The sequence below is a fragment of the Sphaerodactylus townsendi genome, linkage group LG17 (assembly GCF_021028975.2).
Source record: "Sphaerodactylus townsendi isolate TG3544 linkage group LG17, MPM_Stown_v2.3, whole genome shotgun sequence".
In the NCBI taxonomy this organism is placed as follows: domain Eukaryota; kingdom Metazoa; phylum Chordata; class Lepidosauria; order Squamata; family Sphaerodactylidae; genus Sphaerodactylus; species Sphaerodactylus townsendi.
The window spans coordinates 19,424,309-19,710,809 of NC_059441.1; the positions used below are offsets into that span (position 1 = coordinate 19,424,309).

General features: G+C 45.8%; 7 protein-coding genes and 1 non-coding gene across 19 annotated transcripts in view; 5 read left to right on the forward strand and 3 right to left on the reverse strand.

The window, feature by feature from the left end:
* Positions 1–6,150: 6,150 nt before the first annotated feature.
* On the forward strand, positions 6,151–32,267 carry TMC3 (transmembrane channel like 3). Its single transcript, XM_048481700.1, has 22 exons — positions 6,151–6,297; positions 8,147–8,290; positions 9,099–9,174; positions 11,750–11,831; positions 12,532–12,638; positions 14,407–14,505; positions 14,633–14,775; positions 16,329–16,476; positions 16,950–16,993; positions 17,761–17,908; positions 18,208–18,317; positions 19,044–19,122; positions 20,465–20,719; positions 21,376–21,504; positions 22,464–22,531; positions 23,142–23,270; positions 24,128–24,238; positions 25,336–25,461; positions 26,947–27,025; positions 27,683–27,725; positions 28,592–28,922; positions 30,569–32,267. Exons 1-22 carry the CDS (start codon positions 6,188–6,190, stop codon positions 31,416–31,418), a joined length of 3,411 nt encoding a protein of 1,136 aa, XP_048337657.1. The 5' UTR covers positions 6,151–6,187; the 3' UTR covers positions 31,419–32,267.
* A 7,020-nt stretch (positions 32,268–39,287) lies between these two features.
* On the forward strand, positions 39,288–53,209 carry CFAP161 (cilia and flagella associated protein 161). 3 transcript variants are annotated; one of them, XM_048481696.1, is made up of 7 exons: positions 39,288–39,777; positions 44,459–44,548; positions 46,461–46,696; positions 48,763–48,847; positions 49,675–49,833; positions 50,203–50,279; positions 51,619–53,209. In XM_048481696.1, exons 1-7 carry the CDS (start codon positions 39,682–39,684, stop codon positions 51,809–51,811), a joined length of 936 nt encoding a protein of 311 aa, XP_048337653.1. In that variant the 5' UTR covers positions 39,288–39,681; the 3' UTR covers positions 51,812–53,209. The 3 variants fall into 3 exon arrangements, with proteins under 3 accessions (XP_048337653.1, XP_048337656.1, XP_048337655.1); XM_048481699.1 differs by lacking the exon at positions 49,675–49,833; XM_048481698.1 differs by lacking the exon at positions 44,459–44,548.
* A 3,741-nt stretch (positions 53,210–56,950) lies between these two features.
* Positions 56,951–117,802, forward strand: IL16 (interleukin 16). Of its 5 annotated transcripts, none has more exons than XM_048481693.1 (21): positions 56,951–57,069; positions 79,508–79,885; positions 84,192–84,328; positions 85,198–85,330; positions 85,929–86,037; positions 88,020–88,159; positions 89,611–89,721; positions 90,605–90,719; positions 91,890–91,963; positions 92,072–92,285; positions 92,916–93,033; positions 95,114–95,246; positions 96,846–96,933; positions 98,479–98,939; positions 103,835–103,979; positions 106,901–107,996; positions 110,034–110,217; positions 112,591–112,692; positions 113,430–113,670; positions 114,260–114,385; positions 117,421–117,802. In XM_048481693.1, the coding sequence occupies exons 2-21, from the start codon at positions 79,595–79,597 to the stop codon at positions 117,615–117,617; spliced, it is 4,215 nt and encodes a 1,404-aa protein (XP_048337650.1). In that variant the 5' UTR covers positions 56,951–57,069; positions 79,508–79,594; the 3' UTR covers positions 117,618–117,802. The 5 variants fall into 5 exon arrangements, with proteins under 5 accessions (XP_048337650.1, XP_048337651.1, XP_048337652.1 ...); XM_048481694.1 differs by lacking the exon at positions 56,951–57,069 and adding an exon at positions 58,150–58,168; XM_048481691.1 differs by lacking the exon at positions 56,951–57,069 and adding an exon at positions 67,635–67,765.
* Positions 82,920–83,110, forward strand: LOC125424782. The gene has a single exon (XR_007243284.1). It is a non-coding gene; the product is annotated as a U2 spliceosomal RNA (small nuclear RNA).
* A 701-nt stretch (positions 117,803–118,503) lies between the features above and the next one.
* Positions 118,504–128,352, reverse strand: STARD5 (StAR related lipid transfer domain containing 5). The gene is made up of 6 exons (XM_048482192.1): positions 127,982–128,352; positions 126,543–126,592; positions 123,066–123,198; positions 122,439–122,556; positions 121,545–121,638; positions 118,504–120,287 (listed from the first exon to the last, which is right to left on the reverse strand). The coding sequence occupies exons 1-6, from the start codon at positions 128,072–128,074 to the stop codon at positions 120,140–120,142; spliced, it is 636 nt and encodes a 211-aa protein (XP_048338149.1). The 5' UTR covers positions 128,075–128,352; the 3' UTR covers positions 118,504–120,139.
* Positions 128,353–153,078: 24,726 nt separating this feature from the next.
* On the reverse strand, positions 153,079–170,849 carry TLNRD1 (talin rod domain containing 1). Of its 2 annotated transcripts, XR_007243262.1 has the most exons (2): positions 168,781–170,849; positions 153,079–153,123 (listed from the first exon to the last, which is right to left on the reverse strand). XR_007243262.1 is itself a non-coding variant. In XM_048482018.1 (1 exon), exon 1 carries the CDS (start codon positions 170,153–170,155, stop codon positions 169,097–169,099), a length of 1,059 nt encoding a protein of 352 aa, XP_048337975.1. In that variant the 5' UTR covers positions 170,156–170,849; the 3' UTR covers positions 167,866–169,096. The 2 variants fall into 2 exon arrangements, 1 of the variants encoding a protein (XP_048337975.1); XM_048482018.1 differs by lacking the exon at positions 153,079–153,123 and having other exon boundaries at positions 167,866–170,849.
* Positions 170,850–176,416: 5,567 nt separating this feature from the next.
* On the forward strand, positions 176,417–180,617 carry MESD (mesoderm development LRP chaperone). Its single transcript, XM_048482205.1, has 3 exons — positions 176,417–176,625; positions 177,873–178,105; positions 179,639–180,617. The coding sequence occupies exons 1-3, from the start codon at positions 176,458–176,460 to the stop codon at positions 179,901–179,903; spliced, it is 666 nt and encodes a 221-aa protein (XP_048338162.1). The 5' UTR covers positions 176,417–176,457; the 3' UTR covers positions 179,904–180,617.
* A 1,973-nt stretch (positions 180,618–182,590) lies between these two features.
* Positions 182,591–286,501, reverse strand: part of LOC125424615 (cell migration inducing hyaluronidase 1) — a 139,419-nt gene continuing 35,508 nt past the window's right edge. Inside the window, exons 1-28 of one of the 5 annotated variants that reach the window (XM_048482002.1) lie at positions 249,102–249,126; positions 241,335–241,432; positions 237,630–237,779; positions 235,957–236,095; positions 235,553–235,789; positions 234,782–234,961; positions 230,866–230,936; positions 228,401–228,496; positions 227,218–227,336; positions 224,971–225,112; positions 222,836–223,027; positions 210,562–210,737; positions 209,015–209,224; positions 207,920–208,125; positions 206,790–206,859; positions 205,146–205,274; positions 204,798–204,883; positions 203,386–203,517; positions 201,532–201,723; positions 200,774–200,954; positions 200,452–200,667; positions 198,691–198,902; positions 198,024–198,209; positions 188,673–188,877; positions 187,860–187,937; positions 187,590–187,747; positions 186,511–186,611; positions 182,591–184,260 (exon numbers count right to left, since the gene is read on the reverse strand). In XM_048482002.1, the coding sequence (XP_048337959.1) occupies positions 184,133–184,260; positions 186,511–186,611; positions 187,590–187,747; positions 187,860–187,937; positions 188,673–188,877; positions 198,024–198,209; positions 198,691–198,902; positions 200,452–200,667; positions 200,774–200,954; positions 201,532–201,723; positions 203,386–203,517; positions 204,798–204,883; positions 205,146–205,274; positions 206,790–206,859; positions 207,920–208,125; positions 209,015–209,224; positions 210,562–210,737; positions 222,836–223,027; positions 224,971–225,112; positions 227,218–227,336; positions 228,401–228,496; positions 230,866–230,936; positions 234,782–234,961; positions 235,553–235,789; positions 235,957–236,095; positions 237,630–237,779; positions 241,335–241,392 (4,050 nt within the window). In that variant the 5' untranslated portion in view covers positions 241,393–241,432; positions 249,102–249,126 and the 3' untranslated portion in view covers positions 182,591–184,132. Of the gene's footprint in view, positions 184,261–186,510; positions 186,612–187,589; positions 187,748–187,859; positions 187,938–188,672; positions 188,878–190,089; positions 190,144–198,023; positions 198,210–198,690; positions 198,903–200,451; positions 200,668–200,773; positions 200,955–201,531; positions 201,724–203,385; positions 203,518–204,797; positions 204,884–205,145; positions 205,275–206,789; positions 206,860–207,919; positions 208,126–209,014; positions 209,225–210,561; positions 210,738–222,835; positions 223,028–224,970; positions 225,113–227,217; positions 227,337–228,400; positions 228,497–230,865; positions 230,937–234,781; positions 234,962–235,552; positions 235,790–235,956; positions 236,096–237,629; positions 237,780–241,334; positions 241,433–249,101; positions 249,127–286,501 lie in introns of those variants that run through there. The other 4 variants (XM_048482004.1, XM_048482003.1, XM_048482001.1 and 1 more) reach the window with 4 other exon arrangements.

A 286,501-nucleotide genomic window follows, 5' to 3' on the forward strand; every position in this document is an offset into this window, starting at 1 on the left:
TGGCAGGGGCTGATGGGAATTGTAGTCCATAACATCTGGAGTGCCAAAGGTTCACCACCACGGACTTAGATGGATCCATCCCAACTCGTTCCCTCACCTCCCCCCTCTCCACACCCGCTTCGGAGGCTGAGAGGAGATGATGGAATAATTTAATCCAGCTGGCTAGCTGGAAAAGGCCTGGTGGAACAACCAGGTTTTACAAGTCCTGTGGAACGGAGATAGTTCCTGCAGGGCTGGTAATTTGTTCCACCAGGCCGAAGCCAGGGCCGAAAAAGCCCTGGTTTGTGTCGAAGCCAGACGGGTATCTCTCAAGCCAGGGATCGACAAAAGGCCAATGAAGGCCAATGTGGGGAGATGTGGTCTCGAAGATATTGCCTCCTCTGGCTGGCAGAATCTTTCTAACAGAGGTTTTTGATATCACCAATACCCTGGTTCTTCTAATTGGCGAGGCTGGGGGGAGGGTTGAATCTTGGATCATCTGCAAGCCACTGAGCTATTATTGCCAGGCAAACCCATGGTGAGGAGGTCCTCTGCTCCTGCCCGTCCCGTCAACCTTGTAGGGTGGCCTAGTGATGCAGTGCCACGATGGAAAGCCATCCTCTGCATTAGCCTGGTGTCACCCATGAGGACAGTGAAACCTGCCTGGTCTTGCCCTCGCCAACATCAGCCTTGCAAAATAACTTGCCTCACCACTTCCTAAAGAGATTAAGACGAGACAATAGCATTCTGCCTACAGTCAGCTCCTAACTCCAGCCCTGGCTCAGAAGCCTCTGTGAAACAAAGTTATATGTTAACAAGGATTTCACCAAGAGTACCTGCCAGAAACGCTAATCTTATTTTTCTGATTCCTAACTTCTCCCAAGACCACCTTCATTTACACTCAGCATTGTCTAGAAGCTGTGATTGAGTCAGCTTCCTAATACCTCGAGACACTTTCTGGCTTAGACTATTAAGCCAAGTGCCCGACCATTAATTTTAACTAATTTTTACTTCATTCTCCTGCAGATTTCTTTCAGAGACCCATCCCTGTAAACGTGGGTAACAAAGATCCAGAGATAACCTGACCTCTCGTTAAAGCACAGTCTGCCCTCGCTAATTGCCCCACTCTAAAAGGGGTAGACCTCAGCATTTTGGGTAAATATGGCTCCTCTGCTTAGAATATGACAGATAGGCTGGCATATCATATGCAGTTGCCTTCTATTGAGTTAGGACACTGGTCTATCAAGGCTGATATTGTCTACTCTGACTGGCAGCAGCTCTCCAGGGCTTAGATCTTTCACGTTACTGCACGAACTTTTCAATTGGAGATGGCAGAGAAGGAGATTGGGTCCTTCTGTCTGCCAAGCAGACATGCCTCCCCATCTTTGCTGCATATATACAGTTTAAAACTATTATTGTTGGCCTCTTCTGGAATGTTGCACTGACGATGAAGCAGGATAGAGATATTTTAAAGAACAGAGCAGCTACACAGGTCAGAAGGCACTGACCGCAACATTTCCTGTGTCGGCTGCCAATCACATTACAAAAACTCTAAATATACCTTCTGCATTCCGGCGGCCTGGTTTCACAGTGATTTGGGCTGACTGCAAAATAATCAAGTTAAAATGCTTTCATGCAAGTCCCTGGTGAGATTTATTATATTTGTGACATGCATACCAGGTCAGAGCGACTTGAAAGGCAGTCTGACTGGAGTCAGGGACACAAAGTTGTAGAATAAGTCTAATCAGCAAGAAGGTGGCCGTGCCTGTTATCTGAAGACTATGACTTCATGCATTCTCCAAATGCCAGCAAACTCTGGTTGCTAAAGGTTACTTCAATCTTCGACAGTTAACTGAAACATTTACAAAACAGTTGGGTTAATGCCTTTTAGAGATGAGTACAAATTGGTTTTCTTAATTTTGCTTTTTTGTTTCGATTATCTCATATTTAGTTAGGGACCAATGATTTCTTTAGATAGCAATCACATGATTAAGATAGATGAGTTTTAGAGTAAGACAATACCTATATTTTTCTATAAAAGTGCTCCACCGAGATAAGCAATCAGATTTCCCTGATAGAAGTCTCAGAAGAAGTTTCGGTGAGATTTATGGATGTATGAGAATCAGCAAGACTTTCAATATTGAGTCTCCTTAACTTCAAAGATACAACACCATCTGTGTGTATGTGTGTGTGTGTTTTTAAGAAAGAACCATTTTATCCGGAAATGCTTAATTTTTCCACACTATGCGGATAAAAAAGTCAAAAGGCTGCTTTCCAAAACATTTGCACAACATTTTAAATATTTTGTACAGAAAAAGCCGGTCTCTAAAGGTTTTCATTTTGATTTGCTGGTATTCAAACACAGAACTCCAATCTCGCTTGTTTGTTTTATCAGATTTCAAGCTTGACAGACAGCCTTGAATAGATGAATTCTAGAGAAATCTGCCACTAAATGTTTTTCATGGCAAAGTATTGTTAGAATTGGTTCTGGTGGGTTTTCTGGGCTGTGGGGCCGTGGTCTGGTGGATCTTGTTCCTAATGTTGTGCCTGCACAGATGCAGGCGAAACGTTAGGAACAAGATCCACCAGACCACAGCCACACAGCCTGGAAAACCCACCAGAACCAGTTGAATCCAGCCATGAAAGTCTTGTTAGAATTGTTTAGTCCAGACTCTCCAACTGGATGGGGGAGTAAAACATATTGCTTCGTTCTCACCTCTTTGAATTTTAGAGACAGCAACAGGGATAACTTTGATCGCGGGAGGGATAATTTTCCGAGTGGCTTTATGGCGGTTGAGCTGAAAATTTAATTTTAACCAGAAGGACAAGCAGAGATCTTTTTTGCCTTCCTGTATAGCAGCCGCCGCCACCACTGTCTGCTACATACTTCATCCTGGGAGTAGGTTCACATGGGTTGACAAATGCAGAATAGCATGGAATATGGCTGATCCTTTGGCCAACCTAATTGCCAGTGTGTGTGTGTGTGTGTGTGTGTTTGTGCGTGCATGCGTGCGTGCGTGCGTGCGTGCGTGCGTGCGTGCGTGTGTGCGTGTGTGTGTGTGTAGAGCAAGGGAATTTTATTGTCCTTAAATCATCTGATGAGAGGTTTATCTCACAGTGCATTAAAACCAGCTTGCCTTTTAGGTTGTGAAGGGAAAGGATTTCATGGTCTTCTGCCCCATTACAAACTGCTTGGTTAGTTTATTCCAGGTGGCAACTATAGATAAGATTTGCAATAGCCAGAAAGCAGAGTCGGACTTCAGAACCGCCATCAGTGACTTGCAGTTATGATAGCTGGGGGAGAGCAACTGTTTCTAACTGAATTGCTTCACATCCTGCTCATTCAAGATTCCCAGATATAGAATTGGAGTGAGAAAGGGGGAAACTGATACAGGAATGGGGGAGGGGCTTCAGGGGCGTAACGAGGCAAACTGTAGCCCTGGGCAAAACCTGAGTTGGATGCCCATGGGCGGCCACTCCACCACGACCAAATTTTTTTGCACCAGGACATTGGTGCCTGTAGGGGGTGCATTTTTAGACATATCAGCACCAAAGGTTCAGCGTATCATCAGGAGACTGTCCTTATGCTACCCCCCAGGTTTGGTACAGTTTGGTTCAGGGGGGCCAAAGTTATGGACCCTCAAAACTGTAGCCCCATCTCCTATTAGCTCCCATTGGAAACAATGGGGGATAGGGGCACCCCCTTTGGGAGTCCATAACTTTGGACTCCCTGAACCAAACCTCACCAAACGTGGGAGGTAGCATAAGGACGGTCTCCTGATGATACGCTGAAATTTTGGTGCTGTTAGCCTAAAAACTGCACCCCCTACAGGCCAAAAATGGAAAACCACTAAAAATACCCCCAAACAAACCCTGCATTTTGATGCCCCCCACAAGGTGGTGCCCTGGGCAGCTGCCCACCTTGCCCAATGTGCATTATGCCCCTGGGGGGTTGGTCCCTTGGCCCCTTTTGGTTCCTTGGACTGCAGTACCGTTGCTGATGACCCATCTAGTGACTGCCACTATTTCTATATCTACCTATTTATAACCTGCTTTTCTCTCCAAGGGAACCCAAAGCATCTTCTAATATTGTTTTCCCCTCCTCTGTTTTATCCTCATCACAATCCTGCAAGATAGGTTAGACTGAGAAAGAAAGTATCTGGCCCAAAATTACCCAGAGAACCCCCATGGGGATTTGAACCTAGGTGACCCCCAGAGTATGATCCACCACTCTAACCACTACAAGATTGCTATCTCTTGAAAAGAAGGCTGCAGTAAATGTGTTACGAACGCTGATCTGATCCATTTAGTCCGTTACCCTGAAACTCCTTCCCTTCCCTGCAACAGACACCTTGTGAAGTATGCAGGGCTGAGAGAGTTCAGAGAGAACTGTAGCTGGCCCAAGGTGCCCCAGCAGGCTTCGTGTGGTAGAGTGGGGAAACAAACCTGGTCCATCAGGTTAGAGTCCTCTGCTCATGTGGCAGAGTGGGGAATCAAACCTGGTTCTCCAGATTCGAATCTGCCGCTCTTAACCACTACACCACCCTGTCGAGGTCCATCTCCTCTTCAAATCCCACACTCCCAAGGCTCCACCCCAAATCTTCAGGGGCATGGCTCAACAAAATCATCTCCGTGCCTCTTCAGAAGAGTCATGCTTTAAAATGTTGGCATGCTTCTGTTGAGAGCCAGCGTGGTGTAGTGGTTAAGGTGTAAGACTGGGACCTGGGAAACCCAGGTTTGAATCCTCACCCTGCCATGGAAACTTGCCGGGTGACTTTGGGCTAGTGGCACACTTTCAGCCTCGACCCTGGCAAGGATTTGGATGGGGAACCTCCAGGGACTACCAGGGATGCGATACGGAGGCAGGCAATGGCAAACCACCTCTGAATGTGTCTTGCCTTAAAAACTCCACCAGGGGTCGCCATACAGCTGTGACTTGACAGCAAAACAAATAAATAAAAATGCACATTCTCAAGAAGATTATATTGGAGATGGGCTGCCGTTTGCGTCTTGTGCATATGACACATTTGTAGATGTGCAAATGCTTTTTGAAGAGCCTGATTTTTCTTCACCACTAAAAAGAGTGTTATTTAAGATTGCATTGATTAAAAAGAAAAAAAGGAAGCATTGCAGTAGCCGAAGAACATATGGATCTTAGTTAAACCACGAAGCGTGTCAACCGTTTGCATTTGAGTGGTTTAATGTGCATAGTATTAATGGTGCCATTTGGAAGGGGGCATAATTCAGCAGACAATGGCTCAGGAGATTAGCTGGGGACCTGAAGAGAAAAGCAAACTCCAATCTAGCGGAGAGAGCTTAAATGCTGTGTCTTTGCTCCAGGATACAAATAAAACTCCAGCACCATGGGCTTGATTTATGCAGCCAGAAACCTGGCTTCCTCATTGCACACGGAATAGGCGAGCCCTTGTTATGCAAATGAGCAAAGTCCCATCAAAGACTCTGTGGGGTAAATCAAAGTGGCAATCGGAGAATTTTTCTATGCCAGCTTGTACACAAACTGCCAGCGTGTAATGGTGAAGAGCAGGTGGATTCTAATTTGGAGAACCGGGTTTGATTCCCCACTCGTCCTCCTGAGAGGCAGAGGCTTATCTGATGAACTAGATGTGTTTCCCCACTCCTACATTCTTGCTGGTGACCTTGGGCTAGTCACAGTTCTTGCATAACTCTCTCAGCCCCACCTACCTCCCAAGGTGTCTGTTGTGGGGAGAGGAAGGGAAAGGAGCTTGTAAGCCACCTTGAGTCTCCTTACAGGAGAGAAAGGTGGGATATAAATCCAAATATAAATACCTAAAAAACAAAGAAGCAGTTAAAACATAATTGCACAGAGAAAACGGCAGCCAAATCTTTTTCATTGTTATCATTTGTGGTGTGTGGACTCTTTCCTATGAAAGCTCCTTCTACTGTAAATGAGCTACCTTTTAAGGGTGTTGCAGGCTTCATAGCTTCTGTTGCCAGCGACTGAGGTATCCAAACTTTTAGAACTGGTTTGTTTGGGCAGTGACTGCAGCAGCTGGTGTACTGCGCCTTTAAGAGCCTGTACCGATTCTCCAGCTTTCTGGTCTTCTCAACTGTTAGACGCCCCAGATGATTGCAAGAAGTGGCAAAGGAAACCACCTCAGCATCCCCTGGCTTCTCAGCAATCCCGCATTCCTGACAGCAGCTGCCTTCCCTTTGTGGGACTCTGAAGATGTCCACAGGCAACAGCACGTCTGAAGTGAAAAATGCAAAGTCCTGCAAGAGGTATAAAAGTGTGAAGCGTCACGCCAGCATCTATGCCTACCCAGAGCCACCCCACAGGTGAGTGGTTTTCTTTCTTTGTCTCCCAGGTGGGATAGAAATACTTGATGGGGGGGGCCTAATTCAGAGGAGTTGGGGGATTCTGTGGCTTTGGGGGCTGCAAAAAAAAGGGAGGGAATTGGAGCAGGTACAGATTTTCTAACTCTTGTAGGGTTGCTAAGTCCTCCCTGTCCACTGGCAAGGGATGGAGGGGTAGGGTTGCCAGATCCAGGTTGGGATACTCCTGGAGATTTGGGAACGGCGGGGACCTCATTGGGGGACAACACCAGATTCCCCCCTCCAAAGAACCCATTTGCTCCAGACGAAGCGATCTTGGTCATCTGGAGTTGAGCTAAATTACCAGGGGAGCCCCTGATCCCACCTGGAATCTGGCCTTTCTAATTATGTCGCAAGCTACTAAAATTGGCTCTGGTACATTGCTGAAAAGAATACTGGACCCCTGACTTTTGTGGCAGTTGTGGCAGTAGGCAGTAGGTTTACTCTCTCCCCACTCGCCACATACCCATAGCAGCACCTGCATGCTGACCCCAGCGGGCTTCCCAGGACCAGTTCAGATCAGGGAAACAGCTCAAAAACAGGAGGGAGATTCAATCCCCCTTCCCCGGCACCTCGTTCCCAAATTCAGCGCAGGACCCTGCACATTTTTTTAGAGAAAAAGAAATGATGGATGATCATCTGTTCGTGAAACTCCTAGATTTATATCTGTTCCAGCCCTCAGCTGACATCCAATTTCCTTCTGTTGTCACAAACAGGAATGGTTAGCAAGACCTTTACGTAACTCAAGCCCTTCACAAGCTCTGAAATATACTTTCTCCCCCCCCGCCCAAATTCCGATGTTTTGCCTGCAGTTCACTGCCATAGATTTCAGAGTTTTTATGTTTTCATTTCAGCTGATCAATAAGTTATTTAGAGATGCAGTGTGGAGTTTTTGTTGTGTTAATGTATACACCTACACACACAACTACAAATGCAACTGTTGTCTATCTCCTGCTGTATGTCATTGACAGCACAATCCTAAACAGATTTAAATCTTCGTAAATCTCCTGACTTGGTTGGTCTTAGAAATGAGTAACTGCTCACAATTTCACTGCTGTCTTTCTAGATGCTGTCTGCTTCAGAAGATAGCACAAATTAGCAATGATTACAACTTTTAGTCAATGCGTTAATCTCCTTTCATGATGTAATTGGCCTTTGAAGGTTGTGCAATACCCATTAAACTTGGTGGGACCTACTCCTGGGTACATCAGATTGATTAAGTATGTCATGGGAAATTGACAGGCATGGTCATTTTGAAAATGTGCTCTCCCCAGGAAGAAAAGTGGGGTTTAGACAGCATCGGAGTCACAAGAACTGAAGTAGCTAACTGTTCTCTGAGTAGGAATACTTGCATTCATGCAACGCAGAGGTGGGATCCAGCAGGTTCTCACAGGTTCCCGAGAGTAGGTTACTAATTATTTGTGTGTGCTGAGAGGGGGTTACTAATTGGTGATTTTGCCACGTGATTTTTGCCTTAGTTACGCCCCTCCTCTCAGCAGTAGCGTGCAGAACTTGAAGCAGTCTAGCAGGAGGTGCACCGGCATGTGTGGCAGCCTGCACCTGCGTGCATTCGTTTCCCGCCCAAGGACCGGCGCAGCGGCTGCGTCCTTGCCACAGCCCCGCCCAGGAATGCCCAGCCACGCCCCCATCATGCCCCGCCCAGCCCCATTGGCGCTATGCCACAGTTTGAATCCCACCACCATGGGAACCTGTTACTAAAATTTTTGGATCCCACCACTGATGCAACGTATTGTTTTCAATGGAAATAACTTGCCTCACCTCTGTTCGCCTTGGAAATGGTGGCTGTGTTTAGCAACTCTGATGAAGATAATGGGAATGAAAAAGTGGACAGCAGCGACCCCGAGCAGATCTTCCAGAACATCCAATTTCAGAAGGAGATCATGTCTAATATCCGTTGCAGACCGTGGCCCATGAGACAGAAGCTGAGGGCATTAAGGTAACGGATGCAGCTTGTACAAGTTCTCTGGAAATGTGATTTTGAATTATTTCTACTTTTACGTGTGATGGACAGTCAGTGGTTGGTAGTAGAGCAGTGGCATAGTGGTTGCAGAATTCCACAGTAAATCTTAGTATTCCAAGGCTGGGATTAATTTGAACCTTTTCGGGAATTGAATCCCCACAAGGGCCATGACCCTTTGTTGCTGGGATAGAAAATGCAAATGTCTCCCATGATGGCAAAGACTTCATAATAAAAGAGGTTCCTCAAAACTGCCTCCTGAAGCGGGCCATATCACCTTACCAAATGAGGACTCTGGTCAAAGCCCACTGGAATGTGGGTATTGCAAATACCTTAGTAAATCATTAGAAATTCCCAGGTGTTTGCATCCAATGTGATTCCTCCCTCCCTCCCTCCCTCCCAAATTCCCAGGTGTTTGCAACCTGTGTGACTCCTTCCTTCCTTCCTTCCTTCCTTCCTTCCTTCCTTCCTTCCTTCCTTCCTTCCTTCCTTCCTTCCTTCCTTCCTTCCTTCCTTCCTTCCTTCCTTCCTTCCTTCCTTCCTTCCTTCCTTCCTTCCTTCCTTCCTTCCTTCCTTCCTGAAGCACTGGTAACTTTTAATTGGCAGCAGTGCCTCTGTTGAAATACAGATGTAGGGGACAGGCCCACTGGACAGACTAAACATCGTGGCAGTAATTCAGGCTGGTTGGCGAGCTAGTTAGACTTGATTTATGAGAGGCAAATGGCCCGAGTTCAGAACGTAATGAGTTTTTGGTCACACGAAATGAAGCTCTCATCTCTCTTGGCAGACAAGCAAAAGAGATTGTGCTCAAGTACGAAGGTCGGCTGACTCGGACAAGAGGATACCAGGCGGCTGGAGCAGAGGTCAGTTTCTGTCTTTGTTCAGTGCCCCCGAGCTAACCTTGGGTGAAAACTACTGAGAATGTTCATTTCCCAAGAGAAAGATGTTCCGCACAACACTGCAGATTATATGGTGAAGTGGGCATCAGCCTGCCCGTTGCCACTTACTGCCTCCTGGCAGGATTCTGGTGCCTTTAATAGCTGTGGCAGGCAGAGATTCAATGGCTGAAGCTTCTCCCCCCGCCCCACATGTGAGTTCAATGTTGAACAGCTGAGCAAAGTATGAGACCCATCTGGAGGAGAACTGGCAGACGCAGAAATATGACTGTCAATTTTTGTACTGATAAGATCTGTAGTCCAATCGTAAGCAGTTACTCTCTTTCAAGCCCGTGAAGCTTCGAAGGGTATCACTCTGCTTAGGATCACTGTTCGTCTCTCCGTTTCTTCCTTGACTCAGACATGATGGAAGGCCAATGCTCCTTCATTATCCCGAAGTTCAAATAAACTATTTGTTAGACGCAGGTTTCTTTTCTTGTTTCTGAGAGTATCACCTACCCACAATAAACATTTACGAATACATTCCCCTGTATGGGGGACTCAGATACCTAACACAGATAAAAAGATTAGAGCCAAAATGCATGCAAAGAAAACGTTGATTTAGATTCAGATCCTCTGAAGATGCCAGCCACAGATGCAGGCGAAACGTCAGGAGAGAATGCTGCTAGAACACGGCCATACAGCCCGGAAACCACACTGCACCCTTTTGATTTAGAGTGGTTGACCAATTTTAATTTCGTAATAGACTTCGCTCTACTTTGAGTGTTTTATTTTCTTGCTTTTTGTTTTGTTTTGTACCAGCTTTTAATTCAATAAAATGTTACCCTCGGGCCCTTTCAGCACAACCAAAATAAAGCAATTTTTTCAAAGTTTCAAATCCCATCATGCCTCTCAAAGTCAGAGTAACTGCCGGTTATTATTTTGATTCCCAACAAGTCCAACAAAAAAATCAAAAGGGCGCGTGTACATTGCTAATAAATCCAATTATAATTGAAATTTATCTTTGTCTGCTTGTTGGCAACTACATGCCCTGGCCTAGCACCATTTATTCTTTCTAAAACAAAAATTGCTACTTGAGGCTATTTTGCTTTGGTGTCCATGTCTAATGTACTTCCATGTACATACATACAGCCCATAAGTAGAGACTGCAGTAAAAGCGCAGATGCCGTTCATACCATTTGTTAATTCATTGTTTAATTAAAACAGTTCCAGTTACAGCAATAAAGCCCCAATAGCACCATCAAATAAATTTGGCTCTGATCCTTTGGACTGATTTTTCAGGCAGTGAAAATTTGGCTCGGAAAAGATTGGCTGTGTGCACACGAATAGCCACTCAGAGAAAATGGCTGCTGGAAAACACCATTGAATAGGCATATAATATATGCAACTATTTCCCCTGTTGCATAGCCAGATTCTCAATAGGTAAGGTTAGAGTTGCCACTGAAATTTCACCACATGTGGCAATTGCTTCTTAAGAGACATATCTGATGGATTTCAGTATAGATCAAGGTGGAGGAAGAGCTCATTTCAATCCTAAAACAGTTTTCCTGGCAGTAAGCCCCCTTGAGAAGATTGGAATAGGGTTGTCAGTAGACCTGTTGGGGATCCCTCTAAACGTGTTTGTCCCCATGGAATGTTTTCTTTGTATAAAAATCCTCTTGTCCAAGTGCTTGTATTTTGCCTGTCTTTTTACCCACTCAGGGCCAGTGGCGTAGCGACAAGGGGACAGGGGGCGCGACACACCAGGCGTGTGCCCCTGTGGGGGCATGGCAAGGCTGTGGCGTGGCAGGGGCGTGGGACGCACATGTGCCCCTGTCTCAGTTCCCCCTCTCTCCACCCCTGCTCAGGGCTTAAAGCTGAGGGCGGGGTGTAGGGGCAAAGAGATAACCCCATCTTCCCTAGTGCTGTGTCTCTGATCAAAGCAGTGCCCCCTTCCCAAACTGATTTTTGCACATCAATTATATAGTGGGTGTACCAATAATGGAATTCCAGCGTCATAAGCCACACCATTTAAATAGATTTTCTGGAAATGTCCTGCTATAGATGTGTGTGTGTTTTTTTAAAGCTACATTTGAACAAATTGTTGAAGTCTATAATATCTTGTATCTAGAGAATACCAAACAGCATCTTAACATACAAAAATTCATGGCAGATTATTTACTTTATAGTCCACCTTTCTCATTGAGACACAAGGCAGATTACAGAATTTAAAACAAAGCAGTCAGACAGCAGGAGACAACCTGTGAACAATGCTATAAGACTGGAATTACACAATCAGTCCACAATCTGAACAATAAAATATACAGTAAAGTGTATTACAAAGTATAAGGCACTTAGAATAAGCATTGTTGTGGACTCTGGTCTTATTACAACATAAACTACTACAGCCACACAAACTAAATGGGGAAATGCATTTTTTAAAATGATGCCCATAACGCAGAAGGAAAAGGACCTCAACAGAATTGAAAACGATCCCTCAAACGAGCAAGATGGCCTTCAATTCCCCTGCTACAAAGTTGTGTCTTAATTTTTCTCTCTCTAGCTGTGGCGAAAGTTTGTTCGGCTTGCATATAACTTCATGGTCATCTTTATTCCTTGGGAAATGAGGATAAAGAAAATAGAAAGTAAGTAGAATAAATCTAGGAGGAGGCGGGGGCTCTCTTTAGGCTGTCTGACATACTGTTTTAACAGCTGCAAACTTACACGGGTGAGGAAATCATCACTTACTTTTTAGCAATCCAAACAGCAGTTGGTTCAAATTCCCTTCGCATCCATGGAACTTACACCAAGTAAACAAGTTTTGGAGTGAGATATAGACTCTTCAGTGTCCAGCCAATAGTTTAACAAAAGTAACTTCAAAATTATGATCAAAGTTGTCTTTCTTTCTCTGAGCCCTGCTGACATTATATGCCCTTATCGACTATCCAACTAAAGCTAACTGAATGTTTCATCTCTGCAAATATTGTGAGCAGAACAACCTTTGGCAACTGCTTCAATAGTATATATTTTCTCCCTTTTCTTGTGTGGCTTTGAGTGCCAGCATGGTGTACTGGTTAAGAGCAGGGACACTCTAATCTGGAGAACCAGGTTTGATTCCCTTCTCTGCCACTTGAGCTGTGGAGGCTTATCTGGTGAACCAGATTAGCTTGACACTCTAACAACTTGGGCTCGTCACAGTTCTTCGGAACTCTCTCAGTCCCATGCACCTCACAGGAAGTTTGTTGGGGGGGGGGGGGCAAGGGTAAGAAGATTGGAAGCCCCTTTGAGTCTCCTTACAGGAGAGAAGGAGGGTATAAATCCAAACTCTTCTTCTTTTTCTTTAAGGTCACTTTGGCTCTGGTGTTGCCTCTTACTTCATTTTCTTGAGATGGTTATTTGGGATCAATATCGTGCTTACCATCATGACGGGAGCATTTGTCGTTTTGCCAGAGGTAAGTATGTATTGGAGCCAGGGTGGTAGTGGTTAAGAGCAGGTGCACTCTAATCTGGAGAACCAGGTTTGATTCCCACTCCACCACATGAGCGGCAGACTATAAACTGGTGAATCAGGTTTCTTTCCTTGTTCCTACACATGAAGCCTGCTGGGGTGACCTTTGACTAGTCACAGTTCTCTCTGAACTCTATCAGTCCCACCTACCACATCAGGTTGTGGAAAGAGTAAGTGAAGGAGCTTGTAAGCTGCTTTGAGATTCCTTATGCTTGAGAAAAGTAGGGTATAAATCCAAACTCCTCTTCATCCTCCTCCTCCTCCCGCTTTCTTCCTCTTCCTCCTCCTTCCTTCTCCTCTTTCCTCTTCTTCTTCTTCTTCCTCTTCGCAGTGGTGGACTCTAATTTGGAGGACCGAGTTTGCCTCCTCAGTCCTCCCCATGAAGACTGTTGGGTGACCTTTGGCCAGTCACAGTTCTCTCAGAACTCTCTTGGGTCGCTTGGGAGCAGGCAATGGCAAACCGCCTCTGAATGTCTCCTGCCCTGAAAACCCCACCAGGGTCGCCAAGAGTCAGATGTTCCTTGACGGCCACACACAACACACACATACACACATCCCATGGTGGTGAACAGCACGTGTGCATTTGTATGTGTGTGTATATAATGTGGCATTTTAAAAATCAGTAACAGCAACCAAAGTGAAATGAACCAAAAGCCAATTCTAGTGGTGTGGAGAAAGGTCTAACTTAGCCTAACAGCAGACATGTTTGACAAGTTTGGTTCGTATATTAAAACGTTGTGGTTCATTTTCTTTAGCCTTCCCAGGGAGCAGCTGAATCAGTTCAGCAGCTGAAGGCCAACGCAACTTGGCTGTGACCACTAATCAAAATGATCCAACAGTCCATTGCAGTCAGTGGCACCTGAGGATTGCATGCTGGGAGAAATTCTGAAAGACTTCTATCTTTCTATCGGCGGCAGTTAAATGATGCCCTCACACTGAGGGGGTTGAAATAAACTCTCTCCAGATACGTGCATGTAATTATGTCAGTAGAGATTGTTTACTGTTCAGCTTGAACCTGAAATCTGAAACAAATGAACTGTAACTTTGGTGTGTATGGTAGCAAATTTAAGCTTCAGATACATCAGTTTGCTTTTGCTTGTTTGTTGAGGAATAAAGCCAACGCTACCATAGCTAACCATTTTTTGGCTGTTAATTTACAGTCAGCCGTGACCTTAGATAGTATTCATTTGATATCAGCTGGCTATATATGTTCTATTTACAAATGCTGTTTTAATCGTTGAGGAACATTTACCTCTCAATAAATGAAAGATTTTTTTTTCAAAATATTGGCTCTGGTTGCTTTGTGTCAGCTAAATCAGAATCCACGCAGTGGCAGAGAGTTCCTCTAGCTCAGGGGTAGGGAACCTGCGGCTCTCCAGATGTTCAGGAACTACAATTCCCATCAGCCCCTACCAGCATGGCCAATTGGCCATGCTGACAGAGGCTGATGGGAATTGTAGTTCCTGAACATCTGGAGAGCCGCAGGTTCCCTACCCCTGCTCTAGCTCTTCCAGTGGTGATGCATTAAATCAAAAAGTAAATCAGCCATTTCAGGGTTAGTTCATGAAAAGTATTTCCTAAAATAGTGATATTCAAGGGAAGGTTGGAGAAAAGCAAGGAGACCTGTGTTGAACATTTAATGCTGCCCTCATGAAAAAAACCCCCCCCCCCCCCCCCACCAAACAGTATTTTCATCTTTTGCTTTGTTTCAGATCCTGGCCGGCAAGCCATTTGGAACCACAGACAGGAAGACGATTCCTCCAGGGAAGGCTGCATCTGCGCAAGACCTGGATACCATCTGGTCTTTGGGGGCAAGTCGGAAAGTCCTAATTATATTTCAGAGCATAGTTTGATTGTGCCTTAGAATAACCAATTTTTAAAAAAAAACACTAGGAAATGTCAGTGGTTCTGTTTAATATTTTGTCACTGTTTCTGCAGGGTTACCTTCAGTACTCAGTTTTATTCTACGGCTACTATGGCCAGGAAAGGAAGATCGGAAGAGCGGGTTATCGACTGCCCCTGGCATATTTCCTTGTCGGAATGGCAGTGTTCGCGTACAGCTTCATCATCCTCTTAAAGAAGTAATGCTGCTGTTTTGACTGGGCCCCGTGCAAACAGGGGAGTTTTCCGCTTGCTTCTGGGATTTCTTTGTGGAGGGGGGAAGCGGAAAAGTAGGCTAGAAATATAATTGAAATGGAGATAGGGGATTCGTTTGCTGTACAGTCATCCTCCCTGTGGAGGATGAATTTAAAATGAAATCAGTAAGCAAAGATAGCCATTTTGTTGGTTTCTAAGTGTACAGCACTTAGCATATTATGTACTTTGTGTGCAAAGTCCCAACAAGTCAAAGCTGATTTATGGTGACTCTGCCAAGGGACTGTCAAGGCAAGTTAGAAGCAGAGGTGGTTTGCCATTGCTTTCCTCTGCAGAGTCTTCTCTGGCGGTCTCCCATCCAAGTAAAGTACCAATCTTGTTCGCCTCCAAGATCTACATACATACATACATACATACATACATACATACATACATACATACATACATACATACATACATACATACATACATACATACACATAGTCTTTATTGCATATATTTTAATCATAAAATTGCAACACAAGGTACAATAAAACAAACAACCAAACAAACTTATTTAAAATTATCAATTATCTCTGATAAAATTTTTTGCAACTGATTCAGAATAATCCGCATCTGAATTGCCCAGGAGAAATTTTAATTCCTGTTTATCTGCTAGACCATCACACTCCTCGAATAGTTGTGCCCACTATTTTGCCCTTATGTGCAGTGGTGGGATCCAAAAATTTTAATAACAGGTTCCGATGGTGGTGGGATTCAAACAGTGGCGCCGTCGCACACACACACCTCCAGTCCCTATTGGGCAGGGAGGTTACTTTAGTAACCCCTTCTTGGCACTCAGAAAAAATTAGTAACCACTTCTAGAGAAGTGGTGAGAACTGGTTGGATCCCACCTCTGCTTATGTGCTCCTTATTTGAATGGTAGAAGGTGTGGCTTCCACCTGATGAGTTTGGGCTTTACCACGCCACCTTACCCTCCACTCAGTACATTGCTGATGCTCAAAGTAAATGCTTCATATATGTCCTCTTGTTACCCCTACAACAACCCTAGAAGATAGGCAAATGTTATCATGCTTATGTTCATGGTGGAAGGGAGGGTGAGACTGAGGGAAATTGACTTATCTGAAGCTACCTATTGAGTTCATGACAGAGGTGAGATACAGACTGTGGAATCTGGTGGTTCCTTTAACCTTAGTTCAGAACCTGGTTCACCTTAGTTCTGGGATATGGAGAGAGATTCTAGCAAAAGAGCTAGAATTTTTATTCTTTATACTTTTTATACTTCAGGTGATTGAGCCATGATAGATTAACCATACCAATTGGGACTTTTCCAAACCACTTGATGTCCACTTTAAATATTTATTTATTATTTATTTATTTTATTAGACTTATAGGCCGCCTTATCCCCGGAGGGCTCAATACTTGGCAATGGAGACAGTTTGTTTTGCGTTTGTAAGTGAATCAAATAATGAGGAATCCACTAGGGGGCGATGAAGTGTCAGTGTGAGCAAGCATTTTCATTTTCATGGTTCTTTTCCAGAATGGCCAAAAACTCGAGAATGAGTCTCGCAAGTGCTTCTGATGAAAATTACACATTTTGTTGGAGGGTATTTTGCGCTTGGGATTATCTTATTGGTAACCCTGAAGCTGCGGAGAGCAAATCGGCTGCTATTGTTAACAGTATCAGGGTAAGCAACGCAACCAAAAGAATATTTAACCATAAAAAAATACTTGCCAGTGATACTGTGAACATATTATACAGACAGATTGTTTTGGTAATTGCGGATAAAAAAAATCCCTCAGAAATATATTACCTCGTAGTGAGGATGTTTCTTTGCCCAAAATAATATTTAACCATAAGAAATATCATTGTGTGTATTGTCTGAATATTACAGTATGTCAATATATTTTAATCATTGGCGGAGCAAAAAATTACCTCTGAAATATATCTTAAACCCCCACCATTGTAGTTTTCAAAAGTTTTCAGATTTCCTGCAGACCTGGGGGGTCTGGGTAATCATGGTCCTGATCTGCAGATTTAAATATCCACGAATGGGGGTCACACATGAGAAGTAGATATATAGGACATATAAATATTTGAGGACATTCTAGATGGGAGTAGTTTGGACTGCGTGATTAATCTGTGATTTTTTTTTTCAAGGAGGCTATACTGGAGGAGCAGGAAAAGAAGAAAAACACAAACCTGTAAGTCTATATGTGATGCTATTTTCTGATTAGTTCTACATCATTTGCAGCAGGGGCGTACCACCCAGGGGGACCTATGAGGTCAAATGTCCTCGGGCTGTGGCCATTTAGTCACGGGGGGGGGGATCGCCCACACATCCCTCCCCCCCCCCCCCAGGTCCATACACTGACTTCAAGACCTGGTGCAAAAAAAGTTGTTTGGTCATGGTGGGGGAGGACGGCCACCCATATAGGTGAGGAGAGGGGCAGAAAACTCAGATTTTGCACCAGGCTACATTTTCCCTAGATACGCCTCTGGTTTGCAGAACACTGTCTCCGTTCAGACATCACATGAAAATATTGTGCAGTTAAAGAGTGAGAATGTGATAGTTTGAATGGCCACTCCCCTGACTGTGATTAATTAGGGGCCATCAAAAAAAGATCTGAAAACATAACTTGATGTGAGTTTGTTACCAAACAGTGCCATCTATGGATTTGTGTGTTGCTTAAATCCTCACTTATTCTATGGTGATGCCTTCATGTAATCTCTCACTCACAGATGCTTCGGTAGAGTTAAATCAGTGGCACCTGTCTTTATTGAGGCAGGATTTGAGCGATTGTCTACATGCCGGATCCTGGTTTTACAAACTAACCATAGTCAAATCACGGTTTCCTGTTATGTCCAAACTGATTCCCCCTCCTGCAACCTTTAAAACAATTTTTAAAATTGGTTTAGTGAAGTAATTAGGATTTTTTTCCCTTTCCCTGGCCCTTCTCCTTATTTTCAGAGCAGTGACAATAACCTTAAGGATTATTGCAAACATTCTTGTGCTTCTTTCACTCGCTGGAAGCATTTATATCATTTACTTTGTCGTGGATCGGTCCCAGAAACTAGAACGAAATAAAGTGGTACTCACCCTCTGGGAAAAGAATGAGGTAAGAGGACTTCTGCTCAGCTCTGCTTCTAAAGGCACTTCTGGATAAACCTCTATTTTTGGGTTGTGTGTATGTGTGTGTTTTGAGTCATTGGTTTGTCGAACCATTGCTGTGTTCACATTCTTTGGAAAGTAGATGGCCCTGCTGTCTTGTGGCGGGCTTGTATCCAGTAAACAAAAATATGGAGGGAAGAGAGACAGGGACAAACCAATAACAGGAAAGAGACAAGGTGGATGCAGTGCCAATTATGATATAATAATGTGTGATTCCTAATAAGGTTTTATTGGACTTCTCCTTAGGTGAGTGTGGTTGTTTCATTGATCACAATGCTTGCTCCTTCTGCCTTTGAATTGATTGCAGCATTGGAGATGTACCATCCGCGAACCACTCTACGCTTTCAGCTTGCCAGGTAAGCAAAGGAGGTGGTGCTACAGTCTTTAGGGCAAAAGTTGAAGCTGTTGTATGTAGAACTGCAGCCTGTCCAGTTCAAAAGAGGTACCAAATAGTGCATCAGAGGTACTAAATAATTCACAAGAACAGCAATGCCAGCTGTTCACAGCTAAGGGTAAGCCAAACTGGCTGGGCAATTCTCATTTACTTTTGATTTCTCACCTTATTGGCGTAATAATTTATAAGGGGTGTCAAACCCAAGTTGCGCTGCCCACTTTTATTATATAATTTTAAAAGTATTTTCTTAGTTGTCAAGAATATTTTGAACTGTTGAACCCGCAATCTAAGTTGCAATATGTTACCTGATCTTGGTTTCTATCAGGATTTTTAGGGCTATGGTGAATTTTAATGGTTGTATAGGTAGTCTTGTGTTTGTATTTGGCTAGGTGCCGTATTAAACTATTAAGCTAAATGACATGGAAATGTTTTAGGGAGAGAGCTGTGTGAACATCCTCCCCAAAACACTGTTTTAAAACATCCTCAAGGTGTTATAATTGTGCAGTGTGGAAAGGCTACAATTGTTTCCCTCGAGAGCTGTGCGGAAAAGGCCAAATTTGTTTCTCTCCCGAGAGGAAGTTGTTGCCCTCAAGGAAGAAATCCAAGTAGGGCTATTCAAATCAAGCCACACACATTTTGAAATTTGCTCTAGTCATTAACTGTAGCTTTTGGCACTTCTTTTTGACAGAGTTCTTGTCTTATATCTTGGAAACCTCTACAGCTTGATCATTGCGCTTCTAGATAAAGTAGACAGCATGAGCATTGCGGTAAGCATGAATTAGCTTCTCCTCGTAGTAGCCCTTAGAATTTAATTGGAAGTTTTCAAGTTGTTGAGTCCTTCTCAAATACAATTTGGGTTGTTTTCCATGAATACCATTTTTGGTTTTGAATACCAGTAATATTTATTATTAATACGTTGCTGAATGACAAGGCCACGTGTAAAAATTAAGCAGAATTTTAATGGAGAAAAAGCAGAGGGGAGACAAATTGTTTCTTTCCCTCTGCCTGTACTTCACTCCCAAAGGGCCCCCCTGAAACAACCCATATTGTAAGGAGTAAAAGAAGTATTCTTGTTTCTTCTTCCCCTACTTTCCACTTCTTTCTTGAAAATCTCCCCATCTGGACAGTCATCTTGCCAGTAAAGAGTGGCTGTGATTTAGCGCGGCTGCCATTGCTGCCTGGAAAAGGGCATGGCAAGGAGGCCCCGTCATGCCTGCCCTTCGAAGGGCAAAAGGCAGATGGCGGCCATGCCCATTGTGGGCAAAGATGTCGCGATGCTGGCATGGCGCCATGACATCATCAAGAGGGACTGGGCGGGAGCCTTTATAAGACTTCGCCTGGCCCAGGGCTCCTCCTTTTCGTGCATATTTTTGAAGAGAAAGAGAGTTTGGATTTATACTCTACTCTTCTCAACAGTAAGGAGTCTCAAAGTGGCTGACCAACTCCTTCTCTTCCTCTCCCCACAACAGACACCTTGTGTGGTAGGTGGGATTGAGAGAGTTCAGAGAAAATTGTGAGTAGCCCAGCAGCTTCATGTGGAACAGAAGGGAAAACAAACCAGGGTTCATCAGGAGTGGAGAATCAAACCTACTTCTCCAAATTAGAGTCCACCTGCTCTTAACCACTACACCATACTGGCTGTGTAGTTCTGCTGAAACCAAAGGAACAACTAACCAGTGGTGGGATCCAACAATTTTAGTAACAGGTTCCCATGGTGGTGGGATTCAAACTGTGGCGTAGCGCCAATGGGGCTGGGTGGGGCACGACGGGGGGCGTGGCCGGGCATTTTGGGGGCGGGGCATTCCTGGGCGGGGCTGTGGCAAGGACGCAGCCGCTGTGCCAGTCCTTGGGCAGGAAACGAATGCAAGCAGGCGCAGGCTGCCACGCACGCCGGTGCACATCCTGCTAGACTGCTTCAAGTTCTGCTCGCTACTGCTGAGAGGAGGAGCGTAACTAAGGCAAAAATCACATGGCAAAATCACCCATTAGTAACTCCCTCTCGGCACACACAAATAATTAGTAACCTACTCTTGGGAACCTGTGAGAACCTGCTGGATCCCACCTCTGCAACTAACTCTGACCTAAGTTGTCAATGTATATCCATTTCAGGATGCCAAGTCTCACAGCAATGGAAGTAATGCAGTGGGGACCACCTCCTCATTAGCTGCTAAAACCCTCCCTGAAGGAGTTATTTTGACCACCTTCCCCAACATGCAACTTGGGAGAAATGGCACCTTCCCTCTGGCTGAGAATCAGACCCGGAATTATGTCCTGCCCGTCAACCGGGTCAACCATACAGCTTCCTATGAATATAACACCCAAAGTCACCACCAAGATCAATGCTGGGAGACATATGTTGGTCAAGTATGTAGTTGTCTGGGAACAGTTTTTTGTGTGGTTGTTCTGCTTCAAGTCAAACCAATGGGTTGGGACTTCTTGCCCAGTTCACATGGGGTGGCCTAGAACTGCAATTGCATTGTAAGTTTAAAAAAATTACAAAACAGGTAAAACAACACAGAAAGTAGAGTTTGGATTTATATCCCGTAGTTCTATAGCAATAAGAAGTCTCAATGCAGCTTACAAACTCCTCCTCTGCCCCTTGTGTGGTAGGTGGGATTGAGAGAGTAGCCCAGCAGGAATGTAGGAGTGGGGAATCAAACCCGGTTCTCCAGATTAGAGTCCACTGCTTTTAACCACTACATCATGCTGGATTGCATCGGCATGTCCATAGCATCATCTAGATTTGTCATACAAAATTAAGGAACACATCACAGCAGTTCCAGACGGAAAGGGTAATGTGAACTCAACCGTGTGGTCTGGTCCAAGGATGTTCCACGTGGTCTCACTTTTGACACAGAAGAGGCAACGGTCGATCTTTTCCTGAGTTACCCAATTAAAACAGTAGAAATGGAATGGGGGTGGTTCTTGTTACCAATGGTGGAAGATACTCAAGTTCAGCAGCTTGGGCATCCTTCAGGTTGCTTTTGGCTGATTCTCCTATGCACCTTTTCATGTTTCAGGAAATGCTGAAGCTGTCAATTATAGACATGCTATTCACTGTGGCAAGCATCCTGTTAATTGACTTCTTCCGTGGACTCTTTGTCCGATACTTAAGCGATTGCTGGTGCTGGGACTTGGAAAGCAAGTTTGTGAGTATACGCTTAATATTAGTAGAAACACAATAAATGGTGCTGTTGCAGAGGCGTAGCTCCAAGGGAATGGGGGGTGCGCCTCCCTGTGGCGAGGGTGTTCCGGGGCAGGACGAGGGCGGAGGAAGCACCGGGCACTTTCCCCCCTTGTTACACCTCTGCACTGTTATTTCACAGACCTAGAGCACTGGCTGACAGCAATGTTGCCTTCTCCCCACTCTCCCATAACATTTGGATCCCTTTATCTGTGATGTTATGTTACCTTATCTCATTGTACATTTCTCCGCCCTTGCTTCACATCATTGGCTGCCATACCTAATGGGTTAAATGATTAATTTCCTTTGGATGTGAGCATCCCCAGTATGGTGTGGGAAACTAATAGTGACTCTCAATAGATATATTATACATCCAGCATGCTCGCCTCTACAATTATTTGCACAATATTAAGACTGCTACAGGCTTTTCTGCATCCTCGCTTCTACATTCCTGTTTCTTTGGGTGGGGAGGATCAGTTTCTCACATGTTTCGCTCCCTCTAGTGGTTGATGAGATTTAATACAAGATTAAGTCTGGCATAAAAATCTGCATTTTAAATATGCAGGGAAATACACTGGATTAAACTTGTTTCATATGGCATTGACCATTAAAGGGAGCAAAACACATGTGGAACTGAAATACACACCACACTCCCCCCAAAGAGACAGAAACTTAGAAGCATGGAAAATGCGACTGTGGGAATGACCCACAGTTAGGGCACAAATGTGTGTGGTGGTAGCAGATGCCAAATTGTGTTGCAGGAACCCACACATAGGGTTATGAAAGTCTCCAGGACTCTGCAGCTTAATCCGTGCCTGCTTGCTAAAGTGTCAATAATCTTTCCGCTAAGCACATGGTCATTTTTGCTCCAAAACAACGGAAAGCAGTCAGTCACTTAACCCTCTGTCTTTATTTGCTTTGTAGCCAGAATATGGAGAATTCAAAATAGCAGAAAATGTCCTGCATTTAGTCTACAACCAAGGGATGATTTGGTAAGCAATTAAATATGTGCACGTGTGTTTTTGTGGAATGAACTTATTGCAACCAGTGCATTCTGAAAATATTGCCAGCTGATCACGACTCCTCCTGTACTGAGTTTCAAGTGTCCGGTCCAAATATTTTTGTTGCTCAATCATTCAACTGGTTTCTGTTCTTTTTATTTTGTTATAGAACATTTGATAACCTGCTTTTACACTCAATGAGGGACTGAAACAGCTTCGAAGTAAAGAAGTAGAATGTGATTTAAAACATTAAAATCCACTAAGTGGAGTGAATCCACTGTCAAACTGGGGTCCACATTTTAAAAGACCATGAAAATAAAATAATATTTTGTTGTTCTGATTTCTCTTTTATTGATTTTAGTTGTGCTGTGCTTGTTTTTATTGTGTTTGATTTTAAAAAATGATATTTCCTTTTCACTGGAAACTGCATTGGAAAGCCATTATATTTCCCCCTGTCATAATTAAAATAAATACATTTGAAGATGGCAACCATCACATAGGTCAAACACTCCATGGAAGGTTAAGTGGTTTTAACTCTGCTGTTACGCAAGGCAAAGATAAACTTCCATTAAAACGTGTATGTGTGTGTTTTCTGGCCTAGGATGGGAGCCTTCTTTTCCCCGTGTCTGCCAGCATTCAATGTCCTCAAACTAATTGGGCTCATGTACCTGCGGAGCTGGGCCGTCCTAACTTGTAATGTGCCTCACCAGCAAGTTTTCAGAGCTTCAAGGTGAGTACCAGAAAGCAAGAAAGATTCTGTTGACCTGTGTATATCACATAAACATCTCACAAGAACACATTAGGGAGAGGTAGGCTGGGCAGGTCCCCTTGGCCACCAGCAGGGAATATGGGGGAAGAGTGCCAGATCTAAGTTGGGAACCTCTTGGAGATTTGGGAATGGAGCCTGAAGAGGAAGAAGCTCAATGGGGTATAATGCCATAGAGTCCACACTCCAAAGCATCCATTTTTGCCAGAGGTCTGGAGATGAGGTGTAATTCTGGGGGGATCCCCATGTCCCTCCTGGAGGCTGGCCTCTCTGGGGAAGGGAATTTTTTTCTTTTTTTTCTTTTGCCATAATCCTGTCTTTCCTCTAAGGAGCTTTGTCACCTGTTTTCCTGTGGTACCTTTGCAAACTCATCTACAGTCTCACCTGTACAGTGGGAGAGAAGATGGAGGTTGTGGGTGAGGCAATCTCAGGGTGGCTTCAGCCACCCTCCACCTGTTAAGGACTAGCACCACTGCTTTTGTGGGCCCTCTTGCCCAAATTGTGATTTTGTAACATCACGACTGCTGTTCAAAAACTTCAAATGAAATGTTGGGTAAAAATAAGAGGTCTGTTCCCTCTGGATGAACCTTACGCCATGTGGCTGGGAGGCTAAATTGTGATACATTTTTTCACATATGTGTAACAAAATTATGGGGTACAACAGATGGGTGACTTGGGGACCGTTTGGTGGGAAGAGTTTAGGAGAAAAAAAGCGCTAAAATTCCACGGGAAGTCTAGCAACACGAGCGAGAAACACAGAGATGAAGGACAAATCCTGCCGTGCTCAGCACTCTTGGGATAATGCTCTTTTTTCCTTGCAGATCTAATAACTTCTACTTAGCCATGCTGCTGTTCATGCTGTTCTTGTGCATGTTGCCCACCATATTCGCTATTGCCAGATATAAGCCATCTCTCGGCTGCGGTCCATTCAGGTGAGTCAATGGTTATGTTACTTCCCCATTTCAACTGTTTAGCAGGTTGTCTGTATTAATGATTTCCAATGCTAGCAATTTCTTTCTTTCTTTCAAGCCAGCAAGGTGTAGTGGTTAAGAGCGGTAAACTCTAATCTGGAAAACTGGGCTTGATTCCCCACTCCTCCACCTGAGTGGCTAATTCTTATCTGGTGAACTGGATTTGTTTTCCTGCTTCCTCCCTTGAAGCCCATTGGGTGACCTTGGGCCAATTACAGTTCTCTCCAAACTCTCTCAGTCCCATTTACCTCACAAAGCGTCCGCTGTGAGGAGAGGAAGGGAAGCAGTTGTAAGCCACTTGGAGACTCCTAGAAGTTGAGAAAAGCAGGGTATAAATCCAAGCTCTTCTCTATATATGTTATGTTATTATAAAATGGCTGAAAATATAATTGCCAGATGGGCACCCTAACTTTGAGGCCAGAGGCAACCTGAAGATCAACAGAATTTTCCAGGGCATGAGTTTTCTTGCACCAAAGGAGCAGCAGTGGCGTAGGAGGTTAAGAGCTCGTGTATCTAATCTGGAGGAACCGGGTTTGATTCCCCGCTTTGCCGCCTGAGCTGTGGAGGCTTATCTGGGGAATTCAGATTAGTCTGTGCACTCCCACACATGCCAGCTGGGTGACCTTGGGCTAGTCACAGTTCCTCGGAGCTCTCTCAGCCCCACCTACCTCACAGGGTGTTTGTTGTGAGGGGGGAAGGGAAAGGAGATTGTCAGCCCCTTTGAGTCTCCTTATAGAAGAGAAAGGGGGGATATAAATCCAAACTCTTCTTCTTCTTCAAAGTGTTTTATATCTGACAAAAGGGGCTAAGATTCAGAAAAGTTTATACCCTAGAAACCTTTGTTGGTCTTTAAGGTGCTGTACTAGAAGTCTGCCTGCCAAGCGGATGCAGTGTCATTTACCCACTTTGACTTGTGATTATTCCCATCCCACTCAAAATATCCAGGGCTCTCCCACTGCTCTAAAATACGTGGCTGTTTATCAGAAAATGACTTTCATATATTATTCCAATGCTGGGAATTTCCTTAGAGAACAAGGAACTATTTTTTTCCATCTTAGTGGGCAAGAAAAAATCTATGACATTGTGTCGAGAACCATTCAAGATGACTTTCCTGTCTGGTTCAAGAATGCGATGGCGTACATGAGCAGTCCCGTCGTGGTCCTGCCGGCATTGCTGCTTCTGTTGTGAGTCAATAAATCTCTCACCAATTGAACTGCAAGAGTTGCCCTTAATCTAAAAGGGACTGTCTTTGTAGGGGGAGGAGTCATATTGTGCAGTCCTCCCTGAAACTATAAAATACAAGGGGGATAAGGCATGTTCAAATGCACATCAGAAATCCTCTGCATATGGACAGGTGTCATGTCTAATGCAAGGGTAGGTTAGATGCTTTCTCTCTGATGTTATCTTTGCTTGCAAGAAGTGGGGCGCTCAGTATTAGGATATACATACAGACACACACTGAATTGGAATGGTCCAAAGAGTCCCATGCAGTTACTACGCGATCCCCAGCCTGAGAAATCTCACCAAAAATAAAAAAGGGAGGGGAATACTTGTCGCCACAATTGGCAGCCAGAACTGAGTTTGTTTGTGTACTTCAACCACTGAAATGGTGCCCAGCTGCAATGCCAGCAGAGGAAATGTCCATGAGACTCAGAAAATGGCGGGCGGCACGGAGAATCAAACTGAAGCAGGGCAGAACATGGCGGGTGTGGGCAGCAGAGAAAATGAAAGTGAGACATTTGCATTTGGGTTTGCATTTGGGAGTTAGTTAGTTTACTATTACAGCTTTTAGGCCAGCCAATAATTTAAAGTCAGAATATATATAAGTACATATCATTCCATGTGTACAAAAATCCAAAATATAAAATCCGATATAAGATCTATTCATTAATAACATTAAAAAACATTGACTTCAGATATTATTACAATCGTCATCACACCATGCAGCTCTCTGTTTTAATAATACCCTACACTTGTTATATACCAATATACAAAATTTTGCTACCTTCTGTGATGTAGAGGGAACACAGTCTTCTAATAGCAATCTTTAAAAATTTGTGTCTGAATTATCTATAATTGAGTATGCTGGATGAGTTAGCAATGGTTGGATTAAAAGTTCCCTTTCGCCTTTATGTAACTTACAGTGCAATAAGATGTGTGACATCGAGAGCACAGGTTCATTTTGAAATCATCCCATCAGATTAGCTGATGGGAAGGCGTTAAAGTGAGCTCTTGAAAAGGCCCATCAGCTTCTTGCCGAAGTTATGTCAGATAGATAAGGTGCAGCTGAGATATCTATCCATGATTTCAATGGTCTGTATAAAGCAGGTAACAGGGGGAAATCTATTTGCATCTCAATGTTATTAAGGAGTTGACAAACCATGGCATTGCTCTGCGGTTAGCTCCATTGGTCTAGCTCCAAAAGTTGCATAGGATCAATAAAAATGTTTCCTGATCTCCGCACAGCAAGCAAGAATTTTTTTATAAAAAGCTTCAGGGGGGAAAGTCAGCATTTTCAGAATAACCTGTTTCGAGCACAAATAAAACTTTTTCCAAACATTTTTGGGGGGAGGAGGGCATCTGTGCGGAACTCCACTCCAAAATGCTTTTTGTCTGCTGCCTGAAAATGTTTTATTTGTGCTGCACAGAATGGACCTTCTCTTTTCCAGCATGCTGATTTATTACCTTCAGAGTATTGCCAGGTCTCTGAAATTCACAAACAATCAACTGAGAATGCAGATCCAGGCTGTAAGTACCAATTAAACCCTCTTGCTGCATATTTCCTTCGCAGCTTTTCATAAAGGCTTGGTTTAAAAATCTAAATCATCAGAGAAGGGAGAAACAGGAGGGGTTGAAAGACGTGCCCTAGACTCATATTTTTATTTCCAGCAGCAGTGGCGTAGGAGGTTAAGAGCTCGTGTATCTAATCTGGAGGAACCGGGTTTGATTCCCAGCTCTGCCGCCTGAGCTGTGGAGGCTTATCTGGGGAATTCAGATTAGCCTGTACACTCCCACACACGCCAGCAGTGGCGTAGGAGGTTAAGAGCTCATGTATCTAATCTGGAGGAACCAGGTTTGATTCTCTGCTCTGCCGCCTGAGCTGTGGAGGCTTATCTGGGGAATTCAGATTAGCCTGTACACTCCCACACACGCCAGCTGGGTGACCTTGGGCTAGTCACAGCTTCTCGGAGCTCTCTCAGCCCCACCTACCTCACAAGGTGTTTGTTGTGAGGAGGGAAGGGAAAGGAGATTGTCAGCCCCTTTGAGTCTCCTACAGAAGAGAAAGGGGGGGATATAAATCCAAACTCTTCTTCTTCTATTTATTTCCTTTAAAAAAGAAAAGAAAAGACAGCAGCTGTTAGTTAATTATGGGCTTTCAGTTAATTAGTTTTATGTGCATTCTAGGAAAGAACAGAAGACAAGAAAAAAGTGGTCCAAATGGCAGCAGGTAAGAGTCAAGGCCAAGATGTTTACCTGTCCCCCTTGCATGTTCTTTGGAAGCTCAGAATATCTTTTTTTTCACCATTGTGAAAATCATTCATTTCTTGCTATTGCAGTTAGCATGACTAAAGTTGAGCATTTCAAAGCAGCGCTGACTTCAGCGGCAGAATTAAGCATCTATCCACGCTCTGCACAGTGCATACCAGATCCACAGATTTGACCTGATGGCCTGTAAGACAATGTCCCCCATCACAGTCCCCCATGGGGTCCCAGGCCATTGGGCAATGTGTTTCCTTGCTTGTGGTATCTTGGGGATAAAATCACAATCAGGGAACTTGGAATGGCTCCCTGCAAACTTTTTCACATTAACTTGCCTTCCAAAAGACCCCTGTGTACTTAAAAAAAACATTCTAACAGGTAGGAAAGAGATCTAGGGTGTGGGGTTCATTTACACTTGACTCATTGGGCCTTGCATTCATCCCTGTATAGAGAGAGTTATTCTGAACAGGTCTATCATAGCTGCGTGTTCTTGGCTTGGCCATATGCATAATTTCTTATGTCTGTGGGCTTGGGGGTCTAATCTGGAGGAACTGGGTTTGTTTCCCTGCTCTGCTGCCTGAGCTGTGGAGGCTTATCTGGGAAATTCAGATTAGCCTGTGCACTCCCACACACGCCAGCTGGGTGACCTTGGGCTAGTCACAGCTTCTCGAAGCTCTCTCAGCCCCACCTACCTCACAGGGTGTTTGTTGTGAGGGGGGAAGGGCAAGGAGATTGTAAGCCCCTTTGAGTCTCCTTGAGGAGAGAAAGGGGGGATATAAATCCAAACTCTTCTTCTTCTTCTTCTAAAATGAGACAAGATGGTTTTGTTTTTAGTCAGAATCCAGAATTTCGATGGAACCGGCAAAAGGCCCGAGCAGGAGAGTGACGTGGTCAGCCAGGAGTCTTCCGCTCGGTCCTCGACTCCAAGGAAGAATGGCAGCGTGTTGACTTTCGAGTCCCCCAAGAGCAGCCAAATACAGACAGTCTCCCAGTCGGTGCCCCAGATCGACGTGAGCAAGCCAGTCAGCCCGACTCCAGCAAATGTGGCCCCTCTAGCTCCGGCTCCTGCTCCTGCTCCTCCAACACCGGCTCTTCCAGCCCCAGTCACACCAACACCTTCTCTTCCTAGTATACAGAAGCCCAGACCTGAGCCCATCGCCAACAGGTGAGCTCTCATTTCTTGAAAGGAAATAGATTTGCCCCAAAGAGTTTAACTCCTGCATTTGGGCACGTGAGAATGAGCAAACTCCACAAATTATGCTTTCCTATAATATTGTATCGCTCCTGATTCAGTGCTTTTTGACAGAGTCAATCCTGATGCTCAGGAGTTGTTAGTTTTTGAGTTATCAAGGGGTGTACAAAACATGTGCGAACCAGCCCTTTAGATCAAACGTGCATTACAATTCTATGGCTCATTCCACACATGCAGAATAATGCACTTTCAAACTGCTTTCAGTGCTCTTTGAAGCTGTGCGGAATTGCAAAATCCACTTGTAAGCAGTTGTGAAAGTGGTTTGAAAATGCATTATTTTGTATGTGCGGAAGGGGCCTATTAATCAAAGTGAGGTCCAGCAGGCCAGATATTTCCTTCTTGCTGGAAAAGTGGCCCATGATTTATTATATGACATTAAACGTTCTTCTGAATGCCTCCTTGAGGTTGTTTGTGTGGCTGCGTGAATATCATTGGTAGTTTTCGCACAGCACAATTATACAGGGTTTGAACTGGGGTCTTACATACCGTGTCTAATTTATTCCTGTTTCTTCTTCCGCATGGTTCCCTGCTTCTTCCCAGGAGCAGAGTTAGGACCAGGAGGAAATGCTCCTGTTTGTTCCACACCAGCACAGGACTTCTGTGTTTACTTCAGAAGCATCTCCGAGCATGCCCAATATCCCACGTTTTGATTGGCTGCTGTTTTTGAGGGGTGGCTTGAATAAATGTCAAGAGGGGAGATCAGGTGGCTGGGTGGGAAAAATAAACCAATCCTGCTCCCAATTGGTTTTTGCACAGTAGCAGGTGCAAGCAGAGTCACAGCGGGGTTTTTTAAGAAGCTTCAAATTGGCGATTTTTTAAAATACCGGGCTTAGGTAAATATCGTGGGGCTACACCGGGGCAGGCCCGCGTTAGCACCGGGAACCACGCGGAATTCTCAGCTGCACAGGAATATTTTTCTTGCTCACCCCGGGATATTTTGGCCATGCGGAAACGGCCATTAATATAGAAGAGAAAGCGGAATCTTTTAGACTTTATTTAACACTCTAGCCAGTGTAAATAGATGCTAACATTGAATAAAAGGAGACAAGGGTGTGGAGGGGGGAATGAGCAAACGCGGAATAAAGAGGCCCATGCTGTGCCAATTATTTGTGAAATAACTCCCACTGAACTAAGTCACACTTCATTCCAAGTAAATCTGGATAGAATCAGGTTGTGGGTCCCATGTTAGAAGGCCATTTATCTCAAACCAGGCACAAGTTGTAGTGTTTTTGAGTCTTCCCCATTTAGGAGAACTTTTTCACATTAAATCGCCTTCCAAGAGACCCTTGTGTACTTTTTAAAAATCCTAACAGGTAGGAAAGAGATCTAGGATGTAGGGTTCATTTACACAGAGTCCTGGCTGGACTCATTGTGCCTTGTATTCATCCCTGTGTAGAGAGAGATTGCATTCTAGAGCACAAACAATCTAGCTGTCTGCTTACTCAGGCAGATGGCTACCACCTGGTGAGCTGTATATTTGTCTACCATTAGCAGCCATCTCTTTGAAGATATTTTGAAATCTAGAACAAAGTGGTCTCTCTCTCTCTCTCTCTCTCTAGATACCCTAGTTCTGCCCATGGCAGTGCAAACGAACTCTGTAAAGCCAAGACTTACACTCCTGTGAAGTTCAAGAAGCGTGTAGAAGACGTTCATTCAGAACCTCTCTTTCGCAAGAGCCTTCGGCAAGTCAATCCGGATGCCCCTGCCTTCGTGGGCCGCCGCCGAGCTCACACGGCGAGGTATTTTATTGTCAATGAGCACGAACCCTGCAGAAAACTCCTCCGCTCCACCACGCGGCTGCCAAGGAGTTATCAGATGGATGAGCCAGAAGATGTCGTTGAGCTTTATCCAAGAAACGTCCGAAGGTATCTGGTTCGGACCCCACACAGAGCGTATTCCCCTCATTTCACTGAAGAGGAGGAAGAGGACGTATTAAGGAGAAGTATGGCAAACAGGTCCCACCGCCCGCGCTCCCTGTCCGATCTCCGAGTTGCACCCCGGTTCTACATTGGGGAATGTGCAGACGGTCCAATCCTCACCAGCAAGCCCTTGTCTAAAATGCACTACAAATCTTGGGAAGGGGGCTTTGGGTTGGCTTTCGACAGGCCTCCACACCTCCACAGAAAGATTCACGTGAAAAATATTGAGCTGGACCAGAGGTACCCAGAACACCACGGCAAGAGCTCTAAACCCAAACACAAGCCAGAACCGTCTCCAACCGAGTCTGATTCTGTTTCTGTCGGTTCCAGTAGCGACCAGCCGACCAGCAGCAATGATCAATATATCCAGGTCATTCACAGCAAAGAGAAATATCTGAAATCTGGAGCAAAACTAACCAGAAAGAAATCCAAGTCTGGTATTGACCACGATGCAGCTGAGGCGAATGAACTGATATGCTCCAATGTCTAGGGGGCAGGATGCTGTGTTATTCTAGAACGACAAAGGGCAAAAAAGAATCTAGAAAACTTGATCCGCCCAAAGTTTCTGTGTTGTGTTAAAATAGCATGATGCCCAATTCTTTAACCTGTATCCATGTAGATATGCTCACAGATGAACAGAGCCGTGGATCCAGACCAACACTGGCTTGGCACCCGAGGTCAGCTACAGCTGTCTTTCTTGCTTCTTCCACTGAAAGAGACTTGCCACATGAGGCCTAGCAGCCAAATAGAGACAGTCGGGCTTTATGGCAGATCTGAGAAGCTTCCGCTCCGTCCACCTGACAAACATACAATAGCAGCAAAACTCGAGTATTCCTCCAGCTTGGCAAAACTCATTCAGTAGAGCTGAACTCATTCAGAGACACACAGAGGACCCAAGAGACTCTCTGGTGGCAAGGAGGATAGATTTGATGAACAAGGGGAATCGCCTATGCCCTAGCCCTGTGCCCTGGAGGTAAACGGGCCAATAGAGAGATACCTGCGGGGTTCCCCGGGAAACAGTGTATTGACTGTATTCCCTGCACTGGGACAGGCTGTTTCTTCCCTCTGATATTTGTGTATGTGATTAGTTTATTTGTTTGATTTGTGTCCTGCTGTTCTCCCTTGGGACCCAACGCAGATTGCATCATTCTTGTCTTCTTCATACTTTCTTCAAGGCAACCATCCTGTGAGGTAGGCCCGGCTGACAGAATGTGACTGGCAAGAGGTAACTAAGAAGTATCCAGATTGCAACCCTTCCCAAGAGAAAAGAGAACTGGCTGAGACAGCTCTGGGCAAATTTTGCCAGCCCCCCCCACCCTTCCTTGTAACAATTTTTTAATTCACTGAAATCATTTACTGGGGTGCTGTGTGGTTTCCGGGCTGTATGACCGTGTTCTAGCAGCATTCTCTCCTGACGTTTCGCCTGCATCTGTGGCTGGCATCTTCAGAGGATCTGATGGTCTGATTCAGATCCTCTGAAGATGCCAGCCACAGATGCAGGCGAAACATCAGGAGAGAATGCTGCTAGAACACGGCCATACAGCCCGGAAACCACACAGCACCCCAGTGATTCCGGCCGTGAAAGCCTTCGACAATACACAAAATCATTTACGTTTTTATTATTTGCTTTAACAAATTTATATTTTAGCCTTGTCATATTTTTAAGCATAATTTATCTTTTCAGTTTCAGAGCCTTTATTGGCATATCATAATATTAAAATAAAATATTAGGATAACACTAGAATAATCAAAAGAGGGGGAAGGTCATATACATTTTTTCTGTACATACAAATACAGACCATTTAGTGAATCATTTGCTTTCAATTACTTCAAGAAGAAAATTTGCAGCCACCTCAGTAAATATAGAATCAGGATTATTCAAAAGGTTTGGCATAGCAACCAAGTCTGCAAGAGCCATCGTAAGTAATGGGATGGAATTTACATATCTGGCTCTGACTCCCTTGGTTCTTGGACAATGGAGGAGAGACTGGGCTACGGTTTCAATCTAATTTTGGTTGCAGGTGCATAATCTTGGACCTTTATCCAGGTTGTTGAACCTACCACAGAGAAAAGAAGACGGCATGACATTCAATCTAGCGAGAGCCAGAGCCTGGCGTCATGTTGGATTGACCAAAGTGATTAGATAGTTAGCTATTTGGCCTTGAGTGGGGGGGATCGCTAAACTTCGGGGTGAGCAGGTCTTTTTGGTTGCGTTGGTCAATGATTGAAATTCCCAATCAAGATGTTTTGCTTTTAGAGTGTCATTGGAGGTGGGATGTCCTGGTATCCTGGTTTTGTTTAGTGTAGAGGGGACAGAAACTGTACTCAAATATCTGACCTCGGGTGCATTTGTTGTTGGCATACAATAAGTTTTGCAAGTGGAAAGTCTGAAAACCCCATTCTTCTGCCTATTATTGCTCATCTCCTTGGCTGCTTGTTTCTCTTGCCTCTTACCTTCATCAGTTAACGACTCCATGGATACGTTCACTCGGTTGATCTTATTCAAAGAGTCTGTGGACTGAGAAAGGAACGTCTTTTTCTTCCCTTACCACTAAGTCTTGTGCACACATTTTAGTGTACTCCTGAACATAGACAAACAGACAAACAAACAGATCACAACCATCACTCCCAAGTTTAAACCATTGAACAGAAACCAATTATAATTTGGCCAAATGAACAACACTAATTTACTGTTTGTTCCTTTGTTGCATCAAGTAACGAATGGAAATCTTTCCAGAGTTGGAACACTCTACTCAACAAACTTTTAGGCAGAATTTCCAGCCTGGCCTTACACTGAGAGGCGTCCCCCTTTCTTTGACTAGTTCCTTTTCCCACTTTAGGATCCTACTTATCTGTCCAGCATTTCTCCCAAGCGACTATCCTGAGAAATGCTCCCTGGGGTGGAGGAATCTACCTCCCCCCTTTCTTTTCTTGGCCTTTCCTGGCTTTTCCTTAATTCCATTGTGAAGCCTGTAAAATAAATACATACATAGCAGTACACTGTCTCAGAGCAGAGAGACTCCATTTGACTCTTGCGCTCTTAGCTGTTGAGAGATACTATCGAAAGATGTGAAATCCCTAACAGACTTCTTTTTTCAGTCTTCTGATAGAAAAATTGGAAGCTGGATGGGCACTGGAACCCACTCCCCCAATGAAATAAGTTCTCTTTCTAAATGTGTGAAATATTGTTACTACAGGAAAATAGTCCCCCAAAGACTTCCATATCGCTGCATGGAAGCTGGCTCTCATTAAGCGGATCTGAGCCGCCACGGCGTTACCATTTTTGGGGTGCTGTGTGGTTTCCGGGCTGTATGGCTGTGTTCTAGCAGCATTCGGGCCATACAGCCCAGAAACCATACAGCACCCAAGTGATTCCGGCCGTGAAAGCCTTCGACAGTACCAGAGGTGGGATCCAGCAGGTTCTCACAGGTTCCCGAGAGTAGGTTACTAATTATTGGTGTGTGCCAAGAGAGGGTTACTAATGGGTGATTTTGCCATGTGATTTTTGCCTTAGTTACGCCCCTCCTCTCAGCACTAGTGCGCAGAACTTGAAGCAGTCTAGCAGGAGGTGCACCGGCGTGCGTGGCAGCCTGCGCCTGTATGCATTCATTTCTCGCTCAAGGACCGGCGCAGCGGCTGTGTCCTTGCCACAGCCCCGCCCTAGGAATGCCTGGCCACGCCCCCATCATGCCCTGCCCAGCCCCATTGGTGCTATGCCACAGTTTGAATCCCACCACCATGGGAACCTGTTACTAAAATTTTTGGATCCCACCATTGGGCAATACGTTACCATTTTTTATTAGTAATCGCAGCTAAGTTGTTGCTTGTGTGGGCTTCCCTTGAGAGAGAAGTGGAATGTAAATGTTTTAAATAGAAAATAAGCATATAAATAAAAAGGTTTTTATTTTAAAACACTTCCCCTTGACTTGTCTCTGCTACCTTTAAAAACGCAAGTATCAAAATAAGTACATTCAGGGTTAGGGTCTTCTAGGAGAAACTGAACCTTTTGCTCTAAAGTTGCTGGAGAAAATGCGAGTCATTTATTAAAACATGATGCAATCCATTTTAGCTTCTGTTGGGACACATAAGGGCATTGCAAAAGGATATGTACCAAGGATTCCACTGACTGAAGTGGGCAGGGACATTGCCTGTGTGAAAAAGGGATACTTAGCAAACAACCCTGCAAAACGATTGAAAAGAAGGGGGGATGGGGATTCATCACCAAGGACGTAGGTTTGTAGGTTTTTTAAACATTTTAGTGCTTTTTTGGTTTTTGGCCTGCAGGGGGCGCATTGTTTGGGCTAGCATGTGGTCTTTTTGCAGAAAACATCGGAATGGGTTGGTGGATCTTTGCAAACCAAGTACAGGATCAGATCGGCCATGTTACTTCCTTGGGGTGACTTGCAGGGTTTCCCTGACATCTTGTAACAGGAAACTTGCTGGTCTTTATTACTTCATCTCTTCATATTCAATCTCCTTCTGTAATCCTGTACCAGAGTATCTCCTTCGAGATTAACGGCAGAGTCTCGGAAGACTAGCTGCTGCTACTGTTTAAAAACTCTGCTCTTGCCCTGCAAGGACTTTTAGGGGCAGCGTGTCTGCAGTTCACTCACCACAGGGTAGTTAAGATGTTCAGGTGGAATTGGGCTATGAGGGGAGAGCAGCCTTCAAAACACAGTTTGGGAAGGACGGTCTGTGTGTTAGGAGACATTCGGCCCATCATACTCCTCACAGGCGCGGAGCAGTGATTAAAAGCGGCCAACTGTAATCTGGAGAATTGGGTTTGATTTGCGTGCCCCGTCGGCAGCCCCCACAACAGGCCTTCTGAACTATTCTGGGATGGAAACCAGATGTGCCCTCACTCCCTGCCTTCTGGATAGTGGCTGCCGGCTGCTGCACACGGTCCTGATGCAGTCAGTCTGTCCATCTTCCTTTTCTTCCAGATGTCTTTTATTTACCACTTCCCCCTGAGGGCTTTTCTCTCTCATTTTGTGTAGTCCCCTAACTCGGCTCTGTGTGGCTTTTAACTTAAGTAGCTAAACTAAGCAGCGGTAAGGAGGCTGGAGCAGTTAACATTCCAGAGAGAGAGAGCAGCGAACCTGTGCTGCGAAACAATCTGCTTCTGTGTATTAACGTACCTGTCAAAAGTACAAATGAAGTGGAATTTTTACTTTGAGATAAATTGTTCTGGAGCTCAGGAAGTCTCTTTTTTTGCAAGAGCCATCTTTTGCTACGTTCATCCCCTGCCTTGTCAGTTTCTCCTGGGGCTGCTTTTCTGTTGGATATTCAAAGAGATTCTTAAGTAGTGGAGTAAAAAACAGTACGCAGGGATGGTGAGTTGCTTTTGTTTCCAATATGCTTTACTTCGCTAAAAGATGGGAAGGGTTACGTGGGGGGAAACCAAGAAATGCTGGACTAGCAAATGCAGAGTTAATGCTACACCTTGTCTAATTCTATCTGACCATGAGGGCATCTTCTCCTGTTCTGATCTGTAACAAAGTCAGGTAATGTATTGTCAAAGGCTTTCATGGCCGGATTCAACTGGGTGCTGTGGTTTTTCCGGGCTGTGTGGCCAGCCCGGAAAAAAACACAACAAAGAGTCAGGTAACTCTGGGCCTTTCCCCACTTCTCCTGCTGCTGCCGTCGCTGCGCGCTGCTCTGAGCGGCATCCCTGGCGCGCGTCTGGGTGTCCCGATGACCCCACGCTCTGCGGTCATCCAAAGGTGCCGCTGCCAGTTTTCCCCCCCCCCACTTGGCTACCAAGCCCCGCTACCGTTAGTAGCATCGGGTCCCCTTTCGCACTTCCTTTAACATTGACGGTAATACGCGAGTCAGCTTCCCCAACGCTGCCGCTCTTGGGCCCGCTCAGTGCGCGGCATCCCTGGCGCTGGCGAAAACGGTGCCTTTGGATGACCCCGCGCAGAGCGCAGGGTCGTGGGGCCGCCCGGACGTGCGCCAGGGATGCACGCGCTCAGAGCAGCGCGCAGCGACGGTGGCAGCAGGCGAAGTGGGGAAAGGCACAGGGATGCCGCGCGCTGAGCGGGCGCAAGAGCGGCAGCGTCGGGGCGGCTGCGCTGTTGCCGCCCCTGACGTGGGGAGTGCAGTGGGACCCTGCGCTACTTGCGGAGAGTAGCGCGGGGCTTAAGGTAAGTGGGGAAAGCGCCTCTGTAACCTTACACGTGTGTGGTTCTCAGCACATATAGGCAGTACAAGTCTCTATAAGCGGCTGCGCTTCCGCCATCGGGTTCGCCTCAATGGAACGTCATCGATTTGGCCGCTAGATGGCAGCATTGCCTCGCCCTGCTTTGAAGCGTCGCAGCGGATACTATTGGAACCGGAAGTGTCCCCCTGAATCATCGCCCCCGTTTTGTAGTCTCCCCTCCACCACACGGAATCCCAGAAATGCAACGCCTAATATGGTCCCCGGGGCCACACAGACCGGATTTGTTTCCCAGAATCACCCCCACCGCTCCGTGCTGCAAACTGCCCAAGCCAAAGACCGGCAGCGCGACACAGAATCGTCCCCTCCCGCCCCCCCAGCCCCCGTTCTGCAGTTCCATCCGAAATTTAACATCAATAACATAACAGTCCAAACATTCCGCAAAGCAATAAAACGCAAGTATTAGAATGGCATTTGGGTTCATTAAACGTGGTTCTACATGATCCCCTCCCGACCCCCACAACCCCCACCCCCGCAGGAAAGGAATGAGGGAGGGGGGGGCTCTGAAAGAAGACAACAAAGCACCCCCGGGGCATGGGCAGGAGCTCCTGCGGCAGCAAAGGAGGCCCCTTTCCCGCCCCCCCGAACCACGCCCCCTGAGCCCGCCCTCGTTGGAACGTCTATTGCCATCGTTATGCCCGTTATCACGATCGTAATAACGATCGTGACAACGGCAATGGCCGGCAACACGATCGTTATAACGATCATGGTAACAGCCATTGCCGTTATAACGATCATTATAACTGCGATGGCTGTTACCATGATCGTTATAACGATCGTGTTGCCGGCCATTGCCGTTGTCACGATCGTTGTCACAATCGTGATAACAATGGCAATGTCCATTAATGGCTGGCTCCTGCGCACAGCCGCTATCCGCGCCGACCCCAGAGGAGCCCTGGCAGAGGCAGCAAGCCCGAGAGGCAGCAGTCCGCTTGCCCCCCCCCCATTCAAACTTGGGGGGCTGTAATGTGAACTGCTGGCATGAAACTAGAAATGACAAAATTGTGTCGCTGTGAAATTCTGATCCTTGCCCAGAACTGTATGGTTTAACAAGAGTTTTGAGTAAATCCTAGAGTGTCAACCCATGCGAGGACATCACTTTCGGTTTGACACCAGAAAGGATGGCATGCGCCAACATGACTCTAAATAACTTGTCCCCATTCCCTAGATTTTTTTTCACCAAGGTATCAGTTATGGTTGACTATCCTAAACTGGATGCTGGACTAGATGGACCTTTCTGACCTTCTGGACTAGATGGACCAATCTGACCTTTCAGGGGTCTTCATATATTTTTATATATTATAGCTGGTTGAAAATAGCCATCACCTTGTAACTTGTGGGAGGGGGGCATTCCTCTGATTGCCTCATGGTATCATTTATCTCTGCCTTGACATACCACAATGTGTTCTGACATTTGTACCCATTACACCAAATGGGGAGACATTTGTTAAAACCCAGCTTGCTTCTTCTTGTCAGATGTGATCTATCCGTCTTGGCGGTGCTGGATTCTGATTACCTCTTTGCTTCATTTCCTGTTTAATTTATGTGAAAATCTTGCCATGGCCTGAAAATACCAAGCGCAGGCAGGTGTGCAAGATTTAGGGCAAGTGTTAGACACAGAATGTAGGAAATGGTCATGACTCAGGAAATTTCAAGGTCATTCAACACGAAAAGTGCCCAAGCTGAAAAATAGTTTTATTTCCTGTGGCTATTAATATTGTCCTGCTCCGAACGCCCCCTTCTCGTGTGTCTCAGTATTTTACCTTGGAGCACAAGAGATCGATGTTATGTATTTTGTTGTGCTTATTACTGGGGTTAAATCAATGGCTTGCTCCATATCTGGACACGGACTTCAAACACTGACAGAGTGTGAACCAAATCAGTTCAGAGAGCTGTGACTCAGTGCTCATACTGAGCAGACGGAGGTCAGCCGATGGAGGTCAGTTTCCAACTTATTGTTGCAGCGATTTTCCGAAAAGAGTACAATATCAATAGAAAAACATCTAGTATATACCAGTGTCTTTATTTACAGAATCTAATGCTCTTCCAGAATCCACCACTCTATCCACTATGTTCTTTCTATCTGTCAACATGAGCCATGAAAGCTCAAAATGTTGTTAATCTTCAAGGTTCCACTAGATTTTTTTTAATAAGAGTTACTCAGGTCTAATTCCTTTAATTCCAATGGACAAAGACTGAAGTAACTCTGCACATGTTTGGGCCGGCATTCCCTTCTTAAGCACTTAGTAAATATACAAAATGTGAAAATAGATCCTGTTCTCTGACCTCAAATTCTGTCATGCAGCTGAAGGGAGGCCAGAGATCTGTCACCCTGAGCTTCATTCATTCTGTTCCGTTCTGATTGGCTAATGGCTCTCCTCCCGAAGGGCCAATCCTCAGCAATCACTGTCCCCATGGCAACCTGCAAACCCAACAGAAATCAGCCTGGACCAACTGTGCCGGAGGGCTGTCTTTTCACTTCCTCTGGCTTCTTCCTCGCTTCCTAGCCAAGTGGGGCATTTTCTGACCCGACATGTTCAACTTCAACCTGAGGACCAGCAGGAGCGGACGGGAGTACAGCCCAGGGGTGCTGATTGCCAACTGGAACGAGGATGTCTATCTGGAAGAGGTACGGAACTGCTGCGCCGATCTTAATGCTATTTATTTTCAACTCTGGAGTTCCTCAGTCAGGTGGGGGTGGCCTTTAATGCCAGCCCCCATGCATCAGTTTCTCAAAAGGTGCTCCCCTTCATTCTCCCCACCCCAGCTTTGCATCCAAGTAGCGTTGCCAGCCTGGCGTCACAGCTGATCTACCAGATTGGTGGAGAAAGTGACTTTCTTATCATTATACCCCACTGTACTCCCCCCTCCTCAAACCCCACCCTATCCAGGAGTTTCACACCCCCAAATCTGCAGGAGTTTTCCAAATCTGGAGCTATTGCCAAGTCAGCTCCTGGAAATCTGCCTCGGCTCCCTCTAAGTTAATTTTGGGGCTGTCTCCAAATATCTATCTTCCCCTTCTTTTCTTTCACCTTTTGCCCCAACACAAATTACTCCACTCACGTTCCATCTGTTCCCTCACATTCAAACAACACACTTCTATAACAACGGCAATAACAACCTTTATTAGGCATATGAAATAGGCTGTAGTACGTTACCAGACATTTGTAATGTACAAAGAAAGAGTAAGATCGAAACATAGACAGAGAAACTGTGTCTAGCATTAGGCGTTACTTACAGAGTTCCGTCACTTGTAGGAGAAATTTTGCAACTTTTTCCAAGATATCCTTATTATTTAATAGCTGTCAGAGTCACTTGCACAACAAAACTGTCAGAGTCGCTTACAGATTTGTATCTTAGAGATACTCCTATAATTTGCAAAACCCTCTGTTTCCAGTATACTGCACAACCCTCCTGTTACGGGTCTCTTCTTCTGCAACCTGATTCTGTTCTTCCTCCCTTTCTCAGACAGCATCCAGATGACACTGAATCTTGCTCTCTTGTTGAACTGTACCAATAGTCTGCAACTGGATTCCCCCACATGGACAAAATCCAGTTTCAAATAAATGCTAATGTAGGCACAGACCCTGTCTATAAGAACTTCTTCAATCCCTATAAGAAAGATTATTCCCCCTAATACTCCTTTTCCTTGTAATAGGGTGTTGCTGACAGCCATAAGCCACTGAATTAAAGGCATGTAGGCCTTTTTGCACTTTGCTCTTCTTTCTTTCAACTAACCAAAGATTCATAGCCTTGATGAAATACCAACTCACCCCTTGGAATTTGGGAGATGTATAATTATGTTTTCTTTTAGGCCTTGTAGTCCTTGCAGGCACCAAAAGTCTGTCCTTTTTCTGATACAAACCAGAGCACAGCCAAATGTTTAGACTCTTTGTTTAGATAAGTAGGGCAACTGAGAACAATACTGATAAGGTGATGCTAGGTTCTAGTTCACAGGACGTCAGAAGTGTGAAATACTGACACCCTCCAATGAAGGCATCAGAATGTCTAAAATGTTTTGGGTAAGGGAAAGGTCTCCTCCCTCTTGATTGATTGATTGATGATGGTTGTACTTTGGGTGTAATTCTTTCTAATGGTACTTTTGATGTAACCTGCCTTTATCCTGTAAAAACGGGAGACCGCAGCCATTTTCGTGTGGCTCCTCTGATGCTAACTTGCTGCCCTTTGTTGGTCTGAATAAAATTATTTCTTTGATTTTATTCCTTGTCAGCTTGAGCTTTTTGGCTTTAATTTCTAAAAACGTTAACCCGCTGTAACACTAAGGCTCAAGAGCCAACAATGAGTAGATGCGGCAACATCAGGGGGTTAGTTTCTTGGACTGAAATAGTAAAGCAACAGGCAGTCGGAATAAACAGCAACTGAAGTTAGAATTTCCCCCCTCCATCATGGGCAGGGACCTCTCCTTCAGCTCAACTTACTTTGTTTAGTCAGGCGCCAATCAATTAATTAGAGGGTGCAATTCAGGAACCAGGGAGCAATTGTTTCACAGCTGACAATGGAAGCAATGACCCTGGCTAAAAACCTTTAAGAAGAGGCTAGATAACCATCTGCTGGGAATGATCCAGCTTTTAGATTTTGTTCTCTGATCCCCTGGGTTACGTTCCCTACATGATCTCTTCCCATTCATAAACATTCGCTTCATTTGGGGTGAGGGGAATCACATACACACTTAGGCTGATTCCGCACGGGCCAAAAACAGCAGTGTGAAAACGGTGTGAAAACAGTATAAACCCTTTTACACTGTTTTAAACCCTTTTACACCATTTTCACATCATTTTCACACTGCTGTTTTTGGGCCATGCGGAATCAGCCTTAGTTTTCCAACTGTACTCAGGGGGATTTACATGTACTTAATTTTTAAATAAGCAGCTCATGCCCCGCTTTTGAACAGATCCATCGAATGGCTTCCAAAAGAAGTAATAAAACGTCAAGCCTACTATAAACATAAGGAATTAAACAAAGAAGAGAAAGAAACCAACAAGAAGGCACATCAACAAAATAATATAGAAGCTGTTATTAGGACAAAACCCAGCAGCGCAGCATTGACAATAAGAAGTCAAAGTCTAACTCCATGATGGGTTCTGCAAAATGAAAGTATCTTTGCCAGATTTGTTTAGATTTGTAAAAAATCACCAGTCACCACTCGCTGAACGTGAGAAGGCATGGCAAAGCTCCCACCTTGTCCGCCATTGCTGGCTGGGAGTGGGCAGGGAGAAGGGGCTCAGCACCAGAGTCCAGCCCAACATGTAGGTGATGTAGGTGGAAGGGGTGGTGCCGCAGCCAGAAATGTGGCTGCGTGGCAAAGCTGCTTTTGAGCACATTATGCCAGATTTCCAATATGTGTTCACTAGTTCTCTAGCTATTTCTGGGCCCGAAAAGGTTGGGGCTGACTTTTAAAGTCCTGAATGGGTTGGGAACAGGGTACCCCAAAGTTCACCTCATGGAACTTTGGTAAGCCTGCATCATCTGATGAGGCTGCCATGCAGGGGCGTAAGGAGGCAAACTGGAGCCCTGGGCAAAACCTGAGTTGGATGCCCGCCCCCCCCCCCCATGGGCGGCCACCCCACCACGACCCAAAAATTGTTTTGCACCAAGTCATTGGTGCCTGCAGGGGGGCATTTTTAGACATATCTGCACCAAAATGACATCTCGGCCAATCAAGCGGCAGGAGGAAGGGCGGCGGCCCAATCGGCGCGCTCTCTCGGGACTCCTCACCCTGGAGGCGACGGGAAAGGAGGGAGGGGCTCCCGTCATTGGCTTCAAACGCCACCCCCCCCCCCCGCCCCAACTTGGCCTGGCTCCCCCGGGGACCCCCCTCCCCCCCTCCTGATCGGGTGCCGCAGCTGAGGAGAATCTACCCCACAGTGCTGGGAGAGCCCCCCGTCCCGTCCCTCCCCTGGACCACGCCTCGCTGACCGCCGCCTTCGCACGAGACCGCACGTGGATGTTATGGCGGGATTCCGCTATCTTCCCAGGCCTCTTTGAGCTGGGCAGCCCATTTGGACAACGGAGCCGAGAGCCCCTAGGGGCGCCACCTTCGCACGAGGCGCCACGTCGAGGTTGCGGCATGTCCGAGCCTCTTCGGGCAGGGGAGCCGCTGGGGGCGCTGCTGCTGCCCTCCAGTGGCCAAAGGTGTGAATTACAAGCGCAAACCCACCCACCCACCACGGGGCATTTCTCAGGTTATAGTTGCTATAATGTGACGTGTTGGGGCCTCTTTGGGAAGGGGAGCCGCTGCGGAGGGCTCCCCGAGAGCGTGCTAAGGCTACCCCGAGATCGTTCTAAGGCTGCCAGAGAGCGTGGTAACGCTGCCGGCAAGATGTGCTAATCCTGCCTCTCAGAGATCGCGTTAATGCTGCGGAGAGCGTTGTAACGCTCTCAAAAAATGTGTCCGAGATCGTGCTAAAGTTGCGAGATGAGCTAAGGATGCCGGAGAGCGTTGTAACGGTCTCCAAAATGTACTAATCCTGCCCCGAGAGCGTGGTAACGCTGTCCGAGAGTGCTAACTCTTAGCACGCTCTCGGGGAGCCCTCCGCAGCGGCTCCCCTTCCCAAAGAGGCCCCAACACGCCTAATTATAGCAACTATAACCTGAGAAATGCCAGGTGAGGTGTGTGTGTGTGTGCGCGCGCGCGCGCTTGTAATTCACACCTTTGGCCACTGGAGGGCAGCAGCAGCACCCCCAGCGGCTCCCCTGCCCAAAGAGGCTCGGACACGCCACAACCTCGACGTGGGGCCTCGTGCGAAGGGGAGCCTAGGGGCTCTCGGGCCATGCTTGGCCCCATAGTCTTTTGAACAGCAACACAGTCTTTGGAAGTGTCAAGAGATGGGTGAAAATATTCCTATTTCAGCATCATTTTGGTTTTAAATTGTGCTCGCTTTGCTAAAGTAAGTCTTTGATGTGCCAAGAGATTAGTTAAAAGATTTCTATCTCAGCATCATTTGGATTTTGAGTTGTGCCCATTTTGACGATATACTGCAAAGTTTTGTCGTGGTTTTTGTTATTGTACAAACGTAAAAAGAGTTATACACTTGCAAGCACCATGAAGTCAACAGGTTTAAAACGAGCTTTGAGTAAAATTGTGCTGTAGCTCAACCAGTTTTTTTGTGTCACTTCATTGGTGTGTTAGATAACGTTTTAACTAATGCTAGTATGAAATATTTTAAGCTGATCTCATAACCAAAAGCAGGATCTTATCAGTGATATGGTTTGCATTGAGATGTTAATTTCAATTCTTCAATTTGTATTGAGATGTTAATTTCAATTCTTTTTTAAAAAAAAAAACCCAGGATCTTCTGAAAGATTTTATATATAGAAGAGAAAGGGGAGAACTTTTAATCCAGAGATCGAACAAGCTGAAAGAAAACCTTTACAAAAAGGTATCCAATTATTACAACCATTTTCAGTGAATGTAAGTGCGATTTCAAATATCCATCACACTCATCATATCTCCAAATAAAACTAAAGTTAAAGAAATAGCGAAGCCTGTGGAGGACAGATGTGAAAGACACACAATCAAAACAACTCCTTTGCAATGCACAAAGATTCCTCAGCAGGAAAAACAATGAACAAAATGTTTGCAAAATGGAGAATGTTTGAAATCCACTATTCTCTGGTCCAACCTACACAATACTTTTTGGACACGAGTCAGGTTGGGGCTGCAGGGAATTATTTCCCAGGCTCAGGGCACTTTCGCACATGCAGAATAATGCACTTTCAGACCACTTTTGATGCACTTTGCAGCTGGATTTTACTGTGCAGAATAGCAAAAGCCACTCTCACACAGTTGTGAAAGTCCATTGAAAATGGACCATTCTGCATGTGTGAAAGTGCTCATAGAGTGGCCAGCTCCAGATTAGGGAACACCTGGAGATTTTGCGGGTGGAGCCAGAGGAAGGGTTTAGGGAGGGGAGGGACTTCAGTGGGTATAATTCCATAGACGCCACCTTCCGAAGTGGCCATTTTCTCCAGGTGAATTGATCTCTGTTGCCTGGAGATGAGTTGTCATAGTGGGAGTTCTCCAGCCATCAACTGGAGAATGGCAACCCTACCTAGGCATGTCAGGTCCCGATTCACACCAGGAATTGCAGTGTAGGAGGGAGACAAGACTTCACCACACTGTGCTGCTTTTCTGACCCCCCAAAAACTCCAGATTTATGGCTCTTGCAGCCCCTCCAGTGGGACACATATAATCCACCTGGGCCTGATCCTGCTTGAGAAATGGCTTTAAGGGGAGGCTAAAGTCCCTTTCCCCGTGCCATGGCTTCTATCCAAATTGTGTTGCTTAGGAAAAGCATGGCACTGGACAGAGCCTGGGACCTTGTGGCTGCTCCAAGACCTCTGAATGAATCCACTCAATGTCCAGCCCTGGATTTCATTAATCAGAAGCTTTTATCAAATCGGACACCATGTGCCTGGCATTGCAGAAGCCAGTTCTAAACCAGCATTCAAACCCCCGCAGTAGAACCCTTCTGAATCCAGCCCCCAACCTGCCCCTTCCCACGTAATGCACGAAAGTCATCCCCGAGGCCAGACAGGAAATGGCAGCCATCTGGTGAGCCAACCAGAGATGCGTCTGTTATCTATGTTCCAAGCAGACAGGAGGGAAAGGAAAATAGCACAGGGCACAGAGGCTCCTTACAGGCAACTGGGGCCTAACATGGAGCCCCCAGAGCCAACCTGACAGTCCAGCGAGCGGGCTGCCCCCTTGACTGGCTCTGTCTCCTATGCTGCACCTGTGCTTCCTCTTGGCAGCAATCAATCAAACAAGCTGTGGCGGGCAGTTTTATCACCATGCAAAGGAGTGTTTGACTCCTTTGCGGGCTGGTGGCTGCCCTCCCCTCCGCTGGCAGCGGTGAGTTTGCTGCTATGGCTAACTGCCTGGCAGGTAGGAATGTGAGTCGGGTCAGGAAAACCTCAACCTTGTTCATGTCCAACTGTACCATGTAGTTTAGATGTAGGGGTAACGGCTGTGTCTGACAAGAGTCACTTTACAAGTTTACTTATTTATTTATTATTTTATTAAATGTATTACATTTATATCCCGCCCTATCCCCGTAGGTGTCTTTTAGATTGTAAACCAGCTTTTGTGCCTTTCTAAGGCAGGAAAGTGGCACGTACATGGATCATATTAAATGAGCTCATGCAAATTCCAGCACCTAGTTGGAGTAAACATTGTGGCCTAACAATTTAAATCGGGGTGTTTTTTTTTTAAAAAAATGGAAGAACAGGAAGGAAAACTGAATCCATGGCTTAATCTAACCCCGCCCGCCGCCCCCGCCCCCTTTCCAGGAGCAGCTTTCCATTTCGAAAGATGGATTTCTTCACTTTGGAGACACGGTTTTGCTGGTGAGCCCCGATGAAAAGTCAGCGATGGAGAGTTCCCCCTGCGAAAGAGGAAACCTATCCCTGGCAGTAACTCCAGATGAAATGTCCATACACGCTCTGGATGCTTTGCCATCTCCCTGCGGAGTGAGCGCCATCAGGCTCACTGACCCAATCGGTCGGAACGCATTTCAGATTTTAAGGTGGGAGGTTTTCCTGGAAGCTTTTAAATGTTTCCTTGCAGGGCGTCTTTCCTTCCTTCTCCGCTCATTCTAAGCCAGGGGTCTGCAACCTGCGGCTCTCCAGATGTTCAATTGGCCGTGCTGGCAGGGGCTGATGGGATTTGTAGTCCATGAACATCTGGAGAGCTGCAGGTTGCAGACCCAATCTAAGCAAATCGGCATTGCACCATTTTTAAAATCCCAATGGTCTTTTGAAGAGCTCAAAGCTGCACACATGCGCGCGCGCACAAACACACACACACAACTTTATTTTATCCTTGCAACAATTGCATGAAGTAAGTTTGACAGAAGATGGATTTGGACCTATTAACAGGGACCACCGACTACAACTTGGCCACAGGCACACAACCAGGAACACCAAAACAACTGCAACATTTAATAAAGTGTAGAAATTAATGAATTTTTTAAAAGAACTCCATCCAGGCAAGTTTAAGCCATTTTAAGCCCTGGTGAAATCAGCGAGAGTTGATTGCCCATACTTCCACTTGGACTTAAGGCAGGTGTGGATTCTGGCCACTGGCGCTAAGTTGTAGCCTTCCTGACTGTCTTTACAGGTCACCCGTGGCTTCCCTTAGATGTGAAAGAACTAACATTTATTGTTACAGAATCAGGGCTGCACAGACCGTGTTTCAAGCCTGCATCTAAAAATGTGAGCACAGGCGGCTGATGCGGGTTTGTAGAAGCAGGTATATGGATCGGAACTGAGTGCAACTCTCTGTCTGGGAGGCAGGAACTAAAACTTCACCAAGCGCCCTGAGAAATCTGCTTTGTATTATATTTTATTGTATTAGTTCTCAGCATTGGTTTTCATCTGTAGTATTTGTGTGTGTGTGTGTGTGTGTGTGTGTGTGTGTGTGTGTGTGTGTGTGTGTGTGTGTGTGTGTGTGTGTGTGTGTGTGTGTGTGTGTGTGTGTGTGTGTGTGTGTGTGTGTGTGTGAGAGAGAGAGAGAGAGAGAGAGAGAGAGAGAGAGAGAGTTTGTGTGTGCCATGTCCATCAAGTCTGACTTATGGCCAACCCCGTACGGCTTTCAAACCAAGAGCCGTTCAGAGGCAGTTTGCTGTTGTCTACTTCTGTGTGGGCTGAGAGAGTTCTGAGAGAACTGCAACTAGCCCAAAGTCACCCAGCAGGCTTCATGTGGAAGAGTAGGGAAACAAACCTGGTTCACCAGATTTGAGTCTACTACTAACCACTATTTCATGCTGGCTGGCTGTAGTACTGGGGGAAGGGCAATTTTAGGGATGAAATCTTAGTTACATAACTAAGTTTACAAGCCAACAAATAGAAATGTCTTGAACCAAACAAAGAGGGAAAGGGGTTCTCCGTTCTCTCCGCTAACAGTCATCATGCTATCCCATTTGCTGTTTTGCCTCTCTTTGGCATTTTACTCATTGTAACATGCTTGGGGCAGGGACTTTAAATAAAAACAGAAGAAGAGGAAGAGTGTGGATTTATATCCCACCTTTCTCTTCTATGAGGAGTCTCAAAGCAGCTTACAAACTCCTTCCCTTCCTCAGCAGCAGTGGCGTAGTGGTTAAGAGCAGGTGCACTCTAATCTGGAGGAACTGGGTTTGAGTCCTCACTCTGCCACTTGAGCTGTGGAGGCTTATCTAGTGAACCAGACTAGCTTATGCACTCCCACACACCAGCTTGGTGACCTTGGGCTAGTCACAGCTCTACAGGACTCTCTCAGTCTCACCCACCTCACAGAGTGTTTGTTGTGAGGGGGGAAGGGAAAGGAGATTGTAAGCCCCTTTGAGTCTCCTTGCAGGAGAGAAAGAGGGGGTATAAATCCAAACTCTTCTTCTTCTCCCCACAACAGACACCTTGTGACATAGGTGGGGCTGACGTTGAGGAGTAGGGAAGCAAATCTCCAGATTAGAGTATGCCACTGTTAACCACTGCACCACCCTGGCTCAGAGAAGTTGTTGCTTAGGTTACTCTGCAAAATACTATTCCTGTCAATGTTGCTCAAATGGATTGGAAACCACACATCTGTTAACAATGCTGTCTTATTCTGTGGTTAAAGCACCGAGGGGGCGTCCATGGGAGACCCTCTGCGATTTGGGCAAAATTTTGGCCTGGGAGCAACGGGAGGATTTCATGATCGAATGGTAAGTAAGGATATGCTTCACATCTATGTTAAATTGTGATTAAAATAGGCTTTAGGTTTTTAGCCTGCATTTTTTAAAGGATCTTTTCCTACCTGCTATTGTCATCACAACTCTGTGAGATTAGCCTTGGCTAAAAGCAAGTAACCGGCCCAAGATCACCTGGCAAGTTTTTGTAGCAGAGTGGGATTTGTATCTGGTATTCCAGAATCCAACTACAACATTTTAACCACTATACCACACCGGTTCCTTCCAGTCAGATCCGACACCCTTACCCACTTTATACTCTGCTTTTCTGAGAGATGATATTTCCAGAAAATAGTCCCATGGTCCTAAACAGCAGTGGCATAGTAGTTAAGAGCAGGTGCACTCTAATCTGGAGGAACCGGGTTTGATTCCCTGCTCTGCCACTTGACCTGTGGAGGCTTATCTGGGGAACTAGATCAGCCTGTGCACTCCAACACATGCCAGCTGGGTGACCTTGGGCTAGTCACAGCTTTTCAGAGCTCTCAGCCCCACCCACCTCACAGGGTGTTTGTTGTGGGGGTGGGGGAAGGGAAAGGAGATTGTCAGCCCCTTTGAGTCTTATAGGAGAGAAAGGGGGGTATAAATCCAAACTCTTGTTCTTCTAAACCTATCCAGTGACATTAAACATTATAACTCTAAGACAGTGTAGTATAGTGTAGTAGGTATAATACGGGACTAGGATCTGAGACCAAGGTTCGAATCCTGATTGTGCCATAGAAGCTCGAGGGATGACCTTGGGCTAGTTGCACCTTCTCCACCTAACCAATGCTACACGGTGGTTTTTGTGTGCCCCTCACTTTCAGCTGTTTCTAGCCAGCGACCACAAAACATTCGAGAACAAGGCGAAGAAATCCCTCCTTCAAGCTGTGTCCTTGACGGATGAACTTTCCTACCTGGCTTCTTGGCAAGTGACTTACCTGGATCCGCAGCTGCGCCTTGAATACGAAGGGTTCCCGGTGCCCGTAAGAAGCTTTGCCAAACTTCTTCATGTGTATTGATCACAATATCTGGCCTTCTCTCCCTCTCCCGTGTTTCTTATACCTGTTCTACGCAAGGTCATCTGTGATCAGAAGGCTCGGTGGCTGCCTTCCCCTTTTACTCTTTCGCCCAACAAACATTCCTTTTAATTTGAAGGTCACAGTTATCTCCACCTTCCAACTCTTCTTTGATTTTTGCAACTGCAGCTTTTCTTTCCCTTTCGGAAACACCCAACTTTCCTCTTCTTGCTATGCCTTTCTTGGTTACTTTGATGGTATTCCCAGGAGAATCTAGCTCACTCGCCTCATCCCCACCCCTCAAGTTTTCATATTGTTTGTTTCCTTTTCTTCCAGGCAAACAACACTAAGATTCTCATCACTCACTGCCACACTAACCAAGCATTAGCTGTCCCAAGGACCTTCTGGATGAGGTAAACAACCTCAGCAGCAAAACATGTCTCCACAATGAGTTTATACCAACATTACATTAGTAGCTTTTTTTAAAAGCAAAGGTTGATATCAGGGGCGTCCAACTCTGGCCCTCCAGATGTTCGTGGACTACAATTCCCATCAGCCAATTGGCCATGCTTCCAGGGCCTGATGGCAATCGTAGCTCATGCACATCTGGAGGGCCAGAGTTGGATACCCCGATTTATATCATGGAGTGACTTTTAAATCAAGCTATCCTGGGAATTTTCGTGTTTTTTTGGAAGCATGTTGAAAGTTTTATATCGGGTTGAGAGGTTTATATGATAGGGTGGGGTTTAAATCGAAGGATTTGGAGAATTGTAGGGTTTTTTTTGTGAGCTTGTTGCAAATTCTGACAATCCTTGCCCATACTCTGCCATTCACAGAACTACATTTCCCAGCATTCTCCAAATAAAAGGAATTATTTAATTCATGTCACCCATAACATGCATTTTGGCCCTTCGTGGGTGCAGTTTATTAGGCCACGGTGGGAAAAGTGCCCTGGCTAAAAGTCTCCCTTCTACACAGCTGTTAAACAATCGTGAGGTCAGACCTTGTCCAAGAATGAATGAAAAACTCACATCTTGGGGGTTGTTCCTTTGTGCATTTTTATGGTCTGATAACTACAGAGATTTTCAGACATTGAATCCAGAAACTGTGCATATCAGGGATGTGAATAGCCTGTGATGTCCCTGATACCGTGTTGTCCGAACAGAGGCAGCTCTGGAACATGTGAACTGTAACCCCAGGGGAATTGCGGGTGGAAACTAGTGGTCAGTTCATGCACACTGGAGGTGCACATACATGTGAAATATAAACTTAGCCCCTGTACCAACAACATGGTGACAGTATATCAGAAGGATCTATACCAGTGGTTCTCAACCTGTGGGTTGGGACCCCTTTGCGAGTCGAATGACCCTTTCACAGGGGTCGCCTAAGACTCTCTGCATCAGTGTTCTCCATCTGTAAACTGGATAAATGTTAGGGTTGGGGGTCACCACATGAGGAACTGTATTAAAGGGTTGTGGCATTAGGAAGGTTGAGAACCACTGATCTATACTCATGTTGGGAGGCTCCCGGTATGTGTAGATATAATGTCCAAAAAAGACTCAGCGATTGAGCCTCAGACAGAAACTGTTGTCCTCAAATGCAACAGAATCAGTTCACACACAAACCAGCCAGCCAGTAACCAACATACTTGCTGGAAGAAAAGTCCAGTAATCATTACACTTGCGTGAATTGGCCCACAAGATCTAGAAATTGCAAAGCAATTGCAGATTTTTCCACTATTTCCTCTTGTAGGACGTACTTTGGAAAGGAATATGAAGTTGTTTGTAACACCTACCTGGATTCGCACAAAGCCGAAGAAGATAAGAATTATTGGATCATGGTTACTGGGAACCCCAGCGACGGATCAACTACAATGTTTGATAGACCTCCGCCTCCTTCTGAGGTTACTCGAGAGAAAAGCAGTGAAGTCCAAACAGCGACTTAACTGCCCAGAGTTTAATTTAAAAAAACACTTTCGATAGCACTTTGTTTAAAAATGAAAACATGAATGGTAGTCAGGATTCTAAGGGAATGCCGTGCTGTTTTTATTCTAAACACTCCCGAGAAGGTATTTCTAAATATGCACAGAAGAATATTTCTATACAGAAATATACAGAATATTTCTATACAGAAATTTCTATACAGAAAGAAAAAGTATATACAATGTTTCCATCCTGTTTTTTTTTTTTAACAAACGAGTGGAGCAGCAATACACTGTAAAACAAATTCATATATTTTCTAAAGAAAAAAACTATTCGAGCAATCTTGGCGTTGAACACTGTTCTGGCCACTAGGCGGCACCACCTTTTTAAAGGAAATTCCAACTGATATTACAAGAGAGGCCCAATTCAGTGTAATCTAAGGTGGAATATTGCCTCCTATTGGCAAAACACATCTTCCTTAATCCGCCTCTGCTGGTTAGCGTGGATGCACGGGGCATCTTTTTCAGAGCAGGATTGATTTAGCTATCTACACTTTGCTTTTCTCTCCAATGGTAGGTATTTATAAACATGCACAGAAGAATATTTCTGTAAGAAAGAAAAAAATACCATTTTTCCATCCTGTTTTTTTTTAAAAAAAAAAAGATGAGTGGAGCTGCAATACGCTGTCCACAGAAGAATCTACAGAGCAGGGGGGATTTATTTCGCTATCTATGGCTCCTTCCGCACATGCAGAATAATGCACTTTCAAACGGCTTTCAGTGCTCTTTGAAGCTGTGCGGAATAGCAAAATCCACTTGCAAACAGTTGTGAAAATGGTTTGAAAATGCATTATTCTGCGTGTGCGGAAGGGGCCTATGTTTTTCTTTCCAATGGGGGACTGCAAAGCAGAATATCACACAACAACAGCCCTTAGGAAAGAGAAAGCGAATGGTGGATGGTCACCCGGTGAGTTTCCATGACCAAGTCAGCGGCTCCGCAGGGAGAAAAGTTTGAGAGGATGGCAGAATTTGCAGAGGAGAATCACCAGACAGACACTAGAAGAGCCATTCCCATTAGGGAGACAGGAAGGTAGAAAGATTCTTTCCGATTCCCTTCAGTACCAGGAATCTTCAAGAAAGGAGACAAACTAGTCACACTGTTGTAAAACTCACAAGTTGCACATTCTTACAATATTTGAGTCTGGTCTGCTACAGGATAGACAACCATGTTCCCTTTACCAGGAAGTGTATTCCATCCATGGTCCTCTTGCTCACTTCCCCTTTTATTGTTGGCATTTTATTATTGCAGTTGTCCCTTCCAGATCGCGACTTTCCCCATCGTGGTTGCGGTGTATTGGTGTACTCTCATTGGGAATTTTGACAACATAACCATTTAATAAAATAAAACGAACAGCTGCAAAACTTTTTCCCCTTAAAATTAAATTTGTAGTAAAAGAACTGTGGTTCAAAGCATGTTTACAACAATCTCTAATGTGACATCTTGCAGTGATCCTTGCATCCCAAGTGCTATGTGGTTTTCCAGACTGTGGGGGCACCCCACCCCGCAACATGTGAAAGAGACAACTGTATTTGTTTGTAAGTCAGCGTGGTGTAGTAGTTAAGAGCAGGTGCACTCTAATCTGGAGAACCGGCTTTGATTCCCTGCTCCGCCACTTAAGCTGTGGAGGCTTATCTGGTGAATCAGATTAGCCTGTGCACTCCAACACATGCCAGCTGGGTGACCTTGGGCTAGTCACAGTTCTTTGGAGCTCTCTCAGCCCCACCCACCTCACAGGGGGTTGGGGAGGGGGTGGGGAAGGAGATTGTAAGCCCTTTGAGTCTCCTTACAGGAGAAAAAGGGGTGATATGAATCCAAACTCCTCCTCCTCCTCCTCTTCTCCTTCTTTGTTTATGTTATTTACAGTCTAGCTTTCTCACAGGAACTCTCAAGACAGAGTATGCACAGCAAGGTAGTACAGTCACAAAAATGGTACATTGAATGGTACAGTGCTTGTGGATTTTGGAAGTCTGGAACCCTCAGAAAGAACTGAAGTGCAGTATTCACATGATGCATCAAGTGGTACAGGAATTATAGCACAAGAATTTGACTTCCAGTAAGCTAACCACAGCAGTATATGTCACAGTCCTTAATCATTTATCCAAGCAAATTTGTAAAACTATTATGCACAGTGAAACCCTGTAACCAGTGGTGGGATCCAAAAATTTTAGTAACAGGTTCCCTCGCCAGCCCCCCCTCAGCAAAGGGGGCAGAGGCGTACCTAGGCAAACCTGAGCCCTGGGCAAAACCTGAGTTGGATGGCCACCCCACCACAACCCCCCCAAAAAATTTTTTGCACCAGGTCATTTCTAAATCATCATCACATTATAGAAAATGCCCCAACTCACAAATCTGAACACAGCAATGGTGAAACACACAGATTCTTTGATAGAGACTGGTGAGATAAAAGGTACGAAAGGCTGAGAATCAATGAATTGCAGTACCTGAAAGGGATTAACCCAGTTCAGGGAGTGATTTATTATTAGTGCGCCATATTGCTATATGGAGACCTTCACGTTTCAAAGGCGGATGCCTGCCTCTCGGGGGAAGCGTGGAAGAATGGAAGCCGGACCCAATTAGTAACCCCCTCTTGGCACACACAAATAATTAGTAACCCACTCTTGGGAACTGGGAGAACTCTTCCTGGATCCCCACCTCTTTCACCCTGCTGACCCACCACAGAAAAAGCATCTCTTGAATAGTTCAGGAATAGGCGCGTAACGTAGCTTGTGGCGAGCCAAGGAAGTGGAGTGCTTCCTGACCTCCACAGAAGCCAGCCCACGCGCATGAAAGCAAATGGGTATGAACAGATTTAACTGGATTTGTACCCATCTCCTCGCTGGCACCTGCAGAAGCCCTTGCTGACTTGAGTGAAGTTGCCGTGGTGAGCATAGGAAGAGACACAACCCCATAAATAAGAGGATATTAGATCATGGAGGGCTTTGTATAAGATATCCAATAGTTTAAACTATTGTTTAAACTCCGTAACAAATGGGCAGCCGATGGAGCATCTGCAGAATTACAGTAATATGCTTGCTTCACCCAGCTCCCATTAATGGCTGAGCCACAGCATTCTGGACCAATTGGCGTTGATTTGAAGGGAAGACCAATGTACAGTGCATTACAGTAGTCTAGTCTCAGTGCATGGAGCCCATGTGATGTAGTGGTTAAGAGCAGGTGGATTCTAATCCAGAGGACTGGGTTTGATTCCCCACTCCTCCACCTGAGTGGAAGAGGCTTATCTGGGGAACCAGATGTGTTTCCGCACTCCTACATTCCTGCTGGATGACCTTGGGCTAGTCACAGTTCTCTCTGAACTCTCTCAGCCCCACCTACCTCACAAGGTGTCTCTTGTGGGGAGAGGAAGGGAAAGGAGCTTGTAAGCCACCTTGAGTCTCCTTACAGGAGAGAAAGGTGGGGTACAAATCCAAACTCCTCCTCCTCTTCCTTATGCTTCAAATGCTTTGGAAATTCTTTTTCATGAGGTTTTCCAAGTATGTCTTTACTCCTTCACAGCGGAGAGGAAGACCCCTTCCGCACACGCAAAATAATGTGTTTCCAAACCACTTTCACAACTGTTTGCAAGTGGATTTTGCCATTCCGCACAGCTTCAAAGAGCACTGAAAGCAGTTGGAAAGTGCATTATTCTGCATGTGCGGAATGAGCCGAAGATTGTCGGAAGTGACACAGCTCAGGAACAGTTTCGCCACTTCATTTGCTTATTAGGCCACAAAGTGAGAGATTTACAGTCCCATCCAACACCTCGGGTGTGGGCGTTGTGGAGGCAGTGGCCCGGTGGAAGCCAACTAGCATCAATTCTTCTCCCAGTCACACCTCTGGACCTCCCCCAATCTGCCAGCAGCGGCGCAGGAACATTGGCACAGTGCTCTGTACCACATTTGACCTCTGTGAAGAGCCACGCCTGCCACCTGCCAGCAGACCCACCCCTCCACCAAGGAAGTGCCCCAGGAAGGGCAAATCTGCCAGCACGACCCCACACCACCTCCAACAGCAGATCCCACCCCCCTTTGAATGGGGATGTTATGGTTGCAATCCATAAATGATGGTCTCCCAAGAACACAAATGTTTTCCCAGAACGGTCATCAAGGAATGCCCAAATTGCTCAAAGTTTCCCAAGCTAAAAAACCATTTTGAGGATTGCCCATGGAAGCTTCTAAAAAGGGAAATAACGCCTCGCTCCATGAGCTAGTTTGCCCTTTAAAAAGAACTCGACATCAGATTCACAGAACTTTGGGGAGCACTGTGAAACAAACCTCTCTTTTGCTTCAGCATTTTCTAGGGCCAGAAGGTGGTTGTGGAATTTCATCGCCCGGTGTCACTGACTCCAGACAGGAATAGAGGCAACCACAAAAAAAAAGATTTGGCATAAACATGTCGAAAGAGAGAGACACACACACGCAACACTCCTGCGTTTTATGAAATTCAATTACAGCGATGCAGGGACTGGACGTTTGCGTTGCAGACCTGCATGTGCACGAGTGTGCTCGGCCTTCCCCTGCAAGCAATTATTTTTTTTCTGAACAAAGCATTCATTCATCACACACCACACACGCTCCCTGCGTACCCCCCCCCCCCCAAAACCCAGCTCCAGCAGACAAAGTTGATTTATGCTGAACATTCGGCCTCTTACACAACACTGCAGTGGGCTGTTTCGTTTCAAGAGCTACACGTTATATTGAAAAAAAAAACACCCAAGTTGGGCTGAAAGCCCTTTTTGTTCCTAACTTATAAGTAACAACACATTTTTTTCCTGTAACCCAACAAAGCCCCATTATGCATATCAAGTATGGTTCTAATTCATAATGGATGAAAAAATGTATTTTCAACCCCCCCCCCCCGCTTTTTCTAAGCACACTTATCAAATGATTTGCACCTTCGTTAGAATGAACTTTTCTTTTTGTCAACTGAGAAAAACCACAGAAGCTTATTTCCCTGTCAACCTCCCCACCTTGGGTGTGAATGAGCTACTCAGTTGTCAGATACTCAGTGGGACCCCAAAGATTGGTGTGAAGGTAGGACAGGGGAGTCCTCGACTCCTTGAAAGAGGTGGAGCAGGAGGAGGCGGAGCCGGTCTTGCCCAATCAATAAATGAACCTCCTTTCCAACAAAATGTAACCCTGCCAATGAAACAAGCAACTCAGGGTTCCAGGAGGTCATCATCACTTTAAGGAGACATTTCTCCGGTGAAGACCTGAAGACCAAGGTAGGTGTCTTATTTCTTGCTTGGCTCTAAATATGATAACTCTCATTTTCTTAGCTAGGAAAATACAGTAGCCTTTCAATATTGGAACAAGTACAGTTTTTATCAGCCTGCAGTCTCCAGAGAGTGCATTAGAAGGTACTGAAGCAAGTCAATGCATTCATCTTCTAGATGCCACAAGAACCTTGCCTATTTTTTTTTTTTTTACTATATGGCTCATTCCGCACATGCAGAATAATGCACTTTCCAACTGCTTTCAGTGCTCCTTGAAGCTGTGCGGAACAGCAAAATCCACTTGCAAACAGTTGTGAAAGCGGTTTGAAAACGCATTATTTTGCGTGTGCGGAAGGGGCTGAGTGGCTTCTGACATTTGCCAGTTCGCAGCTTTCAAGCTAGCAGGTCTGCAAATGACTCTGTAAATTCTCTCAGTGACTGCCAGTTTTAAATTGCACACCAGCAAAGTCTTCACTCTGAGGTCCCAATTTCTGGCCCACCAACATATAAGAATTTGGCATTTTAATTATAAATTTCCACCAGGGAACCTGAGAGACTCATTGACCCATCTTCTTCTTCTGGTCTAATTTGGCACTGGCTCCAAAGTACACTTTCGAACACAGTGGCATCAAAAGTTGTGGTATGTTTGTTCTGTATTCTTAAACTTATGTACTGTATATAGTATAACCTTCATTAAGCAGGTAGCTTCTTACCTCAACTTATTGTGAATTTCCAAATGGCAGCGGATGGTCAAGTCCTGATTCCCCGCTCTGCTGCTTGAACTGTGGAGGCTTATCTGGGGAATTCAGATTAGCCTGTGCACTCCCACACACGCCAGCTGTGTGACAGTTCTTCTGAGCTCTCTCAGCCCCACCTACCTCACAGGGTGTTTGTTGTGAGGGGGGAAGGGAAAGGAGATTGTCAGTCCCTTTGAGTCTCCTTACAGGAGAGAAAGGGGGGATATAAATCCAACTCTCCTCCTCCTTCTTCATATAGATATTGCAACGACATTTATGGGGCAGGAAAGAGAAAGCTTTAAATGACTCCATGCTTGAACAACCGGGAGAGCTCTTGGGTGTAAACGAACAACAGTTGAAACTGAGCCTAGGTAAGTTTGAAATAATGCAAGTTTGGATGAAGATTGAATAGATACACTCATGGTTCCTAAATTAACCACTCAAGGAAAAAAATCTTAGGCGTTACTGCACAGTGGAAAATTCTGCTCAGCCCGCAGCACTGGTCAAAAACACGAAAGAAAATATTAGAACAGTATTAGAAAGCAGAGCGGGAAGAATAGGGTACAGTTTTCTGCTTTCTGTTGAAGCACTGAAAATCAAGCGTTTGGTTTTAACAAATTAAGTTTGGCTCCAGCTGTGCTGGTGGCGGGAAAGGCTGCTCAGTCACGGCTGATTTGTGGTGACCCCATAGAGTTTTCCAGGCATGAGAGGAACAGAGGTGGTTTGCCACTGCCTGCTTCTGCATAGCTACCCTGCCATTCCTTGGTGGTCTCCTGTCAGGTTCTATGACTGAAGTCAATACGGGACTCTGGATTCTTGATCAGAAGTCTTTACTGGTAACAATGGGAAGCTTTATGTCTGCGCCTATTTGTCAAAGAAATTTTCAGGCTCTGAACTGAATTGGACAGTAGGAGACAAAGAAACTGGGGCTATCTGACCACCTGGCGTCACTGGTTGGAGGGGGCGGGTTACCCCTTTGAAGTGTGGGCAGACCACGGAAACCTTGCTGCCCTCGGGACACCCCCTGGTCCTTCCCCTCGCCCTGTGGTTGGTCTTGTTTTGCTCCCAAGATCTGGCAGTGTTGGGCTAGCTTGGGTCATCCATCTCTGGGCAGTTCCAGCTATATCAGACCCTACAGCAGACACATGTAAATTTAGGAAAAAAAGGAAATTCAAAGTGAATCTGCAGCACCAACATCGTCCCTTCAATAGAGGACTGTTTTAATAGTAATAATTAGCACTTGTATTGCGTAATGGCAGCTCGGTGTAGTGGTTATAGCATGTCAGAGGATATGACTTGGACTTGGGAGACCAGCTTTGAATCCCTCTCTTCCATGGAAACTCACTGCCCCCCCCCCCCCTCTCTCTCTCTGGATTGAAATAATTGAAACACACACACAGAGCCTAAATTACCTAGAGTTGTTGTAAAGGCAAAAAGAAGGAAAAATAGGTTGTAAGCCAACTTAGATCCCCACTGGGGAGAGAAGCAAAATACGAATGTCTTAAATAAGTAAATAGTGCATTCAGTGTTCAAAATGAGACTATCCCTACAACAGAGCCCTTCGGGGGTAGGGCGGTATACAAGACCCAATAATAAATAAATAAATAAATAAACATCCCTGCAAGGGAAGCCAGTAGAATTATCCTCATATTGGAAATAAGGAATGTGAATAAGGGATGCATAAATCTGGCTTTCTTCAGGGCATCTAGGTTTTTAAGAAATATATACTGCTTAGATCTGCATTTATTGTGGGGTTTTATCTGTGATTTTTATTGTTTGCATTATTTTAACCCACCTTTTTAAGCCGTTCTGAGCCCAACTTCGGTTGGGAATTGTGTGTGTGTGTGTTATAAATATAATAAAATAAATAATAAAATAAAATGGTGACTTTGACGCCCAGATCAGATTTTACACAGTGGTCTTGCAGACCTCAGCACATTATTTTGGCCACTATACTAAACCAGCTCCCATTTATAGATTGAAACGTCCACCACACTAGTGAATATTCCCCTCGCCTCCTTCCTTACCATAGCAGATCCATTTTTCTCTATAAATAGGCACCCGGATTTGCCAACCTGACGGTGTTTAGTCTGAGCTTATGCGAGGAAAATGGGAAATCCATCTGGTCTGTTCGGCCCTGGGTGTGGTTGGAAGCAGTTGTTTTCTGCTGGCAAATCTCTGCTTTTATGACCAAGCCCTTCAAGTATCTGGAGGATGTCACAAGGCCTGCTTGCTATGCCCAACTGTGAAAGCAGGAGGGGAAAAAATGAACCCGTATTACTTTTTATATAATGGACAAAATGTGCTTTCTGTTCTTGGCACCAGGGCTCATGCCAGAGAGCTCTTAACTGTTTCCTAAATTAAATTTAAGGCCTAGGGGACCCAAGAGCAGAATGATCTGGAAAGGACTGTACCACTTGGGACTGCCCCACTTCAGAATGAGAATAGCACACAAGGGAGAAAGACTGAAGCCTTATCTTGTTCTTGTTTTAATTTTCTGCTTCCAGAGGAGCATCTTATTTAACACAAGGAAGTATGAAAAATTCCACACACACACCGTACCTTAAGTCTGGAGGACTACTAACTCTTCTTGTGTGCCGCCACCATGTCGTAACGATTCCAGCATCAGAGCAGGATCTGGAGATCCAGGTTCGAGTCTCCACTCAAGTCAGCATGGAGTAGTGGTTAAGAATATGAGCACTCTAATCTGGGGAACCGGGTTTGACTCCCTGCTCTACCACTTGAGCTGTGGAGGCTTATCTGGTGAACCAGACTAGTTTGTGCACTCCAACACATGCCAGCTGGGTGACTGTGGGCTAGCCACAGTTCTTTGGAGCCCTCTCAGCCCCACCCACCTCACAGGGTGTTTGTTGTAGCGGGGAAGGGAGTCTCCTTACAGGAGAGAAAGGGGGGATATAAATCCAAACTACTACTCCTCTTCTTCTTCCTCTTCCCCCCTCCTTTTCCTTTTCCTCTTCCTCCTCCTCCTCCTCCTCTTCCTCTGCCCTGGAAGTTCACTGGATGACGGTGGGCCAGTCACTCTCTCTAAAGCTTCATCTACACGTTACAAAGTCCTTGCATTTGTTGGGGAAGAAATCTGGCTCTCTTCTGTTTGGGAACACAAGAAGGGGCATTCACTTCATCCACTATTTGCATGTCCTCAAACCGCTCCACAAACCGTGCCAAAATGCAGTGGTGGGATTCAAATAATTTAACAACTGGTTGTTTACAAGCACCATTTTAACAACCGATTCTGCCAAAGTGGTGCGAACCTGCTGAATCCCACCACTGGCTACATGTAAGCATCATAACTGAGCCAACAGGAGTTCCCTGTGATGGTTTGAGGATGCAAAAACAGCACGGAGGATGTTTCAGCAGCTTCTAGTCGCTTTCTGCACAAACCATTTAAAACGTTTTGAGGTAGGAAATAAAAGGTTCCCTCCATGGCGTTCCAAATTGTTTTTCCCCCTTTGGTTCTGAAAACATTTTATTCCCAGCCTCAAGACGTTTTCAGCGAAACCCCTTATAAAATAATTCTTTGGTTGAAATGTTTTCAAAACAGCTTCACTTGCTGTGCGATCTCTTTACAATGTTTCCCACACCTCTGTGCTGTACCCAAACGTCCCCTTTAGCACCATTTTACCACCTCGCTGAGCTCACCCCTTGCCTGCTTATTTTCCTTACTTCTGTCGGTTTGTTTTTATTTCGAGGGACGTAGTCTTCGAAGCATACGATATACAAGGTGTAGAGAATGGCAGCACGAAGCTTTGAAGCATTGCAGCATCGATTTACCAACTAACTTAAAAAAAGGGAAAAGCGCTTGTGGCAGCCATGAATAGTTTTGAGCGAGGGAATGCGAACATTCATTGTGGTAAAGGGGTGTGTGTGTGGAAAACGTTTTACAAACATTTTAAGTGATTTGTGCAGCAAGGGAATAAGTTGCGACAGAAAAGAGCCGACGTGCATCTGGGCGGCGGAGTCAGGGGTGCAATTGTTAAGATAGCAGCACCAAAATTTCGGAGTATCTTTGTGAGCCCCTATTGATGATGCCACCCAGGTTTGGTGAAGTTTGGTTCAGGGGGTCCAAAGTTACGGGCCCTCAAAAGTGTAGCCCCCATCTCCTATTAGCTCCCATTGGAAACAATGGGAGATGGGGCACTCCCTTTGGGAGTCCATAACTTTGGACTTCCCTCATCCACTCTCAGCAAGCTCTGGAAGCAATATCATCAGGAGAGTCTCCTGAAAAATCCCTGAAATTTTGGTGCTGCTAGCCTAAAAACAGCACCCCCTGCAGGCCAAAAACAAAAAACACTGAAAATTCAAAAAAAATCCCACAAACGAACCTGCATTTTTGGCGCCCACCACAAGGTGGCGCCCTGGTCTGGGCAACTGACCACTTTGCCCAATGGGAGGAACACCTCTGCAAAAGGACCATAACAGATACTTGAAGTGACAGAATAGGAACCGCATTTCTGGATCTTCCCCTACAAACAAAAACAAATTCCTTCCAGAACACGGGGCCTTTCCACACAAATCCTACAACACGTTTCTAAAACATTTTCAGTCCCTCCCTTTACAACAATCTATGTCCACACTCAATCCCTCAAAACGATTCCTGGCCTCCATTTGGAGTACTTTGTCCAATTGAGAGCCAGTGAGGTTAAGAGCAGGTGGATTCTAATCTGGAGAACCGGGTTTGATTCCCCACTCCGCCACCTGAATGGCAGAGGCTTATCTGGTGAACCAAATGTGTTTCCACACTCCTACATTCTTGCTGGGTGACCTCGGACCTCTCTCAGCCCCACCTGCCTCACAAGGAGAGGCAGGGAAAGGAGCTTGTAAGCTACCTTGAGTCTCCTTACAAGATAGAAAGGTGGGGTATAAATCCAAACTCCTTCTCCTCCTCCTCCTCTTCTTCTGGATGCTTGTATGCCTCAGAGCTTCATGCTGTGTTTCCCTGAACCTTCTGTACCCTGTCCTTCAAAGATTAGCTCCCCAAAACTAAAGAAACTGACATAAATGGTGCAGGAAAAATAGGAGCGGGGTAAGAAGGGAGCTCAGCAAATGATGCCAAGGAGAAAGTTTGGGGAAGGCAGAGAGGCACTGGAAACGTCTTAAAGAGATCCCACAAGCAAATGAACCTGTTTTGAAAATGTTTCAACTAAAGAATCTTTTTAAAAAGGCATTCATTTAAAATGTTTAGAAGAGCAGGAGGAAGAGGAGGAAGGGGGGGAGTTTGGATTTATACCCCACCTTTTTCTACTGTAAGGAGACTCAAGGTGGCCTACAAAAGCTCCTTTCCCTTCCTCTCCCCACTACAGACACCTTGTGAGGTAGGTGGGGCTGAGAGAGTTCAGAGAGAACTCAAGGTTATCCAGCAGGAATGTAGGAGTGCGCAAACACATCTGGTTCACCAGATAAGCCTCTGCCACTCAGGTGGAGGAGTGGGGAATCAAACTCGGTTCTCCAGATTAGAATCCACCTGCTCTTAACCACTACACCACGCTGGCTCTCCGGTCCAGGTCAAAGGTCCTTCTGAGCCAGCATTCTGTGTCCAAATGGCCGGTCAGATGCTATGCAGAACTCACAAGCGAGGCCTGGAAGAAAAGACACCTCTTCAAGCTACAATTCAGAGCCAGAATGTGCCATGAAGGACAGCTAGCTGGGGTGGGAGAGGAACAGCTCATATTTAACACCCCCGTTCCCCCCCACTCTGTTCCACTGCAGTGACTGACAAGAATTGCTCTCCAGGAATCCCAGAAAGCAGGAAAGACATTTCCACACTGTCTCCCTGTCATTGATCCTTGATGCTTGGAGAGGGCCATTTAGAAGACTCCCCAGAACATTAAGGGTCTCTTTAGCCACCACATCTGAGAGCTGTGGATAGGCCCAATCCCCTGTTGAAGACGTCTAAATCCAAGGCCATAAATCACGCTCTGCTTCAAGCAGAACTTCCTTTTACCTTTCCCAAATCAACCACCCATCACTAGCACACACAGGGAATTCTTTCCTTTTATGGCACACAACATCGCTAGTCATGCGCCCCCCCTGGTTTTTTCTACACCTGAAAGCTCCAAATGATCTAGTATTTTCTTATTGGAGAAATGTGTCAAGTGTGATCATTCTGGCGGGGGCAGGGGTTGCGGGGGTTTTCTTTTCTTGCTTTGACCATTACATACTTTAAGGTAGGCCTTTCAAAACTTTGTGCTTTGTATCCTGAAAGATCCTCTCAAAAGGTACACTGGCAACGGGTCCTTTAGAAACATAGTACAGAGCTGGAGGGGATCCCAAGGGTTATCCAGTCTAACCCTTTGCAGATTGCAGGAAATTCACAACTAGTTCCCCCCACACATACCCCCAGTGACCCTGCTGTACGCCCAGAGGAATGCAAAAAAACCCTCCAGGATTCCTGGTCAAACTGGCTTGCAGGAAAATTCCTTCCTGACCCCAAAGTGGAGATCGATGTTGCTCTGGGCATGCTAGAAAGGACTTGGGGTGGGGGGGGGAGAAGAAGAACAGTTTGGATTTATATCCCCCCTTTCTCTCCTGTAGGAGACTCAAAGGGGCTTACAATCTCCTCGCCCTTCCCCCCTCACAACAAACCCCCTGTGAGGTGGGTGGGGCTGAGAGAGCTCCGAAGAACTGTGACTAGCCCAAGGTCACCCAGCTGGCATGTGTTGGAGTGCACAAGGTAATCTGGTTCACCAGATAAGCCTCCACAGCTCAAGTGGCAGAGCAGGGAATCAAACCTGGTTCCTCCAGATTAGAATGCACCAGTTCTTAACCACTACCCCACTGTGTTGGATTTATATCCCCCCTTTCTCTGCAGTAAGGAGACTCGAGGTGGCTTACAATCTCCTTTCCCTTCCCCCCCCCCCACAACAAATACCCTGTGAGGTGGGTGGGGCTCAGAGAACTCCGAAAAACTGTCCAAGGTCACCCAGCTGGCATGTTCTCGTGGCAGCCCAATAAGGGTGAAAAAATGGACTAACACCTGCCCTACTCCCTTTGCCTTCATGTTGCGGAGAGGTATAGCCTCTGGGTACCGCGTGGCATAGTCCACCAACACTTGGACGTAGTGGGTCCTCTCACAGTCCATGAAAGGGACCCTATAAAGTCCATTGCCATTCGCTCAGTGGACGCATTACAAGGCAGCCTTTGCGGGATAGGTAGTATGATGCCGTTGGCACACCTCGCACAACTGGCAGAACTTCTAGGTGTCCTTATAGAGGGAGGGCCAAAAAAATGGTCCAGGATCCACCAAATTGCGGGTGGGTTGTGTCGCTGCTACTGTTTTTATTGGTTTATGTATTTTAATGATATTATTTGATTATTTTTTTTTTGAATTTTGATATTTATTGCCTGTACACTGCTCTGAGCCCTTTGGGGGAGAGCAGTTTATTAAGTCAAATTGATGATGATGATGATGATGATGATGATGATGATGATGATGATGATGATGATGATGATGATGATGATGATGATGATGATGATGATGATGATGGAGTGCACAAGCTAATCTGGTTCTCCGGGTAAGCCTCCACAGCTCAAGTGGCAGAGTGGGGAATCAAACCCAGTTCTCCAGATTAGAGTGCACCTGCTCTTAACCACTACACCACACCATGCAGAGCCAAGCATAGACTCATTCCTTCCTGCTCTCCCTATCATGATCTATCGTTACTACAGGACACAGCTGAGATCGCAGGTACAATACAGTTAGTATGAAATACATTTTCGTTCACAGCTTCTTTTCCTTATAATTATGCCAATCGTGCTTCGAGTAGTGATTGCACCAAATTAGAAAGCCGTATCAGATTTTTGGAGAGTACTCTTTGGCTATTTCAGATCTGGAAAGCCTTAGACAGACATTGTGAGTGAGATCCAGTAGCTAGTGCGCTAGGTTCTGAAATCCAGTTTAATTCCAACTTCAACATTAACAGCCAATATATGTAATTTAGTCATTTCCAAACTGCGTGCCAGGGCACCATCGGCATATCACAGTAAATTCATTAAAGCTGCTGCAAATTCAGCCCACAGAAGAGGTTGTCTGATGCATATCTGCATGATATATTGCCACTGGCTTGACCTCCTTTTAATCAGCATCAGCTGGGGAGAGATACTTCTTTCTTTGCATTTGGTGTGAGTGGCATAACCAATCATTCCTGATATAGCAATGAGGTTAAATGGTCCACCCTCAGAGGAGGGTACCTGTTGCACCCCTGACAGGAGGCATGCCTACCAGTGGTAGGATCCAAACATTTTAATAACAGGTTCCGGTGGGGGTTGGATTCAAACAGTGGCGTAGCGCCAACGGGGCTATTGGGCAGGGAGGTTGCTTTAGTAACCCCTTCTCGGCACTCAGAAAAAAAAATAGTAACCACTTCTAGAGAAGTGGGGGGAACTGGTTGGATCCCACCCCTGCCTAGAACACTTCTGACAGAGAAAGGTTCGGCTCCTCCAATAGCAAGTCACTATTATTTCCAAATACTTCCAAAGTAATCCTGATTCTCCACTGTCAAGAAACTTGGAATACTGACAACCTTCCAAGATTCATTTTTCAAAAAAAATATTTCTTCAAGGTGAAAAGAATGAGAGAGAGAGAGAGAGAGAGAGAGAGAGAGAGAGAGAGAGAGAGAGAGAGAGGTGGTGTTGTGGAAGTCCCGGCCCTCCAGCCTCAGTTTTGTCCATCTGTAAAACTGGGATTAATCTTAAGCATCTCACAAGTCTGTTAGGAGAATAAATGCTGAAGGAAACAGTAAAGCTGAACTGTGCTAGACGACGGATTGCCAATAACTGTGTCTTGAAAGAAGCGGGGGGCAGAGTGTGCCAGGTGATGGGGGGGGGCGGGGGTAGAAAGCATTTGTCACTCACAAAAGCCCCCATCTGGAAGCATTCAGAAGGTAAGAGCTTTTGCTAAAAAAAAAAAAGAGAGAGAGAGAGGAGAAACTGGGAAACGTGTGATTTAAACCAGCTGAATCAAGTCGCAAGCCGCCGAAAGGCAAATTTGCAAAGGGAAAGTGCACACCAACAAAGTACATTCAGTTACTCCAAAATGTTTGCACCCTCCTTTTCTACCACTGCACATTATCTTGGCTGGTTTAGGAGATTTCTAAGGTTTCCCCCACCCCGATGCCCCTTTCCCCAGAATTCCCCACACAGATTTCATTCACCAAGGAACAACCCCCCCCCCCCCCCCCCAAAGCGTACAACACAGGCTTCTTATGAAAAGCGTTTTCACTCAAGTTAAAAACGAACACCGTATGTTGGGTTTCTCTCTCCCTCTTTTGGAGGAAAACATCATAATAAATGAAGCATTTCATTTCAGACCAGGGGCACAAAAGTTTTACATGTTAGATCTGAAGTGGGCCATGTCATTCCATAAATAGAGGAGCCGCCAGTTTGCCAATGAACGGCAGGGCCTGGGTGCGATACGATTATCCAAACAGTCCGACACATTTTCCATGTGTGTGTAGGTGGGGGCGATTTGGAACAGCCAGACAGCATTTTGCAAGGAAAAAATCTACAACAGAAGTCGGGAAAAGTCCAAAGGAAAGACTGAGGTTTTCAATTTTTGCCTGTGGTACAGGAAGCCGGTTGCAATAAGACTGGTGACAAATGCATTCTTTGCCCGTGGCTGCCTCCCTAAGCCAGCTTTTCCAACCATGGCTTTCAGTAGAACCTGGCTGCTGTTGAATCAACTTCATCACTGCTACAGTCTGCCTCGCTAAGCGAGTCGGGCAGCCGGCTGCAAGCTGAGCCATCCTGGAGAAAGCAAACAGCGACTTCGTGGGCTCAGGAGTTACGCTAAAGTAGCCCAAAACTTTGGAGCACCATTTTATTTCTAAATCACCACAACCGTTTTTATCTGATGCAAATTTAACGAACAGTATCCTCTCCCCCCCCCCCACCAAAAATTTAATCCACTTGTGGCTGTGAAATACAAAGATCATCTTTGTGACTCGAGAAAGGTAAGTAAGCGCTTTCGTTTATTATCTACATAAACTCGGCCATTCAGCATAGCAGAGTCTGTGATCCCTTGCAAAATTACTTGAGAGTAGGTTACATTCAAATGAGGTGAGTGTATTTAGACTTCCGGTGACTGTGTTTCAACCGTGCAAAGCCAACCAAAACCTTTTCGAAGGTGAAGGCTTAAAAACAAAAATCAAACGGATTATTGATCCATAAATGTACTGTGGTAAATGTGGGATTTTAAATCAGCATTTGTGCATAAAATGTTGGGGTTTTGAGTGCGTGCTTGAGATAGTTGAGAAACTTTGCTTTAATACTTTAGCCTTCATTTGTGGGCTAGATTGCCTTTACTGCTAAACTAAACACCACCAAGAGAATTCAAATTCAGGGAAAATGTGGGTGACCTGGTGCAATCCCATACAAAGACTGAAATGGGCTTAGACCGGAAGGAATAACTTTTTATCCCAGCTCAGAAAAGCTTGGTAAAGCACAGGCTGGGAAGGCCAATGGTGGTGGCTGGCTGAAGAGAGCAGTGGTGGGATCCAAAATTTTTAGTAACAGGTTCCCAGGGGGGTGGGATTCAAACTGTGGCGTAGTGCCAATGGGGCTGAGCGGGGCACGACGGGGGCCTGGCCGGGCATTCCGGGGAAGGGGCATTGCTGGGCGGGGCTGTGGCAAGGACGCAGCCGCTGTGCCGGTCCTTGGGCGGGAAACGAATGCACGCAGGCGCAGGCTGCCACACAGGCCGGTGCACCTCCTGCTAGACTGCTTCAAGTTCTGCGCGCTACTGCTGAGAGGAGGGGTGTAACTAAGGCAAAAATCACGTGGCAAAATCACCAATTAGTAACCCCCTCTCGGCACACACAAATAATTAGTAACCTACTCTCGGGAACCTGTGAGAACCTGCTGGATCCCACCTCTGCTTGAGAGTCAGAGGAATATGCCTCGACCACTGTGTTCCCGAAAGGACGTTGCACAATTGTTCTCAACACCTACTGGAGATCTCTGGCCTTCAAATCGGCCCATATGTCCTCATCCGGGCTCAGGGTTTTCTTGGTGAAACTCTCTTCCTTTCCTCGCAAATTTATTTATTTATTTATTTATTTATTCGACTTTTATACCGCCCACCCCCAGAGGGCTCTGGGCGGTGCACAACAACTAATATAATCTGAAATAACAAGAAGAGCACATTCAATAAATACATACAATATAATAAAATTAGGGCTCTAAATCTCACATTAAAACCAATTAAAACAGCGTATCAACCATCACTTCTGGCAATCTAAAGATCCCTCTGAGGAGGGAACGGAAAGGCCCAAGATGTAAAAGGCCACAGATGATAAAAAGGGAAGGAGGGAAGGAATCACCTCAAACGTTTGGAAAACGTGTTCAGTCCCTCTCTTCACCACAACGTGTGTCCGCACTCATCCCCTCAAAATGATTCATGGCTGCCATTGGATGTTTCCCCCCTCCTTTTTAGTTAGTTGAGTGTACTTATTCACATTAGAATGAATCACACATCTGAGATCTCAGAAGCTCAGCAAGGTTGGCTCCGGTTAGTACTGGGATGGGAGCAGTGGTGGGATCCAAAAATTTTAGTAACAGGTTCCCATGGTGGTGGGATTCAAACTGTGGCGTGTAGCGCCAATGGGGCTGGGCGGGGCACGACGGGGGCGTGGCTGGGCATTCCAGGGGGCGGGGCATTCCTGGGCGGGGTTGTGGCAAGGATGCAGCCGCTGCGTCAGTCCTTGGGCGGGAAACGAATGCATGCAGGCGCAGGCTGCCACGCCTGCCGGTGCACCTCCTACTAGACTGCTTCAAGTTCTGCGTGCTACTGCTGAGAGGAGGGGCGTAACGAAGGCAAAAATCACATGGCAAAATTACCAATAAATAATTAGTAACCTACTCTCGGGAACCTGTGAGAACCTGCTGGATCCCACCACTGGATGGGAGGCCACTCAGGGAATATTAGGGTTGCAATTCAGAGAAAGGCAATAGCAAGCTACCTCTGCTAGTCTCTTCCCTTGAAAATCCTAAGTCAGCTGCAACTTGACGGCCCTTTACACCCTCACTGTGTGCTGGATTTGCAAGAAGGTGCCATGTTTGTGTTCCTCGTTGTCTCATAATTATGCTACTCATAAGAATGGTCAGAATTGGGAGTCAAAGATGAGAGGGAACTCCGGCAGGCCAGGTTGGAATATTTGCCTAAACAGAGTTTTGAACTTGGGTCTTCTAATCCAAATCTATTGGTGCTGTGTAAAGGATTTACATTTAATAAGCACCCGGGCTGACTTGTAAAACTGGAAATCACACAGAACGGAGGAAGAGTCTTCCAAACTGTGCGGGGTCCCTGGATAAGGCACCAGCCGCCTGCTAACGAAAAGCATAACCGTGAAACCTTTGGCAGCCCAACCTCCCATAAAATCGAGAGACACAACCTCTCGTGCGAGGCTGTCAAAACGCAGGGCGTGAGGAAAGAAGTTGGGGGCAAAAGGGGCTCAAAATTAATCGGGGGCCAAGAGGAGCATTTGAGTCAAGCGAGCGCACAGTATGTGTATGATAGAGACTGACAAGAGCCATCACTGCTAAGTCCTCACAGCTGAAATAACAGCGACTCCCACAGTCTCCGCTCAGCCCCAGACGGGGTTTGTTGGGGTGGGGGGAGAGGGCTACAACATTCAATGCTAAGCAAGAGTGGGGGCTCCTTCCCGTCCCACCAATAACGCCAAATGCTGGAAAGCCTGCGACGATCTAAATTTAGACCCTGCCACCTTTCCTGGGGCCTCCCTGTGTGTTCCAAAGAAAATCAGCTTCATAGCCTCCACGTGCCTCATAATGCTATAATTTCTATGGGGATTTTAAGGCAGGATTGAACAGAACCAGATGCATTTATTTAATCAGGTGTTGATAACTTATTTTTCTCTCCCAGTGAAGATGCAAAGTGTGTGTGTGTACGGGGGGCGGGGGGGGGGGGAACTAGCACCTTTCTTTCCCATCCTTTATTTTATCCTGACACCAATACTCTACGGTAGGTTTAGGCTGTGAGTGTGTGGCTGGCCCAGTCAAGAAAGCTTCCATAGCAAAATCTGGACCCCACGCTTGGCCTTCCAGCATGGTGGAGAGAGCCAGCGTGGTTTAGTGGTTAAGAGCAGGTGCACTCTAATCTGGAGAACCGGGTTTGATTCCCCGCTCTGCCACTTGAGCTGTGGAGGCTTACCTGGGGGACCAGATTAGCTTGTGCACCCTAACACATGCCAGCTGGGTGACCTCAGACTAGTCACAGTTCTTTGGAGCTCTCTCAGCCTCACCTACCTCACAGGGTGTTTGTTGGGGGTGGGGAAGGGAAAGGAGATTGTAAGCCCCTTTGAGGCTCCTTACAGGACAGAAAGGAGGGATATAAATCCAAACTACTACTCCTCTCCTCCTCTCCTTCTTCTTCTCCTTCTCCTTCTTCGTCTCCTCCTCCTCCTCCTCTTCTTCTTCTTCTTTTCTTCTTCTTCTTCTTCTTCTTCTTCTCCTTCCTCCTCTCCTCCTTCTTCTCCTCCTCTCCTCCTTCTCCTTCTCCTTCTCCTTCTCCTTCTCCTTCTCCTCCTCCTCCTCCTCCTCCTCCTCCTCCTCCTCCTCCTCCTCCTCCTCCTCCTCCTTCTTCTTCTTCTTCTTCTTCTCCTTCTTAAGCATAAGCATAAGCATTTATTGTCATTGTGCATGCACAACGAAATTTACAGCAGCATTCCTTGATGCACACAATTTCAGGCTCATATCCCATCCTCACTTTCCCCTTCCTCCACCCATCCCTACACAGCCCCAAACACATCAACACGAAGCCGCAGAGTTTAGCATAGCCACAGCTCTAGAGTAGAAGCTGTCTCTAAGCCTCTTTGTCCTAGTTTTGATAGACCTAGTTTTGATAGATTCCTCCTCTCCTCCTTCTTCTCCACCTCCTTCTTCTCCTTCTCCTTCTCCTTCTCCTCCTCCTCCTCCTCCTCCTCCTCCTTCTGCTTCTTCCATATCCTAGTCACATACTTAAGACAAGCACCTGAGGCTGCCTTATACTGCACTGGACCAGTGGTCTGCCCAGGTCAGCACTGACTATTTAGACTGGCAGCGGCCCTCGAGGTTCTCAGGTGGGGTCTCCCATATCCCCTCCTGCCAGCTCCTTTTAAGTAGAGATCCTGAGGACCTTATGCATGCCAAGCAGAGGCTCTTCCTCCAAGCCCTGGTCCTTCCCCATGTCTGACACTCTAACTGACAGCTGGCATGGTGCAGTGGTTAGGAACAGCAGATTCTAATCTGGAGAACTGGGTTTGATTCCCCACTCCTCCACATGAAGTTTGCTGGATGACCTTGGGCCAGTCACAGTTCTGTCAGACCTCTCTCTGCCCCTCCTACTTCACAAGGTGTCTGTTGCAGGGAGAGCAAGGGAAGCGGTTTGTAAGCTCCGTTGAGAGTTCTTACAGATGAGAAAAGTGGGGTATAAATCTAGACTGCTCTTCATATATATATATGGGTACTTCTGCACATGCAGAATAATGCACTTTCAATCCACTTTCAATGTACTTTGCAGCTGGATTTTACTGTGCAAAATAGCAAAATTCACTTGCAAGCAATTTTATGCACAAATGGCAACTTTTGGAAACAGAATTCTGGGCAAGGTAGACCTTTGGCATGAACCAGAAAGGCTCTCATTAAAGGCATTCTCAAATCCTCCTCTCCCGCCCACAGATACTCCACCTCCAAAGATGTATTCACTTAACAGCTTTTGTTAGCCAGAACATTCCTATCCTGGCCCACGTAGCCCGGTGCCCTTTTCCGCTCACTGGAATACATTGTCCTCTCTCCCCCACTGCAAGTCCTACATTCAAGTGGTCACATGCATTCACGCGATTGGCACATTTCACCTCCACAGAAACGAAGGAACAGGACCTTCACAGGAGACCTTCACAGGTCCTCAACAGCAGAATCCAACTTAGGGAGGAGAGACGAAAATAAAGCCTTTTGCACCACCGTCGTGGGAGCTCTGCTGGTAGCAAATTTTCCCAGTCAACAAGAAACCATTTTTGCTACAGAAATCTCCCCCCTCACCTCCAGCTGCAGCTCAGCAAACACTAAAAAAGGCATCTAATCCTCAAGGTTGTTTCGACCTTCCATCCTTCCGAGATCGGTCAAATGAGTACCCAGTTTGCTGAGGGCAAAGTGTAGCCAACTGGGGAAGGCAGTGGCAAACTACTCCGTAAACAAAGTCTGCCTCGTAAATGTTGTGATGTGATATATCCCATGGATCAGTAATGATCCAGCACCTGTACGGTAGACTATCTTTACTTTAGTAGTAGTAGTAGTAGTAGTAGTAGTAGTAGTAGTAGTAGTAGTAGTAGTAGTAGTAGAAGGAGGAGGAGGAGGAGGAGGAGGAGGAGGAGAGGAGGAGGAGGAGCGGAATGGATTTATGTCCCCTTTCTGTAAGGAGACTCAAAGGGGCTTACAAGCTCCTTTCCCTCCCCCCCCCCCAACAAACACCCTGTGAGGTGGGCGGAACTGAGAGAGCTCCAAAGAACTGTGACTAGCCCAAGGTCACCCAGCTGGCATGTGTTGGACTGCACAAACTAATCTGGTTCCCCAGATAAGCCTCCACAGCTCACGTGGCAGAGTGGGGAATCAAACCCGGTTCTCCAGATTAGAGTGCACCTGCTCTTAGCCATGACACTACGCTGGGCCAGTTCCCATGGATGTGACTGGATTTCTCTGTCACTGGGAAGGGACCATGGGTGCTGTCCCACCTGGAGTGCTGATCTGTGTCTGCAAGTGACAAAGTCCTTGAAGTGGTTGGGGGAACCACACGATGACTCTCAAGGGCCCTGAGAGATTTGTGCTTCTGCAGCACGAGCCAGCCCTTTTCTGCTTGCAACCGGGATGCAACCCCTTTGGCTGCCCCCTACTTTATTCTGGCCCGGTTATGAAGGGGGCAATAATACAGAACATGGTGTACAGTTTCTGCCGTTTTCAACTTTTGCTATGGGGTGTTTGGGAGCCTTTTCCATTCCTCAAAGGGAAGGAAGCACATTGCATCTGGCCAAAGGGATGGCACATTGGTGCTCCGGATCAGAAAGAGTGAAACAAATATGTGGCCACGCCTAGCCGTATGAGATACCAAGAGAGAGGGGAGGACAGAACTCGTTTGCATGAGCCATAAATTCCTCATGTTCTAATTCAAAAAGTCTAGATTTCATAGTGGAGAACATCTCGTTGGGAGGGATGCTGTAGTAATAGAGGACGTCACTTACAGGAAAGGACATCTGGAGAGATGTCCCAAACACACAGCTCTGCCGGCTTCACTGATCAATTTTTTAACCGCCCGTGTGCAGCAGCGGAGAAACAATAGCTTTGTGCCGTCGTCCTGTACGGAATTTCTGAAACTGAGTCATGTGACATTTGGAGGGTGTGTTTCCAATTATTGCACTTAAAGTCGCTCAGCCAGGCCCGCGAACAAAAACAGCCTTCTGAAGGAGCCTGGTTTTGCTGCCTCTTTGTTGTAAGTCTCTTTCAAAATGTTATTTTTTAAAAGAATGGTCATTTGCAGCAGTAAAACCTGGCTGTGCCCAGATGAACGTGGAAGGGAGGTAGAAGGGCAGGGCAGTCTACCAGCTGGGTGGCTTAAGATGTATCGAATGCTTTCAGTTGTATTCATGGGCAAAACAGAAAAGAAAGAGAACTTCTGGTCCAAGTTGGACACGAACGATTATTTTGCTTGTGGTGAATGGCACAAAACTGTCTCGATCACAGCGAAGAGGGCTGGCATTCGCACAGCTTCGCCAAGAGCAACCTTTTCCCGGTTCTGTCTTGCAATCGCGCCACGCCGTTGACGTCTTGCAAACGCTCCGTTGGGTGCTCAGCCGAAATGCAAACCAGCGTTGTTTATAAAAAGAGCAAACTAGGTTAGGATGATTTCACACAAGACGGGAGGGTGCGGGGAAATCATCAGATGGGTGAAACAGTTCACATTTGGTTCGGATTACAAAAGGCAAGACAGCTTCGCAACGGGGGCTGCTGAGGATGTGGGCAAGAGAATGTGTTAGTGCATAGTGATTGCATTGGACTAACCAGGTCTTTAAAACAATTAACTTTGTCTGAAGTGCCGTGTTGATCTTTTTCCTGAAGGATTGCAACAGGGGATGTTCTCTCTTAGACTGTTTCACACATCAATTTCCTTGAGCTTCCCTAAACCTAGAGTAGGCTTTGTTAGTTCAGAGAGGGAAGGAGAGAGAGAGTGCTAAGTTCAAGTCCAGTAGCATCTTAAAGTCCAACGCAATTTCCAGGGTGTAAGCTTTCAAGACTTAAATGAATCAGATGAAGGAAGCTTAGCTCTCTAAAGCTGATACCCTGGAAATCTGGTTAGTCTTTAAGATACGATTAGACTTTCTACCACACACCTGAAACTTTCTCTATTGGATCCGCTGTCTTGTTGAGAAAAGCCCCGGGAAGTTTACAGCGATCATATAGCTATCGGAGTCTGATGCCGCCAGCGCTAGCGCACAGAAGCACACACAAAGGGGAAGAGTGATAGTCCCAAGTCAGCATCCTTCCTTTAGCATCCAAAAACCAGATGTCCTCCTCTGAGGGTCTTGGCCGCACAGCCGGAGTAAGAAAAACAGAGCGTGGTGAGCTCAAATTAAGCCCCAGCCAAAGGATAATAGAAACTAACAAATCTGTCTTCTGTGTCTTGCGGCTTCTATTTCCTCTGCAGCCCTGATTAGCCCCATATTATTCCTTTTCCCAAATGCCTTCCAGGAAAGTGAGCATTTATCAGGCCGCCTCTAATTCCTTCTCTTCATCACCTACTGAGCTTTTCTTTCAAGGGGGATAGAAAGATCACGCTTGAAGGAAGTGGCTGAATCCGTTTCAACACCAGGATAGTCTCTTGCTGTAGCACGGTTGCCTTGTTTTCTGGTTATATTATTAGCCATAATGAGCCCTTCCAGCCCTGGATGGAAAGGATCTTAATCATTCGAGATTTCCAGAAGAGCATTTCAAGGACAGCGTGAGGATGCGTAGAGCCAAAATTTCATAAGCTGGAACCTGGGCATTTCTTTTCAGCAACCAGTTGACAAATGTCATCCCAATGGGAAGGGACTTGCTTTAATTTTCTACTCCCCATAAATACCTCAAAAGCCTCATTTCTACTGGCAAGATTATGCTAGATGTTTTACTTACAAGGAAGTCCTACTCCGCAGAGCACTTGTGCAATTTTCCTTTGCGTTACCACTTAATTATTTCCCCTTTCACTGGCTGCAGCGTTTTATGAATCAAGAGGCAAAGATTAATTCTGGTTTCCTGGGGCTGAGAGAACTTGAATTGCATTTTCTCTTTCCGGCAATGGCTCCGTCTTGTTCCTTTTTTAATCCTGCAAGACTGAAGGTTTGTATGGCTGCTATTACCATAATCAAAAAGCAGGTGGTACAAAAAAAGAAAAGTGGGTCTTTGGAGCTCCAGGGAAGAAAAACAAATCCTTAACAGTGGATTCTTGAGTACTCCTGGCTGGCAGCAAGCGAGCAAGAAGAAATTAGACTGAAAGCGGAAGAGAAAGAATCCAGGGTAATGTGGAGAGGTCTCCCCTTCCTATTATATCCTCACAACAAACCTGCAAGGTAGATTAGGCCAACAGAAAAAACCAGGCGTTCACCATGGGGTACCCGTTGGGCAACATGGCATTCATTTGCAGCTTTTCTGGTGCCTGCCAAGGAAGTGGTAGAAGAAGAAGAGTTTGGATTTATATCCCACTTTTCTGTCCTGAAAGGAGACTCGAGGTGGCTTACAAGCTCCCTTCCCTTCCTCTCCACACAACAGACACCTTGTGAGGCAGGTGGGGCTGAGAGAGTTCTGAGAGAACTGTGACTGGCCCAAGGTCACCCAGCAGGAATGTAGGAGTGCGAAAAGAAGAAAAAGAAGAGTTTGGATTTATATCCCCCCTTTCTCTCCTGTAGGAGACTCAAAGGGGCTTACAATCTCCTTTCCCTTCCCCCCTCACAACAAACAGCCTGTGAGGTGGGTGGGGCTGAGAGAACTCAGAAGAACTGTGACTAGCCCAAGGTCACCCAGCTGGCGTGTGTGGGAGTGCACAGGCCACCTGAATTCCCCAGATAAACCTCCACAGCTCAAGTGGCAGAGCGGGGACTCAAACCCGGTTCCTCCAGATTAGAATTCACCTGCTCTAAACCACAACGCCACTGCTGCTCCTACACATCTTGTTCACCAGATAAGCCTCTGCCACTCAGGTGGAGAAGTGGGGAATCAAACGTGGTTCTCCAGATTAGACTCCACCTGCTCCTAACCACTACACCACGCTGGTAGGGCAAAGCAGGACTTTTGATTGGATCAGGAGGCTTGCAACAGCGACTCATGTAGAACTAAGGTGTACAGCTCCTCTAAAGGGAGGTGATCCTTAACTTTTACAACTCCTCAAAGAAACTTCCAAATTTAATTAAGAAAGAAATGTGCTCCCGCTATCCGACGTTTGGAAAACATCCACTGAGAGTGTCTTAGCAGTAACAATCGGCTGTCTCCTTTCATAAGGCCCTAATCATGGTTAAGACTCTATTTTCTGCTGAAGGGAACTTGTGGCATTGATGCATACATTTCATTCCAGACCCGCGTTTCCACTCACAGCCAAGCTCTGCTTTTTCTAAACCACTTACAAATCCAACAAGCCAGGCTCAGAACCTCAACCATTTGTTTAATCTTTTTGGAACAGCCGTTGCCTTTTTTTAAAAAAAAAAAAAAGGAAAGAAAAGCACAAAAGGAAAGAAATTCTCTCAGTTGCACTAAAAGGAAGGACACATTCTTATGTTCAAGACTGTCACCTCCAGGGCTGTTTTCGCTACCCCACGTTGGCCCCACGTATGCTCAGCAGAGAGCCACAATTGATCCTGACCACATATAATTGCACAAGAGGGTCTCTCCCCCAGCCAGCCGGCAGCCTTTTACTGTCACAGACCAACAGGTAGATCAGGCAAAGACTGTTGGACTGCCCAAACCAACTGGAACCCAAAGGAAGATGAAGAAGAGTTCGGATTTATATCCCCCCTTTCTCTCCTGCAAGTAAACTCAAAGGGGCTTACAATCTCCTTTCCCTTCCCCCCCTCACAACAAACACCCTGTGAGGTGGGTGGGGCTGAGGGAGCTCTGAAGAACTGTGACTAGCCCAAGGTCACCCAGCTGGCGTGTGTGGGAGTGCACAAGCTAATCTAGTTCCCCAGACAAGCCTCCACAGCTCAAGTGGCAGAGCAGGGAATCAAACCCGGTTCTCCAGATTAGAGTGCACCTGCTCTTAACCACTACACCATGCTGGATGAATTAGTGCAGAATTTCTATCGTTCCTGCAACCAAACTCCTCTCCCAACCTCAATGCTATTTCTCATTGGTGATGGCAAAGCTGTAGGTGTGGCATGGGGGGGGGTCTCCTCTTAAAAAATAGCACATCCCACTTTTTTGGGGTGGGGAGCAGCAAGCATTCTGGTTCAACTCACTCCGTGCCCGTTTGTCACATCAGGCAGGAGAAAGTGCATCGTAGCCTAGGGCTTCTCTAAAATACAAAAGCAGAATTAGGAGGTGACATGACATCCTACTACTACACAGCATCTTTTATCTCTTGTGGGAAAAAGTTACTTTTGCGTGGTTTGGGTGAGGTGAGATTCTGAGGCCCCAAATGGTATGAAGGAAGGGGTTAAACAGGCCCACTCTCCAATCAAAAACCATTTGAAGAAGAAGAGAAGAAGAGTTTGGATTTATATCCCACCTTTCTCTCCTGTAAGGAAACTCAAAGGGTCTTACAATCTCCTTTCCCTTCCTCTCCCCACAACTGACACCTTGGGAGGTAGGTGGGACTGAGAGAGTCTAGAGAGAACTGTGACTAGCCCAAGGTCACCCAGCAGGAATGTAGCAGTGCAGAAACACATCTGGTTCACAAGATAAGCCTCTGTCACTCAGGTGGATGAGTGGGGAATCAAACCCGGTTCTCCAGATTAGAATCCACCTGCTTATGGAATCAATGGAGTTTTTCCCATCCTTCACTATCCTAAATGGCACATTTATTTATTTAGCTATTTATATGCCATGTTGCTCCCCAAAGCAGTTCACAGAATTCTGCCCTTCTTATTTATTCTCTCTCACACAACCAGCCTCTGAGGTAGGTCAGGCTGAGAGTGTGAATCATGCATTTCCAAGTATTTCTTTGCCAAATTCTCTTTTAAAAATCCAACTTTTCTCTCCACAGTGCAATAGAGTCATGAATGTTACAGCTTCTTTCCAGGATTGGGACTCTTTGCTTTGAATTAATTGCAAACTAAAAAGCCTTTTTACGTATTACCCAGCTACTAACTCAAGTTTATTATCTCTTCTGTGTTCATGAGGACGTGAGCCACAGTCAGTACTAATCCTGTGGATATTTTTAAAATATGCACCCCGAAAAGTACCTGTTGGAGAAGGCCAGACAAAACGTTTGTCTGAAAGCGTTCCCTAATGTCTAGTGACAGAGGAGCAAAATAAAGTGACGAGGTAATTGAGAATTACTAAATAACACTTAAAGGAAAAAAAAAGAATCAGCCAGTCATGAGATATCACATTGCCTGAACCTCAACTGAAGGCTTCTGTCTAGATCACAGATTTTGCACTGTGTATCGCGCCTGACGGGCAGGGGAACAAAAAAACCACACAGATTAAAAATCCAGTTCTCTTTAAACTTCTTTTTCCATCAGGCTTTTGAACGGCAGTAAAATGGAGGAGGATACTGAAGTTGTCGAGGTACGTTAACAAGACCAGGAAGGAACTGGGGGCCATCTGCCATGGAGCAACAGAACAGCACCAAGAGCCGCAAGTCAAAAACTCTGCGTTCCATTTCGCGCTCCCTTATACTTTGCAACAGCAAGAATAGTGACGAAGGGTCGAGCCCGGAGGAGAAGTACCCTAATCCTTTTGAGACTCAGGCCACCTGGGAACATAAGGAACCCAGTCCCTGTCCTCGCCTCCACTTAGCATGCGCCTCGTTGAGTGACCGAGACCCTCCGGATCCACTTGCAATCGCTAGTATGATGCAGCTGAGTGGCAAGAACATGAAACGGAAGTTCTTTGTCAAGGTAAGTGGCTTGCTGATTGTTTGGCATCCCCAAGTTTCGGATCAGGTCACTCAGGCCGAACAGGGAATGCTTCCCACCCACAGATTCAGGAATCAAGCGTTCCCAGGAGGTATACGTCATTTGCCGAGGGTATTTCACTCTGCTGTGTGTTTTACTGTCACTGAGCAGCACAGCAAGGAATAATTGCAGCAACCCAAAGCTGTTAATCGAACACAGGCAGGAGGGCTTGGGCTGAGATCTCAAAGCCACCCAAAGAAGGCTTTAGACTATTAGCAGGGCGTACCGCCCACGGGGACATATGGGTCAAATGTCCCCGGGCTGCGGCCATTTAGTCACGTCCCCCTAACCCTAACCCGGCCCCCCAACCCCTTCTCCTTCCTCCCGGGTTCATACACTGACTTCAAGACCTGGTGCAAAAAAAGTTGTTTGGTCATGGCAGGGGAGGGCGGCTGCCCATACGGGGGTTGGGGTGGAAAACTCAGATTTTGCACCAGGCTACATGCCTCTGAGGGGCTGGACCTCAGCCTCGCAAGATCTGACTTCCTAAGGTTTCCCCTTTAGGACAAAACTTTTTTGAGAGTTCATATTTCACATAGAGGTGAACCGAGAAACTGGACGGGTTGATATGGGAGTTGCAAGTCCCAGAGGTATTTACCTTATTTTCCAAGACTATGTGCCACCTTTCTGTCACAACAGGAGCTTTCAAGGTGGTATATGAGTATCAAAAAACACATCCAACAATGGCTGAGAAGCAGCATAAGCAAGAAAATCAATTGAAACAAACATTGATAAGCGAAGAAACACAACCAGGAATCACTAGAGGCAGCTCTTATACGTTTAATCTATGTCATATATGCATCTAAAAAGGTACCTCTTACGATGCTGCCAAACTAATACACAAACAACCTTTTAGGGGTTAGTTTGATGCCCAGAAAGTGAAACGGGTACAGAAGCACAAAAGTGGGCACAGAAAAGGGCACAGAGAGCCAGCATGGTATAGCCGTTAAGAGCAGGTGGATTCTAATCTGGAGAACCAGGTTTGATTCCCCACTCCTCCACCTGAGTGGCAGAGGCTTATCTGGTGAACCGGATGTGTTTGCACACATCCTGCTGAGTGACCTTGGGTTAGTCACAGTTCTCTCCGAACTCTCTCAGTCCCACCTACCTCACAAGGTGTCTGTTGTTGGGAGAGGAAGGGAAAGGAACTTGTCAGCCACCTTGAGTCTCCTTACAGGAGAGAAAGGTGGGGTATAAATCCAAATCCATAAATCATAACAGGCATCTCATTTGAAATCACCCTTCATGTTCCACTATATAAACACTGACTTGTGTGTTCCACAAAACAGGTGGTCTGGAAGAAATTTGTCAAAGGCCACTTTTTCACAATCTGTGGTTGAGCTAGACGCTGAAACTTATAGGGCTGCCAACTTCCAGGGGGGACCTGGAGTTGTCTTAGAATAGCAATTGATCTCCAGACTATAGAGATCAGTTCTTCTAGAGAAAATGGCTGTTTTGGAGGATGTGTGCTATATGATATGCCTCAGATTCTACATGAAATCCCTCCCCAAATCCTCCCCAGCAACAGGCACCACTCCTAGCTCTCCAGAATGTTTTCAGGCCAGAGTTGGCAACCATATCTCAGGAATAATTTTTGCATATGCTGTTCATTATTGAAATTGAAATCAGAGACGGTCCTGCTAAAATGAATACAAAATCACCTTTTTAAAAAGTCCTCCCGGAAGGTTTATAGGCGAATCCTAAGAATTCTTCTACTGAGGCTTATGCTGGCCTAATGGCCGTAATAAAACTGACTTCTACTGAGGCAGGCCCATCCAGAGAAACAAATGCTTCTCAGTCCATGTCATGTTGGTGCTGACTTCAAACAACATCTGGAACAAGCTGTTTACTTCATGAAGTGAGGAGGCAGGCAGAAATCTTTAGAGGAAAAGGATTTGATTTGGCCTGATCTGACAGAATGTGGCTCGCCAACAATAGAATTCATTTATTCCATTTGTCGGTTACGTCATTTGTATATTTATTCAGTTTATGTTCTGCCTTTCTCCCAAGCAGATTACAAAACAGAAAAGCAACAACAGCTACCTCAATCTCCAGCATCTCACGAGTGAAAAGACTCCTGTGTACTTTTAAGGAGCAGCAGTGGCGTAGTGGTTAAAAGCAGGTGCACTCTAATCTGGAGAACCGGATTTGATTCCCCGCTCTGCCACTGGAGCTGTGGAGGCTTATCTGGAGAACTAGATTAGCCTGTGCTCACCAACACACACCAGCTGGGTGACCTCGAGCTAGTCACAGCTTTTCGGAGCTCTGAAAGCCCCAGACCCACCCCACTCACAGGGTGTTTGTTGTGGGAAGGGGAGGGAGGGAAAGGAGATTGTAAGCCCCTTTGTATCTCCTTACAGGAGAGAAAGGGGGGGTATATCCAAACTCCTCCTCCTCCTTCATCTCTTCTTCTTCAACATTTCTACAAAGATAATTGACTGGACAGTGTCCACTGTCTCAAATCATGTAGGAAGAAAATGAGAATCAAGAGGAGGAGAAGGTGTGTTTGATCACACAAGGATTCTCATTCATTAATGAGAGGTGTACGGGCGACAGCATTTGCTCTTCCCCTTCTGCCATTTCCCCCTAATCCTTTCTTCAGAGTCTGAAATGTCCGGTTCCTTTGAACAATTTTTCTCAGAGCCGGAATACCAGGCACAAAAAAGCAGGAAACTTCTGGGCATCAGCCCTGACTGTAATTGGTTAACTGTCATGCATTATGAAAAAGGAGGCGGAGATATACAAATCAGCAGCCAATGCCAATGCCAAAATCAATGAAAGTGACAAAGTGGAGAGAATCTCCCAATTCTGACATAAAACCGTCTTTGGGGGAATCTGAAGACCTGCAAGGCAGAAAGAGGACGGGAAGTCTTGTGAGATGGTGGCAGCGTTGGGCACCTCCGGTGGGGGCACTGCTCCCCCTGCCCGCAAAGTGTCTTGGATGGATCAGGAAGCCCTTTTGGCGGGCCACTGGCTTATCGCTTCTCGGCCTATCGGCTAAGATCAAGCGTAGCATATGTTCTTATCAGTTTAATATCTGATATGTCTTCTATTTGAGGATTATATATTAAATGGATTTTTGGGACTGGGAGACGGAAGAGGGGCTTGCTCCAGCCACTCCACGCATCAGCCCGGTATTGTAGTACCTCCAGGAATGGTGCACCTCCCCGCCCACCCTGGGGAGAATATTGCTGGTTAAAAAAACAGATTGGAGAACATTCTCTTTCTTTTCTTGCTTCCTTGGGATAACAAGGGGTGTTTCTTCTGGTTCATCTGCTCATGTCTGGTCAGTTTCTTTAGTTCCTGCTATGACCCTTTGCACGAAAATATGACAAAAACACCTAATGCTGATCTTATTTGCTAAAACAAACTTGAGAGACCAGGAAAGAACTCAAAGTTTCAATTTTTTTCACAATAGGCACAAGTTATTGGAGATGTGCACCGTTTCTCTTCCCGTTCCCGTTTCATAAACCTGAAAATTTTCAAAAAAACAAAAAAAAAGCCATCTTAAACAGAGGGGTTTTTCTGTTTTTATTTGGGTTTTTTATTTTTTGTTTGTTTGTTTTGCTCTCAAGTCTTTTGGACACCCCACAGGGGTTTCAAGGTAAGAGACATTCAGAGGTAATTTTGCCATTCATTGAATCCGCGTGGTACCCCTGCTATTCCTTGGAGGTCTCCCGCCCAAAATCTTGCCAGGGTCATGGTTGAGAATGTGTGACCAGCCAAGGTCACCCAGCAAGCTTCCATGCAGCGAGTGAAAAATCTGAACTGGGGTTTCACGGGTCCTAGTTCAACACCCCAACCTGCTGCTTGTGTTTTTAAGGGATTTTAATGTTTCGAGTTTATAATTTGTATTTAATATCTATTGTTGTATTGTTTGTCGTTGTGCACTGCCCAGAGCCCTTCGGGGATTGGGCAGTCTATGAAATACAATTGATGATGATGATGATGATGATGATGATGATGATGATGATGATGATGATGATGATGATGATGATGATGATGATGATGATGATGATAACAACCACCAATACAACACACTTTGAGTTGAACTTTCTAAACTGATCGACTCCAACAGAAGAGTGTGACTCTGTTCAGAATGGCACTATCTGTATCTCACTGGACCAGAACATCTGTTCTAATTGGCACAAATACTTTGCTGACTGTTTGTACTTGTTTGCTGTGATGCTGAACAATTTTGGAAGTATTGATCCTTTCCTCAGACGCACCTCCTTGTCTTCCATACCAGGACAGCTGCATCTGGAAACTGTGTATCGCTACTGGGAATGACGGGCTGGGAATCCAAGTCTCCAGAACCCCCAACTGCTCTGTTTTCAGAAAAGAGTTCACCGTTAGCCAAGTGATCGACGGAGGAGCTGCTCATAGGTATGCTTGCTTTTAAAGATGTCATGAATGAGAATCCTTTGGGTTATGAATGAATGAATGAATGAATGAATGAATGAATGAATGAATGAATGAATGAATGAATGAATGAATGAATGAATGAATGAATGAATGAATGAATGAATGAATGAATGAATGAATGAATGAATGAATGAATGAATGTTTATGGTTAACAACCAGTAATGCAGCAATTCATAAAAAGGCCAAATTCCAGATTTTTACAAAGAGGTGAAAAGTTAAAATAGAAACTAGAACTTAATTTTTAACATTACTCCAAAAGGACTGATGGTCTCCTATCCTCCTGCTTTCCTGTACTTAAAACCAAGCTACATTACTGGAAATTCTTTGGTTCTCACCCAACAGCAAATAGTTCAATTTCCATTTATTATCTTTTCCAGCCCATTCAGTCAAGTTAAGCCCCAGGAATTCTTCTCTAAGCTTATTGTATAGAGGGCACTTAAGCAACTTGTGTTCAAGCAAATCCATTTCTTCCAGGGAGCAACCACAGATCCTCCTTTGGGTTATGTACAATCCAGTGTTCTCAATGTACCCAAGACTTGGCACAGCCATTGACATTAACATAATAAATGCTTCAGGAAGCAGCAAGTGGTATACATTGTCCCTATTCTTCTCAATGTTTAGATGCACAACAAACGAGACAGGCAGTTTGGCAGAACCCCAAGGTTAGCAAATTGCACACCGGAGGATTCGAATTCAAAGTTTCCTTAGTCCAAACTTTATCAGAGTGGGGTGGGACGTGTCTTCTATGCCAGTTATGTGCTTTCTTGCAGCTAATTCAGACTTCAAATAGTTCACTTTTGTTTGCTTGTTTGTTTGTTTGTTTGGGGCAGGGATGGCCGTCTCAGCCTTGGTGACGAACTCCTAACCATAAACGGACAATCTCTGAAGGAGCTCTCCAGCAGAGAGGCAGAATCGCTCATCCAGTCCGCAAAAGGCTTGGTGAACTTGGTTGTAGCTAACAAGGTAACCTGACATAGATATTCCGCCCCCTGATAACATGTGCTCTAAACCTTTGGTCCCGGCAAGGACTCTGTCCCTTTAACAACTGCATGACAGGCAGGGATTCAAGAGGTGCAACTTTCCTGATCACTTTACCCCCAAGCTGGGAGAGAGATGAACACCCACACTGGATCCACGGACCCAATGTGCCACCCTGTGCTAGAAAAGCTGTTGTTTGTCAGCCAATGTTCCTGGCCACAGATCACCAAACCATACCTATCAATAGAGAGTTTAAGCAACTAGATCTCGTTGTATTTTGCAAAATGATAGTGTACATAGACTTTGTATATGTTTATCTGCCAGTTTATGTATCTAGGCCCAGTCACACACCCTCAGCAAGTATACCAGGGGCGTGAAACACAGGCAGACAATGGCAAACCACCTCCGAAGGTCTCTTGCCTTGAAAACCCTTTTGGGTCACCATCAGTCAACAAAAACAAAACCCAAAAGACTCCACATTCCACGTCAAGCCACTAGAGGGCCCTAGTCTGCATGCAAAAGCTTATAAAACTTATAAAATACTTGAATGGAAGTTGACTCAAATTTCTCCCCTGCCTGGCAGGAATCCTCAGTTTGTTCTCACACAGAACGGACGACAAGCTTGGACATGCAGAACGGTTCCATTTTACAGACAAAAGCCAAATGCCAGCGGACCCGCTGCAATTCAGCCAGTAAGTTCCTAAGTGAAGGTTGTTTCTGTGTTTAATGCTCAAGAAGAAGAAGAAGAGTTTGGATTTATATCCCCCCTTTCTCTCCTGCAGGAGACTCAAAGGGGCTTACAATCTCCTTGCCCTTCCTCCCTCACAACAAACACCCTGTGAGGTGGGTGGGGCTGAGAGAGCTCTGAGAAGCTGTGACTAGCCCAAGGTCACCCAGCTGGTGTGTGTGGGAGTGTACAGGCTAATCTGAATTCCCCAGATAAGCCTCCACAGCTCAGGCAGCAGACTGGGGAATCAAACCCGGTTCCTCCAGAATAGATACACAAGCTCTTAACCTCCTACGCCACTGCTGCTCCCACAGCATTTGAGACACACACAGTCACAAAAAATGGGGACAGGCGAGGACTCACGAGAAAGGAAATCCCAGTGAGTCTCATTCCTACACCGCCTCTGTTTCCTCCCTCCCTCCCTCCCACTTGCTTCCATTTCCCGGTATCTGCTGTCTCTCGCTCCACACCTACAGAATTCCACTTTATTTGTTCACTTCTTTTGGGCCTCGCAAATCCTGCTGATGGCTACTTTCCCTCCCTTTCTGGCTTTCACTCTCTGCCCTTGCATCTTCCCCAGTCTCTCCATTCATACTCCCACCCACCACGGGTTGCCAACCTCCAGGCAGTGTCTGAAGATCCTCTGCTATTACAACTGATATCCAGATGACAGAAATCAGTTCTCCTGGAGAAAACGGCAGCATTGGAAGGTGGACTCTATGGCATCATACCCCACTGAAGTTCTTCCCCTTGCAAACCCTGCCTTCCTCAGGTTCCACCCACAAAATCTCCAAGTATCTCCCAACCCAGAGCTGGGAACCCTACCCCCACATCTTATTGAGCCAGTGTGGTGTAGTGGTTAAGAGCAGGTGGAGAACCGGGTTGGATTCCCTGCTTCTCCACCTGAGTAGCAGAGGTTTATCTGGTGAACCGCACTCCTACATTCCTGCTGGGTGACCTTGGGCTAGCCATAGTTCTCTCAGAACTCTCTCAGCCCCACCTGTCTCACAAGGTGTCTGTTGTGCAGAGAGGAAGGGAAGGGAGCTTGTAAGCCATCTTGAGTCTCCTTGCAGGAAAGAAAGGTGGGATATAAATCCAAACTCTTCTTTTTCTTATTTCCGCACTCCTACATTCCTGCTGGGTGACCTTGGGCCAGTCACAGTTCTCTCAGAACTCTCTCAGCCCCACCTGCCTCACAAGGTGTCTGTTGTGCGGAGAGGAAGGGAAGGGAGCTTGTAAGCCATCTTGAGTCTCCTTGCAGGAAAGAAAGGTGGGATATAAATCCAAACTCTTCTTCTTCTACATCAGGGGTAGGGAACCTGCGGCTCTCCAGATGTTCAGGAACTACAATTCCCATCAGCCCCTACCAGCATGGCCAATTGGCCATGCTGACAGAGGCTGATGGGAATTGTAGTTCCTGAACATCTGGAGAGCCGCACATCAACCCAAAATGCCATCAGAATGTCTTTTTTAGAGGAATGGAGAATGGAGGAGAATTAAGCCTCCCCCCCTTTTAACTCTGTATACTTTTCAGCAAGCTTAGCGATCTTTCAAAGCACTGCTGAAAGCATATCTCCTAACTTCAGCTGACCTCCACTAAGTACAAATTAAGCTTTGGAAATCAGCCTGGGAGGGGGAAGAGAGGTACGTGGCTATTAAAATATTGTAGGCAAAATATTGTAGGCAATTTCTGTGTATTATCTCAGTACTTTTGACAACAACCTTGCAAGAAAGGCCAGAATTGTGATCTCCATAGAACAGCTGCGTCTCATCTCTGTAAAAGGCATAAAACCAGTCTGGGCAAACGAACAAAAACACCGTAACTGCAACCAAATGAAAATGTAGATTTGAAATAAGAGAATTCAGATGCTTGCAACGATAGAGTTTCTTGGTTTCTCTTTCACCTTGTAGTGGATATAACAGTTCTGTACCTTGTGTCTTTTACAGGCGTGAGTCCATACTGGATTGGGGATATGGACAATCCCATCTCGAAGAAGTCAACGTCCCGCTACAGACAGGCCCATTCTCTTTACAACAACAGAAAGTCGCTCTCTCAGCAGCTGGACTGTTCAGTGGGAAGAGCCCCTGTAAGCATCCAAGGAAATCTATCAGACAGCATATCTGAGCAGGGTTACATTTACCAGGTTCAGAAAAGGACGAGGGACACAGAAGTTGGTTTTGTGGCCAAATATTCTTATCCACCTCTGCTTAGGTTGCCTTCTACCAAACCCAACAAAGGGATCTAAATTGCTTTGCAATTGTTAATTCTTTCTCTTTTTCTTGCTAAAGAATATCTTCAGTGTTAATTTGCCCAAAAAGTACATGTCAGAGACTGAAAGCATGGGAAGCCACTGTAGGGAAGGTGCCCTTCTGAACTCAGTTACATGAAAACACCATGAAATGAACTCCAGTGGTGAATCATAGAATCATAGACTTGGAAAAGACCCCAAGGGCCATCAAGGCCTTGCAGGGGACTTGGACTTGATGGCTCTTGCAGGGGGTTGGGCTTGATGGCCCTAGGGTCTCTTTAGGTGACTACAGGTGATGCCTGTAGTCACAGAAGAACTCTAAGGGAATACCAAACCAGCATGTCTCCTAATTTAAATCAACTTCTCTGGGATTTTTAAAAAACTTTTTAAAATTGCTAGTTACCACTGGTTGTGCCCTGACCAAAACAGCTCAGGCTAGCTCAATCCAATGAATCTCATCGAATCTCGAAAACTAAGCTGAGTTAGCCATGGCTAATACTTGGACAGGAGACCACTGAGAAAATCCAGAGTCACTAAACAGAGGCAGGCAATGGCAAATCCACTCTGTTTGGTCTCATCTTGAAAACTGAGTAAAGTGTTGCCATAGTTGGCTGTGACTTGGCAATGTCAAACCTCACTTTAGGTGAGAAGTGTCTAGGTCTAGGACATAGGTGTCAAACTCGTGGCCCTCCAGATGTTATGGACAACAGTTCCCATCATCCAAGGAATGATGCTGGCAGGGGATGATGGGAACTGTAGTCCATAACATCTGGAGGGCCACGAGTTTGACACCTGTGGTCTAGGACATGTTGGTAGTGTATGTGATGTTCCCTTTAATTTTTCCTCACCACTGAGCGGAACGATTGATGGTTTGAGCAAAACTATTTAAAATTCAACACTACTGCGTCTGCGTGGCATTCCACCTTTCATGCCACTTATCCAGCACATATTTACAATTTCAAAAGCACTTTTCTACTGAGTTATCAGTGCATGGCATGCATCTGGTTTAGACATAAATAACTGAAATTTTTAAGGGACATCTTTCCATTTGGTAGTCGGGGAGGAAAGTGCCCTCAAGTCGCAGCTGGTTTTCAGGCCAAGAGATGTTCAGAGGTGGTTTGCCATTGCCTGCCTCTTCAGAGCAACCCTAGAAACCAAACACTGATTGATAATCTTCAGCAGTCACTGACGGCTAGGTTGCAGACCTTAGAAACAGTTTACCCATTCCTGTGGCATGGTGTTAGCCAGTTCCTCCCTGTCATTCAGTTGTTGTTTTGTTTCTGATGCAGCCTCTTTCCAGATCTTCACGATCACTGAGCACCACCCAGCTCATACAAGCTTCATGTGGCTTGCAGGCCTCCGTCATCTCCAACATCGTTCTAATGAAAGGCCAAGGAAAGGTGAGATGCCCATTTATTCTCTCTTATGCAACAGGCACAGAAATTTCTGTGGCAGGGGTGTCAGGGGTATTTGGGGTAGGGCTGCCAGATCCAGGTTGGGGAACTCCTGGAGATTTGTGGTAGATCCTGAAGAGGACAGGGACCTCATTGGGGTACAATGGAGTACACTGGGATACATAGAGGCCACCTTCCAAAGCATCCATTTTCTACAGGAGAACTGATCTTTGTAGTCTGGAGATCAGCTGTAATTTCAAGGGATCTCCAGTTCCCACCTGGAGGCTGGCATCCCTAATCTGTGGGAAGAGGCGATCACTCAAATCCCAGTTTGTTTTGACAGATTACTGGGATTTGACTGCCTTAATTAATGGGTTTTGCCGGCTTCTCTCTGTAGCCTTGGAAGGTGTTGCCGAGAAGAAACCAGAATCGAACCTGCCTTTAGCCATCACATAAACCAAAACTAAGATTTAATATGGGTAATAAACCAACTTCAAATCCTGTTTTGAGCAACCCTAAGTAGAGTTAGAGGAGCATGATTTGCATTTAAGACAACTGCCCCGACAATTTACCCAGCTTTGCGCAATGTTTTACCCAAGTAATCAAGTGTCCGAGTTGCTTATTCAATTTTAAATTATTTCTTGATTTGCTGTTGGGGAACAGCACCTATATTTCAGTCAAATTAATTTATCAAGCACATTACTCATAATCCTGCCCTTCCTTTCAAGGACCAAAGGGGGTAAACACAATTTTTCAATTTACCTAAAATGCAGTCTCTGATTAATTTCTTATTTTAGGCAAGCAGATAACTATTTAACTAAAAACATTTTAGTTGGTCGGCAGCCCTAAAGGGCAAACTTTCCCTGTCTTGGCTTCTGGGTCCACTTAGGGGCTGGGATTCAGCATCGTAGGAGGAAAAGACAGCATTTACGGCCCCATCGGCATCTACGTTAAGACCATCTTTCCTGGAGGGGCTGCCGCTGCGGATGGACGGTTACAAGAAGGTGAGAGGTGGCCTGTTCTTGGGGGACAAGATCGATTGAGGTTCAATGCTGTCATCAAAGCGGTCAATGGGCACGACCCACCACAAATTGTTCCTCAGGAGTTAACCTCATCGTTGACTGTAATAAATTGATAATGGTGATAAGTTGTGGTGGGTTTTCCAGGCTGTGTCGCCGTGGTCTGGTGGATCTTGTTCCTAAAGTTTCTGTGCTGGCATCTCCAGTGTGTAACAGACTTCCTTTGGTGATACACCTCTGAAGATGCCAGCCACAGATGCAGGCGAAACGTTAGGAACAAGATCCACCAGACCACAGCCACACAGCCTGGAAAACCCACCACAACCAGTTGAATCCGGCCGTGAAAGCACTTCAACAATACATTGATAATGGTGGTGGTGGTGGTGGTGGTGGTGGTGGTGGTGGTGATGATGATGATGATGATGATGATGATGATGATGATGATGATGAAGTCTCACTGAAATGAGCACGGCTTGCAGAAGATCAAGGCTGAATGGTTCAGCAAGTCTTTCAGAGCTGCAATCCCCAGACAATTACACAAACATGGTTACTAGGTTTTGGGTTTAAATTAACTAACAAGGGGGTGGGCAGGGGAAGGGGGATTTCACATGTATTTTCAAAAACTTTCACAGCCAGAATCAACTGGCTTTTGTGGGTTTACCATATATGTGGGTGAAAAGCAGTAGGAGTGAAAACTACCAGACCACAGCTACACAGCCCGGAAAACCCACAACACCCTGATTTTACATGTCTCTACACTGAATTCCGCTCAAGGGAATATAAGGCTAAAGACAGCTATTCTCCTAGCTCAACCCTTCACCTCCATTTGCCTGACAACATTTTACGGCAGAACATGACATACAATTTCTTTCACAGATGGAAGAAATGGGGCTAAAAATGTCCAAAGTGAAAGACTTTGGGATAATGTATTGTCAAAGGCTTTCACGGCCGGATTCAACTGGTTGTGCTGAGTTTTCCAGGCTGTGTGGCTGTGGTCTGGTGGATCTTGTTCCTAACGTTTCGCCTTCATCACCAGACCACAGCCACACAGCCCGGAAAAACCACCACAACCACTTTGGGATAAGTTTGTGAGTACCATCCTTTTGGAGAACTGGAGATTAGATTTTTTTCTAAGACCATTTATTTTCCTCACAGGGGATGAAATCTTGGAACTGAACGGAGAATCCATGCATGGCCTAACACATTACGAAGCCTTGCAGAAATTCAAGGTGATGTTTCTGCACAATATTTTCTTTGTCTTTTTTTCACACACAAACACACACACACACACCAGCTGCTGAGGTCAATGAATGCTTCATAATGCTTCTTTCTGACAGGCCAAGAAAGGTCTTCTCACGCTAACGGTGCGCACGAGCCTCAGCACGTCACACTCAGCCGCTGCCTATTTATCGTCCCATCTCTGCCATTCATTGAGCGCCACCATGTGCATTACCAAAGAAAACAGCTCCTTCAGCTCAGAAAGCAACACTTTCTCTTCAAACACCGCCAATCCCAATGACAGGATCATCATGGAGGTCTCCTTAAACAAAGGTGAGTGTATTTTTTAAAAAATTACAGCACCAGAGAGTGGAACCAAGATTCTTTCTGCATAGCTCAAATAAAATATATTGAGGAAGCAGCGTTTTGGATGTTTGATTTCAGCTCAGCCTGGAGGGTTTTGAAATCCTTAAACTAGCAATCTTTCTTTCTGCAGCCGGTTTAAAGTCGTCTCCTGCTTGCTGTGTGGGGCTCAGGAGATGACTTATTTCTCTTGCCTGGCAAAACTCTCTCTGGCATCTGTCATCTCCTGCACTTGAATCCTCTGTTGCACCAGCCATTTGCTTAATTTGACCTGGGATGTTTGGTCGGCATACATCGCGCCCAGGCTTCTTTTCAGTATATAAACTACATGAATCAATTCAGTGGTTCCTGCCAATTCAGGCAACATATAGTTTTCCTGTTTGTTTGTTTTTTAAATCGATGAACTGACTTTGAAAACATGAACTCACAATATGAGAATCGCATCCGATATCTGTGTTTGTCTCTTGCCTTGAGAACTTTGTGGGGTCACCATACATCAGCTGTGACTTGAGGGTACTTTCCCTTCATCACCATGGACAATTTATATACTGTCATTTGTGGCTCATATTTATTTTCTGTCTTTCTAATGTTTTTTCCCAGAGGCTGGTGTTGGCTTAGGGATTGGATTATGCAATATCCCTTACTTCCAATGCATATCAGGAATATTTATCCATACCCTTTCTCCGGGCTCGGTGGCTCACATGGACGGAACGCTCAGGTATGATAAGTGAATGGCTTCCTCGATATACAGGTGATTTGAGCCAAACCTCATGTTACATTTTTGATGTGTTTAAGCAGTGAGTTGAACACTGTGCTGCTAGGAATTTATTTTCCAAGGGCGTGGGACCCCATGTTGGGCCAGGGATACGACACGGGGGCAGAAAGGCTAAAGCCCCTCCCCACTCACTAGGGAAATGAAATGCCAGCAGCTGCATGCTGTGTAATTGAATTATTAAAGTCAGGCCGGGGAACCCAGACAAGACACATCAAAAAGTAAATGTGCCATTTGGTTCTTATAGTCAAGTCGGCTAAAAGTCAGTCTAATCCTTTTGAAGGTTGTAGGTTTTTTAAAGGCAATTCTGATACAGAGAAAGAACCACCTAGTAAGCCCATTTGTATCCATACTTGATGCACTTTTATCAACCCCTTCCCAAGGAAACTTCAGGACATTTTTATATTACCGATTTAAAACAGCTGAATCCAAGACTGATTCCTTGATTACAACATCAACTCTGACCCTCTTGCCACACTAAACATGATTTTTCAGACTCTGTACACTTTCCACAGCTAGCTCCGAAAAAACACACTAATCAGACACATGTATATCATGAACTACAGTTTCATGCCCTCCGTATTCAAAGTAGGAAGAATTTAAGCAAACCCAGATGGTGAAAGGACCGGCTGTAGCCAAACAGGACGGAAACTCTGGGTAAGCAGCAGATCTTAAAACGGTATGCGCCACAGGTCTGTTTCCTGCTGAAGGCACTTTGGTAGAAACTTGAAGAGAAATCAAGCTAGTGTGCAACAGTACCTGGTGCACGAGAATTGCAGGTGCTGTACAATGCATGTTTCCTGGATATTCTCCTGAGCAAATTTCCCCTTGCCACCTGCTACTTTGCCATTGGCATTCTCTTCACACGCTACCAAGTACGCAGGTTGGGTCTGCTGCCTCCTGTCTCAGAAGTAACACAATTACAAGACTTCAGACCGCAAACAACAAGCTGAAATTAAATCAAGAGTTTTCGGCTAAACATTAGGAAGAACTTCCCAACAACAGTGAGAGCGATTCCTCGGTGGAACAGGTTTCCTTGGGAGGTGGTGGCCTCTCCTTCCTTGGGGTTTTGAAGCTGAGGCTAGATGCACAGGTGGGATCCAGCAGGTTCTCACAGGTTCCCGAGAATAGGTTACTAATTATCTGTGTGTGCCGAGAGGGGGTTACTAATTGGTGATTTTGCCACGTGATTTTTGCCTTAGTTACGCCCCTCCTCTCAGCAGTAGTGCGCAGAACTTGAAGCAGTCTAGCAGGAGGTGCACCGGCGTGCGTGGCAGCCTGCGCCTGCGTGCATTCGTTTCCCGCCCAAGGACTGGCGCAGCGGCTGCATCCTTGCCACAGCCCCGCCCAGGAATGCCCCGCCCAGGAATGCCCGGCCATGCCCCCATCATGCCCATTGGCGCTACGCCACAGTTTGAATCCCACCACCATGGGAACCTGTTACTAAAATTTTTGGATCCCACCACTGGCTAGATGGCTATCTGATAGCAAGGCTGTTTCGGTAAAATTAGGCAGAAAAGGATGGGCCAGCATTCGACTCTCATGGTCGTTCTTGCATGCCCAGGGTCATGCTGATAATCACTTTGAGATCAGGAAGGAATATTCTTCCAGGACAGTTTGGCCAGGGATCTTGGAGATTTTTTACCTTCCTCTGGGCACAGACCAGGGGTCACTGGGGGGAGGGGGGCAGTTGTGACTTTTCTGTGTTGTGCAGTGGGATGGACGAAATGACCTTTGGGGTACCTTCCAGATCTGTATTTCTATGAGTTGTGAGTATTGTGTGTTTTGCTGCTGACAAGCCCACTGGAGGTGATCACTCCAGGGCACTGGATTGGGCTGAAAGTTCCCTTTGTCAGATACGAGTTGTTTGATGAAGGAAACTTTTAAAGTTTATACCCCCAAAAATCTTGTTTGACTCCAAGGAGCTACAGGACTCCAATCTAGGTTATCCAGAAGTAGTCAATCTCATACGGGTAAAACATTGTTTATTTGGTTAAAAAATCTTTTTTTCCCCCATGTCCGGAAGGTGCGGAGATGAAATTGTAGAAATCAATGAAGCATCTGTTCAAAGCATGACTCTCAATGAGGTTCACGCCGTCCTGAGCCACTGCAACCCTGGAGCTGTGCAACTTATAATCAGCAGGCACCCCGATCCGCAGGTAAAACGAGGTCTCAAAGAAATGACCATCGTGTTACGAGGGTTGGGGAGAATTTTGCTTTGCAAATTTTGCATTAAAAGCCAGCCCTGGTTTTCATCAAATTGTTCTGGTTTGTAGGTCCCCTGGGCTATGTTCAAATTCTCAAAATTGCTCTGCAGCAAAAAAAATTCTACCACACAATTTCTTTTGCACGAATTGTACTAAAGACACCTTATGACACTGTTAAAAACACACAACAAACCAAGCTAAAATTCTAACAAAACAGTAACACCAGAAACTAAGAATCCTAAGCAATGGATCCTAATCATCCTCTTTTTCCTTCCTTCCCCTTTTCCCTCCCTGCCCTTTCCCGTTTTCTCTTATTTCCTTTCCCTTTTGTTTTCCTCTCTTCTTTAATTCATTGCCCTTAGAGTAGTGAGGAATTGATTTTATGGCCCCTTTTATCATGTACTGTTGTAAATGGTAATCTGCTGGTTTATTGTTGCAAACTGCCCTGAATCTGTTGAAGGAAAGGCGGTCTAAAAATGATCAATCAATTATAGAATGTAGTGGGTTTTCCGGGTTGTATGGCCATATTCCTGTGGCCTTTTCTCCTGACGTTTTGCCTGCCTCTGTGGCTTATTATACAGGGAAAATGTCAGCAGAAAATGCTACCGGAACATGGGCATACAACCCGGAAAACCCACAACGCTCTAGTGATTCTGGCCGTGAAAGCCTTTGACAATACTGTACAATCAGTCTATAATACAGATGGGCAGACAGAAATTCAGACAATGAGGACATAAGAGCTGTATCAGACCAGCAGTCCATCTAATCAAGCATCACTGTGACCAACTAGTTACCCTGGAAGGCTAAATAAACAAGAGACACAGGTGCCAATTGTACACAGATACTCTACCCTGCAGCAAGAGATTTCTGCCATCCAGGTTGTGGTGCCAAAGATCCAGGAAGCCTTAAAGTTAGCGAGAGAAGGGAAACCCCAATGTTCCCCTCTCGCTTCATGGTTTCTGCTCCTTCCTTGTCAAAAGCTGAGATCAAAGGTTGACTTTTTTAAAAAAGACCTATGAACACAATATTGATATTTCTTATCGCAATATTGTGCTGGCTGGTTTCACTGCTTTTGTATTTGTAGGAAAATGCAGCCGTCAATCCCTTCAACAAGTGGAGGGGGGGGGGCGGTTTCGCATTTTCCTGAAAAATGAAAAGCAATCGAAGAAGCCTGTAGAATATCAATATAGGAAATACTGAGATCACATTTAAAAGTATTTTTAAAACCAAAATAAAGGGCAACTTTTAATCTCAGCTTTTGACAGGGGAGTGACCCAGAAGCAGACAGGGGAACACCTCCTCAAATTTAGACAAGGAAACACGAGGAGAATCCACTGCAACGGTACTGTGGGGCTAGGACCGTCGCAGGAAGCGCTCCTTGCATAATGGGCCAGGATAAGACCTACCCCTGATGCTGCCTCTTCACATTCAGAAATTTGCTGCCCCATTTAGTCACCATGACTAGTAGCTATTGAGGGGCCTCTCCTCTGCGAACTAGTCACACAACTTTGTAACCTACAGTGAGGTAAAATGATCTTTAATGTTTTCCAGGTCTCTGAACAGCAGCTTAAAGAAGCCATTTCCCAAGCTGTGGAAAGCAACAAGTTTGGAAGAGAGAGGCCTCAATGGAGCCCCGAAGGTAAGGAACAGCACAAGAGGCTGGGAAAAAATCCAGTGCAGAGCTTGGGATTCGAAGAGGAGAGAGGGGAGGGGGGCTCAAGAAACAGTGGGATGTCTTCAGAATAAATAGCACAGCAGTTGCATAATACTTTTCCTCAGGTCTGTGAAGGCAGGGAGAAGATTTTCGAGTCTTCTGGCCTTTCAGACAGTTCGGTATAAATAAAATAAAACAAAAAGAGGAAGGTGGAAAGGTATTGCAAAGCCTGGTGAAAAAGCCTGACTAGGGTGGAGTGTGTAAGGAGGCAGGATTCAGCAGGCGGTGGGCACGTGCAATTAAGGGGGGCCATTTGAGGGGCAAAAGAGATCTCAGGTTGGGCATCTGGAAATATGTCAAACCCAGGCCTGAAAGAAAGCTAGAAACAAAGGATGATTCCGCATGGGCCAAAAACAGCAGTGTGAAAACGGTGTGAAAATGGTGTAAAAGGGTTTAAAACGGCATAAAAGGGTTTATACTGTTTTCACACCGTTTTCACACCGTTGTTTTTAGCCCATGCGGAATCTGCCAAAGAGTCATTCGCTCGGCTTGGCTCAATCTTGCCACAGGATAGCTGGGAAATTCTCTGTTGTTGATTATGAAAGGGACAAGTTCCTTGCGATCTGGTGAAGAGAGCAGCTAAGAGCTGGAGTCTTCTGTGGCTGCTAACTCAGTCCCTCCCAGTTCTGTCCCAGATCCCCCTGTCAGACTCTCGAACGTGGAAATAACAGAGACCGTAGGAAAGTCCAAAAGCAGTTTATTCCAGGTGATGCAAAGAGTAACAATGTATAGCAGGATCTGAGCTAGAGAGCTCAGATCCAGGACTTATATCTTTTAATCCCACCGTTTCGCCCCACGCCAAATGTCCATTGCAGTTTCCACTACAAAGGACCCGGGAACCTTTCACACCTCTTTGAGGATGGGCTGGCGCCAGGAGATTGCTAACAGGATATTGCTAGGAAGGGAAGAGGGAAACAGGAAAACAATTGCAAATCACACACAGCAAGACATCAAGATACTGACAGGCATGGTCCTGACACCCCCAACATTACAGCTCATTCCTAGACTACGGATATCAGTTCCCTTGGAGAAAATAGATGCTTTGGAGACTGGGCAGCAGTGGCATAGTGGTTAAGAGCAGGTGCACTCTGATCTGGAGGAACTGGGTTTGATTCCCAGCTCTGCTGCCTGAGTTGTGGAGGCTTATCTGGGGAATTCAGATTAGCCTGTACACTCCCACACATGCCAGCTGGGTGACCTTGGGCTAGTCACAGTTCTTTGGAGCTCTCTGCCTCACAGGGTGTTTGTTGTGAGGGGGGAAGGGCAAGGAGATTGTAAGCCCCTTTGAGTCTCCTATAGGAGAGAAAGGGGGGATATAAATCCAAACTCTTCTTCTTCTTCTTCTTTGTACCCCACTGTGGTCCCTGCCCTCCTCAGGCTCCACGGATTTTCCAACCTGGATCTGGTGATCCTGGTGGTTGAACCGGTCTCAGAATCCTGAGTACTATTTGTGAATATGTTTTAATGCAGGTGTGAAAAGTCTGGAAACAAGCTGGCAGAAGAGACCTCCGTGTGAAAAATACACAGAGAAGAACCCACCCTATTTCAGCCCCCAGCCTCAAAAGATCATGATCCGCTCCAGCAGCGACAGCAGTTACAACCCCAGGTCATCTTGTGGAAACGGCCTCGCCTTCCAGCTGGCCGATTTGAAATCGAAAGGGAATAGCGTTGATGTGCCAGTGGCTCGACAGCAGGGCTCTGTGTCTTCTTCCTCACGGACCAGCCTAGAGAAGGCCTCTCCACCTGCTCTCAAAGAAGCCAATCACCTCTCTCCGAATCCCAAAAAGTCAGCGGAGATCCTGGTTAGAAAACCCCGATCGTCAAAACCCAAGCCTCCGCCAAGGAAGTACTTCAAACAAGACTGCCTCAATCATGAGGAGGCTCCCCAAGAAGGGAAACCGCAATGCAACGGGAGTCCTCCACACTCACAGGTAAGGCAAGTTCTTATACTGGCCTCCAGCAACAACCTAAAATGCACAGCAGACCTCCGCATTTAGAACTATGGCTTTCAAAATATTAACTAGGCCGCCCTCTGGTGGTTGGGGGCTAAGATTGCTGAACATGAGAAGCAGAAGGCCATTGCTTTCACATCCTGCATGTGAGCTAGCACCAAAGGCATCTGGCGGACCACTGCGAGTAGCAGAGTGCTGGACTAGATGGACTCTGCTCTGATCCAGCAGGCTCTTTCTTAAGTTCTTGTGTTCTTAAGGAATTAGCATGAGGAAGAACAGAAAGAATGGACAGCACCACACCTAAATTAAACAGAAAGTGACTCGTGGGGTGCCACAGGGTTCTGTCCTGGGCCCAGTGCTATTCAATATTTTTATCAATGACTTGGATGATGAAAGAGAGGGCCTGCTGATCAAATTTGCAGTTGACACCAAATTAGCAGGAGTAGCTAATACCCCAGAGGACAGAGTCAAGATTCAAAATGACCTGGACAGTGGTTCTCAACCTGGGGGTCACGACCCCTTTGGGAGTCAAACGACCCTTTCCCAGGGGTCGCCCAAGATTCTCTGCATCAGTGTTCTCCATCTGTAAAATGGATAAATGTTAGGGTTGGGGGTCACCACAACATGAGGAACTGTATTAAAGGGTCGCGGCATTAGGAAGGTTGAGAACCACTGGGTTAGAGAGATGGGGCAAAGCTAACAAAATGAACTTCAGCAGAGATAAATGTAAGATTCTACACTTAGGTGGAAAAAATGAAATGCAGAGATATAGGATAGATGACACCTAGGTTAACTACACTACATGTCGACCACAAGCTGAACATGAGTCAGCAGTGTGATGCAGCAGCCAAGAAAGCCAATGCAATTCTGGGATGCATCAATAGGAGTATAGTGTCTAGGTCGAGGGATGTAATAGTGCCTCTCTTTTCTGCATTGGTCAGACCTCACCTGGAATACTGTGTGTAGTTCTGGGCACCGCAAATCAAGAAGGATAATGACAAGCTGGAATGGGTCCAGAGGAGGGCAACCAGAATCCTTGGTGGATTCTGCACCGCAGAAATACAATATCTTGATGATGTTATAAAAAGCATTGGGGGGGGGGGAATGTTTCCCAGTTCTCTTCCCCAAAACGACGTCAACCTGTTTTATTCCTTTCAACCTGGGTTTTTCAAAAATCACTAAACTAGCAATCTTTTCCCCCCAACTCACTAAACTAGCAATCTTTTCCCCCCAACCCAGGTTGAAGACATTTCCTGCCTGTTGAGCAAACAAAAGCAGGCAGGAAACGCGTTATTTCTCCCACTCAAACCTCGTACTTTCTTTTCCATCACTCACGCCCATAATTTTGTGTGTTGCAGAAGATTCTCCGTGAAGATTCCCCGCCAAGGTTTCCACTGCTTGCAGCTCATCTGTGCCCAATTTTGCTGTAAAAAGTAGATGAATAAAGTTTGTTTTGCCTAGCGATCCCACACATGTCATCTTTTCCCTTTTTTTTGTTTTGAGGGGGATGTTTGTGAAACTGTGGCGACACAAATATGCAAGTATTGCAGCTTCTCTAGTAATGTCACTGTAGGTTCGCAAACGTCCCCCTCAAAACAAAACAAATGAATTGCTAGGCAAAACAAACTTTATTCATCTACTTTTTACAGCGAAACGTGCACGGATGAACTACAAGCAGAGGATACCTCCATGGAGAATCTTCACGGAAAATCTGCTGAAAAACACAAAATGGCGGGCACAACTGTGAAACTGACAAAAGTTCAGTGCAGCAGACAGGGGAAAAGATCTGTTTTGGCTGGCAACTCTTGGGTTCTCCTGCGCTGTGGGAACACAAAATGCCAAAACATCTTTTTTAAACATCCTAAAGTCATTTTATTTCTGCTGTGCAGAATTCACCCCTCGGGAAATAAATAATAAGGAGGGGTAGGAGTGAATAGAAACATAAATAAGGAACTGGATTTTACCCTGGGGTAACACCAGTTTAGAAATGGGAAATACCTACTAGCATGCAAAGTAAGTAAAACTAATAAATCAGCAGTACAGAGTTTGCAGGAAAGTCCCTGCCTTTCTCAAACCATTAAAATGCCTCAAGTTATTAAAATGTAGTTGTGATTTAAGGGCTATAAGCAGAGGTGGGATCCAGCAGGTTCTCACAGGTTCCCGAGAGTAGGTTACTAATTATTTGTGTGTGCCGAGAGGGGGTTACTAATTGGTGATTTTGCCACGTGATTTTTGCTTTCGTTACGCCCCTCCTCTCAGCAGTAGCGCACAGAACTTGAAGCAGTCTAGCAGGAGGTGCACCGGCGTGCGTGGCAGCCTGTGCCTGCGTGCATTCGTTTCCCGCCCAAGGACCGGCGCAGCGGCTGCGTCCTTGCCACAGTCCCGCCCAGAAATGCCCCGCCCCAGAATGCCCGGCCACGCCCCCGTTGTGCCCCGCCCAGTCCCATTGGTGCTCCGCCACAGTTTGAATCCCACCACCATGGGAACCTGTTACTAACATTTTTGGATCCCAACACTGGCTATAAGCTTATGAATATTAATCACAGAAGGTGGAGACTTAGATTAACCACAAAAGAGCGGCCGCGATTTACGGCAGTTGCCATTGCTGGGGGGGAAGGGACAGCCTCCCAAGGTGGCTGCCTCCTTCCCTGCAACCTCACGACCGGACGCGAGCTCGCGAGGCTTGTGCTGGCTTGCCACACCAGCGCGTCAAGCATCTGAGCGCAGAACAGGTGACGTCAGGGCGCCCTGGTGTTACTGGGGGAAGGTGGAGCCGGGGGCCTATGTAAGGACAGGCCCAGCTTATCATCTTCCCATTTGCCAGAGCGCCCGAGCTTCCCACCCAACCCGTCCTTGGGTTTTGGCTAGTTGTTAATGAATGTTTACTTGCTATCGGGTTGTTTACATGTTATCGGGTCGGCAGTTTGCACACGCAGGACAGATCTTTAGCTTTGGGACAGCGGGTGAAATACCCACTTTATTGGAACTTCCTTAAGAGGTTTGGGGTTTGCAAGCCAATAGGGATAACATGGCCAGACATGGGCTTCTAGGCCGGGCTTGCACCCCTGGTAGCAAGGAGTCTTCAGAAAGTGGCAACCGCCCATCTGGAATCTTACAGGTGCTCCAACTTTGGATAATTTTTCCATCAGCAGGCGGATGGAAGGAAAAATTTAGGTGTCTGGGGGGCAGCACTTGGACTGCCCAGCACACAGATCAGACCCCCATGCTACGCCTTACGCTTCTTTTACCTTGAACCAATGTGTTAATAAAATGGCTATGGCCAATTTTTTACCACACACAAAACAAGGTTGTTGTCTTACTTAATGCAGGGGTTTGGTTGGGAGGGTGATCAGCTACTTCCCTCAAACAGCAATAACTACACCTTTTGTTTCTGTTGTACTGCAAGACCACACCAATGGACATTTAGATACCTAATTACAAAATATTTGTCAGCCACAGAAATTATCCACAAAATCTAGGCAAAATACAGAATATGCAAAGAAAAATCCGCAGATATGTGCAGATATGTGCAGGGCCAGTGTGGTGTAGTGGTTAAGAGCAGGTGCACTCTAATCTGGAGAACAGGTTTTGAGTCCCCACTTTGCCACTTGAGCTGTGGAGGCTTATCTGGGGAACCAGATTAACATGTGCACTCCATCACATGCCAGCTGGGTGACCTTGGGCTGATCACTGTTCTTCGGAGCTCTCTCAGCCCCACCCACCTCACAGGATGTTTGTTGTGGGGGGTGGGGGAAGGGAAAGGAGATTGTAAGCCACTTTGCGTCACCTTGAGAAAGGGGGGATATAAATCCTTCTCCTCCTTTTCTTCTTTCTTTCTTTCTTTCTTTCTTTCTTTCTTTCTTTCTTCTTTTCTTCTTCTTCTTCTTCTTCTTCTTCTTCTTCTTCTTCTTCTTCTTCTTCTTCTTCTTCTTCTTCTTCTTCTTCGTGCGGATTGATCAGGAGCATTCCTGAATACTGAGGAGGACTGTAGCCAATTGGCTAAAACCAAAAGCCATCTGCTGCCAAGGGTGGCAAAATTGCACAAATTAGAGATGATCTCAAATGGGGCAAACCACATGACTATTTTTGAGAAACAAAACTCACCATGGGGTGTTAATGTTCCTCATCTTAGGAAAGAGAGGTCTTGCAAACAGGCCCCCACAGAATAATAGCGGTTTTCAAACTATCCCTCAGAAATGTGGAAGCTTCAGACCTTCGTCAGCAATTTCTGAAGGCGAAGCTCTGTAAAGGCGCCTCTGACAAAACGGTTTGCCACCAGTGATCTCAGCCAACACTACACATGGCGACCATGCATCTAAAAACATGCCCCAGAAGCTTTCCCACTAGAAAGGAATTCCGCAGCTAACAAATCTACGTGGAAGGGCTCACCCAAGACAGAAAATATGAAAAGAAACAAAAACAAATTTAAGTTGCTGTCCCAAAAACACACGCTCGTTTTATTGCTTTTTAAACATGCAATATGCAAGCTTGTGACATTCAGAAACAATTTTAACAAGGGAACTTTAAAAGAAATGGTCGTTTCACACGGGCAATTTAATCTTAAAGGCTTTCTCATTAGTGATGCTTGAATCTGGCCTGCCTGCAAATGGTTTGGCATCACATCAATCACAAACTGTGTGGAATTTGAACACGCTGCCCCTTCCCGCTTTGCATAATGAGATTTGAACCAGGGATCACAGCTTGTTCTCTTAGCTATCAAACTAGGCTAGATTGCATCCCCGCCCCCGCCCCCCCCCCAAAAAATTGAAATCAGATGGTTCTATCTGTTGTGCTATCATCCCAGTCTGGGTGCAGAGAACACAGCTTTGCTCAACTGAGTTTTGTCACACTTATGTTTCCTGTTTATCCCACAGGAAGTGAGAGACACGTTGTGGCAGGGAACTAAAACAGTTACGGGTAAAACCCACAGCTCCTTTGCAAGTTCTTCAGCACTGAGCGCTGCAGAGCAGTCCAGGGTACGTTTAGCAGCAGCAGAGCAAGGAAAGAAAATCAGCAAAGGTATGTTACAGGAATTAAATATCAGAAAATGCATGCCATGGAGTCAGGGGTACTTCAGTGCTTTCTGAAGGGCCTGAAAGTAGGTAATATTAATCATGTCAAAGATCATTGAGGAGGGAAGGCAGCCTGGTGTAGCTTGATCTCGTCAGATCTCAGCAGGGTCAATACTTGGAAGGGAGACCACCAAGGAAGGCTCTGCAGAGGGAGGCAATGACAAAACACCTCTGCTTATAACATGCCTTGAAAGCCCCTTGCTAAGGTCACCATAAGTCAACTGTGACTCGACAACACTTTACACACACACACAAAATCCACTGAAGTCAATAGAGATAGTTATTACCGTGTTTCCCCGAAAATAAGACAGTGTCTTATATTAATTTTTGCTACCAAAGATGCGCTATGTCTTATTTTCAGGGGATGTCTTATTTTTCCGCTGCACAGCTGCACGCTCTGGTGTTCTGTTCGACGGGCATGCTTCCAAACAAAAACTTTGCTATGTCTTATTTTCGGGGGATGCTTTATATTTAGCAGTTCAGCAAAACCTCTACTACATCTTATTTTCAGGGGATGTCTTATTTTTGGGGAAACAGGGTAGCGACTGATAGTTTTAAACACAGCACAGTTGCATGGATGGTTACTCACGAATATGGCTTCCTGTGTTTGTGGCTCTTCCTTCCTTCATAGGCTCATGAGCAACCATAGCTAGTCTGGTACTTATTTAAGGAAAGACAAATTGTAGCCAAACAGGAACATTATTGTGAAAAGAGAGATACATTGTAGCAATTATCATGCAATTATCATGCAAATTGGGCATGGCATAGCTAAATGAATCAAAACACAATGGGATCAATAGCTTATAGCAATAGCTTATTCTGAAAATCAAATGGTTAGTGGACAGAGAGTTGGGCCTGGATCTTGAAGACTTGGCTACAAAACCCATTGGATGACTTGCCATCAGTCATTCTCTCTCAAGACTTTCCCTACCTTATAGGGATGTGGTAAGGAAATGTCTCAGAGGCAGGCCATGGCAAACCACCTCCAAACACCTCTTGCCTTGAAAACCGTACGGGGTCGCCCTAAGTCGTAACCTCTATCTGTGGGTTCTGTGGGGCAGAACTTGGAATGAGTTTGCAACAACAAATTTTAAAAAACCAAAATGGTTTACTTTCTTAACATATAACATCAACATTTAACATCACACTTCAAGGCCCTGTTCAGGTTGCATTTTTCAAGTCCTTATATTTACAGTCTACTGATACTGCCAAGTCCAATTCTTCTTTGCAAGTGGGTTGGCTCCTGAAGACTCCAAGGGCTTCGTGAACAGGATTCAACATGAGGAAGGTTTCCAGGAGAACTCTCACCCATTACAAACATAAAAAACCCCTGAAACAATAAACTCCAACATTTACAACATAGCAAAAATAAACAACTACCTTCCCACTAGTTCCCAACAACATTGCAGTTACCTTAACAAGGTGTTAAGGACTTATACCAACCAAGGTCCGAGTCTGGTAGCCTTGTCTCCTCCAGACTACATGAGCTCTGCAGCCTTCTGCTGCTTTGAGTCTCCACCCCTTTCTGGGTCAATCCATTCTGAGCACAGGGGTTACAATAACACCTAAAAAAAATGTCAGTGTCGAAATATTATCCAAGAAACGACTTGATTACATGAATCTGGACTGAAGGAATTTGCTATGCAGACTTTGTAGTTTCATTTTTGTTGTTGTAGGGAGGAGGTCTCTCCCTTGTCTTTTTTGGTACAACTAGAATAGACAGCTGGGGGGGGGGAGTTGATACAATGGTGGCAGACTTTGGGGGCTGCCACCAAACAGCCGTGGGGAGAGTGGTTGTTATTTTATTTCATTCGCACCCTACCTTTCTCCCCAGTGAGAATCCAAAGTGCCTCCATTTTCTCCTCATAATAGCCTTGTGAGGTAGTTTAGACTGAGTGTGTGAGTGCATATATGCTGAGGTGGGATCCAGTGGGTTCTCACAGGTTCCCGAGAGTAGGTTACTAATTATTTGTGTGTGCCGAGAGGGGGTTACTAATTTGTGATTTTGCCACGTGATTTTTGCCTTAGTTACTGCCTCTCAGCAGTAGCGCGCAGAACTTGAAGCAGTCCAGCAGGAGGTGCACCGGCGTGCGTTTCAGGCTGCGCCTGCGTGCATTCGTTTCCCGCCCAAGGACCGGCGCAGCAGCTGCGTCCTTGCCACAGCCCCGCCCAGGAATGCCCCGCCCCCATCATGCCCCGTCCAGCCACATTGGCGCTACACCACAGTTTGAATCCCACCACCATGGGAACCTGTTACTAAAAATTTTGGATCACACCAATGCATATATGGCCCAAGGTCACCGAGGAAGCTTCCATAGCAGAATAGGAATTTGTACCTTTGAAGCCTGGTCTGGCACTATAGCACTATATATCACTATAGCCTTAACTGGGCAGGTGCAGTTTGCTCAATCCACCCCAGAGTGGTATAGTGGTTCAGAGCAGATGGACTGTAATCTGGAGGACCGGGTTTGATTCCCCACTCCTCCATGTGAGCGGCAGACTCTAATTTGGTGAAATGGATTTATTTCCCCGCTCCTTCGGATGAAGTCTGCTGGGTGACCTTGGACTAGTCACAGTTCTCTCAGAACTCTCTCAGCCCCACCGACCTCACCAGGTGTCTGTTGCGGGGAGAGGAGCGGGAAAAAGCCATTTCTAAGCTACCTTGGGTCTCTTTACGGAGAGAAAGGCAGGGTATAACTCCAAACTCTTCTTCTTCTGACCATTCATTTCATTCACATCCTTTCCCTCTGGTTGGGCTACATGACAACCGGAAATTAGCTTAGCTGACAGGAGGGCTATAGGGTAGAAGGCAGAAATAGAGGCAGGCATCTATATTTACTGGTGCTAATCACATATTCTCTGATTCAGGGAAGACTCCTTCGTCATCCCAAAGACCTGCCCTCAGAAGGCAAGCAAGAGTGGATTACAGTTGGGAGGCCAGCACCGAGGACCCTTGGGTCAGGATTTCGGACTGCATCAAAAGCCTGTTTAACCCCGGCATGCTGGAAGGCGGCCACCCCCTGAGCATGCTCCCCAACGTCAACAGCAGCGAGGACAGCCAAGCCCCCAGCTGCTCCGAGGGGGTCCTGCGGAGATCGGACACAGAAGAGGCAGATCCCAAAGCTCCCCAGTCATCCGACGAAGGAGACTTCATGAAGAAAGGCCCACCAGTCGCGCCCAAACCGGCCTGGTTTCGCCAGAGCCTAAAAGGCTTCAAGAAAGGAAGTTCGGATGTAGCGGCATCGGCGGGGCAAAACACCGCTGAGCACCGGAGCGTTTTTGACAACGAATTCGGCTCCAAGATAAGCCGTTCCTCAGCTAGAGGGTCATCAATAAAGCAAAGAATAAGCTCATTTGAACATCTGGGCACTCCACAATCGCCTGAAAAGGGAAACAGAAAACTCAGCCCAAAGCTGTCAGCCGAGAATGAAAACTCTCCCAGTAGAAGGGAGTCCAAACCGGCCACGGTGCATCTGAACCAAAGTCTGCTGGGGAATGTGGACCATCCAACTGCTGAAGGCTCTTGCCGTCAAGCGTGTCTCGATCCAAGTCTCCTCAGTTCCTCTTGTTGTCCAAGAGAGAAGCGCGGCCCCGGCTCAAAGACGGCCGCCAGCACCTTCCCCAAACTGCCTTTGCACTCAATTCCTTCACAAGGCGTTGAGCCCGACTCACAAGTCACAAAAACGCCAGGCCAGAGGGCCCAGAGCTTCCCCCTCACCTCAGCCCAGTCCGCCGAAATGCTGAAGATCACAGAGGAAAAATACAGCAACATCTATTCCATCAGCAGCCACTTTTCATCGGCTTTAATGAAATCATTGCATTCCCTTCCTCCGTCTCCGCAAAGTTCTGGGAAAAACCCGTGGAGATCACAGGACGGATCGCCAAAGCCTCACGCGGATCAAAACGGAATCGCTCTCTTTCATGCAAGTGAGCCATCTTCCTCGGATACCAGCTTTTCACTTAAGTAAGCACCTGAGTTAGTTAGTTTACTTATTTGCAGTTAACAACCAGTAAAACAATAATTCATAACAGCTGGATTCCAGATTATTTACAAAGAAATAAGGAAATAAAATATAAAATAGAAGAAGAAGAGTTTGGATTTATATCCCCCTTTCCCTCCTGTAAGGAGACTCAAGGTGGCTTACAAACTCCTTTGCCTTCCACAACAGACACCTTGTGAGATAGGTGGGGCTGAGATAGCTCCAAAGAACTGTGACTAGCCCAAGGTCAGCCAGCTGGCATGTGTGGGAGTGCACAAGCTAATCTGTTCCCCAGATAAGCCTCCACAGCTCAAGTGGCAGAGCAGGGAATCAAACCCAGTTTTCCAGATTAGAGTGCACCTGCTCTTAACCACTACACCATTGCTGCTCCCTTATTTTGACATTCCTCTGTAAGAACTAAGGGTCTCCTATCCACCTGCTGTCCTGTATTTATTTACTGAAACACAAAACGGGACCACATCACTAAGTAAGCACTTAATATATTTGCACAAGCTTCAGAGATTTCAAGATGGATACAACATTTTGAATTTGTTTTGAAAAAGCTACTTGGGGAGCATGAGTTTAAAAATCAGCAGTACTTAACTAGCATGCAAAATAAGAAAAGTTCAACTCTGCTGTCTTAATTAGTTTTCTTAATTAGTTTTCTGCTTAGCACACTTTTATAACCAGAGTTGTGGATGCACAAAAAAAAGAGTACTTTTTTTTAAGCCATCACGTAAACGATGGCGTAGAAGTCTGACCAGCTGCAGTGTGTCATAATCATCCAGGTCTACCTCAAAAAATTCCCCAGTTCTCCCACTGACTTAAGCCGCACCTAGCGCCTTGATTTTGACATCACATTTCTGTGTTGCAGTTCAAACACGTGCTGCTGCCTCAGAAAAATCCATTCAAGGCAAACGCCCCCGCTCTCACCTTCCTGTAGTTGCGCAGTATTGCGAGAGCCCTGGTGCTTTCAGCGCAGACAATAATAGCAGAAACTGGAGCAAAGGTAGTTACTGGCTAGACAGACATTTAACAAAAGGGAACTGCTCTTTGGAGCAGTTGACAGGTGGCGTTCCAAATTTCTTTCTTCTTTTACCCCCAGGCTTCTAGCTTTTTCAGGTGACCCCTTCCTCGTGTAGGATGAGTTTCCAGAGTGGAATTTCAGGCGGCGCAGCAAGTTAAAACGGATAATCCACAGAGATCTCAAAGGCATTTGAAAGCCCTTAAATTGGGCTCAGGGGAAGTCTTTTGATCATTCTTGTTGTGGCTGTCAAACAGCTCCATACTTTTTACAGCGCACCTTTTCTGTACTCTTGTGTAGAGATGTAGGCAACAAAGCAAAAGTGTGTCTTTGTGGAAAGAGAGGCACCCAAAAAAGCCAATGGGCAGCACAATCAGGACTAACAAAAGAAAACTTATTTTTTGCTCCATATGAAACTCCCAGCCACAAGAGATAGCAATGGCCACTGCAGTTTAAAAAGGAGATTAGACACATTAAGGCATGGCTGGTATCCATGATGGTTAAATGTTGTAGTACGGTAGTAGTAGAGTTTGGATTTATACTCCGCCTTTCTCTCTTGTAAGGAGACTTGAAGGGGCTTACAAACTCCTTTTCCCCTCCTCTCCCCATAACGGACACCTTGTGAGACAGGTGGGGCTGAGAGAGTTCAGAGAGAACATGACTAGTCCAAGGTCACCCAGTAGGCTTCATACGGAGGAGCGGGAAAACAAATCTGGTTCACCATATTAGAGTTCGCCACTCATGTGGAGGGGTGGGGAATCAATCCCAATTCTCCAGATTGGAGTCTAAACCACTACACCACGTTGGCTTTCTCGGTGTGACTCTGAATACCCGTTTCTGGAGAGAAACAACAGATGAAAGTTTTAGGTCTCTGCACCTTGCATTTTGTGTTTTTTGGGGGGCTATCTGACTTGGGCATTTAGGGAAACAGGGTGCCAGGACAGATGATCAGGCCGGTTGCCCTCCTTACATAATTTCCTCTTCCCACGCTGAGCAGCCTCTCAGAGCTGAGGGATTTCGGTGCCAGTCTGACCGGCAATGAAAAAGAGGAAGACGGGCAGAGCAGCAGTTCACTGCAAGCGGTGGGTGTCTCTGGGCAGGCCGTCATCTGTCTCCTCACCACTGAAGAACTGAGAAAGCTCATGGAGGAGGTGAAGTCTTTAGACGAGGCAACTTTAAAAGTAAGTCTTCCGTGTGGCAACACTGATGTTAAATGTTGATGTTATATGTTATATGTTAAGAAAGTAAATGGTTAAATGGGCTCAGGATTTGGGCCACCCAATACTATTAGAAGATTGGGAGAGAACCTGGAACACAGGTCTAACATTTCTAAACTAAAATTTTTAAACTTTCTCCCGCTCTCCTGTGGGTCATCGTTTCTGAAGGACAGACCCCCTTGGTCAAATGCCATTGGTACCTTCTCGGGGCTCTTCCCAAACCACTCAGCATCAAAATAGGAATGTGTTGGTGTTTGCAAGTGTCTGTCACAACTCCGTTATAAAAGGGTTGACTGTTCGTATGTAAACAAGTTGCTGAAGTCACTGTTTTATGACCCGGACTATTGATTAGCTACTGGTCAGTCAGATAGCCATTGCTTACATGATAGTGAGCAATGCATGTACATCAGAAGGTATAAAGTTAACTTGTTTTCTTTGTTTCAAAGGAGAAGACCACATGGACAGAGAGAAGTAGGAAGGGAGAGCAAGATGTAGTCTTAAGCGTATTGTTAGTACTGTAAATGTAACGGAGCAGTGCAGCATTTATCTGTTTTATTCCATGTAACCCTACCCTTTTAAATTAGTAAACTTTTATATCAAGCAACTCAAGGTATCTCTGGCTCTCTCCTTTCCCACTGGATGCCACTTCCACATCTCTGCTAATAAGTATCTCTTTTAATTGAATACCCTTCAGAATGACAGCCAAGTTTAAGCCTGTCACTCTCTTTGAGTGGCAGGATTCTGTTAGGGGCAGGGGAATTGCTACTTTTTGTTTTTAGGGAAGCTGTTGTTGTCTTTGAAATACAGCCAAGGTTGAGCCTCCAAAGAGCAATTTAATTATTTACCAAAATCGGAAATGGGGAGAGGTGGCTTATGGGTTTAAACACCAAATGATGGTTAACTGAAAGGCAGTGAGGAAAAAGAGAAAGTAGGTACTATGTGGGGAAGCATTTCAATCAATATTATACAGATTGTGGTTTACTTTTAAGAATATTTCACATGCATTATCTTGGTGGGTTCTATTCACACTTCGTTAAGATGTGATGTGTTTTCCTCTTTCAGTGCCACAATGCTTCTCTTTGGTATAATGTTCCCACCCCCCACCCCCACCCCCAAAAAGAAAGGTATTCCACATTGACGTGTTTGCCAAAGGTCCCTTATATAGGATTATGATATGTTTTAGGGTAATGGTCTTCAAACTCAATCCCCATAGGTCACAGCACACACTGAGCAGCAAGCATATGACAGGAAGTGTCAGGGCATCACAGTCATGTGACAGGAGAAGGCAGGGCCTGAGATATGACCTCATCAGTGGGACATTTCATGGTTAAAGTCAATTGTCTGGCAAAAGTGACAAGTGTCCAGAACAAACTAGAGCATGTGCAGGGGGCAAGGGGGGTTGAGAACAGAGAATGGACAAGAGAGATTTTGCAGGGATTTGGGGAGGGGGGTGTCCCTGAATCCGCCTGTGCTCTCCCGCCCCCCACTGAGTGACCTCACATCACCTCAAGCAGAGCTTGTCCACCATTACTGATAGCCATTTTAAGGAACCCCAGAAATGTACAAGGTTTCCCAGGGTCTTTAGACAACAGGGTCACAGACAGAGGTGGGATCCAGCAGGTTCCCACAGGTTCCGGAGAGTAGGTTACTAATTATTTGTGTGTGCCAAGAGGGGGTTACTAATTGGTGATTTTGCCACGTGATTTTTGCCTTAGTTGCGCCCCTCCTCTCAGCAGTAGCGCGCAGAACTTGAAGCAGTCTAGCAGGAGGTGCACTGGCGTGCAAGGCAGCCTGCGCCTGCGTGCATTCGTCTCCCGCCCAAGGACCGGCGCAGCGGCTGTGTCTTTGCCACAGCCCCGCCCAGCAATGCCCGGCCACGCCCCCGCCATGCCCCGCCCAGCCCCATTGGCGCTATGCCACAGTTTGAATCCCACCACCATGGGAACCTGTTACTAAAAATTTTGGATCCCACCACTGGTCACAGACCAGCAATCAGTGGACTGAGACAGTCTTTCTGTTTCCAACAAAGTCAACAAAGACACCATCTTGCTAATGTTTCTGTTGTCTGTAATGACACATTACACATCCGCTTTGTAGACAAGGTGAACTCAGAAAATGATTTTAATCAGGGGCAAGAAATGGCTCAGTGAAGTCTTCCTTATCATTGTTGGACTGGATTCCTCATCAGTTACGCTGAAGAGAGAAATCCAGCAACAGGAAACTTGCCATGGAGTAGCTGCACCTACCTGAATTCCCCTTTTATTAAAAGCTCAGGATAGCATCTTATCCATGTACCGTAGGGTAACCAAAGTCTTTTCCTTCTTCTCCTTCTTACAGCAACTCAGTGATATTCATGTCACAATTCTACACAAGGAAGAAGGCGCGGGGCTTGGTTTCAGCCTTGCTGGAGGAGTAGACCTAGAAAACAAAGCTATTACCGTGAGTAACATGCCAGGTGTGGGGAGAATGGGGGCAGGAGAAGCACTGAGTTATTCTCAGTTTATAGACTTTAATCTGGAGAACTGGGTTTGACTCCCCACTCTTCCACGCAGGGACGTATCTATAGTAAAATGTGCTTGGAGCAGTGAAACTCCCCCAGTCCCATGGCATCTGACAAGAGAAGCGAGGCTAGGAGCGCCAGGTGGGGGTACATGGGGGCAGCTCACCCCCGGCACCTCACTCACCTGTCGAGGATGATGGGGCTGGAGGGTACTGCTGGCCATGGAGAGGACTCCACACCATCAGCTCCGGCCTCTCCTCTGGTGCACTCCCGTGTCTCGAAAGCCCTTGCAGCCAGGAGCGCAACATGGCTGCCCTTTTGTGGCCAGGCCAGGCATGTCTCGCAGGCCCAATGGTCGGAGCTCCCCTGTGGTGGTACCAGTACCCTACCTGTTGCTGCTGCTCTTGAGGGCCACACTGGCAGCTGGGCCAGGTGAGCAAAGGCAGCAATGGCAGAGAGGCCAGGCTGGGTGGTCAGGCTGGACTCCACCCTGTGGCGCAGACGGCTCCAACCTCCCTCACCTGGGCCAACACGAGAGGTGGCGTTGGGCAGCAGGCCACGACACTGGTGATTGTGCCACAGTGCCACAGTGAAGGGGCAGGGGCTGGTGGGAAATATCAGTCAAAAACCATCTTACTTTACCATGACCCCTTTTCTTGGCTGGGTTTTCTATCAGGTTCACAGAGTCTTTCCCAGTGGATTATCAGCCCAAGAAGGAACCATCCAGAAAGGAGATGAAGTCCTATCAATTAATGGGAAGTGTCTCAAGGGTGCTGCTCACAACGAAGCCCTGGAGATCTTAAGAAGGGCTCGGCACCCGAAGCAGGCCGTGATCGTCACTAGGAAGCCTCAAAAGGGAGAAACCGGCTTCAACATTTCTGTCGACTCCTCTGCATCAGAAGCGTCAACAGATTCTCGTGAGTACCTGATAATAATTTGTGGGTTGCAACTGGAGAGCCAGCGTGGTGTAGTGGTTAAGAGCAGGTGCACTCTAATCTGGAGAACCGGGTTTGATTCCCTGCTCTGCCACTGGAGCTGCGGAGGCTTATCTTGTGAACCAGATTAGCTTGTGCACTCCAATCCATGCCAGCTGGGTGACCTTGGGCTAATCACAGTTCTTCGGAGCTCTCTCAGTCCCGCCCACCTCACAGGGTGTTTGTTGTGAGGGGGGAAGGGCAAGGAGATTGTAAGCCCCTTTGAGTCTCCCTGCAGGAGAGACAGGGGGGATATAAATCCAAACTCTTCACTTCTTCATGCCAGTCAGATCACAAGAGGTTTCTCCCCCATGACAAAAGAACAGAAGGGAATATTCCTGCATATCCTTCACAAGTACATGTTACAGGAAATTATTTGTAGTGTTGCCTGAAATTTCATTGTCAAACCATCCTTGCAAAATCCCTGATATGTATTGTGAGTTTTGCTAGCACACTTTGAACATTACAATCAAGGCATGGTTTCCTCGTCATTTCACACCTCACCTACTAACAATGTTCTCTTTCCATTCAGCATCTGAAGACATCATCTTCACTGTCAAGTTGGAGAAGACGTCCGCAGGCTTAGGATTCAGTTTAGAGGGTGGGAAAGGCTCCATCCACGGAGATAAGCCCATAACCATCAACAGACTTTTTAAAGGTAAAAATGGCAAAATACTGACGTGCCAGATCCTTTTCCCAACTGGGGTGGGGGGAATCCTTGAGGTTCAACAGGGGCGCTGTGATTTTGCAAAGATAACAGAGGGTCTTGTGCAAAACGCTTGATTCTAAACAAAAGTACGTTGTATAGGTTGCTGTGTAGAGGGAGGGAGGGAGGGAGGGAGGTCATATCTTTGTGCAACAGGTTAGCTGCCCTGGCTGGGATTTCATTCCAGCTCTCTATAATTTTGATTCCAGATATCAGTAAGTCTCAGCATGGTGTTATATTTATTTTACTTTCACATTTACATCCCACCCTCCCCAACAGGGCTCAGGACAGTGAATGATAAACAACCATAAAACCATTACATACAGATAAAAACCAATAAAAACAACCGCAGATAGCAACATCTCTCCCTCCTCCCCCTGCCGTACCCACGAGAGGTCAATGATGGCAATAATCAAGTCAGTCCGGCTGGCCAGATGGTTAAGAGTGGGTGGATTCTAATCTGGAGAACCAGGTTTGATTCCCCACTGCTCACCTGAGAGGCAGAGGCTTATCTGGTGAACTAGATGTGTTTCCACACTCTTACGTTCCTGCTGGGTGACCTTGGGCTAGTCACTGTTCGCTCGGATATTTTCTCTGAACTTCCTCAGCCCCACCTACCTCACAAGGTGCCTGTTGTGGGAAGAGGAGGGGAAAGGAACTTGTAAACCATCTTGAGTCACCTTACAGGACAGAAAAGTGGGATATAAATCCAAACTCTTTTTCTTCTTCTTCCAAACCAGGTGTGATACTAGAAAATTTGTGATTAGGTCATGTTTCCTTCCACTTTCAAGAATAATTCCAGCTGTGTATATGTGTTTCAACTGGGAAATCATGGTGGGGGGAAAGTTCACACACCCCTTTCCTACCATGCAAAGGTCCTGACCTGAATTCAGAGGCCCAGCTGGCCATTTCCGTTCAAAACAAAAACCCCACAGATCGTTCAGCAAGTCATCTGATTTGAGCCTTAGGATACTTGCAGATGCCACAGGTTTTTGGAAACAAGAACTTATTTTCAAGTTGGATTTTCAGAAACTGAATCTATTCACACTCTTTTTGTTGAACAAAAGTCTATTTTGACAGATAAAGGCCATTACAGTAGTACACAAGGACATGATGAATCTCTTTTCTTTTTAATGCAGCAGGGTCAAAGGCCTATGAAATGCAGGATATACAGCATGAGAAGTTATTATCTGAAATTCAGATGTGATCAAGAACTAAACCAGAGATTGGCAATCCCTCTGCTTGTGGCTCTGCTTAGATAGTTAACCTGTAATGCATGAGAAAATCTAGTCCCTGTTCAGCCTGAGAAATATGTGCCAAAAATATTTGGAGCTTTGGTTGGATGGGAAAGCCTGGGTGGGAAAGCTTAAGCAATGCAGGAATGGAGATAGGCAGCTGATAAAAAAGAGGTGCAGTGGAAGGTAACAATTGAGATCATAGAATCATAGAGTTGGAAGAGACCACAGGGGCCATTAAGTCCAACCCCCTGCCATGCAGGAACACACAATCAAAGCACTCCCGACATAGCTTATGCTCATCCAGCCTCTGTTTAAAAACCTCCAAAGAAGGAGACTCCATGAACTCTTTGAGGCAGTGAAGTCAATCAGCCCTGACAGTCAGAAAGTTCTTCCTAATGTTTAGGTAGAATCTCTTTTCCTGCACCTTGAATCCATTACTCCTGGTCCTAGTCTCTGAGGCAGCAGAAAACAAGCTTGCTCTCTCACCAACATGACATCCCTTCAAATATCTAAACATGGCTATCATGTCACCTCTTAACCTTCTCTTCACCAAACTAAACATCCCCAGCTCCCTCTCTTCATAGGGCATGGATTCCAGACCTTTTACCATTTTGGTTGCCCTCCTCTGGACACGGTCCAGCTTGTCACTATCCTTCTGAAATGGTGGTGCCCAGAACTGAACCCAGTACTCTAGGGGAGGTCTGACCAATGCGGAGTAGAGCGGTGCAATAACTTCCCTCGATCTAGACACCATACTCTTAATGATGCATCCCAGAATTGCATTGGCATTCTTGATATAAGAGATACAAGAGCGTGAAGAATTTAGAACCACTTTCTGTATGTAAACTGACTGTAACTTGCAAACTGACCCCTGCAGGAATAGAATGGGATAAAAATCAAATAAATAAACTGACTGTAACTTGCAAACGGTTAGTAACTTGCATCAACTGTGGGTTTTCTTGGCTGTTTGGGCATGTCACAGTACCTAATGTTTTTGGTACTGTGACATGCCTCTGAAGACACCAGCCATAGATACAGGCAAAACGTTTGGTCCAAAAATTACCAGACTACGACAACACAGCCTCTGGAAAACCCACAACAGTCAGTTGATTCTAGCTATGGTAGCTTTCAACAATACAATTTTCAACTGCCTAATTTTTTTTAAAGCACAATAGGGGAGGGAAGGAAATAGTAGCTGTGAGGAACAGAAAAGGGAAAATGGTTACTGTGCAGGCAGACCCAGGAAAATCCAAACTTTTTTACCCATATTGCAACCATCCATGCTTTGCTGCGATGTTTCCATAACGTTGCAGCAAAGCAAGTTTAGGAAAGACTGAAGTAAAGCTGGATAAATCTTAGAAGTCATACTAATGCACCACGACACTCTAATCTGGAGAACCAGGTTTGATTCCCTGCTCTGCCACTTGAGCTGTGGAGGCTTCTGGTGAACCAGATTAGCTTGTGCATTCCAACACTTGCCAGCTGGGTGACTTTGGGCTAGTCACAGTTCTTCGGAGGTCTCTCGGCCCCACCAACCTCACAGGGTGCTTGTTGTGGAAGGGGGGGAGGGAAAGGAGATTGTAAGCTGCTTTGAGTCTCCTTACAGGAGAGAAAGGGGGGATATAAATCCAAACTCTTCCTCTCTTTCCCAAAAGAATTGATCATGAGGCAAATAACCCATGTGGAAAAAGTCAATCGTTTTTGTAAAAGCTGATCTAACTGAAGGAAAACTCCCATTGTTTCCCTTAGGGGTGGCATCAGAACAGAGTCCCATGGTTCAGCCAGGTGATGAATTACTGCAGGTGCACACAACCCTGATACAAGGACTAACCCGTTTTGAAGCCTGGAACATCATCAAGACATTACCTGATGGACCTGTTACAGCAGTCATCAAGAGAAAAAATTCCAGGGCCAGATCAGCCGAATCTCTTCGAGGAGAAGAATAAACTCAAAACAAACCCAGGACTGCTTTTTTTTAAAGGACCTAAAAGCTTGCATTTATCACCGAAGCTACAGCCAATTTCAGGACAGACAATATCTGGACCTTAACAGCAAGGGAAGGCATGTGTGTAATCGCTCAGTGTTTGTGATTTCTACATGAATAAAGCAGCTGTTGTGAGCTGTTAACAAATGTATGGGTGTAGCGAATGAAACAACAGCTTTATGGTGGAACAGATTTGGTGATCCATCAGCAGAATGAGGGGAAATGCCCGGCGTTTCTAAAACAAAAGAAATACGCTACAGTACAGTATGTGCAGTATTTTGAATACTGTTCAATGCCAAAATAAAAATTACATACACAACTCTATATACAGTGAAATAAATAACACAACCTCATACTTACTATACACATGAAGTTAATACATCTGTAGAAAGCTTTACCAAAACCAAGGCCCCTTCTGCACATACAGAATAATGCACTTTCAATCCACTTTCACAACTGTTTGCGAGTGGATTTTGCTATTCCATACAGTAAAATCTAGCTGCAAAGTGCATTGAAAGTGGATTGAAAGTGCATTATTCTGCATGTGTGGAAGGCTGAACAATATACTTTTGATAAGACAGTAGTATTGTATTTCTTTTGCTTTAGATATTCTATATTGCAGTGATGTAATTTTGGCAGAGATGGACTCCTCTGCCTGTTTAGGAATCACAAATGAAAAGAAAGCGGCTGAATTTAAGTACACAGTGTTCAACATGCCCTCCCCATTTTGCCTGCCAAATGAATTTTCAGCACTGATGTTTACTTAAATTATCCCTGCAGCTTTTTGTTTATGGCTGCCGGTAGAGGCTTTCCAACTGCAACACAAGTACAAAAGAGATCAGCCACCATTTAAAAAACCACCACCTTTTTATTATTAATAACATTATTTATATTATTATCAGTTATACAGTAGTATCTCACAATAACCCTGCAAGGCAGGCCAATAGGACCCATACATTAATTGCATAATGACATGGTGCAGATCTAGAGCGATACTTTGTCAGACTACAGTTTCTAAAATCACATTTTAATATCTTCCCCATGTAAAAACTCCCCGCATAAAGAGGACTCTTGGAGAAGCATTCTCCCTACCAAGCTAGTTTTCAAGTAGTGAAAAGTTCTCCTGCTGTCTGAACTGGTATAGTCCAGCAAGAGCTGAGCCTGTGATATTCTGCTCACCAGGCAAATTTTCTCATAAGCCCATTTAATAGATGGAGACTTGGTAGTAACTGGTTGTTGTGGGTTTTCAAGACTGTGTGGCCGTGGTCTGGTAGATCTCGTTCCTAACGTTTTGCCTGCATCTGTGACTGGCATCTTCAGTTTTCTGTCTGTGATACACCTCTGAAGATGCCAGCCACAGATGCAGGCGAAACGTTAGGAACGAGATCTACCAGGCCACACAGCCCAGAAAACCCACAACAACCAGTTGAATCCGGCCACGAAAGCCTTCAACAATACTTGGTAATAGGTTTTTGCATCCATAGCTCTAGTTGATGGCCCTGTAGACCTGAATGGAAAACGTTTATGGGCATGGGGAATTTTTGACCACAAGGTCTTCTCGATTCATTGAAGCTATTGGTCAAATGACGGTTTGAAGTTCCACATGTGTCTCACTGCACCAGGACATGGAGCACAAAACTCCTTGTCCAAGATCTTCCCAATTTTGTTTATGTGCTTAAGCCTTACTTTGGATTTGGGACTTGACTTGGGACTTGGTGGCTGCTGCCTTTATAACAGCTTCCGTGCCAGCAAGTACGTGTGAAGGCATGTTCTTCCTAATTGTTTTCATCGCAAGCAAAGTAGGTTTGCTTGCTATGCAAAAAAGGCTGGATTCCTTGAGAAAACAACTGCATGCATGGTTTGTAGTTGCAAACTTCTTACACAGACAAGAAGTCTTTGCATATAAACCACAGGAGCGTCTGTGGAGGTGGAACAACCCTTTCAATTCAGGCGTATCACTAACACACCCCATATATTCCAAATCGCAGTACACAAGCAACATCTGGCACGTATCAGGAACAGGTCTGAACCAGTTAGTCATCGAGAGGTACAAAGAAATACACAGGGCACCAAAACCTGAAATCCAGATCAACCTGTGGCCTTAACCTGGATAAACATCACCCACACTTTCCAGCCTATCTTCCATAGCCTTGTGGACTAGAAACTTGTTTCTTTAAAAAGACAGAGAGATTACAGTGCCCTATATCCTATCACTCCATAAGCAAAGTTTGAAACCTTCCAACAACTTAAGGGGCTTTTTCTTCCAACCGATGTGACACTTAGCACAGAAAAAAGCCAAAAGAATTTCTTCCAGTCTATGGCCTAGCATTTCCAAGCCCCACCGATTCCAGTGAACAAGGTCAAATCTTTCCCACTGAAACATTAATGGGATTTTCCAGATGCTTGATGCCGTCCTGCAATCGCAATACGGCAGAAATACAGACATTTTGCTGGTTCAACTTTTGTAGGAAAAAGAAATACTGCTTAAGCCACGAGTGTCTTCACCATTTTGGCCAGATTGCTGTAAAACTCAGCTATGCTGCTCGCAAAGAAGGAGTCGACAATAGAATGGGGAAGGTTCCCACTTAGATCGCTCTGGAAGAAGCTGATCAGCTGGGTTCTGTTTGGATCCCTGTGGAGGAAAAACCCCAAATATATCAAGGCATGCAGCCTTTGGAATCAGAAATGCAGAGCAGAGGACAAGAGTACGTTCGTGCACAGATATTGCTACGCCTTCATGTGTGTGATCTTGATGCTTTCCAGTTATTGGGCTTTTACATATTTATCCCAAAGATGACAAAAATTGAGGCCGATTAAGTCAGACCAAGAATCCATGCAGCCTGGCAGCCTGTTTTCAAAACTGGCCAAGTGGCTATTTCCAGGATACCCATAAGGAGGGCATGAACTCAGCAGCCCTTCATAATTATTTTCAAATACGGTTTTCAGAGGTATACTGCCTTGGCTACTGACCATTGATAATGGCAACTGGGCCAATAGGTTGCCATTGATAGTGTTGGACTAGGATCCAGGAAATGCAAAGGGCCAATCTGATATGAAATTTACTGGGCGGCTTTGTGCAGTCACCCTATCTCAGTAATCAGTGTGGTGCAGTACTTAAGAGCAGGTGAATTCTAATCTGGAGAACTGGGTTTGATTCCCCACTCCTCTACCTGAGTGGTGGAGGCTTATCTGGTGGACCAGATGTGTTTCCGCCCTCCTACATTCCTGCTGGGTGACCTTGGGCTAGTCACAGTTCTCTCCCAACTCTCTCAGCCCCACCTACCTCACCAGGTGTCTGTTGTGGGAGAGGAAGGGAAAGGAGTTTGTAAGCCGTCTTAAGTCTCCTTACAGGAGAGAAAGGTGGAGTATAAAATCGAAACTCTTCTTCTTCTATGGCAGAGACAGCATCTGCTTAGCTCATAGAAGGTTGTTGGATCAAGGTTGTTGGATGAAGGATTAGGATGTGTGTGTGTGTGTGTGTGTGTGGCCCCTTCCGCACACGCAAAATAATGCGTTTTCAAACCACTTTCACAACTGTTTGCAAGTGGATTTTGCCATTCCGCACAGCTTCAAAGAGCACTGAAAGCAGTTTGAAAGTGCATTATTCTGCATGTGCGGAATGAGCCTGTGTGTCTGTGTAAGTAAAATGCCATCAAGTCACAGCTGACTTATGGTGATCCCGTAGGGTTTTCAAGGCAAGAGACAAACAAAGTGGTTTGTCATTCCCTTTCTCTGCATAGTGACCCTGGTGGATTCTTGGTGGTCACTACAGACAGTGAAAAAATATTGCAAACCCAATGTGCTGACAAAAATACAAATTGGTGTGATTATTTATTACTGGCCTTTGTCTCCCAGCAAAACTAGTCTGTAACTGGTAAACAAGTCTTACCCTGGGACGGGAACGCAGAAACAGCCACAAGGATAATTCCGCCCCCTCACGTAACCTGGTTCCGGAGGACACTGCGGATGCTCTACATTGGTTGCTGCGAGGAAAGGGGAATGGTGGGGAAACAAAATGTAGGTATTATGAACAAATCTTAAAAAGTAAATACAGAAATTTAACACGAGGGGGTAAAACAGAAGCATTTTTCTTGTAAAATGCTACACAGAACCCTTGTCGCAAACAAAGAGCCGTGAAAACTGGGAGAGTTGGCGTCATCCATGGTTAGAGAATGGTGGGAAACAGCCTGAAGGGGAAGGCTGCTGTACCATCCACCCCATAAACAGCTTCCACTGCACTTCGTTCATACTTCAGCAGTGGCGTAGTGGTTAAGAACAGATGTGCTCTAATCTGGAGGAACTGGGTTTGATTCACTGCTCTGCTGCCTGAGCTGTGGAGGCTTATCTGGGGAATTCAGATTAGCCTGTGCACTCCCACACATGCCAGCTGGGTGACCTTGGGCTAGGCACAGTTCTTCTGAGCTCTCTCAGCCCCACCCACCTCACAGGGTGTTTGTTGTGAGGGGGGAAGGGAAAGGAGGTTGTCAGTCCCTTTGAGTCTCCTATAGGAGAGAAAGGGGGGATATAAATCCAAACTCTTCTTCTTCTTCTTCCAGTATTTGGAACAAAATATTCTGTGATTATCACTCATTGAAAGAGTTTGCATGCTCCAGAATCGTGAGGCAGCTTCCAAAGGACAAAAATACAGTAAAATAATAAAAAACAACAATGTAAGAATGATCAATCTTACAACAAGGCAGCCATTTAAAGAATTTACCTGCCTATATTGCTGGTCAATGACTGCTGGTCAATGACTGTAAGTAAACTAAGCTAACTAACTTACCTGCTGAAAAAATTGTCCCATCCTCTTCCTGCTTAATCAGGACCACATCCAAGAAATCTCTCGGAGAAATTATCTTCATGAACGCAGAAGGTGTGATAGTTCTAACGATGCAGATATTCTGCAAAGCACAAGAAAGGTTATGTTGCAATATTTTTGCTGGGATTCTTCATTTATACAGTTACACTCAGAGCACACTGGGAGTAAGCTGGGATCATTTCAGCAAAGCTAGGACTGGATACGACCTGAGCTGACAGGGTTACAACAACATGTTGCCCCAGTCTTTGAAGGTTCCCAGAATCCTCTGCTGACCACTGTGCAATGGTAAACTAGTTGGCATTTTGGGTCCAATCCTGCAGGGATCATCTTCAGTTAAGGAGGTGGGGTCTACAGTGCCAACTAAACAGCCATGTGGATGGGGGGAGGAGCGGAAAGGGTTGGATCCACAACATTCTGTTTGCAAACCCAGCTCCATGGTAAACCTCAGAAAACTAAGTGTCATCAATATGAAAGATATTGAAATCGAAAAGCAGGCACACAATTCAGGACTGTTGCAAGGGCTCAATTCTGGAATGCTGTTTCAAGCATTGGGAGGGGTCCACACAGAAATGAGCTCTACGTTGTACTTACTTCGTCAATTATCTCAATGATCAATAGTTCCTTCACATTTTTATCCCATTTTTCTCTAAGACCTCCAGCCTCTGGTTTTAAGCATTTAAACACAACCTCTGGTTCTGCAGGCAGAATTCCTTCTGCTTTGTATCTATTCAAGAAGGGAGAGCAGAAAAAGGAAAGAAGCAGATAAATGAAACGCGAACTGGGGTTTGCATATGACATTCCAAATTTCCCTCCAAAAGGCCTCCTTTGGTATAGAAATTGGTAGAATTCTCAATGGTAGCTCTTAAGATCTCCCCAGTTTGGGCTAATTCTCCATATACTTAACTTTAAAAACTCACTGCAAGTAGAAAGTTAGCACATTTGCATATGCTAGAATTCTACTTGCAGGGAGGTTTTCTACACAGAACAATATGTGAAAATGTGACAACCTAAAGTAAAGAAAAAACCAAACCCGGGAGTGGCAAGTACAAATGAAATACAAGTGCAATTCACTCCCTGCTGCATACAAAAAGACAACCAATAAATATTTATGAAATTTATAGTAAAGCATCACAGTGCAATTAAAAACAACAATTGCCTATTATATAAAGCATTCAATTACAACAGAATTCAGAACACAGGAAGAAAAGCACGTCTCAATTCCAGGCAACTTCTCTTACTATTCTAATCTCATTCTAACCAAGACACTGGGCCTTTCCCCACTCCTTTCCATCCCCCCTATGGCGCGCGCTGCTCTCAATGCTGCTGGCATCTAATAGCGCTGTACCATGGCGCTCCCTACGACTCCCCCCCCGCTCTGTGCGGGGTCGTCAAAAGGCGCCGTTCGGAAGAGCGCCAGGAATTGCCGCGTAGCTATGGGGGCGCGACAGCCCGGCAGGCGTCCCGGGGCGGTTAAGGCGCTGTGTACGCCCCTGCCGCGAGGAGGAGGGAGGAGGAACCCCGCGCTACACTCCTCAAGTAGCGCGGGGCTTACGGTAAGTGGGGAAAGGCCCCCTGAGAGTCAGTTATAATTAGTCCAATGGTAAACAAGACTCTGGAAGCCAAGCACAAGCGGTTTTTGCAATTTAGAAGTCTGCTTTCGAGGATTTTTCTTCAAGGTGCAAAGCCTCCTTAATCACATAGCTTGAGTTGAATCACATTTCTATGCTTTCTTGAGTTTGAAACTGTAAACCATCCTGACAATCAAAATGATTTGTGCTGTAAATATAAATCTCACATTGAAAATATACATATGTGTATTTTTATAATATACCCATAAAATGTGACAACCATTAGGAAGGTTGGAATAGTATGTTTCAAAATTCTATAACCTCAGTCTGACATCTTGAAGAGACCAGAGCTTAGGCCGTTTCCGCACGGAGGCGGAAACGGCTAGGTCGGCGCATTTCGCGCCGGCACCTCGACGACGGAGACCTGGCATGTCCCCGGGCCTCCGGCGCGTCGCCGAGGCCTGGGAACATGCCCCCCTGGCCCTGCGCGCCTGCTCCAGCGGCACAGGGCAGGGGGGCGTGTCCCCAGGCCTCGGCGACACGCCGGAGGCCCAGGGACAAGGTAAGTGCCGGGTGGGGGAGGCGTCCCGAAGCCGCTGCCGTTCACTCGGCAGCGGCTTCAGGGCAGTGTTTCCCCAACAAGAGCGCTTCCGAGCGCTCTGGGGAAACACCGGCTTCGGGCCGGGCGGGCGGCGCGAATGGCGGCCTGGAGACGGCGTTTTTGCTGTCTCCAGGCCGCCATTAAATGCCCGTGCAGAAACGGCCTTAGTCTCCATGAAGGTGCTTAGGACTGGGAAAGCAGCAAACCAAGGTTGGAAAATGTATTGTCGAAGGCTTTCACGGCCGGATTCAACTGGTTGTTGTGGGTTTTCCGGGCTGTGTGGCCGTGGTCTGATAGATCTTGTTCCAGTGGAGAGTCAATTATAACTATGGTAAACAATGGTAAACAAGTCAATTATAATTATGGTAAACAATGGTAAACAAGACTCTGGAAGCCAAGCAAGGTTACATTGCTTGGACACAGTATATAGCAGACTTCCTCTGAAGATGCCCACCACAGATGCGGGCGAAACGTTAGGAACAAGATCCACCAGACCATGGCCACACAGCCTGGAAAACCCACCACAACCAAGGTTGGAAACCTCACTCAGCACAAAACTGCATGCATAACTATCAAGAGTGGTTTTGTATTTGGTCATCTTTGGCTCCTTCCTGCTTCACATTTGGAACGTTTTTCTATTTACACTGACTGACAACTTGCTTGTGCCCTTTGGTAGTTTCTCAATGCAATGACGCCTGGATGTTGGAAACCTTGTTGGTGTGTCTATCTTCCCCCATCTTGAAGGAAATCAGAATAACATAATTTAGCACATTGGGATTACATGCTCTCTGGAGGCCCATGTGTGTTCAACGGGGGCTTGTGCAGAACTGCTTTTTAAAGAGAAGAGGGCACAAAGGTCTAACACACCTGCCTGGCTAATGCGAAAATGGAGTCTTTCTTAACTTTCTAGGGATGAATGCACAAAGCAGCCTCATTCAGAATGTAGGTCTGTCAACATTCATATTATTTACTGTGACAGAGGCTCTCCAGGATCACAGGCAGAAGTCCTTCACATAATTTGTCACTTGGACCTTTTAAACTGAAGATACCGGGGGCTACACTTGGGATCTGCTGAGCGCAGAGTGCAGGCTCTGCCGCTGAATCACAGCCCTTTCCAATCACCAACCAAAGACAGCTTTCCCAACTTAGCTGTCTTGTACAGCACTGAAAGAAAACATGGGCCAAACGAAACATTTCAAGTGGAAGTAAATGGGCAGCCCAATTTATGTATTTATGTATTTATTCGATTTATATACCACTGTCCCCCAAGGGGCTCAATACACAATCACTGGCAACTGCGGTCTGCAGTTTGGCCACTGGCACCTTTTGCCCTGCCCTCTCCACCAGCAGGGGTGCCCCTTGTGCCAGCAGAGGGGACAAACAGGTCAGTGTGGCCCTGCACCACCTTCATTGGCTCCATTGGTCAGGGCCCTGCAGGATCTGAGTTCTTTCCGCAAGGCCTGCAAGACGGAGCTCTTCCACCGTGCATTTTCTAGGGGCCGGCCGGGCTGACATCTATTATTATTGGCCTCCCAGGGGATAGTAGGGGTTAAGCTGCCATCATCGATGATATTGCTGAATTTGTTCTGTTGTTGCGTTTTAAATATTTATTGCTGTTTTAACTGTATTTGGTTTTATCTGTTGTATTGCCACCCTGAGCCCTTCGGGGATGGGCGGGGTAGGAATTCAATAAATAAATAAATAAATTCACACACCCCACACACAGGATAGGGCTGTAAGAATGCAATCCTAAACAGAGTTAAACCCTTCTAAGCACAGTGGCTTCGATGGCCTTAGACAGGGATAACTCTGAACAGGATTGCACTGTACATGCCACAGGTAATCCGGTGGGTAGGCAGTCCCCAATTCAGCTTCCCTAACTGTATACATTTTACTTACATGTTTCCATGAAATTCAGTCGATGGCTTCCAAGAAACAGAAACTTCATTCTGCAAAGAGAATTAAGCAAATAATAAGCTACTTGATAGTTGCTATCTTTTACTTTTTCCTTTTGTTCAGATTTAAAACAGCGTCGACACGATAATACAATGCAACACTTCTCTTGTGCATGTTTGGATACCTGAGGAAGAATTCTTGAGAAATTGGAAATGTGCATCACTCTGGATGCTCACCTGCAAAAGGATGAGGTGGGCAGAAACCTGAAAGAATAAGCTATTGCCTTATCCACTGCATGTAAGGGATTCTTGAGACTTTGAGCTCTCTCATACCCACCCTGGAAGCAGACACCTAGACGATAGAATCATCGAATCATAGAGTTGGGAGAGACCCCAAGGGCCATCAAATCCAACCCCCTGCAATGCAGGAACACACAATCAAAGCACTCCCGACACATGTTCATCCAGCCTCTGTTTAAAAACCTCCAAAGAAAGAGACTCCACCACTCTTCGAGGCAGTGAAGTCGAACAGCCCTGACAGTCAGAAAGTTCTTCATAAAGTTTTGGTGGAATCTCTTTTCCTTCACCTTGAACCCATTACTCCTGGCCCTAGTCTCTGAGGCAGCACAAAACAAGCTTGCTCCCTCTTCAACAGGACATCCCTTCAAATATCTAAACAAAGGTATCTTAACCTTCCCTTCTCCAGACTAAACCTCCCCAGCTTCCTAGGCCTCTTTCTACACATGGATTCCTGATCTTTTACTGTTTTGGTTGCCCTCCTCTGGACACATTCCAGCTTGTCAATATCAGCAAGCAATAGGCTAAATTAGACACTCCCTTCTTTGACAGGCTGCTTTTCTTCTTCAAGGGGAGATTTTGCCCCTTAAATGGGAGACCTTTCAAAAATGCCAGCCCCCACCTACAAACCGCCTCTTCCTCTCCTCTTTCAGGAGTCGTCCCGCCGCTCTGCTCCACACATGGAACGGAGACAAACTGCTGCACCGGGAGAGAGAATTCCTTTTTGAATGAAAAACTGACACGACAGGGAAAGGGCTGGGAGGAGGAACCGGTCCTTCTGGTTCCTTCCTGCAGATAATTTCGGTGAGAACGTATTGTCGAAGGCTTTCACGGCCGGAATCACTAGAGCGTTGTGGGTTTCCCGGGTTGTATGGCCGTGTTCCGGTAGCATTTTCTCCTGACGTTTCGCCTGCATCCGTGGCAGAGGATCTGGAAGCTTTGGGAGTGTGGGGTGTGCGGAAACGCAGCCCCAAGTGGAGCCGTCAGTGTGACGATGACTCCTGAAAGAGGAGAGTAAAGGGGGCGAGGGGAGTCTGCAGGTGGGAGCCGTCTACCCCCTCCAGACTGTACCACCTCTAGTAGGGGCCTTGCGTGGGGTTGCCATCCTGCAAGGTGCCAGGCGGAGGCGCCAAGCCGCTCGCTCACCGTGCGTTTGCAGCTCCGCCAGCCGCCGAGATCCTCCCGGTAGCTCTGCAGCGTCTCCGCCGCCCGCGTGGCGGCTTCTCGGTAGCCCTCCATGGCCGGCTGCGAAGGGCGAAGGAGTGGCTCCCCGAAGCCGGGGAAGGAGAAGGGGGCCTCCGCGTGGCCAGACCGCGGAAGGGGCAGGCCCGGCCGGGGATAGGCCCAACGGGTCGAGCGCCGCCTCCTGCCTGGCACCGGAGCGCCTCTTTGCGCTGCGCCCAGGGCGCGGGCGGACGCTCGTTGCGCACGGCTGGTTCCCACGCTTGGCCGATCCGGAATCCGAGACCACAGAGAGCCTCCCGCACAACAAGTCCAAGGAACAAACCACTCCAACAAGCCTAATCCTACGTCCCCTTAATGTCAACAGGGGGCCTCACACACGTCACGGTTGGGTTTCGCAGCTCTGGGCATTGCAGCAATGGACCGCCCATTCACTTCAATGGAGAGTTTGGGTCTGAGAGTACGTTGCTTGCATCACACTTCCCAGTCAGTTGTGCGGGTAAAAACCCTGGGAAACCTTTGCTGAATGGGGATGCTCTCGTTTTTCACAAGAAGAAGAGTTTGGATTTATAGCCCACCTTTCTCTCCTGTAAGGAGGAGACTCAAGGTGGCTTACACACTCCTTTCCCTTCCTCTCCCCACAACAGACACCTTGGGAGGTAGGTGGGGCTGAGATAGGTCCAAGCGAACAGTGACTAGCCCAAGGTCACCCAGCAGGAATGTAGGAGTGTGGAAACACATCTGGTTCACCAGACAAGCCTCTGCCACTCAGGTGGAGGAGTGGGGAATTAAACCCGGTTCTCCAGATTAGAATCCACCTGCTCTTAACCACTACACCACGCTGGCTCTCCAAATCAACAACCAGGTCCCAAATACAGGTATGTATGGAAACATGGGTCTCTCAGTCACAAGCTGATTCCTCTTCTGTACCAGTCTCATCGTGCGACCTGTTTATCAACTTTATAACCTTCCACCTTCACCCCATCTACCACTTCTTGCTTGTTTGTTTAATTTTAAGTATGGGTGAGCCCTTCTCCACAGCTTTCTCCATCCGTTTGAAAAAGGCAGTTGTCAGCCTGGCAGGTCAGGAAATTGGGTGACTCTGGATCATGAAATTGGCCATGCTGGCAGGGGCTGATGGGATTTGTAGTCCATGAACAACTGGAGAGCCACAGGTTGCAGACCCCTGCTCTGGATGTTTAGAAGAGTTTGGCTCCCAGCAAACATCAGGGAAGCTGAAGAACCCCATAACTATGAGGTGCCCCAAAGTACTTGGTTCCATAAAACATGCCAGAGACCTTAGGAACATTGCATGAAACACCAACACAATCCTTTAAACATCAGGCCCAAAGAAGAGTTCTGGAGAACCTGGAAGCTTGCACACTGGTCTGTGGTGTTTTGATTGGCCTTAATAAAAATGTGACTGTCTTGATGAAAAAGTATTTCGTGGCTTTGGATTTTGCACTGGCCCAATAGAGGCTTCTTGCAGCCTCTAAGAAATCCTTTTCCATCTAATGGAAAAATATGTGAACCCATTTTCCTTATGAATTGCCTGGGCTTTAGAGAGTTTTAATCTCTGACTGTGTGTTTTCCCATCCTCTTCTTGTGGCAAATAGTAGCTCAGCTCCAAAGCGGAAGGTGATTGAGATGGGGGAAAATACCTCTTAGCAGGGGCCCCAGCAGCTGGTATTTACATTATTTTTAAAAAATCTGTGTGTCATTTCTAGTTTGACCACAAATCTATCTCAAGTGGTTTATAAGAACTGAATATTATGGAATGGGATAGTCAGAATCTTAGTTCAATGGCTCCATCTGCTGGTATATTTTAGTTAACCGACTTCCTTGCTTATTGCTAAGGAGGTATGAATTTTGAAGCCAGGTCAAAACTCCTCCTTTCTCTGGCTTACATAAGAGTCTTAAATAAGCACTCTCTTCTTCTTCTTTTTTTTTTTTTTGCTTAAGATCATTAGAACTGCAGTCTCGGAGTCTGGAGGCGATGTGAATGACATAGAGTTTGGATGACAGCATCTTCTTGTGAAACTGTCAGTTTCTCAAAGAGATTGGGAGATGGAATTGGCAGGGTTTTTTTTTACCCCCTCTGTGTGTGTATGTAAAATACAAGTTTTTAATTATGCTGAAGAGTTCACACGTTCCGTTCATATTATTTGCCGTATAACTTTTACCAAATATGTACATCAGGTTTCTAAAGGCTAATTTCTCCTGATTACATCATTTTGCAATTATATGCAAATAGATCTGCAGATGGTTCTGGTGGGTTTTCCGGGCTGTGTGGCTGTGGTCTGGTGGATCTTGTTCCTAATGTTTCGCCTGCATCTGTGGCTGGCATCTTCAGAGGTGTATCACAGAGGGAAGTCTGTTACACACAGTGTCCAGTGAGATCTGCAGATATTCATTATGTGGGTGTAAAGTACTAACAAGTCACAGTCAACTTATGGCAACCTCTTATGGGGTTTTTAAGGCAAAAGACAGTCTTCCATTGCCTCCCTCTGCATAGCAACCTTAGTATTCCTTGGTTGTCTCCCATCCAAGTACTAGCCAGAACCAACACAGCTTAGCTCCTGATGAGATCAGGCTAGCCCAAGCCATCCAGGAGGTCTCTTGCAACTCTATGATCCTATGATTCTAGGTCAGGGCACATATCCATTACAATTCCTTTATTTTAATTAGCTTCCTGTGTCAGCAAAGTGTTATGGAGCAAATAATATGCTTTCCCATTGTTTAACCAATTATAAACTACATACTAGAACCTAGTGAACATATTTGATTTATTTATCTTTGGCCTTTACAGTGTTAAACAGTAGTATGAGATATTTCATGAATGGTGCAATTTTTGTGCTGTCAAACCTGTGACAAAATTAATGTTGAAATCTATTAGTGGGTTGAACTCGTTTTGGGGAACAGAGCTGTGCGAAATTCTTCCCCAGAATACTTTTTATAACAACCTGGAGATGTTATATTTGTGCTTGTGGAATCCACCAACACTATCCTGATCTTATCGTATCTCAGAGGCTAAGCAAGATCAACCTTGGCAAGTATAGGAGGTCACCTCCAAGGAATTCCAGGTGTGTGATGCAGAGCAAGGCAACGGCAATCTGAAAACTGCCACACATCAAAAAAAAGTCATAAGAGAAAAAATGTCACCAGAGCAGTTTTTGATTAGCAAAGTGGGCGTAGAAGGGCCTAATTCCTCCTCTACCTCCTATCCCACACAGTCTTGATCTCAATTTAAGGCCATGCAGAGCCATGTCGTTTGCCTTTGAAAGACTAATGAAACGATATGATTTCTGTCTTTTTAAACACTATTAGAAGGATGCTCATAAATCAACAGCCTTTTTCCCTGCCAGGGCTACGAGCAGCTTGGGGTGGGGGGAATTTCCACTGGGGAAACTGCCTGGGAGGCTGACTCTTCTTGAGCAAAGCTAGGCCTATTTCACACCAGAGTGTCAAAGTAAATGCCAGGACCATGTAAGGGATTGTTCAAAGCCCCTTGTGTTTAGGATTATGCTATTTGTGGTGATTGATGGCTTTGAGTCATCTTGAATGGTGGGAGAGGTGGTTTGCAAATGACTCCAATAATGATCTCACATTATCACCAAGTTGTTAAATCTATTTATGTAGCATTTCTAGAGCCATGCTGATCTATTTCTGAGATCTCTAGTCTAGAAAAATCAATAATTCAGCGTTGGGGGTCCCCAACCCTTCCTGGTTTTCTTTTTCTTTCTGATTTTTAGAAAATACTGACTAGATGCTGAAGGTCCATTGGGAATAAAAACATTCTTTCTCAAATTGATTCTAGAAGTTCTCATAGATGCATAGTTGACATTTGATTGATTCTATTTTTAACTTTGGTGACTTCAGAAGCAAAGGCTCTCTGCCTTTCATTTGAAGAGTGTCAGCTAAATGTGTCTTTGCGCTCTCCTTTTGCCCATCAGTTTCCTTTAAAGCAGGAAACCTCCCTCCAGGCCCGGGACTTTTTGAGTTTTCCATCTATTCATAGCATTGGGGGAAAGACACACCCGGCCCGCCCAAACCTCCAGTCGACACTGACCGTTTTCAATGTCTGCAATGGGGAAGGTAAACTTTGCAGAAATTGTCACGGCAATCAGGAACTTCTCCGACTCCCCCCCCCCCCCAGTTTCCAGTTCTCATCTTTCATTCTTGTTTATTTTATTCACTTCCCTTCCTTCTTTTATGGGAGAGAGGAATGGGGTGGAGAACAAGGGGTCCTCTCCTTGGCAAACCTGTATGCTCCCAACCTGGCTTTGTCAAGGGCTGTTCTTGCTTAGTGGAGAGCATTTATAGGGCAAAATCATCAGGGAGTGTGTTTTGAGCTTTCCTCCGGTGTGGTGTGGTGGTTGAGAGAAGTGAGACTCTAATCTGGAGATCCAAGTTCAGTTCACCCACATGAAGCTTGCTGGGTGACCTCGGGCCAGTCACAGTTCTCTCAGAACTCTTTCATTTCATGGAGAGGCAGGCAATGAGAAACAACCTCCAAATGCCTCTTGCCTTGAAAACCCTACAGGGTCACCGTAAGTCACCTGTGACTTGAGGGCTCTTTCCACCACGGCTTGATGATTTTCTCCCGCAAATATCCTACCATTCTTGTTTTGACTACAACCCAGTCTTGGGACTCAATGGAGAGGTGATGTGTTATAGCCACTGGGATGACCGTTATTGGGTGGGAATCAGTGGGAGCAGGAAGGGTTGAAGTAAAAGGCCTCAGCTATCCTTCATATTAGAACTGCAAAGCAAACACCGATTTGGGAATGTGTCATTTTGCCCTCAGGCTTGACCGAAGCAGGGATTCTTTTTTTCATATTGCTTTATACGCTTCAGGGGAGGCCTTTTCTTTCCTTGTTTTAATGCTCTTTGTTGACACAAGGGTATGTGAATAATTCAGCAAGCTTTTGAGGTCGGGTTGAGCGCTTGCTCCTGGAGCGTATCAGTTGCTAAGATGTACCCAACAATCCTCCTAAACCACGATACACTTAGGTAACAGAAGGAGGAGGGGGGGGGGGAGTTTGGATTTATATTCCACCTTTTTCTCCTGTAAGGAGACTCAAGGTGGCTTACAAGTTCCTGCTCTTAACCACTACATCACGCTGGCTCTTGAACAACACCCTCCAGTGTTGTATCTAATCCTTCTAGACAGGGGAAGTGGTGTTGTGGGTTTCTGTAACACTGGTTAATATTTCAAACTTGGTTCTGGAAGATCTAGGTCTGGATCCTCATTCTGCCATTGTAGCTTACCTTGGGTCTCTCTCTCCACCTGACCTATTGTTTGAGGATAACATAGAGAAGAGCTTTTGTAAGTCCCTTTGAGAAGGAAAGTGGATATAAATAAATAATGCTAAACCTGTAAAGACCTCATCTGGATAGCCCAGGCCTGCTCAATCTTGTTAGATCTTAGCTGATAAGTGGGGCTGATCCTGTTTAGCATTTGGATGGGACCAGGTACACCAGGATCACTATGCAGAGGAAAGTAATGGGAAACCACCTCATTCACCTATTGACCTTGCTATTTTCATTGTTACTCCCAGGCTACAGACTTCTTTGTGACTCACATACCAGGCTACTCTATTCAGAGGGCCTCACCTTTTGACCTCACAGTATATATACTCCACTTGCTTTCCATTCCTACTATCAGATCCTCTGAAGATGCCAGCCACAGATGCAGGCGAAACGTCAGGAGAGAATGCTGCTAGAACACGGCCATACAGCCCGGAAACCTAGAGGCGTTCCTCCCATTGGGCAAAGTGGGCAGTTGCCCTGAAGCTTAGCCTTGTGGGGGGGCGTAGGTTCCTTTGTGGAATTTTTTGTATTTTCAGTGTTTTTTCCCATTTTTGGCCTGCAGGGGGCGCAGTTTTTAGGCTAGCAGCACCAAAATTTCAGGGATTCTTCAAAAGACTCTCCTGATGATATCACCCAGGTTTGGTGAGGTTTGGTTTAGGGAGTCCAAAGTTATGGACTCCCAAAGGGAGTGCCCCCATCCTCCATTGTTTCCAATGGGAGCTAATAGGAGATGAGGGCTACACCTTTGAGGGTCCATAACTTTGGACCCCCTGAACCAAACTTCACAGGAAACCTGGGTGGTATCATCAGTAGGGATCTCCACGAAGATACTCTTCTTGAAATTTTGGTGCTGCTATCTTAATAATTGCACCCCTGGACAGCAAACACCCCTAAATTCCCCAGATTCTCCCTTTAAATCCACCTTCCTGCCAATGCTTGTTTTCTTTCTTTCTTTTATTCTCTCAATGCCTACAATGTAAAGGTTATTATTATTATTAAAATCCATCCCCTTTGGCATAGATTTAAAGAAAGAATCTAAGGAGTCCCCGGGTTTAAACATTGACAGTGATGCTGTTTCAGGGGTGGAGGAGAATCCCACCCCAAAGAGCATCACTTCCTTTCAACGAAGCCAGTTTAAACTGGGGACCCAAGATTCTCTCCTTTAAAGATGTGGGATTTAAAAGGAGAATCAAAACTCCCTAGTTTAAAACACCATTGAAAATGATGCTGTTTGATTGGATTCCAAGCATCACTTGTTTAAACTAGGGAGCACAGATTCTCCTTTTAAATCCACCTTAAAGGGAGAATCTGGGGGCCGCTGGGTAAATAACAGTGCAGGGGATGCTGTTTTCCCCAATTGGGGGGATTGGATACAACACTATAAAATGTTTTCATAGCAGTAATAAAACATTTCGAAAGCATTTTGAAAACGTTTTCAAAAATATTTCTGCTGTGTTCAGATTTGTGAGTTGGGGCATGTTCTACAATGTGATGGTGACTTTGAAACAACCTGGTGGAAAAAAAATCATTGTTTGGTTACTGTGGGAGAGGTTGGCCGCCCGTGGGGGGGGGGGGGGGCATCAAACTCAGGTTTTGCCCGGGGCTCCAGTTTGCCCAGGTACGCCCCTGCGGAAACCACACAGCACCCCACCTCTGTTAGTCTCTTGCCTTGAACACTCTTCTCAGTTGGATGCAACTTGATGGCACTTTACACTCATAGAGAAACCAGTAAACAATGTCCGTTGGATACCCTGGTGGCCTGACCCCGGCTGCCTTCTGAGCTTTTCGATGTGAGGGATATAACACTTTTTACCCGCAGAAAGGAATTCACCTGCCCTTCTCAAGTTCCACTCCCACAGTCTCCCAGGTCTTTCACAACCCACAGCCAGCAACTCTACCTCAACCCTCTGAGGTAGGTAAGGTTAAGGGAATCCAATTGGCCCAAGCTTCTCGGGGGAGTTGAACTGGGGTCTCCCAGATCCAAGGCTGGCAGCACAACAGCTACATTCCCCAGGTGGAAGGGAAAGGGAGAGGATGCGAACGGAGAGAGCAGTTTAAGGGCCCAGTGAGTTCAGATCATGGTAGCAATAAGACTTCAACCGGGGATTGGTAGTTCCCTCTTCAATCTCTCTTTATCACTCTCTGCTTGCTCAATTAATAGGGGGAGACTGGCGTGCGGTTTAATCAGCCTAAATCGCAAACCCTATCAATTAACGCTTGCAGCCCTGATTTTAAGATCACCACAGCAAGTGCATCACTGCATCACATTTGGCTTTTGTATCCTCTATTCTCTCCCTTTCTATTTGGGGACAAGGCAGGAATGTTCCCCTCAGCCCCCTTGCTGTCTGTTTCTAATAATAATAATAATAATAATAATAATAATAATAAGCCTTTATTTGGCATAACAATAATCATAACACAATAAAAAACCTGAGATAAAAGGTATACAAATACAAAGGTTTAAGATAAAAAGTATACAAATACAAAGGTTTAAGATAAAATATAAATTATTGATTGTGCATCACCTCCAGTAAAAATTGTGCAACCACCCACAAGTTTCATTGTCAGAATTGTCCAGGAAGGAAGTCTACTCTGATTCTTCCATTTCACTAGGCATCCTAGAAAGAATGTTGGAATATTTTGATCTGATATTAGCAGATTTTAGGGCAGCAGCAGTTGATGCCAATGTTTCAATTTGTTGTTCACCACAAGAGCATACCCTTTCGGCCACTTCAAGTTGTTAAATCTACCACTCTAATGCTGAGGGGAAACATTGAAGCGAAAGCAAGTGAGGCTCTTTCTCTGCATTGGATTAGTCAAAAATACAAATAGGGAGCCATCCTGTTTTGATATAGGGTATTGAAAGATGGCAGAACAAGTTTTCATAGCAGCCCTAAATAAATTAATCCATTCGCTTCCAACACCTTTTGTTTTAACAACAGGATTCTGAACTAGATAGCGGAAAAGCGAATGAGATATACCAAGTGATTCAATCTTTCTTCGATCAGAGAGAACTATGTAATAGCCTGAGTATCAGACAAAAGTAGGTGAATCACGAGTGCTCATCATGCGAGAAATGCAGGCGGCCAAAATTTTAAAAGCTCTCAACCAAGCCCTATAAACCAATGAATTTTGGCCCAGTTCTAAACAACAGAGGTCGCGAGACACGGTACACACTCTGGCAGGCCCATAATTTCCACGGAAAATTTGGATTGACACATTCAAGGAGTCATTAACTGCTTGGAGCCAGATAGGTAACTCCATAAAGCAACCGCGCCTATCTTAGAGTTAAAGATTTTAGTGCTGCTGTATCAAGGAGTGGCCCTTTCCATAAAAAGAAGCGCAATGGCAGAATAACTGATGGTAGCACCTGCAATAGCAGCTTTTGTGGGCAACCAGGAGAGAAGCTATAAGAAAATGTAATTCCAAGATATTTGTATTGGTTAACCTGCTCCACTGGCACTTTATTAATCGCCCAGTTATGTTTTTTGTATTGTTTGGCAAAGATCAAAATCTTGGTCTTTTGATAATTGATGACTAGTCCGTTATCTGTACAGTACTGCCCATCTATTCAGCAGTCGCACTAAGTCCAACTTTTTGAGCGAGATAGAAGGATAATCATCAGCATATAGAAGTATTGGAATATGCCTTGAGCCTAATTTAGGGGCATGGTTATTAATTTCCAATAAGGCTGATGGAAGGTCACTCAAAAATAAATTGAAAAGGGTTGGTGCTAACACACAGCCTTGCCTCACACCTTTAAAGGTAGAAATAGAATCAGTCATGAGACCTTCACGTGTTTCTAATAATAGCACAGAGGGAGAGGTTCACTTCCTGGAGGCATCAGCCAGCTTTTATCCTGCGGACTTGCTTTTCTCCCCCCACCCCGCCCCGCCCCCATGATATCAATGAGCATGTGGAAGTAATTATTGTTAAAATGGTTGTGATTAAATGCAAAAGCACTGCCAAGATTTGTAACCATTCAGCTTTCTGTTTTAGGAGGGGGGTCTAGGAAAGGAAAAGAGGATGAAATGGTTACCATCCTTTGGTTGTCATTAACACTAAGTTCAAAATTTTGTTTTAATTTTGCTACACCACGGAAGGTGATCCGTAGATTACTGAAGCTTGACAACGTTCGTCATTGATTTCCATAGGTCAGGATTACACTCGATGTGACTTCTGAGTTCATTCATTTTGGGGGTTTTTTGTACATGGTACGAATGAGTGTTCTTTTAGACACTGCAGAGCTTGGGGTGGTCGGTTTGGGATATCATCCGAGAACAGCTTCTAAACCAAACTGACTGAACTACTCCAAAAGGAAACAGCGCTTCTCATTTTTAATGAGCTGAAGAAGAGAACAGTTTGGATTTATACCCTGCTTTTCTCAACCTAGGGAGCCTCATTGGTCAAATCTCCACCACCTTCTTACCCAGGTTTCAGAACGCAATCTAACCAGGTTTCTTGGACGACCTCCCCATTGCTTCTGCGTCAGATTCTGTTTCTGGTGCTTGTTCTCCCCGTTAACACGCATCCCGCCAGAACCTGGTTGCAAGTGGAGTAGACAGCATTGGCACGGTTCTGAGCTGATCCGAGGGGAGGGACAAGGGTTGAAACCCCTTGACTTTTTCCCCGCCGCGGAGCATGACGCAGCATTCGGGGAACCTGAAGTCGACCCACGTGGTCAGCGCAAGAACGAGACGAGACGCGGAGATAACATCTGGTGGAGATCGCCAGCAGCGGGAGCGCGGAGGTCCGTGTTCCTAGCGAGTCTCCCGCGTGCTGGTTCCTGGCACCTTTTATTGTGATTCTATCGGGGGCGTGTAGAAGGGAGGAACGGAGGGAGTTCCGAGAGCGGAGGTCGAGATCATCATGTGATGCAATGATCCTCACCTGGCTACGCATGAGAGGAGCCGCAGCCGCCTGCCTAATCCTCACCTGGGGCCAGACCATTGTCCCTGCTACCGTGACTGAGCCAGACAGTTCATGACCCGTGACTCATGGGGATGAGGAGTGGGGCGGTGACCAGAAGGTCAGAGGGAGCGAGGGTGTTCCAGCCACACCACGGTGCTGCTGGGTCAGCTGGTGCATTACTACATCTCCTCCTTTTACATTTTAGAAGGAGGCCGAAATCGAGGGCTGCATTTAGGGACGCTTTGTCTCCTCCGCCGTTTGGTCGAAGTTGACCAGCTGCTTGCAGCAACATTAGAACTTGGTTGGGCGGGCAGGGAGTCGAGGGGCTTTGCCATTACGTTACAGGCACATTAGATACACATTGAACGTAAACAAGACCAATTTATGCGGCATACAATCAAACCAATGGCAGAGCTGTACTATAGCACTTAACCATCCTCCGCAGCCAGCTCCAGAGGGCTTACCACCAATGGGGCAATACATCATGCTTTAGACTGGATACAACCTTTTGCACTCACGCACTTTCATAACCAATTGGGAGCATTGCAGATTAAAACAACACATATTATGTACATTCTCACAACCTTGGCGATGTAATAACAACAAGTAGTCAATAACGGCATGATTATCTAAGGTCGCTTGACGAAGTTCTTGCTGTTCGGAGGCCAGGGCGTTCAGAGCTGGAGGAGGGGAGCGACGGCCGCTGCGGGCTTCCGGATGGCGCTGAGGGTGGAAGATACGGCAGCAGAGAGTTTCGCAGACGGACGAATAACAATTAATCAACATCACTTCTAGAGTTAGATGATGCAGGTGGTTTGGTGGTTTCAATGTCAAACCATGAGAAAGTATGTCTGACAATCCATCAGGTGGCTGGAGGCAGCTGGAGAGTTCCAAGGTTAACGGTTTGTGGATGTTCCCGGCTGTAAATTCGTTCCAGCCGGGGCGGCGGGAGGAAGAGAGAACGGCGGTTGTAGATGAAGATCCTGCAGGGGTGACCATTGTCACCGGCGGGGTAGTTGTGTGAGTAGCTGCTGATGGCTGTGGAAATCTGCAGCCATAGCCGCAGAGGCTGCAACTTTGGGATTCTGGGTGTCCTGAGGCGGCCGGGTTGCCATGGAACCTTCGGGTTAGGCTGATCGAGCTCTGGCTTTGGCGGATCCTCTGGATCTTCAGGTCGCCCGATGTTATCAGGTCTGCTTGAAGCTATGTGGACGGGTAATTCGGGGACCTGCTCCATCTTCGCAGGCCTGGGCTGCCGGGCATCGCCTCGAGCTGGTCGGACATGCCTGGCTGGGATCCATAGAGGGCCTGTGGGAAGGACTGAAGCATACCCTCCCAGGTTATGGGGGCCGGTCCCCCGCCTTGCCCGGGTCTGGGAGCTGGCGGTAGTAGACCTTGGCGTGGGGGAGGGGTCTGACTGCCTGAAGTGTCTTTCACGGGTGATCTGTTGCCCTGATGGTAGGGCTAAATTTAAATGGTTGATGGTGAAGAGTACTTTGATACTGTCTGTTGTATGTGGCCTAAATGGGGCTACCCCTTTCTTTGGTTTGTTTGGCTAGAATTTCTTTGAAGGCGATTGCTCTCTCAATCCATTGCTTGCCCGGCGCTGTTGTAGGGAATTCGTGTTAGCACGATTCCCCAGTTGGTGCAAACTGGAGCATGGCTGCGGAGGAATATGCGGCGATTGTCCGCTTTTAGGCGGAGGGGGCGCCCATGACGGCCATGCATGCAAAGAGGTGCTGGATGATTGGTGGTTTCACCGGAGTGGGTGGCCCAGACGCTAATTCCTCGAAAGTAGGTATCTATATTACATGCAGGTGCTTCCAGGGGCTAGGGCAGGACCAGGGTTACGCCCCATTTGCCACAAGTCATTTTGCCAGGGCCCTCCTCGGCTTACCCCGGGTCTGACGAGGCCATATGATATTTCGAGCACAAGATTTCACCCATAGATTGTGCCTGCTGAGGGGATGCTACAGGATCGGCGAAAGTGCTTTTGCCCCTGGTGGAAGAAATCGTGATTGAAAGGGGTTGGAGAAGAGGGTGGAGATGAAGGCCTGTTCATGCCAGCTGGTTCCCTCTTCGCTGAGGGGCCTGAAGCGCGTGGTGGCTGCTGACATATGCTATCTACAAAGTATTGAGAGGTTCTGATGCCAGTAGGTTCCCAGAATGTCAGGAAGAGACTCATGAGGTTTAAGCTTCCATTCGGGGCGACCGGGTGGTGGTAGTGGGCTGCATCACGGCGCTTACGCCGCATTGGAATCGCACTCAAAGGTTGAAAGGTTGAGGGAAGGTTTGAAAGGCCAGAATGGCTGCGGGCGAAGTTCGGCCCGCTGGATGGAGGCTTGGGGCGGCGTAAGCGTCTGCCATTGGCCATTTTGTTGAATGCAATGGCGCCGACGCTTGCCCCGGCCGGCGAAGATGGTGGGGCCTTTGGAGTGGGACAGAGGCCTAACGGGACAGGGGCAGAGTGGAGGAGAGTGAGGCCAGGATCCGGGGAGGTGGAAGAGATCTCCCCTGACGCAAAATCCCTCCAGGCCAGCTGGAGGGGTGAAGAAGCCGCCTGAAGAGATGCTGGAATTCTGCTCTGTTTAGAGGCATGATGATTTTTTTTCGGGTCCCACCCCACCATTACCATGGTGCGCTGGACGCCTTTGGTTGATGAGATCTGGGCGCGAAGCTGGCCCGAGTGGAGAGATTTTTATGGGCACGCGAGGTAGGTAGAGCCACCACCAAGAAGGCTTTGCGCGGCCTGGTGTACCCTAGACCTCGCTGGGAGAGGGGAGTGTTCAAGAGGAAGAGGGAGAGAGTTGACTTTGAGGGGGACCCGATCCACCCATCGGGCGGCTAGGACCTCCCTTACCGCCCGAAAAGGCGCCTTTGTGCTTCTGGGTGAGTTGATCCTGTCTCCTGGCTTTGGCGCAGTGGGAGTAGCGAGAACAGGGGGCTGAGCAAAGGGGTAGTGAGGGCAAAGAAAGGACGGACCCAGTTGAGGGTTCCGAGCAGCTGCTGCAGCTGGAGTGAGGGTGGGTGTGTTCCGGATTGCATCTCTGCATGACAGGGTGAGTAGGCGGAGGAGTTTATGCCCCAGATACAAGAATGGCTCGCTCTTTGCACCTTCTCGAGCCATGTATAGGCCTGACTGTTTACCGTGCCGCCAGCAGCTTATCCACTGCGGGGATGGTCGCCATTAGGATATCATCCATATGTAATGGATGATTATATTCGGATGCTTTGGCTGTAAACGGGCTATAGGGCGTGATGGACAAAAAAACTGACACAAGGTGGGGACTGTTGAGCATCCCCTGGGGCAATACTTTCCATTGGCATTCGCCATGGGCTGCTGATGATTAAGCACCGCAATCGCGGAAAGTTTAAAATGTACCGGCCTCGAGAGAGGGGAATACAAAGAAACAATCTTTCTTGTGGTCAACAACCAGGACCTGGTAGTCCGGGAGGGGATAAGGTTGGGGCTGGGTAAACCGTGATTGAAGAGGGCCCATGGGTTGATGCAGGCATTTCATCTTGAGATCCCAGTAGCACCGCCATCGCCACTTCTTGCATCACAAAGACAGGCGCATTCCATGGTGATGTTGAGGTCTCAATGCGGCCTGCAGCCAGCTGTTCCTCCACGAAGCGGTGCATGGCAGTCAATTCTCTGGGCAGTGGCCACTGTTCTACCCATACCGTCTTGGTGGTCCATGGAGGGGAGGGCAGTGGGGCTGGCTTACTCCGCCTCGAAATTCCCATGGCAATGGGAGGGCGAAGAGCTGTCGCCTCGAAATTTGGGGCTTCCGCGGCCTTCCGCTCCCCTTCCTCTTCCCAGGTGCTAAATGTGCCCCAGCCGCCACTGATCAGGCCGCCTTCGTCACTCGCCGATGGTCGAGCCGAGCTCTCTGCAACTGGGCTTACCTGGGCCCTGAACTGTGTGTGAAGCGGGCGCATGGATGCCTTGGGGCGAGGGAGCTCAATGCAGCGGCTGCCCCGCGGAGGTTGTTCCTGAGGACACCCGCCCACATTGGGTGCGCGCTGGGTCTCGGCAAGTTTGCGGTCAGTGGCCCCGCAATAAGGGATAGTTCCTGTTTAAAGGTGAGAAGGTCTGGGACGGACCTCCCTGGGGTCTTCTCCTTGGGGAGACCCCCCGGTGTGGCTGCAGGCCCCTACTGGGTAGCCTGCAATCTCTAATGAGGTGTCCGGACTGGTGGCAACTGAAACACCCGCTTCGGCCGTTTCAGCAATGGAGAGGGCTGCGGTTAGAGGTCTGTGTAGGGTGAAAGACCCGACATCTGGCAAGCTTTAAGCACGTCGGCCAGTTCAGGTTCCTACTTCAGACCTGTGACTGCTTTGCGCATTCAGCGGAGGCGCTCTCCTGGCAAGATGCTTAAGGAGTTCGCCTCTGGGCTTCCTCGCTGTCAACCTGCCTTTTGAGAGCTTCCTGGAGCCTACCACAAACTCGGCGAGGGCTCTTGGGGTTTTGCCGATGGTGGAGAAGCCTGGGTGGGCTGGCCGGCATGAACCTTTGACAAACGCCTTGTAGGCGACTCGAGGCTGCATCGTATGGATGCAATTCCCAGGTAGGATAATCTGATTGTTGGGGTTACTGAAGGCATCGGCCGTGAAGTTGCAGCGGCGGTAGGCGCCGCCGAGGCTGCCTTGCTGAAGCACTGCTGGCGGAACTCGCCCCAGATCACAAATTGGCGCGAGGCCCAGGAGCAGCGGAGCAGGAGCCCAGTCGTCCGAACCATTATGATTCCCATGATCGTCTCTAGCATGCCCTCTTAATGTAGGGGTTAGTGACTCTACATTCCGCATCGCTTATGAGCTCAATGAGGATGTTATAGCTTAAGGGGCGTACTCGACAACTCGGTTAACAATGCCATCCTCCTCGTATCTGTGAAATGGACGGGCAATAATGCGCAGAATATCGTGGCATCGCTCTTCCGGCCAGGGTTTCGCAGATCGTGGGCTAATAATGCCTAAGCAGAGTTTTGAAACCCGCTACCATTACGTGGCTGACGGGAGGTGCGTGGCCGGAAAACGAAGGCGGAGCAGGAGTAGCGCTGGAGCCGCTGAGAATTTGAAATGGGCGAGGAGCAAGGGGGGCAGAAGGAGGACAGGCGCCCAATTTAGCGGTAGTAATAGAGAAAATTCCGGGTTGAAATTGAAGGTGAAAGATCGAAAGGAGGGCTGCCTACAGCAAGGCGCGAAGTTTCATAGGTCTGCAGGCTGATGGCTATTAACATTGTTCCATCGCCAGTAGCAGTGGACATCGGGCGCCAAGCAAGGCTCTGTGCTAAGAGTGCCCGATGTTTTCCAGTCCTAAGATTCAATGTCCCCTTCGGGTACCATGACATTGAGCTTCAATCTCTCAACCAATTTGGCGCAGCTCCCTCTCACGGAGATCTTGCCGCATTTTCGCTAACGCCAGTTCGCTAACGGCTTGTCATAAGCCCTGCTTTGCAAGCTCCCATACTCACCGTGTTCCGCCGGATCTAGAGAGTGTCCTAGACGCTGAAGTCTCTGACGCGCCGCATCCAGAGGACAGGCGACATCAAACGGTGGTCCCTGGATGCTACCATCCAGCGGACTTCGCATCAAGGCCCTTTCCCAGGCGACGGTGAGCAGGGTGGAGGTTCGAGATTCCGGTTTCGCACCAGCTTGAAGCTCCACTCCACGCGGTCAGCTTAAAGAACGACGAGACGCCGAGATAACATCTGGTGGAGATCGCCAGCAGCCGGAGCGCCGGAGGTCCGTTCCAGCGAAGTCTCCCGCTGCTGGTTCCTGGCACCTTTATTGTGATTCTATCGGGCGCAGAAGGGATGAACGGATGGAGTTCCGTCAGAGCGGGCGGTCGCGAGATCATCATGTGATGCATGATCTCACCTGGCTACGTGCGGAGAGGAGCGTAAGCGTCTGAGCCTAATCCTCACCTGGGGGCCAGACCATTGTCCCTGCGCCCGGTGACTGAGCCAGACAGTTCATGACCCGCGGACTATAGGGGATGAGGAGGGGGGGGGCAGCGACCAGAAGGTCAGAGCCGGTGAGGGTGTTCCAGCGCTCGACCACGGTGCTGCTGGGTCAGCGGTGCATTACTACAGAACCAATCATTGCTCCCTGTGCTGATGCAATGCGCACGCAGGATGTTTCCAGGTTTACCATTTGATCATGTTTTTACGCATGCGCAACCGCAAGGGACCGTCCACCCATCTACCGATCAAATGTTTAAACGATAAAACGTGAAAAATCACTGGTAACACATTGAGCAGCATAAGCATTCCTAAAGATAAACGTGTGACGTTTACACGGTTGTTTTTTGTTCATGCCAAAACTGGGAAATTTTCTGTGGGGGGGGGGGAGGTCCCGCCCCATCAAAGGATGCCAGCCAATCAGGGGAAGACCGGAGAAGCGAGATCCCCTGGTGGTGGGGATTGCTAAGAGTTCTGAAACCGGATGTGTCTGCTGTGGGCTCACTGCGGTGGGGAGGGAGAAACTCCGATGAAGAGGACACGGTTTCACAACAAACAGGTTTGGATCTGCATGCAATTTTCAAGTGGGGATTCGACCAATAAGGCAGCTGGCAAACTCCTTCCCCTCCTCTCCCTTGTGAGGTAGGTGGGACCAAGAGAGTTTGGAGGGAACTGTCATAGCCCAGCTGACTTCATGTGTAGGAGTGGGGAATCAAACTCAGTTCTCCAAATTAGAGTCCACCACGCTTAACTACAACATCATGCTGGCTGACCCAGACTTCTAGTAAGGTGATAACCCTCTCACTTCTCTCTGCCAGGGCAGAATTATCCATGTCCAAAATATTGGGATATTTGGTTAATATTGTAGAGTTTTCCCAATCTAGAAGAAAGATACAGAGTGCTACAAATAAATCTCCCAGGAAGTACATTGCAAAAAGTGAAATTTACATTCATTCAAATAGTTTCTGTTCTCAATCAGGTGGCAGTCGAAAGAGAAACTTAATTTAAAGAATACTTTTCCCCGTCACAAGTGGCTAGCTAATCCGGCATCATATGTATAGTATGTTTCTACAGGCATTGTTTCTACAGGAGAGGTATAGCTAAGGAGATGCACCAAATGGAATGACAGGATCACCCATTAGAAACAATGGGAGATGCTTGAACACCTATGGAAGATAATGGGAGTCAGGAACACTGGCTGACTTGCAAAGGCTCCACTGAAATACGTTACAGTGCAAAAAAAAAATTGCAACAAAAATGTGTAATGGATTTTCAGTGAAGGTCTCTGGACCCAGAGAGGCTGCTCCCCGGTGGAAAAATGTCCCCTGGGAATAGCAGAAGTGTTCTGGTACTTACAATTGTTTTTAAATCTTGATTTTATTGTAATTATGTTGTGTTAGAAACCACCCTGAGCCTGCAAGGTGAAGGACGGCAAATGGAATAAATGAAATAAAATAATAATTTAGAGGTAGGGAGAACTGAACTCATTGGAGCGAGGGCAGGATGAAAATTTGATAGACCGCACTGTAAGCATAACAAAAAATTGAATGCACTGAGCTCCAGATTACTCACAACTATGCACACACACACACACACACACAGTAATTTAAATATCCAAACTCCTTTCTCATGTTTTGTTCTATGTGTGGCAGAAAGGGGAGAGCTGAGCATCTCACTTTTGTGTGCATGGGTGAGCATTTTCTAAGGATCTGAGCATGCTCGGCAGGGGCAGGAAACGGAACAGACGGCAGCCCTGTGCAATGTCTGTTGAGGAAGCGAGCCCCACCTCAGCTTGAAAGAGAAAAAAATGGGTAAGACCAGCTGTGGTAAACAGGCAGCTGGGCAGAGATTTTTTAATTAAGCAATTAGTTCATGAAAAGCCGGCTGGCTAGGCCACGGTCCAGCTTCCGCTGAATAATCCTTGGGCTCCCACACAACCATCTTGCAAAGGAACTATTTTGGTTGTGACAATAAAGAGCACACAGGCCACCCTTTCTGAAGGACCCAGGCTGCAAGCACTCGGAGTGACTCGGCCAAACATCTTAGTATTTAATTACTAAGCATTAAATTAATAATTTGCAGCATTGAATGAACAGTGAGTTCTAATGAACGACAATAAATATTTTTCACTTGTGCTGAAGTGCACAAGATGGACTCTGTGCTCATTAATTACGTTGGAAAAAATATAGGCCCCTTCCGCACAGGCCAATAAATTTGGGCTGGGGATGGGGAAAAACCCACCCCGGGGAGGGGGACTTCGCATGGCTCCCACCTCTAAAGCCAGGCTTCCCTGTGCTAAGTCCCCCGAAACTTTTTTTTGAGAATCACACTATCCACAATTCTTTCGTTTCACCGCAGGTTGCAGTCGCTCGTGAGTGAACAGCTGCCCAGGAAGCGCTTTAATCAGCGCATTTCCCTTTGTTGGTAGGAGTCCTGCCTCTCAGCTGCGTCGCCACGCAGGGTTGCAGGGACAGCAGCATGGCTGGGGGGGGGGGGGCATGCATGCCTGTCTGCGTAACTACACAGCCAAGCTACACAGCCAAGCTACACAGCTACCATACAAAAAACACACCTCCCTGCAACTCGCATTGGGTTCCACAGGCTCTGTTCAGCATGCAAACAGGTAAACAGGAGAGAGGGTAATTTATCCCAACTGCAACCCACTCTGCCTGTGCTGTGCAGAAGGGGCCGTTGTTTCTCCAGCAGGAGTAGGGTTGCCTGGTCCCTTCTGGCCACCAGCAGGGGAGTAGGGTTGCCAGATCCAGGTTGGGAAACTCCTGAAGATTTTGGAGAGGAAAGGGGCCACAGCGGGGTACAAGGCCATAGAGTCCACCCTCCAAAGCAGCCATTTTCTCCAGAGAAACTGATCTGTGTGGTCTGGAGTTCAGTCATAATTCCAGGAGATCTCCAGGCCTCACCTGGAAGTTAGCAACCCTAGACAGGATTGCAACCTCTCTTCTTGAGGTGACCACAAATGTGGTATTTCAAGAGCACACGCAACAAGTTCTTTATCCATGGCACAAATTGCCTTTCTAATATCAACATAGAAGGAGGTTAGATGTTGAATTCAGCCCTCTCCTCCCCTCTTCTGTGCACAAGCATCTTTCTTCATCCTTAACATTTAAGAATGCCACCTTCCCTCCACCCCCAGAAGAGATCTTTAAAACTGTGCTAAACTTCAAGAGCATTGGAGACAGAGCTGGGTGGTTCCGGGCATGGACACTAGCCAATAGGCTGCCTCAACGCCACAATTATCTGCACTGATTCCCTGTAGCTTTCTGATTACAATTCAAAGAAGCTACACACGGTTCTGATTGTGTAGTGCTTTTTCTTCTTGGAAGAACACCATTCTCAAGGGGAAGGCCCAGTTTAGCCACAGTCACCAGGAAGGAACTTGCTGCCAGAGAGAACTAGCCACCAACTCCCCAGTTACTGTAGGGCAAGGAGGTGGATTCTCTAACCCCTGTCACCAGCCAAAAGTCCAAGAACCACTGGGGGGTTGTGCTCTGTCCCTGGGTGGGGGGAGGGAACAGTAACTGGAGCAGGTCAGTATGACCCCAACTGCATAAAAATGTGTTCTGATAATGACAGACTGGTCTCTTCTCCTCTTTCCTCCACATCCTTGGTATCTTTTTTCATTTATAAGCAACACCAAGGCAAGGTTTCTTGACCTATGCGAGGTAGCACAGTGTAGCAGCTAAAGGGTCTGGCATAGATCTTGGAGACATGGGTTTGAGTCCCCGCTCTGCCATGGAAGCTTGCTGGGTGGCCTTGGGCCAGCCCTTTTCTGTTGGCCTAAACTACCTCAAAAGGTTGTTGTGAGGACAAAACAGAGGAGAGGAGAACGATGTGGTAGGGAGAATAAGGTGCATCCCTCTGAGTTTTGGGGAGGGAGGGCAGGATTAAAAACAGATGAAATGCAGGATTAAAAACAGGGAGGGCAGGATTAAAAACAGATGAAAACAAAAACGAGACACCGCCAGAAATGTCTGCAGCCTGAAAGAAAAGAGGTGCAACATAGAGGAATAATGGAGAAAGGAAGTTCAGCCACTATATGTAATTGGCAGTCTGGAGCACCAAATAAGAGCATTACCAGAGGAAACTTATAAACTGGGAACTGTGGACTAAATATATTTCTAAGGTTAATGATGTAAATATCTCACCGGTCGAACATTAAATGAGGAACTGATTATCCCCTATTACCGTGTGTAGTAAACTTCTGTTAGTTGAAAAGATGAATATATAAGAACATAAGAAGATGTCTGCTGGATCAGACCAGAGTCCATCTAGTCCAGGGGAAGGGAACCTGCGGCTCTCCAGATGTTCAGGAACTACAATTCCCATCAGCCCCTACCAGCATGGCCAATTGGCCATGCTGACAGAGGCTGATGGGAATTGTAGTTCCTGAACATTTGGAGAGCCGCAGGTTCCCTACCCCTGATCTAGTCCAGCACTCTGCTACTCGCAATGGCCGACCAGATGCCTTTGGGAGCTCACATGCAGGATGTGAAAGCAATGGCCTTCTGCTGCTGCTCCCGAGCACCTGGTCTGCTAAAGCATTTGCAACCTCAGATCAAGGAGGTGTCATATAATATATAAGGTGTCATGTAGCTGAAGGAGAAGTCCACTAAAATGAAAAGGAAAGAATAAGTGAAAATAGAATTATACATTATAAGAATAGAAAGTATAGAAGAAGAAGAGAAGAGTTTTGGATTTATATCCCCCCTTTCTCTCCTGCAGGAGACTCAAAGGGGCTTACAATCTCCTTGCCCTTCCCCCCTCACAACAAACACCCTGTGAGGTGAATGGGGCTGAGAGAGCTCCGAGAAGCTGTGACTAGCCCAAGGTCACCCAGCTGGTGTGTGTGGGAGTGCACAGGCTAATCTGAATTCCCCAGATAAGCCTCCACAGCTCAGGTGGCAGAGCTGGGAATTAAACCCAGTTCCTCCAGATTAGATACACAAGCTCTTAACCTCCTACGCCACTGTACTTTCATGTACAAGCATTCTTTCCTTTGGGTCAAATTGAATTTGTTTTGTATTTGTCTGTTAAATGAATGTTTATGTTTTATTTCAATTACAGTTTACAAAAATGTAGAGGAATAAATGCACACAAACTTAAACTCGTGCGGAAATTCCCCTTTCTCAGGGAGGGATCTGTGTGCGTGGGGTCTCATTGGCAAAAAGAACTTCAGCTTGTTCCTACTCCGATCCTCTGGCGCTCTATTCTCCTTCTGGGTTACCTGCAGTGCTGAGAACATCTTTAGGTGTGTTATAAGTGGTGGGAAGTTCAGAACTAGGAAGGGAAGCAGCAGGAGAGCATCATACCTTGTTTGGAGCTTTCAGGCTCCCAAGGTTTATGAGTGCCCTGTGGAAAACCTTCCCTTGGCTTGCAGTGCTTCATGGCTAGACAGTGGGGGAAGCTGCCTGCTTGAATGTTCATTCCTCCATCTCCCAATGTTCAACTTCCTTCATGTGCAAAACCAAATTGCCTGGGGGGAGAGAGTTTAGTCTAGCCCAGTGGTGGCGAACCTACGGCACGGGTGCCAGAGGTGGCACTCAGAGCCCTCTCTGTGGGCATGCACAGAGTCCCCCACACACACACATCTAGGCTGACCTGGGCCACTGGGCTCGATTATTAGCATTAAACATAAGACTGTAAGGAATTCCATAGACGCAGAAATAAAAGGCTTTGGGAGTAAAAGTCCATTTATTAAGACATCTTAGAAAGCTCAAGTACACGCAGTGGCAGGAATGGCACTTCCCGCCAGAAGCACAGGTTATAACACCATTCACCCCATCCCCCCTTCCTGCTTCCCATGGGAACGGAGTCTTCATCTCCCGCGCAAAGATAAAGTCTCCGCCGATGCATCTGGCCCATCGCCCGGGCTGTGGAATGCACTCAAGGTTACTTCACCATCAACACCATTGAATCCTAGTTTTGGGGAAGCAGTGTAGGTAACCCTGTTAAGCGCTGTTAAACCCCACTGATTTTCATGCGAAGAACTAAAGCACAATCCTTTACCTGGGAGTAAGCTCGGTTGCTGGCAATGGGGCTTGTTTCTGCGTAAACCCTCCTAGGGTCATGATTCACCCGTTGGAAGAGTTGCACGGTTGCTTCAAAGCAAAGCCACCGACTACCACCAAGCTTACTCCTGAGTAACGCACGCCTTGGAGCCAACCATTTTTCTAAACGAAAACCTCAATATTCAGGTTAAATTGCCATGTTGACACTTTGCGATAAATAAGTGGGTTTTGGGTTGCAATTTGGGCACTCGGTCTCAAAAAGGTTTGCCATCACTGGTCTAGCCTTTCTCTTGACAGTAGGGGGAAGGGTCTTCCTGGTGCATTCCAGGAAAGGGTTTAACATTTGTGCAGACTGAGTAAAACTGGCTTGACAGGACTGAGAGGTGTGGCAAGGGCCCAAGATGGATGTGTATCCACTCCAAGTGGCTTTAAAAGGCCTGTGCTCCATCTTCTATGCTCAAGACGCTTTCTTGACACCCGGTGAACTCCCTACCCGGCTGCCTGTTTATTTTCAAGCTGGTAAATCTTCACTCTGACTCCATGGGAAGTGTCTACTCAGGGAAGCTAATGCAAACCAGCAGGAAGCTTTCTGTACAGTACAAATTCTCTTGCCATGATGTCATTTGTATGGCTGGCTGGGGCAGAGACTTTGCTGGGATTTTCTTGTCTGCGATGCACAGTCAGCCTGGATGGACCCCTTGAATGTTATCTATGGCTTGGGATATCTAACCAAAGAAAAAAGGATTGGCTGATTTTTTTTAACATGACCCCAAGAGCTTAATTGCTCTCTTCAAGTCCTGCTTAGGCTGTGTTCCCAAGAAAACTGATGTGTGTTGTGGGTTTTCCGGACTCTGCGACCTAGATCTCGTAGTTTTTGCTCCTAACATTTTGCCCACATCTATGGCTGGCATCTTCAGAGGCAGGTCACAGTAAGATGTGTTTCTCTCCATTAACAAAAACTACCAGAACACAGCCTGGAAAATCCACAACACCCAGCTGATTCCAGCCATTAACTCTTTCACCAATAAACTGATGATGTATTGTCAAAGGCTTTCACGGCCGGAATCACTGGGGTGTTGTGTGGTTTCCAGGCTGTATGGTCGTGTTCTAGTAGCATTTTCTCCTGTTTTGCCTGCATCCGTGGCTGGCATCTTAGGATCTGAAGATGCCAGCCACAGATGCAGGTGAGACATCAGGAGAAAATGCTACTAGAACACGGCCATACAGCCTGGAAACCACACAACACCCGAAACTGATGATGGTCCGCAGGATGAATGCAGGTCTCTGTTTACAGCAGAGACCTACATTCCACCAGGCATTTTCTTGTGCAAACTCAAAACTGAAATGAATGGGGGTTACATGCTAATGGACAGATGCATTTCACCACAGACTGTGCAAGAGAAGATTTCAATAGATCGTGCCCATGAACTTTTTATTTATTTAGAAAATGTGCCTGCCATCTCTCCAGAGACCTGCTTGTGGCAGCTTACTAAGTGAAAACAATAAAATAAAAACACAAGATAAACAATCGCAATAAAACTACCACGATTAAACTGAACCATAAAAAAGAAGCCTGGCCCATATAAATAGCACAGAACCATGCTCAGCAGCCTAAAATGAGAATCAGCACAGTACAGCATAGTTAGTTTGTCAAACTAGGGTGTGGGAGACCCAGGTTCGAATCCCCACCCTGCCATGGAAGCCTGCTGAATTATTTTTGGCCAGCTACCGGATCTCTGACTAATCTATCTCAAAGGGTTGTTATGAGGTTAAAATGTGGGAGATGACAACAGTATGTGCCTCTTTAGGAGAAAGGCAGTGTATAAATGAAGTGAATGAATAAAATGGCCAAGAAATAGTCTATGGGCCAGAAGCAATTTCCCACTTTTGCCCTTCTTAGTATAGCTCCCTGACGTGCATGAAAATAACTGCATGGGTCCTGTGGCATTGGGAATTAGCTTCCCTGGTGCTGGAAATGACTACTGGAGAAAAGGGAAGAAAGCAAAGATCCTTGCACCCGCGGGTCACTGGATGCAACCCATGAGGTTCTCAGTGCAATCTTTGGCACTCATTTCCTGGGGAATTATTTGTCTAAGACTTATTGAACGTCACAAAAATAAGTATCTTAAAGACAAAAAGAAAGTCACAATACAAAAAAGAAAAACACACACATGCTGGCTCTAAGTTTAAGAAGCGTCATAGAAAGGTTATTAATGATTTGGTATTGAGGGGGGCCCCTCCTAACCTGAGGCCTGTCGCTGGTGTATAAAACTGGCTCATCTGGTGAGTTGAAAGCTGTGTAAGCAGGATGATATTCAGATAGGCTAAGTCATATCTCATATGTAGAATCAATAGGACAGGTTTTTTAAAGGTACGTGTCTGTTCAATATTTTACTTCCCCTTTAATTGCTTTCTGTATTTGGCGAGATTTTGTCTCTTCGCTCCAAATATGGTAAGAGTTTCACTCAGTTAATTTTTTACATTATGAATGGCTACAGGGTTCTATTGGGTTAGAGAAAGTGGAGGTTTATTTAGTTACTTGATTAGAAAACGCTAGACCACCTCTACAGGGAACCAGCCTGAGGCAGTTCACAAAATGTTTACAAAATAAAACCATAAAGCAGTAAAAGTTCTTGATAAAAACCTGGCCAGAGTATGAAAACATAGAACATTGAGCAGCTAAAAATGAATTGGACAGGTTTGGGGCTATTATTATAAAATGGTGTTAAAAGATCAACTTTCGCACATGCAGAATAATGCACTTTCAATCCACTTTCAATGAACTTGGCTGCTGGATTTTACTGTGTGAAATAGCAAAGTCCACTTGCAAACAATTGTTCAAGTGTATTGAAAGTGGGTTGAAATTGCATTATTCCGCATGTGCGAAAGTGCCCTCAGTCATTAAAAGACTGAGTAGACAGAAATGCTTTGGTCAGGTGCCTAAAGGAGAGTAGTGTGGGATCAAGCAAGCCTCGAAGGGAACAGCCCTGCAAAGCCAGCATGGTGTAGTGGTTAAGAGCAGGTGCACTCTAATCTGGAGAACCAGGTTTGATTCCGGACTCTGCCACTTGAGCCAACACATGCCAGCCTGGTGATCTTGGGCTAGTCACAGTTCTTCAGAGGTCTCTCAGCCCCACCTACCTCACAGGGTGTTTGTTGGGGGGGGGAGAGAAAGGAGATTGAAAGCCCCTTTGAGTCTCCTCACAGGAGAGAAAGAAGGGATATAAATCCAACTCTTCTTGTTCTTATAAGTTGAGGTGCCACCACTGAAAATGCTCTGCCGCTGGTTATCTTCTGCCAGATTTAGCTACAAAGCTTTAGCTAGATTCAGAACCTTCTATGCATAAAATAGGGGGCAGATTCCACATTGGGATAAACGACACCTCATGTATGTTTTCCCTTTGCACATCGAGCAGAGTGCTCAGAGGCTAAACACAGTGGAGCTTACCTCGTGGTGAGCTTGGTCGAGAGAACAAGCTTAGGCACAAAAGAAAGTCAGAGTAGTTTGTAGTTTCTAATCTATTAAAAAGAGTATTTATTAGTGAACTCCATTCTCGATAGAAAGATGAAGAGATAGGTTCACTAACTATTCTATTCTAGCTGGATGGAGACGGATGCTCGAGGCATGCATCCACTCCCTAGGCATGGTGAAAGTAAGATGGAGAGTTCTGAGAAGAAGGCGGAAGCAAGGGAGGAAGTAAGTGTATCAGTCTACTTCAAAGGACAGGATCAGCATGATAAAGATGACAAATTCCTAGGTCCCTTTCTAGTCACTGGCTATCTAGTAAAAAACCCCTCTATAGGTTGAGGCAGGAAACAGCGTAAAGTCCCTTTCTTCCAACATGAAGAAGAACTACAGATGATTCTCAAGCCTCTGAATATCAGGACTGTAAACTATCTGCCTCTTTTTTGCCCAAGACAAATTTGGTTCACCCAAAACAAACACAACTTTCGTGTTCTGGCCCTTTCGAAACCACCAGTTTCAAGATGGAATGTGAATTTTGTCATAATTTGAATGTGTGCCTATTTTTGCTCTCCTCAGCATAAGAAGGATGAAATGAATAAGACCAGACACTTTAAGTACAAAACAGAAACGGGCGCTACTGACTTTAAAACTCAGTTGACCTATCTGGTTACATGGATGAGGCAATGCTGAAATTTTCAGGGTCAGCAGCAACCGCTTTCTCTCTTCCCTCTTCTTTTTTGTGTCATTTAGTAGTGAAGTTATTTATAGAAAGCTTCTCATCCAAGGGTCTGGCCAGCAAAGTTGATGTCACATGAATGTGCTGTCATTAAAATCAGGGCGAAAGGCCAAGGGAAAATATAGAAAGCGCCCACCTTTTAAACGTTTGAACTCCACAATAACAAGCCGGGTGTGGTCCCTCTGTAGCAGCAACTGGTCTAAAGTTTAAAAGAAGGGAATGGCGAGGGGCTGGGAATGCTCTCTTCTTATTAGTTCCATAATTGGCTTGGCAAACAGAACAAAACAAAAAACCAAGCAGGACTTGGATGGACAAAACATAGTAACGGAGCTGGAAAGAACGTCAAAAGTCATCTATATACTGTTGTTTATGGAGGACACTTATGAATGAAATTATCTACCATTGAGTGGCAGAAGGAGAATGGATTGTTCCTGGTTTGCAGTAAAGGCGCCTGTCGTTACCACTTGCAGTGACCAGCCGAAATAAGATTAAGATTGCACACAGAAACTTAGCACAACAAGGGGAGGGGCTAGGGTCTCTATATCTTGGCTGACTTGATTTCTGGCTCGCATGAATTTTTTAATGAGGAACATCCAAGAGCTGAAATCCTTCCCCTGTAGTCTGAAGTGGTGTGGTCCATTCTGTCACACCACTGTGCCATATCGTTTCCTCTTGCAAGGTTCTAGCAGGCTACAAGCCTGTGGTGCATCGACCTCTTCCTAACTGCGTTATCTCTGAAGCAGTCCTTGGATGACTTGGCCAGAAAACTGGCCCTTCCTACAGCACAGGTGGTTGCTTCACAATCACAAAACTGCTATGTGCAATGTTCAAAACAGACATCACACAGAAAATGTGCAGTGAGCCCATGCAGATACCTTGTGAGGTAGGTGAGGCTGAGAGAGTTTTGAAGAACTGTGGCTAGCTCAAGGTCACCCAGCAGGAATGTAGGAGTGCAGAAACACACCTGGTTCACCAGTTAAGCCTCTGCCACTCAGGAGAAGGAGTGGGGAATCAAATCTGGTTCTCCAGATCAGAATCCACCTGCTCTTAACCACTACACCATGCAGAGAAATCGAGGGAGCCAACTCGTGGTGCTTTCCATTGTCATTCTGTGTTCGTAGACTGTCCGCATCTGTTCCTTCTAAGATTTTTATTGAAATCATGTTGAAAGAGTTTTGAGCAAGGTGCTCCTTCCCAGGCTATATCCTCCTGTTGCTTCGGCCCTACCCTGATCAAAACAGAGTTTTCAAACAACGCAATGCCCTTTTCAGATGTTACATTTGGGAGTAGCTGCCATGCTTACTTGAGGTGCACATTCCCAATACATGTGATCACCATTTTGTATGAAAAAAGGTTTCAGATGAAATGTCAGCAGGGTCATGGAGGGTGAATGTGTTTGGTTGGTATGTCCATCCAGTTGGATATCCCTAAGCTTATTATTATAAAAAAGCAACTACCCTGCAAAATTTACCTAGCGGAGGGGAAAACAGGACAAATGCATACCCCGTGAGCATCAGCTGCCCTTTCAAAATGCTTTTGACTCTCTGGAAAAACTGTTTCTTAATTCATATGATCAACCACCCAAGAGAAGAACATTAAACTCGCTGCCTTTAATGGGGCTCTTAGGAGCTTAGTGCCAAATGGCATTTGATTGGAATCAGCCGTGCCAATTATTTCTAGCTCTATCATATCACGAGGTGCTTTTGAGCTTTTTCCAGCTAAGCTCTGATCTTGCTCTATTTGGAGCAAACCTATCTCAGGCCGCTTCCTTTGACGGGCGGGGCCATTATGACGCCGGAAACGTAAAGAACTGCCATAGCGAGCTGCCGCATCGCCGCGAAGCGGCGAAAAGCGCGATTCGCTGCCGTCAGCGAAACGCTTAAACCGGGCGCCAAGACGCCAGATTCAGAAAAAAACTTTAAACCACTTTTTTTCCCCTGTGACGCATCGTGACGCCGCGACTGCGCTAACAGTCAGCAAGGGAGCCGCTCTTCAAATGGCGACTGCCAGACGGTGCCAAGTTGGGTCACCTTTTCCCCACACACACACACGCTTGTCCCCTGGCGCGTTTCCTGCATGGCCAAGCACCTTTCCCAGACCCATGCACTGGGACTGACAGTAGCTGGGAGGGAGCACCGACGATTGGGACGGGCGGTGACATCAGGGCAGTCACGCTGTCCATCGCACTGCTGCGTTGGGCATGACGCCGGGCCTGCACGCCGCTAAGTGCCAGGCGCTAACGTCAGCGAAGACGCCGCTCAGCTTCAGTAACTGCCACATTTTTGGCAAGTGGGCTGCGGACCAAGAGTCTTCGTCTGTGTGAACGCTGTGACAAGTACGCAATTTGGCGACGCCATCGCTGTTAGCTTTGGCCGTATGAAACGGCCCTAGTTATGTGTTTCTTCTCTCTGGGGAACCTTTTGAAAGAGGTGACCCTCAATTGCATTCTGTGGTTTGTTAGTAGAGTAGATTCATTTCTGCAATATTGGTTGGATTTTGGTGTGGGTTTTAATATCTCGTGGATGCTGCTGTGGCTTCTTCTTGTCATTGTAAGCCCTCTTGAGCTCATTGGAGGAGCGGTGGATTGTAAATAAACAACACGGCATTGGCTGAGCCAGGGATAAATGTGTATCCTTCTCCACCTGGCTTCACTCCATCTTGATATAGCAGTCGGAACTTAATGCCATTTTCACATTACAACATCAGCCCCTCTTTCGCCCCGCTTTGTTTGTTTAATTAGCTTATGATGGGTGGGAAAAGGACATTTTTTAGGCTAACTGGGGCCTGGAAATGGCACCCGAAGTGATGCAATTGTTGTTGCCCATTCCATTTTATATGGAATATTGTATTTTGCATTATTATTTTGTGTTGGCTGCCCTGAATCTGGCTCCAGCTGAGAAAGGGTAGGATAGCAAGCACAATACAGACAGGCCTCTGGGTCTACCTTTTGTGTAGCTTCTGCAGAGCATCATAGTGCATTCCTGCAATTCTCCCACTTCATAGCATGTGAAAACTTGTTCAGTACAATTTCTCTGGAAGAACTCAAAGCAGGAGAGGCAGAAGTGCATTGATTTTTGGATCTCTTCGCACATCGGGACCATTTCTACTCCCTATAACCTTGGGGCCCCAATTTCCCTCCCACTCCTCAACAGCCAAGTACACCTTGCATCTCTCTCCCTTCCATTCCTTGCCAGCAAAACAACGTCTTCACAGACAGATATCTTTTTTTCTCCACGGCACTTGGGCCAAAGGTTTCCTACCTTGCTTGAATTGGAAATGCCAGGGGTTGACTGTGCTTGATGAGCAGAGGGTGTTTTACCACTACGCACTTATCCCTTTCCAGTAATAACCAGTGCCATGATTTCTGCCATGCAGAGAACCAGGCCAAACTTTTCAATGCAGGAAATCAGACTAAAAGGGAAGGGAGATTCCTTTTCCCCTTGCATTACATCACAACAAGGATGGAAACAGAGGGATCTGGCTGGCACACTTTCCTCCTTTTACAGGAAATGGGTGAAGCCAAGCTTCAAATTATTACTCAGACTTTTGTTGTTGTTGATTTGTTGTGAAGGAAATGTCCCCCAATAGCACAAGCTATTTCCTATTTTCCTGTTATTAACTAACAGGTTCTTCCCCTTCCCCTTTTTTGTATATCCAAAAATGGACAGGTGGGACAAATATCTGATACTGGGAAACCTGTGATTTCACTCAGATGTAACGGCAGCCTGTCTTTCGTACGAGAGGCATATTAAATTGCATGGAAACTTTTAATGGCAAAGCAGGTGGGTTGATAAATTAATAGGCTGATTTTTGTGGATTAAAAATGGAAAGGTGGAAACAGAAAACACATGGCTGTGAATTGAGACTACTAAGTGCTACCAAGCTTAGCTGATAGCAGAAAATGAGGCACAAGGTTGCTTTTTTAGAGAAAGGGGCAAATTCCTTAGCAACCAACATTGAGCACAGCCCAGTGGGAAATTCTCTTGAGCAAGATGTGCCGGAATGAATTTGGCCAGATTCGCCCCCTCACTGTGGCACAAACTGTTCTCTTGACAGAATTGTTCTCTTGACAGAAACTGTTCTCTTGACAGTGTCTCTTGACACTGTTCTCTTGACAGAATTACACTGCCATTTGTGGAATGGGGGGCAGCAATTCCTTCAAATTCCGCCCTCCTCCCAAATACTTTGGTCCCTACATGATTTCTGAGGAGAAAATGACAAGGGCAATGAGGCACAAATCCCACAGTTTCTTTGACAGAACAGCACTGTCATTCATGGAATGAGGGGTGGCAAATTTTACAAATTCTACCCACACACCCCACCCCACACTTTGACCCCAAAACTGTTTCTGAAATGAAAATGTCAGGGGCAATGTAGCCCTCAGCAAGAGAAAAACATGGCGAAGGCCTGTGCTGCAAAGTCTGTGGATGGCTGCATACCTCCCAGGGCTGTGAGCTGTGACCAGGCGCATAGGCATGATGTATGTGAAATGAGCCAACATGGTTAGAGGTTGGACTGGAACTCGATGGAATCAGAGCTCTTCAGAAGTGTCTCCCCTAACCTCATATTTTCTTGCATCCAAACCAAACACTTTTTTTCTGGTTGCTATAAGCCCAAGTTCTATCCTTCTAGGGGCTCCCACAAGGTTATCAGAAGCAGTACCGATATAGCATTACCATTGTTAACCTATTGGTATAGCCAGTGGTGGGATCCAAAAATTTTAGTAACAGGTTCCCTCGCCAGCCCTCCCTCAGCAAAGGGGGCAGAGGCGTACCTAGGCAAACCTGAGCCCTGGGCAAAACCTGAGTTGGATGCCCCCCCATGGGCAGCCACCCCACCACGACCCCCCAAAATTTTTTTGCACCAGGTCATTTCTAAATTATCATCACATTACAGAAAATGCCCCAACTCACAAATCTGAACACAGCAATGGTGAAACACACAGGTTCTTTGATAGAGACTGGTGAGATAAAAGGTACGAAAGGCTGAGAATCAATGAATTGCAGTACCTGAAAGGGATTAACCCAGTTCAGGGAGTTACATTATTAGTCGCAATTGCTATATGGAACCTTCACATTCAAAGGCAGTATGCCTCTCGGGGAGGCAAGGCCGTGGAGATGGAAAAGCGGACCCAATTAGTAACCCCCTCTCGGCACACACAAATAATTAGTAACCCACTCTCAGGAACTGGTGAGAATCTGCTGGATCCCACCTCTGGGTATAGTGTTCTAAAGCTACTAGCAGGAAAGCCCGTTGTGGTAAACAATACAATGGGCTCTAGACAGCTATTGTTGGTGGGCGCAGCAGGATCGTGTTCTCTCCCTCCCCCTCCTTGCTTCTGAACTCCTGCTAGCTCAGACAGGAGGGGGGCAATCCTGCAAGACAGCGCCTGCTCTCCCCCCACTGCTCCTGTTCCAGATATCATTCAGTAAGAATGGAATGTGATTGGCTAGGAGTGCGTCATCTCCACGCATTCCACTCTTACTGAATTACATCTTAGGATGGTGATGTCTCTGTGTGACTCTCTCTGCTGCCACACATGCGCAGGCATCAGCAAAGGCAACAGAGCATCCCCTGCAACTTTTGTTTCAAGAGTTCTGCTCCCCTGTGCCTGCATTTCCCCGCCACCACTACTGGAGGGCTTTCAAAAGAAACATTCGGTAGTTAGCCTATTGCTATAGCATTATAACGTTATAGTGATGTCATTTGCCAATTATAACCAAAAGCCCTTCTAGTGGAGTGGGGGGCAGAGGAGAATATGGAGAAAATGACGCTGATATTCATGGGGCCTGAAAAAATCAGCAAGGACCCACCAAACTTCCATGGCAGAGTAGGGATTCAAACCTGGCTCTCCCAAATCCTAATCTGACCCTTTAACCACTATGTCATGCTGCCTATTCTGAACCGTGGTGCCAATTTCTATTTTTTATTGGAAATTCAAAAGAGAACATGAAGAAAGCTTCACCTCACAGCAGTTTCCTGCCATAACACCACTGGTGTTAATGCTAGGAGGATTTTGTTAGGCAAACCATCAGACTAGAAGTTAGCAATAATAACTACTGTTGGCCAATTCAATACTCAACTTCTGAACAAAAACTGGAAAACAAAGCCCTGGAAATGCAAAACTACTCCTCAGGGAGAAGAAAACACGGTCCCTCCTCACGGACACACCCAATCCTTCCCTAAACTAAACACACACGCTTGCCGGTCTCTTAGTCAGCAACTTGGAAATGTATCACTCTTAGACAGGAAAAAAAAAGTTTTACTGCTACTTCTCTGTATATTTCCGCAAGTCAGCCACATCTGTGGCCCTGAGAACTGTTAACTTTTCCCTTCTCTTTTCTTTCTGTATTCTGCAATCTATTATTTTGCATGCTGGTTTTCCTAGTTGTGGGAGTGGAATATTTGAAACTCCTCCCAACAGTTAGGGAGATCTTTTCTGTCTTACTTTAGGGGATAGTCATGTTAAAGAGCAGTAAAAGAGCCACCAAGATTCAAGTCCAGTAGCACCTTAAAGATCAAAAAGACTTTTGAGGTATAGGTTTATGAGATTCTACAGCATTCACACACATATGATCTCCTTTGCATTGACGATACATTCCCCCTGGGTTGGATTCCCGGGTACCCAGGTTTGCCCCTCTCCTGAACTCACCGCACCTCAGATCAGAGAATCCCCATGGTTTCTGAAACCTCTGAAAGCACAACTTTTCCTCTCCCTTTGCAGGACAGCATGAGTTTGGCTCACATTGGGTTTTCTCTCACACACTCACACACTCACACACTCACACACACACACACACACACACACAGAGAGAGAGAGTGACTTGAGAGAGCTTTTTGAAAAATGTACTTTAACACTGTCAGTCTACTGCTGGAGTAATAGACTGGCGAAATCTACGAAAATGGATTGGTAAAATGATGTATCAGCTCAGCTGGGAACAATTTGCAGCAGGAGAATCCCATTTAAACAAAATAAATGGGAAAAACCATTGCAAAGCTGAGAGCTGTGGGGTAAGCACTGCATGCATAAAGGGTCTAAGCTTCCTTCATCAGATACCTGATATCTGAAAAAAGTAAGCTTTGATTCAGATGTAGCTTTTTGGTTTTTGCAATCTTTCTAGAAATTTGCTTCTTTTTTAAGTGAAAGCCAGGAGGAAACTGAATTCTGTGGTTTATGCTGTTTCTGTACTCCTGCAGAACAGCAACACAGACACTCACTATCTGTACATCTTAAACAGGGCTAATCCAATTCCAAAAGTTGGTAGTTAGTTCTATGAGGGAGAACCGTCTTGCAATGAAATTCACCAGTTGCTTTAAAGAACATTTAACCTGGAGAATGAAATATGAAAGCGTCTGTTACAGTTCCCATCTTCCAAGGACAATTTTCGCCCTCTTGCCATTCTATTTTGGAGGAAGTGGTAACTTCTGGATTCTGTGCCAAGTTGTTCTGCAACAATTTGAAGGGCATGCACTTTCACTAATTCAGAGAGGGAAAAAAGCCAACTTGGAAATGGTTCGTTGTTACACAAGGGGTGAGATGAAAATAAAACCAAACTCAGTATTTGAATTCACGAAAATAGTTGAAAAAACATTTAATTTTAGAATTGCTGCTTTGATTTACCAGATGTGTGTGTTTGCAAATTTTCTGGGTTTTTTAAATTCACAGATTGGCTTAAATGTATGCTGGATGTTTTTTTTAAATCAAAGGTAGCCAAGGGCTGGTGTGACAGCCACAGAGATTCCCAAACCCACAAATTTTGCCAATTCTTGCAAGAGAGATTTTGATAGCAGATGTTCTGGGTCTCAACAGCAAGCTGCCTCATTGACTGCTTAGTTTTCAGGCCAGAGTGCACAGAAAATGGAATTCACAAACTGTTCCAAGCTACCGCCTGGATGAAAGAAAACCCTGAACAGAGAGCTGCAAGGAACAGCATATCCCGACTCGCGCATACACATAAACTTTGAGCAGTACTTAGAAGTGGGAGGAGAGAGACTTGGGAAAGCTAACAATAGTAGCAATACATGGACTTGAATTAACAGGGAAGGATTTCCTTCTCTAATAATTTGGGACCTACATTTTGCTGCTGTGCCATGGAAAGAAAACTTGGCTCCTGAGCAGTTAGTTAAGCACACAGCAAAGGGGGGGGGGAGGCTCGAGAAGTCTTCAAGGCATGACTTCAGCAGGAAATTAGTGGGAAAAGGGACGGGCGTGGTCTGCCTTTCTGAAAGGCCCATAACACACTTCTAGGAAAGCCTCGCCACTTTGGCGCAAAAGCAGCTTTTTCAAAACTGCCCTGTTCTGACATTAATCTGGCTGCTTGGAGGGAAGATATGTGGGGTTTGAAGAAGAGGGGGGAGGTGATTAGGAGGGGAAAGGGGTCTGCTACCCCAAACTCACCTCCTCCACCGCCCCGCCCCACTCCGAGCAGTGTACAGGCACACTTCTAATCTGCCAATTTGCAGGCAGACATGCTAGAGGAATGGTGAAGCCAGTGCCAAGCGCCTCTTTGTGCAATGGGTTGTTGCATAAAACTCTATGCAATAATAGGGCGTGGCCTTCGTTCAGGCACTGATTCTTACAACTCCATAATTTGCAATGTAGTTGCCCTACAATGCTTTACGACCCTCCCAGAAGTTAAGCAGAGCCAGTCCTGGCTAGTCCTTGGCTGGGACTGGGAGACTTCCATAGTCCTTGGATGGAAGACTTCCATAGGATACCAGGGTTGCTATGCAGAAAGCCAATGGCAAACCACCTCTTTTAGCCTCTTCCCTTGAAAACCCTACTGGGTTGCCATAGGTTGCTGTCACTTGACAGCACTTTACACAAACATTCCATATCTCAAGAACTTCTTTGAGGTGGTTCAGAACTAAAAAGATGCTGCATCTTTTCATACACTGGGGCCATAAAGGCTGCTTATCCTGTCCTAAATGAATACTTCAAAAAAGTGATATGACCAAAATGGTAAAGGGTCTGGAGTCCATGCCCTACGAAGAGAGGCTTAGGGAGCTGGGGATGTTTAGTCTGGAGAAGCGTAGGTTAAGGGGTGAAATGTTTAAATGTTTAAACATCTGAAGGGATGTCATGTTGAAGAGGGAGCAAGCTTGTTTTCTGCTGCTTCAGAGACTAGGACACGGAGTAATGGATTCAAGGTGAAGGAAAAGACATTCCATGTAAACATTAGGAAGAACTTCCTGACTGTCAGGGCTGTTCAACAGTGGAATTTGCTGCCTCGGAGAGTGGTGGAGTCTCCTTCTTTGGAGGTTTTTAAACAAAGGCTGGTTCAGAATATGTCGGGAGTGATTTGATTGGGTGTTCCTGCATTGCAGGGGGTTGGACTTGATGACCCCAACTCTATGACCCCAACTCTATAATTTCCACCCCCACAGCAAAAGCCTAGTAAGAAAAACAACAGTGTAGATTTATACCCCACCTTTCTCTCTTGTAAGGAGACTCAAGGTAGCTTACAAGCTCCTTTCCCTTCTTCTCCTCATAATAGACACCTTGTGAGGTAGACACCTTGTGAGAGAGTTCTGAGAGAACTGTGACTAGCTCAAGGTCACCCAGCAGGAATGTAGGAGTGCAGAAACACATCTGGTTCACCAGATAAGCCTCTGCCACTCAGGTGGAGGAGTGGGGAATCAAACCCAGTTCCCCAGATTAGAATCCACCTGCTCTTAACCACTACACTACGCTGGCTCTCAGTTTTGTAAGTAAGAGCTTACTAAACACCACCAGCCCAAACATACATGATTCCAAGTTTGGGTGGGGGAGGTGAGGTGGGGGGAACCTGGTAAAATTACTTGAGAGTGGAAAACAGCTTCTGTTTTTAGCTTTATTTAAATTAAACATGAGTAGGAAGGGGGAAACAGTCACCACACAATTGCCATGCAGAGCCTGAGTGTCTATACATGAAATTTTAAGCCAAGGGCTCCTCCCAAGGAGAGCATGTGGAAGAAAAGTTTTAAATGGAGCCATGTTTATAGCTGCAGCTGTTTGCAGGAGCCACAAGAGCCAGCTTAACTCAGGACACCGCAGAGTTTGCATATGGAAAAGAGAGCCATCCAAATGAAAGTCTAACGCCTGCTTTTTAAAATATTGAAACAAAAGGTAAAAAAACCCTGGGAGTTTCCAGACTTTCCAATGTAATGATAGAACTGATCCAACACTCCTTATGGGAAGATAAAGGAACCAAATCTGTGACAATGCAATGCTCAGTTCAATTAAATTGACGGTCAGCAAACTGACCTAACTTAGGTGATGGAGGCAAGGCCAGATTCTCCCACTACAACCACATAATAGGCTAAACTTTGTGCTTCTTTCAGATCATACTGTTCCTGATATGCCTAAGAGATGGGACAGGTATGTTCACTCTCCCCTGCTCATGAAAAACACAAAAACCTCTCTGCAAACTCACCAAGTCCAGACCCTTTAGTGGCACTTTAACCAGGAGAAAAGGACCTATCTGGAATGCAAGTTAGTTTTGTTGAGTGCTTCTTTCCAAATCGGAAACCTACTTTATCAAACTGCGATTTTCACTTTTTAAAATCTCATTTCATTGTTGAACAGGGAGCTCCAACTGTTCACCTTTCACTTTCTGTTTAGCGTAGCCCATGTAATGGCAAACAAGTTCAGCTTCTCTCTCAGCCTTAGTTCAATTTGAAATGCACAGATCAGAGAATTACAGAATTGCGAAACTGCAGAGTGATACTGATGATTGTATTGACTTTCCCCACTTTCCTTAAAAACACTGAGAATGCAGAGGCACAAATCTGTTCAAAGTGCAGTCAGATTGACATCTTTATGTGGGTGTATGGAAGCTGAATTCAGGGAGGAAGAAATAACAGCTTGGGACCAGCTACTAAGCAATGTTGGGAGATGCTTTTTCTATGCATCCATTTTTTTCCAAACAAAATCTGTCAAAGCAAATTAATCACATTTATAACTAACTGACTGAAATATGGAAATGCCTAAGAACTAAGGTAGCAAATTCTAATTGGGTTGGGTAGAGCTACTTGTTTGGAAGAGAATTCTATCATCTGAGCCCTTGACTACAGTCTGAAGTGATAGAAGTTATATTCTTCCGTTCAGCAGGAATTAGGTCTTAAACTAAATAAAAATAGTTCACATTAAGTAGGCTGTGAGTCTATTTGTGTACAACCAACTGTGGGCATACTTTTCATTTCAAGCTGCTACCGGCAGCAATCTTATGCAGAAATGGCCCCCTGAGTGGCGGAGCATCTCAGAAGTTTCAGAGTTCAATCCTTGGCATCTCCAGTTGAAGGGCAGAGCAGGTAGAGTTACTGATAAAACACTACTGGCCTAAAAGAACTGGTACTGTGACTTACTACAGGCTATTTCATCTGTTTATCCAAGGACTTTAGTGCTTTGGTTTCAGCTTACAATCACATAGGGCATTTTCAAAATTAGACAACCACACTTCTGGGGGAAAGGGGAATCCTCAAAGTGTTCAATCCAGAGGAGCACCTCAGCAAATAAGACATCTTATCAAGCGAAACTGGTAGAGTTATTAAACAAGTAGCAGTGGAATAAGAATTCAAATGCTCTAAGGAGCGAGGGAAGACAAACAAGCCAGAGCTTACAAACTTACACTTAAATGTTTAACGTAAAAAGGAAACTGCAGGCTGAAAGCTTGGATACTCTCCCTGAGGGTTCCTTCTGCTCTGAGGTAAAGAGGGCATCTTGAGCTTGGGTGATTCCCACTGGCTGCTCAGGAAGGCAAGACTAATTTTGCCGCTTCCTTTCTCCCATGCTGGAGCCTCTTTTGAGGACTTCCCAAGCTAAACTAAAGACAGGAAGGATCAGAACAAGACACGGAGAGAAAAGGTGCCCTGGAGAGAAATGCATCTCACCAAGACATGCCTCTGACAATGCCAGTCACATTAGGAGCAAAAACTACCAGACCACAGCCGCACAGCGCAGAAAATCCAAAACAGTCACAAGACACAGAACGTTAACAAGTGCCAAAAAGCACTGTTGTAATGAAGGAAAATGCAAAACCACAGGGAAGAAAAGGAGCTGGTTTGGGGGAAGTATAATAAACAGTCCTCCCTCAGTGCTTGAGAGACATTCATGGTTCAGTGTAGGGTCTTTGTCATCTTCTGTGTCTCTTCCAGGGTAAGGTGGGGTGGAGGGAAGAGCAGTGAACACAGCAGGGTCAGACATATGTTGGACAGTGTCCCCACACCACGTGCTGCCATTTCTTAGCAGGTTTGTATTTTTGTGTCCTTTCCATGCGGAAGCAGTTCAAAAAGACTAGCCAGCTGCACTACTCTTCAACAGCTCTGACTTGCTGTTTCATCTGCAGATTTTCATTTGGATTACAGCTTTTCTTATCATGACGCTCCCCTCTGGATTGGTTTTTGAGGCGGGCACGTATGTGACAGTTGGACAGTGAAGAAATCCGCAGTCACGTTCAGGTAGGGAATTGGTCAGATGTCACCGCCTGCCGGTGCGCAGAACCATGCCTTAAATCACAGCCAATGCTCCCATGCGTTGGCACATTTCAGGAAATGGAAGGGACAGGCTTTCAGGGAAGCTTTTCTGCTGCTATTGATCTTCTCTTTGACAAGGGTTAAGGAAAACACAAAGCAGGGGATATGTTTGTTTGTATGTTTTTTTTGAAGGATGATTGTAAAGGAAAGTTTAAATCAATGTCTTAAACAACACTAAACGACGCCACTTTATAGTGCAGCCACTTAATTGTGCAGAGAAGGACAATAATTTTGTGGTATTTTTGACAACATCAGTTCTGTCATCAACATTGTAATAACGGTCAATGACAAGAAAAGAGCCACGTCACAAAACATACTCCGGACTACTTCCATAAAGGCAAGCTAGAATCTGGCTTTCAGAAAACGCACTGTGTGGTCCGATCTTTTGAATATCTGTTTCAGAAATCCCATCACGATTCCTTTTCTATGCTTCTAGCCCATAACTTACCTTTTTATCCCATGCAATAACCTGGTGGGCAGGCTGAGCAGGAAGACAGTTACTGGCCCAAAAATTACCCTGTCAATTTCATCCCTAAATGGGAGGTCCTCCTCAATCTATAGTCTTAATACATTGCTCCCACTCAGTTTACTGGAGTTTATTCTCTAGAAGATGAACACAGCATCTTAGAAGACTCATCTCTGAGCCAAACACCATTCATATAGAAGCATTTGTAAAACCTCACATTTCAAGTTGGAGCATTCGGGCAGAGGAGATGGAAAAAGTAGGGACAGCAGACCCAAGGGAGGAAAGGTATGGGTTTAAAAAACAACAACAACACAACCACATAGATAATTCACATCTGTCCAATTATGCTCAGCTGATATTATAACAGCTTCTGTACCACTTCTTCCCTAGAGGGAAAGAGAAAGTCAGGCTAGGTAGGCGGCTGTTTAAGTGTAAAGAGATTCAGAGAAATTAGTCTGAGAAACATAACATTTTAATAGATGAAATAAATACTCCAGTACATGCAAGGTTTTTTTTAAAAAAACTCGACACTGAAAAAAAACCCTCCTCCAATTGTTTTTCATTTTATAGTGTAATTCCTCCCCCCTTTAAAAAAAACCACTCACAGTAGATCCCCCCCCAATTTGGAAATTACAACCATCCTCCTCGCAACACAGCAAATGCACTTTTAAACTAACACTTGATTCAAAAGGGATCATACAAAAACGACAACTGAACAAAAAATAAAATTAGCTACATCCATCCTTACAAGTTTCGCTTTTTGTATGAAAACTGAGGTAACTTTTTTTTTCTTCCTGCACAACTGAACAGTAAAATTTAGAAGGGAAACTCTGGAAGACAAAAAAAGAAAAGGAAAACAAAACTGCCCCCAAACTTTTCAAACCGCACCCAGCGCGATTAAAGCTTTTCGTTTCCTCTTCTTTTTTAAAAGAGACTCTCCCACCTCATGAAATGTTCACTTCTTTCAGATATTAATAAGGAGGGTTTACTTTAAAAAACAAGACCTGCCACCCAAAAATATCAGCTGCTCAAACTGATTATTTCCACATAGTCGGGCAACCCAATCCAGAGCCCCAGGTAGCTAGGGACTGTGCCGCTGCCGCACCTCTGCTTCCAGAGGACTTTCCTGCACCACAGGGAGACAAAAAAAGCGATTCCCCCTGCTGCCGGAAAGCCCTCCATAGGACTTAATGGACTTAGGCCACCCGAAAGGGTGGCTTGAGTCTAAGGCCTGGCCTGTGGAGTAACTGGCCACAAAGCCAGGGTGGAATCTGACTGATGTTGGCTCCACCCCCGGGTGCACCTCCGGTACGCCCCACTGTTCCAACTGGGTTGGCAGTGGCAAAGGAGTCCTGATGTGATGCCGAACTCTGTGTCTAGGCATCCCGGATGGCCATGTTGTCCACCCACTAGTGTGTTTGCACCTCTGCCAAGGTAAGTGCCCCAGGCAGGGGAAATCTGCTGGTGCCTCTGCAAGGGGATTCAACCTACCCCCTCTGGACTGGGCCATAAAAGACATGGCTTTGTCATTCCACCATGCCAAAAAATTAAAAACTTTTTAAGAAATCAAAGGGTTGGGCTCACACAAATTCTTTGGTATATACAAAACTAGAGCTGGGAGAGGAGACCTGGGTCCATTTCTATTAGCAGTGACCGGTAGTATGCAAATTGAAAAAAAACAAACATTAATTCACAGAATTGCTGTTCACTGGCGGCAAAGTCCTGGGAGAAGATCTTTCTCTTAGTGCCTGAGATAACAGGTTGCAACCGTCGGAGATGGCGCAAGCAGAGTTCTTCAACCTTTCTCTGTATTCAGTCATTTTAGAGCTACTTTCGGGGTGCTGGACTATATCCCTGAGGCATTGGGTGAGGAGGACGCAAGCCGAAACGACGCTCATTGCACCCCCCAAAATGGCAGTCTGCACAGCTTTGCCTTCTGGATTGATGGTGGCTGCTTTGCCCAGAAACTGGGGCTCAGTGGCAAAGCCCACCAAAGCATAGACAGACTGCACCAAGGGCCCGCTGAACAAGATGCACCGACTCCGCGTCAGCTCACTTGGTGAAGTCTTTACCTCCCGGACGCAGGCCAAGAGAGCTGAGGCACTCGTGCTCATACACTTGACGCTCAGCTTGAACTGTTCCTTGGCAAATTTGTCCTTGGACCTCTCACTGGCCAGGACACAGGCATCCGTCAGGAATTTCAAGTTCTTGGACATATTCTGGGACACCTCCAGCAGCAACTGAGGACTCATGTCAGCCAGTGGGGTGGTTTTCAAGACCCCGCAGCCATGTTCTACCTCATGCTTGCACCTGGTGACCCTGTAGCGATCCACCAAGCCAGGCAAGGCAGGCTGAGCCCCTGGGATCTCCACTGCCGCCAAGTAAGCAGCGTGGGCAGAACATTCGGTCAAGGAAACCACCAGGTCCCCCATCTCTGCTAGGATGTCCCCCACCTCGGTGAACCGCCCCATGTTCAGCTGGCTCTGGATATCGTGAGTCAAGATGGACAGACCTTTTGTCCGAGCGATGACGGTGTCCCTGCACTTCTCGAAAGACTCTCCGAAGGCCGACAGGCTCTCGGTGTTGACGGGCCGGCTCTCGCTGGACAGCAGGAGCAAATCTGCCACCAGTTGCATCTTGATCTTGCAGTGGTCACAGGTGGAGACAAGCTTCTTCCTCTGCAATGCACCGCCACTGGGGGTGGATGCCTCGCTGGTGGACTTGCCAGAGCCGCCGCTAGCCATAGCGCCTGGGGAGCAGTCGCATGCCTCTTGGGACCCCACTGCTGATGCCGGTGTCACCTCCTGAGGAGTCTCTGCTGAGACCGGCAGGATCTCTCTGCCTTTCCCGCACCATCATTCCATTAACATCCACTGGTAAAAACAAAGTCTTTAGGTGCTGGAGGGAAGCGAAAGGAGGAGGAGGAAAGGCAGGCAAAATCCGAACAGAGCCAGGTTAGCACCTGATGCCACTCCCCGTTCACAGTGATGCTAGCTACACTTCAGTATAATCCTGGCACAAAATTTCTGATTCTTCAGCAGCTCGATTTACGTCGCTGGATTTTTTTAAAAAGAAACTGTTTTGCAGAGCGCTGACGGACTGCGACCCGGTTGTCACTCTCTGCTGCCCCAAAATTTAACCAGGGAAAAAAAGAAAAAGTTTCCTGCTGGAAAGGGAAGCATCCCAGTTTTCCAAGGCGTAGGAAAGAAAGGGCCAGGGCGGGGCGAAGGGTGACCGTTTCCCTCCTCTCCAATGCGAGCTGTCCCTGCGGCCCGGAAAGAGGCCAGCCTGCGCCATAGGCGCCTTCAAAAGCGCCGGAGGAGGCGGGCGCGCATCGCTGCTATCGGGAGGGTGTGGCCCGGCTGCGCCCTGGCCGGCGATGATCCGGGGAGGCTCGGCCCCGAGTGTTTGCACCCGGCTCACCTCGGGAGCAAGAGAGGACACACACGGCGAGGCGGGAGGCTCTGCAGGGGGCGGTTTCCTCGCCTGCAGTGGAGAAAAGGGTGGGCTCTTGGCGCGCCCGCGATTACGCAGCCCGGCGGGCTTCTCCGGGGCGCATCTCCAGCGGCCTCCGCGGAGGGAAAAGCAGGCGCTGCAGGGTCGCCCTGCTGCTGTCGCCCCCGCTGCGGCACAGGCTGCCCGAGCCCGGCCGGCCTGGCTGCCCCCCGGCCATCTTCCGTGGTTGCGCCCGGGCTGACTCACCAACTTCGGAGCGGGGGCGCAAGGCCGGGCGTGCGCGCCTCTGCTGACTCCCCTGCCTCTCCCAGGGCGGCCGCGCTTCTTCCCCGGCTCCCACCGGCCATCCAAGTTGCAGCGCGTTGGCTTCGGGGCGGAGAAACTTGCCCCATCAAGGGCAAGTGGATGGGGGCTGCATGGTCGGAGAAGGCGGGCGCCCCAGCCTGCTCGGGCCCCCCAACTTGGCTGCTTCCTTCCTTCCTCCCTCCGCCGTTGCCTTGGCTGGACCCTCCCTTAAGCCTATGGCAGGCTTTTGTGCGCCGCGTCGCCGCCCTCCGTTTCCAAGCCTGCCCTCCCCACGCCCGGCTGCAGACTCCTCCCCGGGAGGAAGGAGATAGCGGCTTCCCCGGCTGGCTGGCCCTGCTGCTGCTGGTGGTGGCGGCGCCCGCTCCCTTCTTGGGGTTGCAACGCCCTTCCAGGGCGACTCCAGGCAAAGCCCACTGAAATAAACAGGACTGCTGTCTAGTTCAAACCTTGGGGGGTTGGATGGGGTTTCCTTCCAATGACAGGGCGGGTAGCCGTCGCCCCCCCCCCACCCCGTGTTCTGGGAGTGCGCTGCACACTGATGAAGCAATATGCAGAGAGAGGGTGAATGGAGGCACTGCACAAACTGAGTTTTAGGTAGAGTCAGGGAATCTCAAGTGGATAAATAATAATGGAAGGATAAAAGGGTATAAAGTGAATCAAGAAGAAATAAGGTTAAACTTATTTGCAGACGATATTTTAGTGATAATGGTGAATCTGGCTGATACAATGAAAAAATTAAAAATAATTCTAGAAGGCTTTCAGAAATACTCAGGATTAAAAGTCAACATGGAGAAAACAGAAATAATGGGGGTTAATGTGGCAAAAAGACATTTAGAGAGAGGATTAGTAAAAAGATTAAATATTTGGGTATTATAATAACACATAGAAAAGAGAAGATGTTTAAATATAATTATGAAACAAGGTGGAAAAATATTAAAACAAAAGAATGGGATAGTAAGACTCTTTCTCCTTCTTAGGAAAATGAAAGCATTAAAAATGTGTCCCATGCCTAAAATCCTTTATTTATTTCAGGCTCAGCATCTGGAAATTAAGAAGAAACAATTTGCAGAGAATGGGATAGAAAGCTGAAAGCTTGGGTGTTTAATAGTAAAAAACCAAGAATCATGAATTATATACATGACAAAAAATTCTTTAGGTTAGGGGATCCCAAAAATGCAAGAATATTATGAAGCATTCCAGATTAAGAGTCTGATGAGTATAAACGAGGATAATGTCGAAAAATGGGTTAAGTTTGAAAATGAAATCAATTAAGGAGTTGGCGTACATGGTATCTTTAATAAAGAGTTGAAGAAAGGAAATCAAAAAGCAATAGGACCAAGAAAGGTCTTGCTAGATATATGGGAAAAATGGAGAGGTAAATGGATGCACTGGCACAAACTGAGTGGGCACCTTTAGGTAGAAGGTCAGAAGGAATCTCAAGTGGATGAAATAATGAATGGAAAAGGGAATTAAAAGGGTATAAAAGTTGAATAGGGAAGAAGGAAAATAAGGACATTACAAACTTATTTAGCAATAGGAAGCAAGAGGCATTTTAGTGATAATGGTTGAATCAGGCTTTGATAGGCAATTGGGAAAAAATTAAGGTCTCATGGATAATTCTAGAAGGCTTTCCAGAAATACTTTGGAACTATTCGGAGAAGATTGACAAAGGGAAAATTTTAGGGCATGTATACAAAAATATGGTAGATGATCATGATAAGAACATTGAAACAAAAATGGGAGAAGGAAGGATTTCTAGACATTGGTAATACTGAAAAATTAATAGACAGCTGGAGAAATATAAAGATTGAGAAATATATGGAGTTAGAAAGAAAAGTGATATTAAAATGGTATAGAACACCAAAACAACTAGCATATATGATAAAAGGACTTAGTTCTAAATGCTGGCACTGTGGAGCCCAAGAGGCATATTATAGCCATATGTGGATAGAATGTACAGAAGTAAAAAACAAATTGGACAATTGTATTAATATATATCGAGAAACTGGTGAAGATAAATATTGATTTAAATAATGACTTAATGTTCATGGGTGTAATGGAAGACAGAAGGGTGGATAAACAATATAGTTATATGTATAAAATATTGATTAAAGCATCCCATGCAACAGTAGCCTTGGGCTGGAAAGAAAAGAAAAAATGGACACTTGAGATGGTTAGAATATATCTGGGAACAAGTGACACTTGATATTTTCGATATATTAACCTGCAAAAAAATAAAAAAAGGCGTGGCAAGAGATATAAAAATAAGAGATGAAATTCTTGTGAAGATATGGATAATATACGTGGACTGGATGAAAGAAGCTCGAGTCAATGAAGAAATATGGGAGAAGAGGCTTCAGAGAATGAACTTACTGCTGTTTGTGTGACAAAACTATGAAGAAGTAATGGGGGGAGGGAGAAAAGGGGGAAGTATTGTTTGACAATGTATGAAGAAGGAAATTACTATAAACTGTAAAATTCAAATGATACAATAAATTTTTTTTAAAGGGAATCTTGAGATCCCCAAGGGCCATCAAGTCCAACCCCCTTGCCATGCAGGAAGACACAACCAAAGCTCTCCGGACTGATGGCCATCCAGCCTCTCTTTAAAAACCAAAGAAGGAGACTCCACCACTCTCCGAGGCAATGTATTCCACTGATGAAAAGCCCTTACTGTCAGGAAGTTCTTCCAGATGTGGAATCTGGAATCTCTTTTCCTGTACCTTGAATCCAAAGTATATGTTTGAATGATAAATGTGTTGTGTACAGCCCTTACAATGTAAAACATATAAACGTCAAGTAAAAGTTAATACTAGTAAAATCTTTAAAATTATGGCCATCATTAAAATTGTGTACATATGTAAAATAAAGCTCACAGCTTTTCCTATTTATAAGTGCAGTGGATAAAATTGTGCCCTTACTCTTTCTTTCATGTCCTCTAGTTTTAGGCCAAAGTCTTGAACAATAAAACAAAATTTAAATGAAAGCTATTCAGTCGTGGAAATTGCCCTGATTTGAAAATGAAGCAGTACATGTTTTAAAAAGAAAAGCACAACCCAAACAATCCAGAATAAAAAACCAACCCTGGGAACCATGTTAGGGTAGGGCTGTGACCCAGCGGTACAGCATCCATTTGACATGCAGAAATTCCCAGGTTCGATCCCCAGCGTCTCTAACTCCGGAGCCCATAGTGGGTAATGCAAAAGGCCTACCTGAAACTTCGGAGAGCCATTTCTGGCCAAAAGAAGACTTTAATGACTTTTAGAAGGCTGCTTCATATTTTCAATAAATATCTGATCGAATGAAAGTATTTGTCTGAAACACAAGCAAGAAAAAAAGAGTTAGGAAGGAGTGGGGAAAGTTGGACCAGGTTCAGCCAGATTTGATTTTGCAGGTGGTGGATCTGGTTTTGTGATTAGTCTACAAAGTGTTCACTGTTGTCATCATGCCTGTCTGTGGCTGTACACATTTCCCGAGCAAACAACCACAGGCACTTGTAGCAGGCAGTTTAATTTAGGAAGACCATGTCCAAAGAGTCATCCAGCTCCACTGGGTCTTCTGCTCTTAGTTCTCCAGATCAATATTGTTTTGCAAAAAGCACATTATGTGCTAGAATTTATTTATTGTTTCCTTCCCTCATATCCAGCCTTTCTTCCCAGTGCACACAGCAGTTTATTATTATTGTTTATTATTTATTCGCGTTCTCACCGCAAATGGGCTCAGTGAACAACCATAAATATGCAATAAAAGCAATGTATAAAACAGTTCATAAAATGGCAGCCTTCTAAATACATTTCAACAAAGGCTGGGAGGACAGCTCTCCAAAATCGTCAATGATCGATAATGGATCAAAACCAGGGTAGAAAAGCACAAGCAAACAGGAAGCAAGACGAGCAAACAAATCTTAAACACTGAAAGTTGAAAAGGGCAGATAAAAGAGACAGGTGCTACATTATTCTTGGCTCGTCCATTTTATTTTCACAACCACCCTGTGAGGTAAATTAGTCTGAATGCACAGCATGCTTGTCTGGTTCCAACCAGAGGAAAAATTTTGGAAGCCTGCACATTCCTTGGTGTTATTAAAAGCGAGAAAACTTGCTTCAAATTTATCCCCAAGAGCATCTATTATTTTATACTATAGCTTTTGAATGTGTCTAAGTACCACCTACATTGCATATTAATGGCCCACATACCATCCGTACCATCTATCCGGCAAACTGCCGTTCCCCTCCCGGAGGTGGTGGGGTTGGAATCACGGATGCCATCTATAATTGGGTTATGATGTTACTACTGGATTTTAATGTATTAATTTTGATTTGAATTTGTTGTACATTGGTTTTGCTCTGTATTATTTGTTTGGTTTCATTGTACACTGCCCAGAGCCCTTTGGGGGTGGGCGGTATACTGAATTTAAGAAATAACAATAATATATTAATTCCAACTATGGCAATACAGGATTGTGCCTGTTTTAAAAGCATGGAGTCTGTGCGAGAATTTATCATTTCCTTCGCTGTTACGCAGCAGTTTACTTTTTTCTCTTCTCCTCCATTTTACCCTCACAACAACCCTGTGAGGTAAATTTGTCTGGATGCAGAGAATACTCCCCACCGGAGGAAGAATTTTGCAAGTCTGTATTTCCTCAGCGTTGTTAAAAGCACGAATTAATGTGCTCCACTTCATTTATTGCAAAGCTATTAACATTATTCTCTCCTCCATTTTACCCTCACAACAACCCTGTGAGGTAAATTAGGCTGGAGAATGCTCCAGCTTGAGGAAGTATTCTGCAAGCTTGCACATTTGAAATGGATGTCAGGGATGCTTTGCGGTTGGTTTTGCTAGGGGACACCTTTTCTCTTTCACTATTCGTCGCATGTTGTTAAAGAAGGGGAAGACAGAAAGCAGCAAGAAATTAAGAGAAAATGGACACCAGCGTGTCAAACAGCTGTTTCTTCCAGCCCTGCTTTCCCTGCCTGTCAAATAACCCTTCCCAGACACACGCCATAGTGCGCACGCGCCGGGACAAACGGCTACTTCGCCTCAAATAGCGCTCACACACCATTGTGCGCACGCGCTGATACAAACAGCGGTTTCGCCTCAGTCCAATAGCGCTCACACACACCATTGTACGCGTGCGCCGAGACCAGCAGCTATCAGTCCAACGGCGCTCATACACGCACCATTGTGCGCATGCGCCGGGACTTCGCTTCTCAGTCAAATAGCTCTCATGCCATTGTACGCATGCGCCGAGCAACGGAGCTATTCCCTCTAGTCACGCCCAAAGAAGATGGTGGCGGTGCTGCCGTGGGGGCTCTGGCTGGGGCTGCTCTGCTGCCTGGCGGTGGTCCTGGGGGATGAGGGTCAGAAGGGCAGCGACGCCCCCCAACCCAGGAAGAAGAAGGACATTCGGGATTACAACGACGCCGACATGGCGCGGCTGCTGGAGCAGTGGGAGGTAGGGCGGGAGGGGGGAGGTTCATGGGGGGGAGATGATGCAAGCCCCTCCACCCAGCCCCGCCCCTTAGAGCTCAGCTCCCCTGGAGGAAATGGGTCCTCAGGAAGGGTGGGGGGGGGCTCTGTGGCATTGCACCCCGCTGAAGCCCTCCCCAAATCTCCAGTTAGTGATGTCAGGCTCCAGGGGGGACCTGGGAACCCCCTGGAATGACAGCTCGCTTCCAGGCTTCAGAAATCAGCTCCCCTGGAGGAAATGGGTTGAGTGGCCCTGGTGGGGGGCCTCTGTGTCACTGCACCCCACTGATGTCCTCCCAGGACCCATCTCCAAATCTCCAGGAGGTGGCAACCATGCCCTCCCTGTCTGCACCTGTCAATCAGATGTTAATCCAATCTTTACTGCAGTCATAGACCAGAATAAGGTAAACAAAATAAAGCAGTAGTTCCCAACCTGGGTATGTATACCCTGGGGGTAGGAGCCAGAGTATTTGGAGGTATGTAAAAAAATATAAGCAATGGGTTTGCTAGTATTGGGGTGCAGTTGCCAAGGGTGCATAATGGTCATCAATTCCCACATAATCGCTATTTGTATAGTGATGTTTTCAAGCTCTGAAAGAGGTGCTTTTGTAGGAGAGAAGTGTTGGGACTTCTGTGTGGGCTTGCTTTGCAACCCCCGCCCCTTGGAATCATCATACTAATCTGTAACTAATAGCAAATAGTATCAATACATTTCCAACATGATCAAATCAATACTAATTATAATAGTTGTCAATAAATTTTCCTATATAAGATAATTTTGTACTTCATTCATTAGTTTTGCCAGTTGTTGATACACTAAAGGGCCAGTGTGGGGTAGTGGTTAAGAGCAGGTGCACTCTGATCTGGAGAACTGGGTTTGATTCACTGCTCTGCCAGGCTTGTCTGGTGAACTAGATTACCTTGTACACTCCAACACATGCCAGCTGGGTGACCTTGGGCTAGTCACAGTTCTTCGGAGCTCTCTCAGCACCCCCACCTCACGGTGTTTGTTGTGAGGTGGGGGAAGGGAAAGGAGATTGTAAGCCCCTTTGAGTCTCCTTACAGGAGAGAAAGGTGGGATATAAATCCAACTCTTCTTCTTCTTCACTGTAGAAAATGTACACCAATGGTTATAGTTTTTTATTCTTACTAAAACTGGGCACCCTTGTGAAAGGTCTGACAAATTTGTTTCCAGTCCAAATTTAGAATTTTTGTGTTTGTTTTTTAAACCAGAAAGATGATGATATCGAAGAAAACGACCTTCCTGAGCACAAGCGTCCCTCTGCGCCTGTCGATTTCTCAAAGATCGATCCAAACAAACCTGAGACCATTTTGCAGATGACCAAAAAAGGGAAGACTCTGATGATGTTTGTCACCGTGTCAGGAAATCCCACGGAGAAAGAAACAGAGCAGATCACCAATCTGTGGCAGGGGAGCCTTTTCAATGCTCATTACGATATACAGAGGTAAGTGATTTTGTCTGGAGCTTCAGAGTCACCAAGGCAAGATGGAACTTTCATTTTCATTCAAAAATTCACTGGTAAAAATGGCTGCCTTTGACTGGAAGGGTGCTTGGTGTAGTGGTTAAGAGCAGGTGGATTCTAATCTGGTTTGATTCTCCACTGGTTTGATTCTCCACTCCTCCACCGGAGTGGCAGAGGCTTATCTGGTGAACCAAATGTGTTTCTGTACTCCTACATTCCTGCTGGGTGACCTTGGGCTCGTCACAGTTCTTCGGAGCTCTCAGCCCCACCTACCTCATAAGGTGTCTGTTGGGGGAGAGGAAGGGAAGAAGCTTGTAAACCACCTTGAGTCTCCTTACAAGACAGAAAGGTGGGGTATAAATCCAAACACTTCTTCTATTAGCTGTGACCATTTCTGCATTGATTATTTACCCTGGGCTCAGTGCTGTTGCGAACTGCATTTCCCCCCTATTCCCCCACAGCAGGGGTGATGGGAATTGTAGTCCATGAACATCTGGAGGGCCAGAGCTGAACACCACTGCTTTAAAACCAGGGGTAAAGATTAACTTCTTTCTCAGGACCATGCTTCCAGGTTGAGGTTGGCCAGTTGCCTTCAGTTGAAGGTTAAAGACTTGGGCAGGCTGACTTCTCATGAGGTTGGGAGCTGCACCTGTCATCTTAGTTACCCAGTTCCTCCACTGTCTCCCTGGAGGTTCTTTGGGATGCTGCTGATCAGCTATTGAGGTGGTGCAATCCTTTTAAAGTAGATAACTCCATGGTGGTCTTCCAAACTGGCAGCAACCCCTGTGAGCTAGCGTGGTATAGTGGTTAAGAGCAGGTGCACTCTGATCTGGAGAACCAGGTTTGATTCCCTGCTCTGCCACTTGAGCTGTGGAGGCTTATCTGGTGAACTAAGTTAGCCTGTGCACTCCAACACATGCCAGCTGGGTGACCTTGGGCTAGTCACAGTTCTTCCGAGCTCTCTCAGCCCCACCTACCTCATGGGGTGTTTGTTGTGGGGGAGGGGGAAGAGAAAGGAGATTTTAAGCCCCTTTGAGTCTCCTTACAGGAGAGAAAGGGGGATATAAATCCAAACTCTTCTTTTTCCTGTGAGATGCCAGGTATCTCCCCATCCTGGGAGACTGATTGCTGCATTCTTCCCTGAGTAGCATTTAAAAGGCATACAATTTTGTTGCCATTGGAATCCAGCTATTCTTGGGAAGCAGGGAAGAGAAACCTCTGTGGCTGTTGATTTTTCTGTTCATTTAAGAAGTTTGGCATCTAGCAGAGTGAATTTGCACCAGGTAGTAGTACATTACAGTCATATTCTCCAGAGTATGTAATAAAGGCTATAGTGCAGAAATTGTATTTCATGCAGCAGTGAGTTCTAAGAGAGCCATCAATTGCCTTTTAAAATGCAGGTGCAACACTTAATAATTCAAGCTATCGATCCTCTTTTTGGCTCCACAGAGCATGTCATGAAATGGGTTAGTATTTTAAAGGCCTGACACTAATTGAAATACTTTGACAACCTAGGTTTATTGTCGGCTCAAACCGTGCCATCTTTATGCTGCGGGATGGAAGCTACGCGTGGGAGGTCAAAGACTTCCTGATCAATCAAGAGAGGTGTGCCGATGTAACTTTGGAGGGCCAGGTGTATCATGGCAAAGGATTCTCAGAAAAGGAAAAAGTGAAAAATGAGATCAAGCCTGAAAAATCCAAAAAGAAAAAAGATACAAAAAAGAAATCTGAGTCCCGGATAGAAGACAACCGCACAAGCAAACCAAAAGAAGAGCTATGATGATAAGTTAATTGGACTGAGCACCATAAAAGCAGAGCGGGGACGGAGGAGGAAACGAAGCTATGGGGTAGCCGGTTCTGTTTCAGGGGGTCAGTTCCCTTATTCACAAGAGTTAATGTTCGCTGGTGTTGATTCCTGGCTGGCTTTGAAGTCTAAAACAGGCATGTTCTCTTTAAACTCAGTATTACGAACTTTACTCAAAGGGAGGCAAAGAGCGTTCCATTTTTGGAGCTTTGCTATCACTTATTTTGGATCAGTCAGTGCCGTGAATGGCTTACAGTGAATGAATAAGTGGAAGATGAAAATGTTTCCCCTCTAAACGTTTCTATACTTCCAAGATTGTAATTTAATTAAAATAAATATGCCTTGAAGCTCCTGTTGATGTGGCTGGATTGTCAGAAGCCCAGTTTGGGAGACAAAAAGTTCGGTATAATCCGATTTGTCTCTTTAAAAAGTTTGTGGTCAAATACTGCCCCGCTAAACTGGAGATTTGTCCCCCTGTTGGGCTTGCAGTTTCTCTGCTGGAATTGAGCTGGAAAACAAATCACCGCCAGACTTAGAGGGGTTTTTAGAATTTCTGTGAGTATGAAGGAGATTGATTCTGTTGTGCCAATATCTGCCACTCTTTTGTGGGGAGTTTATGTGCAGAAATCTGGCTGTCACTTTGAATGCTTGTTCCAGAATGTCAATAAATTTGTACACTTTTTTGCAGAACGGGTTGATTTTTGATCTGTGAAGTCAACAACAAAACCTTTATTAGGCATCAAGTAGAGTAAATATAAAAGAGAAATATAAACGGAGTTTAGAATCAGATACAGAACAAACATGAGATGGAGACTGGTAACACTAAGGTGACGAGTTGTGCATCTTAAGCACTTGCAATAAAAAGACTGAGACGCTTTTAATGTTCTCGTGATGGCCATGGTCCAACAATTGTACCAGCTTTAAATTATAGAGGTTCTTTGGCTTGGAGTCAGACTCAGGGGCGGGAATGGCACATCTTAACATTAAGCATTGGGGGCAGATAATATACACAAGAGTTTCAGGTGTGTTCAAACAATAGGGACAAACTCTGCCATGAGTTGGAATGTTCTGTAAGCGGCCACAGAACAAAGCGGTATGGAGTGCGTTACATCTGGCCCTTGTTGTTATCAAGAAAGAGAAGTGTTTAGCCATCTGTCTTAATTTGGGCTGAATGCCAAGACTGAGGAGAACAAGTCTTCCTGGCTTGATTCCTGAGAAATTGTTGTTCTTGGTCAGATCTGTGAACCTCCTTGCCTTGTGACTGTTTCAGCCCCATCATGGCCACTTGGTGATAAGTGAGGCCTCAGTGGCCTTTTCCTTTACTTTCTGATCAACACAGATTGTATCTTATAGAGGAGGTATTTTTATAATGACCATGACTCTTAAAGGTTTGTAATTTTTATACGAATGCAATTATAAATGCTATTGCCTCCCTACGAAGTCTGATCCCTTTTAGACAGGCTCTTTAAACCTCCTTTGGTATACAAGGGTGAATGGGTTTTGCACACCTCGAGAGCCAGCGTGGTGTAGTGGTTAAGAGCAGGTGGAGTCCAATCTGGAGAACTGGATTTGATTCCCCACTCCTCCATCTGAGTGGTGGAAGCTTATCGGGGGAACTAGATGTGTTTCCACACTCCTGCATTCCTGCTGGGTGACCTTGGGCTAGTCACAGTTCTCTCAGAGCTCTCTCAGCCCCACCTTCCTCACAAGGTGTCTGTTGTGGGGAGAGGAAGGGAAAGGCGCTTGTCAGCCACCTTGAGTCTCCTTACAGGAGAGAAAGGGGGAAGCCGCAATGGCGTAGTGGCTAAGAGCAGGTGCACTCTGATCTGGAGGAACCGGGTTTGATTCCCAGCTCTGCCGCTTGAGCTGTGGAGGCTTATCTGAGGAATTCAGATTAGCCTGTACACTCCCACACATGCCAGCTGGGTGACCTTGGGCTAGTCACAGCTTCTCGGAGCTCTCTCAACCCCACCCACCTCACAGGGTGTTTGTTGTGAGGAAGCAAGGGCAAGGAGATTGTAAGCCTCTTTGAGTCTCCTGCAGGAGAGAAAAGGGGGGATATAAATCCAAACTCTTCTTCATATTGCAGTTGGTGGGGGAAAGTACTGCAAAAGTCACAGTTTGGGCAACCCTGTAGGGTTTTCAAGGCAAGAGGGTTCAGCATTGGTTTACCATTGCTTGCCTCCACGTGGGCTGAGGGAGTTCGGAGAACTGTGACTGGCCTGGTGTCACCCAGCAAGCTTTATGTGGAGGAGTGGGCAATCTAACCCGGTTCTCCAGATTAGAGTCTGCTGCTCTTAACCACTCTCCAGCAATATTGCCAACTTCTTCAGACCATAGTCTGGAGGAGCAGGGCAGAGACTATCTGGTTCCATATCATATATGACTGGAGAGTTACTCCATTCCGAGCTTTGATGGTGCTTCACCTGTGCCTTGATGGTGCTTCACCTGTGGCTCACGGTTTGTAAACTCTGGGTTATTAACCCAAGGTTAACAAACTCTGTCTTGACCGCTTCAGTAGTGAGACTTATGCTACACAACTGAACTTGCTGCGTATTTGAAAGTATGCTACGGTGAGTAGCTCTGCCTTGCTAGCTTGGTCTGCTTTACCCATGCACACAGACACACACACCCCGCAAAAGAAAAATCCCAACTAGACCAAGTTGTAAAGTTGCATTGAAATTTTATTCCAATAAATGTAGTGTATTCCAAAACAACTAAATACTAAGTCGGTAAGCAAAAACATTTTGAAGGAACATTCCAAGAGTTTTGATCGTCATAAAACAGGCTGCCGGTAGAATACTACATTCTGCAGTTTTTAAGAATTTTCAAGTGCAAAGCAGATTATCTGAAGAAATGTGTTCCTGAGTCACTTCAACCCACGAACAACTCATTCAGCTTAAATTCTCGTAGTGCCTTGGCAATAAATAAATAGAAAATAGATCTTTTACTTCCACCACTGGGAACTTCTGGAATATATACAAAACACTGTACATCTAGTTCCGAAAAAGGACCAGCTATTTCGGGTAAAATATCTGGACTGACGTATGAACAAAACAAGATCACGTAGGTAGGAACAAGGGGAAACAGCTGGCTACATTACAATGGTAGAAAAGGGCGATTCACAGATAGTGAATAGTGACTGGCAGAGGACGTCTGCGCTTGAGTTCAATCGCCCCAGTAATTGCAGAGGGGCACACATACAGAGGCTACATCCATATAATATTTTTTTACAACTTTCCAAGTGGATAGCCTTCGATGGAGGCTGCTGTCTGGTCTAGTTAGATGTTGTCCACACCAGGCAGAATGTGATGGGACTAATTTCCCTGCATGGCTTTTTTTCCCCAGTGATGAATATCCTGTCTGTTTTTTAAGAAAGGTTCCTCTCTGATGCTAGCAAAACTGCTTTCAGCGGAGGAGCAGTTAGTATTTTCATGGCCATTGCTCTATGCTCCCTGGCAACAAGTAACAGCTATCACTGGCTTATAAAGATGGCTTTGCTGGTTTGATTTCCTTGCTAGAGCTTCAAAAACAACCCCTAGTACAGTAGCTTAGCTGATTATTTCTCTGTGGGCAGAAATAGGATTTAGGTGAGATCTCCTGGCTCATCGTCCTTCTGCCCTCTGCATCCGCAGTTCCTTCAAGCAGTCCGGTCCACACGTGAGACCAACCCGAGGAAGTTAGGAGAAGAGAGACACTGACAAGGTCTAGCATGACAATTTCTTCCCAAGCTGTTTAAGACCAATGTTATAGCTTTGCACATTTGAATTCCCACAGAGTATCAGTTTACAATTTCACCTTCCCACCTTGGCTGTCAGAACATTAAAAAAGGAACACTTTTTGATGTGCTAAGCACGGCCACCCTGTTGGGAAGTTAGCTCTTCGTCCTATCCATTAGAGAACTCGATTTCACTACCTGAGAAGTCACGTGGCACTGGGGAGTCGTAAACATTTCTCCCCCCAAAGTGTGCTTGTGGGAAACAGGCAACAATCTTCCGGCCACTAAGCGAGTCACGAGAACTGGACCTCGCCTGCCCAAGGAATGTCGGTTGTCTTATGTGGCCACTGCACACATTCACAATAAGTTCGGGGAGTTTTTTTTGTTAATGTACAGCAACAAAAAAATACTACATCTCAGGTCAGCCACTAGCCAAAAGCAGTCCTTTTGCAGTTAAGGCTGTGATAATAATGGCCACCCATGGCCTTCACAGCTTCATCTTCTTCATCACAGGTACTGGTAGAGCTTGGAAGATCTTCACTGCCTCATCATGGGTGCTCAGTCGGACCCAGAAGGGCTGGAAGCTGCCCTTGTAGCCCAGAAAAGCCATTTTGTCTACAAAGAAATGAGAGAGCATAAATGAAGCAACTCAGGACCTCCAAGGGCATGCCTCAGTGCAATGAAACCAAAGTACGATAGTGTCAGTTTAGTCATTTTAGAATCACAGAATCATAGAGTTGGAAGAGACCCAAGGGCCAGCAAGTCCAACCCCCTGCCATGCAGGAACACACAATCAAAGCACTCCTGACAGATGGCCATCCAGTCTCTCTTTAAAAACCTCCAAAGGAGGAGACTCCACCACCCTCCGAGGCAGCGTATTCCACTGTCGAACAGCCCTGACTGTCAGGAAGTTTTTCCTGATGTTAAGGTGGAATCGCTTTTCCTTCACTTTGAACCCATTACTCCTGGTCCTGGTCTCTGGAGCAGCAGAACACAAGCTTGCTCCCTCACCAACACGACTTCTAGAGAAAGTTCAAATATTATTTGATTTAGAACCTACTGATTTGTCTTTTGGGCGGTTTACAGTATCCTTAAAACTCTCCTCCAACACCACATTTCAAATGAATCAACTTTCTTTCCATCAGCTTTCTTCATGATCCAACTTTCACATTCCTAAAACTATGGCATGAATTAACTTGATCCTTGTTGCCAATCCTTGTTGCCTACATTCCAGAATCTTTCTAGCTCCTTCATGGCTGCCTGTCTCAGTCTCCTTCTGATTTCTTGGTTGAAGTCCCCTTTTTGGTTAATGATGAAGCCAAGGAATACGGTTAGGGATATGCATGTACTAGCGGGGCCCGGCCACGCGTTGCTGTGGCAATTGTCCTTCTCATCACAGTCTGCAACCCGCACAGATGTCCATGCAGGTCCAATGATCCGCAGCATAGCCTTGGGGGGGGGGGGGGGCAAATGGAATCCCTCTTTCCCTTTTCAATTCACATTGTTATATGGTGGTGTCTTGTTTTTTAAGTATAAGGTAACCCTTCCCATTCCACAACGGAACTGTCCAGAGTGCGAATCCCGTTGTCCATGAGGCTGGTTGACACACACAGTCCTGGCTTGGGGAAGGCAGAACTGGGGCAAGGAGGCTATCCCAGTCAGGCAGCAGAGGCAGGGTGGTGAGGCGCTCAGAGCGAGGCCAGCTCCCTGGGTTTTTAAAGGGCCACGTGCAAAAGAAGCAGAGCCAGTAGTGTTGGTTTGCCCCCACCTTGTGGATTTTCTTAGAAGAAAAAGGCAAACTCCAGCTCGCTTTTAGTAAAAGAGAGCTGTGGCGAATATGGGTAAGGAAGTGGGAAAGTGGTGGTCGGATGTGAGGGAGGGCAGAGTGAGGTGTGTGAGGATGAGCTGGATGTGTATTGTGTGGTAGCAGTGGGTGAGGCACAGAGAGTGAAAGTTACCTGCGTGTGGGGGGGGGACCCCACCTGATGTCTCACATGGCGAAGTGTGTATGTGTTTCACTTCCACTCGCATTACCTACCAGTATTACCTATTTACTGTTTTCAATGCTCATCTCTGCCCATCTGCATGAACATTCTAAGCCCTCATACCAACCCCTTCAGGCCACAGACAGGCTGCACGAACATTCTAAGGGTGACAGTTAAACACAAACAGCTTCATGGCCTGGTGCGCCAGGAAAAAGAAGTTTTACCTGGCTCAGGTATGGACTTTTGGTGATTTGAAGGTCCAATTACCTGCCCGCAACAGGGAGAAACGTCATGTGAAAATTTGGGGGCGATCCGTCCAGCCGTTTCGGCGTTAGGGAGTGACTAACAAAGTCACGGTTTGCTTTTTATATATATATAGATTGTTGCATGCTTGCTTACAATATTAAAGGTCTTGAACCTGCATATCTGAGGGACCGCATCTCCCCATACTGCCCTGCCAGGTCCCTCTGATCTTTGGAGGAGAACCTGCTAGAGGTCCCTGGTCCTAAAGACATCCGGCTGGCCTCCATGTGGGCCAGGGCTTTTAACATCTGGTGGAACAGGCTTCCTAGGGAAGTGAGGGCCCTGTGAGACTTGCAAGGTTTTTGCAGGGCCTGGAAAACAGCCCTGTTCACCCAGGCGTTTCCATCTGGCCAGCTGGGTTGGTTGTACGAATCCCCATTCGCTGTCTCAGCCTCTCATGGGTACGTTAGGAGGGAAGGGGGGGGGGGGTTCGTCATCATCTGTTTTATTATGATTACTGAGTTTATATTATGAATGGTTGTTCTGTTCTGTTTTTGTTGGTCGCTGGTTATGCCACCCTGAGCACTTCAGGGTTACAAATATGAAAAAATGAATAAAGACAAAAAGAATAATTTACCTTTCAACTTAATGCCTCTCTGTGCTCCAAGCTTCTCCAAGGCTTTTGTCCAAGGGCCCTTTGCAATGTACCGTCCTTTAGACATCATCACCACAATAGAGCTGCAGGACAGGATAAACATTCAGAAAACACTTAATTCTCATTCCCATTCAAAGGTGGTCCTGCAACATCCATTTTGGAGACAATTTTCAACATGAAGCACATTAGGATGGATGGGATTTTGAACTATGAATCATTCATAGAATCATAGAGTTGGAAGAGACCATCAAGGGCCATCAAGTCCAACCCCTTGTTATGCAGGAACACAAAATCAAAGCACTCCTGACAGATGGCCAACCAGCCTCTGTTTAAAAACCTTCAAAGAAGGAGACGACGACGACTACTACTACTACTACTACTACTACTCTTCTCCTCCCCCTCCTCACTGGAATGGATTCTCAATTCTGAGCAATCCGGTGGGGGGTTTTTTTGGGGGGGTGTAGCCAGCCTGTTTTGAAAGTGAGGGAGCAAGAATCCAGCTTTGGCTTCTCCTGCTGGCTTTTGGTTGTTTTTTTTAAAAGATAAAGCATTGGGTTCAGTGGTAGCTTTCCGCTAGCAGAAGGCACTTCCATCTCCTGCAATCCTCCTTCTGCGGAGGCGCAATGGACTCTCCTAACCGCTGCTCCTGGGAGACAGAGGACAGCCAGAAATAGCATGAGAAGAAATCAGGGAGTCTGTTGTGGGAAGTGCAAACTGGCAACAATTCTACCCACCTACCATTTTCTGCTGGTGGAAAAATACCACTGAATCAGATCATAGAATCAGATCATAGAATCATAGAATCAGATCATAGAATCATAGAGTCGGAAGAGACCCCAAGGGCCATCCAGTCCAACCCCCTGTCATGCAGGAACAAATAATCAAAGCACTCCTGACAGATGGTCTTCATGGCTCTCTTTAAAAACCTCCAAAGAAGGAGACTCCACCACTCTCCAAGGTGGTGCATTCCACTGTCGAACAGGAAGTTTCTCCTGATGTTCAGGTGGAATCTCTTTTCCTTCACCTTCATCATAGGGACCAAGATACAAGGGGAAACTTACTTGTCCTCGAGGTTGCTAACATAATTATCTATTTGTCCTGGGATTCCTTGGAGGATAGCGTTCCTGAAACTCATTTGGTCAACCACTTTCCCATGGTGCCCGTCCACCACAACCACTAGGATACCGTCTTCAGAGAGTGAGAACTTTTTGCCATCAACCTAAAGGAGCAAAAGGCAATTCCCAATCAACGTTTTGTGCTTCCCTTCTATCAGAATGCACAGAGAAACAACAACAAAGTGAAACAAAGCAGGATCTGGAGCAAACACTTACTGAGATATAAGCAAAGTCACTCTTAAGATGCAAGTATCTGGTCTTGTAGCTTTCCACCTTCAGCTCCACGAAATGGTCCTTTCCAAATAACAAGAAACTGATGTTAGGCTAGTTAATAAAGCCAATGCAATTTTGGGCTGTATCAATTGGAGTATAGTGTCAAGATCAAGGAATGTAATTGTACCGCTCTATTCTGCATTGGATAGATATCATCTGGAATATTGTGTACCGTTCTGGGCACCGCAAATCAAGAAGAACACTGACAAGCTGGAAAGGGTCCAGAGGAAAGCAACCAAAATGGTAAAAGGTCTGGAATCCATGCCCTACAAGAAGAGACTTGGGCAGCTGGGTATGTTTCGTTTGGTGAAGGGAAGGTGAAGAAGTGACATGATAGCCATGTTTAGTTGTTTGAAGGGATGTCATGCTGGTGAACGAGCAAGCTTGTTTTCTGCTGCTCCAGAAACTAGGACTAGGAGTAATGGCTTCAAGGTGAAGGAGAAGAGATTCCACATAAGTATCAGAAAAAAACTTCCTGACGGTAAGGGCTGTTCGACAGCGGAATGCACTACCTCGGAGTGTGGTGTCCTTCTTTTGAGGCTTTTAAAGACAGACTTGATGGCCATCTGTCGGGAGTGTTTTGATTGTGTGTTCCTGCATAGCAGAGGGTTGGACTTGCTGGCCCTTGGGGTCTCTTCCAACTCTATGATTCTATGATTCTTTTTTTTAAAAAAAAAATAAACATCTACAAACGTATGCACAATGGCCTGTTACTTGTTAAGAGTAGAACCCAATGATCCAAAGATGGGATTTTACCTCTTTTGTGCCAGGCAGCTTTTTGGGCATTGGCACGTCCACCGAAGGTTTCTCTGCGTACTTCGGATAGGCCTTAGCTTGGCAGTCGCTGATCGATGCTTTCTTGGGGAGGTTAGCTTTGATCCGAATTCTCTCGCAGCCTTTGATGGAACAGAAGGCAAATGGCTCTTTCTCATGCTGAGCTTTTAGCTTGAGAAACAACAATCTGCAAACAGGTAGAGAAGAAGAGGAGGAGATGAAATGCCAATGAGATCTACTGTATCTATATATACACACATGCACATTGTATATTTGTGTATGTGCGCACGTGTAGAGAGAGAGTCATAGTGGTGTGGTGGACTCTAATCTGGAGAACTGGGTTTGATTCTTCTCATGAGCAGTGGACTCTAATCTGGAGAACCGGGCCCGATTCCCCACTCCTACACATGAAGTCTGTTGAGTGAACTTGGGCTAGTCCCAGTTCTCTCCAAACTGCCTCAGTCCTTGTGGGGGCAGGTAATGGCAAACCACCTCTGAACACCTCTTTCCTTGAAAACCCTACATGATCACCATGACTTGACAACACACACACATGTATATATACAGAGAGAACCATTATGATGTGTCAGATTAGAATCAGAAAAATCCAGGTTCAAATCCCCACTCTGCTTGGAAACTTGCTGGGTGTTATTGGGCCAGTCACACACTCTGAGGCCCTTTCTGCATGGGCCAATAACAGCGCCCTAGGGAGCTGTTCGCATGGGGGGTGCAGCTGCATCGCTCCCACCCAGCGGCGCAAAGCCGCTGTTTCCCAACCTCGCTCCCCGAGTGAGGTTTTCTGGAAACAGCGGCTTCCAGCTGCTGCCGTGTGAACGGCAGCGGCTGGAAGGCACCATCCCCCCCTTTCCCGAATGATGTACCTTCTGTAAGGAATTCCATAGAAGCAGAAATAAAAGGCTTTTGGGAGTAAAAGTCCATTTATTAAGACATCTTAGAAAGCTCAAGTACACGCAGTGGCAGGAATGGCACTTCCCGCCAGAAGCACAGGTTATAACACCATTCACCCCATCCCCCCTTCCTGCTTCCCATGGGAACGGAGTCTTCATCTCCCGCGCAAAGATAAAGTCTCCGCCGATGCATCTGGCCCATCGCCCGGGCTGTGGAATGCACTCAAGGTTACTTCACCATCAACACCATTGAATCCTTTACACTCTGCCTCCCCTAAAGAAGACCCCTTCCCCCCAGGTTTATGCGGAAAGGCGCGGTGGAAAGCAGAAATAAGGGTGGGGGCTTCAATATTTTCGGAATAAACCCATTGATTATACCCAGAGGAATATCCCACCCAAGAGACTAAATATTGCAAGCGCTTGCGATTAAAGCGAGAGTCCAGGATAGCGTCAATTTCGTAGTGCTTGTGGCCATCAATAATAGTCGGTGGGGGGCCTCTCCGGCGGTGCGTACAGGCATCGAGCGAGGAGCCTCCTAGAGCAAGCTGGAATGGAAGACAGGATGGATGTTACTAAGAGAGTCAGGCAAATCTAAGCGGGCAGTGACATCATTAATCACTTTAGTAATCTGAAAAGGTCCCACAAAGCTCTTGCCAAGTTTGGAATATTTATGCATCGCCTCTCTGAGATTTTTTTCTAGATAAATACACCCAGGAGCCCACACGCAGAGAAAATCCGAGCGGTGTTTATCCGCTTTGCAGTTTTGGGAGTCCTTGTTTTTGTTGTAAGGCGGTCTGGACCGACTTCCATCCCTCGCTAGGGATGAAATCCATTGTTGAAATTCTGGGGGTCCAAAGCTGCCGCTGGGTAGTTGTGGCAACGCTGTGGGAAGGAGCGACCAGACACAATTTCAAAGGGGTTTTCTTTGTACTACTATGAACCGCGATTGTTGTAGAGGCGTACTCCATAAGGAATAAGCTCGCACTAATTGTCTTGGTGGTAGTTGGTGTAACAAACGCAAATACTGCTCTAGGGTTCTGTTCGTTCTCTCCGGCCTCGCCTCGGCCACTTTGAACGCGGTAGGGCGGCGCGGGCGGCCCCCCAACAACCCCAAAACGCTTTCCAGAACTTTGAGATGAATTGGGGTCGCTGGGTCGGAGACCACCTTTAACGGAAGGCGGAATGGAGACGGTAAACATGTTGAATAAAACAGCCGCGCCAACTTAGGAGCCGAGGGGATGGAAGCACATGGAATAAAATGGGCTTGCTTAGAGAATAAGTCTACCACCACCCATAAAACCGTGTTGCCATGACTTTCGGGTAAATCTGTAATAAAATCCATGGAGATGACTTCCCCAAGGGCGGAGGCCACCGGGAGAGGTTGCAATAGCCCATGGGGCTTTCCCGGGATGGTTTTGGCTTCTGCACAAACCGAGCAGCCTTTTAATGTATGCCTCATCGTCTTTGTGATTGCGCCGCCACCAGAACTGCCGGCGGGCTAAATGCAGAGTTTTCAAAAAGCCAAAATGTCCAGCCGAACGGGCATCGCGTGGCAAGCTTTCAAGAACCTGCTTGCGGAGGGGAGGGAGGCATCGCATTAACATTCCCCTCCGCCAAACTCCATTCTCCAAACGCAATTGGGAGTCACCTTCGGCCGCTGGAGGAGCCAGGCAGCCCCGGCTTCCTCCAGTTCCCTGCAGGAAAGGAGAGACAGACTGGGAATGGGGGTGGAGGAGAAGTGGACGCTTTGAGATCGGGTGACAGCCAACCCCAACTGGGAGGGGTAAAGAACAGTGCGTGGAATGTCCTGCAGAAGGCAGCTCCACCCTCCCTCGGTAGGGCTGGCGAGATCCAGCCAGTTTGTTGGTTTTCCCAGGGAAAAATGGACTGTAAAAGAGAAACGAAAAAAGAAATCGGCCCAACGGGTTGTTTTGCGGACATCTTGAGGGGGTGGAAAGAGCTGCCAGGTTTTTATGATCCGACCAAACTTGAAAGGGGTGCTTAGCCCCTCCAGCCAGTGGCTTAAGTGGAGAGTGCTACTTTGATGGCCGCAGTCTCTTTGTCTCCCACAGTCCAGTTGAGTTCGGCACCAGAGAATTTTTTTAGACAAATAAGCACACGGAACCAGTCTACCATCTTTATTTTTCTGCAACAGGGCTGCCCCAAGTGCTTTGTCCGAGGCATCCACGCGGAACCACAAACGGAAGATCTGGGTCAGGGTGCTTTAGGATAGGTTCGTGGTAAACGCAGATTTTAATAGTTGAAAGGCTGTTTGACATTCCTCAGACCAGGAAAGGGGCCCCGGCTTGGCGGACAGTGGATCTTTACCCTTAGTGGTAAGAGGTCTGTGGGAGGGAGAGTCAGTTCAGCAAATTGGGGTATAAAGTCACGATAGAAATTGGCAAAACCAAGAAACGACTGGAGTTCTTTATGGGTTGGTGGGGCAGGCCATTGAGGACTGCGCCAATTTTAGCAGGATCCATTTTTAAGCCCTCGGCGAGATCCGTAACCCAAATAGTCAATGGAGGTCTGATGAAAACAGCATTTGGAGAGTTTGGCAAAGAGAGAGTTGTCAAGCAAGCCGCTTCTAATACCTCTCGAACCAATATTTCATGCTCTTCTATGGTTTGTGAGTAAATTAAAACGCCATCTAAGTATACAACAACTCCCTTGTACAGTAAATCATGGAGAACTTCGCTGATAAGGGCCATAAAAGCCCGGGGCCCCACTTAACCCGAATGGCATTATTAAATATTCAAACTGTCCAAACTTTGTGTTAAACGAGTCAGGTGTTCATAGCCTTCAGCAATTCTGACTCTGTAGTAAGCTTCTCTCAAGTCCAATTTAGTAGTAAAATGCCCCTTTGCCGAAAGTGCATCTTAAAAAAAGGTCCTGATCAAAGGCAAAGGATATTTATTGGACAGGGAGACCGCGATTGAGACCTCGATAATCTGTGCAAAGTCAGAAGACCCATCTTTTCTTTTACAAAACAAAACGGGAGCAGCGCAGGTGTGTTTGGTAGCCCGGCCGTGATGAACCTGCATAAGGTTCTTGTCCAAGAAGGCACGGGGTCTTCTTCTCCTCATTGGGACTCATGCGGTAGATTCTACCTTTGGGTAGTTGTGCCCCTGGTTGTATGACAATTTTACAGTCAGTGTCTCTGTGGGGTGGCAACTGATCGCATTCCTGCTCCTGAAAAACTCTGGCTAGATCATGATATGCAGGTGGGATGCCAATAGAATCGAGCAGCAATCACTGAGGAAGCCAGGAGGGGGGGTGTGTCAGGAGACGCTGGGTTTTCTCCCCAATTCATGTGTTCACCGCGAGGGAGGGTCAGTGAATTCTAGGATCCGTTTCTTTCCAAAATGAACTTTGGTTCATGTAACAATAACCAAGGCATGCCCAAAACTATGGAGGTTTGCCACTGGCCAAAATAAAACTAATTTTCTCCCAATGGTCGGCTTAACGGAGGAGAACCGCTGTGTTTTTGTACTGGGCCGGTCCTTCGCTCCCGAGGGCTGCCGCCCATTTGGGTGAATGGTATGGGCTTAGCCAGGGAATTCGGTCCAGACCTAGCTCCTCTGCCACCCAAATGGGGCCGCATTAAGCAGTGGGAGCAGCCGGAATCCACAAGGGCCGCAGGCTATAATGCGAAAGTGTGTTTAGCGGGTTGGCCAGAAATGCTTGAACAGTAATGGGGAGCTGCCTTCACTCACCGCCAGGAGTCGGGCCCATGTCCATGGGGGCTGAAGAAAGGCAAACAGCTGCTTCCCCTCCTCTGGGTCAGCCTTCGTAACCGCTTTAGACGAAGCCTGTGGAGGCAGCCCTGACTCCGCGGGTGGTTTGGCAGACGGAGGCGCCGAGCTGAGCGTTGGTTTTGTTTCTTGGGACAGTTGGCCATGGCTAGATGACCTGGCCCTCCTCGCAGTAAAGACACAATCCCAATCGGGCGACGGCTCAGAGGTGGTTTCGTAGGAAGCGGCTGGGCTTGACTTGGTGGACACAGTAGTGGTTTTGGGCTGCATGGCCTTGACGAAGCCGTGATTCCAAACGACCACTTGGGACCCCAACTGGATCCAATCTGCAATAGTACGAGGAACCCGAATTAAAACACCGCTTTCATCGAGCTTGTCATTCACAGCATCCGAGAAGTATTCGTGATTTCATGCTCAGGCCACTCAGGAGAAGTCGAAAGCAGCCGCATCTAAATTCACCGGCAATTCTGCAAACGGGCGGTTGCCTTGCTGGATGGTTTTGATGGTGGATAGCTTCATTCTCGCGCCTGATCTTGAAAAGCGCCTTAAGGCTTGGAGGAATGCGGGCACTAAAGGGAGTCCTCATCCTGCAAATCCAAAGAGTCACTTTAACCAGTCGCTGCTGCCCCATCCAGGACTGGAGCCGATGTCCCCGGTGATTTTTCGGGCACAGACCGGTATAAATCATCATAGTCTTCCCAAGTGGGCATTGAGTTGCAAAATGAAGTAGGGAAGTTTGGAAGCCGTCCCATCAAACGGGCTGGTATCGGGGCCCATAGTAGCCCGCTCAACGCTCTTGGCTCGCTGGGGAGGTGGTTGCGCCGGGTTGAGCAGGTTGGCAGGCAGCTGGGTAATGGGGGGCCGAATCGGGTGCTGGCGACACATGCTTGGGTGGCAGGACCCAGGTACGCATTCCTGGCAATCGCATGATCAGTAACAGCATAGACTCCAACTTGGGGCTTCCTGGTCTGCTGCCTCTGTTCCCTCTCCAACGCAGCCAGCTCCCTCTCCTTGCGAGTCAATGCATCCTGGTGCGCAGTGGCGTTCCTGCCTAGGGACAGGGGGTACCCTTTGTCCCCGGGCGCCCCCCATTTGGTCACGGGGCCGCAACATTTCAGGGTCGCTTGTGTTTTACATTTTAAAGTGTTTTTCACGCCCGCCCGCAGGGGCGCACGTAAGGCTATCGGCACCAGATTTTCAGGGTACTATCCAGAGACTGTCCTGATGATGCCACCCAAATTTGGTGATGTTTGGTTCAGGGGAAGCAAGCAGGACCTCAATGCGCCCTCCCACTTCATTGTTTTCAATGGAAGCTAACAGGAGATGGGGGGCTACCCATTTGAGGGACCATAACTTTGGTTCCTGAACATAACTTCACCAGAAACTTAAAGTGGCACCATAGGAATAGTTAACAGATGATACCCTGAAAATTTGGTGTCACTAGCTTTAAAAATACACCCCTTCCAGGCACCCCAAGGAATTTGCCTCAGATTCTTTGTTTTGCAGTGACTTTGCTCCATTGTAACCAATGGGGAATTTCTGAGTGTAGGGAGGCTGCACATTTTTGAAGATAGAGGCACCAGACTTTCAGGGTGGCTCCAGGAGGGCCTCCTGGTAATAGCATCCAGGTTTGGAGAGACCTTTGCTTCTGGGGGGTTCAATTTATGGGCCCCCTCAAAGGCTTATTTTGTTTCCCCTCGCCTGCACACATGAAAGCCTGTGGGCTGAGTTCTCTCAGAACTCTCTCAACTCCCTCCACCCAGAAGCAAAGCTCACCAAGATTGGATGTTATTACTCAAGGCCTCTTGGAGCCACCTTGAAAGTCTGGAGCCTCTATCTTCAAAAATGTGCAGCCTGCCTCAGAAATTCCTCATTAGCTACAATGGAGCAAAGTCACTGCAAAACAAAAAATCTTGGGCAAATTTCTTGGGGTGCCTGGAAGGGATGTATTTTTAAAGCTAGTGACACCAAAATTTCAGGGTATCATCTGTTAACTATTCTTATGATGCCACCTAAGATTGAAGTTATGTTCAGGGGACCAAAGTTATGGTCCCTCGAAATGGGTAGCCCCCATCTCAGGTTAGCTCCCATTGAAAACAGTGGGGATGGGGCATTCCATTTTAAGCGTCCATAACTTTGCTTCCCCTGAACCAAACATCGCCAAACTTGGTGGTATCATCAGGCAGTCTCTGGATGATGCCCTCCTGAAATCATGGTGCCGCTTAGCTTTAAAAAAATGCGCCTCCTGCAGGCTGAAAAAAACACCAAAAATACCCCCCCAAACCCAAATACTTTGCATTCGTGATTTGTTAATTTTGGCAGGGACATAATCAGATCAATTTTTGTCTGAATGTGCCCACCTGCCCCAGATTCCAGCTGAATCTGCTATTTGTTCTCATCTGAATCTCCAACCCTCAAACGCATGCTGTTTCAGGGTGGGGAAAATCCACCCCCAAACAGCATCACTTTCAATTTTGTTTTAACTGGGGACCCCAGATTCTCCCTTTAAGGTAGATTTAAAAGAAGAATCTGAGCTCCCTAGTTTAAACACCAGTGAAAGTGGATTCCACTGGAGGTGTTTTGTGAGAGATGATGCTGACATTTGTTTGGTAAATGTTTTGCTGGGGGTGATTTGTGAGAGATTTACATGCTTAATACCCACTTGCACTGGCTTGGAGTTGTTTCTCAGGCTAACAACCTACCTCATAGGGTTGTTGTGATTAGGAAATTAGGAAAAAAAGTTGGTGGGTAGAGAGCCATGTATGTTCTGATGGGAGTGGGAGGTGATTTGTGAGCTGGTACAAAAAATCATTGTTTGGTCATGGTGGGGGCAGGTGGCCGCCCATACACTGGGCCGGGGGGGGCGCCAAACTCAGGTTTTGTCCCCGGGCACTAGTTTGCCTAGGTACGCCCCTGCTGGTGCGCATGCAAAGCAGCTTTTTCTCGTTCCAATTTAGCCAGTTCGTCCCGTTTAAGGGCTTCAGTCAGCTCACTTTGCGTGCGCAGAGCCTGAACGCTGCTGCCGTTGTAAATCCAGTCTGGAGTGTTCCAGGACTTTATCATGGACTGACAGATTCTGGAAGGCATATTGTCGTTGAGCTGCGTCTTTGGCACGGTCCAACTCGAGCTGGACTTCTTTGCTGCTGTTCCCCGGTCCCTCTGCAGGTTTTCGCCAGCCTTGCTGCAACTGTGCCTCGCTCCTCCTCCCATAGCTGGCGCTTCACGGGTTCCATGCCGCTTTTGGGCATCTCGCAGTCGCCTCTACCTTCTCATCCCAGTCCTCTCGATGGGAGAGGAAACCGTCCGCTGGGAATGCAGGCTTTCTTCGACTCTTCGCCGCCTGGAAGCCAGACATCGGAGACACCGTAGCCGTGTAGCCACCGGTGTCTCCCCGAGGCACCTCAGGCAGCGGCCGCTGGGTCTGGATTAGGGGGTCTGATTGTGCTGCACGGATACCCTCCCAATTCCAGGTTTAGTCCCGGTGTCCTTTGGACGGCCCCAGTGCCACGTGGTTCCTTTGGGAGCATCACCAAAATACGAGTCCAGGAATCGCTCAATGGATTCCTGGGTTGCCGCGATGAAAGGTGGTCAAGCCCGCCTCCTCCATGACAGGTTGCATCTGAGGTTTGTAATCCACACCTAAAACGGTAGAGATCCGATCCACAGGCTCGATCCATAGACAGCCCCAAATCCACTCATGGAAGTCCCCATGGTCGCCGCCACGCCCCTCGCTCCAACGTGGAGTAAAGGAAGACTCGTGCTGATACGTAGGACGGGAAAGAGCCACCAGCGAGGCCCGCCTCTCCTGCCGGTTCCTCCAGATCCAGAAGGGAAAGGTCGGAGCCCTCTTTGGGGCTACCGCGACCTTCCGCGAGAGTAACATTCAACCTCTCCATCGCAAGACAAGAGGTCCACTGCACAGGAATATAGATGAATTAGGATTCCTGCCACAATGTAAGGAATTCCATAGAAGCAGAAATAAAAGGCTTTTGGGAGTAAAAGTCCATTTATTAAGACATCTTAGAAAGCTCAAGTACACGCAGTGGCAGGAATGGCACTTCCCGCCAGAAGCACAGGTTATAACACCATTCACCCCATCCCCCCTTCCTGCTTCCCATGGGAACGGAGTCTTCATCTCCCGCGCAAAGATAAAGTCTCCGCCGATGCATCTGGCCCATCGCCCGGGCTGTGGAATGCACTCAAGGTTACTTCACCATCAACACCATTGAATCCTTTACACCTTCCCTGCGACCTTCCGGTGCATCGCCCAGGCCTGGGGACACACCCTCCCCCTGCCCTGCGACTCCAGAGCGGTCGCACAGGGCAGGGGGGCGTGTCCCCTGGCCTGGGCAACGCGCCGGAAGGTCGCAGAGAAGGTACGTCGTTCAGACGACGGCGCAGCGCTGCGCCATCTTCCCTGTCCCTACCGGGACCGTTCATGCAAACAGTCCCGGGGGTGGGGGGTGGAAACGGCCTCAGTCTTAACCCTGGCTAGAATTTGGATGGGGTGGCATGGAGGCAGACAACAGCAACCCATCTCTGAATGTCTCCTGCCTTGAAAACCCCATGAGGGATTGCCATGTTAGCTGTGACTTGATGGCAATAAATAAACACACCCACAAACACACCCACCCATGAAAACTGAACCAATGTCTCAGCAACTTCCTTACCCAGTGTCTTCATCCCAATAGTAGTATCCTTTGGTAGGGTATCGGTACTCAAGTCTGTCCATTTGAGGAGACGGGTAGAAAACTCCAGTCTTTTCCGTTTTCTTCAAAAGGCGATGGTGGATGTCTGAGAGAATGGAAAATGTTGTCCCTTTTGGATAACAAAGCCCAATCTGGATCCAGTTGTTCCTGAATTTAAAAAAGTTACATTACAAAAATTACCCGTGACTATGACTTGCCTGGAACACACATCAGGCCAAGTTAAATAATTTTCTCTGAAATAAAACCTAATTCTTTCCTTCCAGGCCAAACGCTTAGATGTTTGGGCAAAACCAATTCTAAAGAATTTAGACTTTCAAAGATCCTCCGTGAATACTCCAAAACCAACCTTTTGGCACTGGTGGTGACTCACAGAATCTATTAAATGGCAATTAATTTGGTTCACTCAGTATCTAAAACAGTTTTATCTCATTACTGCTGTTTTATCTGTTCTGGAGAGACCCAAGATGCTTAGGTGTGAAGATGGCAAATCTCAGAGTGGAATTCCTGGAACAACGACGTCAGATCTAGAAGAATGTGTGACTGACTGTTCTAATAACATCCTTTTTCAAACAACTTACAGCTATGTGACTGGATTGGAATGTAGTTGTTGAGAAGTTACACCACTCACTTGTTGAAGTTAATCAGCCAAAGAACCAATTCCTCAGGAGCCGTCTTGTCCCAGTGGATAGTGTAGCCTTTCTGTAGAGTTATCACGGGCTGATATTGCTGGTAGTGGGTGCTCTTGCTCAGAGCTCCTTCCAAGTACAGGGGATGGGTATAGAGGTCATTTTTGATTATCTTCATTTGCAGATTCGATGATCGGTAGGCTTGGATGTACACCTAGAGGTTAAAAAAAATAGAGTTTGGTGCACATTCATGGCAAAAAGCTTTTTCAAGTGTCTAAAACACAGCCCAGTAGGTTGGGTAATACAGAGAAGTTTCCAGAAAACTGGAAACCTTTTACAGACTATCTATTGAAAAAACATGGTAGCAGAGAAATAATTGCAGGATTTGAGATTTAAATAAAACAGCAGATTGAAATAGAATATTAGAAATGATGAAGTGTGTAAGTAATAAATTGTTTCATTTTAAATAGACGCATGAACCTAGAATGGATTAGAATTCAACAACAGGATAGCAGGAAGTCATTATTAGATGTTGCAGTGTGTAGTTTAGTTGGCTATAATAGATTGAGTATTGAGCCAGCGTGGTGTAATGGTTAAGAGCAGGTGCACTCTAATCTGGAGAACTGGGTTTGATTCCCCGCTCTGCCACTTGAGCTGTGTAGGCTTATCTGGTGAACCAGATTAGCTTGTGCACTCCAAGACACGCCAGCTGGGTGACCTTGGGCTTAGTCACAGTTTTTTGGAGCTCTCTCAACCCCGCCCACTTCACAGGGTGTTTGTTGTGGGGCTGGGGAGGAAAAGGAGATTGTAAGTCCCTTTGATTCTCCTTACAGGAGAGAAAGGTGGGATATAAATCCAAACTCTTCTTCTTCTTTTCTTCTTATGTTGTATGAGTTGTGTTTTGATTATTTTGTGTGTGCTTATTTTTGTTTTCTGTATTTTATATTTTTGATTTGTATTGATGTGGTGGTGTGAAAGTGTATATGATTTTTTTGTATGCTGAGAAAATTTTTAAAAATTACAAAGTAATTTTTTTTAAAAAAGCATAGTCGCAAAGGTTGATAAATGGATACATTTGGTAGCATCATTTCATAAGAACATAAGAACATAAGAACAAGCCAGCTGGATCAGACCAGAGTCCATCTAGTCCAGCTCTCTGCTACTCGCTGTGGCCCACCAGGTGCCTTTGGGAGCTCACATGCAGGATGTGAAAGCAATGGCCTTCTGCGACTGTTTCTCCCGATCACCTGGACTGTTAAGGCATTTGCAATCTCAGATCAAAGAGGATCAAGATTGGTAGCCATAAATCGACTTCTCCTCCATAAATCTGTCCAAGCCCCTTTTAAAGCTATCCAGGTGAGTGGCCATCACCACCTCCTGTGGCAGCATATTCCAAACACCAATCACACGTTGCGTGAAGAAGTGTTTCCTTTTATTAGTCCTAATTCTTCCCCCCAGCATTTTCAATGAATGCCCCCTGGTTCTAGTATTGTGTGTGAGAGAGAAAAATTTCTCTCTGTCAACATTTTCTACCCCATGCCTAATTTTATAGACTTCAATCATATCCCCCCTCAGCCGTCTCCTCTCCAAACTAAAGAGTCCCAAACGCTGCAGCCTCTCCTCATAGGGAAGGTGCTCCAGTCCCTCAATCATCCTTGTTGCCCTTCTCTGCACTTTTTCTATCTCCTCAATATCCTTTTTGAGATGCGGCGACCAGAACTGGACACAGGACTCCAAGTGCGGTCGCACCACTGCTTTCTTACCTGTGCATACTGTCCACTACAGATAGAGCCCCTCCAGTCTGGAACATCAATGCAATCTGGATGTTTGATCAGCCAGTTATCTTCCTTGATGATATAGGACCCAGGATATTCAGATACAGAACCATCTACATCATGGAAAACTGACGTTTTATCCCCATCCATATCCAGTCCATTGAACCAGGGACCCGGTTCTCCGAAGAACACTCTAGAAGTAATCTAAACATAAAGAAACATACGCAGCCTCAACTGAGTGCTTCATAGCATGACTGGATGAGATATGCGCTGAATATTGACAACAGATCTAAACTGAGGAAAAACTCACTGGGACGTGTTCAAAGTGTAGGTTTGTGACGTTGTTATTTGGGCAGCTTTGCCAAGCATTGTTCAGCCGGAATGCCAAAGCACTGGTGTGGCGACCCTCGAGCGCTGCAAATTTCCGGAAGGTGCAGTTTTGGACATTGATCGGTCCGTCATAGAACTGAATCCCTCTGATTGGGAAATTCCTGTTCCACATTTGAAAAAAAGAGCATTAATTGTAGAGCATAGGGCAGCTGCAGAAAAGGTAGGATCTACCCTGTTTCCCCGAATATAAGACATCCTCTGAAAATAAGACGTAGTAGAGGTTTTGCTGAAGTGCGAAATATAAGGCATCCCCCGAAAGTAAGACGTAGCAAAGTTTTTGTTTGGAAGCATGCCCGACGAACAGAACACAGAAAAATAAGACATCCCCTGAAAATAAGACATAGTGCATCTTTGGGAGCAAAAATTAATATAAGACACTGTCTTATTTTTGGGGAAACACGGTATGTCTAATGCTTCTTTCTGGCCGTTCTTTGTAGTGCCACCCAACTCTACTTGAAACTTGGCAGATCATGTTTATTTGGTCAATATTCTTAGAAAGACCTTTGGTGGAATGCTGGGCATTGGAATAAAGAGTCATGTCCCCTAAGTTGCTTTATTACTTGTGAATTCGCATCTTGGAACAAAAAATGGAGGCTGAACAGGCAATATTTTCTTTCCTGGTCCCTAGAAGGTTAATATTGCCCTACGTGAAACAGAAACAACGGAAGAAAAACCTACTGTCCGATTGGAAGAGTCCGCCCACTGTGGTCCAGGCCCCCGGGCCCCCAGACGTTATTGTCTATGGTTTCAGTCCCGGTATTCCCACTTTCGCCTACAAACAGGCTGTTCTTTACTTCTTGTTTTGAACCATCGTCATGTGGGAAGGTTCCACCGCTAGCCAAAGTGAGTCCAATGCCATTGTCGGCAAACCTGAAAAGAAGCAAAGGAATGGAAAGATAAGAGAGCTATACTCTGATCCAAATAAAGATGATAGTAGACTGTGTATTCCTCCGCTACAGAACAAAGAATGCCAGACCTTCTTTGTTGCAGAATGCTCTGCTGGTTCCTAGTGCCTGCCTCACATCCATTTGAAAGTAAAAATACAGTTTGGCATAAATGCACTTGTATCAAAGTACCATGTTCAATAATGCACAAAATAATGATTTTGACAAAGGCAGTGCATAAAAACGAATCATTCCCATTTTCATTTGGGACTTTATTCTAATGCAGAAGCATACAACTTTCTCAACTACTGTACCTCAACTGACTGAACAATCATCTTTATGTGGAACTGGTAATGTCTTGTCAAAGGTTTCCATAGCCGGATTCAACTGGTTGTTGTGGGTTTTCCGGGCTGTGTGGCCGTGGTCTGGTAGATCTTGTTCTTAACGTTTCGCCTGCATCTGTGGCTGGCATCTTCAGAGGTGTATCACAGAGGGAAGTCTGGACACAGTGTGTCCAGTAAGAAGGGAATGTTACATAACACACTTCTCTCGGTGATACACCTCTGAAGATGCCAGCCACAGATGCAGGCGAAACGTTAAGAACAAGATCCACCAGACCACGGCCACACAGCCTGGAAAACCCACAACAACCAGCCAACTGGAAATGTTTATCCACGGTCTGTGCAGCGACATAAGCCTAAATCTGGGGACAAATAGTGCAGGCTTTGTGTACTGTTGAGGCTGAAAGCACTGGCTTAAGGAGACCTGAGATATTTATGGTGGAGTCAAAATACAAAGTAGAGACACTACAGTTTAGCACTGAAATTATTATGCCACAAGAGGGCAGACATGTTACATGCCCTCGTTTTAGCTCACGATTCCTAAATTGTTGTGTGTTGAAAGATGTGAGCATGTTGCAATTCTCATTACCACAAAACTATCCGGGTGTAATTTATTACGGTAACAAATATTTAAACAGCCTCGTCCTTAAGTCTATAAACAGTCTAAGTTATGAGGGCTGAAGGCTCATTAGAAATTTGCTGAGATAAACACTGCCAGAAACGCTAACAGCAACGGAAAAATATTTCAGAAGAAGGGCCCGCGATGATAAATATGATTTTAAAAATCGGTTACATAGACTGGGTTTCCCCGGCACAATCCCAAATATAGCCGCTGATTCTGGTTTGACCGGAGCATGCCGCTTAATAAGAGAAACTGCTGTAGCTCAATGAAGGACTCATGCAAAACCAGGACTACTGGGCTGCTGGGTGAGAAACAGAAATATGGAAGGCTCCTTAAAAACACAGGTCTGATTCATGCAAATAAACTGCTGCAGGAAATCCAAACCGCGCAGAGACGGCCACCACATTTGGGACACGGCTGTGTCTAGGGGCTTGCAAAGGAGCTTTGCCAGTCTGCTCATGTGCCAAAGGGTGGTGTTGGTGGTAAATTCCCTTCCTGCCCCTGCTTACTGTCATGGCTCCCATATAAACATCCCAGCAGACTCTGTGATTCAGGCAAAGCAGAATTTATTGTTGCAAAAAACCCCCAAGGTGTGCATTTTGGTTGCCCTGGTCCAGTTTCACACCACTGTCTGCCACAAACACTGAGCCGAATGCAGAGGGTTGAGACAAAGGTTGAGACTCACTGGCAGTCGTCCAGCCACACGTCACCCCCTCTCAGCCAGGCTCCGTGATCTTGGTTCTTGTAAGCAATAAAGCGTTGAATGATGGCCGGTTCCCTTGGCTTCAACGGGTCAGCATCCTGATGCGGGCTGTACCTGTGGTCACAGGAGGCAGAAGGGCAGTCAGCGCTGCTCCGTCGGGAGAACTGACCACACCAGAATATGCATACAGCTCCAGGCCCCGGTCAATTTCACTCGTCAATTTTTGATTTCCCTTCAGTGAAAATCCATAAATTATCACAAGTTGGAAGTATTTCAATTTTCACTGAAGGGATATAATTTATACAGAGACTTTTAGTCCTCTGTGTATATTTTGGGATCCCTTTTCTGTTTGTAATGTTTTATTCACATTTTGTATTATTCTTTATTGTGGGTAATTGGGTTGTTTGATACAGACTTTTTAATTATTTCTATGAAAGGTATAGTTTTAACGCTGTTCTTTGAGCCAGTCAGAGGCATTCTTTTTGCAGTACCTACACTGTTTCTGGCTCATCTACACTGTTTCTGGCTCATCCTTAGGGTAGCCACAGTTCTCTCAGAACTTTCTTGGCCCCACCAACCTCTCAAGGTGACCACTGTGGGGAGAAGAAGGGACAGGAGCTTGTAAGCCACCTTGAGTCTCCTTAGAGCAGAGAAAGGTGGGGTATATCTTGTCTATCTTCAAGGTCGTTTCCTTAACATCCCACAAAGTGAGCGTTGTTGTCGGTACTGTCCCAACGCTATGGACTCAATCCCTCATATCCTGCTTTACTGTTCGAGGTATGATGATATTAGAACCGATCTGGGAGCATTACTACCTCTAGAATTTATGTTTCTCTCAGACAAACTAAAAATGTCTAAGCTATTGAACAGCCCTAATGTAGAAATTTCTGGAGCAGTTGCTACATTTTTAATCCATGTTCTACATGATATATAACAATGATCCTGTTTTTGTACTTGGAATGTATGGTACTTCTGGTTTATGCCTAATAAAGGTTTTTGGATTGGATTGGAGTCTCCTTACAGGAGAGAAAAGTGGGGTATAAGTCCAAACTCCTCTGCTTCTCTTCTTTTTTGAAAATGTCAAGGAATCAAAAGAGAGGGGAAAGAGGAAGCCACTCCTCAAAGCTCTTCCACAGCCGCTGTCTACCATCTGCCACTCTGGTGAAAGCAACCTGAGACTGGAAGAATGGAGCTATTCCTTTCCCCTTAGGTGTCAACTTCCCTTTTTTGTACCAAAGGGGAATGTCCTCTGCCAAACATGATGACGCATCGTACAGGTGTAATGCTGCCGTTGGTAAAGATGATCAGATGCAGTACGTGTAGCATCTGTCATCACTTGGAAGTGTTAGATAAAACACTAGAAGCACGACACACATTTGAAGAAGTTCCCTTACCTCCCAGCAATCAAGGTCAAGAGGGGTCGTTTGTCTTTCGCTGAAGCTGGTGTAGTTTTCACGCCATTATCAATTATCATTCCAGCCTGGAAAGAACAGCAGTGAAGGGGCAGGGAAGAGAGGGAAGAGAAGAGAAAACCTTTTATAAACCAAGTTGAAGGATTTAGTCCACGCCTACTTCCTCTGCAGTCAGTGAATTTTGACTTTACACTGGTACTATTATTTGGGAAGGCTGCGCTAACAGTCTGGCTTCCCAGACCCATTTGTGTTATTTGAATTAAAAGGGAACACAGGGGCTTTATTTTTAAAAAGTTTATAAAGACCAGTTCCATCGCAACAGAAACTTACCCTATAGTTGGAATGGGCCCGATTGTTATAGAACGTTCCCATCGGAAGGTGCTCCGAGTATCCAGGGGCGTACATTCCCGCCGACAGACCAGTTGGCACGTGATGCAGAACAAACCAAAATCCAGTTTCCTGCATAAAACGAACATACGGCTTTTGAGCTTTCCGGTGGCCTTTTTTACAAGAGGCAGAAAAGAGAAGAAGGCTGAAAGTTTTAGCGCTACGACCTTAGTTTTAGCGCTACGCCCGCCTTCAAATGTGGTGGAAAGCGTCGTCAAGTTGCAGTCAGCTTATGGTGAAAAGGCAAGAGAGGACCAGAAGGACTTCCCATTTCTTGTCTTTGTGTAAAGGCCAATGACGTCCTTGTTTGTTCTCCCACCCAAACACTACCCAGGGCTGGGCTGACCCTGCTTAGCTTCCAAGATCTGACAAGATTGGGCTCGCCTGGCCCAAATCGAAGATTGATTGGTTGTCGAAGGCTTTCACAGCCAGATTCAACTGGTTGTGGTGGGTTTTCTGGGCTGTGTGGCCATGGTCTGGTGGTTCTTGTTCCTAACGTTTCGCCTGCACCTGTGGCTGGCATCTTCAGAGGTGGATCAGAGAGAGAAGTCAAACTTCTCTTTGTGATACACCTCTGAAGATGCCAGCCACAGATGCAGGTGAAACATTAGGAACAAGAACCACCAGACCCTGGCCACACAGCCCGGAAAACCCACCACAACCAGAAGTTTGATTGATTGATTTAATTCAATTTATATGCCACCCTCTCCACAAGGGCCCAGAGAGGCTGACAACAATAGGTAACATATAAAACTCAAAGAAACAATTAGAATGATGGTAATAATTAAAATCCAGTCTAAAAATCTAGGTAAAATACATTTAAAATGTTAAAATCAACTAAAAAAACTAAAAAACTTCAAATGGGAGGTAAAACAGACTGGCAACAGATGCCATAAAGAGCAACTAGGGGGTGAAGGATTTTGGGCCGGCAACAATGCAATTAAGAGTACAGATTTCGGTTGGGGGCCTCAGCCAAAAGCCTGGTGGGACAACTCTGCCTTACAGGCCCTGCGGAATTGCGTTAAATCCCGCAGGGCCCTCATGTTAGGTGGCAGAGGGTTCCACTAGGCGGGAGCCAGGGCCGAAAAAGCCCTGCCCCTGGTCAAGATCAATCTGATACCAACAGGACCGGGGACCACCAGGTTTGCTTGCAGGACGTATGGGGTAATGCAGTTTCAGAGGTATAATAATCCTGGTTTCTCATATACATTTTTGCAACTCTATGCAATTTGATGCAACCAAACGTGCGCTTCTTAGAGTAGGCAATTCTAACTTTTCATGCCCTAGAAGGAACCCTTTTCGAGTATTAAGAGTGAAACAGCCTTCTGATTGTAATCATTTGCCAGAGGCTGGGGACACAGGGGTATAACTGAACAAATGACCGATGGGACAGGTGGCAAAGAAAGGTGAGATTTTATTTCCAGTCCCAAGCCAGATTGATGATTTGCATTTGGCTTTTCAGAACAGAAACAGGTTTTGTTCCAGCAAGCACCAAAATGGGGGGGGGGGGGAGAGTGGGGAGTGTGGGTGTGGGTGTGCAATGCCAGTTGCTCAAAATTGTCTCAGAGAAGAGCCCTTTGTACTTACTTCAGAGCCCGCAGCTGCACAGTTTATAAGGTTGTTGTGCGGGTTGGCCAACCAGAAGGTAGACACGGCACTGTTGGATCAATAACAAAAGAGGAGAGTGAAAAATTATACTCCGAGGGGGTGCGCAGAGCGTGGCTGTGTTCCATTTGATAGAGCAGGTCGGATAACTCTGCAGATATGTTCCCACCTTTTCAAAGTGGAGCAGCTGTGAGGGCATTCTCTCTCTTTCTCTCGTGGTTTGACAGCTGTTACCCTCCTAGACAATCGAAGCAAAAACAACCCTATCTTGAAAAGCCCTTGGGAATTCCAGGAGGAATTTCTATCGAAATTCCAAACCTGCTATGAAGTGGCTAGACAACGCTTATATTTCACAGTGTGATAAAGGTTTCCTTGACATGCTGGAGGGGAGGAAGCCCTTAGAAGGTTTGTTAGGGACTTAACTCTGGCTTGCATCCTACCCAACACTTTGTTGTTTGGGCAAGATTCTCCTGGAGAAATATATTGGGAAAATGCTATGCTGGAACTGAAAATTCTAGTGGATTCCAGTGTTAGCAGAAAAACAGCATCACCTGCTACACCTCAAAAAGTCACAACATTGTCATGTGTATGAGAGTGTTATGTGCCATCAAGTCGCTTTCAACTTATGGTAAGCCTATCAATTAGTGATGTCCAAAATGTCCTATCCTTAACAACCTTGCTTAAAAGCCCCATGGGTGGGGGTGGGAGCGAATCTACTTTTTGCCTTGCATTTGCCCTGGAGGAGCAAAACTGCCTGTGTTTTAAAACTGCTTTAAAAGGGGCTTGAACAGATGTATGGAGGAGAAGTCGATCTATGGCTACCAATCTTGATCCTCCTTGATCTGAGGTTGCAAAGGCCTGAGCAGACATTCCGGGCATTCAGATTTATGCAACCCTTTAACATGGCATAAGTCTGTTAAACCCAATGGGGGCTTCTTGAAACAGGATGGCTTTCATGCTTGCGAAGTCTCTCTGCACCTCCAGGAAGCCAGCTACTTGAAGTCTCGGATGGGGGTTGTTGGTCTTGCAAACTGAAGGGTTTGGCTTCCTTTATTGAGACAAATGTTATCCCGAGAGATACCCAACATCATTATTTTTCTTTTCCCACTTACTTGCAGTCTTGTCTAGGTTTGGGGACATATCCCGGGTATGCTCCCTCGGTAATAGACTTGCACATTCTTGTGTCCCGATCGGACGGTAGCAACGTGCTCGGTTTCACCACCAGTCCGAGGCAGTGATCAAACGTGTTGCGTATTTCAGGCCCATCTTCCGTAAAGAAGCAGTGTCCCAGAGTATCATAGCCAACAACATCCTTAACCTACGTTAACAAACAAACGTGATGCACATAAAAGAGTTGTTTCTCCAGAAGTGTGCAATAGATTCAACAGCAAATTTTCTTGCAAGTGTCAATGATGAAGAGCTTTAAAACCTGAGAAGGGAAGGTATCACCACCTGGCTTGTCTCTGTGACAGCTTTTATTTTAAAAACTCCTAGAGCAAACAGGCAATTATTTTTAGGAAACCTAAGGGTAGAATATGATATACGTGCTCCAAGCCTTTCTCAAATACAAACAAAAGGCTTCCCAAGCCAGACTATTCCAAAAACAAACTGCCAAGGGAGATCAGAACCTGTGGATAAGGTTGCAGTTAATGTCAGATTAGATCTAGAGGAGATCTCACTGAGCCATGAAGTCACTCTCAGCCTGGCCTATCTCAAAGGGTTGCTCTGAGGATAAAATGAAGGAGGAAACAATGTGTCCGAGGGACTAAGGAGGAAAACTGGACCTAAAAAGAAGAGTTTTGATTCATACCCCACCTTTCTGTCCTGTAAGGAGACTCATTGTGGCTTACAAGCTCCTTTCCCTTCCTCTTCCCACAACAGACACCTTGTGAGGTAGGTGGGGCTAAGAGAGATCTGAGAGAATTGTGGCTAGCCCAAGGTCACCCAGCAGGAATGTAGGAGTGTGGAAACACATCTGGTACACCATATAAGCCTTTACCACTCAGGTGGAGGAGTGGGGAATCAAACCTGGTTCTCCAGATTAGAATCTACCTGCTCTTAACCACTACACCAAGCTAGTCTAGTTTATTACAGAGATTCGTTTGTCCCATCACTATGCAGATAATTCAGACTTTGGCCTGCCGATCAGCAGAATGGTTTTGAGTGCTGCCCTATGAACCTGATGTCACTTAGTTGTGGATTCTTACCAGTAAACCGTTGGAACCATGGACTGTCACGCAACGAGAGAAGGCGTGGTGGATAGCAAGGTCTTTGACATAGGTGGGTGGGTCGTAGCCTCCCTTCTCATCCACGTCTCCAGCCATGTGGAAGTGGATTGGGTAGTGCCCCAGCGACTGCTGGCCCATGTGTTTCAGCTCCACCCCTTCCATGTGGACTGCTTTAAATCCAAGGGCAACCTGAGGAACAACACCAGAATCAAGTCAAGTCGCAGCTATGGCCGTGCCTGTTCTGTGCTTGGAAAAGAGAAAAGGGTGTGACCCAGTAGAAGTTAAAGCACTCACAAGCAGAGGCATAGCAAGCAGGGAAAACACCTGGCGCACCAGTGCATCCTCCACCCCTGTCCCACCCCAGTACGCCCCCGCCACACTTCCACAGGGGCGCCCGCCCGGGGTGTCACACACCCCCTCGTCCCCTTGGAGCTACACCTCTGCTCACAAGTCTTGCTTGTTTTATCAGGGAGATTTCAGTTTGTGGTTAATTCCATTAATGGACTTGATGTGGCCCATTTATATACAAAACACAAAAGTGACCCTATATCTAGTGCAGGGACCCCCAACATGGTGCTCATAGTGCTCTTGGCACCTGCAGAGTGTTTTTCAGGAAGTGGACAGGGCTTTTGCCCAGCTTCTGCATTGGTCAGACCTCATCTCAAGTACTGTGTTCAGTTCTGAGCACCGCAATTTCAGAAGGATATTGGCAAGGTGGAATGGGTCCAGAGGACGGCAACCAAAATGGTCAAAGGTCTTGAATCCATGCCCTACAAGGAGAGACTTAGGGAGCTGGGGATGTTTAGTCTGGAGAAGCGAAGGTTAAGGGGGGACATGATAGCTGGAGTTCGGACTTGATGGCCCTTGTGGTTTCTTCCAACTCTATGATTCTGAGTGTTCGTCCTGTAAGGAGACTCAAGATGGCTTACAAGCCCCTTTCTCTTCTTCTCCCACAACAGACATCTGGTGAGGTAGGTGGGGCTGAGAGAGTTCCAAGGAACTGTGACTGATCCCAAGGTCACCCAGAATGTAGGAGTGCGGAAACACATCTGGTTCACCAGATAAGCCTCTGCCACTCAAGTGGAGGAGTGGGAGATCCAACCTGGTTCTCCAGATTAGAATCCACCTGCTCTTAACCACCACACCAGGCTGAAAGGAGAGCAATTGCCATCAACAGCCTATGGACTTTCATGCCAGAATGGGAATTTGAACACATTTGAGCTACTGCTGTAGTCCGGCGCTCTAACCATTATACTGTACTGGTGATTAATTGGGTACGTGAGAGCTGGTATGATGTACTAGTTAATGTCAGGCCAGTATTTGGGAGCTCTTGGTTCCATTCTTCACTCTGCCATGAAGCTTGCTGGATATAAGCTACCTCACAGGGTTGCTGTGATGATAATACTCCAGAGTGGAACCATACAGACTCCACTAGGTGCTTGGAAAGTGGGACAGCATGATAAAAATGTGGCAAAAGCTTTCTATGTGCAGGAAAAAAATACGTTATGGAGGAAAATGGACAATACCTTGACATGTCCCCCAAAGGTGTCGAAATCAAAGAAGGAACAGAGGCCGCTATTATAATCGTAGCAATTCTCCTCCATCTCTCCCATCACCACAATGTTGTGGCTCAGCAGGCCGACTTCAGCCCTCATGTCCACCCCGTCGATTTCCTCTCCCGTGTGAAGGTAGGTCGCTTTCCCTAAAAGAACAAAACAAAACGCTGTTTTTAAAAACTGCAGCGAGGGAACACAATCCCGGGCAACACAGCCACTCGCTCTAGTATCCCGTCTGAATGTATGCTTTTTTTAAAAAAAAATATTTTTATTGCTTTTTCCAAAATAAATGAGAAAGGAAGTATACCATAAGTATTTCATCATTTTGTAAGCACAAATTGATACATTCAACAAGTAATACAAAAGTAAATCACCTGGTTTTGCTGTCTAAACTAATACAAATGAATTAGTGCTCTTCCTTTCTAGTCTACCCTTCCTTCCTCCCTCATTACCCTCCCCCTCCCTAACCCCCCCCTCTGACTTCCCCTCTACGAGTTCTCAAAAAATATGCCTTGTTAACTGCATTTATTATATCTTAATATATATTCTATCCCATATATAAAATAATAAAGGTAGGTATATCTGTAATCTACATTCGAGGTAAGTGGAATGACATCATTTAAACTTTATTTATATAGTTGATCCACGGCTGCCAATGCTTGAATAATATTCTTCAATTGGTTTTCCTCTGAGATTAAAAAGATATTTTGTCCATTATAAACATTTTTTGAGTTTTATTTTCCTCCATTCCTCCAGGGTTGAGTTTCCAAAGAGATTTCCACTGCTGAGCTATCGCTATCCTTTTGCTGCTGCAAACATATGAAATAATAAATATTTACATTTAAAACGAAATCTTTTCTTTCAGCAGGGCCGGGCCTAGGTTGTAAGTCCCCATCGCATTTTTTTGAATTTTATGTTAGTTATTTTGTTAATTTGTGTATGTATCTCTGCCCAGTATCTTTTTATTTTTTTACATGTCCACCATGAATGGATAAATGTCTCCTGGTTTTGTTTGCATTTCCAACATGTAGGAGAAGTTTTGGGTTTATTTTGTTCAATATGGAAGGTGTTATGTAATGCTCTGTAGTACATTTTGAGATTATTTTCCCATATGGCCTAATTTGGGTAAATCTGTATATATCTTTATAAAACTTGGACCACTGGTCTAGCTGCTATAGTTTCTGCCGTATTTTGTGCCCATTTGATCATATTATTTTTTATTACCTCCTGTTCTACTTTTTGTTCCAGCAAGATCTTATAGATTGTACTAATATTTTTAATATCTTGTCTCATCAGGGCTATGTCCAAATCTGTCTTTTTCTTTCCTATACCCCAATTTTTCTTATCTTCTTTTTTAGACTATTCTGTAATTGTAGATATGTATACCATTGGCATGTACTTTCTTTATAATTATATTATCTTTGTTTTTCATTACAGGTTCTTCTTGATTCCAGTAAAGTATTTCTTCTGCATCTCAACCATTGTTCTTCGAACTCCTTTCTCCTCCTAACATAGATTCCAGTCCTGGAGACCCAAGTGGGCATCTTAGTGTAAAATTTATTTCTGTATTTTATCCATATTTTTAGAAGTCTATTTCTAATAAAATGATTTTTAAAAATTTTGTCTGCCGTTTGTTTATTTCCCTTCTGTGGCCATAAGTAGGCATGCCATCCTTTTTGTATGTCATGCCCTTCTAATTGTAGTAACTTATAATTACATAATAGGATCCATTCCTTCAGCCATGTAATAGCCGCTGCGTCGTGGTATAATTGTAAATCCGGAACCCCTAGGCCTCCGTGAGTTTTACTTTGTATAATCCATTTGTATCTTACCCTAGGTTTTTTTCCCTCCCATAAAAACTTAGATAATTCTTTTTTCCATTTTTCAAAGTTTGCTGTAGATATTATGAGAGGGATATTAGTGAAGAGGAAGAGGAATTTGGGTAATATATTCATTTTCACTATGCTTATTCTTCCCAACAGGGAGGTCCGTCTGAATGTATGCTTGATTAAATATATACAATTTTGGTTTTTCATTGTATTGATTAACAAGACTCTCCCTGTTTACAATGATCTGTTAGCTTAAGAATGCTCACCTGGTTAATCCCCGTATACATAGGTTCAGTGGTGGGATCCAAAAATTTTAATAACAGGTTCTGATGGTGGTGGTATTCAAACAGTGGCGCCACCGCACACACGCACCTCCAGTCCCTATTGGGCAGGGAGGTTGCTTTAGTGACCCCTTCTCGGCACTCAGAAAAAATTAGTAACCACTTCTAGAGAAGTGGTGAGAACTGGATCCCATCCCATGCTGCCGGATCCCAGCACCCTCTCACTTTCTCCTGTTAACTCCTCCAACTAGAGCTGGAGTCACAGAGAGAATATCACTGGTCTACAATAATGATCCATGGCTTAGCTCAGCTATAACATCAAGCCAGTGGTGTAGCACCCAGGGGACGTGGCGGGGGTGATCCGGAGGGGGTGTTCCGGGGCAGGTGGGGACTGACAGGGCCAGGGCAGGGGTGCAGGGCACACATGTGCCCCGGGTGTAGTCCCCTCTTGCTACGGCTCTGCACCAAGCCACATTCTGCTACTTTATGAAAGAGTTTGTAAGGATTCCTGAGCCCCTTCCGCACATGCAGAATAATGCACTTCCAATCCACTTCCAATGCACTTTGCAGCTGGATTTTACTGTGCAGAATAGCAAAATCCACCTGCAAATAATTGTGAAAGTGGACTGAAAGTGAATTAGTCCGCATGTGAGGAAGGGCCCCCTGGGCTTGCTCAATCTTCCCTTTGTACTTCTAGTATCATGAGCTGCTGTTACTTCATAGTTGTAGTTTGAGTGTCAGGAGCTGCTATTACTTCCTCCTGGTCGTAGTTGGGGAAAGGAGGGCAGATATATGGACAGCTGACGGTTTGGCAGGTAGTCCGCTCAGCACTCCTCAAGAGAATAAAGATCACACAAACTTGCTGAAGGCTTGTGGAGAAGAACGTCGTGCCAAATCATGACTTGGCGTGTCTCTTGCTCCGCAGTTGAATGTATGCCATGGCCTTGGCTGGAAATGCTCCTAAACTCACATGCTACCCCACCCAAGCCCAAATGGTGCCTCTGTTTCTAAAGCTGTGCTTCCTCCCCCAGTTAAGATGGGGGGGGGGGGGCATGAGTCATGTTAACCGGAGTGTACCTGGAAATAAAGGAGGCTTAAAAAAACTCTTTACATCTTCAGAAACCTCTTCTTGCACTCTCTTAGTCAACACTGAAGGGGGACTCCCCAGGTCAGGACAAGGAAAACTGTACAGGGATGACTGGCTGTGTAATCTGCACCCCTCTGCACCTGGCTTCTAGGGAGCCCGGAAGGAAGGCAGTCTTGCCCAGGCCTGCTGAAAGGGCATGCATTCCAACTAAGCAATTAACTCAGCTAGACGCTCTGAGCCTAATTAAATAAATCTTATGGTGCAACATCTGCCTCTCGCACCAGGTCTTGCCACGTATCTAATCTGGAGAACCGGGTTTGCTCCCCTGCTCTGCCCCTTGAGCTGCGGAGGCTTATCTGGTGAACCAGATTAGTCTGTGCACTCCAACACACGCCAGCTGAGTGACCTTGGGCTAGTCACGGTTCTTCAGGGTGTTTGTTGTGAGGGGGGGGGGGAAGGAAAAGGAGATTGTAAGCCCCTTTGAGTCTCCTTACAGGAGAGAAAGGGGGATATAAATCCAACTCTTCCTTCTTCCTTCTTCCTCTTCCTCTTCTTCTTCTGGGTCTATGACCAATGGTGCACAGTCATATCTATCAGGCACCTGCATCAAAATCTTTGACCACCATTCCCTTTACATTTTACAAGCTGTTTCTTCTAGCAACACTCCTACCCCTCCAACATTGACAGATTAATTTTTTTTTTTTGAGAGAGAGAGAGAGAGAGAGAGAGATAGAGAGAGAGAGAGAGAGAGAGAGAGAGAGAGAGAGCCATATTAAGTTCCACACTGAGCCCATTTGGCTCTAAATCCACTGATTGCAGATGGCCCATCTATTAATTTATCAAGCCCTGCCATGCTAATCGGGGGAAGTAAAACGACCCTTTCCTCCAGCCCATCCCCCCAGTGCCAAACAGCTGAATCAGGGCCATTTCTCTCCTGATTCAACCATTTTGCCGGGGTGGCGGTGGGGAGTTGCCTCTGAAACCAGTCCAACAAAAATAAGTAATACACACTAAATAAATACTCTGTCCTAAAGAGCAGATTAAAAAAATTACACTCATGCTTATTTAATTTTAGGAGATACATATAAATAAGACTGTAACTGGAAACAAATTCCCAGTGCTCAGAAATTCTGAAGGGAAGTATCGCTGCTTGCAAAAGAGGGAAATGATAATTATTCAAAACTAGCTACCTGCTCATCCTTATGATATCTAAGCCTGCATATTTTGGGAAGGGCCAGGGCCAGTAGAATAGGCTCTGCTTGGCTCACAGAAAGTCCCATGTTCGATCCCCAGTATCTCCAGTTTAAAAAATCAGGCAAGCATTTAATATTTATATATTTACGGTCACAGACCAATACCATTAAACAAAGCACACCAAGTTCCCCAGAATAAAACAATGGGAGGCATTCAAGGAGAACTATAAAAACAACAGAAGTATAAGCTTGCTATAAAAATATCTAGAGAAATAAAAGGAAAACGTAGTTAAACTATTTAAATCCAAAAAACATTCCTTAAAAGATGACACTGTTAGTTTCAAAAAGCAGTACGACCCAGCTGTCTGTGAGTTTTAATTACATAGGCACAGAAATCTGCCACCTGCTTGAGATATTTGGCTTTTCGTCAGCTAGCAGTTTTTCTAAGCGAACCTTGACCAAACAGGCTGGAAATCTGTCAAGGCAGGGGAGAACTATCTTTGCCCGTATCTCTGTATAGATAGGAAATCTCCGACAGAGGTCTCAGACAGAGGTCCCAACTTCTCTGGGAATTCCCCAATGCCTGTGGGAATCCTTGCCAGTGTGGGTCAAAGTTCCCAAAGTTGGTAACAGAAGGCAGGGTATTTTCTCAACGCAATAGGTTTTGCAAGCTCAGAACTTTACTTTTCTCCATCTGAATCAATGGAAGTCATAGACAGATAGTTTATTTACATCTTGGTTTAAATACTTATCCCTTGCTTTTCCATATAAACATCTCAAAAACTGGTTGTTGTGGGTTGTTGTGGGAGTGGTCTGGTAGGAAAATGAATTTTGTGCATCTGTGGGTATTATCTTCAGAGGTGTATCACAGAGAGAAGTCTGTTACACACTGTGTCTAGTGAGAAGATAATGTTTAGTGGGGTATATATTGTCTATGCCCCAGGGTATATACCCCACTAAACATTCTCTTCTCACAAGACACAGTGTGTTAACAGACTTCTCTCTGTGATACACCTCTGAAGATGCCAGCCACAGATGCAGGCGAAACATTAGGAACAAGACCTACCAGACCACAGCCACACAGCCCGGAAAACCCACAACAACCAGCTGAATCTGGCCGTGAAAGTTTTCGACAATACATCTCAAAAACTGCTCATAAGTTAAAAAAAAAATTCTGAGCACATAACTGACAAACTAAACAACAGAATATATGACACAAGCAGCAACATAAAATGACAGAGCAGTGGAAAACCAGCTCAGAGAAAAGCAAAAATCAAGCCCTCAAAGTCTCAGGATTTTTTTAAAAAAAAGTTTTAACCTGACTGCCTGAGAAAGTATAATGCTGGCACCTTTCAAAAGCGATACGGAAAGAATACTCCACCCATGGGATTCTTTTCCCGGTCACTTCCCAGCTAATCTTTCGAGGTGGGGCAGAGTGAAGGAGGAAAGGAACACTCTCACAGGATACAGGAGAAACTGGGGGAGGGGGGAGGACAGTATGGAGTCAAACTGGAGTCAAACAGGCCCCCAGCTTGAGAATTCACCCTGTTGTTTCGTGTGCAGAAGCCTAATGTGGTTTCCATTTCTCAGTCACACTAGAATGAGAGGCAGATGGGAAATGTCATTTCAAACTAACACTTGCCTGGAATCTTGGCCTTCATATTCAACAAGATGAAGGTGGTGGAATTATCCACCAGGAGTTCAATTCCGATTACAAGCGAGAGAGAAAGAAAATGCACACAATTGATCCCCGGACTGCTATTCGCCGAAGCAGATACGCGTGAGAGTTATCAGATTGAGACCTAGTGGAGCCAGAAAGGGGAGACGGGTAAGTAAAAACTTCACCCAAAGCCTCTGATAAGGAGGGCGAAGGAATTCAGATGTGTGCAGGAGAACACGGCTCGCCCAGAGGGTTTAAGGAATTTGGAGCTGGTTCCTGCCGTTGCCCACAACAAGGATAAAAAATCGTTTATGTAACCTGTTCCAGACTGTACCTCAGTGCTGTCAACCAATGAGCATCTATTTTTACCTAGGCCCCTTCCGCACGTGCAAAATAATGCCCTAGTCCTTCATCCATTTCGGCTGGAAATCTGGGGACCAGGTATCACCCCTCAAAAGGGCCAGATTTATCCCAGTGTTTTAGGTCTTGAAGCAACAAACAGACTCTGTATTGTTGATCAGAAGCATTTATGGATAGGCATTGAAGCACCCAGCTTGACAAAGCCAGTTCTGGCGAACCTGGCCTTTGCTATTCTCTTTATTCCGATGTTAGTCCTCCCTCCCATCTTCCCAAGAAATGTGAGAAATAGTTCGTTTGGAGCTGAGGCGCCCCAAGGTCGGCGACAGATGCCATCTGGCATCCTGCCCCCATGAGATAATGGAAACAATTCTGGTTCTCATGAGACCAAAGTGTCAGGGGAAAGCCTAGTTATCTACTCAACATGTGAAGCCATAAAATAAAGATCAAGGAAAGAATGCCCCAGAATGGCAGTGGTAACATATAGGAGGCTGGTTACATACATCTTGTAGCAATTACATTGAGTTAGGAAAGCATCTCAATCACATAGATACAATCCTGCTGACATAGTATCCGCCAGTTGCCGATCATCAAGAGCGGACAGTGTAGCTGTTACATATAAATATTGCAAACCAGCATGTACCTAACAATAATAGTAGTAGCTAAGTCACACCAAAATATAAACAAAGAACATAGTATGTGACTCCAGGGAGATGGCTCAAGACTGATTTATATCAGCAATTTATTAAAATATATTAGCACTAGTCTTCAAGATGGTAAGCAATCAAAGATGTCTATATATCACTGATCCCTCAGTACACCAACACATCTCATCACTTATGCAGATATAATAAAAAAAAGGACAATTCTCAGAGAGCCGTAAGAATATTGCACTTTTGAACACCGTTGTAGCTCGACTGTTGATTTGCTGGGTTCAGAAGGGGTAAATCTTTAGAGCAACAGAGGGCAGGCTTACAGGCGCTTGGCTTGTTTGTTTTTCTAAAATACCTGCAGAGACATGCGAAGAATTCAAATGCCTACAAGAATGCTGAATATGCACTAAGAGTTTCTATAGGGAAACTGTGTTTTCATGTTGAGCTACAGTTGAGTTGGCCTCATTGAAACCAAAGGGAGAGCCCTGTGGCTCCCTCCTGTGAAAGCATCAGTTCCACATACAGGCATTGGAGCAGGGGCCTTGGGTGTATTTTTGGGAAATACTCTTTTCTGAGAAATTGTCAGGTTTATTTGGAAATGATGAGATCACATAGAATCATACAATTGGAAGGGGCCCTACAGGTCATCTATTCCAACCCCCTGCTCAATGCAGGGTCAGCTTAAAGCAAGGGTGTACAACTTTGTTCATGGACTATGATTCCCATCAGCCCCAACTGGCCATGCTGGCAAGGGCTGATGGGAATCATAGTCCACGAACATCTGGAGGGCCAGAGTTGGTCATCCCTGGCCTAAAGTTGTCAACGATGATTTAGGCTGATCCTAAATGTCAGGGAGGCTTTAGGCTGATGACCTAAGGATCTAGAAATTGGCATGCTCAGAATGGCACTAAAGAAGCCATACAAAGGAACTGGTTACAGAAGCAACGCACATGACAAGAAGAAAAAGATGAAGTCAAAGACAAGGAGGAGGAAGAGGAGGAAGTGTTTGGATTTATACCCCACCTGAAAGGACACTCGAGGTGGCTTACAAGCTCCTTTCCCTTCCTCTCCGCACAGATACCTTGTGAGGTAGGTGGGACAGAGAGAACTCCGAAGAACTAAGGTCACCCAGCAGGAGTATAGGAGTGCGGAAACACATCTGGTTCACCAGATAAGCCTCTGCCACTCAGGTGGAGGAGAGGGGAATCAAACCCAGTTCTCCAGATTAGAACCCACCTGATCTTAACCACTATACCATGCTGGCTCCTGCCATCACCCTTCTGGGTCTCCAGTTTGGTTCTTTCTGGTGGTTACCAACTAGGGCTGGGTTTTGGTGCTGCTAAAACTGACTGTGACTTGCATTTGCTGCTTTTGTCAGTAGTTCCATAGAAACATCTGTAGGCCCACCTCAAACATACGGAGAAGCTGGGTAGGAATGTTATAAACAGATCGGTGCCCAAGAGACCTGAAGTGCGTGCATTTGGTCTTGGACAAAATCGGGCAATAAGCATGCATGACCAGCCGCCAACGTAGATTAAATGCTCAATGAGAAACCAGCCCGTGGGGCACATCTGAGATACAGATGTGAAAGAAAGCTGCCAAACATGTAACTCAGAAAATGCACCAGGCAAGAACATCTTACCCCGAAGGACGGTAAATGACATTTGCGGATGAGTCAGTGGAAGCCTATCATAGCTTTTGGTGGGAGATGAGCCAAATGCGGACAAATGTACTTGAAACTGTTTCTGGGCATTTTCCTGACTTTGGGCCACTATATATGTCAACGGTCTTTCCTTGTACATAAAAGCCTCGTCTGCTCACTAGGGCCAAATCTCATTGTTAGACCACCCTCTCTGAATGCAAAAGGTCTCAGGTTAAATCTCTGGCAGCTCTGGGGGTTGAGGGGGCAGAATTCAATCAGCAAGTCTGAGTTGAGACTCTAGAGAATGACTGCAGTAGCCAAGAATCTGGGCTACAGAGAGACCAACAGCCCGACTCAAAAGAAAGCTGTTCAGTTAAGTCCTGTTTATTTACAGCCCCTTGACCAGTAGATTGAAAAAAAGAAAGAAGGAAAACTGAAAGCTAATCAATAGACAATCAGCAACATTACATTTTTGTTACATCAAGCAGAGATCTCCACACCCTACAGGCAATGAAGAGAAAGCAGTTTCATAGATAGCAAAGAACATCAAGGCCACATACAGATAATTATGTTAGCCGCATACAGATAATTACGTGCCGCGTACCAGCAACATACATATGGGTTACACAATATCTGCTGAGCCAACAAGCCAATTTGAGGTTTGTCAGTCCGGTTATTTTGTCTCACAGAAGAAGACAGCCACCGGCATTACCCTGCACGTTTGGGAAAGCCATCTTTTGCCTCTTTTGAGGGCAAATATTACCCATCAACCAACACATCTTTGCACTATTGTTTGCTGATGATGATGATGAAGAAGAAGAGTTGGATTTATATCCCTCCTTTCTCTCCTGTAAGGAGACTCAAAGGGGCTTACAAACTCATTTCCCTTCCCCCCTCACAACAAACACCCTGTGAGGTAGGTGGGGCTGTGAAAGCTCTGAAGAACTGTGACTAGCCCAAGGTCACCCAGCTGGCATGTGTTGGAGTGCAAAGGTTAATCCGAATTCCCCAGATCAGCCTCCACTGCTCAGGCAGAGGAGGGAATCAAACTCGTTCTTTCTAGATTGGGAACCTGCGGCTCTCCAGATGTTCAGGAACTACAATTCCCATCAGCCCCTACCAGCATGGCCAATTGGCCATGCTGGTAGGGGCTGATGGGAATTGTAGTTCCTGAACATCTGGAGAGCCGCAGGTTCCCTACCCCTGCTCTAGATTAGAGTACACCTGCTCTTAACTAGTGTGCCACTGCTCCTCCTGATGATGCCGTAATACTCTCAAGGACCCCACTAGGCCTAAGAAGAGAATTAAGTAAATTAGCCCACTACTGTCACCAAGAGCACCTAAAAATCAATTTTCAAAAAACTAAGACAGTTAAGCCCACCATAGCCATTTAAAGAGTGTTGCTTCAAGTCTTTCCTTTTTGTGAAACTTATCAGGGCTGGAACGTGCTTTATGTACAACTGCATCGTTATAGAAAAGGCTGGGGTGGGGTTGCTTTGGTTAGATATTCCATTCTGCTCTGTTTTCATCCTTCCTCTTTTCCCCCAGCCCTATGCCTGCTTTTGCTCTGCGCATCTCCAGATGCAAAGTGTCAAAGTGGGGGGAAAAGGCAGCTAGATACTAAAACCCCACAAAGCCACAGAAATAGAGCTTAGAAACCTCATTCAGGACGGGAAGGTAGAAAGCGCTTTCCGGTCACAGCTGACTTATGGTGACCCCGTAGAATTTGTAAGGTAAAAGGCATCTGGAGGATGTTTGCCATTGCCTGCCTCTGTGTAGACTGGCAGAGGGGGGAGGGGGGGAGAAGGTGCCTGAGATTTCCTCTGCTGTTCTCCTCCTGCAATTCTGTGCTGTCCTATTCTGCCCACAAGGTTCACTTGCAACCATGCCTGGAATCTTCAGATACGTCCATTGACAGGTTTATTTTCATTGACTGTTTTCCCAAAACCATTCTCATGATGTCATTTGCCTCGTTTGCGTTCGATGTGGTTTTTCCAATCACTCAAATGTTGCTGGGGGACACAAACACAGAAGCCCAGCTTTTGCAGATACCTCCTATTGCAGGGAACCTGCCATCTTCGGTCATGAGACTATGAGCCGTTTCTGAAATCTGGATAATATTGTTCTTGGCACTAACCAGCAACCTACTTTCGCACTCACTGAATAACAAGCCAACCTACATCTCCTTCAAGCAGATTGTACTGGAGATAATGGTGTGTTGTTGTTGTGTAGGACGGATCTGCAGCATGTTTTGGTAGAAAGGGTTTCTGTGGTTTTAGAGATGATCAGACGTTTCTCAATAATAATATTTACATGTCTCTGGAGCACTCCACGTATCTCAATCGTATATGTTATTGCAATAATTTTAGAAGGTAGACCAGTATTATTATCTCCACATTACAGATGATTAAGGTTGCCTGGTCAAGAACACCTGGAGATTTTGGGGGTCCAGGGGAGACTTCAATGGGGTTTAATGCCAGCATGGTATAGTGCAGTGGTGGCGAACCTTTTGCACTCCAGATGTTATGGACTACAATTCCCATCAGCCCCTTCCAGCATGGCCAATTGGCCATGCTGGAAGGGGCTGATGGGAATTGTAGTCCATAACATCTGGAGTGCAAAAGGTTCGCCACCACGGGTATAGTGCCATGGTGGTGAACCTATGGCACTCCAGATGTTCATGGACCAGGGGTCGGCAACCTTTAACACCCAAAGAGCCATTTGGATCCGTTTTCCATGGAAAAGAAAACACTTGGAGCCGCAAATGCTTTTTTACATTTAAAATGAGCCTCGAAGCGCCATCCTCCCCTCCCCCCCGCAGTTAGGGGGGACCTACAGGCGGGCAGGCGACAGCTGCAGAGGAAGAGCTTCTCCACCTCCGTGGACAGCGGGCTCCTCGGCAGAAGCCAGAGCTGTTTTGCAGGGGCGATGTGAGGGAGGCGGCAGTGTCCCTGGTTGGTTGTTTTTCTCCTTGTTGAGGCTGCAGCAGGACTCGCGGGTATCCCCCCCCCCCGGATCCGAAGCCTTCAGCTTTCCAGAGGGAGAGGAGGAGGAGGAGGAGGAAAGGTGGGGATGAGGCCCAGAGCCGCCCGTGAGGGCCAAGGGAAGGAAGCTTTCCCTCGCCGCCCCTCTGCCCCCGATCCCTCGCCTTTTCGGCTGCTAACCAGCCACGCGGAGCCGCAGTACAAGGATGAAAGAGCCGCATGCAACTCTGGAGCCGCAGGCTGCAGACCCCTGGATTAGCTTGTGCACTCCAATGCACGCGAGCTGGGTGACCTTGGGCTAGTCACAGTTCTTCTGAGCTCTCTCAGCCCCACCCACCTCACAGGGTGTTTGTTGTGAGGGGGGAAGGGAAAGGAGCTTATAAACTCCTCTGAGTCTCCTTACAGGCAAGAAAGGGGGATATAAATCCAACTCTTCTTCTATTCTTCTTCAGTTGATTCTGGCCATGAAAGCCTTCAACAACGCACCCTGTGCTCAGTTACTCACTCCTGTGCAACAACACTGGCATGGAAACTATGGGTTCCAAAATGGAAGCTTACCTGCTACTTTGACTTCATTGGGCCTGCAGGCCCTGCAAGGCAAAATCTGGAATTCTTCAGCTTGGTACATGGAATAATCCGTGCTGGCCACGACAATTCTGTCTCTGACTTTCCATGACCTCGCATCGTCCGCTAATCTTAAAATGGTGCTGTTCACATTTGTGTCAATGGTAACGGTAAGCTTGGGTCTCACTGGGAATCAAGAAGGGAAAAGAGACAGGAGAGTATTTAAGATGCTTGCCCAAAAACTGTTCATTGGACCATATACCGGTAGGTGCTTCATGTCAACAACAGCCAATAGTTGGCCAGCCCAAAGGAAACGGGAGGCAGCTCATGATGGCCCAATTGGTTTTTTGTTTTGTTTTGCTTTTTGCAAAATCCAACAATCAAAACAACAAAAGGCTCCATTCATTATTTTCTGGCAAGTGGATTTTTCCACTAACCCCCTTTAAATAAGTTTAAAAGTAGCTCTTCATGGCTCGGCTATACCACACCCTACTTCCCCCAGCATTTATGGTCACCCGGAGCTGTTATTTACAGACACCGCAGAAGCAACTTTCAACATAATGATGTTTTTTCGCACTGTGCCAACTTTCTCCCTGTCAAAAAGAATGTTAAAAAGAAGACTCCAGTTTGCTGAGATGAATGACTGAAAAAAGAAAATTGTTTCTTTCTGAAAACACCGTTGCTTCCCCCAATGCTGGTGGCATGAAACACTGACCAAATACTTGGCATCCTGTCATTCCTTCACATGCCCAGTCAAAAATGTAAGTACATCTTTCTTGGCTATCTTTGGCCAACATCTGGTGTCACTTGAACAACAGCTGGAACTTCTTGCATACTTTCAAAGAACTATAAATTTAAATTATTAAATGCTTTCTGATGGAAAGATAGGGTGGCACCTTACTCCAATAACCGCTCCCTCCATTTGGAGGCTGCAGAGAAAGGTGGAAAGTCCCACTCCACTAAGTCTGCAGTAGTTGGATCTATGCCAATGCTGAATATGGGCTCGGACACCTGGCTTCAAAACTAAGCCCTCAGACCGACCGACAGATGATGACAATTAAAATTAGACATGCTTTATTTTTACACACACAAAGGCATAGTTTTAGAACATGCCAGAATAATTATCCCACTTAGCGCTACTGTGTGAGTCTCTGGAGGGAGGCGAGCCCAAAATCAGGCCTCTTCAAGAGACACATTGGGCAGCCTCTTCTAGAGGTAAATTATTCTAAATGCGCCTCTGCGCTGGGAGCAAATGAATGAGTCACACATGATGAAGACCTGGGGCAGAATGACCTATTCTCATTGCAGGATTGGGAAGAAGCAATGCCAGAACAACAACTCATACAGAGTTGCAGCCAGGAGCCTCCTCTGTGCATAGGTACTTCGGGTACTTTGATCTCAAAGGAACTTTTAATTATTTTGTCCATATATTTATTCTTGGGCAATTCTCTTAAGTCACACTGTTTTGAGAATTTCCGCCCTCTGTCAAGTCTATACTACCTTGAACAAATCAGGACAGTGCTCCTTTGAAAGGACACCATATTATATTTCCCTGTTTGGGAGAAGACTTCTAGCCTAGATTTCTGACATCTTTGCTACCTGTGTGTGCTTGTACATTGCTTCCTGTCACATGATTTGATAAATTATTACTCAACAAATCCCACCAAAATATGCAAATAACTTCCATCAAGGCGGTCTCCAGACTCTGCAGAGATTTACAGAGGGTTAAAGCAGCGCTCTCAATTTGGTTCAGTCAACAACATCAATTGAAAATGTCAGTTTTGGAGAACTACCACATGTTGCTGGTTGTTGGCGAGATCTGGCACTAAATATATAGTTTTTAATCAGCCTGTCAGATATTTAAAAGCCGCAGAGAGCGGGCCTGAGGATTAGTAATTGGTGGGAGTGTGGCAGGTCCTAAAAAGAAACGGAAGGGTCTCTCTAAGAGACACTGCAGTATTAAAAACAAAGCACATTCCAGACTCACAAAAAAAAGCCTCCGTTGCAGAGGTATTTATAACTTTGAGGTCCTGCTTATTTGGTCTGAGGTAAAATGCTGCTTCCTTTAGGTCAAGAAGAAGATATTTCCCAACAGATTTTCCCCTCTCCATCATACAGCTTTCACATACCATTTTTACCACATAAAAAACGCACTCTGTAGTTTTGGCAGCTCATGCCGCTCTGTTCCGGGCCGCGGCAGAAAAACCTATAATCACGGCCTCCTTTGTAGAGAACCTCAGTTGTTAACTTGGCTCCATCCAATGTGACCGCCTGGGATGAGAAAAGAAATGCAAACCGGGAAGTAATCAGGTGTTGTTGTTTAAAAAAAACCTGTCAAAATCCTCTGCTCAGCAACATGTATGAGACAAAGACAATAATAGGTGTTTTGCCTCCAGGTAAAACTGGGTGCTTTAAACAGGACATGTGATCAGGGTCAGAATCCAGATGCATGTAACAACTTTTTATTCAGAACACAACCAGTATGCATTTAATTTCCATAGCTGTTAGTGGCTGTACATCTTCTCTGTACCCGCTTCTCTCAGGGTGCTACGGAAGCTTTCCCCCACTATCAGCCACTTCTGTTTGTGCAGTTCCAAATGCCTTTGCACTAGATACTGTGGTGGCGAACCTTTGGCACTCCAGATGTTATGGACTACAATTCCCATCAGCTCCTGCCAGCATGGCCAATTGGCCATGCTGGCAGGGGCTGATGGGAATTGTAGTCTATAACATCTGGAGTGCCAAAGGTTCGTCACCACTGCTAGAAGAAGCAAGCTCTCCAGTAGATGACTAATTCCATAGCTTCCAAACAATAACAAATTGGGGGGGGGGGGGGGTACAGGTATCCTTTCCACACTGCGGGGGGTCGTGGCGCAGCGCCCCCCATGATCTGGAGATCCACATTAAAGATGTTGACCCTCCATTCGTACTAGAGAAGAAGTCTGAATTACAATGTGTGCTTGTGGTATGAAAAGATAAAATACATTGATATTATACAATACTATGCATATATTTTACGCATTTCTGAGTTTCTAAACTTTTTCTGGATTGCCTGCAGGCCTTCATGTGTTGTCCGTAGCTTCTGCAAAACTCCCCCAAAATGTGCACCTTATTTCGTATGATGACCCACAATATGTCAAAACTGGGATGGCGAAAGTCGCAATGTGGAAGGGATAACTGTATAGGGTCGAAGCCACGCTTGTCTGTCTGAGAAACAAATCTTTGTTCAGTCCCCAATTTGTTAGATGCTCCTAAGAAAATCCCAGCCCACCAACTCCATATTTGTAGGATATTAATCTGTTTTGTATTGTGACATATTGTCTTCGATGTGTTGGAACCCAAGTCAGGATTTTAACCCTGACCCGAAGAATACTGTGATATGGTAGTTTATCATTTTATGTTTATGTGTTGATTTTAACATACGTTGTAATAAAGTCATTCGTTATAAAAGCAGAGATAATGCACGTTAATTGATTTAAATTAATAATTGTAAGCACTTGTGTAGCACACAGATGCTTCGGAATGCATGAAACAAGAACACAGATAACTTTTCAAAGAATGGGGATTATCTGTGCTCTCTCTACGACTCTCATACCACTCTCAGAGATATCATGGGTGTGCCTGCCCTCTTCTGCCAGATGTTCCTGGTCTTCTGGTGTGAATATTTGTGTTTATAACAGTCTCATTCACACTTTCCCATCCCACAATAGCAGAGATGAAGGTGGTACGAATGACGTCTCTGCACTGTTCCTTCCATATGTTAGACATTATGTTATGAGGGTAGTGGACCGGACCACATCTACCTGTCCATCCATCTTGGGAATGACCTATTTGAGCAAGGCCTTACAATGAAAGAGAGTACCAGAATCAGCCCTACAGGAAGAAAACTTTTCACCATTTTAACTGCTTCCTGTTGGCTCAACAACCCATCCTCTGGCAATTGTCTCTATCCTCGGCATTAGTGGTTTTCAACCCATGGGTTTGGACCCACAGTTGCACAACAGTTGGGTTGTGGGCCTCTATAGAGCTGCCATTTTGAGGCGGGGGCTTTACTTGTGCTTCTAGCTCCCAGTTGTCTTGGTCTGCTGACCACAGCCCTGGTCTTGACCATGATGAGATCATCACTTTGACTCCTCCTCTTCCTACCATATGACTCAGCAGGACCTGTGCTAGAAAGGATAGAAGACCACCAACCTACACACAGTAGTATGAAGAAAATCACAGTCCATTAAACAGACCTGTAGCCTAATCAGCTGTTTTCATTTCAACTTTCCAGCTGTCAGCTCAATACAAAACCGGTGGAATGGACAGGTGCCAACTGGGTGGGAGAGAAGGGCTGGAGGAAGGGACTGTTCTCCTGGTCTCATTTGTCATACCTGGATATCAACAGGATGATCACAGACTTCTGGGTGAGCCGCTTTGAAGTCCAGAAGTCTTTCTCCGCCTTTGGATTTTGCCTTTTCTGGCTTCTCAAGCCATCCTGTCCACTCCACATCTGGAAAAGGCCATTACAAAGAAGAAAAAAAAGTCATTTTGGACATAACAACCGTAAACATTCTGGACAGCACCAAAGCAACAGAAGCCTCCTTCGCACACAAGTCGGTGTCAAGTGCTGTTAAGGAGTTTCTTCGGCAACAGCCCACTCGTTGGCTGTCCCTGTAGGTCTGTCAGCTGCTATTTATGTTGTGAAGCACACCATGCCAGGGAAGGGAAGGGAAGCACAGCAGTATTAAAAGCTGCACCACTAAGATTCACAACATAACATAATGGTGGGGCACAATGAAACCAATACTTAGCTGCTTTTATGCAAACAGCATCACAAGGCGTAGCTAGGCAGGGCATAGCTAAAGGGCAACAGAGCCATGGGAAGACCATCTTATTTCCCACACTACTATAAAATCTTGAACTATTTCATTTCTCCTCCATGCACCCCATTTGACTCAGATATCCTAAGCAAACAAGTTTTAAAAACAATTATGTTGATTTGGAATAGAAAGAGCAACTTGGGCCAGCCAATTGCAAAATTATGGGACATGCAGACAACGATACAGAAAAGAGTTGTTAAAATGTTTGAGGCGTTGAACTGTTTTCCTGAGGAAAGTTATATTGTATGAGGCTTTTTTTAAAGTTTAAAAGAACTATAACTGGGAGCATGCTGATCGTGGTGGTGGTGGTGTGGAGCCCGGAATACACTAGAAGTTAACAGTTATGAATGGTTCAGATTATTCCTTGAAGGTCTTCCATCCAAATACTTGCAAGGGTCAGGGATCAGAGTGTGTGTCTAGCCCAAAGTCACACAGCAAGTTTCCACAGCTGGGTGGGGATTCAAACTTGAGTTTTCCAGATCCTAGTCTGACATCTTAACCACTATGCTACCTGCTGACTCTCTTTCATTGCAGCTAGTAATGCTTTAAAGTACACCAGAGATGATTTCAGCCAAGATTTCATACTGCATTGAGCTGTCGAGGCACTGACAGGCATAGTCCTGACACTATACACGCGCGCACATGCACACTTTTTCACTTTGCAAAGAAACATTTTTTTTAAAAAAAGTCTCACCTTGAACCCACTCACTCGTCGAAGACACATTAAAATATTCTCCATTGTCAGCCTGAAATAGTTTGAATACCTTGGCGACAGCAGACCCCCTGTATCCTGAAAAAGAGTGCAAAATCTCACAAAAGGTAACTGTGGGAGGCCGTCAAAGAATTTGACCTTTTTGTCTTCCTTGAGAGTTTAGGGCAGGTTTTGGTAAGTAACTGCAAAATGTTAAACACAAACACTAGATCTTGGCACGATTCCCCATGTTTATTAGGGGATGTTGACTCCCAGCTGGAAGAGAGAAACAGCTAAAATCAGCAGAACACAAGGAAAAAAGGGGGATTTACCCTCCCTCTCCTTGCTGGTGAATAGATCTGAATGTCTCATAAATCCCCAAAGCTGACCATGGCATACAGCAGACTAGTCTATCATCTTGCCTAAGAAACAATTGCTGTTTCTGCAGTGAAGAGATTTCAAATGTGTTTTCTCAAGGAAGTTTGGTAGGGGAGGGATGGGGTGGGGGAAAAATTAGTTTCCTAAAAATCATCAATCCAAAATCTTCTACTTGCTTCTGGTAAGAGTTGGAAAAGGCGACTGACAGTACCATCCTAATCAGGTATACTTCAAGTGGGGTTAGAAAGTCTAACCCTGTTTAGGATTGAATAGTGAAATTTGCAGGTTATCTGTGCAAGGGTCTGTGTGGTGTAGAGGATACTCATACACATTGCTTGCTTTGGGGGAAGCCAGTGTAGCTTTATAGCCTAGCACGGTCTGCTTCCCTGCTCCCCCTTTACAATGTAAATCTGTACACAAGCAATGCGTACAATGATGCTTTAAAGCTTCCAGTACTCTTTCTCCAAAAAAACAATGGACCATCATTATAATATTTCTACTGCTTATTTACAAGATTTTTAACTGATTTCCCTTCCTCCCCCGCAAAATGATTGATAGAGGCCACATTTTTTAAAAAAAAATTCTGCCTTTTTCTCCAAGGATTTTCCTTCCCATTTTATCCTCACAACAGTGTAGTTAGCGGGAGAGAGGGAGAGAGTTGTCTGGATCACACAGGGTCATGACTTTGACCCTGGATCTCTCTGCAATGCTAATCCAACATTATAACCACTGCACAACAGTGTCAAACACTGCATATTGCATGGAAACCATTCTAACACAAACATGCAATACAGTCAAGCAAGTCTGCTCAGAAGTAAACACCACTGTTTCCGAGGTCTTCCTCCCAGGGAAGGGTGCACAGTCTGCACCCGGCACAATCCAAAAAGTATAAGAAGTAAATGCCACTGAGTTCAATGGGACCTATTTCCTATTTGCTGCAAATTGGATTGTATTATGTAGCTTTGTGCCATTTAATGCATCATGCTCCCACTTATGATTTGCTTTGGTTCTGGGGTGTTTTTTAAAGGCTTCTGCTTGGTCCTACAACCCAATTTCTATTCCACTGCTAATGGGAAGGATCCATCTTGTTGATTGTATTGCCTCACTCTGTGGGCTCCAACCTGAACCCCAGCAAGAAAGGCAGACCATAAACAATGTAAATGGATAAATAGGAAGGGCTGTGGCTCAGTGCCTTGCATGCAGAGCCCCTGCCTTGCATGCAGAAGGTCCCCGGTTCAATCCCTGCCATCTCCATTTAAAAGGGTCGGACGGTGGGCGAAGTGAAAGGTCTTTACCCTGCAGAGTTGCTGCCAGTCAGAGTGGACAAGGTCGACTTTGATTGACCACTGGGTCTAACTCAGTAGCAGGCAGCTTCATGTACAGATAATGTATTTAGACTTGCAGCCTAGCAACGCAATCCTAAGCAGTGTTAGGGTTACCCTACAAAGCCTGTTCAATCAACGGACTTAGAAATAAGAAGAAGAGGAAGAAGAGTTTGGATTTATATCCCCCCTTTCTCTCTTGTAAGGAGACTCAAAGGGGCTGACAATCTCCTTTCCCCCCCCCCCCCCCCCCCCAACAGACACTTTGTGAGGCAGGTGGGACTGAGAGAGTTGTTTTTTTATAGCAAGCCTTTATTGGCACAGACAACAGTACAACAATAATAAAAATGGATTAAAAAGCATATACAATACAGGAAATAAATGTTAGGTCGAAGGAAATCTACTGGCGTTTAGTAATTTCCAGGAGAAAGTCTGCCACTATCATACAGAGAGAAGGATCAGGATTGTCCAACAAGTAGTGTAATCTAATTAAATCGGCGAGATGGGGTAAATGTAAAGGAGTAAGATTAACTGAGAGAGTTCAGAAAGAACTGTGACTATCCCAAGGTCAACCAGCAGGAATGTAGGAGTGCGGAAACACATCTGGTTCACCAGATAAGCCTCCGCCACTCAGGTGGAGGAGTGGGGAATCAAACCCGGTTCTCCAGATTAGAACCCACCTGCTCTTAACCACTACACCATGCTGGCTCTCAAAGTGCAATTCTGGGCTGGGCCTCCTAAATTCAAGATGCCATTTCTAAGAATTACCTTGGTATTCTATGTGGTCTTCAACCGAAGAAGAAGGTGTTCCTTTTATGGTAATAAAACTCCAGGGATGTCTAAAGAAGAAATTTGAAGAAAAGGAGATAGTATTATATTAATTTGCAAGAAGTACGTCTTGGAATAGCATTCATTTTGTTCTTTTCACAGTTCTCCCGTTTGACTAATTTACCGGACTCTCCAGCATGTATAAAGCCAAGACTATCTTGCCAACTATTTTTCTTTTCCTTCAAGAAAAATCAAGTCCAAAGGCAGATCTTTCCCTCTATCCTAATTCCAATGTGCTTTTTCAGTTCAAAACCAGATATTAGTTTTAACTGAAGCTAGCCAATCCTGTAAATACCTCATTGGCATAATATTTTAAAACTAAAAACTCGGGAGGAAGCATGTTCAAGTCAGTGCGATTACTCTACTCAATGGCCAGAAGCATAAAGAACTCAGAATCAGAGCTCTGCAAAACTAACTCCTAAAACACTGAAAATATTTGGCTGCCTTCTCTACTCTGGCCTTCAAAATAATCCGAATTTGGCAAAACATGTAATGAAGATAGCATTTTATACAAAGAAGTATCGTACTGGGAATTTATAGGGGGATTCCATTTTATTGATTAGCTGGCAAAATACTTCTAAAGGGGCTCAGATGAGTCTGACAGGACTGCCAAATCCCAGAATTCTAATGATGCATGAGTTAGGTCTGCGGTTCTAATAAACCCTGGGTGAGTTATACATTTTCATTGCTGCTTTAGATAACTATTAAGTGTTCTCAGGACGGTACCAAAAAAGTATATCAAGAGCACTTAAAACCACAGGTAGATATTTGCTAAATACAAAGTAAGGAAACAAAATGCTCAGTCTTTTGACATGTTTTCTGAAATGCCACCAACAAGACAAATATGGCAAAAGATCTTTTAATGCCCAATGATCAACCTCCCTCCCTCCCATTTTAGATTTCCTTCCTTCCTTCCTTCCTTCCTTCCTTCCTTCCTTCCTTCCTTCCTTCCTTCCTTCCTTCCTTCCTTCCTTCCTTCCTTCCTTCCTTCCTTCCTTCCTTCCTTCCTTCCTTCCTTCCTTCCTTCCTTCCTTCCTTCCTCCCTCCCTCCCTCCCTCCCTCCCTCCCTCCCTCCCTCCCTTCCTTCCTTCCGCCATCATGTCACATTTGACTTGTGGCAACTCCTGGTGAGGTTTCAAGTAAAGAGACGTTTACCATTACCTTCCTCTGTGCCCTGACCCTGGAATTCCTCAGAGGTCTCGCATCCAAATATTTACCAAGGTTAACCCTGGTTAACTTCCAAAATCTGATGAAATCAAGCTAGCCTAGGCTATCCAAGTCGGGGATTCTAGTTGTTCACCTCTTTGAAGCCAAGGGTCATTTCCAGAATAAAAAGTCAGCAGCTCTAATTTTCTCCAAAGTTTTCTTTGATGGTGGGAACAGGATTGGAAATGAGGACTGAATCTTTCCAGCCAGTCTTATTGGAAGAAGAATTATGGTCAGAATGAGCATGTTTCTTCAACCATAACTTGCCCTTATGGGCTGGGGGAGGAGAGACGAATGGTCAGGACAAGGTCACAGATGTGTCCAGGTGGAATGAGGAACCTGCTAGGGCAAAGGAGGATCATTTTTGTAATCTGGGCAAACAAATAGAGGATCGGCTATGCCCTGTTTTCGACTCAGAAAGGATTTCCAAGCACCTGCCTTCCATACAGGGGAAACTGTCATGCCCCTAGAGCAGTGGTGGCAAACCTTTGGCACTCCAGATGTTATGGACTACAATTCCCACCAGCCCCTGCCAGCATGGCCAATTTGCCATGCTGGCAAGGGCTGCTGGGAATTGTAGTCCATAACATCTGGAGTGCCAAAGGTTCGCCACCACGACCCTAGAGTAAGGTGACCAGAGGTCACCTTTGTGATCCGGGACGGGGGGAGGCGGCCGCGCGCGCACAGCCACAGGAGCGCACTGCCTTCTGGGGTTTGCTGTTTCCTGCCCTGTCACAGGGCGGCAAATGGCAAGCCCCAGAAGGTCGTGCTCCTGCGGCCGCACACGTGGGAGGCTGCCGCACTGCCTTGCACCCCAGAAGGCAGTGCGGCAGCCTCCCAAAAAATCGAGACAATTTGAAGAACCCGCGGGACGTGGGACAAATTGTTTAAAGGCGGGACTGTCCCGCCAAAAGCGGGACGTCTGGTCAGCTTACCCTAGAGACACCCTCACTATTTTCTTTATTTAAGCCTTAGTTGTACCCTTAGATAGAATGGACTTAATTGTTTTTGTACAGTATTCTGTAGGAGGGAACCTTAGTTAGATCCTGTCCCTTTAAGAAGCCCTTTACAGGCAAGAGCACTACAGCATTTCTTATTAGTTAGCAGTCCCTTTTTTCAATTTGCTTTAGTTTCAGATGTCTGGAAGGCTGGAGACAGCAATATCCCAGATATCCAAGGTGTTAGAGATGCATAGAACTCAGAGTAAGCAAGTTTCAACAGATTGCAGGAAAACAGAGTTCAGAGAGAGGACACCGCGGAGAACTCAGAAGAAGCAAGAAGCAGAGCAGACTTTCTTGGAAGCAAGCAAGGAAGAATTGGTGCCTGCAAGCTCTTCAATAATCTCCAATTGTTTCCAGCATTGTAAGTATTCTTTAGTAGTTAGACTTCATGGGAGAAGTCAGAGTTTTAAACTCTCAATGCTATTAAACAATTTTTGAACTGTTGCTCATTCATCTGTGGGTCTTACATTCTGTTCTGGCCGAGTGCAAGGCACCTGATATTAGATTGCTTGGGGGACAGAACAGGCACTACTACTGAAATTGCCCTCTCTGACAAACAGAAAGATTTTGAAGTTTGCCCAGGATACCGAAGTGTCACATTGAAACCCTGTACAACAGAGTTTTGTAGAGCTCCTAATGCAAATGTCCCAGATGTGAGCTAGGAGGTTTCCTTGGAAATGCTTCACACATGTCACATATCCAACCTAAGATCTCCTGCCCGCCCCCCCAAAAAGGATGCATTCGGTGTGGGGAATGACACTTCAGCAGACAGGCAGGGTTCCCCTCCTTTTTCTTACACACCCAACTGTTCCAAAACAAAAATGAACCAACTAAAAACCCGTCTGATAATCCGAGTGGAGAACAAAACTATTCAGATGAGAGAAGTAAAAGCTCTAAGGTGGAAAAGAAAAGGCGACCCACAGTCTGCAAGTCCTCTACTTTGGAAACCAGCAAGCAAGCAGGCGGGGCTTTATAGGGGTCTGGGAGGTCCAGCTGACCCATGCTGGCCTATCAGGATGAAGAGCTGGGCTCCCTGCTATGTCCCCTCCTTTATAATGAGTAAAAGGGAAAGGTACACAACCACAGGGTGAACCAGAGATAATATGTACCAACTAGGCTGTAACAACTGCTTCAAAAGCAGATACCTCCCATTGGAGTGAAGTAATTTTACTTGTAAGTAACAATAATGATAATGCACAAACGTACAATTAAATATACAAAACGAGCAATAAAGCAAAGCTAGTCAGAATCTAGATAAGTGCCAACTTTACAAGTAAAATTACTTCACTCCAATGGGAGGTATTTGCTTTTGAAGCAGTTATTTCAGCCTGGTTGGTACATATTATCTCTGGTTCACCCTGTGCCACCCCCCCTTGGCAAGAACTGGCTGTGGAACTTGAGACATCCTTCCCGCCGCCAGTTCAAGCCCTGTTTTGGCCTCCACTGCTGACGCTCAAGACTTGTAATAAAACTGTTCTTGCTTTCCTCTTTAAATTATGTAACGAGCTGCTGAAAACTCCAAAGAAGCCCTAAAGGAAAAGTTTGCAGTGTAGGAAGCCTTTGTGCTGTGGGGTGGGTGGAATTACTGAGGCACCGGAAGAATACACTGCAGCTGCTGTGCGGATAACATGGGCGCAGTAGGCTCCTACCTAAAACCGAGGTGAAGGAAATGCTTGCTGCCCAGCTTGGTCATCGCTTTCCGAGCCGAATCATCCAAGCTCCGGGATCCTTCGTCGTTCACCGCAACCGACAAGATCATGCCGTCATCGATTGCATTCAAGTACCGGACGAGGCGGAGGCTTTCACCTTTGATTTTATAGGTATCAAATCTAAAAGGAGGAGAAGAAAAAGAGTTTGGATTTATACCCCACCTTTCTCTCCTGTGAGGAGATTACAAGCTCCTTTCCTTTCCTCTCCCCACAACAGACACCTTGGGGGGTAAATGGGGCTGAGAGAATTTCGAAGAAGTGTGACTATGTAGGAGTGCAGAAGAAATGTAGGAGTGCAGAAGAAATGTAGGAGAAGAAATATAGGAGTGCAGAAACACATCTGGTTCACCAGATAAGCCTCTGCCACGCAGGTGGAGGAGTGGAGAATCAAACCCGATTCTCCAGATTGGAATCCCCTTGCTCTTAACCTTTATACCACGCTGGCAGTTCATTGCTGTTCTCAGTAAAATCTGCAATGTGGTGCTAGGCGTATGCAATGGGTTGTTGTGTGTACTTGACAAGACTAGAGTAGATTAGCCTAGTGCAGTGCCCTCTTAGGCACAGAGCCCAATTGGGAGCAATTGGCCTAATTGGCTTAAAGCCAGCCCTGCATTCCACGGAGTGTTCCTACTGATTCCTATAAGCTACACTCAGGAACTAGGTTGCGTGTAATGAGCCTCTACTAGGTTGAATGTGTTTATGACAACTCACCTATCAGAGTGGACAACCGATCCCGTCTTTGGGTCAATTACATGGACGATGATGCCGCGATGCCCCCAGCTTCGCTCAAAGTAGTAGCCGCCTTCCTGCAAGCCGCCGGGATTCAAGGTCTTGTTGAGGAATGTCCAGGAGAGTTTCTTCTCACCATGGACCTCTAGAGTCCCGCCGCTGCCAACCCCGATGTACTTCCGCCCAAAATAACTATCTGGTTGGACCGCGTCATCAGCACTGCGGAGTAAAGATTACCCTGTTCATTTGGCCAGCTGCCAGATAGAGAATTGCTGAGTGCACTTTAAATATCCCCGGGCTGCTATTTCTACGTCTTGTAAAAATTTATGCCGGCTCCACAGGGCTAATCTTCAAAATTATGGGAGGAAGTCTGTTTAATTACATACCGTCCATACAAGATGATTGTCAGGTGGCTTTGGAAAGGACATCTCTCACTCCCAACATGCATCTCTCCGCCGTTTTCTATCTGAATGTGTCGGGTGCGCAAAACAATGGGCCCTGTTTTGTCTTTAATTACCAGCTTTCCTAAAGGGGGAAAAACCAGGATTTTTGCTAGTTTGCTTGTTTTAAAAACGCTACCACATCATTGAAATCGAGGGCATCCTTTTCAGCCGTTCAGCCTTGGGTTTCCCGGTAGTGTTTTTCTCAGAAAGGCAAAATGTGTCCAATTTTTTTTTCTAAACAAAATTCCATCTCCCCAGTCCAGTTCTCTCTAAATATTTTCAGGGGTAAAAGAAAAGCTCCGCATATTTCCTAAGGCTATAGTTGAGCTACCTACACTGGGAGCCAGGGTCCTTGGTTGGGCCGCAATTAAACAGGGCTCCAGTGGCACTTTAAAGGGCAAACCAAAAATTTCCAGTGAAAGCGTTCATGAGTCAGAGCTCGTCTCCTTAGACCTGTGAAAGGAATGCAACGAAGGAACTGAACTCTGACTCATAACAGTTTATGTTGGAATAAACGTTATTAGTCTTTTAAGTGTCACCGGACTGCAGTTTTTTATGCAGGTGTGGGAGAAGAAGAAGAGTTTGGAGTGCGGATACACATCTTGTTCCCCAGATAAGCCTCTGCCACTCAGGTGGAGGAGTGGGGAATCAAACCCAGTTCTCCAGATTAGAACCCACCTGCTCTTAACCACTACACCATGCTGGGAGCTGCTTCCAAGGACAAATAGGAATACCCAAAGAATCCAATTTCCATTTTGAAAGTATATCTGAATTCATACAGGTTGACATCACAACGCTAAGCAGAATGACAACATTTTGTTGCCCAAGGAGGGAAGATCAGCCACCAGTCCCCCAATAAAGTACGTTGGATGCCAAATTTGTGGTAATAAAAATGGGCAACAGCTTGTTTATTGATTGTATTGGTTGCAGGCAAAGAAAGCAGAGATGCAACTTAGGGGGTAAATCCCTGCACTGGGCAGCACACTTGCTGATTCCATCACCTGCCTTCCTCCAGCCCAAATGCTGGAGGAACCAGGAGCAACAAAGTCAATGGGAGCCATCTAAGTGCTGGCCGCTAGATGGATCTCCCCTCACTGCCAGAAGGTGTGGGTCAACCCGGCTTTTGCATGCGTCAACAAGGCCTGACCCAATGTTCTGTACTCTGGAGATCTGTTGTAATTCCCCAGGCCCCAAATGAAGGTTAACTACTCTAACTCCAATTGGCAGGAGCTCTCCAAGGTCTCAGCAAAGAGGTCTTTCGCAACATTTGGTCCTTCTGAAAACGGAGATGCAGAAGACGGAACCTGAGGCCTACAGCAAGCCAAGGAGATGTTCTACCACTGAACCACAATCCAGTCTACTGGTTTTTATCTACAGCTTAGTGTTTCCTACTCTGACTAGTAGCAGCTCTCCAAGGTGTCATGCAAAGGGCCTCCTCCGTATTGCTCCCCAAAAGACCTTTATATCTGGACATGGCAGAGACATCTGGGATTTTCTGCATGCAAAGCCTGAGCTCTAACATTAAATTTCTGCTCTTCCCGCAGACCTCCCTCTCAAAACGTATAGTCTAGAAGACTTTGATCAAGGCACCACTTTGTCCCAACAGCTTGGTTTACCTCCGTTGGTGATAAGGATGGAATGGACAGTTGCAGAAGAAGACAACAGGAGCGCTTGGCCAAGGCTGATGTTGACCAAATTATCTTCATCGTGCCCAGGACTCCAGGGTTTCAGTTGTGGGTCCAAATCAGGACAGGATGAGGATGCTGCTGTCAACACAGATAAAGGAAACAGTCAACAATGCTGAACACATGAAATGCCCTATACTGAGACAGATCTTTGGTCCGACAAAGTGATTCTGGTCTACTCTGACTGGCAGTAGTTGTCCAAGGTCTTGGATAGAGGATCTTGAATCACCTGACATCATCTGATCCTTTTAACTGAAGATGCTGGGAATTGAACCACGCAACCACAATTCCATCATAGAGGCTAAAAGGAACCACCTCATGCTATTGCCACGAGGGGAAAGGGCAGGTTTTATTAGGTAACGTTTAATTTTGCACGCAACTTTGTGCAAGCTGGGACCGTGATAAAGGCCTATCTATGCCATCCCAGAAATCCAGGATCAGTCTTTCCTGCGTCCCTGATCTGAACTAAATGGACCCGTGCAGTTCTGGGCCAGGCAGAACATTGGCTGATTCCATACAAAGCAAATAAAATGTTTGGAAAACGCTTCAAAACGAAATGTTTTGGCCAAATAATGCACATCTCATCCACTTTCAGTGCCTAACAATTGTTTTACAAGTGGATATTGCCATTTCACACAGTGAAATCCAGTTGCAAAGTATATTGAACGTGTACTGGAAGTAGATCATTCAATTTGTGTGAAAGCGCTGCATACATAAACACTGAACCAATTACATAAAATCCCTATTTATTTACCGTCTTCTTTTCTCGTAGAAATTCCAAGGGAATGACAAAACTACACAAATAATGTAATAAAAGCCCAGCATGGTGTATACAATAAACAATGAAGTAGAACTTGGTAATATCATTACAGAAGAACCAAATGATAACAGTGCACATATCCAACAAACATGGGTTGGAGGGAGGAAAAGCTACCAAAACATTTTCACAGATGATGAAAACTATAACCCTATGACCACAGAAGAAGACCCTAAAAACTACAGTAAAACAGGCCCAAGTAACATGTCAGAAAAGATGAAGACTAGTTGAAAGCATAGGTGAACAGAAACATTTTATCGAGGCACTTAAATGGTAGGTGCCCAGAGATCTAGTACAATTTATTTTCTCCACTATCTGCAAGAACTGCAGTTTTATGGGTTAGTTAATCTTTCAGAGGTTTAGGAGCAATGTGGGGAGAAGTATAGCTTGATGTTCCTTCACAAAAAGAAAGAGGTGACCCACAGTTCATATATGTGAGGCATTTATGTGAATCTGTTTCTTCCCTTATGGTGTATGCTACACCAATCACAAAACATCGCTGACTTTTCAGGCATTTTGGATCCTGAGATAGAAAATCTAAAGGGAACAAATAGGCCAGTTGTTATACTGGGCCTAAAATCTACTGCCTCAATACAGACAAAAGCTGGACAGTGTCGAAGGGAAGTTTTTATTTTAAAATCAACCAAACAATCCTTACAATCCTAAAATCTCTCAGAAATGAAAATTGTATTCTGTCAGATAGAGAGCAGCCAATATGCATCTATTTTCCATTGTGAATATTTTCCAGTTTCTATAGTCCGGAAATTCTTTGCCTGACAGAGCCATATTGGGCATTTTTATTTTCTTCTATTTTAGCCAATGGAAGGATAAACGGAGAATGCTAAACAAAACTCTCCCCATCTGTATCCAGTTTCCTGTCACATTCCAAATAACAAAAACCCTCTGACTGAAGAAGACGACCAGGGTAGATGGATCGGTCAATTCATTTGCCCACATATATTCTAACACCTTCAATGTTGTCCTTGCTTAGACAACCAAACATAAAGGAGGTCAGGATTCTGACATTTTTAATAAGCTGAGTCCTGCGGGGAGGGTGGGTTATAAATGCAAAGAAATAAATAGAAGTAAGTAAGTAAGTAAGTAAGTAAGTAAGTAAGTAAGTAAGTAAGTAAGTAAGTAAGTAAGTAAGTAAGTAAGTAAGTAAGTAGACTTCCCTAGGTGTAGCAGCTTGTTTTCGGGGCTGAAAAAGGTAATGAACAAACTAACGCACAAGATAACGATGAAAAACTAAGACGTGGTACTACGTGACGTTAAATTTAACAGCAAGCGCCACATTTACTCAATTAACAAAAATTCCAGTTAAGCCAATAATTTGTATTGTAACTAGCATTGATTTCTGTGTTGATTTTGCCTTCCAGGACTTCGCTGAAGTGGACCCCATATTATGACCCCATTTTGCAGACCACATCTTCACGGGGGTGGGGGTCCGGGAGGGGCCTCATGAGTAGAATAGCTGAGGGTCTCTCTTCATCTAAATCTGGCACTGCGTCTGACTGGAAAACTGATCACTGAACTAGAGGAGCCATCCACATGACCCAGAGAATAAACTGAAGATTATGAGGCTCTTGTAAAGTGGGTTATAAAAATTCTTTGGAGGACGCTGTCTCGGCTTCCAAATGAAGGTTCACAGATGTGTAGAACAGAAAGAATGATACTGGCCCACTGTAAAAGGCAAACGAACACATAATTCCAGCGCTAGATGGAGAAAATTTACCCAACCCAAATAGGGGATGGCCAAGGAATTTTGCTTAGGAAACAAATCAAAGAACTGCCGCCAGGTAGGTTTCATGGGGCACATCTCTGAGCCTCCCCGTTGCCCCCCTTCTCTACCCATCTGCTACTATCAAAAATGGCATTTCAGACCCAGCAATCAGTTTCTTTTGTCCTTTTGCACTTGGGATCTAATCCAGCTCTCTTACTAGCTCCAGTCTTCCATCAACATTAACATTTTTAAAGGAAAATTCATATCAGGCGGGGGGAGGGGGGGGGGCAAGGTATGCCAGAGTTGCTATTTTATAACTGGAGGCTCGAGCAAGAGACTGGCAGATTGCCTAAATATTCATGGATTAGATGAGATCTGTTCTGGGCACTTTGGAGCTCACATTGTACAAATGCAGCACAAGTTCATGAGTTGTGTCAAGGACTGGAGGCACTTGGAGGATTTAGCAAGTATTATTAACTGCTGTTAGATAACCAGGTGGGGAGGGGGCGTTGCACTAGGTGTGGAGGTTTCTGCAGTGAAGGGATACAAAACAGCACTTGACTGGGATTTGCTGCATTTAAATAACCTTTTTAAAAGGTATCTGTTATGTTAAAAGTACTAATAACTCCCCAAGGAGGATTAGAGATGGTTAGAATAGAGGAGTAGAACCATTCTCACAAAATGGCAATTTTAACTCTCAAATCAGCTTGGAGAAATTTAAATAGCAATGCGTATTTTAAAGATCGAGATGGCTCATCTACCATTTAAGCAAATTTAGAATAAAATGGATCAAGAAAAAAAAACTTCCTGACAGTAAGGACTGCTGGACAGTGGAATGCACTACCTCGGAGTGTGGTGGAGTCTCCTTCTTGGGAGGTTTTGAAAGAGGGGCTGGATGGCCATCTGTCAAGGGTGACTTTTATTGTGTGTTCCTGCATTGCAGGGGTTGGACTTGATGGTCCCCGGGGTCTCTTCCAACTTTACTATTCTATAATTCTAAAAAGCTGAAGATGCACCTGAATTATCAATGGCTTTGGCCCTAAAGTAAATATTGTTGACAACTTGGCTAACTCCACGGAGTTGCCCAACCACTTACCTCCGTGTAAGGGAAGCAGCACAAACAGAAGCAAAGCAAAGCTGACTTCCATGGACATCTTTGGATGTGATCCTCAATATTCTTTGTCTTCCAAGGTCCTGTAAAAAAAAAAGGGAAACCCACCACAATGTAAGAAACTTCGTATCTGCATTTGTTTTATGCAAAAAATTGTACCAAGGAATATCATTCCCAGTTTTATGCCATTGTGACATATTGTTCAAGTCATGTAGGATACCGAGCTTGTTTCCCCATGCAAATCCCCTCTTTGGCAAGATTTACATAGCTTCCCTTGGGATTATAAACATATATGCAGAATGTAACTGGATATCCACAAGTAACTGGATATTCCTAAGGAATGCATTGCAAGCACATAAGCAAAACAGCCAAGCTTCGCTGAACATCCGCATGTTTAAATAGCCAAAAAGCTTGATGAAAACGACACAGAGGTTCAAATTTGACAAACCGGTGTCAGTTTGGCAACCCATATATCACAGAGCAGACATTCACAGCATGACACACAAAGGTATTTGAACCATACTCAGACATCAATAGGGTCAAACGAATCAGCTTTTGGTATGATAAAAACACGACACTAACATATATATTTTTTAATTGATAGTCTTTATTGATTTGGAAAAACAGCACACAAATTCAGCTTAGAACAAACCAATGTGTTCTGTACAAACGGAGGCATGAATCAAAGAACTGTCCACCCCACCTCAGAAGTTTACACAATGGATACATCTAGAATTAATCCAGCAGGTTTTTAATGTCTGCAGCCCAGTCTCCAGACAGACATCCTTTAGAACAGCACCCAAATTAGTGGCCAAGGGATGCCGACAACTATTAAATGATGCCGGGAGAGGAGGGGGAACTGGTAGGAAAGTACTAAATGCGGTTTTACATTTAAAACAAATTACAATGCCAATAATTTAACTGGATTGTGTGAACAGAACAGCAGGCCTCATGTTTTAAGAGTGCTGACATCACATAAACCAAGGATGTTATAAGTAGGATTTTCTTCAGTTGCACTCAAACACGACAGCTGTCCTTAACAGTTAACGTGGGCTGGTTTGTTGTTATTGATTTTTGGTCGCCCTTGACCGGCACTACTGTTACCACAAGCAGGGGCAAAGTTGAAGTACTATCTTGACATAGTTCTAAACCTTCTAAACCTTCTGTTGACAACTCTGCCACAATTCAAGCCCAAGATATCAGGTGGTACCTTTCCAGAATGCCTTGCAGAGCTTCCGGTATGTGTAAATTTTGGGGACAATAACAACTTACCACAAAATCAAAGCAGGCCATTGGTCCTCCTAGCTTGGTATGGACTTCTGTGAGTGGCGGTGGCTTCCAAAGGTCTCAGGTAGGGAAATGTCCTTTCCACTCTTTGCTATCTGGATTCTGCTAACTTGAATATGCTACTGACTGAAGCCACCTACAGTCATGTATTCGAGTCAGCGGCAAACCTCTAGCTTGCTGAGTCAGCCAGCTTTACTAGCAGGGCTGTCAACTCCAGAGATTGGAAGGGGGCACGACCTGGGGAGGGAAGAATTTTTAATAGGGTAGGGACCTCCACAGGTCATACTGCCAAACAAGCCGCCCTCCAAAGCAGCCATTTTCTCCAGGAGAATGGATCTCCAGAGACAAATCTAGGGAAAATGTAGCCCGGTGCAAAATCTGAGTTTTCCACCACCCGCCCCGTATGGATGGCCCCCTCCCCCACCACAACCAAATAACTTTTTTTTGCACCAGGTCTTGAAGTCAGTGTATGGACCTGAGGGGTGGGGAGGAGGAAGGGCATGGGGGCGATTTTCTGTCCCCCACAAGACTAAATGGTCGCAGCCCAGGGACATTTGACCCCATATGCCCCCTTGGGCGGTACACCTCTGCTGATCTCTATTGTACAGATTCTGGGAGGTCCCCAGGCCCCACCTGGAATCCAGCAACCCCAAGAAGAGATGCACAGTGAGACAAGAGCTTGAGTTCTTCTGCTTCTGTCTGGGAGGTCACTAACCTCCAGTATCTGTTCCTTGGAGGCTCCATGCTATAATCTGGCTAGATACACGTCCAAAACCCAGAGCAACTTTATCAAGCCTGCCCAGGCCCTATCAAATATTAAGCCATTTCCCCCATCAGTTTCCCTTGTAAAGAAACAGAAGCATTAGGTTTCTATTGATATTTTGTGTAAATATTATTTGATGCCCTCTCATACACATGGTTCCCCAGATAAGCCTCCACACCTCAAGCGGCAGAGCAGGGAATCAAACCCAGTTCTCCAGATTAGAGTGCACCTGCTCTTAACCACTACACCACACTGGCTCTCTTAGAGGCACGTAAAGAATGCCGTTCTGACTTCACCTGAACAGCCTCCCTATTAATGTTTTTTAATATTAGCAATTGCGTCTGTCAACCAATAGCCAGATTAATTTTTCAGTACACAACCATGGCTCCAAAGCAACTGTTAAATGAAACCCAGGCCTTGTGAGACTTAATGCAATTCTGCAGAGGCCTGTAAGACAGATGCCCCTTCCACACATGCAGAATCATGCACTTTCAGTCCACTTTCACAACTGTTTGCAAGGGGATTTTGCTATTCCGCATAGCTTCAAAGTGCATTGAAAGCACATTGAAAGTGTATTATTCTGCACGTGCGGAAGGGACCAGAGCTGTTCCACCAGGCATATGGTTGAGGCAGCAATGATCTTACCGTCTAGCATTCTTCCTCTTCTGCACCTCCTTCCTTCTCAACTTTTCTGTGTAGGCTGCTGGGTTTTTAACATGTTGTAATCTCTGAGATTTTACCGCCATCTGGGGATATAGTCTAGCGGAGGCTAGATGGACTAGATTACTGGATGCTGTGCATCATTTTATTGCACTTGTTTTTATGATGGAAGCCGCCCTGCAAAGGGAAGGGTGGACCACAAATGCAATGCAATAAATAAACTTTAAAGAAGTTATCGTTCTAACCTAGAACTGCCTAGCAGACTGAAATCCAGCAAGCGCGGCGCAGGGATGGAGAAAGCAGCCAACTCTCAAAGCCTTTCCGAAAGCAAGAAAAAAAATAGGACACGCTTATCAGGAAGCCAGTACAGTGAAAATCACAAAGGTCAGTTGGATTCCAGCTGCAAGTTCTCTTCTGGTCAAGAAAAGCTTCTTTGCTTAGCCACCAAAGGCTGTCTGGCATCTGAGAGCAGGGTTTACATCTCTCTTTCTGGCAGGACACTTGTTTTTCTTTAAACACACAGAATCCCAGCTGTTGGGCGACTTCCAAAGAGCAAATATTAGCAGACAATGCTAAAAGTAGATACAGGAAGCCGTTAAGTCAGGCCTTTCGCCAACTGCCCGCTGTAGGTGTCAATCTCCTGACATAATTGCTGCCCGGATGATCTCAATACCCTTCCTCACTTCTCAAGGCCTGAAAAAAAAAATAGCTTAGCGGCTTTGGAAAGGATCTTCAAGCTCACGGAGGATAATTTGCTCAAAGATACTCTCTGCTGGTGGAAAAACAAGCTATAAAGAATATTATATAAGTTATGGATGTTATTATGACTCCAGATTAGTTCTTTGACATGTCCTATATGGAATATAATTCCCACTCAGTACCCACTCTTTTGAGTGAGATAGGGAAGTTTTATATTGTATATAATATACATGAAAATTGCATGACTGAAAACTCCATGTAGAGTAGTTTTGTTTCTTTTTGCTTTCTTTAACCAATTATGATAGTATCTGTTTTAAACACTTTTTTGGGGTCATTTCCCCTGCAAGCATATCTTGCAACCGTTAAGTGGAAGAATTCTCGTTCAAAAGATTGCAGTCTTCTATATTTACAAAACACTTATCCTGATTTGTTCTGCCAAAAGGCATTCTTTCTATTCTGTAGCATCACGCTTCGATTTACTCTATCCATTCGGCTAACCTTTTTACTGCACCAAGGGATAATCTTGTAGCATTTCCTTACTACGGACCACAACCTCTGCCATTCCGATGTGCTGCAACCAAACTGGGTAGTCTTCCAGTTGCCACAGAACTCTTAGACTTCTTCTTTGCTGCTAAAGATGGAATTTAGTGTTTTTTTTTAATGTGTTGCATGTTTGGAGTGTTGTAGGGTTTCTGGGCTGTGTTCCAGTAGCATTTTCTCCTGACGTTTCGCCTGCATCTGTGGCTGGGATGAGAATGATGCCAGCCCGGAAATCCCACAACACTCCAGTGATTCTGGCCATGAAAGCCTTCGCCAAAACACTGTTGCATATTTGATTACCTCTTCAAAAAGCCCTCAGAAATACTGATCTTAATAGAAACAGAAGATGTTCTGCATGCCCACTTGGAGATGGAATTTTTAATTCGTGCTCTGTTGCTTCCTGGACCTTGTAAGACATCTCAGTACCGATGGATTCGCATCAAACACCAATAAATCATGCTACCATGGGGAGGGGGGGGGGGGGTGAAACAGCCAATGTCACCCAGACAATACCTCTTGTGCTAGGAACAGGCAGACAGTACCTGTGATCTTCCAGAGAGTCCAACTGAATCTGGTTTTCCTTCACTGACTCTTTGAAATTAACAGGGCCTTTTCCTACTAAGTGCCAGGAGCTAACCTTCCACTGGTACAGCAGGCCAGCTGCTGAAACCTCCTTGTAAGTTTGCTGTTAAGCAGCAAGGCAGAGGACTGTTTTCTTTTGTCCCTCTGCGGCCCTGTTCTTGTTTACACATGGTTCACCTCAGCGCCTGGCCTCTCCCAACCTTTCAGCCAGGATTTAGAAAGTGTAATTTTCCAGAAGGTCAAGCATATTGTTCCCGACTTCAGACTTGCCAGCTCTTTTGCCCTTGGTTCAACAGGGAGGGGAGGGATACATGGGATATTATGGAGAACCAAGGCCAGATCAGTCAGAGATGGTCAGAGACTGCAAGAATTTTCCAGAAGGTCAAGCATATTGTTCCCAACTTCAGATTTGCCAGCTCTTTTGCTCTTGTTCGGTGGGGATGGGAGACCTAGGATATTATCATTTTGGAGAACAGATGTCAGAGATGGTCACGAGACTGCAAAGCATGTTCACAAACATTTGGTCTGTGCACTCATTTCATTTGATTTAAGCCTGATTAGGAGTCCTGTTATATGTGCTGTTTCATCACAAAGATTCACCTCTAGATTACAAAAAAATATGGATATCGTACAAATGTTTTTTTCAGTCTCTTGTACACATAACAAGGAGCAGTCTGGAGTAATCTTGTGTCAAGGGGAAATAAGTATCTGATAAGGTTGTATGCATTCCATTGCCGGATTGCAGAATGTGGTGCCAGGATGAAAGTTCGGCATCCCAAGAATCTGTGTTTTCTTCTGCTTTTGGACATAAAACTCACAATTCTTAAATAGTCTCAAGCAAGCAAGGAGACGACTCCAGGAGATTCTTCCCTGCTCTCTCCTAGGACAGCAGAATTTTCTATCTGTGCACCCCATCAAACTAGATACCAAGATAAACTTCATAAGCATATAGCTTTGTCAGATGCGGGGTGGTTTTTTTTGCAGAATTCAGTCCAGAGAAAAAAAATATGTTTTCCCTAAAGTTAAATACTGACTGTTCCAGACTAGACTAGAATACATAGAAGTAAATAAATAAATAGAAGTAGATTCTTTCATACCTCTAGCTTTTCTAAAATCTAATATTCTCCTGTTTTGTAATCTTGTGATCCAGTTCTTTTTTGTACTGTTTGCTGTGTGTTGTTGTTGAAGAAGAGGCGGAGGAGGAGGAGGAGGAGGAGGAGGAAGACGAGGAAGACGAGGAGGATGAGGATGAGGACGAGGAAGAAGTGTTTGGATTTATACCCACCTTTTTCTCCTGAAAGGAGACTCAAGGTGGCTTACAAGCTCCTTTCCCTTCCTCTGTGACTAGCCTAAGGTCACCCTGCAGAAGTGTGGAACCACATCTGATTCCCCAGATCAGCCTCTGCCACTCAGGTGGAGGAGTGGGTAATCAAACCCGGTTCTCCAGATTAGAATCCACCTGCTTTTAACAACTACACCATGCTGGATCTTGGGGGTACAGAATGGGGTGGGGGGACAGCACAGGGATTAGGAAGGAACCAGACTGTGCAATGCCACAGAGTTTATCCCTCACCATCTGTGTTCTCCAGGGAAATTGATCTCCGTAGTCTGGAGATCAGTAGAAGTTCCAGGAAACCTCTAGGTCCCACCTGGGTATTGGCAACCTCAGTGAGAAAGGCTGACTATAAGTGAAGTAAATAATGTAATATTTCACTTTGGGTTTCCCAATAGGCTGATACACTTACCCCTGGGTACAATCACCAAGACCTAAGTTGTAATTAATATCCATTCTAAGTTTCATGAAGCACAGTGGAGCATTTAAGAATTTCAGTCACCCTTTTTGTAGCAGAAATTCTTACACCCGCCAAAGTTAAGTGTTAAGTAGCTCCTCAAGGTGACTGCAGTCAGGGTATTAATGAGAGGTAATCACCTTTTCACTTAACACTCCTCTTATTAATGAAATGCTTTAAGAGATAACAGTCGAAGGAAGAGTAAAATGTAATGCAAACAACTGTTTGAATATCAAAGGGGAACCCGCCCCCCCCCCATCAGATTCATTCATCTTACATTTGCATTTCAAGGATGGTTGGACCCATTTCTTTTCCATCAGTTCTTGTTTCAAGCTGCCTTTTCTTGGTAAAACCCTCCCTGCTTTCACCTTTCTTCTGCCGCTTATAACTTTAAATATAGCTGGGGAAGTTCAGCACATCAGATGAAGCAAGCTCTGACTCACCAAAGCTTGCGGTGGAATAAATTTTGGTAGAGATAAATGTTACGGGGCCACCGGACTGTTGTTTAATTTTCTCTTTCAAGGATCACGCACCTTCCAGAACAATGTTTGCCCTCTCATCTCCACCTTGCCTTCCAGTATCACAAAAAACTTCATTCCTGAACCTTTTTATGCACTCTTTCTGTACACATATGCACACACATACAGATCCCAATTGATCAAAGAGCTACTGTTCTAAGGTTTGCCAGAAGAAGAGGAGGAGAAGGAGTAGTAGTTTAGATTTATACCTCTCTTTCTCTCCTGTAAGGAGACTCAAAGGGGCTTACAAACTCCTTTCCCTCCCCCCTTCACAACAAACACCTTGTGAGGTAGGTGGGGCTGAGAGAGCTCAGAAGAACAGTGACTAGCCCAAGGTCACCCAGCTGGCGTGTGTTGAAGTGCACAAGCTAATCTGGTTCCCCAGATAAGCCTCCTCAGCTCAAGTGGAAGAAGCAGGGAATCAAACCCGGTTCTCCAGATTAGAGTGCACCTGCTCTTCACCACTACACCACGCTGGCATTTATTTTTCTGTGAAGAAGGACAGAGGGAGAAGCTCGAGGATATCGACCGGAATCCTTTGCACCCTTGTCAAATTACAAATAAACGTTTAAAGCTTCCATACTGAGTCAGACTCTTGGTCTATCAAAGTCAGCGTTGTCTGCTCTAAACGGCAGCAGCTTTCAAGGTTTCAAGGCCTTTCTCATCACCTGCTATGTCATCCTTTTAACTGGAGATGCTGGGGCTCAAACTTGGGAATTTCTGCACACAAAACAGATGCCCCGTGCCTACATATAAGTCCTAAACTACATAAGGAAACCAGTACAAAGCACGGCAACCAGTACAAAGCAGATATACAGGGCAGCTTCACTTGTGTGTGCCCCAGTCCCAAGGACTCCAGTAATACCTGCTCTAGTAGCTAATTTTTTTTAAAAAAAGAAGACAGCTCTCCTACCTTCTGCTCAGCAAATCAATCCAGGTTCTCCTTCCCCTCCTCAATCTGTTTGCTTCCTGGCAGCCTTTGACACTCTTCTGCCGCACGTTTCTCAAGAGACCCGGTTTTCTTTTGACACACTTTTGAGCTGCATCAGTTTTGATGCTTTGTGGTTTGGAGGCCGTTCAGCAGTGTGATGTCAGCCCCGGCAGAAAGACGAGACTGCCAATTACAGAGACAGCTCTACTCACCAAACTTTGGCCAGTGCCATTAGCCCCCAGCGCAGAGGAACTCTCACGGCGTCTCAAAACCTTCTAGCCGGAGGGGGAATGAAGAACTCAAGAAACCTTATGCTAGGTTACCTTAAGCAGGGATCAGCAACTCTGCTGCAGAATGACAAAACAGCAGTGTCCCACAATGGTCTAACCGCTGGATTATGGTTTCGCATTACTCTTCACAATTCCTCTATATAATTATACGGGGAGAGGAAAAAACTATTCCCTCTGGAAGGGTGAGTGCAAGACACACAGCTATGTTCAAAACAAACCTCTAAGGCAACACAGATCTCTCCAGCAAGGTATAATTTTGCAAAACATCTGGGGCTAGGGGCTCTAAACTTTGTTTTGCCACCTGCAGAAGTGCAATGTATTTTGACAAATCTTTCCTTTTAGAAACATGCCACTCAGTGCCAAATGAAAGCAATCGGCACTCAGAGCCACTGGACCGTGTTGGTAGTTACATCCACAATTTCAGCTCCATTTACAGTCAGATCCTGTTATTGTATTCCTACAATAATTACTGAACAACTAATAAGTGTAACGAGTCTCTATTCCCTTCCACAGATACCTGTTTATTTCTTCTACAACAGATTAACAGGACAACCCTGAGAACAGTTACACTCTTCTAAGGCAGCATAGTGCAGTAGTTAGAGAACTCAACTAGAATTTGGGACCCCTGTGCAAGAACTGGGAAATTACTGATTCACCTCACCACACCGAAACATGTGACATAGCCGTCTGTGGCATGTTTGTTTGAATCTACTTGTTGCTGTATTTATATTCCAAGACTAAATCATGGCACGTGGCAATATATATTTTTCTGATATATTATTCCACAGAAGAAGTTTGTTAAAAATGTGGATCTTTTACCGTGGAAGCCTGTTTTGAACTTAATGGTTCTTGTACGGCTCTGTTCCCATGGAACCTTGCTTGACTGCATTTTGTCTTTAAATCTACCAGGAAGTTGCTGAGAGAACTTAGTACTGCACTTTAAGTGCGCACATGGAGATTCTGTGCCTTTCCAATGTGCGAAGAGACTTCACTGGTTGGATTACATTCTGACAGCTTGTGGCATTTGGATGGTGTTTGTTCGCCTATTTTATATATGCAACTTGTTTACACCAGTTTGATTGCAAGCTGTCATGTATGATATAGATTTATAACATAAGAATGATTTGCCATACTTGTATAAATTTTGATTGCACTTCACCTTAAATTTCTTTTGTATCTTCTATGCTTGAGAATGATTTTATGCACAGCAACCTGGAGCACAGTGATTTCATTTTTCCCTGCTGTTTTACACTGTAACCCTATTTGGTTTGTACTGACCCACGAGATGATGTCACATCTCAATGTTCTATGTTTTAGAGGGTTGGTTTGCCATTGTCTTCCCCAGTTGTCTATACTTTACTTCCAGCAACTGGAGGACTCATTTTACCAACCTTGGAAGGCTGAGTCTATCTGAAACCTGTTGGAATCAAACTCAAGTCATGAGCAGAACTTTGACTGCAGATTACTACTCTGAGCTACAGAAGAAGAAAAAGGAGGAGGAGGAGGAAGAATAAGAATAGAGAGCAGGAGCAGAAGCTTGAATTTATACCCCACCTTTCTCTGCTGTAAGGAAACTCAAGGTGGCCTCAAGCTCCTTTCTCTTCCTCTCCCCACAACAGACACCTTAAGAGGTAGATGGGGCTGAGTGAATTGGGAGAGAACTGTGGCTAGCCCAAGGTCACCCAATAGGAATGTAGGCGTGAGGATACACATCTGGTTCCCCAGATAAGCCTCTGCCACTCAGGTGGAGGAGCGGGGAATCAAACCCAGTTCTCCAGATTAGAATCCACCTGCTCTTAACCACTATACCACACTGGCTGCTAGGACCTGAGAAACCCAACTTCAAATCCCCACTCTGCCAACAAACTCATGAAGCTGCCTTCTACTGAGTCAGCCCCTTGGCTATCAAGCCCAGGATTGTCTACTTGGAGTGATATCAAGTCTCCACAGTCTTAGGTGGACCCAACCCACATTTAATGTTCCTTTAACCTAAAGGTAGCAGGGTTGACTCAGGACCTTTTATATAAAAAGATATTCTAACGCCAAGCCAAGGAACCCTGCCCATCCCTTGGAAAGTTATCACAATCATCTTCATTAGCAGTGCACAAGCCCTTTAGAAGGATAGATGCTCTTTCCCGCACTGTGTTATCACAAGGAAAATCAGGGTGTGTTTTATATGTTTCGTGTGAGGCAACAGCTAGATCTAGGAGGCTCTGCCCGCATCGAGGAGGCTCTTCACCTACAACATATCCCCTGATATTCTCCTGTCCTTCCTTTAGCAGACAACTCAGTGTGGAAAAGAGTTCTTAAAAGGCAAAATAATTGCAAACCACTGCTGTAGAACATGCAGATTTTTTCCCAACACTCTTGGAAAAAAACCACAGGAAACAAATCCAATGTAGACTAAGCTGACTGAACTCAGAGCCTGAGTTCCATGCAAGATCACTCCAAACCGAAATTCTTGAAAGTCTTGGGTTCACCTGAGCAGACTGATAAAATGATACCAGCTCTCCGTTGGGTGATGCGCAATAAGTTTGATAGGGAAGGAAACTTTTCAATGGGAGACTTTCATACCAACGGAATTAAACAATGCATCGATTCTGGAAGCTGTTAATACAGGGAGGTCTCTCTGAATCACAGAACTATAGAGTTGGAAGGCCATCTAATCCAACCCCCTGCCACGCAGGAACACAAAAAGCACTGCTGACAGATGGCCGTCCAGCCTCCGCTTAAAAACCTCCACCACCCTTTGAAGCAGCATATTCCATTGTCAAAGACCCCTTACCGATAGGAAGTTCTTCCTAATATTTAGCTGGAATCTCTTTTCTCCTGGTTTGAATCCATTATTCCTTGTCCTAGTCTCTGGAGCAGCAGAAAACAAACTCATTCCCTCTTCAACGTGACATCCCTTCAAATATTTAAACATGGGTATCATGTCAGCCCTTAACCTTCTCTTCTCCAGACTAAACATCCCCAGCTCCCTAAGTCTCTCGTCGTATGGCATGGATTCCAGACTTCTTACCATTCTCTGCAACAACACAGTGCAGACAGTCAATACAGTTGCCAGACCTACTATGAATAAAATAACCGGCAAAAGGATTTTCCAAGCATTTGGGCAACATTCTCTTAATACACTGGATGTTGGTCAATTTCCTTACTAAATTGCCTCACTTAATGAAGGTTTTCTGTCTGACGAAAAGAGCGCAACGTTTGAAAAACTATAAGGTCAGCGCAGAATATATTTATTAGTGGTAAAATAGGATGCTTGCTTTTTAAAAAGCCCTTCTTGATACAATCTTGTAAAAAACAAACATTTGATTAATGCTGCTTCCTTGATGCAGCAGATCCAGCTGTGCATGTTTCTTGCTTCCATTGATCTGTGACCTTTGTTGTCCCAAATCTTTGTGGTCTGAACAGCATCCTCTAGGAATCAGGGATGCAGAAGCCTGGACAGAGGCAGATTTCTGGCCGATGGTGTGGTTGCACATTTTAATCCAAGAGGGTCTGATTCCTTTATATCCAAGCGTGGCAAAACTACCTGAGAATCAAGAAAAGGAGACAGAGAGAAAATGACAGGCAGAGAAATTAAGTTGGGTGTGATTAATATCACAGCGTCAGACAAACAATTTAGGATAAACGTCACAAACGCTGCAAGCAGGCACCTAATTTCCATGCACGCATTCCAAAATTATTACTTAGAAAGCAATCTCAAACTCACATACACACGATGGGGGAAAAAACATCTTTGCCTAATCCATGTTTATTTATGCTGTGCGGTTGTCAATTCTGATTTCTGAGCGTTCCCACACACAAAATTTGGGAGCATTTCAAGAGACTATTGCAAAAAGAAAACCTCTGTCTGGCTCAAAGAACAGCATTAAAATTATACCTTTAATAGAAATAATTAAAAAGTTTGTATCAAAAAGACAAAAATACCAACAATAAGGGAAAAGACAAAACGGGGATAACACATTACAAACAGAAAGGGGATCCCAAAATATACTCCAAGTCTCTGTATAAAATTATAAATGATATCCCTTCAGTGAAAATCCAAAAAGTAACACAAGTTGGAAGGATTCCAATGGCCAGATCTTCAGCTGGATTCCGTTCCAGGAGACAGGCCACATATAAACATCAGTTAGTAGAAACATCAGTTAGTGGTGGTAATGAGAGACCCCATGTGAGTGAAAAGGTACATAGGATTTAGTGTAGCATTGTCCCAGCACACTCTCACACTGGTGTTATTCCATGCTGGCTGGCAGATATACTAGTGGAAACACCTTGGATGCAAACATTTTTCAAAGCCTTCTAAAAGCACTGTTCTTACTACATTTACTTATGCATTGAAAATAGTAAAGCTCTGAGGTTTCTGTGTTCCTGAAAGATTGCAGAATTGGGAAATCTGCTGTCCACAGAGCTTTGGGAAAGCACACCTGCCTTGAAGGTCTGAAGAGAGATTGGGATAGCTTCAGTCTGCTCTAGCCCCACCTGTCCTTCATGCTCTAGAGTTTGCATTTGCTCAGATGCCCCACATGGAGCACACCTCAAAACCCACATGGGCTGAAGCCCTGGCAGATCTCATGCTGGCATTCTGTTCACACAGAGCAGGAACCTAACAGCTGTGCATATCCTCATGTGGGTCCCCATGCTGCAACCACAGAGTGATACAGTTGGAAGAGACTAGAAGGACTATCAAGTCTAGCCCACTGCAATGCAGGAACACACAGTCAAAGCACTCCTGACAGATGGCCATCCAACCTCTGTTTAAAAACCTCCAAAGAAGGAGACTTCACCACACTCCATGGCTGTGTGTTCCCCTGTCGAACAAGAAGCTCTCCCTGATGTTTAGGTGGAATCTCTTTTCCTGTACTTTGAACCCATCACTCAATTCATGCTACAGCCATAATGCATCAAGAAATGTGTTTTGGTCCATGTGGGTGTGGCTTCCATTCATGCAAACCAAAACTCTGGAAAAGCAGGGTTCTGAGTCACATGCCTGAACTTGGACCTCTGTGGAAAATCCACGTGTTGCCCAGTTCACATGTAACATTGACAGGTCCTGCCTGGTCACCGGCAGAGGATGGGGGGCAGGGTTGCCAGATCCAGGTTGGGAAATTCCTGGAGATTTGGGGATGGAGCCTGCAGAGAGGAAGGACCTCGGTGGAGCACAAGGCTGTCGAGACCACCCTCCCAAACCCCCATTATCTCCAGCGGAAGTGTAATCTGGAGATGTAACTCCAGGGGATCACCAGGTCCCGCCTGGAGGCTGGCATCCATATCCACATGTTATGCAATTGTGTGGCTGGGGGGCATCCCTCTCTGTGTGAACAGAAATCCCAGTGTAACATCTGCAAAGGGCGAAAAGCAACGGTCTAAAGGCACCTACCTGCGCAGCCTTCTATGGAAACACAAACTCTTAACACGCGAACAGCAGGTGGACGTAACAAGCACGGCAGAAGAGCAAGGGCAGGCCAGAACAAACCCGGTCGCCTACTCCCCATAGGGGTTTAATCAGCAGCACAGGACCAACACCACCACAGGCCCCGCAACTGTACAGCGAGAATTTGTCCTCCGACACCCTGCTCCAGAGGAATGCCTCAGCTCTTTCAAATGGGCAACAAAATGTAATTAAAGAGCATGAGGGCAAATACCACACACGGTGGAATTGGAGGGTGGGTGGGTGAGTTTTAATTAGCCCTGCTGTGAAGATCCAGATAGGAATTTTACTAGAATGGTGTGTGTGTGGGGGGGGGGCTTTAAACACCCAGGCTCCTTTTCAAAAGTATGCAAAGAACGGCCCACATGTGGTAACTCTCCTTCGAGATCTCTCCCTCCAGCCAAACATGAAGGGCACGGCCCTGCCAACACCGTATTGAGGAATGTATCCCTTGCCAAGGAAAAAGTAACCTACCAAATGACAAGCACCCGTCGTTTCTCGCAGCTCTGTAGCTTCAATCTAACCAAGACTTTTCAAAATATAAAGACCTCCTCAGTGGCAGGATTCAAATAATTTAACAACCAGTTCCGGTGGTGGGATTCAAATAATTTAACAACTGGTTGTTTACAAGTACCATTTTAACAACCGATTCTGCCGAAGTGGTGCGAAAGGATTCAAGTAATTTAACAACCAGGAAGGAAAGGAAGTTCATTACAATTGTGTCACATACCTTCGTGACCAAATAGATGCTGCCAGCATGAATTTACAATATAACCGCAGTTATGTACCGTGCACCCCTGAGTGTTCTTTAATCCACTCCCCCCCAGAAGGAAAAATCTTGTATACTTTCAAGACAGAAGGACACAAAAGGAACACAATTTTGCCTTTCGTTGCACTTTTATATACTATGCACAAGGGCAGAAATATAAAACGGAACTTCCCTTTAACCAATAGGGCCTAACAACACAATTAGCTCTTCAATACCTGAACTATTTAAAGACAGAGAGAGAGAGAGAGAGAGAGAGAGAGAGAGAGAGAGCTAAGTATGTTTCAGCACGGATATTTTAGCAGTACCCATCAGACTGAATTTCAATCGCTTTTCTTTCTGATAGCATCAGCTTTTTGTGGACAAAGCAAAGCAAAAGAAAAAAAAGAACTGGCACATTCCAGCATCCAAAAAGTAACGCTACTCATAATCTCTGACTGGAAATAAATCCAAGTCCACTGTTGACCTCTCCTTGAGAAGGCAACTAAGCTGAGGCCCAGACGGCTGGCTGGCTGATTTTCTTATCGAAAAAAGAACGAAAGAAAGAAAAGAAATTATACTCTGCAAAAGTCAGGTTTGGCTGCGCTCCTGGTCTGCTTTCCAGGAGGATTAATGTAAAGAAAGGGTGCCACAAAAAGGACGCTAGGAACGTGGCAATTACATTTGCACAAACACACTTTCCATCTGACAAGAATTCTGTATTTGACCAGCTTGGACACAGATCTCCTCTCCTGGGGGACAAACACTGGATTCGTTAATGGAAACCTCTTCCCCTGAACTAGCAAATGGAGGGGGGGGGGGGGCAAAGACTCTGGCTGATTTTCCTCCCATTAATCTTGAAAGAAAGATGAAGACAAAAGTCAGCAAGGCCTTCCGCACATGCAGAACAATGCCCTTGTTGCTGGATTTTACTGTGCAGAGTAGCAGAATTCACTTGCAAACTATTGTGAAAGTGGATTGAATGGGCATTATTCTGCATGTACGGAAGGATTGTTGTTTGTTTCTGCAGGGTTTCCCCCCGTTTTTGCAGAGGTACGTTCCATTTAGCCTCATCAAAACACAATTTCTGCCAAACTGTTACCTGCCCACAGGTACCCAAGATAAATGGATGGAGAGGGCCACGGCTGCAAGCCAGAGCCACCTGTCTGTGCATTCTTTTAATTTTTTCCCTTGCTCTAGGATAATTAAAAATCCCAATGAAAATCAGTTCAAGGAGCCAGTGCGGTGCAGTGGTTAAGAGCAGTGGACTCTAATCTGGAGAACCGGGTTTGATTCCCCACTCCACCACATGAGTAGCAGACTCTTATCTGGTGAACTAGATTTATTTCCGCGCTCCTCCACATGAGGCCTGCTGGGTGACTTCAGGCTAATTATGGTTCTCTCAGAATTCTCTCAGCACCACCTATGTCACAAGATTGTGGGGAGAGAAAGGAAGTTTGTGAGCCGCTTTGAGACTCCTTGTGGCTGAGAAAAGCGGGGTATAAATCCTGAGCACATTAGGAGAAAAAGAAAATACAGAATCTTGAAAGACATCAACGCAGTTTTGCTGTTAGTTGTTTTAATTCTGTTGCTTTTAGAATTACTCTCTGTCGTGGTTACTCACCTATTTACTGCTGTTACCCACCTTGGGCCCCAGTTAGCAGGGAAAAAGGTGGGCTTCTAAAGGTATACTTTTTAGAGATAGAACGGAAAGGAGTTGAGTTTAAATCTGAGTACAAAACCACAGACTCATTAAATGGCTTTTGGATCCTTCTCAGCTGCAGATCTGCAACCCAAACCCTTGCTTGCCAGAGTTAAATCAGATTGAGAGTATTAAACATGATTTCTGGCTACTTCAGGAATGATCAACAACAGCAGTTTACGTATAGGAGATACGGTAGCGGCCGACCGATCAGATTTGTGGTCATGAACTGCTCTGTATCCTCTTGGACATGAACTCTGCTTTTAGGTTACTCGACTGCTTTTGCCAGGAGTCAAGAGTTTTGTCTATAAAACTCTGTTGTTCCATGTTTATGTGGCGATGCAGAAAACCACAAGGAATGTGGAACAGATGCACGACAGAAAGAATCCGACCCCGATGCCGAAACACGTTCAAGGCAAAAAAAAAGATTCGGCCGCCTGTCAGAGAAGTCCAGCCATAGACTTGTTCAAAAAGGGGGGAAAGGGGCAGGGAGACAAAGTTTATTGGACAGTCTGGCAACCCTTCTAATTCTCATCTGTCCCCAAAAAAGGGAGCGGTGGCGAAGAATACACTGGTGAGAATAAATAGGGCACAATTTAGAAAATGGAAAAGTCAGTCACTGAAACGGCAGCCAGGAAACTGCTGTGACGGGATCTGGCATAAGTAATATTTCGAATGCTGGGTTTGGGGGGAGTAAAAACAAGAGCAAAGACACCCCCTGTTTTATCTGCAGATTGGTGGGAAAGTAGCCATTAACTTCAAAGCAGCTGACAGTTTTCCAGCGCTTGGCTTTCATCCGCCGTGACCCCGGCAAACTTCCAAAAGAAAACATAGTTTGGAGTTGTGCTCGCACGTCGCTTCCATCGCATTCTTCCAGGGACACATTTAGATGCAACAAAGTAGGTCAGTTCCTTCACCAATCATGCAGGGCTAGGTCACCTTGGCTGGCTCTGCGGAACTCACCTCTCTTGGATGGAGGTCTCGGCATAACGGGTTACCCCGCTGGCAACTTTTGCAGCATTGGTCACAAGGATGACGGACCGTGCATCTAGAACCAGGAGAAACCCTCAGCTGTAAAACAAGACCCTGGCCCATTCCACACAGCTCACAAAAGACATCTTGGGGATGTCCTAAAGAGGTGACTTCTTAATTTTACTCCACGCACCCAAAGTAAGGCGTCCTGGGGACGTCTTTAAAAAACCCCACCTCTCATTAGTTTTCCAGGCAGCACAGGAGGAAAGAGTTTTTTTTCCCGCCCAACTGTTTAGCTCTCTGGACAATTTCACCCTCCACTTGCGCCCGGCATTTTGTGTGATGCTGAAAGGATTCTCCCTGCCTCCATTTGCTGAAGGTTTCAAGGAAGTTTGCTCTGCAGGCTCCGATCCTGGGTGCCTTTTTAGCTCGAAAACTACATTGTTGTGCTCAGCTTTTCCTGCCGAATCTGGCAATGCATGGTTTTACTAATTTTTTTTACTTTGAAGGAGCTGTGTTCGTAGCTACGCAGGTACGCATATGAGAATTCTAGCTCCTCAGAACACTGCTCTACTGCCCATTCAGAAGAATGGGTAGACCTGCCCTCTGTGGACCATCTCAGTTTTTTCTTACAGCGTCAAAAAAACTTAGATGGTTCAAGGAGGGCACTTTCAGCTGCAACTTGATGGCTCTTTCCAGTACTATCAAGTCTTGCTTTTTTTCTCCAATGGTAACCCAAAACAGCCCTTCTGTTCTCCTCCATTTATTCACACAACAGCCACTACACTATGACAAAAGTTGGGGTGAAGAGCCTGTGACTGGTCCAAGGTCACCCAGTAAAAATCCAGGGAAGGGTGGAGATTTGCACCTGGGTCTCAGTTCCCAGATTGATACTCTAAGAGAGCCAGTGTGGTGTAGTGGCTAAGATCAGATGCACTCTAATCTGGAGAACTGGGTTTGATCCCCTGCTCTGCCACTTGAGCTGTGGAGGCTTATCTGGTGAATCAGATTAGCTTGTGCATTCCAACACATGCCAGCAGAGTGAGCTTGGGCTATTCACAGTTCTTCAGAGCTCTCTCAGCCCCACCCACCTCACAGGATGTTTGTTGTGGGGGGGAGAGGGAAAGGAGATTGTAAACCCCTTTGAGTTTCCTTACAGGAGAGAAAGGGGGATATAAATCTAAACTCCAACTCCTTCTCCTCCTTGTAGCACCACACTGCACTGGCATCCAGATTCTCATTTTAACAGCCTTGATTCAAATTCTTTGGGGGCCTATATCTGTTTGCCTCCAAAAATGTTTGACCCACAACCCACAGGCCGGTCACACCACTGGAATTGCCAAGTCGTGTTAATTTTGGGAACTGGTTGCCTCCACATGGAAGTTCCCTTCACAGCTGCTACAAAATCACAGCAAATGCATGGGCATGCGCTGCACAGAAGACCTGGAGCCTACTTTCCTGGCCAGGCTTGGCAAGAGGTCTAGGTGTTCCTACATGTAACTATGTGGGAGTGGCAGGCCATCTGAAAAGGACTGTGGCCCGCGCATCTCTCCTGGGAGTTCCCCCAAGCCTCTGGCCACAGCTGATGCCATAAATGCTGGCGCTTGAATCTGGACCAACCTGGACCAAATTATGTGCTTAAAATGAAGTCAGTGCTATTTCTATGGCTTTGAGAACCTGGTCACATTCAGCAGATTATTTTCCTTCAAGGGGGGGAAAGGAGGAGGAGGTGGAGAAGTAGCAGCAGCAGCAGCAGCAGCAGCAGCAGCCGTAGAGGTGGAGGTGGAGGTGGAGTTATGCCCCACCTTTCTCTCCTGAAGCTCCTTTCCCTTCCTTTCCCTACAACAGATACTTTGTGAGGCAGGTGGAGCTGAGAGAGCTCCGAAGAACTGTGACTAGGCCAAGGTCACCCAGCAGGAATGTAGGAGTGTGGAAACACATCTGGTTCACCAGATAAGCCTTTGCCACTCAGGTGGAGGAGTGGGGAATCAATTGCCAGTATGGTACAGCAGTTGAGGATCTTGCTTTTTAAACACCAATCCAGAGACTAGGAGACTTGGGCAGAGCACGGAGAATCAGGAAGGAAAATCACTAATATCTCCCTTATCCAGTTGAGTAGTTTAAAAGCAACAACAGAAATTTGCTGAAGAGCAGAAATTACGAACCCTGGAATTCCATTGAGGTCAGAGCCAGAAAAACAACAACAACCCCCCCCCCCCCCCCAATCAAATCCATATGCTCAGTATTAGTAAGTCAGCTATGATGCGCCAGAATGAATAACCGTACAGTGAACGGCACGCCAGTAAACAACCTGTTTACATAATCTGAGAATAACATTTCATTCAAACAGGAACAACAACTGTTTTCCCAATCCCACCGTGAACGATGCACGGTACGATGTCCTCCTCTTGCATCCTGCAGTACTTGATCTAAGATGTGATGGGTCACTTGTGAAGCCTGGACCCAGAGTGAGATTCTAATTTTAATACTAAGACTGACATTTATGGATTGGATACAGCTCTCTGGTCAGGGTTAGGGAACAGAGGAGACGTGTGTCGGTACACAACGTTCATTCCCCCCAACCCAAAAATGTAGCACATGATTTCTCTGTCTCCCATTATTCAGTTAGCCTCTTCTCCGTTTTTGTTTTCCTTAACTAGAAACACGTGCTTTTTACTGTGGACAAACATATACGGCTGATACTATTATTAGCAGGCTTTTAAAATTGTGTGTACCAAAAAGAAGACCATAAGTTCACAACAGAGCCAGGGAAGAGAGAGCACCACCGACGCAAGATATTGTTAAAAACAAAACAAAGTCCGGCAGAGTAGTGTTACATGCACGTGCACCCACTCCAAAAAACAAAACAAGAGATTACGTCTAACTGAAAAGACAGGCAGGGAGACAAGATGGGCTTCCTGAGAAATCATGGGGAGAGACATCAATTTGGAAATCAGTCCCTCTCCCATGCCCAGATGCTTTCTCTCCAGGATCCTACAGAATGTAAGAGTAGGCATGCTGGCGCAGACCACTGGGCCATAAGTCTCCAACCTGCGGTCCTCCAGATGTTCATGGACTATGATTCCCATCAGCCCTTCCCAGCATGGCCAATTGGCAGAGCTGATAGGAATTGTAGTCCATGCACATCTAGAGAGCCGCAGGTCGGAGACCCCTGCACTAGGCCATCTAGTCCAGCATCCTGTTTCCAGCAGTGGCTTGTCAAATGTCACAGGGAAGCCCATTTGAAGAGCCACTGTTCCCCAGCATCCAACAAACCAGGAAGTCACATTCAGCTACCATGGATAGCTGCCAACAATTAACCTGTTGGCCATAAATCTAACCTGTTTTTAAATCCAGCTGTGGCAGTGACCATTGAGGCCTCTTCTGGCAGTGAGTTTCTCAAGTCAGCTTTCCATTGTATCAGGTGAGTAGTTGTGTTGGCTGGCTGTAGAACAGCAAGACTCTACTACAGCTAGAGACCAATGGGATTTCCAGGGTAAAAGTTTTGAGAGTCAAAGTTCCCTTCGACAGATACCCGTTGTGCCAGACAGGATTTGGTTTTGATGCTTTGAATCTAATGCCAACGAGTTTCATAGGGAGATTCTAAATTCTGGCACTGTGTCAAAAGAGATGTAGTTCCTTTCTATCTATTGCCTCAAGAAGAAGAAGAGGAGGAGGAGGAGGAGTTTGGATTTATATCCCCCCCACTTTCTGTCCTGTAAGGAAACTCAAAAGGGCTTACAATCTTCTTTTCCTCCCTCCCCCCCCCCCCAACAAATACTCTGTAAGGTGAGTGGAGCTAAGAGAGCTTCGAATAACTGTGACCAAGGTCACTCAGCTGGCCTGTGCTGGAGTGCACAAGCTAATCTGGTTCACCAGATAAGCCTCCACAGCTCAAGTGGCAGAGCAGGGGATCAAACCCAGTTCTCCAGTGCACCTGCTCTTAACCACTACGCCACACTGGCTCTTAAGTTTCTGGGGGGACTTGAGCACATGAATTGCTGCTCCTCTTCCTCCCTTTCTTTCGGTCCCTTGAACAGCCGTTCTGCAGCTCTCCATATTCAGTCCCTCCTGGGTCCTCTTTATTCCCCGTAGAGTAATTTGTGGGATTTGTCTTCTTTTTAGTTTGGTTAATTCAGAAAGTCCTATTTCTCCGACTCTCTGGAGAGTCCTCACAAGTATGTCGCAAGAGCAACCTTATCTGAGATTGGGCCTGTTCAAGTTTCACAGAGGTCAGCAGGTTTATGGGGAGTGTTTCTTTCACAAAAGGAAATGGCTGCTGTACATTACGCTGGATCTAAGATTTGATGGGTCACTTATGAAGTCTGGATTCAGGACGAGATTCTAATTTTAGTTCCAAGATTGACATTTATAGATGGGATGCGGCTCTCTGGTCACGATTAGGCAACAGAGGAGACTCGAGTTGGTAAACAGTGTACATCCCCCTTCAACAAAAATATTAGCAGATGATTTCTTTGTCTCCCATTATCCAGTTAGCCTTTTATCTGTTTTCTTTTTCTTTAACTAGAAACACAAGGGTGTGGGTGGCACAGGCTTGACCCTTTCCAAATGAAACTGCTCAACTGGAAAGAGGAAAACCATGTGTGTGTTTTTCTGCACAACCTTTTTAAGACGTCTTGGGGATTTTTCCCCCCCAAACAGCACAGACAAATAAAGTGCGAGAGGAGACAGCGAGTCCCCCTGCTTTTCTGCCTCCGGAATCCTCCACAGGGCCCACCAATTGCTGCAAGTTTCCGACGAAGGTTTCCCCAGCTTGCATTTTACCAGTTCGCTTTTCCTGCATGTATAAAGCACACAACAAAGTTAGTTTTTCCGGCAATCTTGCAAGCACGTCATTTTTCCTTCCCCCCCCCCCCCCCCCAATGAGATGCCTTCACAGCTAAGCAGACTCAAAATCTGCGCATTCTCATATTGAATCTGTGTAGCTTTGAAAGTATCTTGGAAAAGAAAGAAGGAAAAACGACACGTTTCTGAGATCACCAGGAAAAAATTAACTTTATTCATGTACTTTACACACAGGAAAAGCAAGTGGGCGCGATGCAAGCAGAGCAAACCTCTGTGGGAAATCTTCGGCAAATGTCTGTCACTGGTAAAGTTCCCCCACAACACCAAAAATTGTTCCCTTCATGAAAGAGAAGGTCACATACAGCCGGTCTCTCCTGTTGGTGAAAGGAGGAAGATCTAAAAACACTCTGGCAAAGCTAAAGATGATAAACAAGGAATCTGTCTTCAAGAGGAAAATACAAACAGACTTCATAATCCCCACCCTAGACCTCTCCCTCAGATAACAGATTTAGATCTGTTATTGCTTATTTCTGGATCAACACAACATCCACCAGAGCTGAAAATTGTCAGGTTTCGTAAGTGGTGTTCACCAAAGAGATTACTGGCAATGCATCTTTACAGTGTAGTAGCTACAGAAAAACAACAGCTGTCAGGTAACCTGCTTTGCCCACCCAAGGACCCAAGTTCACGTCATGCCATCTCTAAGGGAGCAATCCTAAGCAAGTCTCTTTACTCTGTAAGGTTTACTCTCAGGAAAGTGTCCTTGAGGATTGCAGACTAATCCAAAGACATCCAAAAGCAAGTGTTAGGAATAGGCATGCCCCTCGATTCAAGCCTCTCATGCCAATTTACCTCTCCCCAAAATGTGAGTCACTCCACTCTGTTGGTGAAAGCCACACAAGGACTCCCTCATGCGAAAGGGATTTGGGAGTCTTAGTAGACGGCAAACTGAACATGAGTCAGCAGTGTGATGTGGTGGCCAAGAAAGCCAATGCAATTCTGGGTTGTATCAATAGTATAGTGTCTAGATTGAGGGATGTAATTGTACCTCTCTATTCTGCATTGGTTAGACCTCACCTGGAATATTGTATGCAGTTCTGGGCACCGCAATTCAAGAAGGATATTGACAAACTGGAACGGGTCCAGAGGAGGGCAACCAAAATGGTAAAAGCTCTGGAATCCATGCCCTACGAGGGGGGACTTAGGGAGCTGGGGATGTTTAGTTTGGTGAAGAGAAGGTTAAGAGGTGACATGATAGCCATGTTTAGATATTTGAAAGGATGTTATGTTGGTGAGGGAGCAAGCTTGTTTTCTACTGCTCCAGAGGCTAGAACCAGGAGCAATGGGTTCTGTTTTCTGTTGCTCCAAAGATTAGGACCAGGAGCAATGGGTTCAAGGTGAAGGAAAAGAGATTCCACCTAAACATCAGGAAAAACTTCCTGACAGAAAGGGCTGTTCGAATGCACTACCTCGGAGTGTGGTGGAGTCTGGAAATTTTTAAGCAGAGGCTGGATGGCCATCTGTCAGGAGTGCTTTGATGGTGTGTTCCTGCATTGCAGGGGGTTGGACTTGATGGGCCTTGGGGTCTCTTCCAACTCTATGATTCTAGGACAGAAAGGTGACCTGGGGCCATGGACTTTCATCCTTCTGCTCCACACCACCTCCAATGAACACCATAGTTATGGGGACCAGCAAGATATAAACCCTGTACCAATAATGGAGTGTTGAAAAACGCAGATTAGAAACTTAAAACAGCAACCCCTTCCTTTTTTTCCGCCAGCAAATGATTTCTTAGAATTCACACAACATTTCTAGAACGTATCTGGAAAGTTACAATAAAAAATTAAAACAGGCCATTCTACTGGTCTCTGCTTCATCTTCAACAGGGCGATGACTCAGTGGAACTATAACAGTCCTGGGTTAACAGTGACTGTGGTAAAAATAGTTATTTCCGCCTCACCCCAGCTGGCCATAGGACAATCCCTGTTTTCTGTTGTCTGTCCCTAATAAACGACTATCCTCATTTGGCCTTTGGGGAACGTTTAAAAATATCTCTTTGTGCACTTGAGCTGCCGTGGATTTGCCATTCCTCGAGTTTCAGCCCCTTTGTGAGGATTTCCAACTCAAGGTTTCGAAAATTCTGGATATTTGGGTGAAGCACCTGGGAGAGAGTGGCTGAAGGAGGGGTCTCCGCAGGGGATGATGCCATGAAGCCCACCTTCTAAAGAAGCCATTTTCTCCAGGGGAAGTTATCTCTGTTATTTAGAGATCAGTTGCAATTCCAGCAGATTTCCAGGCTTTACCTGGAGGCTGGCAACTCTAGCCCTCTCCCTTTCCCCCAACCCTGACGCTAAATGTCGGAGGGGGAAGGGAGAAGGGGGAAGGAGGAGGAGGAGGAAGAAGAAGAAGAAGAGGAGGAAGAGGAGGAGGAGTCTGGATTTATATCCCACCTTTCTCTCCTGTAAGGAGACTCCAGGTGGCTTACAAGCTCTTTTCCCGTCCTCTCCCCATAACAGACACTTTGTGAGGCAGGTGGGGCTGAGAGAGGTCCGAAGAACTGTGACTAGCCCAAGGTCACCCAGCAGGAATGTAGGAGTGCGGAAACGCATCTGGTTCACCAGACAAGCCTCTGCCACTCAGGTGGAAGAGTGGGGAATCAAAACTGGTTCTCCAGATTGGAATCCACCTGCTTTTAGTCACTACACCGAACATCTCAATTTTTGTGCATACACTCAAAATGGACATCACAAGTCATGAAGAATACAAATTGCCTTTTCAGATGGTGCAGCTAATAAGGCTAGCTTTGAACCGTTACAACCAATCTACTATACATCTTACCTTAGCCTCAAAGAAAAAGCACCCCGACTTTTAATTCCTATGGCCAGACTGATGTTGCAGCCTTCCATTCTTTTTCAAATGCCAAACCCCAAAATGCCAGCATGCAAGCAACATTCCCACCCATTTTCCTCCCATAATGGCACATCCAGATGGCCCGCTCCACTGATTGCGTCTACGCAGCGGGCCAAGAAGGAAATGGAGGGCGCTCTGGCAGCAGCTATGGCAGAAGGATCAGGGTGGGCCAAATACATCCTTATTTTAACCTGTGGTTTGGTGGAGGGCACACACAGATCTCAGCTTATATTAAACCTGAGTACCATCTCTCAGAGCCCCACCATATGTAGCACAATAGGACAGACCTCCTTGATGAATGACCCAGACCAGAAGCTGAACATCCCAGGATCAAAGGAGATTGCCATAGGGCAAAGAAAATTTCTTTTGGATATTTATACCCTGCGTTTCTCCCCCACTGGGAACCCTAAGCAACTTACAATGTTGTTCTCCCCTCCTCCACAGCCCTGCGAGGTAGGCTAGACAGAGGGTATATGACTGTCCAAAGTCACTCAGTGAGATTTCACGATACAGTGGAAATGTGAGCCTGGCTCTCCCAGGTCCTTTTCTAACACTTTACCAACTATACCGGGCTTGCTGTTTAAGATACCCATGAACACGATAACTGTTTCTGACTTGGGAGTGATGGAAGCCCCAAGTAGCATTTCAGAAAATTAAAACTGTGGAGGGGGAAGAAACAACATAGTGTCTTCAGCACTCTCGGAATTTTCCCGATCACTACGGTAGAGACCACAGAGATGTGGCGAAATCTCTAGAGCATTGTGGATGCTGTGATGTCAGCCAGTGCACGCACGCACGCACGCACGCACACACACGCACATGCACACACCCTGCCGCAAACATAGGAGATGACGCGCGGAGACAAGATGTTACCTACTTTGGGGAGGCAACTGGTAAGCCGTGAGGGGGACAGTATCATTTCAGCAAACCTGGAGAGGCAGCACATATTTTCTCAACAAGTAAAATGCTGGCTTCATTCTGTGTGAAAATTTTCCATGTTTCACAACCACAACAACTTGGAGTTACCTTGCAAGACAGGTGTAGGTGTTGGGCTGGGAGGCACTGAAACCAAACCCTCTGGGTAGGTACTTTAACCCAACTTGCTTGCCCCAGCCAGCTTTATGGACGCACCTCTCCCTTTCAACAACAGGTATTTTTTCTCGTACAACTAAAACTCGTAAATATCCCAAGGCGTTTCAACATAACCCAAATACGGAGGGAAACAGAAATCATATCAGTTTAATTTACTGACATAACCTTCTTCTTTTTTTTAAAAAAAAAAAGCTAAACATTCCAAACAAATTATCCTACAAAACAGGACATGCGAATCAGTGCCCCAAGGCCCAGAGTTCCCATCAGAGAAAAATATTTGTTCTGCACTTAAACCCTCTTTTTGGCACCTGCTGAAGATACCAATTCACCCCACCCTTTTGCAAAGATTGAGTACTTTTTAGCAGCTGAAGTCCAGTTGGTAGACATGTTGCCAGGACAGTAGAAAAGTGTGAAAACGTGCTGAGTGAATTCATGCAGCTGTGGGGCAGAAGAACCCTGGGGGTGGGGGAAGAGGGGGGAATTAGTATGTCCATGGAACAGTACCTGTGATCATTTAGGAGCCAACTACTGCAGAAATCTTCTGGAGCTCTTGAAAGGCCATAGCAAAACCTAGCCAGCATGGTGTAGTGGTCAAGAGCAAGTGCACTCTAATCTGGAGAACTGAGTTTGATTCCCCACTCTACCACTTGAGCTACGGAGGCTTATCTGGGGAACCAGATTAGCTTGTGCACTCCAACACATGCCAGCTGGGTGACCTTGGGCTAGTCACAGCTCTTTGGAACTCTCTCAGTCCCACCTACTTCACAGGGTGTTTGTTGTGGGGGGTGGGGGAGGAGATTGTAAACCCCTTTGAGTCTCCTTACAGGAAAGAAATGGGGGATATAAATCCAAATTCTTCCTCTTCTTCCATATGCATCCACATCTCAGAGTTCAGCTAATCCCAGGACAATGATGGCGAACCTTTTTGAGACCGAGTGCCCAAATTGCAACCCAAGCCCCACTTATTTATCACAAAGTGCCAACCCTGAATGCTGAGGTTTTAGTTTGGAAAAAACCAGTTGGCTCCCTCTTCCTCCACCCCAACCGCTCGAGCAGCGGTCAGCCTGCTCTTGTTCTAGCCTGCAGCAAGTCCTGCATGCACCGCTCTGTGCCTCTCTAGCATCTCTGCCTCCTCTGCGTCCCCGCACAGGCACCAGGCCCGCCAGCTGAGTCCTCCCTGCTCACCGCGGTGCGCGCATGTCGTGCTCAGTGGCCCAGGCCAGCCTAGATGTTTTTTGGGGGGAGGTTATTTCCTGCCCCCCACATGACGAACGCTGTGTGCACGTGCCAACAGAGAGGGCTCCAAGTGCCACCTCTGGCACCCGTGCCATTGGTTTGTCATCACTGTCTCAGGACATTCATGTGAGCAGCCACACTTGCAATGTGCATACAAGAGAGCAGACGCATCTAGATATCTTTGGCTGCGCTGGGGCTTTTGCTTTTATTTTATTGCTAAGCCTCATAATCCCACTTTCTCTCCTTAGTCTCCAGGCAAGTGGCAACAACAACCACAACAAAGTTAATCAACAAGAAAAAAAATAACGAAATCACAAGATCGTTTTTTTAAAATTAAAAACAAGGATTAAACACAGACAGATTAAAACTGCTCATTTTAAAAACAAATGTGCAGATTAAAACCACACGAGGGCTGATTCACAGCCAGCAATTTGCCCTTGGTTTCTATTTGCTGGATGAAGTACATGGTACAGAAGACTTAGTGTGTCTTTTATGCCCCAGCCAATACTTCAGAGCAAAAAAACCCAACAATTTGCTTTTCTTCGTAGTTGAAGTGTTAACTCCATCCCATATATTTCCCCAAAATATCGATTTTTGTGCAGCCGCTCTTTGAGCATATGTGGGTCTTTAATGGGAGGGGGAGCAACAATATTGCCTTTCCCAACATGGGGCATTAAAAAAACAATATGTAAAAACAAGACAGATTTCAAAATTCTCTTTCCTCCTCCATCTGTTTTGGCAAATGGTTTGCTGCGCTTGTAACTACTAGGAAGTTCTCTGGATACTCTCGGGACTTCTCATTCAGCTATTCTGCTGTATCCCATTCCTACGCCTGCTATAAATTTTACTTCTAATGTTTTCTTTTCCCGTTGAAGGTGGTGTCATTCATAATGTGGTCACACTGCAAAATCAGTGTGGTGAAGTGGTCAGAAAGTCAGGCAGGGATTTAAGAGACCCAGGATCAAATCTGCACTCGCTCATTGAAAAGCATCCTTAGCCGAGCCACTCTCAGACTAACCTACTTCACGGGATTGTTGTACGGGTTAAAGAAGAAGAAGAGTTTGGATTTATAACCCCCCTTCTCTCCTGTAGGAGATTTAAAGGGACTTACAATCTCCTTTCCTGTGAGGTAGGTGAGACTAAGAGAGCTCCAAAGAACTGTGACTAGCCCAAGGTCACCCAGTTGGCATGTGTTGGAGTGCACAAGCTAATCTAGTTCCCCAGATAAGCCTCCACAGCTCAAGTGGCAGATCAGGGAATCAAACCTGGTTCTCCATATTAGCGTGCACCTGCTCTTAACCACTATGCCACTGCTGTCTTGGTTGTAACATGCCTTTGGTCCCCAGCAGAGCAAAAGTAGGAGTTAAATATCTAAATGAAGAAAAAAAATTAAAATTGCCCAACATCCTATAATTGAGACAATATGATAGCCATGTCTTCATGGAACAAAGTGAAAGCATGAAAAACATTAAAACAAAACTGGCAACTCTTGAAAGAGAGGAGAAAGCATTGGAATGGTGACATCTTCAGAAAAGACCATGAACAAGTCCTCTTGGGTTTTTTTTCTTTCAGTACTGCTAGATTAAAGCATTCCCTCCATCCACTGTAATCACAAATGGTGCCGCTTTAAAATCTAGAGGGCACTCTCTGACTGGGATTGGTAAAAGAACAGGAGAGAGGAAACCAAATCAGACGTTGGCTTTGGAAATCTAGAACAGCCTGTCCTTTCTGCTCCCTTGTAAAATATGATGGGTTTGTTGACCTACCAGACAGCATGATGGGAAACCCAGGAACTCGAAGGAACTGGCTCGAGTTTCTCCCTATTGCTAATGCAGCCTGAAATTTATACATTGGACCACAAACATTTCTAAATTCACATTCACTTGCATGCATTCATTTGTGAATACAGGTGGCCAATAACCCGCTTCTGACTGAAATGCGAACCTCAACCTGGCATGCTTTGGATTTAAATCCTGTATAGATTTAAAGAGCTTCTCCAGGCTTGTTTCGTTGGGAAGACTGCATCCTGAAAATCAGATATTTAGCAAGAAAAAGCAATTTCTGCCACTTATTTTCAGGGGCAGGGAAAGCCTCATTTGTTAAATATCTGCCAGGTGGTTGTTGAAAAGCAGATCAACAGGGTGGGTAAACGTAGCAAAACTTCCCAGACACACATGCCCATCTAGAGACGACAGCTGACAGCTGGGTCAAGCAAATAAAACTGACAGTCGAGTGCAGTGAGGAATCTTCTCTTAACTATTTTCTTGCACATATGAAATTGACGTATACTGAACCAGTCCACATATTGTCTACCTAAAGTTTCCCCAGCCTCAACAAGCCTGTGCACATGGCTGAAATTTCGAGAACCAGTGGTGTACCGTGACAAAATGGCAGTCACAGCAGAGGTGGAAGAACCAACCACAAAATGGCTGCCGTAGGAGCTGGTTCCAATGGCAAAATCTTGGAAGGTTGCAAGCCGTACACTTCTCTTTTGATGGGGGCATCTGTTTCCAACAGAAGGCACAGAAGTGGTCTGGGAAATCCCTAGAGATTTGGGAGCGCAACTTCGGAGGACAAGATTTGGGAGGGAAGGAATAATGGCATAAAGTCTACCCTCCACTGGCGTAATGCCCATTGGGCAAGGTGGGCAGCTGCCCAGGGCATCACCTTGTGGGGGGCATCAAAATGTGGGGTTCGTTTTTGGGTATTTTAGTGGTTTTCTATTTTTGCCCTGCAGGGGGCGCAATGTTTAGGCTAGCGACACCAAAATTTCGGCGTATCATCAGGAGACTGTCCTTATGCTACCCCCCAAGTTTGGTGAGGTTTGGTTCAAGGAGGCCAAAGTTATGGACTCCCAAAGGGGGTGCCCCATCCCCCATTGTTTCCAATGGGAGCTAATAGGAGATGGGGGCTACAGTTTTGAGGGTCCATAACTTTGGCCCCCCTGAACCAAACTGCACCAAACTTGGGGGGTATCATTAGGGCAGTCTCCTGATGAGACCCTGAAAGTTTTGAGACTGTACCTTCAGAAATGTGCCCCCCACAGCCTGCAACCCCCATTGACAGCAATGCAGAAAACTCAATGCAGAACAAAGATTCTTGGGCAAATTTCTAGGATGTTCCTGAAGGGGGTGCATTTTTGGAAGTATCAGCACCAAAATTTCAGGGTATCATCTGAAGATGATGGCACCCCCCAAGTTTGGTGCAGTTTGGTTCAGGGGGGCCAAAGTTATGGACCCTCAAAACTGTAGCCCCCATCTCCTATTAGCTCCCATTGGAAACAATGGGGGATGGGGCAGCCCCTTTGGGAGTCCATAACTTTGGACTCCTTGAACCAAACCTCACCAAACTTGGGGAGTAGCATAAGCTACCAGCCTCCTCGATATGCTGAAATTTTGGTGCTGATATGTCTAAAAATGCACCCCCTGCAGGCACCAATGTCCTGGTGCAAAAATAAATTTGGTCGTGGTAGAGTGGCCGCCCATGGGGGGGGGGGGGCATCCAACTCAGGTTTTGCCCAGGGCTACAGTTTGCCCAGGGCTGCCTCGTTACACCCCTGCTACCCTCCAAGGCAGACATTTTCTCCATGGAAATTGTTCTCTATAGACTGAAGATTAGCTATAATTCTGCAAGATCTCCTGGTGGTACGTAACTCTATCCCTAGGTCTTCTAAAACACTCCCTGCTCCAGTGAAGAGGAGGACAATTAGAACTGACTCTGTGTTGGAGAATAAGCAAGTAGGCACCAAGAAACACATCAGCAGATGCCGCAGTGCCCGTGGGCAACACTCTGTGGATAATTGGCCTATTCTGATTGGTAGTGGTTCCCCAGATCTCAGGCAAATGTCTTTGCCAACACCCAGAGGGCCTTTCAGGTGAAGCTGGCAGAGTCTGAAACAGAGTCTTCTGCCTGTAAAGCGAGGACTGTACCATTGCACGCAGCCCGCCCCACTGTTGCAGGTTCTAAAACAGCAAAATCAACACTCTGGCAATACAGTTCAGTCCATTTCTTCAATGTGGCATTTTTAAAGTTTTTATTTTCTGGATGGTATGGCCTCTCTGCTCCCCTTGCTAAATATTTGCTCTCAGTGAAGCCACAGCGAGCCTCGGCAAGCGTATTAAACGGGAGAGCATACCGAACACTTTCATCCACTATGATGAAGGTTTAAAAGATGCTGCAGGCCAAAAAAATATCAACTCTGCTGCTCTCCTCTTCCTGTTTCACTGTCATCCAGCAATTCACACAGTGCGCTTTAGAATTCCCCTCCTCCTAAAATGAATTTATTTAATTCTGTTTACGTCCGTTTGGCAATGGCTGATGAAACAGAACCAGTGGCTGTTTTGTGGTTGTCTTTTTTTTCCCTAATTGCACAGTTGACATTTGTAGTCTCAGTATCCTCAAGTTAAAGCAAAAAAACACAGCTGGTGGAATGTTTTTTAAAGTTCTCCTGAGCAGTTGGCAAGGAGATCAGATTAATGGAGAATGCAGACACAGAGAAGTAGGAAACAGGCGGACTACTGCTACACCAGAGACATAATAATAATAATAATAATAATAATAATAATAATAATAATAATAATAATAATAATAATAATAATAATAATAATAATAATAATAAACAGTAGTAGTAGTAGTAGTAGTAGTAGTAGTAGTAGTAGTAGTAGTAGTAGTAGTAGTAGTTTGGATTTATACCCCACCTTTCTCTCCTGTAAGGAGACTCAACATGGCTTACAAGTGCCTTTCCCTTCCTCTCCCCACAACAGACACCTTGTGAGGTAGGTGGGGTTGAGAGAGTTCCCAAGAACTGTGGCTAGTCCAAGGTCACCTAGCAGGAGTGTGGAAACATCTGGTTCACCAGATAAGCCTCTGCCACTCAGGTGGAGGAGTGGGGAATCAAACCGTGGTTCTCCAGATTAGAATCCAGATTAGAATATTGTAAGAACCAGCAGCTCTCAAGATATCTGTACTGTGATGTAGCTATAATAGTGGCGGTGATGGAAAGTGATGCAGACCCCTTAGGTTTTCTAGGCAAGAGACATTTAGAGGTGGTTTGCCATTGCCTGCCTCTATGTAGTAATCCTAAAATCCCTTGGGGGGGGGTGTCTTCCAATCAATTACTAATCACAGCCAACCCTACCTAGCTTCTAAGATCTGATAATATCGGGCTATCCAGATCAGGGTAACTAACCTACAAACATACAATTATTTTGGGGGCAGGACTGCAGCTCAGAGGTATAGCATCTGCTTAGGCATGTAAGTTCAATTTTCAGCCTCTACAGTTAAAGGAACCAGGATGTAACTTGTGGAGAAAATCTGCACCAGAAATCCTGGAGAGTTGCTGCCAAAATCTCCATACTGATCTTGATAAACCAAGGATCGGAATCCACAGCAAATACTGGCGGTCACTGCCACATTATGTGTCATTCAGGCAAAAGGCCCTACGGAGTCATTTGCTGGCATCTTCAAACAGTGAGTGAGTAACAGGGGATGTGGAAGATCTTACTACCATGGAGCAGATAACACTAACACTGAGTGACCAATGGACTGATTTAATATGTATTCTTGTGAGTTCATACCACAAACTTTTCCTTGGACTGGTTTCCCCCAAAAAATGCTGGACAGCGTGGCTTGATTGTTTTTAGAACAGGCAACCTGGAGTTACAAATCAGGAATGGCTTGGAAATGTGCTCAGAAGCAGCGATTCCCAACCAGGGCTCCGTGGTGCCCTGGGGTGCCGTGTCTCAGGGGTACTGCAGCAACGCTAACGGCCCCCCTCACTTTTGCAGTGTCTCCCACTGGTGCCAGCAAGGACATGGAGCTGGCCTAGAGGGCAGGGTTTGCTGCAAGGTCAGCAGCCAATTCCTGCCACCCCCACCCCAGTGCTTCCCTTCACCCTGGGAGGGGAAGGTGGGCGGGTGGCAAGCAGGGGCACGGGGAGTGGGGGAAGGGGATGGCAGGGGTACCGTGAGATATGAAGAGTGAGGTCAAGCATACCATGACGTCGAAAAGGTTGGGAAACACTGGCTCAGAGGTCTCTAGTAGAAATCCCTGACTCTAAATACCATCCCCCTTAAGTCCTACAACAGAGATAACTTCAGTCTTTGGAGGTCATTTAAGTAAATCCCCCCCCCCCCCCCCCCAAAGCCTTGTAGCTGAGTCATTTATTGGCATTCTAACTACTAATTGCATAATAGCAATTATCTAGTAATACCTTGAGGGCTGCCAATCATTCTTTTCATCCGCCTTCTCAGTTACCCATAATCTAATACAGCACAACACAGAGATGACTCTTTATACAGAAAGGGGGCGGGCGAAATAAAATAGTCCTAACAACTAGGCATGTCTGCAATGAGTCTGTTCTAGCCTCGGCTGATCACCTCGCTTCGCCCTTCCGCGTGCATCATTGGTAAAGAATTTAATGGTATGTTTAATTAAGAGCTTAGAAAGCAAGAGAGAATAACACTGCAAGAAGGGTGTAATCAGCTGCAAGCTAGCGGTAGATTTGCATCCAAAGCGTGCCAATCATCACTGAGTTTGAGGGCAGAGCTCGTTCTTTGGTGGCGATCCAGCACGGAGAAATTTCCCCCACCCTCCACGTTTTTTCACAACTAGGCAAATGTCAGATCCTGGCTCGTTCACAAAGCAATTGGCAGCATCATTAAGAGCCGCTAACATATCCTCCTGTATGCCTGGTTCTTCGATTTCAGGAAGCCCCAGGGACGCCTGAGAATTTTGAATGTCCTTGGCTAGGGCAGAGAAGCTGTCCGTCCCATACAAACTGTGCTTGGACTTCTCACTCTCCCGATGGCCACCATAGGGCTGCAGGAAGATAAAGTCCACCCTCCAAACTACTGAGCTCGGTCTCCCTCGAGAAAATGAGGGCTTTGCTGGACGGCCTCAATGGCGTAGTGTTTAAGAGCAGGTGGATTCTAACCTGGAGATCTGGGCCTGAACCGGAGAACCGGGCTTGACAACCACACAATCAATGAAAATAATACATGTGGAAAAGCCCACAATCCACCATTCACACACCAAGCCACAGAGTCGTGGCTGTCAGATGAAGGATGTGCAATGCGACATACCCTGTTTCCCCTAATGTAAGACATCCCCGAAAAATAAGACATAGTAGAGGTTTTGCTGAAGTGCGAAATATAAGGCATCCCCCGAAAGTAAGACATAGCAAAGTTTTTGTTTGGAAGCATGCCCAACGAACAGAACACAGGAAAAATAAGACATCCCCTGAAAATAAGACATAGCACATCTTTGGGAGCAAAAATTACTGTCTTATATTCAGGGAAACACGGTAGCTATCTGCCAAGCCTTTGTAGTTCTGCAAGCAGGAACCAGGGGAAAGACGGAGCAGTGGGGAGAGCACATGGCAGACACATCACTCTCTTGATGGTACAAGGCCCAACCGTGAGAGGAATGGGTAACACTTTGGTGGTAGCCACGCATCTCCCAAAACATCCAGTCCAAGACATAGCTCTAGAGCAGTGGTGGTGAACCTATAGGACTCCAGATGTTCATGGACTACAATTCCCATCAGCCCCTGCCAGCATGGCCAATTGGAATTGTAGTCCATGAACATCTGGAGTGCCAAAGGTTCCCCACCACAGCTCTAGAGCATCCCAAGACTAAGCCAAAAAAGCAGGGTTAAGTGGTTGAAGATCCGCATTCCTTCCCATCTTATGTTAAACATTCCAACACTTTATATCGGGTGGCAGTTTTAGACTGAATAGTCAATTACAGCCTCTCTAACTCTCTCTCTTTGGTCTTCTGTTCTGCTTTTGTTAGTTCTAATCTTAACTCCACTCACATTGAACCAGCAAAGATAAGCTTCTTGCCAAGGGGCTCTGGTTAACATCGCTATTGTTGGCCTCAGACAGAAGGAGCCTGCACCCTTATCTTGCTTACCTTCGCTGCCAGTTACAACCACAGAGAAAACCGGGAGGGTTTAGATAAGAATCAAGCGTGGCAGACACTCTCAACAAGACTGGTATCTGCAGTCTGCAATCCAGTGCTTCCAACAGGGGCGCTAACTTTTCCAGAGACTATTGTGCTATTTGCCTTTCTAATCTGCACACAGAACAGAATTGATGCAACAGGTAAAGTCTATTTGAAGTTTTCCCCTCTAGGTCTCTCTACGTCCAAAGCTCATAGGATCAGTCTCAAGGCTTGAGAGCCACTGATCATGTTCACCACAGTTTTCCAAGGTTCCCTTTGGCCATTACGATTTAAATCTAAATAATTTACAAAAAGCACATTTGGGAATTTTGCTGGGTTTATTCTGTTTTTTATAGTCTCCCAATATTCATTAAAAATATCAATATTGCCAACCTTGTTTACGTATTTAATTTCGGTCATTCTCATTGCTTTGTTTAAAGCACGCATTATACTGCTGCGCTGTTTCTCTGATTTTGTAGGTTTTTGTTTTAATTGTTTGTATTATATCATTTTACTGTATGTAGGATACTATTAGTGTGTTACTCTGTTTAATTCCATTGTTGATTGTATGTATTATATTCTCTCATTGCACTGTTTTGAATTGCGGAATCTGCCTTGAATCCTGGTGAGAAAGGTGGACTAACTCAATAAATGCATCGATGTCTACTTTGCAAGCTATGTCATCTAACTGGATGTGGTGATAGTTCAGTTTTTTCTTTATTTTTCTTATACTTTCTTCTATTCTCAGTCTCTTTTTGTTTCACCTAAGTTGCTTTAATTAACAACATTTGCCAATGTCTGGATTTTCTAACCTTCTTGGGAGTGTTCGAAGTAAGTCCTATGCACAGTAGGGGCCTCCAACTTTTTGAGCCTGTGGACACATCTGACCTGGTACGGTGGACATAGCTGCAAAATGGCGACCACCAAATGGGGGCTCCAGGAGGCAGAACCACCCACAAAATGGTTGCCCCTGCTTAATTTCAGGAACACAGTTCAGATCTTTGTGCTGCGGGAGCAACTGCTGCCAAAGCAATATTTTTACAAAATCTGCACAGCCAATCAGATCTTCAATACTCAATCAGAAACCTTGCTGGGCAAAAGCCCCTCCTACTACTACTTGCTTCCTAAAAACATTTTTTAAAAGATGCTGGTGGGTACCACAGCACCCTTGTGGGGGACCCGATACCCCCAGATTGTCATCTCTAGGGATCTCTATAAAGACATTGTTTTATACCCTCTGGACCTTCTGGGGGTGAGGATGAGCATTGTGTGATGCCATGAAACATCCTTTCTGATAATGGAACTGGACGTCATGTCACACATTGCCAGAGCTGCTCTATTAGTGCTCTTGAGAGCAATTCAAGCAGAAACTAAAGAACCATCAACTAATCCACTCAGCTGGATTACCTTTGCCTTGGAAGGTGCCAAAGTCCCACGGGGCACATCTTAGCTTGCTTATTCCAAGTGGTTCTATTTCCTGCCCATATTTTCACCAACCACCCTTGTGCCAGCTGGGCTTCAGCTATTGTTTTCTCTCCAGAGGCTGTAAGCAAGCATTCCGTCTCAACAAGCCGCTTTGCCCAGGTTTGCAGGCAATTTTAATCCTGGCATGAAGGAACAGAAATACCCAGAAGAATGCAGTGTGCATTTTCAGATATATGTAGATACGAGTTTTGGGGAAGGGAAATCCTTTCGCTGCCTTGCCTTTCCCCACCACCTCTGCTTCTGCTTTCTTTCTTCCTCTTCACCATATCTCTGCCTCCCAGATTTATTCAACCCAAAATGGCAATGGAGATCTCACAATGTGTTTTCATGAGGACCCGTTCACCAAGGAATTCTGTTGCTTGTTGAAATGTCTGCAAATATTCACACATTGCTTTGCTTGTGGTTGTGGGGTGCGGGGGGGGGGGAGGTTGTTCCCTCTCCATCTTTATCTTTGCAACATTCAAGGTTATTCTGGAAACTGGTGGTCTCCCCCTAATTTTCAGAAATCTGCACCTTAGCTCTTGGAGGACCCAATGTATGGATGTTTTTATCCTCATGGTGGAGCCACCTCTTCTTATTAGATATATGATGATGGTGTGCTAGCCAGCAAATAGACTGGTTCCAACATCATGTAAAGATTTTAGGTATGTGGACGTGCCCAACGCTAGCCAAGAACAGACCCCGGAGTATTGCAATCAGCTCTACAGGGGGCTAAATTTATTCTGTGCAATTAAAATTCCAATCAGACTCTTGTGCCAAATGTTATCTTACGTCCCCTTTGTCCTATGGAACAGGATCAAGAAATGTTTGAACTGCACGAAGATTACCTCTGCATATTACAATTCAAACTTTTGCCAGATCGTTTCGCTCACCTAACAAAAAACATATTTTTTCTGTGCAACAATTCCCACAATACAACTTTGGCAGGGGGTAGACTACCATCCAAGGGTTACCACAAATGGCAAATATGCTTTCTTATACTACATATGTGACTTCAGTTTTTAGAATGGCTGATTCACACATTACAGGGTACACAGATCACACATTTAGTCGTGGTTTCTCCTCAAATTTTACATATGCAAGTTCTAATTTTGATAGCACCACACATGGAGAGAAAATATCTACCTTCATTCTGGTCAGCTTTTTGACCTGCAACTGTCCCAGAGATGCACTATTTTGCCTATGAGGGAAATCCACATGTATTCTTGATTGGCATCATGCCGAGTCCCTGAGGGAACTGAGGAGAATCCATAACTCATGTCTGAGGGCTCCATAAACACATTAAAAAATCCTTGTGCTTATTGGGGAACAACAAAAGGATTTTGTATCACATGTGTCATGGGAGTTGTGTGACTCCCAGACGCATACTAGGGTTTTTTTCCCCTGCTTGTGACTACAACATGCAAGTAGCAGCTTTGGCCTACCACCCCATGCTGTTTTCGCATCCAAAAACTGCCCCATGGAACAGCTACTGCCTGTGTTCTAAAAAAACACAGCCACACACTGGAGCCAATAGCTGCTCAATAGCATTTTGAGGATGTAAGGCTACAGATGTTTTTCTATGGATGCTGGGGTCATTTGCCCAATATATACAAAGACTTTATAAGATGTAGATGGAGCCTTCGAACACCCAGACCCAACCTGTGTATGTGATGTACGAATTAGCCCTTTAAGAAGGGTTATTCAGTCACTGAAATTACACTTCCTGGCTAACTAAAAACCTTTTTGGATTCCAAGAGTGATCGTCAGCTAGTATCAACTATTTAAAGCTATCCCACTTCACAATCCATTCTAGCTAATTCATTCTATCCTTCTGTTACTCTGGCAGATTTCTTGGCATTTCTATACTCTGTTCCACAAAAATATGATAGTAGAGTTGTATATTTCTCCGCCACAGAACAAAGCATGCTGGACCTTCTTTGTTGTAGAATCCTCCACCTAGGTCCTAGTGCCTACCAAGCCCTGCTCTACCACATCTGTTTGAAAGTTTGAAAGTAAAAATACATTTTGGCATAAAAGCTCTGGTATCAAAGTACCATGTTCAAAAATGCACAAAATAATGGTTTTGACAAAGGCAGCTCGTAAAAATGAACAATAATTCTCATATTCATTTGGGAATGTATTCGAATGTGGAAGCAGACCATTTTCTCAGTTGCTGAACCTCAACTGACTGAGCTACCATCTTTCTGTGGAACAGAGTATAGGTACGGCAGAGAAGCAAACCAAGTCTTCAGTGTCAAGATTACAAACGACCTTGGGAACAGCCTGAAACGCATTATCAAATTCTTTTATTTCCCCAATGGCCTTTTCTTAGCCAATGCTGAATATTTAATCCAAAAACACTGTGGCAGCATTCTCTGCAACATCAGCATCCCCCGCTATCTTAGTCCACGGAGTGGAGAAAAAAATAGTTTTAATGATTCTATCAAGCTGCACTTAGAAAGACCAAAAGACTGCTATTAAGCCTGTCAATCATATGTCAGGGTTTTGCACAGCCTGCACTTTACACATTTTTCCCTCTGTCCAAAGCAAAGGTGTCTCAGGAATAATTATCAACTGCATCATATGCCAAGCCAGATTCAAACGACCCCAACTTGTCTAGCCTGCTTGGCATCTTGAAACATTCTAAAAAGGAAGTGATGTACCATTTAAAGCAAAGTAAGGGTCATATAAAATCCCTATGCTATTCACTTTCCCTTTACAATTCTTGTATGCCAGTTGCTTGAACACCTCTGAGGCCCCTTCCGCACATGCAGAATAATGCACTTTCAATGCACTTTGCAGCTGGATTTTACTGTGCGGAATAGCAAAATCCACTTGCAAATAATTGTGAAAGTGGATTGAAAGTGCATTATTCTGCATGTGCGGAAGGAGCCCTAGTTCTGAAGGATCAGTTTTGGGTCCTATTTAGGAGACAGTGTTGTATGTTGAGGTGGGGGGATAAATCCTTGTTTCACATACAAACTGGTGGAGTCTGAGCTGGTGATTATGACCCCTCCCACAAAGGCCTTGGAGTAGGAAAGTGCCATTAAGGCAACATGCTACCCAAACCCTAGCTATGCCACTATTCCAACCTACATCTTATTTACAGTCTATAAAACAAGATGTTTATCAAGATCTCTAGAATACTCCAGCTGCTTCATGTGCATTACTACAACAGTTTCCCACTTTACTCAGGATTAGGAAAAACAAGTAACTAAAAGAAATTTTCAGGAGGCAGCATAGTGTAGTGGTTAAAGGGTTGGAAAACCCAGATTCAGACCCCCCACTCTACTACAGAAACCTTGGGACAGTCATATACTTTTAGTCCTCACCCTGGCTAGTATTTGGATGGGAGACTTCCAAGGAATACCACAGTCATGACACGGAGGAAGGCAATGGCATTTCACACACAGAGAGAAACTTTTCAATCTTGCCCTACGAGGACAGACTTAGGGAGCTGGGGATGTGTAGTTTGGTGAAGAGAAAGTTAAGAAGAGACATGATAGCCATGTTTGGATATTTGAAGGGATGTCATGTTGGTGAGGGAGCAAGCTTGTTTTCTGCTGCTCCAGATACTAGGGCCAGGAGTCATGGCTTCAAGGTGAAGGAAAAGAGATTCTACCTAAACATCAGGAAAACTCTCCTGACCATCAGGGCTGTTCGACTGTGGAATTCACTGCCTCAGAAAGTGGTGGAGTCTCCTTCTTTGGAGGTTTTTAAAGAGAGTCTGGAAGGCCATCTGTCAGGAGTGCTTTGATTGTGTGTTCCTGCATGGCAGGGGGTTGGACTGGATGGCCTTTGGGGTCTCTTCTGACTCTATGATTCTATGATCTGATTCAGTGGTATTTTTCCACCAGCAGAAAATGGTAGGTGGGTAGAATTGTTGCCAGTTTGCACTTCCCACAACAGACTCCCAAATTGCTTCTCATGCTATGTCTGGCTGTCCTCTGTCTCCCAGGAGCAGCAGTTAGGAGAGGCCAATGCGCTTCCGCAGAAGAAGGATTGCAGGAGATGGACTTGTCTTCTGCTAGCGGAAAGCTACCACTGAACCCAATGCTTTATCTTTAAAAAAAAACCCAAAAGCCACCAGGAGAAGTCAAAGCTGGATTCTTGCTCCCTCACTTTCAAAACAGGCTGGCTACCCCCCCCCCAAAAAAACCCACTGGACTGCTCAGAATTGGGAATCTATTCCAGTGAGGAGGAGGAGGAGGAGGAGGAGGAGGAGGAGGAGGATAGTAGTAGTAGTAGTAGTATTAATAGTAGTAGTAGTAGTAGTTTGGATTTATACGCCACCTTTCTCTCCTGTAAGGAGACTCGGTGGCTTACAAACTCCTTTCCCTTCCTCTCCCCACAACAGACACCTTGTGAGGTAGGTGGGGCTGAGAGAGTTCAGAGAGAACTGTGATTAGCCCAAGGTCACCCAGCAGGAATGTAGGAGTGCGGAAACACATCTGGTTCACCAGATAAGCCTCTGCCACTCAGGTGGAGGAGTGGGGAATCAAACCCAGTTCTCCAGATTAGAATCCTTAACCACGGTTCTTAACCACTACCCCACCCTGGCTCTCAAAGAGGCATGCAAAGGGAAGTCAGGGCTTGTCAGTTTGTCTGAATTAATTTGTCTATACAACACTGAACCACCTTCAGAATTAAAAGCAGGGGGGAATAAAAAGACGGTTTCTAACTGGGTGTCATCCCTAGCTTATATAACAGAAAACAGAATGGAAGAAAAACATGGAATCTGGGATGGAGCACAGCCCAGAGACTCATGTGTCAGTTCTGAATTATTTCAGCAAGGAAAAGACTGGTGTTTTCAAGCTCTTATATAACAGAAGAATTAAATAGCAATCTCAGTGTTTAGACTACAGGGGGAACACTCAGCGTTCCTGATGCCCTCAGAACCATCGCTGCCCTTTCCAGAGAGCGATGGGGGGAAAAAGTTATGTGCACAGCAGCTAAAGTAAACTAATGAGAACAAGCGTGCCAAAGATCTGCTGGAGTTGATCCTGGAGCCAGAATGCCAACAGTAAACTTGAATGTCTTCTTTTAAAAAAAATTACTGGAAGGAGAAGCAACTTTGAACATCAGAGAGATGGCAGAGAAAGTAAAAACAGAGGCGCTTTTTTTGGTCTTTTGTTCATTTCAATTTTTGAAGAAGGCCAAAAAGAAACAGAGTCAGCAAGAACTCGGAATAGCTCTAAAGCACAATGTGCCGCCTGACACAACCCAGATCCCATCCAGCCGTGCCCTTTCATTTGGTACCTGTGGAAGTTGACCACATAAAGAATCACGTCCTCCGGGGCTCTGGCATCCCACTGGGCATTACAAGATTGAGCCAGCATCACTCCAGGCTGGTACTTGGTACAAGACTCCTTGATTCACTCCACGTAGCCTCTGAGGATGGGAATGGTATGTTGCTCTGGCAGTTGATAAGGTCAGATTCTCAAGACATCTGGCCTGAACATAGAGCTAAAGAAGAAAGTGGGGGCAGGGGAAGAGAGATGAAGTGAAGTTGACCAAACCCTGCTATCCTGATATTTGTTTGATCATACAGCAAAGAGCTTGGCACAACCACTGTTTTAAGCCAGCCAATGCTCTCCAACTTGGTTGAAATATTCATCATTCACGATTACAACAAAAGATAAAGGTGGTCCTCTGTGCAAACAGGGGGTCATTACTGACTCATGGGGGGCCATCACAACACAACGTTTACTACCCCCACCAATCTGGATAGAAGAAGAAGAGTTGGATTTATATCCCCCTTTCTCTCCTGTAAGGAGACTCAAAGGAGACTTACAAGCTCTTTTCCCTCCCCCCCCCACACACACAACAAACCCCTGTGAGGTGGGTGGGGCTGAGAGAGCTCCAAAAAGCTGTGACTAGCCCAAGGTCACCCAGCTGGCATGTGCTGGAGTGCACAAGCTAATCTGGTTCACCAGATAAGCTCCCACAGCTCAAGTGGCAGAGCGGGGAATCAAACCTGGTTCTCAAGATTAGAGTACTCATTTTACCGACCTCAGAAGGATGGGCGCCAGAGTCAACCTTGAGCTGTCTACCTGAAATGGACTTCCCTTGGGATTGAACTCAGGTAATGAGAACTTTGACTGCAATACTGCAACTTACCACTCCGCAACATGGCGCAGAAAAGACACCACAACAAGCACCTTTTGGGGAAGGAAGTAACTTGCTGCCATTCATTTGCTGAATGAGTCAATATTTATTCTATCATCCAAATGCAGGATTTACAGCAGCAAGTTTCCCCAGAAGCACAATTGGTGTCACTCATGTCAATAAAGGGAGAAGACCATGCCTATGAGGAAAAATGCACACCAGCCTGGAACGTCCATCCAAATAAATGACCTAGTCCTTAATAGTGGGGAAGCAGAAGGAGAGCTAATGTAGTGCAGTGGTTAACAGCCATAAACTCTAATCTGAAGAACTGGGTTTGTTTCCCCACTTTTCCACATGTGTGGCCGACTCTTATCTGGTGAACTGGATTTGTTTCCCTGCTCTTGCACATGAAGCCTGCTGGGTGACCTTAGGCCAGTCACGGTTCCCTCAGAACTCTCCCAGCCCCGCTTGTCTCACAAGGTGTCTTCTGTGGGAAGAGGAAGGGAAAGCAGTTTGTAAGTCACTTTGAGATTCCTTACAGGAGAGAAAATCAGGGTATAAAAACCAACTCTTCTGCACAAATCTGAGCAGTCACTGTAGCTGTGTCCCTTAAGTCACCAGAAGTCATACAGAACTACTCACCTGGGACAAGATCAAACTATTTCCCAACAACTGGACAACAGAACGTTTGCAAAAAAGAAAACTGCGAGTCCCCTTTCTACATTTGTAAAAGTGGAAGCTTTCCACAAACAAGTTGCAAAGGAAATTTGGGACAAGGTGGCCAGGCCAGGAATTTTGGTGGACTTCTTAGCACTACCAATTTTTTTTAAAATGTCACACGCACTTTTTTTTTTTACCAAGGTTGGCTCTTGATAGAACCAAACTCATTGTTCTACCCTCCCTGTTGGACTATCATGGAGTTTGCACTCTTCCCTTTAAAGAGTGCAGACCTAGAAAGCGCTGCTGGATAAAACCCTAAGTGCTAACAGAAAAGCTCTGGCAAAATCATTAGCGTGTTAAGATGCGCAGAGTAGGTTTGGCAAAGCCCCGGTAACCTAAAAATAAATAAGCACCGCTCCATTCTGTTCATGTGATTCAGTCATCATAAGCCACAACAAGTTCTAAATTAAAAATCTAATGGTGATTAGAATAAACATTAGGGCATGTAAGAGCCGGTTTCCCCATCTTCCAAGTTCTTTCAAAGCGAAGGCTGGAACTCTTCCACAGATGGCATGCAAAGATTTCAGACGAAGCCCTGGGAAATCAATCTGAGCAAAATCTGGGCTTCCATGAGGGGAAAAAAATAGTTTCCAAAATCATTTCTACAGCAACATACTAGATCTTGCAGGGGGAAAGGGAGGAAGGGAGATGGAAGGAGGTGAACAAAACCCTTTCCAGTGCTATTTTTGTTTTCAAAAGAGAGCAAGGAATTTGACATTAGGGAGGAAACCCTGTGGCCTCTTCCGCACATGCAGAATAATGCACTTTTAATCCACTTTCACAATTGGTTGTTGTGGGTTTTCCGGGCTGTGTGGCCGTGGTCTGGTAGATCTTGTTCCTAATGTTTCGCTTGCATCTGTTGCTGGCATCCTTAGAGGTGTATCACAGAGGGAAGTCTGCTACTGGACACAGTGTGTAACAGACTTCCCTCTCTGATACATCTCTGAAGATGCCAGCCACAGATACAGGAGAAACGTTAGGAACAAGATCCACCAGACCACGGCCACACAGCCCGGAAAGCCCACAACAACCAGCTGAATCCGTCCGTGAAAGCCTTCAACAATACACTTTCACAATTGTTTGCAAGTGGATTTTGCTATTCCGCACAGCTGGAAAGCGCATTGAAAGTGGACTGAAAGTGCATTATTCTGCATGTGCGGAAGGTTACTGTGTTTCTCTTAAATGGCAATTTACAAAATGGGATAACAAGGGAGCACCGATGGGGGTCCTTAACCCATTCCCCTTCATTTCCCAGTTAGGTCAACCCAGCCTTATCCCAAACGGCAGACATTCATCAATGTCTTGGGCCAGATGTGGCTGCTACCCGTGACTTGCTATTTAATTTTGTGTTAGTGCATGCCAAACAAGGCCCAAAAAGGATTGCATTCCCAGTTTGGCATCATAGATCACTTGGCAAGCAAAACCCACCGTTGGCCATGAACCTGGAAACCTCTACTTAGCTGAGCTCCACATGAGGAGAGGGAACGCAAACCACAAGGATCGCTGGGCTCGTGCACAAAGAATTTCCGACAGCAAACGAGGCAAGCTGTGAATGGCAAAGACACCCACCTACCCACACACTTCTGGCAACCACAGTCCAGACAACCCACACACTTAGAATAGTAGAATCTTAGAATTGGAAGAGACCCCAAGGGCCATCAAGCCCAACCCCCTGCAATGCAGGAACACACACACAATCACTTTCGGTTACACACTCCTATATCATCCTTGCTTTGAAACAGAAGTGCAGTTAAAGCTGTTAATAGTGCAGTTTTTACGACGTCTGCAGCATAAGCCTAATGAGACTTTCCTGGGAGTAGGACCCACTGGGCACATTTCAGTAGGATGCTGAGTAGACTTCCTCAGGATTGTTCCCCTAAAAGCCCTAAGCAGGTGGGTTTGGGCAGGCCTCCCAATCTATCACATCAGAACCGTAGCAAAGGGGAACTGCGC

What these genes read in the sequence shown, in the direction of transcription:
- TMC3 (XM_048481700.1), top strand. Translation starts at nt 6,188, where the DNA reads ATGTCCACAGGCAACAGCACGTCTGAAGTGAAAAATGCAAAGTCCTGC. An exon ending in GGGACTTGGAAAGCAAGTTT is followed by an intron (nt 21,505 to 22,463) that starts GTGAGTATACGC and finishes TTTGCTTTGTAG; the next exon opens with CCAGAATATGGAGAATTCAA. An exon ending in CCGGCATTGCTGCTTCTGTT is followed by an intron (nt 25,462 to 26,946) that starts GTGAGTCAATAA and finishes TCTCTTTTCCAG; the next exon opens with CATGCTGATTTATTACCTTC.
- CFAP161 (XM_048481696.1), top strand. Translation starts at nt 39,682, where the DNA reads ATGTTCAACTTCAACCTGAGGACCAGCAGGAGCGGACGGGAGTACAGC. An exon ending in AACGCATTTCAGATTTTAAG is followed by an intron (nt 46,697 to 48,762) that starts GTGGGAGGTTTT and finishes CTGTGGTTAAAG; the next exon opens with CACCGAGGGGGCGTCCATGG. An exon ending in CCAAGGACCTTCTGGATGAG is followed by an intron (nt 50,280 to 51,618) that starts GTAAACAACCTC and finishes TTCCTCTTGTAG; the next exon opens with GACGTACTTTGGAAAGGAAT.
- IL16 (XM_048481693.1), top strand. Translation starts at nt 79,595, where the DNA reads ATGGAGCAACAGAACAGCACCAAGAGCCGCAAGTCAAAAACTCTGCGT. An exon ending in GCCTCAATGGAGCCCCGAAG is followed by an intron (nt 96,934 to 98,478) that starts GTAAGGAACAGC and finishes GTTTTAATGCAG; the next exon opens with GTGTGAAAAGTCTGGAAACA. An exon ending in GGAGTCCTCCACACTCACAG is followed by an intron (nt 98,940 to 103,834) that starts GTAAGGCAAGTT and finishes TTTATCCCACAG; the next exon opens with GAAGTGAGAGACACGTTGTG.
- STARD5 (XM_048482192.1), bottom strand. Translation starts at nt 128,074, where the DNA reads ATGGAGGGCTACCGAGAAGCCGCCACGCGGGCGGCGGAGACGCTGCAG. An exon ending in GGCGGAGCTGCAAACGCACG is followed by an intron (nt 126,593 to 127,981) that starts GTGAGCGAGCGG and finishes TTCTCTTTGCAG; the next exon opens with AATGAAGTTTCTGTTTCTTG. An exon ending in ACTGAATTTCATGGAAACAT is followed by an intron (nt 123,199 to 126,542) that starts GTAAGTAAAATG and finishes CTTCTTGAATAG; the next exon opens with ATACAAAGCAGAAGGAATTC.
- TLNRD1 (XM_048482018.1), bottom strand. Translation starts at nt 170,155, where the DNA reads ATGGCTAGCGGCGGCTCTGGCAAGTCCACCAGCGAGGCATCCACCCCC.
- MESD (XM_048482205.1), top strand. Translation starts at nt 176,458, where the DNA reads ATGGTGGCGGTGCTGCCGTGGGGGCTCTGGCTGGGGCTGCTCTGCTGC. An exon ending in GGCTGCTGGAGCAGTGGGAG is followed by an intron (nt 176,626 to 177,872) that starts GTAGGGCGGGAG and finishes TTTTTAAACCAG; the next exon opens with AAAGATGATGATATCGAAGA. An exon ending in GCTCATTACGATATACAGAG is followed by an intron (nt 178,106 to 179,638) that starts GTAAGTGATTTT and finishes TTGACAACCTAG; the next exon opens with GTTTATTGTCGGCTCAAACC.